At 39.4% G+C, this 288,358-nt stretch overlaps 2 protein-coding genes across 10 annotated transcripts; one reads left to right on the forward strand and one right to left on the reverse strand.

Annotated features, from left to right (window-relative positions):
* Positions 1-20,394: 20,394 nt before the first annotated feature.
* Positions 20,395-29,466, forward strand: PRKAB1 (protein kinase AMP-activated non-catalytic subunit beta 1). The gene is made up of 7 exons (XM_003761182.4): positions 20,395-20,552; positions 21,075-21,242; positions 24,165-24,328; positions 25,308-25,401; positions 25,668-25,782; positions 27,584-27,717; positions 28,842-29,466. Exons 2-7 carry the CDS (start codon positions 21,084-21,086, stop codon positions 28,986-28,988), a joined length of 813 nt encoding a protein of 270 aa, XP_003761230.1. The 5' UTR covers positions 20,395-20,552; positions 21,075-21,083; the 3' UTR covers positions 28,989-29,466.
* Positions 29,467-38,899: 9,433 nt separating this feature from the next.
* CIT (citron rho-interacting serine/threonine kinase) lies at positions 38,900-190,099 on the reverse strand. 9 transcript variants are annotated; one of them, XM_023497176.2, is made up of 48 exons: positions 189,962-190,096; positions 185,696-185,805; positions 179,011-179,152; positions 175,885-176,060; positions 173,120-173,221; positions 157,221-157,363; positions 156,304-156,397; positions 151,964-152,167; positions 151,400-151,553; positions 136,728-136,911; positions 119,339-119,444; positions 118,301-118,444; positions 116,978-117,097; positions 115,473-115,643; positions 115,157-115,210; positions 114,838-114,891; positions 112,918-113,058; positions 111,397-111,522; positions 108,117-108,212; positions 105,628-105,744; positions 104,818-104,927; positions 102,962-103,136; positions 100,534-100,731; positions 92,947-93,000; positions 77,594-77,791; positions 76,631-76,824; positions 74,425-74,560; positions 72,012-72,116; positions 58,966-59,106; positions 58,655-58,762; positions 56,959-57,121; positions 56,554-56,718; positions 55,684-55,821; positions 54,874-55,054; positions 54,575-54,666; positions 54,139-54,243; positions 53,526-53,695; positions 52,495-52,575; positions 52,213-52,348; positions 51,350-51,489; positions 48,012-48,104; positions 46,594-46,702; positions 46,337-46,465; positions 45,836-45,916; positions 45,208-45,286; positions 44,666-44,848; positions 41,944-42,244; positions 38,900-41,045 (listed from the first exon to the last, which is right to left on the reverse strand). In XM_023497176.2, the coding sequence occupies exons 2-48, from the start codon at positions 185,789-185,791 to the stop codon at positions 41,022-41,024; spliced, it is 6,213 nt and encodes a 2,070-aa protein (XP_023352944.1). In that variant the 5' UTR covers positions 185,792-185,805; positions 189,962-190,096; the 3' UTR covers positions 38,900-41,021. The 9 variants fall into 9 exon arrangements, with proteins under 9 accessions (XP_023352944.1, XP_023352943.1, XP_031804562.1 ...); XM_023497175.2 differs by having other exon boundaries at positions 41,944-42,247; XM_031948702.1 differs by having other exon boundaries at positions 56,959-57,076; positions 189,962-190,095.
* Between the last annotated feature and the right edge of the window lie 98,259 nt (positions 190,100-288,358).

Raw genomic sequence — 288,358 nt, forward strand, 5'->3', positions numbered from 1 at the left:
CTTTGGGGCAAGAGACTTAACTTTGAGTTCTAGCTCTGAGCTGTGTGATCCCAAGGTTATTGCATCTAAAGGTACCACCTGTCATTTACTGGGGTGTATCAAGAGCAGACTGGATTCTAAGGTCCTTTTGCAATTCTACTCATCGCAGTTCTTGCCAGCTCCAGCGTTCTGTTTTAAGCTCTCTTCCAGCTTTGCCATTCTATGGTCTAAGGCCCAAACTTCATGCACTGAAATTCCATGTTCTAAAATCCTTTGGGATGCTGATATTTTACTGCCCCTCCTTCTTTTTTATTTAGAGATTCTCTGTTCCAAGGCCCCTCCAAGTCTGGATCATTTCTATGTTTTAAGGTCCCTGCCAGTTCTGACAGTATGTTCTAAACTTCACCCCAATTTACTCCCATCTTTTGTGTTCCTCTTTCTAAATTCATTCACAACTCTGTTATTCTCTAAGACTCCTCCTCAATCTGACATCCCCTTTTCTAAAATCATTTCAAGTTCTGACATTCTGTGATCGAGAGTCCCTCTCAGCTCTAATACTCTAGGTTCTAAAGATCCCTCTAGCTTTGATATTCAATGATCTAAGGCCCTTCCAAGTTTCATTTCACCCCCTCCTCAGTTTTGACATTCTCTGTTCTAAGGCCCCTCTCAGCTCTGATATCTCCTGTTCTAAGGACATCCCCGGCTCTGACATCCTTCAGCATATTGCTTCTCTGCTCCTCTCCCACGCAGAAGAAAAAAGACCCTGAGAGGTCCCTCCTATGTCTACCTGCCTGGTGTCCAGCATCTCCACCCATCCCAATTCTCAAAGGAGGGACCCAGGCTCCTGTCCATCTGTCACTCTGTCCTGCTCTGGGCACATCTTTTGGCCTGGGATCTCGGGGGCTCCTGGAGCTCTGCCTCCCAGCATGGATTATAGGCAGAGACAGATGCAGGCATAAATTGCTGGCCTCAGCTCCTGGATCAGCTGCAAGCAGCAAAACAGCAGCGTGTCTGTAGCTTGATATGTGGGTAACCTTAGACAGGGACTTCTAAATATAAGATATCCTGTCAATCCACGCTGAAATCAAGGCTGCAGTGAAAGTGGCTGCATATACTAGTTTAATTGGCAACCTGAAAAAAAAATACCATCTGATGCTGAATGTTCAGAACATCAGCCACTCAATCCAGCCCTGGGCCCGTCGCCTTGAAAAATGATTCGTTAAAATTACCCTGAGTTTTGGGCCATGAGTTCCAACTCAGCTAATCACTACCTGTGTGAAATTGTACAATTAATTCTTCTTTCCGGACCTCAGTTTCCTTCCCTGTAAAAACAAGGCATTGGGGCCGCTCCCTCCCAAAGGTCCTTCCTGCTCTGTAGCTTTGGTTCTATGATACTGTGTCTGGCTGCGGCCCACTTTCCTCCTCTGCAACCAAGGCACTGGAATATGACCCCTGAGGTCCTTTTCTTGCATATCTTTTTAATGCCATAGTCCTATGTCATCTCTGGCCTCAGTTTCCTTATCTATTAAAATAAAGTAGCAGGAAAACAGGACTCCTAAGGTCCCTTTCATCCTCCTCCAGCTCATTCGGAGAAATTCCTACACACAGAAGCACAACCATGGATCAAAGCATCAGCACCTGAGATACTGGCACCTGAGCTGAGTCCAGTGCTTAGCACAGTGCCTAGAACATAGTAGGTGCTCTATAAATGGTGATTGACTGACTGAGTCTCAAAGGAAGGGATGGCTTTTGAAGGATCAAAGTGGGGAGAGTTCCAGATATGGGGGACAGTCTGTTCAAAAACAGTGAGACAGGATACAGAGTGTCAAGTTCAAGGAACAGCTAATAGCCCAGTTTGGCTGGAATACAAAATTTGTAAAAGAGAGTAATGTGAAATAAGTTTGGAATGAGAGGTCAGACTCCAACCATGAAGGGTCTTAAATGCCAGGCTGAGAGGGCAATAGGGAGCCATGGAACATTCTGGAGCAGGAGAAGAGCTTTTTCAGCCCAGTACCTGGTATGTCAGTGTCTATATTTTTTCTGTTCCTCAACAGATCGGATTAGACACATATGTACAAGTAATTCAGCCCATCATGATGTGCATTTCTGCCATCTCAAAAGAGCCTGTATCCACAGCTGCTGCCTTGGAATCCCTTTGTCTCCAAAGGCAGCTGGTTCTGAGCCAAGTCTCTGTTGATTTTAAAGAAAATCAGATACATCAGTAGAGGCAGGAGTCAAGATTAAGCAAACATGTTGTGTAGAGAATAAAATTGGGAAAATGGGTTCCGATCCTACCTCTGATATGTATTAGCTATGAGAACAAATATCACTTTTAATCAGTGATCGATAGTCATATGAAAATACTCCAAATCATTAGGAATTAACATCTCCCTCTTATCAGATTAGCAAAACTGAAGAAAATGTAAATCACTAATACTCATCTCTCTAAACCTCAGTTTACCCATCTATAAAATGAGGGATAGAAATACCTATCTCAGAGCGGCTGATAAAAGGATCAAATGAGATCATCTATATAACTTTCAGTACAAACTCTAACTCATTGTATAAAGGTGACCCTTTCTTCAAGCCTATAAATTACAAAGTAGATTTATTTTGGTAGCCCCACTAATCATTCTCTATACCAGTGAAATCACAAGTCCAGTCCAAAGAGTGATAATAATAAACATCAGTGATGATTATTATGTAATTATTAGGCAACTGAATGGTATGGGAAAGATTGTAGGATCGTAGAATTAGGAGTGGGGGGATTTGGGGAGTGGAAGGGAGGAATCATGTTAGAGGCAGCCGCTTGGCACAGCACATGGAGTTTGGGGTCTGGAGACAGAAAGACATGAATTCAAAAGCAGCCTCAGACAATTATTAGCTACATGACTCTGGCCATGTAACTTAACCTCTATCTGTGTCCTCAATTGAAAAATGGGAATAATAACAGCACTTCACGATTATTGTGAGGAGCAAATATTTGTTCAGTGTTTAGTGTGGTATCAGGCACCCAGTAGGTAATTTATAAATGCTTATTCCCTTCCTCTTTCTTTCATCTGACCCAGCTATTTCATCTTACGGATAAAATACTGAAGTCCAGAGATGCTGATTGGTCTATAGACTTAAAGTTGGAGAGGACCTTAGAATTGGCAAGTAGAAACCCTTCATTTTACAGAAAAAGAGTCCAAGACCCAGAGAGGTTAATGATTTTTCCAAAGCCACTCAGTAAGTGTGAATCCAAAAGGTTGGAGCCTTACCTGAGGTGTTAAAAGGCAAATTGAGGCTTTGAAGTAAAAAGACATTTCCTTAAGTTCAGAGTTGTCCAGAGTGGAATGGACTGGACTGCCTTAAGAGGCAGTGAGCTCTCTCTGTCATGAGAGATATCTGAGCCAAGGCTGGATGGCCACTGGCCAAGTATGATCAAGAGAAAAGATTTATTAGAAAAGCAGCACAGTACCTGGGCACACAGGCGGTGTTTAATAACTGCTTGTTGAAATGCCTAATAACAATCATGAACATTTACATAGCACTTCAAAATTTTCAAAGTGCTTTACATTTGGTCCTTGCAAATTTAACATGGGTACTGTGATTTTCCCCATTTGCGGGGCATCCAGGTAGTGCTGTGGATAGATTGCCAGGCCTAGAGTCAGGAAGATTCATCTGGAAGGAAGGAAGGAAGGAAGGAAGGAAGGAAGGAAGGAAGGAAGGAAGGAAGGGAAGGAAGGAAGGGAAGGAAATGGAGGAAGGAAGGGAGAGAGGGAGAGAGGGAGGGAGGAAGGAAGGGAGGGAGGAAGGAAGGGAGGGAGAGAGGAAGGAAGGAAAGAAGGAAGGGAGGGAAGGAGGGAGAGAGGAGGGGAGGATAGGAAGGAAGGGAGGGAGGGAGGAAAGAAGGAAGGAAGGAAGGGAGGGAGAGAGGAAGGAAGGAAAGAAGGAAGGGAGGGAAGGAGGGAGAGAGGAGGGGAGGATAGGAAGGAAGGGAGGGAGGGAGGAAAGAAGGAAGGGAGGGAGGGAGGAAAGAAGGAAGGGAGGGAGAGAGGGAGAGAGGAAGGAAGGAAGGGAGGGAGAGAGGGAGAGAGGAAGGAAGGAAGGGAGGGAGGGAGGGAAGAAGAAAGGAAGGAAGACAGTGAAGGAAGAAAGGAAGACAATCAAGAAAGGAGGGAGAGAGGCAGGGAGGGAGGAAGGAAGAAGAGACTCATTTTCCTTCCAGCAGTAACTTTGTAAGTCTCTGCTGCCCCCTAGCTGTAATACTCACATAAGCAAAATATTCTCTCTGAGAAATCAAATATTCCCTTGCTCTAAATGCCCTCACGTGTGTAAGAGCAAGAACCAATCTGAGGGAATCAAATAGAAGCACATTCACGGTCTCACTCACGGCAGCACCTTTTTGCGGTAGCAGGGAGCTGGAAGCAAAGGAGGAGCCTCCCGGGGGGAGAATGGGTGCCCAGACTGGGCTCTATGATTGGAACATGTCATTGCACAGGGAGAAATCACAAATGTGAGCAATTTAAAGAAACATGAGACCATTGAGCTAAACTGAATATAATAAGATTAGGAATTGGGTCTCTGAATCCATCAAGTCAAGTCAACAAGCATTTCTGAAGTGCCTACAATGTTCCAGGCAGGGGTAATAACCCATCCCTGTAGCCAATCCCTAGCTGAAGAAATTTCAACTATGGGGCAGTCGTCCCCTTCTCTAAAACCTAACAGGTTTAGACAACTGGCCGAGAGGCTGAGAGACCTGCACAGGGTCACACAGTTAGCTTGTAGAGGACAGGAGCCTTTCCTCTATACGCCTATAGAATTCTTACTTTGCTTGAGCCCAGCCTGCCTGCATTATGTTCACCAGATAAAGGGGCTATAACCTTTACCTATCACTGAAGAGCCGTCAACCTTTCATCAAGGAGAGGCTTTCTCATCATGACACTCTAGAAACCTGGAGCCAAGATGGCCTGCCAGTGACTGAAAAGGAAGAGCAGAAACTGACAGTGTGGAACAATGGCAAGAACATCTTTGGGCTTCCCTCAGTCTGGATCCCTATGTCTGGCCAATCATTTTACTGATTGTGGGGACGTCTGAGTGTGTGCTAGGTTTGTTACCCTGTCACTTTTCTTAATTTGCTATTTCATTTGATGATTTTGCTTTGAATAACTAATAAAAGTAAAAACCTGTTGGTGAGGGCACGTGGTTCTCAGGGGCCGTATCCCCACAAAAGTACCTTGGTAGCTGTTCTAGTAGCCCAGGAGTGGGGAGAAGTGCCTTCTCCTAGTAGGGCACTTCTTTAACCATATTTACTTATAGTTTATAAGTACCGAGTAGAATAAAATGGCAGCCTTTTCTATGGGAGGGGAGCAACAGCAACAAAAGAAGTTTAAATTTTTTAATTGTACTCACGCCACCATCATGCCTTGATTAACTTAATCATGGGTCTAATACTCATTAGCACGGTCCGACCTTTCCAAAACTGTTGGACATCCTTCAGAGCCCTCTGAGCTTTTATTTGGAGTTTTGTCTGAGCGGCGGTCTTTAGATGGAACCCCAAGGTTCCTTTTGTATTTCTGTAATCTATTTCATATATGTATAAGCTTTGGAATTGAAAGATAAAATTACCCCCTTCCCATGGTTTAAAGGTTGTTAGCTAATCAGAGCGGGGCTGTAGAATGCAGAACCAATGGCTCAGATTAATGACATCGGAGATTTAGAGCTAGAAGGAAATATGGAAAGTAGGACATAGGAGAGACCTTAGAATAGGGAATGTCAAAGATGGGAGGGGCCTTAGAACAAAGAATGTCAGCAGTGGGAAGGATCTTAGAATAAGGGACGTCAGAGATGGGAGGGACCTTGAAATATGAAATATCCGAACTAAGAGGGTCCTTTAAACACAAAATGGTACAACCAAAAACATCCAAAAATGGGACATAAAATACCAGAAGTGGAAAAGACTTGACACATGTGACAAATGTGACATACCTTCTCAGAGCCCCCAGGTAACTAAGACAGTTAGTTGCAGACCAGATGGGAATCTGCATTCAGAGATGCAATGAAATTCCTTACATCAGTCCTTTGTTCCAGTGAAACTGTAGATCCACATACTATCCACATGCATAAACATACACAGACATGTCTGTGTATGTACATATATACATGCATACCAATATATACATACATATACAGATATGTATACTTATACACAGCGTCTCAAAAGTCTCAGTGTCATTTTAGCTATTAAATATATACATATTTAATGTATATGTATAATACATAGATAGAAACAGAAAGGATGGAAAGATAAGATAGACAGACAGGTAGAGTGATAGACAAGATAGGTAGATAGGCAAAAAGGATGGAAAGATTGGCTAGATAGACAAAATTTGATAGACAGACAGACAGAATGGAGAGATAGCCAGGATAGATACATACACAGATATGTAGAAAGACAGAGAGGATAGATAGACAGACAAACAGACAGTACATAAATCTATTCAATTGTTTCAGTCACGTCTGGCTCTTCATGACACCATTTGGGGTTTTGGCAATGATACTAAAGTGATTTGCCCATTTTCTTCTCCAGCTCACTTGACAGATGAGGAAATTGAGACAAACAGGGCCAAGTGACTTGCACAAGGCTAGTGAGTGTCTGAGGTCAGATTTGAACTCAGGAAGATGAATCGTCCTAATTCCAGCCCCTCCCATGTCCCCCCTTCACACCCCCCTACCCCGTGCTCTATGCACTTTGGCACCATTTAGCTGCCACATAAACCTATTATAAAGTTCTAACATTTTTCTGCAATTCTGGGAGATGCTACTAGAAGATGGAGTGATGATAATCCTGACAAATTAGGGAGGAAATAAACAGAATCCCAGAATCTTAGAACTAGAAGGGATTTTGGAGACCATCTAATCCAATACATGCCTATACCAAGGCTCGGCCATAAACCTCTCTTTGAAGATCTCCAATAAGAAAGCATCCATGGAGTCCCCCAGCAGCCCATACTCCTCCGAAGCAGCTCTTCCTCACATCCAGCCTCAACTGGCTTCTGGGCCCCTCTCTCCCCTCCCCTCTAGGACCAAACAGAAAAAGCCTTAATTCCTCCTCCATATGACAGGCCATCAAATCCTGAAGCTCGCTCGTCCCCCCTGAGTCTTGTCTTCTCAGAATATAATTCAAAGAAACTTCGCTGGTGAGAATTTTTAAAAATCACTTCTCACATCCAAGGGACTCTGAGTAATTGGTGTTAGCCTTCCCTTCCTAATTCACTGCCTCTGCATGAAGCGCTCCATCATTCTAGAAGGATCCGATACATATTCCCAGCTGCTCCATGGATGTCTCCAGCTGAATGTCCCAGAGGTTTCTCCAAGTCAATTCATCCAAAACAGGACCTGTTATCTCCACCCACTGTCAAATCTCTGAGCCGCCTTACTTCCCTCTCTCTGACAATCAATCAAGAAGCATTTATTAAGCAGCTACCATGTGCCGAGCAACGAGGATGCAAATAAAAAGAAAGAAAGAATTCCTCCTCTCAAAGAACTTTTACTTCTTGAGCAAAAGCAAGACAGTAAGAACATAAATGTACTTAAAACATAGAAAAGCAATACCAAGTCATGAAATATAAGATAACTTGGGATCTCCCCAGATAGCAACATGGAGAGGGAAGGGGGATGGGGCATGGAGAGGGATCAAGAAAGATCCGATGTATTTTAAAAGAAGAAAAGGATTCAGTGGGATAGTGGTTGAGGCAGGAGTGCACTCCAGACATAAGGCATGGCTAGGACAAAGGCACAGAGATGAGACACAGAGAGTACTGTGTGAAGAACAAAGAGAAAGCTTGGGACTGGATCACAGACTCTGGGACAAAAGGCAATGGCCACTGAGCTTGGAAATACAGATTGAACCTTAATGGTGAAGGACTTTAAAAGCTAAACAGTAAAGTTTATATTTTAGCCTAGAGACATCAGCAAGCCTTTAGAACTAGAGACACAGGAGGAGATCCATGTTTGAGGAAAATGACTTTGGTCACAGTATGGAAGAAGGACTGGAGTGGTCAGAGACTTGAAGCAGGGAGACCAGGTAGGAAGCTGTTGCAATAATTTAAGGGGCAGGTACTAAGAAGGCCTGGACTAAGGTAGTAACCATGTGAGTGAAGAGAAGGGGTAAGTGCAAAAGACGTAGACAGACAGAAACAGCAAAGCAAGGGAAGCCAGCAAAGGGAGAATGATGATCTGAGGATAATTTTAAGGCTAGAATCCCGAAAAAATGGAAGGACATTATTGTTCATTCGTGTCTCACTCTCCGCGATCCCCCTTGAGATTTTCTTGGCAAAGTTCCTGGAGTGGTTTGCCATTTCCTTCTCTAGCTCACTTTACAGATGAGGAAACTGAGGCAAAGAGGATTAAGTGATTTGTTCAGAATCACAGAGTTAGGAAGTACCTGAGGTCACATTAGAACTCAGGTCCTTCAGGTCCTTCTATCTCCAAAGCTGGTGTACTAATCACCACCTCCCTGCCCATGTTACCTCCTATGGGGAGCCCATTGTGATTTATTCAGTCCTTCTCAGAAGTTACTTTATAACTAACTTGTAGACATTTTGCATTTAATTTTCAGAGAAGAAGATACCTCCTTTGAAGGTAGAGATTGCTTCTATTTGGGTAGCACTAATATATATTGCCTGGATCACATTAGGTGGTTAATAAATGCTGAACAAATGAATAAATAAACATTGGGGGGGGGTGACTGATGCAATTGGGGTTAAGTAACTTGCCCAGGGTCACACAGTTAGGAAGTGTTAAGTGTCGGAGGCCAGATTTGAACTCAGGTTCTCCTGACTTTAGTGCTGGTGCTCTACCTACTGCACTACCTAGCTTCCCCCAATAAACATTTTTTAAAAGAAGAAATTCAGATGATCAACAACTGTACCAAAAAAATCCCTAAATCACTAATAATGAAAAAAGGTAGGTAGTAACAACTCTGAAGTTCATCTCATACAGAAGAGCCACAAAGATAATAAAAAATAGTTCGTGTTCTTTCAAATGGACTATGGAAAGGCAGTCACACGAATATCCTTCTAGTAGAGCTGAGAATAATCCAATTAATCTGAAAAACAATTTGAAATTGTGGGGAAGAAAAGTCACTAAACTGTTCATCATAATATTTGACTCATTAGTCCCACTACTGAGCATATACCCCAAGGTGGGGTAAAAGAGAGAAAGATCCCACTTGAATACAAAAATATTCACTGTAGCATTTTAAGGGTAAAGTCTTTTTAAATGTTATCTTATTATGTTTTCTAACTAGCAAGCATTTATTTCCTCCCCCACTACTGAACATTTTTAAAATGCAAAAAACAAACAACAAAAAATTCTCCTAACAAATAGTTACACTCAAAGAAAACAAATATCCACTTTTGTCAAGTCAAAAATGTATGTCTCAATCTGAATTTTTAATGCATCACTTCTCCTGTAGGAGGTGGGTGGAACATGTCTCATTCACAGTTCACTGGGACTGTGGTTTAGTTAAACTTTAAAGTTCTAGAGTCTTTGCAAGTTGTTTGTCTTTAAACTGTTGTCATTGTATAACTTGTTCTCCTGGTTTTGCTCACTTCCAAACTATCCATTTCATCATTTCTTATGGCACAATAATATTTCATTATTTTATATACCACATTCGCTTTCACCAAGACACCCCTTTTTCGCCATCATGAAAATCACAACTATAAATATACTTTAATTATTTTCTTTTTCATATAGATATTTTTCCATTTTCTTTCATCTCTTTGATGTATAGGGTCAGAAATATCACTATTAAGTCTTGGAGCAGAGTTCCAAATTGCTTTCTAGAATGGCTGAACCCATTTGCAGCTCCACCAATAGTATATTAGTGAGCTTCTTTTCCCATAGCCCCTCCCACATTTATCACCTTTCTCTTTTGTCATCTCATTTGTCATCAATTTGATGCAGGTGAGATAGAACCTCAAAGATGCTTTAATTTGCATTCCCCTAATTTTTAGTGCTTTGCAATGCTTTTTTTTTTTTTTTTTGCATTTGATAACTTAGATTTTTTTGTTCATTTGAAAACTGCTAGTTCATTCCCTTTGACCATCTCCCATAGCTGTTTCTTAGTCTTTTGAATTAAACCAGTTTCTTACAAATCTCAGATATGAGATCTTGATAAGAGAAACTTGCTGGGAAAATGTTTCTTCTAATTTTAACTGTAATAAAAAAAATTTAAAAAAAAATTTAACTGTATTCATTTTGTTTATCTAAGATTTTTCTTAATTTTATTTAATCAAAATTATTTATTTTATTGCCTCTAATTAATTCTCGGTATCCTTTATTTGATCATGATTTTTTTTCCCATAGTTTGAAGAGCCAATTCCTTCCTTATTCAAACATTAAGGAAATCATGTCAACTCTTATGTCTAATTCATTATTATCATATCATCATATTATATTTGGAGTCTATTTTGGGATGTGGTGCTCACACCATGTTGGTTTATAACCAATTTCTGCCAGATTTCTTTCCAATTTTCCCAGAAGTTTTTGTCAAATAGTGAGTATTGAAGCATTTTCTGTGAACTAAAAATTAGGAACAAAGTTAGTATATTTCAATGAGATACGGATAAAACAAATTATAGTTTAGAAATACAATGGACTGTAATTACATCATGAGAAACAATATAAGGAATTCAGAGAAACATGGGAAAAACATATGAATTTTTATGTTTTGAAACATATGCAATTTTTGTTAGATTCTAGATAACAGAATCAGGATCCAAAAAAAAATCTTGGCAATCTACTGCATTGGGCTACATCTAATAAGATGAAATTTAAATGGATAAAGCACTAGCTCTGGAGTCAGGAAATCCTGAGTTTAAATCTGGCCTCAGACACATACTTGCTATGTGATCTTAGTCAAGTCATTTTACCTTGATTGTCTCCTTTTAAAAAAAAAAAAAATGAAATCTAATAAGAACAAATGCAAATTCCTACAGTTTCAGTTCAAAAAAGTAATTCCTTAAAGATAAGATGGAGAAGAACTATTAGTCAATAGTTTGTCTGCAAAAGATCTAGAGGTTCTTTTGGACCACAACTCCATATGATTCAACAATGGAGCCAAAGAAGCCAATGACGATATGAACTGTGTTAAGAGAGGGTTAGAGTTCCAAGTAATAAGCATGTGACAATAGCACTATATTCTGCTCTGATGAAACCAAATCTGAAGCACTGTGTCATAGGTGCCATAATTTAGGAAAATTTACATTTACAAGGTAAGACTAGGGGTGTGGCTAGCTCCTAAAAAGTGTACCTGCAATACTCTTTTAAATTTAATCTGCATTAATAATATTTTCCCCTAAATATGCCTATACCAGAATTGTTAAACACTGGACCACAATTGGCTCACAACACGTACAACACTCTATATACCAGATTGAAGGATCACTGGGAAATATCTAACAAACTAATAAAAGTACAATAAAACTCAGATAATACCACTTCTTAAAATGAAATCAATATGACAGATTAGCGGCTCCCAATCGTATTCGAATTTGACGGCATTGCTCTAGAAAATCCAGCAAAACATGAAGCCTTGACTTTTAGTGTTTGCTAATTTCCAAGGTATAATTGTATAGTTACCCCAATATGCTGGTTAGAGCTGCCGTTCACATAATTCTTGAGTCCAGCCCATTTCATTTGAGGGCAAGTTGAAGAATAAGATTAGAAAGGAGGCAGCTAGTAGGGAGTGCCATAGTGCACAGAGCACTCTGGAGTCAGTAGGAACTGAATTCAAAGTCGACTTTAGACAACTGATACTTAGGCAAGTCGCTTAATCCCAGATGCCTCACCAAAATAAATGAATGAATGAACGAATGAATATGGAAATAAATGAGTTTAGAAATGAGATGGTTTGACTGAGGGAAGGGGAAGTGGGTAAAAAAGGGAAGAGAACATGCTAAAGATTAGTGAAAGGACGACATTTTAGATTTGCTATTTGGCCTCAGAGAACAAAACCAGGAGCAACCAATGGGTAGATATCACAAACAAGCAAATCCCAACGATGAAAATACTTCCCAACGATGAAAGTTTTTCCAGAATGGAGAACTATCCCGTCTGACCCCAGTCAGCCCAGACAGGCCTCTCAGAGGCTTCTCCATCACAGCAAGTCTTCAAAAAGAGATTGGACAACCACTTTCCAGTATGTCACTGAGGATATTTCATTTCTGGTATGGGTTGTACTAAGTGGCGGCCAAGTTCTCTTCCACCCTTAAAATGTCTGCAATATTGTTGGGATGAGGGTAAAACAGGTGAGCTTCCACAGCTCCATCTGAGGGGTTTTGGGCCACAAGTGTTGGTCCTTAGGAATAAAGAAACAAATCTAAGTAGCTCTGAGGGAAATGGAGAGGGATGGATATCAGTCTAAAAGCTGAGACAACTAGTATGTGACTAGGAGAATGAAGGACATACAGAGAGGGGAGGGCTTAGGAGAAAAAGATCGTTCTATTTGGGACGTGTTCAGTTGGAGATAGCGATGGGACATCCAGTTTGTGATATCTAGTAGACAGTTGGCGATGTGGACTTGTAGTTCCAGAGGAGGACTGGGGCTGGCCCTGTAGATGTGAGTCATCTGCATGGAGATGATAATTAAGCCCATGGGAACTGATGAGGTCACTGAGAGAGGGAATATATATGTAAAGAAAAGATAAGAAAGCCTAGGCCAGAGCCTTGGGGAACACCCACTGGGAAAGGATATGACATGAATAAAAATGAGGATTTAGAGTTAGGAGAGATCATTTTCTTAGGGAGAGGATCTGAAAGGGCTTCCTGGAGGAATTGGTCATGGAGCTGAGGCCGTGAAAAATGAGGGAAGTTGTAAAGTAGGAAGATGGATGAGGATAATTTTAGCAGCAGGAACAAAGGCTTTCCTTTAATTTTCTCCCTATTGAATCGTTACCAAAGCAATTACAAGCCAGCTCTCATCTGAGGGGTGCCAGCGGAAGTAAAAGGGAGCCATTGTCATTTAATGAGGAGGGGACCAAACACGGTCAGATGTGAAGTAAATTCTGGCCCTCCTTGCCCTGTAGAAGTGACAGTTCCTGATAGTGTCAATAACTGGAGTTAAAATTAGACAGTGACATTTTCTAGAAGAAAAAAATAACCTCTTTCACATGGAAAGTAAAATGCAATTCAAGTATGTCTCATGGACATATTTTTCAGCTCCTCAGACCTGGTTATCCCAGTAACCCCCAGTTTTACCATTCTTGAACCCTTTTATACTTACCCTTGGTCTTGCTGCACATGAGTGGTCTGATGAACCAGCAGGCATCAGAAGCATAAGGTTGTGGGGCTGCTTATTCACTTACTAACCCCAGAAAAGTCCCTGGTCCTTGCCTCTTACCAAGATATTTTTATGACAAAGTTTTGGGCTGAAAAGGGAGTGTAAGATCCATCCAAGACAATTTTCACTAGAACAAGTGAATCCTTCTTCCACAGAACAGCTGTTCAAATACTTGAATACACCCTAAGCAGGGTCAGACGTACAATTTAGGAAAATTGCTTGAGCAGCTGACTGGAGGATAGATTGGATATTTACATGTGGTAAATAAATATAAGTATTTATAAGTATCTATAGCTTATATGTGTGTGTGTATGTGTGTATAGATAGATAGATAGATAGATACATAGACATTTATGTGTGCATATATACACACATACAAATACATGGCAGTATATTTGTGGCACATCAGAGCGCTCAGCCTTGAGTCAAAAAGACTGATCTTTTTGGGTTCAAATCTGGCCTCAGATATTTACTAGCTATGTGATCCTGGGCAAGTCATTTCACCCTGTTTGCTTTAGTTTCCTTATCTATAAAGTGATCTGGAGAAAGGAATGGCAAACTGTTATGCCACAGTTCTCTTTTATTGACCTGACTCAATTTCCCTAATTATCCTGACTCGGTCCTGCCTCTGTTATGCCACAGTTCTCTTTTATTGTCCTGACTCAATTTCCCTAATTATCCTGACTCAGTCCTGCCTCTGTTTCCCTGCTTCTCAGTTCTGCAAAACCTCCCCTCCCTCTTTATCAGAATACTTGATAAGGATAAAAAATCTTATGTTTTAGAATAACAGAATGTCTGTCCCCATCCCAAGCTATCGGCATGTCAGATACTGTCTTATCAAGATGCCTCTCCCCATGTCCAGGGTGCCTCCCCCTATTATGTCATCCCCACCCTGTCAGAGTCCCGTTCCAGCATTCAGCACCCTGACTCTGCCCCTGCCTCAGTCTACCCTCTGCATCTGAGCCACGAGTATATATGTCTTTAAGAACTCTGATTGCTGGAATCTTGGAGACGATAGTCTCATTCAGCCCTGGGATCAAACCATGGATCCATTTGATCCCAGTATATCTCTCCAATTAATAAATTATTAAATACTCTCTATCTTGCCTCAGTTTCTCCAGCATTACAAATGACTCCAGTATTTCTGCTAAAAGAAACCTCAAATTCAGTCATTGTCAGATATAAAATGACTAAAACAACAACAAATATATAAGCAAACACAGGGTATTCAAATGAATGCAGAAGAAATAAATGCATATATTTGTATTTGTATATGTGTGTGTGTTCATGTAGATAAAATATATATGTATATATTAAACTATATATATATGTCTATATGAATCTGTATATACACATACAGACTCATTCATACATACATACACATACACACAGAGAGAGCATACACAGCCTCCCAAAAATCTTAGTGTCATTTGAAGCTCAAAACAGCACTAAGACTTTTGGGATCCTCTATACACAGTGTAAATGAAGGGAAATCTCAGAAAGAAATCACTAGCCATATGGAAGGACCCAGAAAAGCCTCCTACAGGATGTGGGGTTTGAACTGTGTCTTCAGGGAAGCCAGGAAGTAGAGGAGAGAGAGGAAAGGAGGAGCTGGTAACCTGAACTGTGGGAACTGATGAAATCATAGTCATCTGAGGGAAGCGAGAAAGAGGAAAGGAAGAGAGAAGATCTCAAAGATAATCTTGGAAATATCCCCAGTCAGGGGGATGACCGGGGCGATAAATCAGCAAAGGACGCCAAGAAGGTCAAATAGGCCAGAGCAGAATCCTGACAGTACAGAGAGGGGGAAATCTCCAGGAGAAGAACAATCAGGCCAAAAGCCACAGAGAAGTCAAGGGGGATAAGGACTGAAAGAGGCTGTTAAATATGGAAAGTAAGACTTTGTCAGTAAGTTTGGAAAAGTAGTGATACGCTCTGTGTACCCAATTGTAGAAGATTTAGAAGTGAGCCAGAGGAAGCAGAAGCACCAGGTATAAATGGATATTTCCCAGGGGTCCTCAAACTTTTTAAATAGGGGGCTGTTCACTGTCCCTCAGACTGTGGGAGGGCCGGACTATAGTAAAAACAAAAACGTTGTTTTGTGGGCCTTTAAATAAAGAAACTTCCTAGCCCTGGGTGAGGGGGATAATCGTCCTCAGCTGCCGCATCTGGCCCGCGGGCCGTAGTTTGAGGATCCCTGTTTCAAGGTGTTTGGCTGAGAAAGGGAAGGGAGACAGGACAATGGACAGTAGGCGTTCTGAGATCTAATAAAATGGGTAGAGGATTTTTGGTCTTTTGTTTTAAGAATGGAGGTGGCGGTATTTGTAGGCAGCGGGGAGGGAACTATTAGATGAGGAAAGATTGAAGATTGGGAAGAGGAGAATGATGTGAGTGTCAGTGAATGGAGATTTATTGGCTTTGGTGGAGGAACAGGATGAGGAAGAAGGAAGATGCAGAACTGGAGGAGAAGCAGGAAGAGTTGAAAAAGAGGAGGACAAAGAGGAGGAGAAAGCAGTAGGTGGTCACTAGTGGTATACCATGTTTAGGAGGCATAAAATGAGGAGGCAAAGGGGAAAGAGAAGGATTGGTCAGACCGAAAAAAGGAAAATCAGCAGAGGGCAGCATTGCCAAACCTAGAGAAAGAGAGTTCCCTGAAGGACAGAACTTCAAAAGATAAAAAGTCAAGAGAGTGAAGGATGAGAAAAGATTTGGCAGCCAAGAGATCACTGGTGACTTTGGAAAGTGCCATTTCCATAGGGTCATCAGGAAGCCGGATGTCCCGGGCAAGGAATCCATGCAGGACTGCGATTTACTCTTTCTAGTCTCACTTCTACAGCTATCTTTTCATTTTATATCACCTTCGTTTCTCGACACAGTAAGCCATCCTTGTACTGAAGGTTAAAACCAAAAAGCTATTCACCAAAGCTAACCAACCCATAAACCCTTGAATTACTCTTTTTCAGAACTGAGCACTACAGGAGACCTACAACTTGAGGGGTCAGCTTGGTCATGGGAAAGATTGGGGTGGGTTTTTTATTTTTTTAAGTGCTTTCATAGGTACTCTAAGATAAATAGAAATTGAAGGCCTGCTAAGAAATGATTGACAAGGTAAACACCTAGAAAACAGGGGTTCTCAATCTTTTTATGGGTTAAACTAACGCTACCCCCACCCTGGTGCAGGCCCTTACCACCTCATCCTTGGAGCATTGCTGCAGTGGCAGGTTGGGTCTCCCAGCTTCCCAGCCTCTCTTCAACCACACAAGTGATTTTCCTGAAGTTCAAATCTGAATATGTTCCTCACCCCCATAAATCTATGGTGGCCCAATAAATTCTGGGGGCTCTGTATGTAACCTCCAGAGAATCAAATAGAAAATCCTTTGCTAGAAGTTTAAAGTCCTTCTTGATCTAACCCTTTCCTTTCTTCTCAACCATAACTCCTATCCCACCCTGCCCCCATGTATTCTGTAATCCAGAGACACTGGTCTCCTTGCTCTTCCTCCCATGAGACAACCCCAGACCCCAAGCATCATCTCAGGTTCTGCCTCATACCTGGAATGCTCACTCTGCTCCACATCTCCTCCTGCCTTCCCATAAATCCCAACTACCATCCCACCTTCTACAAGCAACCTTCTCCAACCCCTCCTAATTATAGGAGGTTGGGGTGTGTGTATGAGAGAAAGAGAGAGAAGGGAGAGAAAGAGAGGAGAGGGGGGAGAGACAGAGAGAGAAATAGAGAGAGACAGAAACATAAAAAGAGACACAGAGAGAGAGAGGGGAAAAGAGAGAGAGAGAAAGGGAAGGAGGAAGAAGAGAAAAAGGAGAAGGAAGAGGAGGAGGAAAGAGGAGAAAAGTCAGACAGAGAGAGAGAGAGACAGAGAACAAGGAGGAGAAAGAGAAGAGAGAGAACAGAGCAGAACTGATAGTGTAGTGGGCATCATACTGGGCTGAACTTGGGATTGGGAAGTCCTGAATTCTATTCTAGCCTCAGACACCCCTATTTGTGTGACTCTGAGCAAGATACTGAATCTTTGCTTCAATTTCTTCATCTGTAAAATGGAGCTAATAATATTATCTACTTCCCAGTGTTGTGAGGATCAAATCCATAATTGTAAAGCCCTTAGCACAGTGCCTGGGACATAGTGGACATTTAAATGCTTGTTGATTTTTTCATGTACCTTTTTGCACTCCTGAGAATCATGTTTTTAAATAACTGAAGGAAATGCTAAATCTCACTTAGATGTCAACAAAAACAAAGATGTCACTTTTCTCACCCAATTCACAGGCTCCCTAAAATCCATCCTGGGTTAAACATTCCAGATTCTCATAAAGGAAAGGAAGACATAAGCTACAATGAGAAGACTCTGACTGGACGGGAAGAAGGACCATCTTATCTGTCCTCTGAGCCTGAAGGAAGGGAAAAGAGGGCAAATGAGCATAGCAAAGGATCAGGATCTAGTGTGGGAATCTGGCAGAACAATGATTTTACCCCAAGTTCTCACTAAAGTAGAAGGTGAGCTTGTCACCTTGGAGGCAGGAAATTGAAAGAAAGTGCTAGAAGAGGGCTTGATAACTGGAGAGATTTGCTAGAGACTGATATGCTCAATAAGCTAAGCTAAAAAGATCTGATAAGGCAGAATAGTAGAGTGACTTCACAGTCAGCAAGATTTGGATTCAAATTCTGCCTCAGACACTAGTTATGTAATTCTAGGAGGTCTTTGACCTCTGTCCACCTCAGTTTTGTTTCTGTAAAATGAGTATTTACAAAACCTCCCAATGTTATTGGATCGGATGGGAATATGAAGAGCACTTTGCAAAACTTGAAGCTTTATATAAATGCTAACTTTTTTAAAATATCTAACGCCTAGCATTGGCCCTTGTCTGTAGCGTAGTTATTCCTTCCATATCTATATGAGGGGCATGAATCCCTCCCCTGTTCTCCCTATTTCACAATCTGGAAAATCTGTCCCAAGTTTTTTGTCCCTCTCTTCACACAGAGAGAAATCTGAACTTTTTGTTTTTCTTTTATGGGGTGTTTATAACATCTTATTGTAAAATCTGGACTAAGTATCTAGTTATAGACTGTATCATCTGCTGACCTTCGCCTCTCATCTGCGGCTTCCACAAAACTACCCAAAATTCCCATTTAATTTCTTATGCCAATCCACAACAAATCACAAATGCCATGTGGAAATCCGATGTGCAAGGGATATGCTTGTAAAATGTAATGGACACTACAGAAGTTCTTCAACTTGGCTACTACTACTGAGTCATGATGTATTTTGCAGAACTGAAAGTCTAAGAGTCCACAGGTTAGAGGTCATTGGCCTGGATGACTTCCAAAATCCCTCCACCCTTCTCTAGAGATGAGCCTGGTCCACTTTAGCCCGGGTTTGGCCTAAAAAGGGTGCCACTGTTTCAAGTAGGACAGAGCTGCTGCTTTGGGAATCTGAAGGCATGAAGTGCTAAGATACTTACGTTAACCCAACCCATGACTCTTCCATATGTTACACCACAGTTCTCTTTTATTGTCCTGACTCAGTTTCCCTAATTATCCTGACTTAGTCTTGCCTCGGTTTCCCTGCTTCTCAGTTCTACAAAACCTCCCCTCCCTCTTTATCAGAATACTTGATAAAGATAATAGATTTTATGTTTTAGAATATCAGAATGCTGCTCCCCATTCCAAGCAGTCGGAATGTCAGATAAAATGCCTTTCCCCATGTCCCGGGTGCTTCCCCCTATTATGTCATCCCCCTCTCTGGAGGCTCACCCCACCCTGTCAGAGTCCCCTTCCTGCTCTCAGCATCCTGACTCCGCCCCTGCCTCAGTCTATCCCCTGTGTCTGAGCCACCTGTCTTTGAGAACTCTGATTGCTGGATTCTTGGAGATGATCGTCTCATTCAGCCCTGGGACCAAACCATGGATCCAACTGATCTCTCCAGTTAGTAAATTATTCAATATTCTCTAATCTCTCTCTTGCTCAGTTTCTCTGGCATTACACCAAAGGGTTCATTTAGAGTTCCAAATTCGGGCCTGAGGGAGTGGGCTGATTCCTAAAGAAGGGGATCTGGTTTTTCTCACACTATCTGAGTCATTGGGACTGTGGAAAAGGGTAGGAATATTTTAAATAAAGCCAAGGAGTGGCTCATGCTTAGTGACTCCCCTGAAAGGGATTGACACGGTCAGCTTTAGATGAGGAAGGGATCTTGAAAGTCATTTAGTCAACCCAAATATCTTCATTATTGCAGAGGTGAAAACTAAGCAGCTTCTTGTGATTTGTTTTCTATTTTTTCCTAGAAAAGGGGAAAGTAGAAATAAATCAAATAGAAGTTGTACTACAGCTTCCTCTGCAAATCTGGGGAGGACAGCGCTTCATTAAGTGTAAACATTAAAACAGAGCTTTCAAGTTTGCTATTATTAGATGGATCCTCTTCCATTTATTCTTGGAGAAAGATCTTTTCACGGATGGATAAACTGAGGCTTAGAGATTTATTACGTGCTAGCATTAAAATAAAGCTTTCAAGTTTGCTATTATCAGGTTGTGATCCTCCAACAACTCTAGGAGAAAGACATTTTCACAGATGGATAAACTGAGTTTTGCCCACGGTCACCCTTCCTGGGTCTGAGGGTGGACTCGAACTTATAACTGTGCCAATTTCCAGTCCAAAGCCCTACGCGCAGCGCCACCTAGCGCGCTTTGAAGAAACGTGACATGCATCTGGGTAATGGCCCGCGACAGGGTATCTCTGCGCAGGCTCAGAACCTGGCTCTGAGAGGCCCCCTTCCTCCTCCCCCTTCCTCGCCCTCCCTTCAGTCTCCTTCTCCCCAGTCTTCCCCCCCGCCCCGCCTCTGGACTGCAGCACTGCGCAGGCCTGACAGGGAACCTCACCCTTTGCCACGCCCCTTTTCCCTCCCTCATTAAGCTCCCCGGTCTTCCCCAAAACGGAAGCAGAAGTATTCTTGCTCTGCATACGCTTCTCCCTGGTACCCCACCTTAGCCGCAACCGCCGGAAACGGAAGTGGCGACTCGCTGGCCGTTGCGAGCTCTCCGCCTCTATAGTTCTCTGTGACTTGGAGGACTGGCAGAAAAGAGACCGGAAGCGGAAATTGCCCAACGGGAAGAAGTCGTCTCCTCGTAGCTTGGCGGGGGGTTTTTCCGTTATAGCGGCGGCAGCAGGAGCGGCAGCAACAGCAACTGCAACAGCAACTGCAACAGCAACAGCAGCAGCAGCAGCAGCAGCAGCAGGTAAGGAACCAGAGGAGGAAGCTAAGGTCCCGGTGCCCGCGGCCCTCCCCTCCCTCCGCCGCGTGTGTGTGCCCCTGTCAGTGTGAGGGTGCAGCTCCCATCACTTTGGGTGGGATACGCGCGTGAGTGTCAGGTTCTCTAGTGTGACCAGCCCGTCCTCCCGCTCCCCAGCCAGTGTTAGGACGCCGCCTCACCCTCCCCACTTGTGACTTGTCAGTGTTGGGAGCCCCCATCTCCTTTCTGCATTGGTGGATGCGCTTGTCCCCTGCGTGTGAGCCCTCCTTCTGTCTCGCTAGTGCTGGGGTTCTCCAGAGAGGATGGTGTGTCGGTATCCCCTGTAGGGTGATGTCCAGCGGGGGGACCAGGGTGGGTCGGGTCTCCCGTCCCGCCCCAAATCCCAGACAATATCTGGGCGCCCCCATAGTCCCCGTCCTGCTAATGTTGGGATCCCCTCGTGGGTCAGGTCTCCCTCCCTCCCAGCCTCGCCACTAGCGTGTACAGGTGTCCCTCGTGTCCCCACAGACCGTCATCATGGGCAATACAAGCAGCGAGCGGGCTGGCATGGAGCGCCAGGGGGGGCACAAGACCCCCCGCAGGGACAGCACGGGGGGAACCAAGGATGGGGACAGGCCCAAGATCCTGATGGATAGCCCCGAGGATGCGGACCTCTTCCACTCGGAGGATATCAAGGTACCGGCCTGAGGAAGTGTGTGTTACTCCCGAGACCCCAGGAGGGACCGGACAGCTCCCGGATAGTCAAGCTCGCCTGCTCCCTGGGCCACTACTTTGTGTTCTTGGGCTGCCTGCTTTTGCTGTCCCCGTGCTGTTACTTTGTGTGCCTGGGCTGCTACTTCTTGTAATCCTGGGTTGATACTTTGTATCCTTGAGCTGCTACTTTGTGTCCCTGGGCTGCGGCTTTCCTGGTCCCTGCGCTGATACTTTGTATCGTTTGGCTGCCACTTTGTGTCCTTGTCTGTTGCTTTTGCATCCCCTGGACTGCTACTTTGTAATCCTGGGCTGGTACTTTGTGTCCCTGTGCTGGGCTTTTTCCTGGTCCCTGGGCTGATACTTTGTATCCTTGGGCTGTTACTTTGTGTCCCTGTGCTGCGGCTTTCCTGGTCCCTGGGCTGCTAGTTTGTATCCTTTGGCTGCTACTTTGTGTCCTTGTCTGCTGCTTTGCAGCCCCTGGACGGCTACTTTGTAATCCTGGGCTGGTACTTTGTATCCTTGGGCTGCTCTTCTGTAATAGTAGTTTCCCAGCCCAGGCTGCTTCTTGCCAAATGGGGCCCTGTGTTGGCTTTAGGTCTTAGCGATTAGTCTCGCTGTTTAAGGCAAGTGACAGGCTTATCAGACTTAGTACTACTTTTTGAAAACCTTTTTACTCTTAAAAGAAAGAAAGGGCATGGAGGTGTCTTTTTTGTTCGTGGGAGAGAAAAAACAGAGGAGAGGGATTTTGAGGCTACCAAGTAGATTTTGTTGTGTACTTGAAAGCAAGCTCTAAGCAATTTCATTTACAGTCAGCCCTCTTTTTGTACTATATGTATACATTTGTAATATAGATATAACATTTGTATATAAATTGCATATGTGTATACGTATGCCCATTCTGTTTGTTTAGTTCAAAATAAAACTTTTAAAATTTTTTCTATAAAATAGAACCAAGAAAAATGAATTGTTTTGCAAAGAGGCAAGGGTAATCTTTCTTCATATAGTTTTTTTTTCATTCAGAGTTCTGAGCTCCCAGCTTTTTTCAAAGACTAAACAAAGTGCCTCTTTATGCCCTTGTTCAAAGTCATTCCCTGCCAACTCTGCTCTCCTATTTTCCATTGCCGTGACATCTTCAAGGTGATGGTGACATTCTGTGGCTTTGGCAACTGATACTGAACCTAGTATATCTTAAGAAACTAACAGCTCTTATCATACAGTACAAGGGAGCTTGTGGGGAAGTGAGCCGGGGAAGGGAGACAATTTTAGTATGCTGACTTTGACATCTACTGACATTGGACTATCTCTGTGCCCTTCTCATGCCCTAATTATTCTCGACCCATTGGGAAGAGGCTGTGTAGCAACAATGGAAAGAACATTGGTCCTGAAAGAAGATCCAGGTTCTAGGTCCATTTACCAGTGGGATGATAGTAGAAATGTGCTACTAAACTTGAACTTTCTCCTCTATGAATGTTAAAACAAAACCCTATCACCTGCCTCTTAGGAGTTGGAGGATTCCTTCCTCTTCCTTCCCATCTCGGCCTTGTACTTTTCTTGGTTACCGGGCTGGGTAATCGCTTTATTTCCACATTGCCTGGCTTGGAGTCTGCTTATCTTAGTATTAAATCTGTCTTTTTGAATTTGACATTTACATAGCAGGTGAAGGTTTCCAATGTGCCAAATGCCAATAGTCTCACAATAACGCTTTGAGAGAGGAATAAACCAGGTCTATTTCTCCATTTTGCATATTAGGGAACTGGGCTTTAAAAAGTTCATTACTTGTCCGTGGTCAAACACCTGGAAAGCCTTAGGGGCAAGGGTAGAACCGTGGGTCTTCTGGTACCAGATCTCCCTGACCTTTGGCCCCCTGGAACTTGCTAAATTCACTCTAATTCCAGTGGAAGAAAGGGAAAATAAGCCATTTAAAAGCAATGTCTCAATAGCTTCAATATCTAATAGTACTAGAAGTAGAGAGAAAGAGACATGAAAATGTTTTTGATTTTTTTTTAAGTGGAACAAAGTTCTGTGCATTTAATAGTTTAATATTTTCAGTCACCTCCAGCTCTTCATGACTCCATTTTCAGTTTTCTTGACAAAGATGCTGGAGTGGTTTGCCATTTCCTTCTCCAGCTCATTTTACAGGAGAGGAAACTGAGGCAAATGAGTAAAGTAACTTGCCCAGGGTCACCCAGCAGGTAAGTATCTGGGGCAAGATTTGAACTCCGGTTTTCCTGACTGCAAGCCCAGTGCTCTGTATGGTGCCACTTCACTCCCATTGAGTCTTATTGTACTAAACTAATTTAGCAGTTGCTCAATCTAAAGAAGTGTTTCTATTCTTTTTTAAAAATTGTTTTAAGTCTTAATTAGAAGTCAGCAATCTCTATCAAAATAACTGTAAGCCAAAGGTACCTCCTCATTTAGCAAGGATGGATAACTGATTTCTTTGGGAGCACTCTGAGCACATTCCTCCCCTTCCCTCCCCCCCCACCAAAAAATTGGAAATTTCTGCTGTTTCAAACTCTGGCCTGCTGCCAGTCCAATGGAAGAGATGGAAAAGCAGTTGTTGGTTACTTGATTAAAATAGTTTAAAATGGTTGTCTTGGCTTTTTTTTTTTTTTTTTTTAACTTTTATCTACCCTTTGGTGACTCAAAAATTTTCTGAACCTTTTGACTTTAAATTCTTTCTTGGGAATAACCAGAACTTTTTTTTATGAGTTGATGACTTTAGTTATTGATAAATCTGTGTCTCATAAAACTCTCTTAGGATAGTAAATTGGCAATAATTAAACCAGTCTTGGGACTAGACGCTTTCCCCTAAAAAAAAAAAAAATTAGAGAAAACTCTCTTCACTTAATGTTACTGCTTTTGGTAGGGGACTTAGCAAGCTCTAAATTGCTGTGCTTCTAGGCTCCCGAAAAGGAAGAGTTCCTTGCATGGCAGCATGATCTAGAAGTGAATGACAGAGCTCCCACTCAGGCTCGTCCGACTGTGTTTCGCTGGACAGGGGGAGGAAAAGAGGTTTACTTATCTGGATCCTTCAATAACTGGACGAAACTCCCCCTCACAAGAAGGTATTCTAGGCAGTTTTTCTGTTTGAATTGTATGAGAAGTCGATGCACTTATCTTTTTGGATGAAACTCTATAAATGACAGCTTTGGCTAAAGATATGAACAGGAAAATAGCTTGTGGGGCAATTCAGAAAGTCACACCCAGATTTCTGGGGTCCAGCCAACTGTTCTTAGGAATAATCTCTTTGTGTTAGAATAAAACTTCCTGTCCTTAAACAATTATAACGTCTTTCGCTTGGATATTGGAACTTAAACTTTTCAATTAGGACGACTCCTAGAAAAGGGGGAAAGGGTAAAGAGTAGTCATTGGCAAGGATACAAGAAAGCTTTTGTGTGGCTGGACTGACCCAATAGATTCTGACATCAGCTGTGTATTAAAAATGTCTTCCAATGGGAACCACAGGCTCCAGGAGGGCAGCAGAAAATAATGGTGGTCGGCCCAGCCAGACTCACGCCAGAAGAGTTCCCATGTGCTCTTGAGAGAATAGAGTGAAAACAGTCTGTTGGTACAGACTTTTTTCCTAATCTGTTCCCTAATATCGTGCTGCTTCCTCTTCAAACCAAACTGGCCACGAATCCCACCCTGTCCCCTCCACTTGGGACATCTGGCTCTCCAGGGGGAGCACGGTCCCTTGTGTGGCTTTCTTCGGCACTCTGCACCCTCGCTGCATTTAGTGCAGATGTAGAAGACAGATCCTGGAGTCTGGCAGCATCCCCTTTGGGGGAAGGAAGTACAAAACTTAAGGAATCTGATTCCTGGTATCTGTGGGTTAGGAATGGCGTTGGCTGGCTCCCGCAGCTCCCATCTGTGAACGTTGGACTGAATTGTCTTGAGTGTCTAAAATTGCCGTCCCGCTGCAGCGGAGCTTCCTCTCTTTTGGATGGGTAGTTCAGTGAAGCCACGGAAAATATTTTCTTCTTACCAGTGGGGGAACACCAAGGGCCGAGCCAACCCAATCATTTGCTTCCTTTGACATTACAGCCACAACAACTTTGTAGCAATCCTGGATTTGCCAGAAGGAGAACATCAGTACAAGTTCTTTGTGGATGGCCAGTGGACCTACGACCCCTCTGAGGTACGGCTTCCTTCTTCTCTCCTTGAGATCAGTCAGAAAACCAGACCTTTCCCTGTAGGCTGGCACACACCAGGCCCTCGGTCCTCAGCCCCCTGGGCCAAGGCTTCTCCCATTGGCTGAGCCGGGCCACAGTGCCGATTGACGCTGTTTGTGCATTAAGACAACCGTCCGTTTAGCCAGCAGACGAGGGCACACACCAGGATTCCTCGCCCTCTACAGCAGGAGACCTTCCACATTGTGATTTCTCCCCATCTCTCTCTTCCCAGCCAGTAGTGACCAGCCAGCTTGGCACGGTTAACAACGTCATTCAGGTGAAGAAAACTGACTTTGAAGTGTTTGACGCTTTAATGGTGGATTCCCAAAAGTGCTCCGACGTGTCCGGTAGGAACCCCCAGCTCTTTTCTATCCCCTATGTGGAGGGGGGAGCTCGAGGGCGCTGCCATGCAGCGGAGGGCCGTCTGGCTTGTTCTTTGGCCTGACTCCTGGGTCAGTGCCCACGTGCGGGGAACATTGAATGCACCTGGTTTGGTTGATGGTGATTTTGTCTGTGATCTTAGGGTGCAGAGCTGACAAGGGCTTTGGGGCCCATGTCTGGTCTTTAACTAAGGTCCAGGGAAGTGAAATGGCTCCTAGAATCAGGTGAGCATTAAGCTCAAAAAACAAAATTTGCCTCCTTTGCTTGTCACACCAGTGTTACTGCTGATACACTGTCATTTCTCTCCTCTTGTGACGACTCTGAGATGTGCCTAGGAGATTGCTTGCATGGAAACGGCTTGTGGGCAGCATTCTAGATTCTCTTCATAGGTGGCCAATTAACCAAGGAACACAAATAGAATCCATAGTTCAGGCTTAGAGGTGTGTTTGTAATTGAATCTTTACACAAACTGCCTCTCTCCTCCCTGCATGGGGGTTTTAGCCAATTATGGGGATCACTTACTGAGCTAGCTTTTTCCAGCAACCTCTCTCCCTAGGAGGAAGTTTGGGTTGTGTTTAACTCTTATGCATTGGATGAATCATAATCATTAGGATCTGTCATCATGGGCTCCTGTTATTTTTATTGAATTTGAAAATTGCAGTGGTCTCTGGTGAGAGTGTGTGGCTGATTAGTGTGATTTTAAACAGAACTTGGAAGCCTAAAAAATAGCAACTATCCAGGTAGGAAGGCATTTATGACTAAAATAGAAATGGCTGCTTCTGATTTCTGAGTATGCAAATAGCCTCCTGCTTGCTCTGATTTCTGTGGAGTGGTTCCCCTAAATCTGCCCCCTCTACCTAAGAAGCATAATTTAAAAGGCCTTCCCTCCAGTGAGATATTCTCAATATTGATTGCCTTCTGGGAAAATATATACCTTAGCCAGTGTTGAACAAAATAAATCTCACGGGTTCCCAGCTGTCTCTTCTGTTCCGCTCAGCTTTCTCCACTGAATGCCTTTGTTAGCACTGACAGTGGTTAGGCAGGCTCCTGAGGCCGTGAACGCCCTGGGCTTGGTGCTCTCCTAACACGGAGGATGAGGGTTCCGAAGCCAGCCTGACACCCGGTAGTCAGTGGGGCAAAAGTCGCGCTCAGTCGTGCACGACCTCTTGGAGCCGTAAGGGTGGTGGGGAGGAGGCCTCAGCTCCATCCCCCAATGAGGTGCCTTCTCCGGCGGGGGAAGGGAGGGCCTCAGAGGTCACCCAGCCCAGCCCGGGCCGCCTGCCTCACTCTGGAGGGCCAGCAGGTATCCAGATTATACTAGAACAACTAGAACAACATTGAAAACAAGAACAAAAGGCAGCTTTCCATAAAATTTTCTGTAGAAAAAAGTTTTTTTTAACACCCTGGCAGTTCTGGCCACCTTGGTGTGGCACCTCCGGCTTGCGTTTTCCTTCTTTGTTCTGTCCAGTCTCACCAGAGGGTTTCCTGGTGCTCCCTGGAAAGAATCCAGGTCATGATCCGCACGAGTGGTGAAGGGCAGCAGCTACCTGGTCCTGACCGTGCCCCAGTGTTGGGGACCTCGGCGGCCACTTCTGAAACTTGTGCCAATTCCTTAACCAAGGTCTAAAGGGCTTTCTCATGGTCATTCCCTTTTAGTTTGTGACATAGAGACCCAAACCACCCAAAGTAGCCATGGGTTAGATGAGCTTTTCTCATAAATATCAGCTGCTTCTATTAAATGTCTTTTTATGCCGTTCTTCCTGGCAGAGCTGTCGAGTTCGCCGCCAGGACCCTACCATCAGGAGCCCTATACTTGTAAGCCAGAGGAACGTTTCAAAAGCCCCCCCATTCTTCCCCCACACCTGCTCCAGGTCATCCTGAATAAGGACACTGGCATCTCGGTGAGCACAGAACTTAATTCCACTTCTTTTCCTCATCTAATCTTTTCTTGTTTCCATTTTGCAAGGTAACTCCCTTTTTGTGTGTTTGTGTGGAAATGACTTGACCTTTTAGTATTTCGAATAAGTTGTGCCCACGGCCCTGAAACCAGAAGGGTCTTAGTGTCAGGAAAAGCTTTGCCTTTCCTCTGCCCACTCCCCTCACCAAGAAAACAAACTTGTCCCCCAGCTCATCAACACTTAAGGGACCTTGTATATGAAGACAACTCTTCAGGGGGGAAGATGTGGTACCAGTTTAGTGATATAGCTCAGTCTGTCTCATGGAATATGACTGCTCGGACCCGTCCAGGACTACTCTGGGCACTTAGCACGGCATCTTCCAAATAGAGCATCGAGAAGCCAGGGTTTTGTTGACCAGAAATGCCCCTGGTAGGAAGGAGCAGGTTGATTTCTTTGATTTCTCACCTTCCCCTAAAATTCTTCCCTGATGGCCTGAAAATCTGCTTTTGCCCCAGGTGGGAGGCCAGCATTGCCATGCTTTTTCCTTGAAGGAAAGCCGAGAGTGGCCACGGCACGCCCGGGCCAAAAACTCGGTGCTGGTTGTTGTGCCGATAGCTATGAGAGGGCAGAAGCCAGCCCGTGCTGTGTCCTACCCCCGTGACATCTGTGACCCAAAAAACCTATAAGTGCTGGCCTTGCAGCCGACTGCTTTTCTGAATAAGACACTTATGTCATTTAAGAGACCCTTTAAGGGGCAAGGAGGTGGCGCGGTGGAAAGAGCGCCAGCCCTGGATTCAGGAGGACCTGAGTTCAAATCTGGCCTCAGACATTTGACACTTCCTGACTGTGTTGACTGTAGGCAACTCACTTAACCCCGAATGCCTCACAAAAAGGGATCGGGGGATCTTGTAAAGAAGTTTCCAGCTCGCTCTCTCTCTCCCCTTCTCTCTCTCTTTCATCTTTCTCTGTCTGTCTCTCTTTCCCTCTTCTTTCTCTCTTCTCTCCCATTCACCCATTATCTCTCCTCTGCTCTATCCTCCTTCTCTTCCTCTTCCCTCTTTATTCATGAGGAGGAGGAGGAGGAGGAGGAAGCAGGCCTAATGTGACTCTCCCCCTTGCATTCCCAGTGTGACCCCGCTCTACTGCCCGAGCCCAACCACGTCATGCTGAACCACCTGTACGCCCTCTCCATCAAGGACGGCGTGATGGTGCTCAGCGCCACCCACCGCTACAAGAAGAAGTACGTCACCACTTTGCTGTACAAGCCGATATGAAGCCCCCAGGAGGCCGCCGCGCTGGGAGCGACGGCGCAGCACCACCCGACCCATCCACAGCTTCCCGCCCCAGGAACTGCCCCCCAAGGAATCATCCCACACTTTTCTAGGACATTTCCCCCCCACCCTGCTTGAAGATCTTCTGGCAGGGCAGCTCCTGAGGAGCCGGCCCGCTCACCATGGCCACTGACTGACCACAAAACCTGGCATTTCCCTTGAGGGGAGGGCGTAAGGAAGGCACGGAAGACCGACCGCAGCCCGAAGCGTGAGGAAACGTGTGTGCTCCGTTGCAGGCACGCGTCCCCCCAAAGCATCATCAGTAAGCCCCGATCACGGGGGCGGGCTGCTCTGTGTCTCAGGATGGGTGTCCGTGGGCACGACAGGAAGCTCCGGCCCTGGCCCTCACGCACACTGAGTATGCTGTGTTTTTAATCCAAAATTATTGCAGATGGGAATGTATATAGTAGAGATGCAATGACGCAGGCTTCTAAGGCATTTTCTTTTCTTAATCACCAGCATTTGGGTGTGGATCATGGGGCCCCTCAGGGACCCCTGGTGCAACCCTCTGGTCATCTCACAGGGGCCAGGCTGCCTAGAGGGCCAGCCAGTGCCCTGATGGGGTCATTGCTTGTTGTAGGGTGCGGCGACAGGGGACCTGTTTGCCGAGTTATCCCCTTAGCTGAGATTTCAAAACCAAATGATCACGGAAGGCTCCAGCAGGGGCCAGCCATTTAGCAAAGCTTTTGTTTCTGAAGGGAATCTAGACTCTGTGGGGTGGGTGAGCTCACAAGGAAATGCCAGCAGGAATCGGCACCCCCCCACTCTGGGGCCCACTCTGGGGTTAGCAGCCAAGGTCCCCGGGCCGGCCCTTGTTACCTCACTCCAGTGTTGTTCGTTCAGTGCTCCTGAGCCTTCAGGCACTCACACCTCTTGTATCATTGTGGAAACACTGAATCACTGTTACCTTCTCATACCTCCTGAACAGGTTTAAATAAAAGCATTTTGTAAAAAATTATGGCGATATCATTGGGTCCGTGATTGGGATTGAGCACCAGAGAGTTCTGAAGGCTCCTGATGACCGTTATCAGATCATTCCTGTAGGATCAGTGACTTAATCTCGGCATCACAGATAGCCAGAGGGGCCAGAACCTCAGCAGCTCCGCGGGGATCCCCAGCATCTGTGAAGATCTTCACATTCCATGAGCCTCCCTGTTGGCAAGTTCCCCGATTGTTCCTAGTCCTTCCCCTGAGGCCAGACAGGCCAAACTAATCCCCCCTTACACATGATGGCCTTTTATAAGAGCCCGAAGACCTACACTATTCCCACCTGGCTCTTCTCCAGGCTAACCTTTCCCAGAGTTCTTGCTACTGAACCCCATGTGACATGGATTCAAAGCCCTTGGTCATCCTTGCTGCCCTCTGGATGCACTTGAGCTAATAAAGGAATCAAGGAATCAATAAACACTGATTCAGCATCTATGTGCTAAGTACTGAGGATGCAAAAAGACAAAAGCCCGCAAAGAGCTTATAATCTAAGTGGGGATGGGGAAAAATATGGAAATAAAGCTATACGAAGGAAGCTATTAGGGATAGAATAAAAAAAGAAATAATTCACTGAAGCCAGGGCTGAAAAGCTTCCAGTTGTAGCCTGAGTAAAGCCAGATGTCTCTCAGTGCAGCCTGAGAGCCCATCATTCATGTAAAAGAAGAGGACCCCCAAGTCTCCTCCACCTCTACATCTACCTGTTTTTATTAACTGCTGCACACACACACACGCACACACGCAATCTTTCTGACAAATTCCTAACCACACCTCCCCCATCTTACATGTGAAATATATTTTTTATGCCCAAGTGGAAGATTACTTAAAAGTTTTTGGAGGGGGTTGGTTTAAGTGACTTGCCCAGGGTCACAAAGCTAGTAAGTCTTAGGTGTCTGAGGCCAGACTTAAAGGCTGGTTCTCTTAACCACTGCACCCTCTAGCTGCCCCCAGAAGACTACTTTTAACAGATTTGGCCCATCATTGTAACCTATATTCAGCATATAAGCTATTGCTCCCAGCCTTTATCATTTTGTCAAATGTTTTGCTAAAGTAAACTATTATTTCCCTGACATGCCAGTTTTAGTAACTGTCAAAAATAATAATAAAGTTAGGCAAGAGTGATGTAATGATGGTTGGCCCCTGGTTAGCACTGCTTCCTTTTCTAGAATTTTTTTCAGAAAAATAAAGCAATATTGGTAGTGTTGAGTACAGTGCTTGGCACATAGCAGGTACTTAATACTTCTTCCTTTCCTTCCCCTATAATTTAGAGATTATCCAACTTATTTTTAAACTGGGACATTTGTCTTTTTCGAATTCTGTGCTACTTTCCTATTTTCCATGATAGTTATTTTTTAAACCAAATTTTAATTGTCATGTTATAGAACATCAGAATTTCTCCCAAAATCTCTCCCATTTCCCCTTCTTGGAGAGAGGTAACATTTAACAAATATCATTTTTAAAGGAAAAAGAAAAGGAAAGAAATCAACAAAACAACTCCACACACCAAAGAAGTCTGAACAGTAGGCCTTACCAATGGCCCTCCCATCTCTGTAGAGTGGGGCGGGACGGTCTTTTTCATGGCTCCTCTTCTGGGCCAGATTTGTTCTGGGTAACTCGGCATTGTTCATTTTTGTTTGCTGATTGTCTTTTTTATTCACTTGGTTGTAGTCATTGTCAGCCGTTTTCTTTGCTCCACATCAGTTTACCTCAGTCTTTCCATGCTTCTCATAGCGGTGATATTCCACCCTATATGTAACCACAGCTTTTTTAACCATTCTCCAATCAATGAGCATACTTCCCTTTCCAGTTCTTTGCCACTGGGGAAAAGAGCTTCTACAAAAATTTGGACGTATATGAATTATCTTATTAGCAGTAATTTCCTTGGGGTATATATTTCCAGCAGTGGAATCTCTGGGTCCAAGGCTTTGTTTTAGTTACTTTATTTGCATGATTCCACATTGCTTTCCAAAATGGCTGAAGGAGTCACAATTCTTCCAACTATATATGAATGTTCCCATCTTCCCACAGCCTTCCCAACATTGACCACTTCTGTCTTTTGGCATTTATTGCCAATTTGCTGGGTGTGAGGTGAAACCTTAGGATTATTTTGATTTGCATTTCTCTTATTATTAGTGATTTAGAAAATCCTTTCATGTGGTTACTAATAGCTTGTAATTCTTTTGAGAATTTTGGTTTCCTGTGGATGTGTGTAATGTTTATTATGCATCCTTTATTTTGTATGTATATTTTGCCTATTATTTTGGATTTCAAATATTTATATGAGCAATTTGATGCAAAGATTTTTTCCTGTTTGACCACTTCCCTTATTTTTTCAGAAATTTTTCAGTCACATACATAATCACAATAATCTGTTAGCTTATCTAATAACCTCTCTCTCCTTCTGTTTCTCCATCATCTCTCAAATATAACTAAAAGTGATTCAACAGGCACTTGTTTTTTGGTTTTATTTTGTGGGATTTTTTTTTTTTTGGTGGGGGTAGGCAATTGGAGTTAAGTGACCTGCCCATACAGCTAGTATATGTTAAGTTTCTTTGAGGCCCTATTTGAACTCAGGTCCTCTTGACTCCAGGGCTAGTGCTTTATCCATTGTAGTGCCAGTTACTGAGGACATGGTTCATCTGGGCTAGGTAACTTCATCTACAGGAGAGATGCCATGAAGACATCTTACATGTATGTCCAAAACTGAACTCCTTCTCTTTGATCCCAAACCTTCCCCTTTTTCAAACTTTTCCTGTTACTGTCAAAGTTGTTCAACTGTCCCACATACACATTTCCCCAAAAGACTATTTTATTGAGAACTAAAACTAGGCAAGCGTTCCCATGGTGGTCAAACACAATGATACAAGGACACCTGTTGAGTTCTTTCCGAAGATTTCTGGAATCATTATAAGACATGGGAGATGCTGGCATAGGACTGCCCAGCATGGTGTGCCCACATCAAAGATGGAACTCTGCTCTGTGGGCAAAGCTGAAGTGCAATAGGGCAAAAGAAACGTGAGATGTGCAGATTGAGAGACATCTCCGCGCCAGATGCTCAGATGGACTGTTTGCTCCCAACTGGAGATAGAGGCTTCCAAGCTCAATATCTTGACTCTGTTATGGTGATGTCACAAAGGACAACAGTCAACTAACCAATTATGGTCAAGGCTACTGCCATCTTCCTCATAAACTGTGTCCTCCCCACGTCCAATCTGCTGCCGAGTTCTGTCAATGCTACCCTTCACAAGGGCCATCAAAACCGTCCCCTCCTCTTTTCTGACATGGCCACCACCAGGTACAGATCTGTATTCCCCCACCTGGGCTACAATAATTAAACCTACTGATTGAATTCCCTGCTTCGAGTCTCCCCACGCCAGTCTGTTCCAGGTCATTGTTCTGTCCCAGTGACTTGCTGCCATTTTGAGAATCAAATAAAATCTTTTTGTTAACTTTTAAAGCCCTTCATAATCTGCCCCCGTCTTCTTCCCCTTATGCCCTGTGCTCTGCAGTCAGTGACACCAGGCTCCTGGTTGTTCTTCAAACAAGATACTCCACCTCCCAACTTGAAGCATCATCTTTGGCTGTCCCCTAGAGAGATGGAATGCTCTCCCTCATCTCCCCTCCTGACTCCCAAGTGCTGCTAAAACCCTTCCCATTCCCCTTAGTGCCCAGGCCCTCCCTCCACATTATAATCTCCAGTTTGTTCTCTCTACATCTTAGTTGTCTGCATGTTCCCTCCCTCTTTGAGAATAGGGACCATGTTTCTGCCTTTCTTGGAGTACCTCCAGCTTTTATTCCAGTGCCTGGCCCACAGTGGGCACTCAGCATAGCTGGCTGCTTATCCCGGGTAGCAACTACCTATTTGCCACTTTTTTTTTCTGTCACATCCAATGCAAAGATCATTCTCTTCACTAGAGAAAACCAAACAAAGTTGATTTGAACATTTCTCCTCTATTGCTCATTATCATTGACTCATCCACTGCTTAAAGAATGATTTTGTTCTGCTGGATTTTTTTCCTACAGAAAAAAACAAAAACAAAAATCCTTTGTGTTGTCCTTAACTTTTCTCAGTAGCCTCAACTCATTCCTAGGTGATATTTTGTTTGTGTTTTGCTGAGGCAATTGGAGTTAAGTGACTGACCCAGGGTCACACAGCTAGAAAGTATTAAGTGTCTGAGACCCGGATTTGAACTCAGGTCCTCCTGACTTCAGGACTGGTTCCATCTAGCTGCCCCATTTTTTTTTCTTTCAATAACATTTTTTCCCAAGTATATGTCAAAGTCATTTTTAGCATTCAGTTTTATAAGATCCCAAGTTCCAAATTTTTCCTAAAATGATAAGCAACTTGATGTAGGTAATATATGTGCTATTAGGTAAAACATGTCTCCATATTAGTCACATTTGTGAAAGAAAAACAGATGAAAAGAAACACGCGTGCACACACACACACACAAAGAATAAAGTTGAGGGTAGGAGAGAGTAAACTTTGATCTGAACTTAGAGTCTATCAATTCTTTATCTGGAGTGAATAGCATTTTCCTTTGTGAATCTTTTCTATTTGTCTTGGACCATTGTGTTGCTGAGAAGAGCCGAGTCATTGATAGTGTGTACCAGGTTTTCCTGGTTCTGTTCATTTTGTTTTGCATTAGTTTGTGAAAGTCCAGGTTTTTTTGAAATCTGCCTGTTTGTCATTTTTTATATTAAATCCATATACCACAGCTTGTTCAGTCATTCCCCAGTTGATGGGCATCACATCAAATTCCAGTATTTTGCCACCACAAAAAGGACTACTATCAATATTTTTGCACAGACAGATCCTTTCCCCTTTTTTATGATCTCTTTGGGATGCAGATTTAGTAATAGTATTGCCAGCTCAAAGGGGATATAGTTCCAAATTGTTTCCCAGAACAGATGGGTCATTTCACAACTCCACCAACAGTGTATTAGTGTCACAATTTTTCCACATCCTTTCCAATGTTTACCATTTTCCCTTTTTGTCATATTAGACAATCTGATAGCTATAAGGTGGGACTTGAGTCATTTTAGTTTGTATTTTTCTAATCAAAGGTGATTTAGAGCTCTTCTTCATATGCCTATCGATAACTTTGATTTTGTTCCCCTGAAAACTACCTCTTCATATCCATAGGTTTATTTTTTAAGTTTTATTTTCGATTTAACAAGCATTTATTTTGTCTTCCTCCATCCTTCCCCAGAGGGGGAAAAAAAAGAAAAAAATTAAACTCCTTATATGCATATTCAAGAGAATCAAATTAACATGTTGGTTTGGTTCCAAAGTTCTGGACCTTAAAGCTATCACTTCTCAGTAGGAGCTTGATGGAATATTAATCATCTGGAATCCTTAGTTGGTCAATACACCGATCAGCATTCTTTTGCCTTTCAACATTGTCTTTACAAAGTTGCTATTGTTGTTTGGCTCTTCGCGTGCCCTGTTTGGCATTTTTGGGGGCAAAGATACTGAATGGTTTGCCATTTCCTTCATATAGCAAACAGGCCAAAGTGACTTAACATGGGTCACACATATGGGAAGTGTCCAAGACCAGATTTGAACTCGTGCTCCGAGCTCTATCCACTGAGCCACATAGTTGTCCGGTGTTGTCATGGTAGACTGTTCTAATTCTGCCCAGGCCCTCTTTATCTCGGCTTTCTCTGAAACCATCCTTTTCATCATTCCTTTCAATACAGTACTATCTCTTTACATTCATTTCCCATAGTTTGTTCTGAAGAGGAGCCCCTGGCTTTCCAGCTCCTTGGTGGGAGAAGCCACTAAACTGTTCAGTCTATTTGACTCAGTGGTATTTGTCCCCAAGCTAGGGTTGGAGCAAGAAATACAAACTATTCCGTGAAGCAATTAAGGGTAGATTCAGGTTTTTTCAACTTAATGTCACTTTTTTTCTGATTAGCAAGCACTCTCTCTCCTCCCTTTCCCTCCAACTGAATATAAACCAAAGCAAAAGCAAAATGCTCACACCAAATTCCCCCATGGGTCACATCCGTTCTGCCTTTCCAATCCATCCCCATTCCTGGGGCGATGCAGCAAGCAGCCTATTGGACTTGTCAGCAAGCCGCGAGTTCAGATCCCACCTCAGGCTACCCATGTGCTCCTGGGAATGACAGAAGAGGGCAGACATCTCTCTTAGCTGTCCAGAGGGTGGACAACTGCCTCAGCAAGAGAGCCCTGGAGCATCTTGTCATTTCTCAGATCTGGTCTTTTGGTTCCTAATATTCCTCTTCCATGCTGCATCTTCCCATCTCATCAAGCCTGTCTGCTTGGACCCACTGACCAGAGGGGAAAGTGCTGGGCTCCAGGGACCCCTAGGTTTAAAGAGGCAGCTCCATACAGCTTCCTCCTCTTTCCCAAACCATCTAGGCTGCATCCTATATAAATGTTAGCTATTGATTATTATTGTTATTAATAATGATTTCCAAGGTGTCCCCTCTGGAGTTATGCTCCTTTCCCTTCTCTCACTACTTGTCTTGCCAACTGCCTTCTCTTTGAATCCCTCTCTTCAGGTTTTTACTTTTCAGTCCTTATTTCCTTACTTCTGATCAAGCCATTGTTCTTTGCATTTTCCTCAGGTTCTCTGGGACTTTTCCAAATTTCTGCTCACTAATTCAAACTCAGTCTAAACAGTCTTCATCAGTCTAAACAGATCCATCCAAATGACCTTCACAATTTCCTTTTCTTTATTCTCTCAAGTCAGTCTCTCTTCTATTCTTTTCCCAACAGAAGTCAGAAGCAAAATAGCTTAATTCCATAGAAAATTCAGTTCCACAAGCAAGTATCTGTTAGGTGCCAGACACAAAGGAATAAAAGACAAAAAGGAAAAAATCCCTGCCTTCAAGGAGCTTACATTTTTCTGGGAGGATACATCCTGTACACAGAGAAATAAATGCAAGGCAATCTCAGGAAGGCATTAACTAATCACAACTTCAAGGGAGATCAGTCACCGGGTTTTACAAAGCACGGAATGAAGCTAGGGATCCTTCAGAGATGGATGAGAGGAAAGAGTGTGTGGGTGAGACATTTGGGTGACTGTAGGAATAGATTATGGAGTCTGGAAAGAGCCAAACTTTAGGTCTGGCCCTCTATCCACTGGCACACCTAGCTGCCCTTCATGCTCACATAGTAAATGAGCAGTAAATAAAGAAGTATGTCATTTTTCTTAGTTGTTTGTACCACGACTTCCCTCCTATTCCATAAAAGAGCCTGCAAAGCAAACAGAATCATATTAATCATTAACAGAATCAGGTAAAACTATAACATCGGAGTTCTATTTCTCTTCCCTCTTCTGAAGGAAACAAAGCACTCATTCAAATGGGTGGGGAAGGACATTTCTGAATCCAGGCTCTGAGGTCCTTAGCCCTGGAATCTCTGTCTGTGGTTCCCTTTTCACAAGCCAAACAAAAATGATCAGAGAGACGTTTGTCCCTAGATCAGCTTAACTGCCATGGTCCAACAGTGATGGGGCAAAACTCCAAGCACTCAAGCCTTAGATCTGTGCAAAACACTTTCTCCATCAGGGCCTATTCAAGACTCCTTGATTGGAACATAACACCCTTTCAGCTCTTTTAAATTAGTGTCTCTTTCACAGCAAAAACTCTCTAAAACTCAACATTTCTGGTCCAGTTTTAATATGGAAGTTATGTCTGAACTGACTTAACATTAAACTAGAGTTGTGATCACAGAAAAGGTGATATGTCTGACTTTTTGCAAAAGGAAATGGTCTCCCAGCAGCAATAGGGAACAAGTTCAGATTTTTGAACAGGAGACAACTGTGCTTTTGGAGAATGGACCAGAAAAGTGAAAGTACCTGCCAGATACCTGTAAGGAGACCCACCTCCAAAAGGCTGGAAGCCAACATGGAAGTGGAGAGGCTAGGAAAGAGGTCACTAGGAACTCAAGAACAGGCCTTTTTGTGAGATAGGCATAGTGATTTCCATCTCAACCAATGGGGGGGGGGGCACAGTTTAACCCCAAATTTGAATTCTACACTAATTAGCATCTCTGGGAAAGAGAATGAAAGCTAAATTTTGGAAACATCCAACAGAACCTCGATTGTAGATTTATATGTATGTCTCAAAACCTGTTCACAATAAAAATAAACAAAATATCAGAGATGCCATTGTAATAGAGATTATGACTATGCAAATCAATTTTTAATTGCAGTATATGTATTTAAATATGAAGCTACCCACTTTCATTTCCTAGGATATTATCAGCTAATAGCAAGCTCTGCGCCACTCAGTCATTCCCTTGTCTGGAGGTGACTGTATATAATGGGGGAGACAGAAAGCAAACATATATACAACATGAATTATGTATGAGATGAATATGAGATAACTAACAGAGAGCAGGTCCTAGAATAAAGAGGAGTTGTGGAAGGCTTCCTGTAGAAGAGATTTTAGCTGGGACTTAAAGGAAGCCCAGAAGGTCAGCAGTCAGCACAGAAGAGGGAAAGCATTCTGGGCATAGGGGATAGCCAGAGGAGATGCCCAGAGTCAAGCCACGGGCGATCCTGCCAAAGAATGTTGAACTGGAATTTGGTGCCCACAGACCGGGCTCTGTGGCCTTCTGTATATATAACTTTGATAGCCCCTTCCCCTGGAAGGTGAGGAGTTGCAGCAGGAGACCTCTGCCATGCCTTCCTGTTCTAGATCTACAACCTTGTGAATGGGATCTCAACCAGGCCATTGATGTCATATCAGCAACCCCACTGACCCCAACTAGCTCCTCGGAGGAGGAGCACATTTCCCAAGTAGACACCACACAATCAACTGACTCCTAACAAGTGGAAGAGGAGACTTGGGAAGGAAGAAGTCATTTCACCAAATCAAACTGCTTCATGTAATTGCTTTATCTGATTATTTATTGTTCAACAACAAAGTCCATTTCTTTTGGAGTAGATCCTGAATTTATACCTTTTATTCCTTTCCTTGTCAAGAATAAAAAAGTAATGAAGAAAAAGCTGCACTTTTGGATACCTAGAACCTTAATAAACTTAGGAGTATCTAACTGCAATTTCATGTGACGATATTTCTTTCTGGGATCCTGGTGGTCTTACAGAGAGCTCCTACCCTCTGACCTGATGGCCATTCACAACCACCACCACTAAAATCAAAAGTTAAGTGTTGAAAAATGCACCTTTTACAATAAAAAAGTAGAAACCAATTCAATTTCCTTTGTTGTTTGTTTGTTTGTTTGTTTTTTTACGAATATAAAGTTTCTTGTAAATATGTACAGTCTTTTGAGCTATTCCTGTAGGAGGAAGCATTTCACAAATGAGACACAAGATATACATTTTTTAGGACTTGAGAAGCCCATTTCTCATGGAGATCTAAATGAAATGCAAAGACTGAAAGACCAATTTCAGTGACCTTTCAAAATACTTGTGGACCAAGAGGCAAAAACTTCAGCAAATTTTCAGTCAAATCTTCTGTTCTCAGTGGGGAATTAAAATATAACACTCACTCACACACACACACACACACACACCAAAAACAAAACAAAACAACAAACAAAAAGAAAACAACCAACGAAAGAAAACAACAAACAGAACCCAAAACTTCTGACAACACAAAAACCACACCAATCCCTACTTTGCCCAAGGTCCAGATGATGATGAGTTTCCCAGAAATCTGAAACAAATGAGCCCGAGGGAGGAGACAGAGGGAAGACCAGAGGATATGGGCCAAGGGTCCAAATGGAGATTAAGCTGCACTGGATACCAAGACTGAGCAGCTAGTTTTGCTCCTGACTATGGCTGAAACCAGTTCACAACTCACACCGGGCTGGCCTCGATGGTCCTCCCTGTGCCTGTTAGCAGAGGCCGATTTAAAGTCCCAGCCGAGCCAGAGAAGCCATAAATGAGGCTGCCAGGGAGCTCAGCCTCTTAACTAGCAGGCAAGAAGAAAACAGGATGGAACCACAGTGCACCTGAGGGCACAGCCTCAGCATGGTCACGGGCCCTGGGAAGAGTGCCAGTTCATAAGGAGTAGGCAGAGGGGCACACAGAGGGGACACACACAGGGGGGTCACATTCAAGTTTTCTAGGCGGTGATTTGCTGAAATCCTTCTCTCATCAAAATAATAAGGCTTATAGCGTTTTCCCCCCCAGTGCCACAGACTGCAGCTCAGTCACGGCCAGTAAGTTGGCAAGTCATCAAAAGGTCTTAATTGGCTTGCTTACATGGGAATGATGATAGGATACTTAGCGTAGCAACCAAGAGATGAGCCAGGCTGATGGTGCAGCAGCATGCAGGGGGCCTGGACGGAGGCTCCTGGCCGCCCCGTGGATGCTGAGCTCAGAGCAAGTCAACCACATGCATGTCTGGCCAGAGCCACGTGAAAGCAGGGCCGGCGGTCCCAAGACGACGCTGCTCAAAGCTCCACGAGGCTCCTGGGTCTGGAGTCCTGCTCTTGGGGGGAAGCCCACAGACATGGGGACATTCTGAGCTGGTCAGAGGAGGAGGAGGCAATGAGTAGGCCTGATCAGGGCCAGGGCTAAGGATGGCTGCCAACAGAAGGAAAGCAAACAGATGGGGCTGTGGGTTCTACAGTAAAGACCCAAGGCTGTAGTCAAACTACACTTGTCACTTCAAAAGCAAGTTCCCATCTCAAGGATTCCGTGTCTTTTTTTAACTTATGATGGGAGCAGCTAGTAAATCAGAGTTCCAATCGTGCCCATTGCCCAACCAGGGTCCACATTCTCCTTGTCCTTGCTACAAAAGTTTATGAAGAGCTTGAAAGAGTAGCCATTGTACAAAGTGCAGGGATGGCCCAGGAGGGGGTGGGGAAGAGACCACGGACAACTGGCCGGCACCCCCGGCCTCAACTGGGCTTCCTCTATTGTCTCTGCTGAGGAGTGGAGGCTCAAAAGGGCCCCGGGCTCCCACTCAGAGCCCTGGTGGAGCTTGTCCTGCAGCTGAAGAGGAGGAGTCAAATCTTGTTTTTTGTGTATTTCTGGCTGAGAACTACACCGAAGACTGGTCCCAGACCTGGCAAAAAAGCAATGAAGGTGGATTCAAGCTGTGCTTTTGTAAAACATCATATGACAGGCAGCAACACCATCAGCAAGCACTCCTAGAGGCTGATTTTGCCCCTTCAGAGTGCAGCCAATTTTGCATCCAAGCTGTGGGGCAACAGCAACTCTTAAATGGCTGGCGTGAGGTATTTTAAATATTCATTTCAATCTTTTCCTCAACCAGATTAGTAACTTTTCTTCTCTCTTTAACCAACTTCAAAGGACAAATTTCCCCCATCCCAGCCTACCCTACTTCCCCTGTCACTGAAGAAAAATAGAAAAGCAAGAAGAGTGAAGGCATGAGGCTGGACGAGGAGAGCTCGCAGCCTGGGCAGACTTGTGAGTGAACCCTAGGTGTTAGCCCTGGGGCCTATGGCCAGCTTCCCAGACTTGGTGGAAGATGCATCCACTCCTATTAACTCGAGCACATGCCTGGACTCAGAGTTTTAGTAAAAGCAGCTCCTCCATGGACCTACTCCAATGAACGTGGAAGAAAACACATGACATGGAGCTGTAGAGAACCTTAGAGGGTCATTTAATTCAATTCTCTCATTTTAAAGATGAAGAAACTAAGCCCCAAATCAATCATTAACAAACAAATATGGAAAATTGGTTTGTTCTCTAAAGCAGGTTAAACATTGCCCCACATAACTTGGTATATGTTTAATTTGCACAGGAGGAGACACTCCTTAGAGCACAAAGGCCGGTTTTTGCCAATTCTTCACCCATATTATCACAGAGTCTGAATCATTCTAAGGAGGGTAGAGCTTGAGCAATGCTGCTGCATGGGAAGAAAGACTCTCACTGATCCAACTCACCCACCCTCACCCCCGGCCTCCCTTCTGAGACAGCCCCACATAACCCTGACTGACCTTGTTGACTTGGGACAGTGGAGTCCTCACAGCTCCAACAGGCAATCGACCCCTGCTGCTTTCATCAAAAAGTCTCCCGGGAGACCTCTCCCTCCTGGTGCTCAGCATCCGCCCCGGAGACTTCTCTCTCTCGAGAGGCCGGCCAGGGGACTTATCCCTACGCAGCTCGGTTCTGCCTTCTCGGTAGCGGTGGGGTGTGCTGGGTTCCCGTGGGTGGCTGGGGCCTTCAGGCGGCGCTGGGCTGGAGGCCACACGTTTGGTGATGTGCTCGTTGTAGGTGGGGGGGCCTCTCTTGTTAGGACTGCTGGCATTCAAATACAAGGGAGAGAACAACACATTTCCAATTCAATTCAGATCACCCCCTCACACAAGCCTGAATTAGGCTACAAAGGGAAAAAAAAGGCGGTGGCAACCAGCACCCACCGGGTCCCTGCTCCTTTCCAATCTAGTCTCCTCATAGGAATATCCCCCAGGACTTTCTAGACACAATTCCTGCAGAGAGCATGAAAAGGCATCTTTTAGGAGACCAAAAGACATTCCCCAATGGGTAGTGAGAGGACAGGAGCAAAGAGGAACTGCAAATTATTAGTGACCATGGAAAAGATTGCCACAGCAAGACAATTCACACTGAACAAACTAGCAAAAGAGAACAAAGGGCTAGAGACGGGGAATTGGGGGCACCCTAACACACTGCTAGTGGAGCTAGGAAGCGGGGAGCAAGACCCTGCTGTCAGGCACATGCCCTAGGAGGTAAATGATGGAAAAAATCCTTTTGTAATTAAATTGTAATAAGCGTGTATTAGAAAAGAACAAAAAAAAATTGATGCTTTTTAACGGAGTGGCTAACAAAGTGCAGTTGCTGATTGTCATGGAATATGACTATACTGTAAAGTGACAGCTGTGTCTGATGAAAATAGAGCAGCCTTGGACAACTTATGTAAACCGAAGGAGAACAAGCCAGAAAAACAGAGCACACCACGAGCACAGGGATGTAAACAGTGGACACTGTGCCACTGAAATAACCCAGCCGGACCAGAAGAAAGAAGGGAGTGCAGCAGCCTCCTTCTCTGCAAAGCTGGGGATGTGTGCGTGCAGGGGTACCAGACTCAGCGGATGTGCTGGCTGGTCTCTCTTATCTGTTTTCTCTTCACTTTTTTTATTCTGTTATATAAAGGATTACTCTCTGGAGAGAAGACTATATTGAGAAATATAGGTCATATAAAAAAAGAAGTATCAATAACTTTTTTAATTAAAAAAAAAAAGACTCTTTTGCAAGTCATGGCTAGCAGGCTAACACTTGGTGTGAAACATCCCTCTGGCCATTCCCGCCTTAGAGCAAGAGGACATGACTTCCACACCCTCAGGCCGGGAAGAACTGACTGTGAAGCAAGATCTGGATTCACAAGACACTGAGGCTTCACCTCAGTTCAGGTGACTAACAGTATTAAAAGACATGCAGCTTGGGGAACGGAGAGTTAACTCCCTGCTGGATTAGACCTAGGGACAAAAGAAGTCTACAAGTCATAACCCAGATCGGTGGTCTGCTGGCCTTGGAATCTGTTACTTATGGCATTACTCCTGCCCTGGGAAAGAAAGCTGTTTAATGAACAAGCCCAAAACTTGCCCAAATCGCTGATTCAAGAAGAACCAGCTAACCATCTTCAGATGTACTCATCTTCAGTTCATAAGGCCGCTTCCTCAAGAGTTTGTTGTACAGACAGAAACTGTCCATTAAGGGCTCTGACTCACTGAATGTTGCCCCTATGACTATGATATGGATCTGCTCAGAAAGCTTGGAATCCTTCAGGAAGGGCAATGCCAATGGTAGGAACCAGAAAACAGCATTCAAATGTTTTTATTTGTTTTTTATCAATATTTTAAGGAAATGATTTTCCCTTTTCTTAGCTTCAGGATCTGAAGGTACCAGTACTTAGTTCTCAAGTGCCTTGTTCTTTCTAAAATTGTTTGCTATTGACCTCTCTGAAAGTGACAGGACATAACGGGAGGTTTGACTGATGTGATTTAACTGCAGGGATCATTGACTTAGTCTGTTCAACCAGGAAGTAAATGTCTGGACTCTGTGGGAGAAATGAGAAGTTATACATACATAATAGTTTACTGGCTACTAATGGAGACCAAAGATGGAAGACAAGCATTTATGCCAGAATAGAACTGCCTCCTTCACGATGTTTATGTAAAATGACATAATGGAAAGCTATCCCTTAGGTCTACTTTCTCAAAAAAATTGGTCTATCAAGCATTTTCACTGAGCAAATTTCACTGACTGCTTACAAACGACCCAAAAACATTTCCCCCTGTTTTCATTAAAGTTTTGTGTTTGAGAGAAATGTTACTTCAGCTACACCTTTCTGCAGGATATAGAGCCCATTTTTCTTGAAGCTAAAGATTCATTTTTATCAAGAAGATTCCTAATGGAGAACCTTGGATCAGCTAGCGTTCTACTGATTTATAACACTTAAATCATGAACAGCTGGCCAGGGAGTAGCTGAGTAAAAAGAAAGTAACCCTGAAGTCTGGACTTCAATACTGCCCATATTTCAGTAAGATCGCCAGCTGATTCAGAAAGAAACAAACCTACCTAAATTTCAGAAAGTCTGTACTTGTGTAATGCCCTCATGTGTAAAACAACTCAGTGTCTTTTACAGGGGCCAACACACACAAGAAACATGCCCAGGCAACTGACAGTCCATGAATGCCATACCTGCGGGAGGTGGAGGCCCCTCTGGGGGGGTGCTCACCCCCAGACTCCTTAACCAGGTTTCCTTTGCAGCAGATGACTCTTAATTTGTCCTGATAAGAAGATGCCAAATAAATCGCTCCTGATGAAATTGCTGGTCCCAAATAACGAGGATTTGGAATTTCTAAGTGAGCCCGTGCAGGAGTTCTGAGCAATGAAAGATTTGTGGTTACTAGACTGCATTTTTATTTAACTTTAAACTGTGTGTGTGTGTGTGCTCGTGCACACATTTACATATACATATACCCCACCCTGTAGCAATTGGTTTCATGAAGACTTTGGGAGAGGGGCAACTAGACAGCAAAGGGGATAGAGTACCAGTCCTGAAGTCAGGAGAACCAGAGTTCAAATCCAGCCTTGAACATTTAACACTTATTAGTTGTGTGACCCTGGACTGGTCACTTAATCCCAAGTGCCTCTCCAACAAAAAAGTAAAGCAGTAAGTCATGTTCTTTCAAAAAAAAAAAAAAAAAAAAAAAAAAAAAAAAGACCTTGGGAACACTTACCCCAAAGAAGAACGTGCCTGAATCTCAATCACTTCAAGAGAGTTGAAGTGTGTTACAAACAGATAGGGCTCTCTGTAGGCTGGTCGTGGAGAAGAGACAATCATAAAGAAGTCGTATTAGTACAAATTCAAATCAAAACTGGCTATGCACATGCTCAGGTTCTTTTCTAGTGCCCGCACAAGGAGCAACAAGAGCAGGTATGGAAAGCAAGGATAAATGTGGCTTTACTCATTTTCCCTCTTGGATCTTACTTCCAGATCTAGACCCAAACTCTTTCTGGGACACAGGATTAACATATAGGAATGACACTGAAAAGAACTAGCTAAAAAACATGTGTGGTGAAGAATCCATGGAAATGGTTTTTTTCCTGGCACAAGAACTTCTCAAACCCTACACAGACTCCAGTCCCCATGCTAGCATCATGACTCGGTTCAGTCTTTGGGTCTAATTCTGGGTGATTCCTGCTGACCCAGGAAGAATGGCTATTTTCATTTACACTGACTTCTCCAATATGACTTATAAGACCTATTTCTCAGCTTCCAAAGATTGCCCGAATATTCAGGCTGAGTCAAAGAAAGTTCCTGCCAGAATCCATTCCTGATCACGGTCACCACCACACCCCACTTACCAAAGGCCAAAGGCAAGCGGCTCCACCTCAGATCATCTGTGCGGCTTCTTCTTCCATAAGAATCCACAAATACACCAAATTCTGCAAGGAGTCGACAAGCCAGGGTTATTCACGTGCAAGCCTAACTGAGAGGCTAGGAAAATGGAGATCACTTTCAAAGATTTTTTAAAAAACCAAACCAGAGAATAGTTGGGCAGTTTCAGCAGGATCTAACAGCAGGCGGACCAAAAAGTTCTTTGGGAATATCTCATACAAGTTACAGAAGTGGCCTTCAGGAGGCAACCTCACAAGTACAAATGGAAAGAAGGAAAGGAGTAACAGTTAGTATAAAGAGAAGCAGAGGAGAAAGTATTATGTCTGGAGAAAATTTAGTTAAAACTCCTTACTGTAAAATCCTACTATATACCTACCATCAGAAGCCAACATTAAACAACAGACAGAGCAAGGGGATCCAGCAGAGCAACCCCCAAAAGATAAGTGAGGAATACCGAGATGACTTACCATGGAAACAGAGCAGGTACTCTTCTCTCTGGCTCGCATTATTCACCTGGACAATAGTGACAGGGAAGCTGTTGGAGGAAGAAGCAAATACCGCAGGCGCCAAGGAGTGGTCATTCTTATCCAAAAATTCTGTAAAAAGGGAAGAAAATCAATAGGAGCATTATTTCCACACCAGTTGTAAGCAAGCATGAAGAGCCAGAAATGATCTTTGACAATACTAAAGAGATCCTACAAGAAAAGGTGTTTTGCCACCTTACCCTCCAACGTGTACTGCTTCATTTCAATTTCATAGAATTTGTTTGTCCCAATGATGATACTATAATTAGTGAAATGAATACAACTACAGGGCTCAGAAGTTTCTATTTCCTACAGAAGGACGAAAGGAAAGAAAAATAATTACAAATTTACAGAGTTAATGGTAAACAACCATTAAAACAAAGCATTCCATTTCTTAGTCTTAGCCTTAAGCATTTAAAGTCATCTGACAGCTTTTGCAGACCCAAAGACCCACAGGCATGCCCAACTCCCAAAACCTTCTGCCTAAGCATATTTATTCCATTATTCCCCCAAACTCCAGACTAGGAAAACAACAATGTCGAAAGCAAGGTTGTCCCCGAAATTTGTGTTTGGGGATAAGCTCTAATAAAAAGGTCACACAGACAAAACTTTCACAGAACAGAAAATAAGAAGCCTCTGAAAGATCGTTTTTTACTTCAGGTCTGCCCTGACTGCTTTTCTGGCCTGATCACAAACTAACTTCTAAGATAGAGAAGGAGGCCAGCAGGCAGAACAAGCAGCAGGACACATCTGAAAACATGACCTCCCCAAGCAAGTGGAATTCACTAGCTCAGGTAACATACCTAGACCACAGTCAGTCCCTAGCATCAAGAAAACGGATCAAGAAGCAACAAGTGTTTTAAGGAATATGTTCAAATTTAAAAGTTTATCATGGTCTCACCTAGGTCCCTTCTGAAATTTTACTGTACAGCCCCGATGCTTTTGAAAGGCTAAGTTAACAGCAATGCTCTGCACAGGAGCAAACATATTGTCCCTTGTATGCAATGATCCTTACAAATGTTTCCTTTATTTCACAAAAGCAGAGTGAATTTAGATGGTTTCAACTACTTCAATGAATATTAGAGTTGCAAGAAATAGGACATTCACTATCTAGGGATTTGAGTTTTCTCTAATAGTACAACAGATGCCATGATCTCTTAAGTCCTGTCCACATTTTAATTATTATCTCCATTCTCCCTGGTAGCATATTCCAAAAAGAAGTCACTACTATCTTTTCCAAATGGCTAAAAATAGCAACTACAAAAAGAAATTGAAATCTTCAGAGGCACCACTGGGGCCTGTTAAGATTTCAAAAGAAAAAGTCACCTTCCTTCTTTCCTAGGACTACAGCCATCCAAAATCGAGGTTCTCTTCGATCTACACCTGCTGCGCCCAGCTTATGCAGAGAGACAGCCAACGCAAGGGGAGACAATCATACCTGCTGTCTCTACCCTGGAGGTACCTTGAGGAGGTGAGACAGGCACCCTGGAAAGCGACATAGTGCTGAATGCCTACTCTCCAACCCAAAAGAGTTGGGGGTCATAAATCTCCAGAGAAACCAGCAAGATAGACAGAACGCTGGATCAACACCTGGCCATCCCAGGAGTGTTCAACTTACTTTCCTGATGCAGTACTTGCTGAGATTTTCATTGTACCGGAGAATGACAACTTTATTAGGCATGGCGGCACAGATACAGAGTCCATTCTCAATCTGCCGGGCAAAGAGAAAAAGAGCCATGAGCCTCCAGCACAGTGATGAACAAAGCCCTCTGCAAAGGGGTTAGGAACAAACTGTAATCAGTAGGAAATGTAAGAGATGGGTGAAGATGTTTAGGAAAGTAAAACTCCTTTTCTAGGACCTTTATTATCAGAGCTCCTTTACTTCTGTGATTCAAAATGAACACCTGTATAACTTGTACACATCAAGCATGTATTTGTCTGCATATCGTCTCCTCTGAACATAAAGGCAAAGAGTGGTTTTGCCTTTCTCTGTATCTCTAGTATTTAAAGAGAATGCTTGCAGGCTGCCCCGTGGGGCAGCGGATAAAAAGCTAGCTATGGACGTGGGAGGTTTTGTTGTTGTTCAGTCATTTCAGTAACATCCAACTTTTTGTGACTCCATTTGGGATCTTCTTGGCTAAGAGAATGAAGTGGTTTGAAGTTCCTTCTACAGCTCATTTTACAGATGAGAAAACTGAGATAAGCACTGTGAAGTAACTTGTTCAGGGTCACATAACTCACATAGATGAGTCTTCCTGACCCCATTATGCTATCTCTGAATGCCCAAGTCAGGAAGATCTGAGCCTCATTCCCTTACTAGCTGTATGATCCTAAGCAAATCACTTCACCTTGCTCTGCCTCAGTTTCCTCATCTGTAAAATGAGAATTATATATAGAATTATACATGAGGATTGGTGTGACAATTAATGGACATGATATTTGTAAAGTGCTCAGCACATAGTTAAGTGCTACATAAATGTTTGTTAGTTATTTTTATCATTATTATGCAATATTATTGTTTGTTCAAGAAAGCCTTATATATAGTTCAGAAACCTTTGCTACAAAAATGTCCCAGACTGCAAAGTTTCCATAGGCCCAAGAACAATAGTGACCCTACCTGGAATAGCATCCCACCTGGAACCTGATAATGTACCATGTACAAGTTCCAAGAACCCCTTCCTGGAAACCATCTTTAGCCTAGGTTGAAATTTCTCTTTGCATCTCCTATGCTTATAGACATTTCCTGCAGATCCTTCCGAGGCCAATGACTTAGAAATATGGATCCAGTTAATTCTGATAACTCTAGAGCCCAGAGAATGAATTACACAAAAGGAAAATGGAAGAGTATAGTTTTCAACCCTCAAGGGTTTGTTAAGAACAATCACAAAAGAATGGATAGTGTTACATACTATTCCATTCTATTTTCTTAAAAAAAAAAAAAAAAAAGGTTTAGTTCAGCAATATCGTTACTAAATATGTATCCCAAAGAAACCATTAAAAAAGGTAAAAGGCCTTACATGTACAAAAATATTGATAGCTATTCTCTTTTGTGGTGGAAAAAAAAACTGGAAAATGAAGGGATGGCTAAACAAGCTGTGGCATATAAATGAATGGAGTATTATTATGCTATAAAAATAGAAGAAAGAAATAAAACCCCATTAAAATTAGAATTAATATAGTTGGCATCAGCTCAAGAGGTTTTTATATCTCAGGATTCAGACAGGCAAGTAGGGTTTAAAGCAAAACATCCCATATTTTGTTGGAATCTGCAGAGAGGTGGAACTACACGTGGGTCAATATCACTCAATGATATTGACTGTGAGTCTCACTTAACTTCCTGATGCCTTAAGCAAAACTACAATTTAGATTTCTGGGACAAGCCAGTATTGGTAGAAGGAGTTTCATCCTCTGGGAGTCCCTTCCCTACAACTATATAATCGTGTATATAAGAGTTTTTTAAAAGCAAGATGAATCGGAGTTCAAATACTTTCTATGACATTGCCCCAGCTTCCCAGGCATTATCTAATGGGACACTTATCAGCTTTGTGAACACAGCCAGGGCGAGTCATATCTTTGGGTCCTAGTTGAAAAATTAAACTTTACACGACTGACTTTATAGATTTGCTGTGAGGAAAGCAATCAGTCACACTCAGTTGCTACTATAGGCATATTTTGCCTTGCTGTACCTATTTTGTGGGCGGCTAGATGGCGCAGCAGATAGAGTGCTGGACCCAGAGTCGGAAGGCTGACCTTCCTGAGTTCAAATCTGGCTTTACCAGATAAAGTCACTTCACCCTGCCTGCCTCATTTCCTCCTCTGCAAAATGAGCTGGAGAAGAAAATGGCAAACTCCTACTATATCTGTACCAAGAAAACCCCAAAAGGGGTCGCAGAGAGTCAGACATAACTGAAAAAGGACTGAACAACAACTCATATCTTAAGTTTCTGAAGGTCAAGAACCCAACCTTCTCAATTCAGTCATTCAAAATACAAAGATTAAATGTTTAGGATGTACAAAGTGCTGTATAATCACTGGAACGATTGGATGAGTAAAACACAGTCCCTGATCTCATGGGATTCATCACAAAGTAAAGGGAGACAGGATATGTACACAGATAAATACATATCAGAATATTAAATGCAAAATCTAAGTCAAGACAGTGAAATCTGATTTGGGACAGCATCTAGAAATAAGAAAGCGATTGTCCAGCTATCTTTCCGCCCTGGCCGATCCTTTGAGGGAGAAGGGGACATAGTGACCACCCCAAAGAGAGCATCTGGGATGAAGCAGGGCCTTGAACCTGTGCTACATCAGATCAGCAAAGGGCCTGAGAAGGAGAGCCTTGGAGAAGAGACGATTCCGGGGAGATCTGACAAACGTCTTCAAGTACTTAAGGGATTGGGTGGAGGAAGGATCGGGTTTGGTTCCAGAAAAGAGAGCTGAGTAAGGGGGTGGGGGGGAAGGGGCAACTTTAGACTGAGTATAAAGAAGCCTTTCCTAGCAGGCAGATCTAGCCTCAGGTAAAAGAGACAGCCTTTATGAACAAGGGCCTTGGAGGCAGAGAAGGATGGAGCCTCAAGCTGTCACGTTCCCCACACCTAAGGGAGGACCATATCCACTTTGTCAGGCATACAGATGCTTTTTTAAATGAATGTAAGGGGAAGAGCATCTTGGGAAATCTGGATGAGGGGAGCCCTGCTTCCTCTGTTGTCAGGTGTCCACAGATGATTTTCTTTTGAGGTCAGGGCAGCAAAAACCACTTCTGGAGCTCACCAGTCCAGGCAGCAGCTTAATCCAGGGGGACTAAACATACCCGACTTTCAGACTCAGACACGGCAGGCAGGGACTCACATGTCATTCTATGTTCTAGATTCAGTCATAGGTTAGGGCTCTGGTGGGGTGCCTGGCCAAGTCCCCTGGGGGCCCAAGAAGCTGTAGCTGTACGGGGGAACCTACCTTGCCGGCTGCAAACAGGTGGCAACCTTTGACGGCTTCAAAGATGCTGGGTGTGATATCTGGCTGGGCAGGGAGGTGGGACTGTGCTAGGGACTGCTTGACTTTCTTCACATCAACAAGGCATAAGGCCCTCTCTTCTCCTAAAGGGCAGAAAAACACAATGCTCACTGGGTGAAGGTCCCTCTCCTGGGGGCTCCCTGTCTATGCACAAGGAAAAGCTACTCTGGGAGTGGCTCGCTGGCTGACTCTTACATCAGTTACTTCAACAGACCTATTGATGTTCCAGGGCTTTCCTGAAAACATCAGACTACAGGGCTCTGCTGTAGGTGTTTTACAAGAAATTTCCCCCACAGTAGAAAAAGTAGGGCCAGGCCAAGAGAGTCCCTCATGGAAAGTGGATAGCGGCAAATGGGGGGAGGTCATTCAATTTTGCTTTGGAGAGGTTATCCTCTTCCTCTGAGATCTCAACCCCTTTTCCTCAGACAAGTCAGGCTAGGCTCAAAGAACAAGTGCGAGACAGACAATTAGCGCCCAAACAAAGCCATTCTCTGGGGCCAGGGTTAGAATAGTCCCATTCCAGATCCAGGGGCCGATGGTAAGCAGGCTACTTTCCTGAAAGATTAATAAGAATAACTAGCATCCATATAGCACTTTAAAGTTTGTGAAGTGCTTTCTGGAAGTTATCTGATTCTCGAAATAACTATGGGGGTAGGGGCTCTTATGATCCCTATTTTACAGATAAGGAAACTGAGGCTGAATTTACAATCAGGTCTTCCTGAGTCAAGTCCAGAATGCAGGTGTCTGGTGTACCATTGAACCCCTGCAAAGAAAAATAGTAAAGTGCCATTTCTCTGGCATGAGACCTGCTATCATGAGAAGCTTCTCCAGGTCCTTGATGATGTGAATTTGGAAGACAGCACCCACACCTGGGATGTGGGTCAGGGAATTCTTCAAGACATTCAGGGCATAAAGCCCTTCCTCAGTCCCAACCAGCACCACCTGCAAAGTCAAAAAAAAGTCCCAAAGAGCGCAGATGAGTCGAAGACTGCATTTCATGCCTTTGTTGTTTCCCAAATGACAGAAACAACGAAAACCAAAAGGAGATCTGTGTTCTTCCAAGGTGAGCCCACTGCTCCCCCAGATACCTGGTCACTGAAGGGCAAGGTGCAGTTGATATCCAGGCGATCCTCTCCTTCGAGCTTCAGCAGGGAGTTCCCAAGCAGCTTCTTTTAGGACATGAAAGAGAAACAGACGGGGTCAGATTTTATGGGAATCAGCCATGGACTGCCTACAGAGACTAAATAACCGAGGACCACAAACCAAGGCTCAGAGAAAATTCCCCCCAAGCAGGCCCTGGGCATCATCACCCAAGTGATCCCCTTGCCCCTACTCAGCCCCTGGGGCAGGGACGAAGGGATGTGGGCAGAAGCTGCAGAGGGTGACTGGGCACCTGCCGGCTGCAGCGGTAGGAGGCAGAGCATCAGTGAGCTGGGCCCACACAGGGAAAGTTCCCGAGAGAGACTGTCAGCAGCCTCTCACACGTACGAGGCTGCTGTCATCCACACAGCGTTCATACACATGGCAGCAGCACAAGTAGCTCACTACTCTCAGGGAAGACAAGCAAAGCATTCGCCAGGAAGCTGGCATTTCGGGGTTTCCAGCTCCCTGCTGTTTACAGTGGGTGAGCACATGCTCAGGATTGGCTTGTCTTCCTCAGAGTCCAGGAGCTGGCCTTTGCAGCTGTCCCTGTGCTTTCTCAGCACCACCTACATCTCTCAGGCCCTGCCTCCGTCTCAGAGGTCCCAAGACGGAGGCAGGCACAAGTGAGAGCAGCATGCAGACAGGAGGCACCTTGCCCACAACCAGGGACTCCCTCACCAAGTGCACACAAAGCAGCCTTTGGCTTTCAGCAGCTCACACTACCCTTTGTGTGCTTTCCTTAAGGATCACTGCAGGCCTTGTTGCCACAACTACAACATGCCGTATTCCTAAAATCGGGCGGGACAGAGAGATGCCAAGAGGCTGGGCATGGATGCACTGGGCATGTCACGGGCAGCACACCACACTTCTTACTGGGAGAACCTGAGGGGCTCAAGGAAGTCCGGACTATCACTGTCTCAAGTGACCCATTCAGTCCATTTCCAAAGGGAGAACCCAGTCTCCTATTTATACTCACAGCATCAGCCTCTGCTTTTTCCCTAGAAACTCTCCCACCTGCGACAACTGACTCTAAGGCAGTGACCCAGCGCTGCTTCTCTGGGAAGCTGGGAGCGAGTAAATATAGTGTTCTTCCAGGCCAGCAAGTGGTGTGAGGGTGAGATTCCATCTTCATTATGTATGGCACATCTAGAGAGATGGCACAGAGAGAAATGGACACTGGGTTTACAAGGGACTGTCCTCTGGGCTATCAGAAACAAAAGGACATCAGTGTCGGGAATGAGGCACTCTAAGGGCACAGCAAGGAGGATTGGAGCACCTCTGAACAAACTGAGGGTAGTGACTTCCTCTCCTTTTTCTGCTTACAAATAATATCCTGCCACTGCCGGTTCCTCCTCCCTCTCCCCCTTTCTCTCTTCCCTCCCCTCCCTTTCCCTCTCCCTTCCTGTCTCTCTCCTCCTCCCCCTCTCCCCATTCTCTTTGTTCCTCTCCCTCTCTCCCCCCCCTTCTCTCTTTCTTTTCTCTTCCTCTCTCTCCCTCTCCACATTTCTCTTTCTCCTTCTCCCCATCCCTTTTCCTCATCTTCCCCCCACTCCCTGTCCCTCCAGAGATGACTCCATGTGCTCTCTTACCTGTTTTGGCTGTATTTGCAAGTTCAGAGGCTCCCACAGCTCCATGAATGGAGACATCACCATCAGGAAGGCACAGCTCAAATTCTTCCACTGGCCTCTGTCCAGCTTGATGAAAGGAGGAAGAGCAGAAAGAGAAAACAAAAAAGGGAAAGAAAACAAGGGGAAAGACGGGGCCATGTGTAAAGAGAGGTGCAAAGGAGGCAAATGCATGGACAGAGGGGGAGGAGAAGAGAAAGACGGATGAGTGGCGGGCATGTGCTCACTCCCCTGGCATGTATCTGAAGGGAGGTCGACTACAGGGGTGAAGATTGCATTGGGAGCCCCAAGACAAGTGGGTCTTTTCCTCTAACAAATGGAAAGCTATGGTCAGGAGGAAGGCCCTGCTCACGCATGACCCAGGCCATTTGAAGGGCAATCCCTTTCTGCCTGAGATTACCTTCTCTGGCTTCACTGTCATAGATGAGTACTTTGGTTCCCTCCAGAACAATGTATTTCCTATCCCAGCCTTGTTGTCCTCGTTTATTATTTCTGGGAAAATAAAAAATTAAAAGGATGCTTCAACTTGCAAAAATTCTGGCCTTGGGAAAGAATCCTAGAAAGCCAAACTTCATTTGAGAATCTCAAAAAAGCAGCTGCCAAATGTGGGGGCCAATGGCACTGGCCAGGACAGCCTGGAGGAGCTCCCAGCTTCCTGCGCCGGTACCTGTCCGGGCTGAAACAGACTCAGCAGTCTACCTTGGCACCTTCATCCATCCTTCCAGACGTAAATTGGTGCTTGGCTCTTTGAGCTGCAGGCCTGGGGAGTTCATTTTGTCCCGGCAGAAGGCTTCAGTGAAGTGTGTGGCGTACTCCGCGGGGAGACCACAGGTAGCTGGCAGGCACGTGGAACACTTTGGGTGGCACATTACTTGGCATTCTGAAGAAGAGAGAAAAGCCACTTGAATACACGCAGCTGAACCAGGCCTCTGCTCAGCTCTTAACCAGGGAGCTCCAGGGCCTCTCTAGGTCACCAGCTCCCAGCAGCATTTCTCTCATCTGAAGTCTCCTCTCCTAGGGAACCTGGAGGGTGCCTCGGAGCCAGTTACATAAGAGAGAAAACAGAAGGTCACACTTCTAGAACCAAGGTTACAAAATACCACCCAGACTAACCATAAACACTATGTTAAAAAGATTGGCTTTATGTTCCAATTTCAATCAGAACCAACAAATCTCCTGAAAATAAGCCTGCTCTGACAGAATAAGAAATAAGCAAAAACCCATGGTTCTTGCCAAGACAGCTGCACAACGAATGGCAGTCACACACTAAAGAAATATAGAAACATATTTCTCTAAGACAAAGGGAGAATCATATCTTTGTGTGATTTCTGATATCATGAGGAACTTCTCTAGAACCCTTGAAAAATAGAGGAGGGTGAGAAAATAGACTTGTTAATTGAAAAGATAAAACTGAATTAAGCCATGTTCCTTTTTTTAAAAAAATAAAAAACCAATAAAGTTAGCAGAACATACAGACAACCACTCCAAATCCACAAGATCTGTTCTTACCAAGACATTTGGATGCCTGCCGGCCAAAGTGCACAGTATCCAGACACACTGCACACTTTGTTGCTCTCATGTTCAGTCCCACATTGAATCGATGTGGGATGTTGTGGTGCATTCGCTCTTTTAGACGCCGATTAAACTCTGGAAAGAAGGGAAGAAAAAATTAAAGTCATACCAGAAGAGGCTGCTTAATAACTATTTTAATACCATATGCTCATCTGTGTTTAAAATTAAAATTCCTTTAACCATTAAATTTTAAGCTTCTATTAAGTAATATCTTAAGCCTCACTTACATGAGGTTTCAATTTCAAATCTCTGTTTTGTTTAACTATGCAGATAACAATTTCTTAATGTCTAAGTAAATGGTATTCACAAATCCGTGTGACCGGAAATGCAGTCACCATTCTCTGGCCTGTTGGCTGACAATGAACCACTGTGCTCACTCCAATAACCTATCCTTGCACTCCAGCTCTTTTCAGATGGCCCACCGCGGCCAGGGCGTGACATTGAGCGTAATCCCAAGGGCTGTGCCAGTGGAACAACACAGAGACCTTGAGCCCTGATCAGATGATGGACCATATCTCTGTTGCTCTGTTGCTTTTTTTTGGAAAGGCTTATGACCAGGCTGGCCATGGGAAGATGATTTATTTATCCACAGCTGTAGCTCCAAGCTGGAAGATGCTAAGGAAGAAGATGTCAAAGTGTGCGGAAAGGAAGCGCTTTGATCTGCAACCGAAAGGGCCAAGACCAACACCCATGAAATCACAGATCCTCTCTTTCGAATTAACATATATTAGTAGCATTTATTTATGTGAATTTAGCTACTTTTGAGTCCAAGAAGAACCCAGGCTCCAAGTCACAATGTCAGCTTACCTTCTGGCGTGGAAGACTCTTTTCTCCGACTAGAAGGTGGAGCCAGCAAACTTATTGGATTGGGCTGATGCTCTGGGGACCTCACTATGGCAGACATGACGATCTGCTGCCTTGCAGTGGCTGGCGTGGATGGGTGGGGGTGATCTGATGCTTTACGATGGGCAGCTGGAGACAGACCAATAAAATGCCTAGTAAGGCATCAGAAAAGGGAGAAGCAGCACAGCTGCGAGTCTGCTGGGTCATCCTCAGGTAGGGTCTACAGAAAGCAAGATGCCCTTGGATGGATGCATTGTACACAACCTCCTGAGGACCGAGATCATGTGGCCCAAATACAGGCTGTGCTGAGGAGTGTAAGAGGATGCAGACCCTCCACCTTTTTCAGAGCCTGCCCGATGAAGCTCCTACCTTCTTCGCGAGCCGATCGCAGCTCACTCCGAGTTTTCTGTAGCGCCTCCTCCAGCTCCGCACAGCGGGCCTTCTCCTTCTCCAAGGCCGCCTTCAGCTCATTGTACTGCAGAGGAACCTGTGTGGGTAAAGCAGGGTCCTCTTTCCGTCGACTAAATAAGCCCTAGCAATGGAAACAGAGATAACTCCTAACTCCTAGAAATTGGTGCTTTAAACTAGCTAAAGGAAAGCTGCCAGGGTGCAAAGCACAAAAGCCAGCGGGCATACTCACTGTAAGTGTATTTAGTAATAATTGCATTTGAAGGGGGAAAATGTTAAGATGAGTCACGGTCAGCTCTTCCCAGCTGTAAAAAATGGGGGTATGGAAGTTTTCAGCAAGAGGGTTAAAGATGCTTAATTTGCCACCACCTCTTCATTTACATTTCCAAGGTAGCAGAATCATCTCCTGACAGTCTTTATCCTCAAAAAATGCAAGTAGAGTATGAAGTTATGGACAGATTGTTCAGAAGTCAATCTCTCCTTTGTCTCTTATAATTCTAAATTATAAGACAGAGGTGAGCATTCAATAGAGGGGAGGGAGACGAGACACTTGAACAATGTTAATGAAATGCCAAAATGAAAGAGGGACTCATTAAATAACAACAACCAAAAAAAAAAAAAAAAATGCACAAAAGGAAGAAATAAGATTAACTTTACAAGGGGAAAAAAGTTATCCTATGGATGAACCAAAGCACAAACAACCACTCATGAAAAGAACATACATCCAGCTTAGCATGGAACAGTCCTTTGCTAAAACCATTTTAAATCAGAAACACTAACAGAATCACACAGTCACAGGATCTACAGGAAACTACAACTTTCTCTGCAAGACAGCTGAACTGTTATTTGAGGAAACTCTGTTCCTAAAGTAGCTTTGTTTTAGAGATGTTTTGGCTGGCTGGGGAATTCACTCCTCAGCCCCTCAGTCTTCTAGACAGTCTCAGACTTTTCTTGTACAATCCCAGCCATGACTACAGCAGAACCAAAACCCAAGGCCCAAGTCCTAATGTCAATTAAGATAGTCGCAAATTGCTCAGAGAGCTTTTTAGAGCTCACAGTCCTTAGAAGCCTATGGTCTACTGTCCTGTTCATGAATCTGGGGCCCAAAGAGCTAATTTATTTAGCAAATAGTATATTTGGGTTATGAAAATATGTTTTTGCACATAAAATATGTATATACATAAAGTAACTCATACATTTTCATTTGTTTTTATATTTTAATGAACAGGAAGTAAGAAATACAGCCATGGGGAAGAAAGGGGAAGAGGCCTGAACTGCTAGTTCCATCTTGTTTAAGTCATTCCTCCTTTCTGGACCTCTGTGTCTTCATCTGTTAAAAGAAGGGGGTGAATTCCTTAGGGTCTCTTCTAGCTCTTCACTTCTATTCTGATCCCTTCACTATTCTCTAGTTACTCTAAGAGTGATTCCTCTAGAGCAGGGAGACCCTAAAGCATTAATGGTGATGGAAGCTAAATGGCTCCTTCTAAGACTTGGCTAACAGATCTCAACTGATGACAGCATAATTGATCTTTAAGTACCTTTTTCAAGCAAAAAAGAAAGGACTTCCTTTGTTCTTTATGGCCTGTGCATGACTGTGTCAAAAGAGAGTCCCGAGAAGTGGACTATGGATTCTTGCTTTCTGAACCCTTTCACCCACCTTTTTCTTCTTAGCAGGTTGGTCCATCTTAGCCTGCAGAAAATCAATGAGCTTGGTTTGCTGGGAAATGGTACCCTCCATTTTCACTTTTTCATGAGAATACAGGACCTAAAAGTTGTAGTAAAAGGAAATCAACTTTAAAGGAGAAGTTTGCTCAACCTCCCTCCAGAATCACCTACAACTGTGACTGAGGAATATCAACAAAGGCTCATTCTGCATTTAAATGCTCTCTAATCAGTATACATTGGCCATTTAAAGGCACAACAGCAGGAGAGAAAACGTTTCAGTTCAGATTTCTGGCCAACTCATACCTGAATATTTTCCAGCTGATATTCCAAATCGCTCCTTTCTGTCTTGAGCAGGTCCGCTCGATCTAGAGCCTCTTGGAGTCCTTGAGTCAAACGGAAAATGTGATTCTTCTGCAAGTCCATTTGTTGCTGCAGTTTTGCTTGCTGATAAGAAAAAAATGTAACACAACTTGATAGAATATATAAAGCAATGAGGAATCCTCCTACTTCTTTTCCATCCTGCTTATTTTGGATGCCTTCTTGCTCCTCTCCCCCAATCCCTTCTTAAATGATCTTCCTGAATCACAGAACTCTCAGGAAGGGAATTCCCTCTCCCAGTGTAGATCAACACCTGTCCTGAATCCTCTTCTCTCAAAGGGTGTCCTGAGACTCCACAAAGACTCCTCCCTTAGTGGCCCTGGCTTGTTTCAAGCCTCAGTTCAAACCCCGTCTTTTTAACTGCTAATATTTTTCTCTTTCCAATTACCTTTCTTCTTACATGTAACCTGGTTCTTTACATATATGCTGTCTCCCCTCTGAATGAGTCATTATAAACCAGGATTATCTACAACTTTTCCTGCCATTATAAAGTGATGCACCAATTAAGGAAGACTTTTCAGAGAAATTTCAATCAAGAACAAACACAAATCCTAACATTATACATTGAGGCTCTGCCAAAATTATCTGTGAAGCTGCCTTATAGATAAAACCAGCTTAGTCAAGCACCAGAAAGTTCTTGCTATAAATAATTCTCTTCCCTCTTTGGATCAGAGGACAAACAGACCAGATTTATGCTGAATTACACTTTATAATGACTAGTTTTAAAGCAACATTTCAAATGTGTTAGCCTTGTGTTTCTGAAGACCTTTACTTTCCACCTCTAGAATTCCTTTCTCACTAAAGTATAAGTATACTTGTAAAGTATAAATTATGCAGTATGCACTAACAGCTCAGCATGCACGCATGTATACACACACACACATACATACATACACACACACACACACACATACACACACACTCCAATTATCACAGCTTATTCAAATGATCTTTTTTTTTTCAGGGCAAATAGAAAAATTATTCTACTAAGGAAATAAAAATTTACTTTCTCAACCCACACATCACAATTTAAAAATTAAGCAAAACTAATATTAATGAACTAATCAAGATGAATAAATGCAAATGCAAAATGAAAATAACCTATCTCCTGGGCACATGATGCAAAAAAAAAAAAAAAAAAAAATCAACTCTGGTCTTTATTAGAATTCCAATGAAAATTTTCAAGTAGATTTTCTAAAAGCGTGCATTAATATACATCCTACAGAACCAACCAGTTAATTTGTTCTGCTTGTTCCAAGTGTGATGCTTTCAGACTTATATGCTTCAAGGATCAATGAATTTGATGGTGCTGATGACACTTCTCTGACACAGACTACAAAGTCCTCTAGAGCCTCCCCAAAGAAGAGAGCTTGACATCTTAATCTTAGTTCCATTTTTCATAGTGAAATTGTGTGTGTATGTGTATGTCACATTTGAAGGAAACTCGCTTTAAGGCTTTGCACCGCAGAGAACTGATGGAGTGGGTTAGGGGTTCATTTGATGGAACCAGAGGCTTCAGATTATAGAGAATGCAGTTGTGCTGAACTAAAGCTCTTGGTAACTACCCCAGCATGATCTTTGAGCTGAGCATTATTTGATACAGTAAATAATGAACAAAAGGAAAAGAAATAAATGTCAAGAACTATCATTGTACACTTAGGAGATATTCGATCATGGGAAAAATGTCTTTGGAGAGGGGAAAGTGCAGACCCTACAGTCATCAAAGGGCCACCGAGGCCTTTCCAAGAGATTACTACCTCACATGTCATAGATCTGGCTGTCACTGTAACACCTTCTTTACCAAAAAATGTTCAATTTTATTTCTTCGAAGATTTCTCTCAGAATTATTTCAATTTCAGAAGGGAAGTCAAAGAGGAAAAAGGAACTGCCATATAAAACCCCAAATTCTCCTGGTCTGTAAGGTAGAAGGGGGCATCCTGGGTCTTACTCTCTGTCTTGATTTCCCCAGTTCTGCATTTTCCTTCTCTGGCTTGAGCCCCTACAAACCAGATCACGGGTTTTCTGGATTATCAGTTTAATATACCCCATTCAAAGATGGAATTCTCAACATTTTTTCAAAGGACAAAAAAGAAGTAATGAACTATAAACAGATAATAAGCCTTTCAACATGAGAGCAGGTGTTTCCATAAACTCTGAAGTTTATGGCTTAGGCAAACGGCAAGGTCGACAAGAGCAATTTGCCACCTCCCCCATCTTTCCTTTCTCCCTCATTCTTCCTCTATGTCTCTCTTCCTTCACTGCTCTGTTAGTCTCTCTTGCAGATCTCTACTCCTGAACTGACAAAATATACAGAATATTTATAGCATTTCCATATATATGTGATCTCACCAATAAAGAAAGGACCTCCAGCAGTAAAAAGTACAGCCTGCCAATGAATTTTAATCCAATTTGATTCTTAAACATATTGTCCCATTACTTCAGCCAGAGAATCCATCCAATGTGCAGAAGGCCTTTTTTTTTAGTTATTTTTGTATTCATGGGTGCTAGTTCAGTTGTAAGATTGTTTATCTGGTTTCCTCTTTCTCCAATCAATATATGTCCTCAATGATATTTCTTATACCAATTCTTTTACATTAATTACTTTCAGGAACACACTGCAGGATACTTGTTCTGATAACATATTTTTTCACAACACTTTGAATCATCCACATTTTTGATTCTTCAGACTATATTTTCTCAAACCTCACAAGCATGCTGCACTTCTTGGAGAATATCTGTATAGTTTTGTTTTTGTTTTTTAATGACATTTTGGACCACAGAGATGCTTATTGGTAGTTTAAAAAATCATTAAACAATTTCTCAATTGCATTCTACATCTTCCATTTTCAATACTCTATTTGAAGCCCAGTTCATGGTTCACCTGTTTGTGTCCCACTGCATAGACAATATGTAATTTGGCATTTTTCATCTATTTGGATTTCCTCTGTTTGAATGGTTAACACCAGACCCTTCTAAGAGCATATAGTTCTCATTTAGGAAAGTCCTCAGTATTCCAGAACTTAATACAATCAAAACAATGTCAGCTATAAACAGGAGCATCTGAAGGGTCTCACTATCTATAGAAAATTCCCCTTCCATTTATATCTTAAGTAGGGAATCCCCTTCATGAAAATGGAAAGCATCTTTAGCAAGCAGAGCCCTCTTGTTTCATCCCTCTATTAATGTCAATTCATGAGGGTTACCAAAGAACAAAACCTCTAGTTGCATGAGGAATCATGCATTAGCTTAACATATGTATTTAATTCTTTGTTAGATGAGAGACTTTAAGGTTATGCTTTATTCTACCAAGTCAAATGATTTTTTTTGGAGAGAAGAGAGAATCAATAAACAAGAAACACAGTGGAATATTATTTTCTCTGGTCATTTGTTTAAATGTAATAATGTAATCTTCCATAGAGAACTATTTGCAAAAGCCTGACTTTTCATTTTGGGACAATGAGAAAGCTATATGGGTCAATTATTATCGATGCTCTCTAGATCACTTTCTTTAGGCAAGAATATAATCTCTGATTTTTTTTTTTTTACTCTTCTTGTTGTACTGTCTTTTCCCTGAGATACATGTAAAATGATCCCTCAATGCTTTCACAATTGTAGCACTTCAGCAGTCAGATTACAGTCTCTTCAGCAAGTATGGGGCCTGATCCAGCCATGTGAACCAATGACATGTCTGTTCTTAAAGTACCCTGACCAACTTCCTGTCTGTTACACCAGGGTTTAATGGCAGGGAGAATCACTAACATATGTGGTCCCTTTTCCCATGGCCTCTCCTGAGAGGATGTATCTCCCCTGGTCTCAGACCAAGCTTCTTACAGCCTGCCCTTCCCTTTCCTTGCTTTTCATTTTTATGAGACAGAGAGACATTTTGGCATCCTGCTCCATATCCAAAGGGGATGCTCCCCTAGGTTGCCATATGGAAAAGGTCTAAAGGTTCCCTGGCTAGGGTGGTTTCTGGCTTGAGGGCCACCCAACTATGGTAATTATTTTTATATGTGGAAAGCTTTTGAAGAAAATAATAAACTGTTGTTTTTCATTTTCTATTCTTTGGTACCATGTGAACTGGTCAAATAAAAGAAGTGACTTTTCTAAAATCATGTGTGAAAAACAAGAAGGAGGAGAGTTTGGCAGGGGGACAAAGTGGAACAGTATCTAATGAGACCAGAGAGGCTGGGCCTAAGATGTGAAGAGCTATAAAAGCCAAATAAAAGAGGTACTATTTTATCCTGGAAGCAATAGGGGGACACTAGAATTTGTAGAGTAGGAAAGAACAGGATCAGACCTGGGCTTTAGAAAAGTCACTTGTGGCAGTTCTGTGGAAAGGAAAATGAAGACCAAGTCCAGGCAGGAAGTGACCAAGGCCTGAACTAAGAAGACAAATGGGCTTGTGTAAAAAGAGGTGTTGCAGAGGCCAGACTGGGAAGCTTAGCTGACAGGTAGGTAAGGGAGAATGCAGAGTTGAGTCTCATGCTAAGGGCATTAGAAGCATAGTGGGGACCTCAATACAAATAAAAAAGTTTGATAAGAGAGAGGATCTTGGCAGAAAGATAATGAGTTTTGGATATTCTGAATTTGAGCTGTCTATGTGATATTCAGTTTGAAATGTCCAATAGTAATTGGTGATGGGGACGTGAACTCAGAAAAGAAATTAGTTCATTTTATATAGCGATCTGGGTGTCATCTGAAAGGAAAAGATAATTACATTCATTCAAGATAATGGAGTCACCCAGAGAACTTGTAGAAAAGATGGCTAAAAACAGAACTTTGGTATATACTCCCAGTTAGGGAGCAAAACATAGCTGATGAGCAAACAAAGAAAACTTAGAGCAACCTAATATGTGGGAGAAGAGAGTTGGGTCATGAAAAATGAGAAGAGCATATGGAGAAGTTACAGTTAAACCCAATCAAAAACAAGGAGAATGAGAAAAGACCCTCACCAGATTTGGTGATTAAGAGACTGTTGAAACTCTTGGAAGAAAGCGGTTTAAGCTGATGATGCAGATGAAAGCCAGAATGCAAAGGGCCAAAGACCCAAGTTCAACACATCCAGAATAAAACACAGTAGCCTTGCTACCCCCCATCCTCCCTGTTATCCTGGTCACCAGGCTCACCGCTCTGGTGTCCTCCTCCTCCATCACCCCACATGTCCAATGTACCATCTTGTGTCCCCTGCCCCTTCCCCTCACACAGCCCAAGCCCAGGGCAGCCCTCCAGCCCTCATGCCCTCACCACAGCAACAGCCTTCCTGTCAGTCCACCCCCTCCAACTACCCTCCACTAAACTACCAAAATGACCTTCCTCAAGCACAGCCTGGCCACGCCGCCTTTCTTCCTCAGTGAGCTCCAGGACCCTGGGCATAGAAAGCTCGGAATGACCTAGCCCCTTCCTATCATTCTTATACTCCCTTCCATGTACGTTGAGACCCACTAGATCTGACTTACACACACATGCCCTTCTCTTGTAGTCATTACATGCAGTTATCTTCTCAATCAAAATGCTTGTTTCTTAAGGGCAGAGGGAAGGAGAAAAGAAGAGACCTAGTGACTGAGGGGTTGACAATTTATTCTTTTTGATAGCCTGACAGTACCTAGGACATGATTCTAATACAACTCTCACATCAGATGTCAGTCATTTCCTGTTGGCTAAATTATACCTTTCAAGGAACACTTGGTTATCTTAATTTGACTTGACTTACTTTGCAGCACTCTTGATAAACAAAAACAGAAAGATCCAGTGAAGATAACTGTGCTTTTACACCAAAACAGGCATCAAATAAGATGCAGAAGAGAAATTCTCCAAGCTACTTGACAAGATCCTCCAAACTGCACGAACACAGGCTTTGATAATTGAAGATTTCATTATGAAGATGGGCAAAGGGGAGGATGCCAAAAAAATTATATTAAAAACATGACTCAGGTTTCAAAAATGAAATACAAAAGACTTACAATAGCTGGAGGCCCAGATCCTTAAAGATCAGGCACATTTTCTTGCATAAGAAAACTAGGCATGGAAATCCCAGTTCTCTGGCCAACCAATGGCAAGATACAACAGGTAGAGAACATATACCACAGTTAAAGTGGGATACATTTCAAATCAAATTATGATTCTTAGCAGCCTTTGTCCCATTTTTCATGTACTAAAGGACCACTTTTTCTTCTCCCCCCCCCCCTTTTTTTATTTTACGGCTGCTATATCAAGTCATTTTGCATGGCCTTTTCCAACCTCCATCATGTATTCTTCAGACAAGAGATGATCATTTGCTTCTAGGACAACCAGCATCAGTCAACACTATATGCCATGCACCAGGATACAAAGAACAAAATGAGTGGTCTCCGCTCTCAAGGAGCTCCCTAGCCAAGGCAAGAGGCCCCGCAGAGATATAGAGGTCTGTATAAAATTAACATATATGAACTGGGGGGCAGGGATGGGGGAACAGAATGAGAAGAGGCTTTCTCTAGCAATCGTGTTTCATTGAGCCTCAAAGCCTTTCCAGATGGAGGACAAGAGAACATTCCAAATACAGGGACAGCTAGTCCAAAGGTCTAAGTGAGACATTCCGGCTGTACCATGTGTCTGTAAAGGGAAGGAATATATAATAAGGCTGGGAGTGCAGCTTAGGGATGAGTTGCCAAGGACTTTAAATGCCAAAGGAATTTCAATTTTATATTCGAGCTAAGAAGGAGTCGCAAGAATCAATTAAATCACCTTGAACAAAAAACTTAAATAAAAAAAAAAAAATTTTTTTAAGCCAATTAGAGGCAGCTAGGTGGTACAGTAGATAGAGAACCTATCCCTGAAATCAGGACAACCTGAGTTCAAATCTGGTCTCAGATATTTAACACTTCCTAGCTGTCCTGTGGTACAGTGGATAGAGAACCAGCCCTGAAATCAGGACAACCTGAGTTCAAATCTGGTCTCAGATATTTAACACTTCCTAGCTGTCCTTGGGCAAGTCACTTAACCCCAACTGCCTCATCAAAAAAACAACAACAAAACAGAAATCCTGAAAAACAAAAACAATTTTTAAAAAACACTACTGAACTAATAAAAATTAAGAGGTTTTTTTTTTGAGGGGGTAAGGCAATTGGGGTTAAGTGACTTGCCCAGGGTCACACTGCTAGTAAATGTCAAGTGTCTGAGGCCCCATTTGAATTCCAGTCTTTCAGACTCCAAGATCGGCCTTCTAACCACCGCAATATCTAGCTGTCTCTGGTTCACATGCTCATGCAGTTTGGAGGATCTTGTCAATGAACCCAATGGTTCATTGACTAATTTAATTTTAAAAAAGAAAGAAAACTAAATTATCAGAATCAAAAATGAAAAGGGTAAATGCACAACCAATGAAATTGACATAAAAGCAATTATTTAGGTGCATTTTTGCCCAACTACATGCCAGTAAAACTGACAAGTTTTGTACAAAGTATGTACAAAAACATAAATTGCCCAGCTTAACAGAAGAGGAAATAAAATACTTAAATAACCCTCTCTTAGAAAAAGAAATAGAACAAGCCATATATATACTTCTGAAGGTAAAACTTCAGACCCAAATAAATTTACAAGCAAATGTGATCACTTAAAAAAATTAATTCCTACATTATATAAACTGAAAAAAAAATGTTCTACCAAATTCCTTCTATGACTCTTTTATAGCTTTGATACCTAATACCAATTTTCCTAATAAATTCTGACGTAAAATTTTGCAACAAAATATTAGCAATGAGACTACACAACATATCACAGATCTTATAATATGCCAGTATGTATTTATGCAAGAAATTCAGGGATGATTCAATATTAGGAAAACTATATATATAATTGACTATAGCAGTAATGGAAAGGACAAAAATTTATGATTATTTTAATAGATTCAAAAAAAGTTTGACAGAATACAACATCCATTTCTATTAAAAACACAGCAAAGCATTGGAATAAATTGAACTTTTCCTAAAACGTTAACTACTATTTGAAATGCTAAATTTGAAATGAAATGCTAAATAATTTGAAATGCTATAATAATAAGGCAAGAAAAAGAAATTAAAGGAATAAGCATAATCAATGAAGAAATAAAACTATCATTATTTGCAGATGAAATGATGATATGTTTAGAGAAGTCAACTAAAAAATTTAGTTGAAACAATGAACAACTTTGATAAAACTGTAGCATATAAATAAAATCAAATAAATCATCAATATTTCTGAATTTTACCAACAAAATCCAACAAGAAGAGAGAGAAAGAGAAATTCCATGTAAAATAACTGCAGACAGTAAAAAAAATACTTGGGAGTCACATAAATACAGATTTAAATAACTAGAGAAATTCTTATTGCTCGTAGGTAGACTAAACATATAATAAAATGAGCTTATATAATAAAAATGATACTACTTCATAAATTAATTTACCTACATTGTGCCACACTAATTAAAACTATTAAAGAATTACTTTATAAAGCTAGGAAAAATAATCACAAAATTCATCTGGAGGAATAAATGGTTAAGAATATCAAGGGAAACGATAGGGGTAGGGAGAATGGGGGGAAATAAAGGGGAAAGCCTACCAATACTGTAAAGCTATAATCACCAAAACATTTTAGTGCTGATTAAGAAACAGAGTAGCTGATAACAGAACAGAAAGGGTACACAACATGCAGAAGCAAATGATCATCTAAGCATTTATGACAAGAACTCCCTATTCAACAAAAACTAATGGGAAAACTGGCAGAAATTTAGGACCAACATCTGATAATTCATACATACCAAGATAAGCTCAAAATGGATACATGAATTAAACATATAGGATGATATAAGCAAATTATAGGAGTATGAAATAAATTACTTGTCAGAACTACAGATAAGGGAAGGGCTCATGACCAAATGGGGGATAGAGAGGTTCACAGGAGGTAAAATAGATCATTTGGTTATAAAAAATTTAACAGTTTTTATACAATTTTACAAATTAAAACAATGTAGGCAAAATTAGAAGAAAAGTAGGAATTGTGGGGATAAAATCTTTGCAGCAAATTTTTTGGATGGCCTCATTTCTCAAATAGATAGTGGAACTGAGCCAAAGTCATAAGAATAAGAGTCACTCCTCAGGTGATAAATGGTTAAGGGATATGAACAAGCAGCTTTCAGAAGAAGGAATCAAAGCTAGCTATGGTCGCATGAAAAAGTGCTCCAAATCACTATTGATTACAGAGATGCGAATTATAACAGTTCCAAGGTAACACCTCACACCTATCAGATTGGATAATACAACAGAAAAGGAAAATGGCAGGTACTGGAGGAGATATGGAAAAAGAGAAACTCTAATGCACTGCAGGTGGAATTGTGCACTGGTCCAGACATCCTGGAGAGCAATCTGAACTAGGCCCAAAGGGACATAAAATTGTTTAAGCCCTTTAACTCATCATTAGCACTACAAGTCTGCATCCCAAAGAGATCAAAGGGAAAAAGGACATACGTGCACAAAGGGATTTAGAGCAGCTCTTTCTGTGGTGGAAACATCTGGAAGAACCTGACAAAATTTAAGTTTAATTGACAAAGGCTTCAAGTACCCAGAGCTATCTCCAGGTCACAATGAGGCACCAGATCAAGGATCTGTAGAATAAACTTTTAAATATTGGCTAGCAATTTATTTTTATCTCTCTTGTTATTAATTTTTAATTGGGCAAAATGAATTCTTTTCTTCTCTCTGAGAGAAAACTCTAAAGTCCTTAAACTAACAATCAAATTACTTCTCACTGGTGTGAGGTTCTCTAAAAAGAAAAGTTCCTTTTCTTTCTTACTGAACCAAAGAATAATTGACACAATCCCAAGTAGAACTCTCCTTGTCTTCTCACAGGAAATTTCTTAAGGAATCCATAAGATCCTGTGATATACAGAAGACAGGAAGTATCAAGCAAGAAAACTTTTTAAAGGAAAACAAAATCCTCTTAAGCAACATAATTTTCTTCTGCAAATTACCCATTTTGACTTCTTTCTCCTATTTAAAGGCAATACTAATTATTAGGCGGAAAGCACAAAAACAAGTACAGCAGAGAAAATATATAGGGACAGTTGTGGCTGAAACACCATTTCTATAATAAATCATTAAGTTGCTTCTTAAGTACCCCAATGGACTATCAACAAATTATTTATTGTTAAAACAATTCTGATGCTACATTTACACTAAACAAGATCCCTTTTTTCCCCAAAGCAATTTAGCTGCTTTACTAAGAGTTATTTTTGCTAAAATAAAGAACTTTGATATTCCCTTTATACAACTTGAAAACAGCAGCCCAATCATAGAGGCCTGCCAATGATAGTTTCCTCAATTTGGAGTCAAGAAGACAATCTAGCCTTAAAACATGTGGATGTGTGACCCTAGGCAAGTGAGTCCACTGATACCTGCCTCAGTTTCTTCATTTATAAAATAATGACAATAAAAGTGGCACTTATCTCTTGGGGCTGTTGTAAGAATCCAATGAGGTATTTTTTTTCCCCTAAGCTTTTCATTCTCAAAACACGTGCATAGATAGTTTTCAACATTCATCCTTGAAAAACCTTATGTTCCAAAATTTTTTCCCTTCCTTCCCCTTACTCCCTAGATGACAAGTAATCCAATATATGTCAAACACGGGCAATTCTTTTATACATTTTTTCCACATTTATCATGTGCAGAAGAAAACTCAGATTAAAAAGAAAAAAAAATACAAAATGCAAGCAAACAGCAAAAAGAGTGAAAATGCTATCCACACTCAATCCTTTCTCTGGGTGCAGATGGTTCTCTCCATCACAAGACCATCGGAACTGGCCTGAATGAATGAGGTAATATTTGTAAAGCACTTTGCAAGCCTTACAGCCCTCTGTAGGTGCAATAATGTTCATTTCATCTGATGAGCTTTGCAGACTGTGATTCAGTGAGAGTCATTAAACACCATTCATCTTGTCTCTTTTATATCATACACCAAGTATGCTACTTTTGTGGATGCCAAAGCCCTTGACTTTAAAAGAACATCAGCCCATCAGAATCCCTGGGGGACCTGCAAAACGTCCAGCATGTCTCCCATATTCAGTGGCAAAGCAGCATGAACATAATCCTAGCAAACAGTAGACTAGGAAACACACAACTGAGAGCCCCATAGCCTCAGAGCCAGGCAGACTTGGGTCCGAGTGTTGTGGCTGATTTCTACTAGGAATGTAACCTGCACCAAGTCATTTAAGTGCTGCATCCTCAAGGAGACTAAGACAGAAGCTGCACAAGGAACTGCCCTTCAATGGCAGAAGATGTCTCTCCACCAGGAGACCCTCACACTATTGAAATCTCATAATCAAATTCCACAAGTCCTTCAGGTAATCACAGCATCCAAGAGTGGGCAATGCAACTCACCAGATTTTAGCAGCAAAGTCTTTTTGTTGGCTGAAAACCTTTCTTGTCCTTCCATCTCTCTCTAGCCTCCATGCAGGCCTTCCGTGCCAAGCCTCCCCTCTGTTCTGCAGTGGTCCACACCGTGCCCCATCCTCATCTGCCTTGGAGATGACGACCTCCCTGCCAGGCTCCACACTGGTGCCTTTGCCTTGTGGACAACTCTTCCAATCCCCCATCCTCTCCTTTACTGACTACTCCCCCTATCTTGTACTGACTCCAAAGAGAATCATGGCTCTAATGATCAAAGGGTCCTCCATCACAGGCCATCCAGGCCCATCATTCTGCACATAAGCAAGTCCAAGAGGGAAAGCCCCTGAGGTTCCACCACCAGGAAGCACAGAAGGCAGGATTTGAGCCCAGATGCCTTGGGAGCCAGAGCTCTCTCCACTATCTCATACTGCTTCCCACAGACCCGTGCAGGTGAACAAGTTGTATTTCTGTCATCACAGCAAGTCCTGAAATACATCTCTGTTCACTGTCTTTGTAGCCACAAGCTATGCTGAGTGTACATCACTGAATCTCAAGCCCAGGACCAATAGGCTTGGGTTTAAGAAGTGGCTCGGACATTGCAAACCACATGGGCAACACCAAGTGCCATGGCCTCTCTAGAATTTCCAATGTTTATAACCAAAACAGCAACAGTAACACTGCATCATCCCAGCATTCCATAACTTTAAAGTGCTCCATTAATCTCACAAGATTGAGAATGTCTTTGATACCAGAAGCTGCAAGCCCTTAATGTTCAATGCTTCACATATGCTTTCTTATCTAACCCTAAACATAAAAATGGTAGGAAATAGAGCTAAAGGCATCCTGCAGTCTTACCGCAACCCAGAGAGAACAACCCAGCAGAAATGTATTCTGGGAATAAATCCCAAATTACTAGATTTTTTTTTCCTACCATCACCTTTCTTTCCCAGAAAATTTGGCCATCTCCGGAAAATGAGAACTGTTAGTACAAAATTCAAAGGCTTTAGAGGATTCATAATCTATGTAATTTTCTAGTTTTAATAGAATTCTAGCCCAAATCCTGATTCAGATCCCATCACATGTTAAAGGTTTAGGGGGAAGGCTTCAAGTGTAGGCATAGATAGAGCTTATATGGACAACTTACAAAAGTGTTGGCAAGAATCAGAGGGGATGAGAAAGTATGGCTACAGTGTACTTTCCCTTGTCAAGAATGCCTACATAGATGAAATCCAGGCTTCACTAAGAAAATTCTTCCTTAATCTGCTTTAGGAACATAAATTTCATTTAGATGCAATGTTAGGCTCAATTGCATGACTGTCTGGCCTAAAAAACTTCATATGCTTCAGGAAAATATGCAATTTGGCTATCATTTCTTTATTTGGCAGGAGAATCTAGTTCAAGATCTATCTCATTTTCATTATGAATATTTCTCAAGATAACAAAATGGCAGCTGTTCCAAATTTTGTCTTCAATCAATAAACTTCTAATTGAGACTTAATGAATTAACAAAACTTATTCTTATGTCCATATGGTCCAACTTACCCTTCCCGAGGACCCTCTGGACTAAGAAGTACTTGCCTCTTCCAGAAGCCTCTGTTTGAGCTCTCGCTCAGTCTCCAGTTTCTGTTGCAAACTTCGGGCATTCATTTCCAGCATAGCATGCTTCTTCTCCAGGTCGTTGAGCTGGACATGGGGAAGAATACGATGGAAGACCACAGGTGAGTCAAATAACTATCACATGGCCACAATCCTTAACACACATAAGAGATAGGTTTAAGACCCGGATTGCTACCAAAGCCAGGGGACCCTTCTCAGCAACTTAGAAGAGCCTAACAGAGCTGCTTGAGGGAAAGAGAGGTTGACCTCCTTAAAACCACAGAGCTATCACTTCTGTGCAAGATGTGGACATGAACTCAGGACCACCTGCTCCCTGCCAGCCGGCTCTCTATCCCACTAGGTCCAATGCCTCAGAAAGGTCAGAAAAGACACTCATTTAAAAAAAAAAAAAGAAAAAGAAAAAAGATCCCCAAATTCAGTATCAATGACAAGTCTCATAAATCTTTACAGACAACAGAAGAAAGCACTCTAGAGTGGGAGTGAGAAGATTTAAATTCGAAGCTGCAGATTTATGTTCAAAGCTGCAATCAAACACTTAACAGTATGTGATTAGAAACAGATCCCATAACTTTTTTCAGCTCCAACTTTTTTATCGGTAAAATTATTATTTGTCATGAGGAAACTGCCTTTTAAACTTTAGAGCCTGCTGAGATGTACGCTAGGACTTTTAGATCTCTTCACTGTGAATCTTAAGCCAGCACAGCCTAAGAGATGTGTGTTGGGCAGGGATGAAGGAAGACCCGATCTCAGAGTCTGCCTCTGCCATTCCTGGCAGCGTGACTTTCAGTAACGCACTTTGTCTCCATAGGTTTTATCCAGCCCCTAGAGATTCAATCAAGAGAGAAATCTATATTATATGTCAGCCATATAAAATCTGTTTTAGATGTGTGTGTGTGTGTGTGTGTGTGTAGAAGGGGCGGAGGTGCAGCTGTATGTATATGTGTGTGTATATACATATAGATAGGGTCAGTGTGTGTCCGACTTACGGCAGAACATTCTGAGCTCATGCTCAACCAAGCAGCCACCATCGAACACATTCTAACGACTCTCAGTAGAGATGTCATTTTGGTCCTCTTCAATAATGAAGGACAATAACCATGCATGTATGTGCAGATATAAGTATATCCTTGCTTAAGCTAGTTTGAGGGAGATGGAGGGAAGAAGGAGGGAAAAAAATAAAGTAAAAAGTACACAGCAGAGAACAAAATAAAATTTATAAGGAAGCAAAGAAAAGATGGCCAGTCATGTAACATAATGTCTTCTACTACTATATATGCTTTTTCGAAATGGAAATTTATTGTTATATATTCTGAACCCACCCTGACATTCTGCTGCATACATATGATTTTTTTCTCCTGTCTTTTTTTTTCTGTTTTATTTTTATTTTGCATTTAAGTTTTAAATAAATAAAGACAAAACAAAAGTGAAAATAAAGTATTCCTCAAAATTAACCATAAAGGTTACTTTATGTTATGGTTATGCTATGGTTATCTTTAAAGTTATCAGCCCTTTCTATATGTATAGTATGCCAAGAAAAGCACTAAGGTTTAGGGCTCCAGAGTGAAAGGAAGCCATAACAAAGATATTGGAATGGTTTGCCATTTCCTTCTCCAGCTCATTTTACAAATAGGGAAACTGAGGCACATGGGGTGAAGTGACTTGCCCAGAATCACACAGCTAGTGTCTGGGTTGGATCTGACTCAGGTCCTCCTGATTTCACTGTCCCCCCTAGTTGTCCCTCACATCTATATATCAGATACTAATGAGTTCTCCAAATATGAGTGCAGAAAACATGAGTGCAAGAAAAAGGATAACTTGTGGCTCCAGAATCATTCTGTTCTTGATAACTTCTCTGAGGATTAGGGTCAGTAACTGGACCTAGGCTGTTCTATCACAGGAGAAAGAGCACAGAATTCCAAGTCAGAAAGAAAGAAAAGATCAAATTCTGGAATTATCATTTAGCTAACTGATCTTGAGCGAATCACAGCCCTCTGGGTTCCCTCACTGGTTGTGACAAAAACACTTAGAAGACTGAAAAGCAGCATATGGGGTTGCAGTTTTTGGATGGTGAAGCTGTGCCAGGCAGTTGTGGCTCCTTTCCCTCTGGGCCTCCTGATGTCACACAAACCGGAAGGGTAAGGCCTTCTCCTGGGCCCAATGCCCACCATGCCAGCAGGCACAGAAGCTCTGACATCATCTACCTGAGCTGTTTAACCCCAGTGGCCCCCCACTTTTGAGGGCTCCCCATGTTAATGCCAAACTTAGTGCAGTTGTCTGACAGGTTGATTCCACTGCAGACAGAACCAGCAGATCCCTATGACAGCCTCCTGAGGAGAGAGATTCTGGTGGGTGCCAGCCATCCAACCAGACTAACCTTATCTGAGAGGCTCTCAGCTTTCAGCTTCTGCTCCTTCAGGGCCTGCTGCAGAGCCAGGATCTCAGCCTTGTGTTCCTTCACGGCCAGCTCCACCACCTGACGAGACTCCGTAATACGCTGATCAGCTCTTACTCTATCCAAAAAATAAAGCAAACTTAAGTCAGCATTTCCAAACTTTCTTTGGGACAGAGGGAGAAAAGAAGTCACTTATTGAGTCTAGAAGAGCTGAATGAAGGCTAAAAGCACTGTGGATTTGCCTAGACAGATCCCTAGAGTATCACCCCTGTGGTCTGCAGACTCCGTCCTTTCCCAAATGAGCTCCGGCTCTGCCAAAAGGCCTGATAGCAGATATCGATGGCAAGATGCAGATCTGCTACAGAAAGTGGGTATGTTTGGACTAAGGAAGTTTCAAATATTTGAAATGAGGTCTGGAGGAAGGATAAGATTTGTTCTGTTTGGCTTCAGGCAAACCCAGAAGCAATGGACAGGAGGTAGGAATAAAACAAGGAAGCTGTGGTGTAGAGGGATGCAACAGGGCATGTCCATGGATAGCTGGACCAGAGAGTCTCTGGGGTCCTTTCCAACTCTCAGATGTTGTGATTCTATGATGTGGGATCTGGGTTTGATTCATGGGCCAGTACATGGCTATGGGCAGCCTCTCTGGGAAGAGGGTAGTGGGAGGGTGCAGACTAGAGGAACTCACTAGAGCAATCCTTCTGTAATCCCATCAACCACTCACCACAGGACAGACTCTTACCAGACACTTACTCCTATTTCTAGGCTTCTGCTGACACAAGCTAAATGCAAAAAGATATTTTAAGCTTCAACTGCAATAAATACATCCTAGCAACACCATCATATTCTTCTCACTGGATTCAAAATAAAAGAGTCAATTAGTCAATATGTATTTGTTGAATATTCAGAGTGCCCACAAGAACACTAGTTGGAAAAATAATTTCTTCTATGCATAGGTTGGAGAGTTTTTTTTAAAAATTACAAGGAAGAGTCTAATTTCTAGAAAGTCTGAATGATGCTCTGATGGATATTCTGTAAGCATCTAAATTGGTAGAATGAAGAAAAAAATGAAAATCAGAAAGTAGCTCTTTTAAAATGGTTCTCAAAATAACCCTAAAGTTCATAGAATCATAGGATTTGAGGACTGGATGAGATGAAAAAAGGAATCTGAGCACCCCGAGAGAAGCTTCTCTCAGGGTGAAGCCAAGTGATGTCTCCAAGGCACACAAGCATTCATGGTCAGAATGCGAGCTCAGCTCTTCAGACTCCAAGTCTAGGATTCTCTTGACCATCCTCCAGAGCGTTACACGGAGCACATGCTTTTGTCTCTTGGTTACAGTTCGCTGTATGTGTTTCTCCAATTCTTACATTGCAACAAAAACCTGCAACCCCCAAAGTTTCCAGAACTAGGGCCAATGCAGAGTTGGTGGCAAGGCCTAAGCAAATTTCAATAAAGGGACACTAAAGTGAGAAGGAATTCAGATGGGCAGGCCATCAGCAGGCCCTTTGGTTTGAGAACAATTAAAATTTCTCTATCTGATTCACTTCACTGAAGAGGAGAGCTTCATCCTTATTGAGCTCAGTTCTTTTGTGGTTCCAATAAGCCGGGCATGCTCCTCAAGTCAGCTAGCACAAAGTTGCAAGAAGAACCAAGGTGAAGCCCCAGGCCTGGGACCAAGGCCATAGATGCCCCTCACTCTCTGTGTGGACTTGGATACATTCCAGTCCCTCTCTGGGTCTCAGTTCCCTCATCTGTAAAAGGAGGGATTTGGACTAGATGACTCTAGGGAACCTTCCAGACCTATAGGTGTAGGAGCCACAGATTAGTTTGTAACTATAATTTTCCATCACAAAATCTTGGAATTGTGCTACTTGGTGTAAAAGAGAATGACCATAAGAAAAAGAGGGATAAACAACAGTTCACATGCTTATTAGGTGGCTATAACATCAAAAGAAAAACAAGTAAATTTTCTGCTAACAATTAGAATATTTTCCTCTACTTTCAACACCTTTCTACAAACCAGTCATCCTTCCTCTCCCACCAATTATCTCTGAATGACCACAGTGGACATGGCCACCAGCTCACTAGCTCTCTGTTACTATCTCTGTCTCTCTCTCACTAGTTTTTCATACTGAAGGACACTTCCACAGAGATCATCAATAACATATTTCAAAAATAAAGTCGCACCTGCTCTGCTTCTCAGTATCCAACATTCTCTGTAACTCTCGGACCCGACACTCAAACTGGGACTTCTCATCACCAAGAACACTGCGCCAGGCCTCCCACTGACGTTCCTTCTCCAGAAGTTCATCATTGAGGGCCTCCAAATCCATCACTTGCTCTTCTAACATTGTACAAGTAGTTTTCAAGGCTTCCATTGTCTGAAAAGATGAGTGAGATTAAGTTTCTGACATTGAGTGAGAATTTTTAAAAGTGTTTTTTAATCATTTCTATTTCATAAATGTCCAAGTTGTGCATTATCTAAACTTTGTATCTTAGTGTAGATCCATCCAGGGTAGATGTTTTATGCAAAATAAATTCTTAATAAATGCTGTAATTTTTAATTGCAAGAGAACTGAAGTCTAAATCAAGGGAAGTGTAGAAGGAATAACAATAAACTAACACGATTAAGGTTTGCAAAAGACCTTAATTATAGTATGTCATCTGGTCTTTGCAAAGCCTGACAAGATGCAGCTATAAATTTATTTATCTTCCATTTTACAAGTAAGAAAATAGAATGTCAAGGAAATCAGCAGAGCTAGTAAAGGCAGGATTCCCATCCAGACCTCTTGGGTGCTCAATCAGCTTCTTCCCAGAATACCATCCTGCTTCCCTTTTGTTCCCCTCCATGCGATCATCAAGCTTTTGTATTAACCCACGTCCAGAGGAATGAAGTCAATAGTTAGAGCAAAATGGTTTAGTATTAGTATCCTGATAAAAGAGGACACCATAACAACCTTTTTGAGAGATGCTAAGATCTTGTAATCCTTCAAAACTAAAATCAAAACAAACTGCAAATATTTTAAAATTCTGAATCCATAATAATAGATTGTGAAAAGAATCCAATGGTAAAAGACAATCCACCCAAGTGCCCTCAATGCGGATGAGCTGGGACCTCCCTCCTTCTCATGGTGCTCTGGAATTGTTTACTTGTTTCTGGCTGGTGAGCTGCATCTCTCTTTCAGTGATTTCCCGGCGGAGATGGTCCACTTCACTACGCAGCTGTACCAGCTCATCTGTGGCACCAGAAGCCTCATCCAGCTGCTTGGACAAGTAGAAGTTTTGGTTGTTAAGCTCTGCATTGTCCTCAGTCAGCTGGTTCAGCTGCTCCTCCAAGTCTGTTATTACCTAAGAAGGTAAAGAGTATGAATTAGACTTATCCCTGGTTTTCAAATGAACAATTTCCTTCCTAAAGGCTCCAGGGCTTGAATGCCACTGACAGACATGCTTCAGAAGCTGACCCAGGGACCAGCTCCCAGCCATGCCTGGGATGTGCTTCTCCAGCAGCCCCAGGAGTCCCCAGATCCCAGCATACATGCTGGGGGCATGAAGCTCATTCTGACATCTCGCACATGGGCCCAAAGCAAAGGAACTAGGAACAGTGGTAGAGCAGATAGAGGTCTGGACTCAGAGCCAGACCCCCAGGATGCAATGTCCAACTCCAGCCCTTCAGAGTTTTCTGTGAATCAGGACAGCTCACTTCTCATGGAGCCACAGCTTAATCTCTTACAAAATGAATATCAAAACACTTCTACTACCCACAGCACAGAATTGTTGTGAAGATCGAAGAGGAAAGTGCCACATAAAAGGCAGCTCTTATTATCAATCAAAGGCACATTGATTAAGTGTCTACTATGAGCTGGGCACAGAGCCAAGTGCAGCAGAGACAAAAGTTAGAAATCAACCAAAATGGTCTCTGCTCTCAAGGACCTTATATTCCATGGAGGAAAACATATATACATATTCAAAACAAAGTAACTGGGTGGGGTAGAGAAGTGAGATTAGCAGCTGAAGCCTCACTAGATATCTAGGTACAATAAAGAAACAAGTAGAAATAATAACAACAGCTAATCCTATGCCTTATTTGATTTTCACAATAATCCTGGAAGGTAGGGGCTATTTTATGCCCATTTTACAAATGAGGAAAACTGAGGCTGGAAAAAAATAAAAGGTGAAATGACATGCCCAGAGTCACACAGTTAGTAAATATCTGAGGCAGTATTTAAACTCAGATCTTCCTGGGTCCAAATCCAGCATTCTCAACATTTTGTTATCTAACTGTCAAAGAGACAGGCCAAGAGGAAGTGCAATGCAGGCATGGGGAGAACCTGTTGAACAAGATTCATAAATTGTGAGAGGATTATATAAATGTAAAGTACTACTTTAATGGACATGGTTTATAGAAGGAATAAGTAAGATTTACAGATAATGTACTAAAAGGATGACTTTTTTTTTTTAAACAAAAAATAAAGACATAATAGCATTGAAACTAGCTAAGAAAGATGAGATTCAATTGTGAACTGATCCAAACATTTTGGAGAGCAATTTGGAACTCTGCCCAAAGGGCTATCAAACTGTGCATATCCTTTGATTCAGCAGTGTTTTTCTGGGTCTATATCCCAAAGAGATCATAAAAGAGGGGAAATGACCCACATGAGCAAAAATGTTTATGGCAGCCCTCTTTGTAGTGACTAAAAACTGGTAAGTGGATGCCAATCAGCTGGGGAATGGCTGAATAAGTTGTGGCATATGAATGTAATAGAATATTATTATTCTATAAGAATGATGAGTAGGTTGATTTCCAAGCCTGGAAAGACTTACATGAACTGAACCTGAGTGATATGAGTAGAACCAGGAGAACATAGTACATAGTAACAAGATGATTATGTAAGGATCAGCTATGATAGACTCAGCTCTTCTCAGCAACACAACAAAATCCAAGACAAGTACAAAAGATTCATACTGGAAAATGCTATCCATGTCCAGAGAAATAATTGATAAGAGTTTGAATGCAGATCAAAGCTTACTATTTTTCACTGTCTCTATTTTTTTTTTTGTTTTTCTTTTGATCTGCTTCTTCTTTCACAACATGATTAATATGGAAATGTTTCACATGACTGCACATGTATAATATATATCAAATTACCATCTTACAGAGGGATACAATGAGGGAGAAAATTTGTAACTCAAAATTTTTTTAAATGAATGTTAAAAATTGTCTTGATGTGTAACTGGGGAAAAAATTAAATACTATATTTTTTAAAAAGCTAAAATTCAAAGTATAGAGGGTGTAATCAAGATGGCAGAGTCACAGGAAAAAGTATATAGCAAGCTCCCTGCTCTTCCACCCCAAAAAGTTTTTTTCCAAATCTAGAAAATGTACCAAACCAAATTGGAAGAGTCAAAACAAAAAAATCCTGAGTCATTTACTCAGTTCAGGCCAGTGAAAGAAAGGAGATAGAGGTTTATGGACACAATGTGGCCAAGAGCAAAAGGAGGTCTCAGATCCAGAGCATGATGAAACCTTTTGCAGGGTAGAGAAAGAGGTGCCGAATGGCAACTTTGTCACTCTCTAACCTGCTGGAATGAAACAGGACTTAGGAGCAGTTACAGGCTTAGAAGGAGGGAGTTCAGAAATAAGCTTCATCAGTGTAGCTCTACTCCTGGAGAAGAGCAGGGTTTCAGTCTCAGCTTCTGTCCTGATCTGAAGCCTGAAAAGGAATAATGAAGGCAGGAATCCCAGGAGGATACCTGCAGTTCTATCACTGAATTGTAGGGCTTTCCAACTGGATGATGAGTCCAACATTCTACTATTGTTAAGACTCAGGCCTAGCTCAGAAATTGCAAAGCTTAAACCAGGGGAGCCTAACAATCCGATTTCATTCTTGATTGGACTGTTGAAGAAACACTGAAAGCTTTCGGGACCCTAGCCTATCCATAAGATCCTAGAATAACACAAAATTCAAATACCCTAAGAAAGTAGCAACATGACCACCCCAGGATTTCTCTCCAAGTTACATGGAGTAACAAAGTTACATGGCCTAACAAAGTCAGAAAGTAAGAGATAAGAATGAGAACTTTTTTTTTTTAAATCCCAGTATAAAAAGATATTGTGATAACGAGGTTGCTTAAGAAACAAACAGAAAAAGAGAATGACTACAAAACATCTATAAGTAAAGCATCAAAGAAAAACACGTCCTATAGGACACAGTTCAAAAAGAATTCTTGGGAGAAATGAAGCAAGAGTTTAAAATGTTTTTAATCAATGAAATGTGAGTACTAAAGAAAAAAAAATGAAAAAAAGAAAAACGTGAAAAAAATTGAAAAGAAAATTAACAGCTTGGCTTTGCCCAAGCAATAAAGCCCCTGAAAAACAGAATTAACCAAATAGAAGCCAATGATTCCATGAAACAAAAAGAAATTTCAAAGTCAAAAAAATGAGGGGATGGGGAGGTAAAGAGAGTATAAGTTATCTCAGAGCAAAAATAACTGACCTGGAAACAGATCAAGGGGGAAAAAAATTAAGAACCACTTAACTAATTTAAAGTGAAAACTAAAAGAAAAAAGAAACTTGATATCATGTTTCCAAAAAAATTTAAAACTCCTAAACCTCTCTGAGAAGCAAAAAAGCAAAGTAGAAACTGAAAGAATCATCAGTCATCTCCTGAAAGAAACCCAAAAATGGAAACCTCCAGGAAAGTGATACCCAAAAACCAGAGCTTCCAGGTAAAATTTTTTTTTAAGTACAAGCAGAAAGAAAGAAAGAATTCAAATTCTGAGAAGCCACAGTCAGAGTCATAAAAAATTTTGCAACTACTACCATAAAGAAGCAGAGAGATTGGAACATGATATCCAGGAGACAAAGAAACAGGCTTATAGTAAAGACTATCTTATCCATAAAACCTGAGTATAATTCTTTAGAGGATTTTAATTTTAGTTTGATGACCAGCACTCACCACAGTGCCTGGCACAGAGTAGGTGCTTAATAATAATTAGTGCTAATTGATTGACTGATTAACTAAAAAGAGGACTTCCAAGCATTCCTGTTGAAAAGACCAGAGCTGCAAAGAAACTTTGAAATTCAAACATAGGAGTTAAAAGAAACATAAAAAGGTAAATGTGAGTGAAAAATGACAAAGGACTACAAAAGGATAATTTACTTATATTCTAATATGGGGAGATGATACCTATGTCCCCTCTGAAACCTATCACTATAAGAGATCATATAGGGGGTCTCATAAAACAGAAGATTGTTCTTATCTTTATAATTTATAATTTTTTTTAAAAGAATGGAAAGGAAGAGGAATACAATGAAGAGCACAGAAATGGGGAAGGGTGAGGGGATCAGGAGGTGACACCAATTTCACTCCCATTTGCCTTGGTCAAAGGAAGAAAGAATAGTTGGTTGGTTATACATGGTTGATTACAGAAATATATTTCACTCAATAGGAAAATATGAAGGAAAATGAGAAGGGGGAATTAGAATAGCAATTTGTTCTAAGCAAAATAAACCCTAACTAAGATTGTATAAAAATATTAATAGCTCTTTTGAGATGGCAAGAATGGAAATCAGAGGAGTTGCTTGTCAAGGAGAGAATAGATGAATAAGGGCATATAAATGTAACTACTATGCTGTAAGAAAAGATGAAGAAAGGTTTCAGAGAAACCTATAGATGATTTGTATAAACTGATACAGAAAGACAATTTATATAATGATAACCATACTGTAAACATAATTCTGAAAGAGTAACAATGTAGAAATATAATTGTACATGTAAATATCAGACTGTTTACCACATTAGGGAGGGAGAAGAGAAGGGAGAAAAATAATTTGAAAATTAAAATCTTATAAAAGTGAATGCTGAAAACTATTTTTACATATAATTGAGGGGAAAAAATAAAATACTATTAAGTATAGAAAAAAAAGACAGTCCTTCTAATGAGCATATGGACAAACCATAATCGCAGAACACTACTGATAAAACACATTAGGGATTCTGAAGGCAAAAAGAGATACATATGTGTAAACATGTTTTTTTTTTTTTAATTTTATACATGGGCAACATGGACATTTGTTTTTCTCGACTACACATGTTTATAGCAAGGCTTTAGTTTTTCTTTCATTTTTATAGGAAAAGGAAAGTGGGACGGAGGGCATATTTTTACTTACTGAAAAAAATAAAATTTGATTTAATTTAAAAATTATAAACATTGAAATTTCCCTACAATTTTCTGAGTAGTCATCATTTGGGTTTTCTGTAAAAAACCATTAATTGTATTAATCAATACAAGAAAATGAGTCAAGAACATAAGATTTCTCCAGTGTAGAATCTCCCAACACCTTACCTATAACCTTTAGCCTTAGAGAGTTGTCAGAGTCAGAGAAGGTAAAAAGCATCTAGCAAAGTTCAGAGGCTGGATCTGAACCCTTCTTGATTCCAAATTCAGCAACCTCTACTAGTATAATGCTAATCTAAATATACCTATGAAAATAGATTGGCCAGCCAAAACTCACAGTACAAAAGTGTTTTTATTTTAGCAATATCATCAGCCATCAATTTTTATTCTACATACACACACAAAAAAAGAAAAGTAAATAAATCAAAGAGACCTGAAAATGTTATACTACAGACCCCACACACTTTTAATTTGACAATTAAATTATGTATTAAAAAATTAAAAGTAAACACTAAGAAATTATCATATTTTGAGAAGGCTTCTTCACCTTGATTTTCTTCAGATAAATAACTAAGTGATTTTCATTGCAGGCTATTTAGCTTTTCTCCTTAGCTGTTCAATATCAGTTCTCAGAAACACTTTAATTTTCAAGAATTTGAGCACGTACTGGCAATTTGTATACAAAAGAACCAAAGGTAAAATTTTTGAATTTAGTTTTTAAATGATTTGGATTTAAGGAGAGGAAATAACTCTATGAATTGTTGTCATTGTTCCAAAATTATCTTTATTTCTTCATCTTTGGATGCTTTTTTAAATCTTAGACACAATTGTGGGATATTAGTTAAGTAAATGAGATAGTCTATGTCAGACAATACCGTTTTGCTTTGTTCTTCAATTTTGCTGTGAATTTGTTCATTAAAAAAGACTTTTGTGTCAAACATGTGTCAAACATCAAATTAATTCCTCACTTACTTGTTTGAAATATGAAGCCATATGTATAAAGGCACACAAGTTTTATGTACTGGAGTTCTTTGGGAAAAACATAACAAGTTCCCCTTTCTTATTAGGAAAAATGGACATATTTTCTGTATTCTGACAGTCATTAAACCTCACAGGTAAGACATTTTTATTAAGCACTTACTACATGTCAGGTGCTGCTCTAACAGAACACCCCCTTAATGTCTCCACCTCAGAGTCCCAGAATTACAAATAACAGTGTTGATCACCTAAATACAATAAGTATTCATGGTTTCCAAATTGATTAATAAACATTTCCAGCTAACTTTTGTCTCCATAGCTTCCTGGGACTCAGTTATCTAATGTATATATTAGGCAAATATGCTTTGCACCACGGGTTCTTAACCATGAACTTGGTATTTTAAAAATATCTTGCTAACCATTTCAGCATAATTGTTTTCCCTTGTATCTTGTGTATTTTATTTTATATATATAAAAACATAATTTTGAAAAGACGTCTGTAGGTTTCACCAGATGATCAAAAAGATAAAGAAAGCCTGCTCTCAACCACAGATCAGAAAACTCGGGCTCTGTCTCATTTATTCCAAAAGCTCTCCAACAGACCCAATTAAAAAAGTCACTGAACTTCCTGTGACTCAGCACCTCCATTTGCTGAATGAAGACGTTAACAGATGTGCCCAGAGTCACAACTTGTAAATGTCAGGCACTGGTTTGGAAGCCTTGCTGACTTCAAGTTCAGAAATCTCTCTCCTCTGCCTCTGCTACCAGTCTGCTTTTCTAACTTTCAATCTTTCTTGCAGAGTCCTATTTTAACCTTCCAGTAAATCTCAACACATAACCAACAACATATGGACAAGGGACTTCTCCTCCCTCAGCCTCAATTTGTTTTATTCGCAAAACAGGAACACCAATTATAATAAAGGTTATTATGAGGAAAATATTTTGTACTTAATGTGCTCGATAAACCTGGGGTATTATTATCATAAAAGTATCTCTACAGAGTCTTTAAAAAGCTTCTTCTTGCCTCTTAATTTCTATTTCCAGCATATCATCAATTAATTCATATCTGGTGGCAGTCTCTCTTTTGTTCACTTACGTAGAGAATTATCTGTTGATCACAAGATTACACTCAAAGATTCAAAAATTTAGAGCAATCTAATTTAATCAGACTTTCTGATGTATTTTTCTAAGTTATAATCTATTGAACTTCTATAATGTATAATGTTGCTTTGACTTGGGGGTGGAAAGGGCAGCTCATGAACTGGATTACGTGAATCAGTTATTAAGGTTTTAATTTGAGAATGTTATCCTTTGTTGTGATTCAAGTATTTTATAATCTACTCATTCTGGATTTTTCAAACTCAAATTACAGAGAAAATATGTTTACAAAATACGAATATATGACATTTTAAAATTATAAATTGTTAGGGGATTTTCTTAGGCCTACTTTGCTGTTACTATTAACAGAAAAAAATTTCTTCTAAATAAGCAAATATAAGAAAATTTTGTGTTTTAGCCTATTCTATTATCAAGAGGCACTCAATTTTGTGGCAGACAGTAGAAACAGGTCAAGTAAAATGATATCACTGACTTGATTCCCGAGGGTAAAAGCATGATGAAAAATATTTAGATGAAGATCAAAGGAGTTAGAAACAGAATCAACATCATATTTGAAAAACATAGTAGTTATTAGTTCATTGTCTGGCCTTAATTTTACTTTTGTCCTTCAAAAGAGAGGAACCAAAAAAGAATTCTGGATTCTGGATCCGATTTTCATTAGCCAGGAAGAACCAGTTTCTTGGGTGATGAGAATTTTGGGAAGCAAATATTCCAGCTTGGAATTTAGGTAAAGGAAAGGCAGGAACATTTTGACACATACCCAGATTGAGAAGAAGATTCCAAAGGATTTTGGGAACTACAAGTAGAGATACAGACTGAAATTATCTAAGGAAAGTCAGCCCAGGAGCAAAAGGAGCCTCTTGAGAATGAAATTCTAAATTTAATTAAACCATTATTAAAGTAGCTGGGTGGCTCAGTGGCTAGATTATTGGAATTAGAGTCAGAAATACTCACCTTCCTGAGTTCAAATCCTGCCTCATACACTTGTCAACTGTAGAACTCTGGGCAAGTCACTTAAAACAGGTTGCCTCAGTTTCCTCATCTGTAAAATGAGCTGGAGTAGGAAATGGTAAACTGCTCCAGTGCCTTTGCCAAGAACACCCCAAATGGGGTCATGAAGAGTCAGACTTGAGTAAAATGTCTGAACAACAAGCAGCTTAAGAAAGGCACTGTGCCAGGTGCTGAGCAAATAGAACAGTCTCTGTATTCTAAAAACTTACATTGTACCATGGGTAAGTAAAGCTAAAGTGTATATAAAGTGCAATTTTAAGAGAGAGAAAAAGTACATTAAAAACTAGGGGAATCAGAAAAGCCATCTTGTTTGAGCTACGTCTTAAGAGAGGTTGGCAATTCCAAGAAGTCAGGTAAAAAAAGAGTAGATTCATTCCAACCAACTTTCATCAAGTGCCTATAACATGCCAGGGAATGGGCTCAGCTCAGTATTATATCATGGACTAAGTATTTACACTTAATAAAAAGAGTTAGTTCCTGCTCTCAAGAAGCCAACAGTTTGAAGGGGGAAACCAGACATAAAAGCAGGCAGGAAAATGGGCAATGAGATGATGGGGAATACCAACCAAGCTAAAACAAAGGGAAATGACTGGTTCCACATATGATCCATCAACTTTGTAAAGGCCAGGAAGCTGAAGATGGAACACAGTTACTTGTCAACTCAAGACTGTTAAAATTGTTAGCTCCCTTCAAGGCTCAGCTACAGTGCTGCCTCCTACAGGAAGTCTTGCTCTGTCAGTGATCCTCCCCCTCCTTTAAATGATCATGTATAGATTTCTCTATTCAATCCTACTAGTAAATTCTAAGTTCTACAAGAAATGGTCCAATCATCCAGAATCTATTTTGGAACAGAAACAAAAAGTGAGGTGAAAATAATTAAGTCTGAAAATAACCCTATAAGACACATGCCTCAAACTGGTCAAAGACAGAGGGAGAGATCCAGCATTACCAAAAAAAAAAAAAAAACCTTCTAATAATTCTTTCTGTTACAGCAAAGAAGTGAAAAAAAAGTGAGAAATCTATTCGATGGAGGATGACAGAAGACATCAGTATGTGAATATAATGGGTTATTATTGTAAGGTAAGAATTCAGAGAAACTTAGAACTTCAATGAATCAATAGGGACTGAAATGAGCAGAAGCAGGAGACAAATCTACAATTTGATGACCACAATAGAGTAAAGGAAAAAAATTTTTGAAAGCTTTCAAAACACTGCTCAACAAATGAACAATCATGATATCATAAAATTTAGGATCAATCAGCCTCTTGACAGAGAGATGAAGACTAGAGATACAAAATTAATTTCCCATGACTAATATTATTCACTATAAGGGAAGCCTTCAACTTGCCTAATTAGGGGAAAAGGAGATAAAGAGGAAAGGAGAAGAAAAGAAAGGGACAGAGAGGAGGGATAGAGAGAGAAAAGGAGAAGGGAAAGGGAAAAAGTAATAAGAGAAGAGGAAAGGGTTAGAGAGGAAGAGAAGGAAAGGGAAGAAGGAAAAGAGACTAAAAAACAAATTATATAGAAGTTCAGTTTCATATAAAATCTATTTTCTTCTTTGCATACTGGAATATTGTTTGTCGATTAAATTCACAGTAAAAACAGAAATTTTCTTTTTAAAAATGTATATTCTTACAATGAAAAGTCACAGATCTGTCTTGTATGACCCTAGTGCCAAGCACAGTAGTATCTTGTAAGCAAAGAATGAGCACTTAATAATTATTTATTGAACTGGATCTGATGCTAATGTATGGTATTTATTATTTATGTCAGCAGAATGTGAGCTTTTTGAGGGTAGAAGATGTTTTCACAGCTGTCTTTCTCCAACATATACCATAATATCTAGCAGGGAAGAAGGCTTAATAAATGCTTACTGAAATTAAACTGAATTGAATTGACCACAGAGATAATTAATAATTAGTTTCCTATCTATGACAAAAAGAATAATCTTTTAGTTGAGAAGGGCAAGAAAAAAATAGCACATGGGCATAAGTGATCCAGAGTAGATAACAAAAAACATCCAGTTGTGTTTATTGGGTCTGAGTTACCGACCTAGATGCAGAGACTCTAAAAGAACTGGCAGAAGTAGCAGCAGAGTCACAGTCAGAGAAATAGAAGATCACAGAGAATAGGAGAAAGAGAACAGGATTGGAAATGGGTAAATGTCCCGCTTTTCAAATACCAGAAGAACAAGGAATGTGCAAATACAGACAAGCAAACCTGACTTTGATTTCCCCTGGCAACAAGATTCCAAAGCTGACAAGTGAGCATCTAAAAAAGGAAGATGGACCAAAAAGTCAACACCAAGAATAGGTGACAAGAGCAAAGTCCATTTTCTTTTTATTTTTCTTTATTAAAGCTTTTTATTTTTCAAAAAATATGCATGGATAAATCTTCAACATTAATCTTTGCAAAACCTTGTGTTCCAATTTTCCCCTCTTTCCCTACCCCCCCTCCCCTAGATGGCAAGTAATCCAATATATGTTAAACATAGTAGAAATATGTTAAATTCAATATATGCATACATATTTATACAATTATCTTACTACACAAGAAAAGTCAAATCAAACTAGAAAACAAAATGAGAAAGAAAATAAAATGCAAGCAAACAACAAAAAGAATGAAAATGCTATGTTGTGAACTACACTCAGTTTCCATAGTCTTCTCTCTGGGTGTAGATGGCTCGCTTCATCACAAGACCATGGGAACTTGTCTGAATGAGTTCATTGTTGAAGAGAGCCACAACCATTAGAATTGATAATTTTATAATATTGATGTTGCTATGTACAATGATCTGGTTCTGCTCATTTCACTCAGCATCAATTCATGTAAGTCTCTCCAAGCCTTTCTGAAATCATCCTGCGGATCGTTTCTTACAGAAAAATAATATTCCATAACATTCATATACCACAACTTATTCAGCCATTCTCTAACTGATGGGCATCCACTCAGTTTCCAGTTTCTTGCCACTACAAAGAGGGCTGCCACAAATATTTTTGCACATGTGGGTTCCTTTCCCTCCTTAAGATCTCTTTGGGATACAAGCCCAGTGGAATACTGCTGGGTCAAAGGGTAAAGCCCATTTCCCTTTTGGGTATGATTATTAAACTGATAAATAAGGAGAGTGCTTTACACATAGTTAACCAAAACATTTCACAGAAAAGATGATAAGATGTGGACTCTGAGATGGTTATAATTAAGCAGATCTGAAACTGGTTAAGGGTCAGACATAAAAAGCAGTCATTAATTATTTAATATCAACTTAGCAGAAGGTTCCAGAGAAACATATTTGGTTTTGGGATATTCACCAGATTTATCAGTGACTTGGATAATAAGTGAATGGAAGGCTGATCTGCACATGACAAAAGCTAACTGAATGAGAGTCAGAATTCCAAAAGCCCTTGACAAGTTAGAACACTGAGCCAAATACAAGAAGGTGAAATTGAAATGGGATTAAGTACTACCCTTGGGTTCCAAGGTTCAACTCCACACAGACAAAGTAGGGAAACTGTGATGAGGTAGCAATTTATCTGAAAAGATCTCAAGGCTAGAATGAATATATATCGGAGAATGCTATAGAGCAGCCAGGCAACCTACTCTCCTTCTCAGCTGTACTGGCAGCAAACACGTCCAGAAATAAAGGTGGCAGTGCTGCTGTTCTCTGCCTCTGCCAGACCTCATCTGGAAAATTGTGTTCAGTTCTGAGCATGATCTTATAGATACCACATAAGGATCAGTTGTTGATATTGAATCTGGAGAGGAGAAGCTTTAAGTGGACATGGAAGCCATCTTCAAGTATCTGAAGGGATGTAAGTGAAAAAGGGAATAGGCTGGCTATGCTTGGCCCCACAGGGCAGAACCAGGAATACTGGGCAAAAGTGGCTGGAGGCAAGGAAATCCTCATCCTCATGAGGATGACAGCGATCTCCAAACAGAATGGGTTGCCCAGAAGGCAGTGGGCCCTGCTCACTGGAGGTCCACACGCACAGGCTCTACTCACAGAAATTGGAGAAGGGATTCTTTTTCCCATGTGGGAGATCCTTCTTGTCCCTGAAGCTGGGACACTATAACTGAGCATTAGCATGATTTAATGATCTCCTAGAGTGACACCCCGATGTCTCATGCTGGCAGCTACATCCCTGACCACAAGTGCTCAGGGATTAGGCCAGCAGAGTCCAAACAACTACCATCTTGGAATGGTTTCAAGTACAGACCCAGCAACAGACTATGTGCTTGTTGTTCAAGGGATACTCAAGCTAAGTTAGATTCCTCACCAAGCTGGTTGCAAGGTAATGACATTTTCTGTAATTGCAACTCTTAAAAACAATCCACTAAGTTGCAAGGGAGTGCAATTTTCCTTGGTGGAGGAAGTCTAACTAATCACAATTATATAATAATGCAGCCTAATTAATCACAATTTGGCAAAGTGTGATTCCAAACACCTTTCCTTCTTCAGTACAGGAATTTGGCTGTAGTTCCCCTCATGTGCTTTCTTCAGAGATCTCTCATCATCAAAGTTTTTAGCATAGTTACAACAGAAATAAGTATAGAACTTAGATTCTTCTGCTACCTCCCTTCTCAACCCCAATCTCCCGAAATAACTGTCCAGAATTTTCAGATTTCTGTTGCCTTTTCAAGATTGCTCTGTAAGTGTCATGGTTCTGACAAACTTAAGTTCATTTTTCAACCAAAATAGAATAAAAAGTAAAAGCAAGGTATTGCTGCCTGGCCAGTTCTCAGGAGGATGCAAGGAATGATGCTTGCTCCTGCAGTTTTACAAAAAAAAAAAGGGGGAACAATAAAATACACAGTGCTCCCTGATTCCTGCTTAAAAACACCTGCGTGAACACTGTTCCATTTTTTATCTTAAGAGTCAACACACTGACACATAAAGAATTCGGTCGCATGTTTGCCTACCAGCTTCTCTCTGAAACAGATTTAGGTAGTCTTGGATGCCAGATTCAATAAAATCTTTTTTTAAAACCTCTAATATTGGACAGTTTAAGTTTTAAAATATTATTTTTAAGTTTTCTAAATGCTGCTGGCTGAACTTTTTCTGTTGGATTCAATGATTATTTGGGTCCTAATAATGACAGGAAGGAAGAATTTATTACTATGTACAAGACATTGTACTAAGCTCTTCCCAAATACTATCTCATTTGATACTCACAATAATCCAGGAAAAGGAGTGCTTACTAGTCTCATTTTTATAGTTTGAGGAAACTGAAGCAGGCAGAGCTTATGTGATTTGCCCACATTCACAGTTCTAATAGATTTCTGAGGGAAGTTCTGAACTTAGTTCTTCCTGACTGTAGGCCCAACATTTCCTGCACTGTGTGCCTTCAGCTGCCTCTAGAAAGTACAGATGGGAAGGACAATATCTATGGGGGAAAAAAAAAAACCTAGACTTTTTTGAAAGGGCTTAAGCATACAGCTCTTTTTTAACATACACTTTAAATGTCCTTAAAGTACCTATTGCTCTTACAAAAGTGTAATGCACTTGGTTAAAGGTCATCACTTCCTACAATGTCTATACTTTCTAGACCTCTTGTAACTACAGAGCATTATTCTAGAACAACAATCATAATGCCAAGTGTCCCAAAAGCCTTAATGTAGTTTTAAAAGTTTTAAAAAGCTTCTAGACTACCTGTGTTAGCTCATATTTCTGCAGAGCCATGAGATTCACAAAATACTTCCTTTATAATGACCTTGAAAGTATTCTTGACCCCATTTCACCCATAGAGTTACCTGAGGAAGCTCTGAGAGGTTTAGGTCATATGCTCCTGATTACACATTCATGAAATATTTACAACAATTACAGAGAGATCTCACTGTGCTCCAACCCCAGCATTCTGGGGGAAGAATTTTCACTATGTGAATTATACCTCTCAGCTATTTTCTATTAAAAACAAAACATACTATGTTCTAGAAAAAAGACACATTTCCAAGAAGAAAAGCCTAAAAAGCTGAACCAGCTGACTGACTTACACCTTTAAAATACATCTCATTTTACAATACACTGCAATATAAAAATATGACATAAATATATTGGTTCGACATTTAAGTACCTATCAACAACATGTATAGCTGTCATGAAAAATGTGAACTGAGAACACTAGAACAGAAGACACAGGAAGCAGGAATAGAATGAGAGAGAAACAAAAGAATAGGTCAAAGGGAAATGGAAGGAAAGCCCTAGCATCATGAGAAATGCACTCTACACCAGATCACTTATGGGCATGTACAAGTGGATAGACAAAAAACAAAACACAAGGATTTGCTGCCCCCGAGAGGAAGTTCTGCAGCTATCTAACTTACTGGGAAGAAAAATATGTTTTTCTGAAAACAACACCTCAACATCTAAGAGGTCTTGGACTATTTGAGAGGGAAAGAAAATGAGGGGTGGAAAGGGTAGAGAGGGAGAACATAAGACTTGAATAGTTTGGCAATCAAACCTATTTGTGGTCAAAACTGAGTGGAGATCACAAGTGAATGAAGCCACACAGCCTTTTCTTCTAGAAGAGTGCATCACCTTTAGTATTTTTTGGTAAGAAAGTATGAAATAAGGACTTGCCATTTCTGAAATTTCCACCAAAAAAAGCACATCTGCTGAAGGTGTTTCATGATAAAAATTAAAGACTTTGAGTTTTAATATGAAATAGTAAGAGGATCTAAAGAGCACAAAGAAATGCTTTGCAAACTCAGACAGCATATAGGGCTGTTTTAAGCAAGAAGCAAAAGTGGTGTGGCTTAAATGAGGAAGGCCCAATTGCTAATCATTCTAGAAGGAGAAGCTTCGTGTAACCATCCAGAAAGGACTGTTCTTGTATTTTAGACAGGAATTCTGCCTCAGGCCGAAATCTGGGAAGGTAAATTTCTCTTTCCCATTTTATGAGAAAAAACATTAGCTTTTCATCTTTTGCTGCAATCTTATTAGCTATATTGCAAAAAAAAAAAATTTTAATTAAATTTTGAGCCTAACAAATTATCCTCCAACAAAAACATGATGAATGGATAGTAATTTTTTCAAACTGACATCTCAAAAACTAAACTTTATATAAAGCTTAAAAATTCAAATCCATTTAGTTTAAATTGCACTGACTCCTTTAGGCCAAACATCCATATGAGAAATGAAGAGCAGAAAGGAGGGGGGTTCATCATTTACTTTTTCCATTCTTAATTTTGAATTATTTTAATGATCTTTATTTAATACTCACTGTGCAGCTATTACGAAGGGCTTCAAATTTACGCTGGATTTCATCTCTATGTGCCTAAAAGGTAAGAAGTTAATCATCAATTTTTCATACATTAGAATAGAATCTAATAGTTACTGGTCAAATACACTGACGAGCAATTTCCCTAATATGTAAGCAAGCTGGGAAAGCAGATGTATATCTTTAGTGGCAAAGAATCAACTAGCACAAAGTCAAATTAACTTAAAAAGTCAAATCACTGGTAAACATTCTTCTATATTAGGGACATGATATAATTTAGAATATATATAATTTTTGTAGTCTGCCCAAAAGATTTTCAACAGAAAAACCCCAAAGTTGGCTCTTTAATTTTACTAGATCTATTATTTTTGTAACAGAAATTCCTCTTTCTCTCTGGATCCCTTCACTTGTCCACCTGCTGCCTCCCAAAATAGGTCCGGTGCTAGATTGGCCTGTCTAAAGTTCTGTTTTACTCCTGGTAAGGGAAGATTAGTTGCCATTTTGTGCTACTTTTGCTTGCGAGGACACTAGTCAGGAATCTTTTTAAAGGAAGTTTGTTGTTATTTTCTAGTCTTATGACTCAAATCTGCTCAGAGGGAAGAACATCAGAAAATCTGGATTCTAGTCTTGCTCCTATCATTCCTTACAAAGAACCTACAATGGGTCAGACATTGGGATACAAAGCCAAAAACAAAGCAGTCCTTGGGCTGACAGAGATTACATCCACCGGAAGGGCCAACAACAGTATACAAACAAGGACAATGAAAGACAAATGAGCAGGTAGAGAGCACACAAACAACTGGAATTCACAGGGAAGGCTTCCCAGAGAAGCTGGCACCTGAGCTGAATTAAATTGTTTCACCTTAATCTATATGAGCTTCTGTTTTCTCATATGTAAAATGAAAAGCTGAACCAGCTTTGATGAGACCCTGTGGCTCTTTTCTGATCTCAAACTATTATGATCCTGTACTTGCCTATTTATATTAAGTTTTAAGTGTGCTTCAGACAAAGATTGCCCAATTTATCAGTTAACAGCTAATAACAAGTTTGTTTTAACTGTCATGTTAGAATTCAGATGGCTAATAACATCAATCTATTTCTATTGACATTAATTACAAGACTGTCTAATCATGTCTGATTAACCAATACTAATCCTAATTGAATATGTAATTATAGAATTGATATTTTATCACCATGATCAAAGCAATATACTCTCTAGCTGACAATTTCTTGATCTATCATGGATCTTGTGGCTGATTCTGGAAATGTTATAACCACTAAACACCCCTCATTAAGAGCACACAGCATAAAGTGCATAATCATCTTTCATGAAGTTCATGCCCTAAAAAGTAAAGACAGGGATCTGTAGGAATCTAGACACACAAGGAAGCCATTCATTCATCCAACAATACATGTTGGGCCTCTATGTTGTGCAAGATCCTACCATGTGACAGTTTGGGAGAAACTAAATAAACACAAAGCACAAGACAAATAAAAGTATAATATGTGTCATCAAGGAGGCAGCTAGTGGCTCACTAAATAGAACCCTGATCCAGGAGCCAGGAATCAGGAAGACTTGAGTTTGGATTCAGTCTTACTAACTGTGAGATCCTGGCCAAGACCTTCGTCTACCTGCTTCAATTTCCTCATTTGGAAAAGGTGAAGAAGCTGTAAAATGTGCCTCCCTAGATGAGTGTGAGGATCAAATGAGATATTTTTCAAGTGTTCTGCAAACCTTAAAGGCCTATATAAATGCTAACTACTTTGTTTTACTGCACTTCACAGATACCAAACTTTTTACAAAATGAAGATTGGTAGCAACCCTGCATTGAACAAGTCTTTGGGCACCATTCTTCCAACAGCACATGCTCACATCATGTCTCTGTGTCACATTTTTTTCAAGCAATATTTCAAACTTTTTATTATGGTCAATCTGTTATAGTGAGCTATGTTCAAATCTTTGAGGTTGCTAAAGTAATTGTTTTGGAAAGTCACAAGCAGAACCTACATAAGATGGCATACTTAATCAATAAATATTATTCGCTTTCTGACTGCTTCACCAAAAGGCTGTTCCCCTGGCTCTCTCTCTTTCCTTAGAATTCCCTATTCCCTGAGAAACAGTATTGAAATCAGGCCGATTAATAACCCTACAATGGCCCATAAGTATTCAAGTGAAAGGAAGCCAACTTCTCTCAATTCAAATCAAAAGCTAGAAAGGATTAAACAGTGAGAAAAGCATGCTGAAAGCCCAGATAGACAAGAAGGTAGATCCCCCAACACTCATCAGTTGGCAGCCATCAACATCCAGGCAAGTCCCTCTACCAGCAAAAAAGATTATGACCCACTGAAAGCTCAGAGGAGTATGAGCATTTTTTAGCAATAAATATTTTTTAATTAAGGCATGTATATTTTTAAGACATTAAACTATTTTAAACTTACTATATTACAGGATAGAATAAACGTAACTTTTACATGATTAGGAAACTCAAAAATTTATGTGATTCCCTATATTGCGTTATTTGCTTTATTGTGATGATCTAGAACAGAAGTCACAATATCTCCAAGATGTGCCTGTACTTTCAGCAGAGAGGATCAAAAAGGTTTTATGGAGGAGTTGGTTTTATAATAATAACAGCTGACATCTATATCATGCTTTATCATAGATTTAGTACTGAGATTATCTAATTCAGGCCTCCCCAGGCCTGGAGAGGAAAGACACCCCCCCCCAAAAAAAAAAAAAAAAACAGATCCTCAAGGCTGCCCTATGAAGCAATGATCAGAGAATGGACATTTAAGTCTCACCTCAGACACTTCTGAGTTGCATGAGCGAAGACTGCCTCAGTTTCCTTATCTGGAAAATGGGGATCATGATTTCTCTCCTCAAGGCCTGGTATGGATGTGTGAAAAGTGATCTACAAACTTTAGAATGCTCTATGAATCTGAGTGGCCATCATCCAAAGCTCCAAGAGATGTGGGGATCTCCTGATGTTTTCTGCTCCCATGGAAACACTGCTGGACTTGGAAGCCCGAGGCCCTGGGTACACTGGCCGTGCCTCTGTGACCCTGGCCTAATAACCATACCTTTGGGCTTCAATCTCTTCAACTATCAATCCAGGGTGCTGGACTAGATGGCCCATTGAGTCACAAGCCCTGGAACCTTGGGCTGCTCTTAATGGCAAGGACACAGATTTCTCCATTCTTTCCAGCAGTCAGAATAGAGGCTAGGGAAAGGAAGAGGGGAACCAAAAGGGCAAGAGCAGAAACAGAGGCAGAACAGCACAGAGCGTGTGCAGGGATGGGCAAACAATCCATCTGGGCTGCATGTGAAGGAGCCTTGTGAGAGGTAAGGCTGCAAAGGTAGCTCAGAGCCAGTCTTTCCTAAACACAGCATTCTCTTAACTGTCTTTTCCATCTGTTTTAATGAGAATCTGGGAAGAGGAAGAAAGAAGGCATGGAGAAAGCTGCTGATGCATTGATGAAAACAGTAAAAAGTAAAAACAAAAGATTAGACTGCTCCCTATCTTCAGAAACCACGAAAGGATAGGAGAAAAGAAGATCCAAGCATTCCTTTATTCATCCCTGTACATAAACAGATAAATCTTCCTATTTCTGATCCTTGATTTTATTTCTTGGCTCTCACTTTGGCAATTTAGAATGTCATCAATTAGAATGCACATATCAAAAATAAGGATGTGAGCAGGCATTGATTTTAATATGCATCCAAAAGTAAAACCAACAACATGTGATAATAACATAAGAAAAATGGCACTGAGCAAAAAGCTTCTAGTAGCTTTTTAACTATAAGGTGTTATTCCTTAGGCCAAAAAAGCAGACACATCTCCAAATGACACCCAGAGAGACCAAGAAGCTGGAAGCTCTCCTGTAGGTTTCAAAGTAATCCTGATTCCATAAATATGCCCCTGTAGGCCATATGATCTCTGCTGAAGATTATAAGTAATCCTGACTAAAAAGATGATATATAGAAACAACACAAACTATCTTCCCTCAACAATTAAAATTTCAGAAGTTCAGACCCAACATATTAAAAAGGCTTCTGTAGCTATTTACACATATTTAATTTCATGTACACCTTCTAACTTTATTCAATATGCTATTAATTGTGGTTGAATTTTTATGCCTGGGGGGGAAAGGGTGGATCCAAAGGAGAGTGGTAAAGCAGACTGCATGAAAAAGCCAACCAAATAGCTGCTCTGCCAAATGACTTCAACAGAGTTCTACAGTTTAATTGGGTTTCGTCCAATCTGGCAGGAGAAGAAAGGCCAAATCAGGTAACTCCTTTCTTTAAAAATTCTTCTCATACTGAGAGGTAAATGCCTTGCTTTAGACTTTGCCAGATCCAACTTCATTTTCTCTTTAGAATGTAACATACCATAGTAGTTCATATTTAAACACTATGAGCTTTTAAGAGATAATTTTCGATAAAACTGCTTTAATTTGACACTCATCATATCTAACTCAACCATTTTCCTCTTCAGAGAAGTATATCTTCTTTAAAATGAACACGTTTACCAGAACAGAAACCAAAAAATAATCCTAGGTTATCAGTAACTAGAATTATTGATAATTTATCAAAAGAGAATAGGCACTTGTATGAACACATTCTCTCTCTTTCTCTTTCCCTAGCTCTTCAAATTCCAAACAGCAAAATCAAATCAAGAAGGAAAAGGATTTCTATGTAATCTAATCTAAAAGGATTGTGTATCTAATACACAAACACAGCTGTTTTGCTTAAAGAGGTATCACATCCATCTGAATAAACACTGACCACTTCCTACTTTATAAGGATCACCATCATTCCAAGAGGGCAGAAGAACTAAAGTTCTAGATTCTCTTGAGCTCGTCTTTTTAAAAAATAAATAAATAACAACACAATACAGGGGCAGCTGGGTGGTACAGTGGGCACCAGTCCTGAAGTCAGGAGGACCTGAGTTCAAATGTGACCTCAGACACTAACACTTCCTGGCTGTGTGATCCTGGGCAAGTCACTTAACCCCAGCTGCCTCAGGGGGAAAAAGCCACGATTCAACAAGCAAGATTAAGCACACACTGTATGCAAATCACTGTGCTAGTCACTGAAGTGAAACAATGTCACATGAGCTTAGCCTCCTCCTTCATGGAGCTTACAGTCTGAGGAGATGAAAAAGACACAAAGCAAACCACAATACAAAGCAACCCAGACAAGCTTGGAGGAGAGGACTAAGGGAGGGAAGGTGCTTTCTGACTATGGGACATTAGGACGCCACATCTCTGGGGGCTAAAGGAACAGGTGATCATCCCGACAGCAAAAGCAGAATAGAGAAGCGATTCCAGCAAAGAAAGAACTAGGAAGGGGCAGCATGGGATCCTTTTGGAGGCTACGCTGTGTCCAGTGTGCCTGGAATCCAAATCCATGAAGCAAGGACACAACCATTTATCATCAAGTACCTATAAAATGGCTATTTGCTCCAGGCCTGGCACTGAGTCAGAGACTGCAGAGATCAAAATGTGCAGCTTGAACAAAGGTAACTGGACTTTACTTGGAAGGGGGACCCACTGAAGACTCTGGAGCAAAAGAAGGATAAGGCAAGATTTACCAACCAACAAGCATTAACCAAGGGTCCATTTTGTGCCAGGCTCTATTACAGGTGCCAGAAATATAAGTATTTTTCTCTTCACAAAATTAAATTTTATCAAGAGAGACAGCCTGTGCATATTAAAGAAGATATAGAATAAACAGCCTCAGGATAAATATAAAGTAAAAAGACAAGAAAGCATAAATACGTGGCTTAACGAAAGCCGGCTTTTGCACAAAGTAGAAGTGAGGAGGAAAAGCCCATGGCAGCAATGCCAACAGATGGATGGCAAAGCAGCACCTACACCAGAGACAGAATCAAGAAGAGACAAGGCTTGGCAGATGATGGGACAAGAGGGGACACAGGCCCTGAGCTGAGAAGAGGTTTGAGCTGGTAATGGATATTTACATGTCACCTTTGAGAAAGTAGAAGTTAAAGCCATGGGACTAAATGAGACTGCTGGTGGAGACAAGGGAAGGGATAAAACCAAAGGGACACATCCTCCTTGAAGGCCTGGGAAGAGGTTTAAGCACCAAAGGAGACAGAAGAGCAGTCAGATGCTCCTGATACACTTTGAGACAGTGATCTCAGTCACCTAAATGAAATAAGGGTTTGCTACTGTGCTAGGCTTCCAAAAGCCAGTCCATAGCACATTCTAATTTCCAGAATTTAATGATTTAAAGGGCTAATATACCTGCAGATAAACATCAATGACACATAGGCAATTTTGAGTTTATTGTCTCAAACAGAAACAAAGATATGATATCTGCACCTTTTCTTAGACTAACAGGGTGGCAATCTTTGCAGCTCCGAGGAAATTATATTTGAGGAATATCACAGCAACCTAGTGTTCTAAGGAGAAAAGACTATTTAAATTGAAACTCAGTCTTTTTTTGAAACTCAGTCTTTTTTGAAATGTATACAAAATTTCAGAAAGAAGAAAAATGATAACATCGATAATTTCAAAATACTAGCAATAGAAATATAAGATTCTATTTAACTACTAGAAGAATTTAAGGTAAATCACTTTTTAAAATAAATTCCAAATCTTTCCCATTTGGATCTTGCCAAATGGCAAGAAGATATAATGGAAGAAGACATGTTTTAAAATAAGAATAATTCAGTAAAAGTCCCAGGCTAACCAAATAAATAAATTATTATAAATAACAGAATGGCAATTTATAATAATAGGAGGAAACAGCATTGATCTACACTTAAACTAAATGATGTCAAAAGGAATAATATAGTATAAACTCAGGAAAAATGTTCATTAGTGAAAATAACAATACAAAATGCTATTTTTGAGTATTGTGTTGTAGTGCAAAAAGTACTAGCTTTCAAGTCAGCATATCTGGGCTACAGTCCCAATCCTAACATATACTGGCGATAATCATGACTAAGTCACTAAGCCACAGTTTAGTAAATTCCTGGAAGCCTCACTGAGCCTTAATTTCCTCATTTTTAAATGCTGATAATGCCTGTACTGCTCTTTCCAGTTTGAAGGAGTTAGAAGGATCAGAGAAGGATAGATTTAGAGCTGGAAAGGACCAAGCTCCCCACATACACACACTCCACCCCGTTCCCTGTAACAGCTGAGAAAAGCCATTGGTTAGAGGTCAAGGGGATTCCTCCTAGGCCACAGGGTGAGCATAAGTGTCAGAGCAGGCATTTGAACCCAAGCTTCTTGACTTCAAGTGTCAGAGTCTTCCTAACTGTCAGGATTACAGGAAGGAAGGAGCTTCATAAAATCATAAAACACCATGCAAAGGCAAACTGGAGAGAAAGGATAAGTATACAACAGGTAGTTCTTCCAGAATCCAAAAGGAATTTCCAGCAGCCACAATTGGTTATCAAAAGAAAAACCAACCAAGAAAAAATATACCAGCTCCAAGGAGGGAGAAGCTCAGGGAATCCTTTCTCATGCCAGAGAGTGAGCCCCTCTAGCTCTCCTTCACTCTCAATTCGGCTCTGTTGGTTGTCCCCCACACTCCACTGTTCTAGGGTTCTTTGGACCTACCGTGAGTGCTTGGATTTCTTCCTCAGCTTCGGCCGTTGTCTCTTCCAGCTCAGTCTTTGCTTGGCGGAGCTGACTCTCCAATGCTGTGCGTGCCGACTGCAGTGCTGAAAGCTGAGATTCTCTCTCCTGGAGGGAGAGCTGCAGTTCAGTGAGCTGGCGCTTAAGTTCCAACTTTTGCTCTTCGTGCTCTAGACTAACCTAATTAAGAGAAATGACCCACACTCAAAAGAAGTCAACTGACAAGGAAACTGAGGCAAAATCTGACAGTTATTCCCCTCAAACTGGAGTCTGGGCTGGCAGAACATTTACTGAGGGCAGCGCAAAGGAAGACATTCTACCAACAAACCTAACTGCTTCTGATAAATCTAGCCAATACTAAAACTGTTCTAGGCCTTCATTTTATGGATCGCTTTAAAGTATTCAAGGGCTTGGAATGTTTCCAAGAAAAAACTGCAGAGCGAGAATCTCAAATGCAAATTAGAACAATTACTCTTATATTTTAGAAAATATCTAATAGCTGTGTCATACACACAAAATAGCTATAAATAACTTCCTATTAGTAACAAGGGCACTTTTACAATGTTAACAAAACTTGATTAGAATGACAGGCCACTTTCATTTATTTTAAATATGTCCCTTGATTGACTTTTTATTAAGCGATGCTCCATCATTACACTGCACACTCTTGTTTCTTACCCCCTATTAAAATACCAGAAAAGAACAGCAAAATGAGCCCCATGGACATGCCTACCTAGAAGGAGGAACTCCCAAAAGCCAGAGACATTCCATGTGATTTCACAGAGGGTTGGAATTATTTAGAGAAAGAACAGAGCTCAAAAACCAGGTTCCCTCTGCACAAGTACAGAATGCTCTGCACACCATAGGGCAAATTCTTTGGGGTCAATCAAAACACAAAGAGTTTTGACAAACTAAGAGATGAAAACATAAAGCAAAAAGTCAACAGTCCACCTACACAGACAACAAAGAAAATAGCAAATATGGTATGACTAAATGGTATTCAATGGATGTGTATGTGCATTATTTAAGGCCATGACAGAGTCAATATGAACAAATGAATCCAGGCAACATATGTAAAGCAAGTTGGGAAAGTAGATTTCATTTAAAACATGAATGCTTGGACCACAGATTTCAAGATAAAGATGGATCTTTTAGGTGTACTCTGAAACTCTTTGAAAACTTATATTACAGAGTCTTGGGACCCTTCTGATTAGTGGCAACTATAAATGAAACAACTTCAGAGTCATATAATCCCAGAGTAATGATAGCTAAGAATGAGTTATCTGTCAGATGTCAGAAGGAAAAGGTATGAAAATTAAAGTGTTAACTTTAGATAAGTCAATGACTATGCAAGATAATAGTATGGTATTCTTAACATATAAGAACAACGAAAGACTGAATGACCTCTATTCATTAGTTTTCCTTGAGATACTATATACATTTATCAAAAGTAGGTTATTATTATTTTATGTGCAGCTTGTGCCAGAGCAAAAGAAACAAAATTGTAATTGAGAAAATGACCTTCCTAGCCAAATTCCCAAAGAAACACAAACCCCAAAGGATTAAGGCTTCTTATCTCTCTCCAGAATATACAATGAGGCTAAATATATAATTCCAAATGGAGCAACAAGTTTCAATGGAAGCAGTTTTCCATCTATTTGCCCTGTTAAGATGGAACTAGAGTCCTGGCCTGTCTGGGGCAGACAATATAAGGTAGAAATTTTTGAAATGGGAAAAGTAAGAGAAAGAAACACTATTCAAATGTAAATTTTCTGCAGAGATGTATTTTAACTACTTAGAGCATTAAATGAGGCCCTATCCTAAAAAGCTTATTGTAGAAACTAATAATAAAAAAAGTCTAGAAAATTAAAGTTAATTATCCTCAAAGGCTTTCAGACCACTTAGAGGCATGATGAAAAACCTCACTGTCCCCTGAAGAACAACTTTCCTTTTAAGACTGCATTATAATTTATTTCCCACTGTGAACATTTCAGGTTTGGGCCTTGGCCCTCTATGCTCTCTTCCTTAAAGGTTCATCCATCTTCCGGATTTCAATTATTACTTCTTTGCAGATGTCCTCAAATATCTTTCCTGTTCTGAAAATTTAAACTAAGTTCTAGTCCCATATTTCCAACTGCCTCCTGGCCATTTCTACTCAAATGGTCCACTTGCCTCAAATTCAGCAGGTCTAAAATCAAATTCATCTTCTCTACTCATACCTTATTTCCCAAAAACCCAACTCCCCCTTACCATTGCTCTATTTCTATTATTGGCGTCACTATGCTCCCCAAATACTCAAAACTCAAAAAGTTGGAATTATCATTGTTTTTGCTTGCCCCCTCTTGTAGCTTAGTCAACTGGGAATTTCCCTCAGCACATAAGATTATAAGGAATAGGTCTTCATTTGTACCTCCCTCAGCCTCGTCTCCAGCTCTAAAAGGCGACTCTTGTCACTGTGGTCTTGATGACTGATTTTTTCCAACTGTTCTTCTAGCTTTCGATTCTGAGCCTCCAATTTCCCAGCTTGGGTTTCCAGATAAAATTTCTGCTGTCTGAGTTCTGAAATCATCTCTTCTTGGGCTTTCCTGATTGAGGTGGAAGGAATCAAACAAAAATACATTTTCACTTACAGACCACCACTGACTTAGAAAGTATATATGAAAATAGAGGAAATTTGACAATAATGGACCATGATCACCCTCAAATTAGTTTCTCCTATTTCTGCCTCAGATATAATCATGGAAAAATCTGGCTAACTTTAGTCATCTTTGCTCAGGTCCCCACACCTGTGGTATTAATCACGCATGTGGGAGAAGATAGAAATATTACCATTTCACTCCTTTGCTGATTGTGAAGTCTGCCTTTAAGTGAGCAAAAAGTTCCTATTTAATGTATATAAGAGATTAACTTTACCACCTCAGGCAACCACTTATTTAAACAAGATCCCCAAAGAGAAAGATAAATAGAATCTATTTGAAAAAAGTCTCCTTTTTCTTTCCATTTCTCTCAAATACAATCCACTCCTTTCTCTAACCTTCCTATTAGTAACAACACCAGAAGGTCTGAAAGACCAAGAACTGTCTTCCTGAGACATAACACACACAGACAGGTAAAAAGAACCACAGAAGAGCTTGTGGACAACCCCTGTGAATTGTAATTGTGTTTGAAATCAACAAGTTTAGGGGGACAAAGACAGAACTATTCTTGAACTTGATTCTACTCAACAGCCCACTCTGCAAATGACTTTTCTGCAAATGACTCTACTTCCAAATTTTTCAGAGGCCGGCAAAACAAAACAAAAGCCATCCATTCACATAATAACATTCATCTCTGAAGAGTCAGAAAAGCAAGTCACTTTAACAAGAAATGGAGATATACAAAAGCAAAGCTATAAATAGTTACGTTGGAGAGGCTGCTGACAATGCCTGAAGTGACTAAAATACCCTTTTTAATCCTGCAATCTCAAAGTCAGTTGAAGTATTTAAGAAAGCACAATTTAGGTTGAGGAAGAGTTAGAGGAGGCATGACAGAATTTTCAAGTTGAAAGGGACCTCAGAAACAATCTAGTTCAAACAGAACCTTCCTAGAACTTGCTCAATATTGCTTAAAGACTTTTAGTGAGGAAGAACCACCAGTCTCCCTAAAGGAGCCTATTCCACATTTTCATTCCTCTCCTCCTTAGGAAGTATTCCCATACATGAAGCCTAAATCTATCCCTTTTCTTCTTTCTCTCCATGGATCCTACTCTTCTGCCCCGGGCCAACAACACAGAAGGACTCTTCCATGCACCAGCCCTTCAAATCCTCGAGAAGCACTAATGTGTTCTGCCCCATATCCTCTTGGTTCCTTCAGTTAGTCCTCATATGACATGAACACCAGGACCTTCCCAACCCCAGGTGCTTCCTTTGGGTACTCTCAGCATCCATCATACTAGCTTCCTTAGCAATCACCCTATTGATTCATACCTGAAAATTTCTTTCACATGCCACCTAAGCTTTTATCCAAGCATGACAAAAATAATAAAAGGCACAAGGTCAAGCTTAGATGCCTGGGCCATTCCACTGGAGACTTCCTTCCAAGGCAACATCAAACCACCAGGAGGAAAGGAAAGAAATAGTTGACTTGAGACACTTAGATGAGACAAACATTATACAAGAAGACAAACAGAATTTGTCACAATTTATCGAAGAGAAACCATGTGTGGTTAGCACTTAGAGAGTGAAGCCTAAGATGCAACCAAAAAGCAGCTAGAATTAGGAGACTTACATGTTCCTTTGGGTAAAAAGGCTGCTGTTTGCTGCCAATTTATTGGCTTCTGACAACTCCACTATCCTCTGTTCCAGAGACCTGATCTTGGAATCCATAGCATTGATCATCTGAAACACAAGACTCCTTTAGACAATATACATCTGAAAATGCCATCATCAGGTGAGTCAGAATTCATGGTCAGTGTCAATGTCGCATCTTGGTTACTTATAATCTAGCCACAGGCAAAGACTGACTCAAAAAGCCTTTCAAATGTCAGTCATAAAAGTCATGCATACAAGTTAATAATCAGTTTCTCTTCCAAGTCAAAAAATATATAAGTAGTTTCATAGAACGTTTTGAAGAACTACAATTAAATGGGTACATATTTACATGTGATTAGTTATCTGTGGGATTCATCCTGAGGAATTTATAAGTGAAAAATACATCATTTCTTCAATTGTTACTCACTCCATCATTTTCTCCAATTGCCTAGAGCAGATATACATAACTAAAAAAGGCAAGACATAAAACTAAAGAAGAAGAAAATGGGATTGCAAAAAACCCTGCAAAGCTTCTCATATCACCCTTGGGAGGATGTCGAAAGTATGCTGAGAGGATGACATAACATCACATATCGTGGTTTTTTCAGTGTGATTTTTATAGGAGGATGTCATGTTCCATGCAGCTTCCTTGCAAAGACCTAGTACAATGATGGTTATCAAAATAAAAGCAACAAGCCCAGGAATGAAGTTTTTTCGAGTATGTGGCCCCCAATGTATGGGGAAAGAAATAATTGTTCAAAGTATTTTTCAATTTGGTTCCACCTACCGCCTTCTGCTCACTGAGAATCTTGCTTTTTTCATGCGCTTCTTCCTCATGTCGTTGCATCATATTCTCAAGTGTTTCCTTGTCAGCGAGATCTTTCTTTATCTGATTGTCCAAAACCTAAAGGAAACAGAATAGTAAATGAATGACCTAAGGATCCCAGCTTAGTAGAAAGACTAAACAGGGACACTTGGGAGGGCTGCTGCCCAGAAAAGACACCAAGGCCTCTAAACTTTGGGGCAAGCAATAAATACTGACAGAGCAGAGGCAATTATTAAAAGGCAGAATTTACTCCAATTAATACCATCCATCAGAAAAATAATAGATAAAATCATTCTACATGCCTATTTAAAACTAGCTGCCTTACAGTCCACTGAGGCAAACCGCACAGGTCAGCTAAAGAGTGTTTATGGAAGATGGAAGAAAAAAAAAAAGAAGTTGCTCTCTAACTGGACCCAGAAAAAGCTTTTGTGGCCAGTAGTTGTTGCTTCTCATCTGGAGCACAAGAACTCTTCCTGCCACTGAGCAGTTCTGTGCTTCTCTTCTCAAGAAACATCAGATATTCCTAGTCACTTTTAGGATGAATCTGCTCACAATTCAATTTATAAGAACATAGTTCTTATATAAACTGTGTTCTTAAGTGAAGAACAAAGTAGAATTTGGGACGTGAAGTTGGTCTTCTGCAGCTGACTGCTAAGCCCAAAGAGGGGGGTCAGAGTTCTAAAGTGACAGCAGTCAGGTTTCACATCCCAGACCAAAACACAAGGTAAAACACTATCTAAGATGGCTGAAGTCCAGTTAGACGCTAGAAAAGGAATGGTGTGCGCCAGTGTCCTCTACACATCTGCTCCAGGCTCACTAAAGAGAAAGAGCCCTGAGAAGAGGAAGCTTTCCCACTGGAGAAGCCACGTGTTCCTGGAGCTGATCATTCCAATGAAAGCATCTCTTGCTGCCATGAGGTAGCAAAAGGTGACGGTGTCACCAGCTACCAGTAGGACTGAATGTCCTAGGAAGTATATGATCCTCCCTGCTGACGAAAATAAAAATTAGAAAAAAGATTTCAAGCTTTTTGAAAGCTCCCCCATGCTTTCTCATTCATGTAGATTAACCTTAATGATGCCAACACCATCAAGAGGGACAATAGGGTGTTGGAAATAAAGCTGAAGGAATTGGGGACACAGGCAGGGTTCGTGTCTTTTCTATCAAGTCTATTAAAAGGAGAACTAGATTCACCAATCACAAGGACATCTTGCTAAAAAAGACTAGACAGCTGGAATGAGGCTCGTCTAATGAAGAAAGGAAAGAACACATTTCAAAGAATTGATGTCGTGAGAAGGGCTTTAAACTAGGGCCAATGTATAAAAAATATTAGCAGTTGGTATGAACACAAAAGGTAAAGACAGGGCCATGGGGAGACAGGAGGAACACATTGGGACAGGAGGCCAGATCTCTTGGATGCTTATGTCACAATTCTAAAATTATGACAAGAGACATACTGAGAGAGGGGAAAAAAATAAAGTTTTAGTATATGATCAAAACTGTGACCTAAATGGCATTATAGAATCCTACTGGGAAAATTCAAGGCCATAACAGCAGTAACAAGACATAACAATTATTCAAAAGAGACAAGCTGGGGAAGGAGAGAACATGGAAACAGGGAAGAAGAATAGGAAGGTTAAAGCTCTTGCTCCCAAGAACCTACGTATTTGTTGTTAGGTCTGAAAAGGTAAAAATGAAGCACCTATAGTAAACTTTAGGGGTGGAGGGAACAAAAATATTCAGAAACAGAGCCTACCACAGATATCTAAATGAAGATAGATAACATAAATAGAACCAACTTATGCTAGGAAACTTTCATAACCCTGCCAGCCCTTGTGAAGAAAATTCCAAGTCCCAGGGTCTTGCAGGTTGAAACACTATTTATTACCAGTGATAGGAATTTAGGAATCAGTAGGTTAGAATTAGAATTCAAGGGAGTTGGTATCCATACTTATAGGGCACAGAGTGCTGAATATGGTCCCTTCTTCCTCTGGTCTTATTTTTCACTTTTTCCTTTCCCAGGTGGTTTAAATGTGGGGGGCAGGGAGTAAAAGAAGGGGAGAAGAAAACAGAAAAAAAGTAAACAAAAAAAAAAATAAACAGGAAGGATGCCAAAGGCAGGACATGATTCCAAAAAAGAGAGCTGGCTCTTCAAGTATACTGACCAGAGAAAACTTAAGAATTTCTTTCAAAGTCTGATTTTTCCAAAGAAGACAGAATGAGGTAAAAGTTTTGTCTCAAAATTGATATGGTAAAATATGTTATCAATGAAATCATACTTCTGGTTTCCAAATTCCCACATGGATAACCCAAAAACCTCCCACAATAAACTAAGGACAGATTTTACTCAGAGCGCCACAAGTCTCAGAAGAGCCTGATAAGTGACCAGAGAACAAAAAGAGTCAGTGAAGTATACAAAAGGTGTGCTCAGAGAGATCAGAAAGTCTCTTTACTTTAATTTTTTCCTCGTAGAGTTGCTCTTTTTGTTTCAGATGCACCTCTAGGTGCTGGGCTGAGACCTGAGCCTCCCGGTGCTTCTCCTCCAGCTCCTGAATACAAAAGAGTAAAAGGTCAGGTGTGCAGAGGGAACAAATAATATATCCAAAGTATGTTTAGCATACATGGTTAACATAACTTTGGTATATGCAGCATAACCAATAGGCATTTGCTTCCCCTTCAGAAGGAAAGGAAAAGCCTAGGATGTAATAGGGGGTTAGTATTTGAAGGCCCAATGTATTCATTCTCTCTCCCTCCCTCCTTCCTCTCTCTTCTCTCTGTCTCTCTCTGTTTCTGTCTTTCTCTGTCTCTCTCTCTCTACTCCCCCACCCAATTTCTCCCTCTCCCTCCCTCTATTTCTCTCTCTGAAATTTAAGGTTTTTGAATTCTTATAAAGCAATGTATACAATCTAGTTTGAAAAAAAAATAAATTCTTGAAAAGTTGAAAGCAAAAAGAATAAACAGGCATAGACAGTGTGGTCTAGTAGAAATAAAGGCCTTGGGTTTGAATTCCATCCCTGCTACTTCTCAGCTATAGGGGGCACAAGTCATAACCCTCTATGGCTTCCATCTGCTCATCTATAGAAGGCAGAGGGTGAACTAAACAAACTCTATGATCCACTTCTTCTCTGACCTAGTCTATGTAGTGACCTTTTTTAACTGCCTCTTACATAAAGAGTTTAGCACTGGCACACAGTAGGCAGTCACTTAAAATGTTTATGGAAAAATGAAGCTTTCAAGGCCACAAAGCACCTTAACATACGTTACCTCAGTGGGATGTCACAACAATCCATGTGAAGCAGACACAAAATGTATGTGCCCTTTTACTTTCTATTACCCCAAAGGAACTGCAATCTCCTCTTCCTCTAAGTAGGCGTTTCTTTTAATGATGGAGATCACAACCCATCCAAGCCTGTCTATACTAATGCAGCTCTTTTCTGGGCCTTTCCATTACTTCACCCACATGTTGGAGGCCTTGGACCCTAGGAGCTAGCCATCAGTCATGCTTTCCTCTTGCTATATTTGTTTCCAATAACTTATTTCTCTAATGAAATCCTTCACCCTGATTGTCCTGTGTAATTCCAAATCTACAACATGCTCCCGATACTCCATAAGCCTCCACACTAGCCCTTCTTTACTGCCTTTGGACAATCTTAAAATTCAAATCCCTATCAATGAAAAGGCCCTCAGAAGTTCTTATCTGCAAACAACATTGTGTTGAACATTACAGAGCTTCCTAAATGAGAACTATGATTAATCAAAAAAGGTCAGTCTAACTATTCACATAGGAAAAAACAAGTAGATGAAGAATGTTGTTGTTTGGGGTAGGATATACATCTGGAGAAACTTTTTAGGAGCTCATAGGTCTCGGACAGTCACTGCCCATGACCAATGGGCTAAGCCTAGCCCAGAACAGGATAGTACAGGCTGGTTTACCTTTGGAGACTGAACAATTATTTTTTTTCCATAAATTCAGTTTTCTCTCTGAAACAAAGGCCTATCTTTTTAGCACCTAAATCTTTCTACTCAATTGCCTTGTTGGATGTCATGGAGTATCACATATTATCTACAAATCTTCTTTATTTCAAGTAATTCACTTATGGTGACATAGTATCAGGTGGATTTGGACACAGATCTTTACTTATTCCAAGTATGGCAGCCACACTGATTCTTTTTGGCAAAAGATAAGAGTCTTGTGTAACTGGAATTATCATTTGTTCTGAAAGTTTGGATTTTTGTGATCAAGTATTTTATAGAAAAATAAATCTAAAGTTGAAAAGATTTCCAAAGCACTATTATTATAAAACTTGTATTCAACATCTCCCATCTGTACCATAGACACCATACAAAGCAAAACTATTGTCCCCGAGCAAAAGGGGCCCTCCAGTTACTGAACAGACAAAACAGAAGTACTTAGGTACATGAAAATTTTGTTGCTATTAATTCATAAAGGTTAAGAAAACGACAAGTAGGGAAAAAAATAATCTCCACAGTCTGTTTCCAATCCTACCAAGTATAAGCATGTCAACAGAATTACAACAAAAACTCAAACTTCTAAGTCAAGAACCTGACATTCTGTTTCCTTCTAGTGAGTTGGAAAGCAACTACCACTACCACCACTATTTCATACCCTCCAAGGCTTCAGGAGCACCAGACTCCTAAGTTTCAATTTCAAGGAGAGATTATATTTATTTATTACAAACACCATCAGACTCGTAGGAAATGTAAATGTTTTTAAATTGTCTTTCTTTGCAAGTAGATTTTTTTCTTTAATGGACACACACACACTCTTTTTTTTTCTATCTTTGAAAAATTTTGAAGTGATTATGAAATTTAGGAGACTGAAAATGTCTAATAGTTAAATTCTGGTCATTGCTATCGACACAGAATATTAAAACAGAAAGAGGTTGTGACCAGTTCACAGTTTTTGCATCAGAGCAGTGGAATCACATGGCCTATTTCAAAGGCAATTGCTCTTTTACAAAGAGAAATATCAACGACGATTATATCATTAAGTCTTTCCTATGTTAGATATTACTTCTAGGGCAGTTAACGGTTAGGTAGGATGCTTGGAGAGCATTTAAAAATGCTTATCTGCTTTGCCACCAAACAGGGGTAGATGCTCAAGATATCTGTAAATACCATCAGTGGTTTCGCCCATTAGGTTAATTTGGTCATCAGTGCCTAAAACAGATTCATTATGGTTATTAACCTAAAAAAAGACTTGCTAGAGCTAAGGAAGTTTTAAAAAAATCCTAACTGTAGCAGAAAAAGCGAGTGGGCGAGTATGGATCTATGACAAATACTACTCTGAGAAAAACAATTTGGGATGACTAATTTATTCTATCCGCTACAGGCAACAAACTGGATTTCACTCTTAAAAGCCTAAATCCTTCAAGTTTTTCAGGACAGGTGCAAAAGAGTTAATTATACAAAGCTATACTGATAATATTTGGTTCATGATTTTATAAAATTTGCTGAAAAGGGTGTAATTTCATATAGAAAATGCTAGACAAGGCACCTATAACCAAGATCAAAGTGCACTTGTCAGCTTGTACTCACAGTCCTGACAGTAGTCAGTACTGCTACAGCTACCAGCACTCAGTTCTTACCCTCATTCTTGGGTATGGTGAACCCAAATGTTCTCTTGTGACTATTCTTGTGACTGTCTATTCCCCTCTTCCTTTTCCCTACAACCTCTGACCCAAGGTTTTCTCCACCTGTGTTCTTGCTCACCAGAATTTTATCAGCCATCTGTTGAATCTGTTGTGATTTAGTCTGGATATCATCCTTCAGTCTGTTTTCTCTGCGTTCCACAGTCTCTAGTCTCTTTACTTGGTTCTCCAGAGAATGGCGTCGTTCCTATAGATTATAATCAACCAACAAATATTTATTGAGCAGCTCAATGGGCCAAGCACTGCATCAAGTGGTGTGAAGAATTACAAAAGAAATCTTTGACATAGTTCTTGACCTTAAAATATTTACAGTCTAAATGGAGAGACAAAACATGAAACAAACACCAACAAAATGATACAACATGAAGTTCTAAATTACATGGTACAAATCCTAAGTGTTGTAAGATTTTAAAGGTGAGAGGGTGAGCAATAAGGGCTGCTTCGTGGAAAAGGCAGGCTGTGGAATGAGTAAGATGTGGACAAAAGGAAAACAGAGGACAGGAGAGGGTAGTCATCCCACATGAAAGGAACAGCATGAGCTTTAAAATGAAGATGACAATGAGCACGGCACATTCACGGGACAATGAGGAAATCAACCCATTTATACTAGAGGCTGTGCATCACGAGTGGTATAGAATAAAACTGAATCACCAGGAGGACACCAGAACACAGGTCCTTAAAAGGTAGGCAGAGAAGCTTAAGTTTAATGTGCTAATGAGTAGAAAAACATTCCAGGATTCTGAGCTGATAAATGATCCTCAGTACTTAGCACAACGCCTGGCACATTTAATAAATGCTTTTTGCCCAATAGATCACACTGGTGGGGCACACAGACTGCATTGGAGGAGGAAAGCATGGAGCTCAAAAGGCTTACCAAGAGCTTGTTCCAGTCATCTACGCAGAAGGTCATGAGGACCTAGATTAAGGTGATAGCAAAAGGACTAGAGATATAGTGTAAAGAAAAAAAATCAAGAAGCCTTGATGATTGACGGAATGAAGGCAAAGTATGATAAAGACAGAACCAAAGTATCAAGCCTAAAGTTAAGTGACTGGGAGAATTAGAAAAGAAGAACTGGAAGGGAGGGCTGACTTAAGGAAGATGACCACTTCAAGATTGACCAAGACGATCAATTCTCTGGGGGTCTGCTAGGACTTATGGTCCAGTTAGTGGTCTGAAACATGGAAGCAGAGTCTGAGTGGTAAGAGAAAGGAACTAAAGAGAAGGATTTCAACACCATAAGGATAGAGATGACAGTAAAAGCCAGGAGGAAGGACGGTCTCGCTGAGCTAGAGAACATGGAAAGAAGAACAGGACTGACTGACATTGACCTCTACAAAGAGGAGTTCTTACAGATCACAGAGGGGGCCAGAGAACAATTAGTGGAAACAAGAACATCACGTCAGAACACCATCCTACTTCAAGCTGTGTCCTAAAACCCCTCATGTCCTAAAATGATTCCTAAGCCTTTAAAAGTAAGCATGAAGGAGAGCGGCAGTGGATGGTCAAGGCTGGTCCTGCTCCCCTCGTCCGTGCTCCAAGGGCTGCTCATCACTGCCCTGTGGGCTGAAGGCGTCCACTCACCTCCGCCTCAAACAGCTTTTTTCTCATGCCCTCCGAGGAGTCTTCTCGGTTCTGCAGCTTCTCCAGCTCCCTCTCAGCTCGCTCCTTGGCCTGACGAATATTCTGAAGCAGCTCAGTCGCCTCGGAGCTGGCTTTCACTGCCTAAACGAACACGAAGAAATCCTGTTTGTGTGGCCCTCTGCAGTGCTGGGTATTTCCACCACAACCTTAGGAGGTTTGCAGCACAAATACTATTCCCACCATATAAATGAGAGAGCTGAGGCTCAGCTAGGTTAAGGGTTTTGTTCACAGGCACAAAACCAAGAAGGAACCAGATTCAGTTTTGAAGCCAATTCTTTGGTCCATAAATTGAATACTCTTCATTTCATTAGGACAGGGGCAAGCCCTGAGACATTATCAGTGTGGTAACATCCAGACAAGGAAATGCTACCATGACAGGTTAGTCTTAGAGAGCTGCCCAGGAGATAAGGGTAAGAAAAAGGGCAATGACTTGCCCACCGAGCCACACTGCTTCTCAACAACACTGGAAACTATCTAGAAATATCAAAAAATAACCCTCTCCTGGGCAGAAGAGCCACCATGGTCATGTCTAGTCACATAAAGCCAGTTTGTTAAAATTGTGCTTTGTCACCCATCTGGGGTCTTTTAGCTGACTTGTGGGGGTCAAGAAATCTTGATTTATAATCAGGGAATGTTTGATTTGCATACCTATTTTATCAGGGCAGTCTGGATATGATACCTGTTTTATATACCTTTATACCCGGGGCATGTAAAAATTTCTTGGGTGAAAAGTCTGAAATGCTTTGCATTAAATAGCAGTTATCCTTCTTGGAATAATGTCAAGTGAGTTACTAATTATCCTAGAAAATAAGTCAATAGAGACACCACCATACTGACTTTAAGCCAGAATCTCACAATCTCTATTTGGTTTTGACATGTTACTTTTAAGAGAATTTGTCATTTCTATCTAGAATAGGGGTTATTAACCCTGGGCTTATGAGCTAGCTTTGTTTTTAATATCTTAATAATAAATTTCAATAGAATTGACCTCTCTTGTAATCTTAAGCATTTTATTTTATTCATTTAAAAACATGTTTTAGAGAAGGGTCAAGAGGCTTCACCAGACTGTCAGAGTTCTCTACACCACAAAAACCGAAAAATCTACATCTAGATGAAGAGGACAATAAAAAGTAAAAGCACTTGCTTGAATGAAGGCAAAGAAAATGCTCATTCAAGTCCAGAATGATCAAGAGTTGTCATTTACTCATCTACGCATACACTGACACATTCAACAATAACAATCATAAAATCATAGAATTGGGTTTTACTCCAACCTTTTAAAATACCATTTCTTTCTTTCCCAAAGTGATTCATAAAGCAATGTGTATTAAAAATAAATAAAATTATTATAATAAAATAACATTTCCAATGATCAACTAAGAGAAAAATGAGTAGATTTGTCTTGCTATGACCAGTATGCTCTTAACTTCCTGGATTACCATTCTTTCCGCCATGAAAACACAAGCTTGCTTCGGTTCTCCACTATGAAGGTTCTCTGGGTCACATGTTGCTACTAGGAAGTGAGTTTCTGATTTTAAAGTGCACTAAAAAACTGACTGGGTCACAATCAAGTCCCCTTCATTTCTCAACATATGAAAGAATGAATCCATTCCCATCCAAAGAAAGTCACCACCAAATTTCTAAAATATTATAACTAGCATTTCTATTTGATAGTCTAAAATTCACATTACTGACAGATCTCAGGAAGGGAAATACGGTTAAAACTCTGATATTCCACTAACAAACAGCTCACTCCTCCCTCTGTTTTTATTTTTCTTCAGGATTCTGCCCAATTGTTTCTTTCATCCTCACTAACACAGGACCAAAGGGGAGAAGCACAGGAAGTCACTGCAGCCTCACCTTAGCCAGTTTCTCTTGTAGCTCCTGGATTTTGAGCTGCTGTTCAGCATTCACCTATAATCATAAGCAAAGGAAATAAAACAAACAAAAAAAAATAGATATTGAGTCTTATAATATAGGATGCATTTCAATCCTGGTTCCTTGAAGCCTCTATAGTATGTTAGGATGGGGCTGACTTCTAGGAACTTACTAGCAGAGAAAAAAGCCTATCAGGAGGTCCACAAATGTGACAGTCTTGCCTTATTCATGTCTCCTTTATGTTCCGTATTAATGTATTAATCCCCTAATAATAATTGATGAAGTTAATCATGAAAAATACCTTTTCCAGTTTGGAATATAGTTCTCCTACTTCAACCTTCCCTTGATCTTTAGCCTGTAGTTAAAAAAATAAAATAAAATAATTTCCAAAAGAGAACATTTTAAAAATTTAATAGTTCTTTTAAGAAATGCTACCTTTTAAAAAATCAAATAAGGAACAAAAGATTTCCAAGGCCTCCTGTTATCTCACAAACTTACTCACAAGACAAAAAAATTCATTTTCACACTATTTCTAAAACCATAGTGTTCAAAAGCATTTCTCATTTACCAATCCCATCCTAGAAACATTTTGAAAATTCCAGGAAGGCCTTAGCTACCTTCATCAATTTATTCTGACATTCTGTGGCTTTGCGTTTAAATTCTTCAGCTGCTAACCGAGACTCTCTCAACTCAGATTCATAGAGATCACTACGTCTTCTGGCAGAGACAAGGTCTTCTTCCAATTGATTCATCATCAACCTCATCTCTTCTACTTGGGCCTGATACTCCTAAAGAGGAGAAAAGGAACACATTGGTACCTAATAAACGTCAAAAAGTAGGAAAATGGATAGAATGTCAATTGTTCACCCCTCTACAGAAACCACAGGAAAGACATATAAATTATGAAGAGAATGGCAAAAGACAGAAATGGAGAGGCCCCAGAAGAAAGAGATACAATTAAGGAAAGAGACTCACAGAGGAAAAAAAATTGTGTATTATCATATAAATCTTCAGAATGATATGTGAAAGAATACATAACATTAGCAAGACCACTGAAAGAGAAGACATGTGACCTTAGTAAAATACTTCAAGTAAATAATTTACAACATGGAGAGAATTTTCGGGAATTCTTTTTGCATGGTACACCTGAAAGCACCTACTGCTTCACATTTAGGATAAACTACCTATTTTCAAAGGCAATCATTTTTATAGATTCTATAAAATCGTGTGCATGTACTGAATACAGAACACTTCCTTAAAACGGATCTCTCCTGTTACAAGAAAGATTTATTTAAAGTCTCAGTAGAAAAAACTAGAGGAGAAACAAATTCTATCAATTTTTCAACATTGTTTCCTTTGGGCTCAAATTCAAAGATGAAAGAAGAATTCAGCATTATACCTGAAATCCTATTTATTCTGGAAAAAGAAAAATTCAGAAAATGTTAAATCTACTCAAAATCCTTTATGAGAATAATTCCAAAGAAGATATTAAATAGTTCCCTACAATATGTTTTAGAGTAATCTAAATCATAAAACTTTTTTAAAACTTGAAAAGAGTAAATTTCTAAACTGCAAGGTTTCAAAATGAAATCAAATGAAAAGGTAGTAGAGGTTTAAAAAAAAAAAAACCTGAGTAAACTACAAAAATACTTACTAGAAATATTAAAACTAAGTACTATAGATATGAAAAGGATTTCTCTAAGTAAAAGAAAAAATTGTAAGTAAACATGGATGGGATCAGGATTGGAAAACCAATCAACTCAGATGTGCAACTCCTACAACTTTTGTAGATAATCTTCTTAAGTTGTTCCAGTCAAAATAATTCTTTTTCCGTGGACAACCAGTGATCCATGTCTCTTAAGATTTTTAATTAAACCTCCAGTCCATCCCTGGAATCTGAAGCCTATTCACCTCAGTAGCAACTACCAGAGCAAAGTCTTGGGGAAGCCAGAGGTACCACCATACTGCAAAAGAGCTCCAGAATACTGGTTTAGTATAGAAAGAGAAAAAGAGAGAGGAAGAGAGAGAGAGAGTGCGTGTGAGTGTGTCCTTCTACTGAAAGCAAAACATCAGGAAGAGTCAGACTAACTGCTCTGCTCCCCCAAAAGCAAAGCAGTTATACCTGTTCTTTGATCTCTTGCAGCTTGCGACTCTGCTCTCGAATATCATGAAGAAGCTGCAAGGCCTTGTCATCCTCCTGGGACACTTCCATCCGTGCTTGCTCCAAACTTCGCTTTAGGCTCTGCAGAAAGTAAAATGTTTACTACATAGACCTTTTCGACCCTTCTGTTTGAAATGTCTAATTAAGAGAACACCGAGCTGCTTCATAGATCTTGAGGCAGATTCAGGTGGCAGATCCTAGTTTACAAGTTCTCACTTGTCACCGGTGAACTCCAATTTTCTACCTGTATACATCTCATCTGTAGCTCCCAGAGAGCCCCCAGCTCAATGTATTACTCTGCAGAGAAAATGAAACCGCAGCTTGGTACCACTGACCAATCACGTCTTCGCTTACTCACGTATTTGGGACTCAAGACCCACAATCACTCAATCATCATCAACAACATCAATAAAGGACATCAGTCAGAATCGTTTTCAAATCAATTACTTCCGCTCTTTTCAAGAGTCTCAAAGGAGCAATGGATTCATTCTTTGCTCAATCTCAAGATCTTAACTAGTCTATTTCTGCCTCCTATCTTATATTTCCTGCACACCTTTCATCCAGAAGGCTCCCACAATGCTTTAAAGGCATTGGAATATCTATCTGTATGAAAAACTTCACCCACTGCTGAAACGCAGCCAGTCCTGGAATGGAAACACAGCAGTTACTCTCAATCAGCAATGCTATAGAGATCTCTTCTCCCTTATGAAAAACTAAAAACTATGTGTGATTCAAGTTACAAAGAATGTTTTAGTTAGGTGAATTATAAACAGCTGGATGGAGACAATGGAGAAGACAGTCACAGGATCTTTAATGATAAGCAACTTAAGGCTTTAAAATACTGTACTGGTGACAAGAGTTCTCTGGCACTAAGCTAGAAAATTAGCCCCTCGCCAGTCCAAAAGGTGCCCTAAGTCACCCTCGTCAGATTCTAGCTTCTTCTACTTGGAAGTCGGACTAAGTACCATCCAAGTCAATTACCATTTAAACCAAGGACGAGCCAGTTCAGGTAGCTCCCACAGAACCATTTTAGGTACCAAGACTAACTGCCCTCAGACTTCTTGCTTGCATTGAGTTTCCTCTTTTGGCTCCCTCAACATTTGGCTGTTCACAGAGTTGACAGAGTAATGGCAGATATTTTGTTTATATCCAGCACAGACGCCCTCTGCCTGTCTCCTACCTGACCTCAGTACTATGGGCCTCGTTGATAGCATCAATGAACAAGATGAGAGACAAACAGGGCATGGCTACCTCCAAGAGAAAAGGACTATGGGAAAGGCTCACACTGCATTCTGTGATGTAAGTAGCCAGGTCCTGCTCCAAGAGGGATCTCTGGGTTTCAGAGGCCTTCAGCTCCACCTCCTTTTGACTAAGCACGGCCTCCACCTCAGACACTCTCCGGTGCAACCGTGTCATTTCCTGCTCCATCTGCAATAAATACACCGACAGGTTAAGAAGGCCAAGTGTGGCTAATTTCAAAATACATCAGGCGCAGAGAAATCTCAAGCGGTCTATAACAGACCACCTTATTGGCCGGCCTCTAAGGAATCCACAAAGATTGTTTAGATGTCAATACCATTGTCTCTGGTCCTGGGTTTGCACAGTTCTTCTTAAGGACAGGCACCAACGCTAAGTCATTCCATTCATTCAAGCCGCTTGTTCACATTCGATCACTTCTCTACCCCAGTTAGCAAAGAAGCCACAACCATCATTTTTCACCTGTTTCTGCAGATGTCACTTTAACTTTATCCCAAATCCATCTTGAACCAGAGGATTCTCCCCCATCTCCTTGTAAGGAACTAGAGGACAAATCCAGTACAGAGAAAGGATATATTTATATCTCTGCTCTCAAGAGTCACAAGAAAGTAGTGAGTTTTAATAGCTTCCAGTTAGTTCCCTCTATGCAGGAACAGTGATTGTTATGAGATGTTGAGCACAATCAATAAAGTGGCCACAGTTACATAAGCAGAGACTTAAAGGCTACGAAGACAGACTCCGGACCCTTCAAAGCAGCTAGGCTGTGTCTCTGTCAGTGATGAGGGGGAAGGGCCACCTGGAAGAAGCAGTCATCTGGGTCAGGCTGAGAAAAAGACTGTTTTAAATCCAGTGCCTCCTCTGGTTAAAAGTAAGATATTTACAGCACAGTCAAGGCCTGAACTCATCTCCTTCTGTACTGATGGAGGAGCAACTTCAGCAAAGGAGGAGCACTGCTCTCTGCGGATCTGCTGGGTCAGCACATCAGCAGCACCGGGCTGATCCCTCGGCACGTACTGGCTGTAGAGTCCCGGAGCAAGGAGGGAGGCCAGCCGCACAAATAAATACCTTGTGACACTTGTCCTGAGTGTCTTGTAGCTCTTTGCTCTTGATAAGAAGTTTCTTTTCCATGGAGCTAATCTTGGCAGGAGAGTCCAAACCTGATACAACAGACCTAAACAAAGCCAAACACCACATAAATATAGACAAAGGATGGGCCAGAAGCATCATTCAGAACACAACACATTTAGTATGTAGGTGTTACATCTGTGACTGGTTAGCTCACTTGTTTGGAATTTAGTATTAATGAAATCAGTGCCGTGAGTTTAGTCCCCAGCTAGGCCAGTTAGCTCTGCTCTGTTTTATTGTCACGAATTACATCCTAATCCTTAGCAAGGATCATGCCAACATACCTGGATGGGTACTGCTATCATTCCAAGTGCTTTACACTCAGTGGAGCACTAGTGCCATTCTCATGCACAAAAGAGACACTTACTTGTGACATGTGTGCACACACAAACGGTACCATCCCTAAAGGATGTTCTATGCTTCCAAACATTTTTAACAGAAATAATTTCATTAAAATATACGTCAAAGATAATCATGAAAAATGGAACACTGCACAAACACTGGTTATGCCAGAGGAAAGGCAGCAGCCACAGGGATCCACACAGGATCACTGACAAGCAGAAAAACATTCTATTCCCACTCTGATTAGGCACGGTAACGGTAATGATCCTAATCTCTGAGATCACTTCCTCCAAGCCACAGCTGGAGCACTTTTACAGGAAGCTTTTGGATTCCAAGCACTAGCATTTTGCCACCAAACTACTTTGGCGTTAACTATTTTGTGTTTATTCTCTTCCTATTTATTCTACATTTACTAATAATACATGCTCTGGTCATCACCCTTTAGGAAAAAAAGTGCCCTTGAAGAAAAGACATTTTTCATTCATGGCATTTATTCATCCTAACACCTAGCCTAGCACCTGGCCCTCAGGAAATACTTGAATCCCAAGACTAATAATTATTCTCACCTACGGCTGCTTTAACATTTTACCAAGAGCTTTACATACATTACATATTATCCTCACAACAACCCCATGAGATTACCAGGACAGGCTTGTTTCATCCTATTTTATGGATGAGGAAAGTTAGGGTCAGAGATGTTCCATGACTCACCCAAGCTGCTCCAGATAGTCAATGGCAAAGTCATTATTATGAGGGCAGAGTGACTGTCATCAAGCCCTGAGTCGGCAGATTCCTAATCAAGGGGTTACCCTCCTTGATGAAAGCCCGCCGTCTCTTAGCCTACTCTGGTCCATGTCCAGTTCTTCCAACATGACACATTCAGGTTCTATCTCAGGGCCTTTGCCTGGGGGGAGGGGGAAAGGAGGGCGGCTCTACCGCTTTACTTCATCTTCCAGAGTTCCCCTGGATCCCTTCAGGACTCAGCTCCAAGGCCACCTTGTGCAAGGTTCAAGTCGTGGCTCCTTTCCCCAAGCCCCAAGTTGCTGCTGCCTCCTCTTCCCATAGTACCTTCTATCTCTTCTAAACAAGTCTATCACCTAGTACTGATGTCATCTCTCCTATTAAAAGTGATGTCCAGGAGGACAAGGACTGCTTTTGTTTTTCTTTGTAACCCCAGCACTTAGCACTTGTGATATAGTAAGTAAAATAGATAATAATAGCACCCATCTCTAAGGGATCTTGTGAGGATCAAATGAGATAATGTCCTTAAAACATTTTGCAAACCTTATAATACTATATAAATGTTAGTTGTTGTTGTTGTTATTATTGATGATAATAACAATGATAATGTTTATTTCCTGGCTAATTTAATGATAAAACATTGTAGGATAAATCACAAGCTTCACAAAATGTCAAGAACACATTGCTGTGGAAGGCAGACATTTTCCAAGACTGTCCAGGCCCCTCTAAAAAAGTCTCCACCACGGAGATGAACAGCACCTTCTGTCTACAACACTGCCCCCTTCCAATCCCTTTCTGTCAAATACACCACCATCCTTCCATTCTCCCAGGTCTCTAAGTTCAGGATTACCCATGATTCCTCAGTTTCCCTCACCACATATCTCACACCAAACAGCAGGTCTGGTTGTTTCGGCCTCCACAACGCACCCAACCCTCTCTCGACTGACACAGCCACCAACACATAGTTCAGGCCATTCTCTCTTCCTGTCCTCCCGTCTCTAATAATAAGGTGACCTTTCTCTTTGCCAAGGCTAACCCCACTATAGGTGCCTTAGATCCCATTGCTTCTCACTTTCTCAATCAAATCAATTTTATCAAATCCATATGAGGTCCTGGCCAATGTATCGAACACACAAGGTGCAAATCCAAAGGACCAAACAATTCCTAGTTGCAGGGGTTCACATTCTACTAAGCAAGACACAACACCTGCTCCACCACGATTCTCCCCACACACACAATTTTCCATCTCTGTGTCTACAAATTTCTTCTTCACTGCTTTCAAACATACTGAAGTCCTTCCACTTTCAATAACCTTCTCTACACCCTTCTATCACTACTAGCTTTCCTTACATTACATCCCACCTCATTCTCAGCTAAATTACTTGAAAAAACCTTCTCTCTTTTCCTCACATGAAAGTTCAATTCCTTTCTTTGTCTCTTTGCAGGGGGTGCTCTCCTTGCCTAGAACACACCGCCCCCAATCTCAGAGTCCCTCCCTCTTTCTTCAAGTTACATTTTCAGCATCATCTTTTACACAAAGATTATTTTAATCCAATCCCCTTGCAACTTTAGCACTGTCTTATCCTAAACTCCAATATACTGGGCATGTGTATATTGTGTACACATACACACAGTCACACACATACACACTCACTCTCTCACCTAACAGAATATAAAAGGTTATAGGGAATAGGGATTGTTTTATTCTTTGTATTTTATACCCCAATGCACAGTGCTTGGCACATAGAAGGTGTTTAATAAATGCTTGCTGACTGATTGATTAATTATACATGGCCGTCCAGACCCTCCTACTCATCCAAAGGATACATCCTCCATTTTGCTATTTTGGTGCTTGACAAATGTTCACTGTTTGGAAGTTCTAAGTACAGTCATTAAGAGCTCTTCAGAGGAGAAAAAAAAAAAGGTGCTAAATAAATCTTAAAAAGAAATGAATAAATAAAAAGCACAACTAAAAAAAGCTATTGCAATAATGTTGTGAATACAAACAGCTTGTGGAAATAATCCCAGAAACATCAATAGGATGAAAAGACAATAGGATGGACAGTAAAGGAAAAAGTAATCTTGTCCATCTGTTACATGGCAGAAAGCTCCCCCCAGCTCAGAGTCCAGGAATAATTTAAAACTCATGGTAGAAGTATTACATGGTATTTGGTTCTATTTGGCATTGACAGATCATGCTTCTAGGCACACTGATAACAAGGCGGACCTTCTCATCAAGGCCTTCTACACACATGTTTAACCCAATCCCCTCCCATCTTCTCCAGAACATTATTTCCACTATTATCTCTTTCTCTAATCTTCAATCTCTTCCATCTGATGATTCCTTACCTGCTCTTTAAAAACATACTCCAATCTCTCTTATCATCAAAAAATTCCTCCACTAACTCCGATGGTGCCCTGTAGCAATCATTTTCCTTGAAATAACCATTTACACTAAATGCCTCAACTCCCTCTCCTCTCACTCTCTTCTAAATCTTCAAAATCTAACTTCCAACATCATTCCTCAAATAAAGCTGCTTCTGTCCAAAATAATCAATACTCTCTTAATTGTGAAATCTAATGATCGCTTCTTAATCCAAACTCTTTTTCTCTGCAATGTCTATCCCTACTGCTCACTTGTTCCCTCCTGGATACTCTCTCCTGCCTTTGGTTTCCATGACAGATAAAGAACTTAAACCAAGGTACCAACTCAGTATTCTTGGTTGCATCTTCAGCCATGTTATATCCAATAACTCTGGCTGTACCACCCCTCTTCTCTTCTCTCGCTAAGTTTTCAAGTAGTGATCTCCCATAAATTAAACTGTCATCTCTATATAATAATAGTTTACACACACACACACACACACACACCATGCACAAGTCAATTTACACCTCATCACCTCTCACTTTGATTATTGCAAATTGTTAAGGACCAGGCCTAAGTGAAGGGCCAAGTCAATTCTCTGAAAGCTTCCACAGCTGGGAATCATAAACTTGAAGGATTTGCAAAGCAATCTTTACTAATGTAGATGTTCTTTGTGGATTGGGAATGAAATAAATTGGAGGCAAGAGGGAAGAGTCCCCTCCAGCAGTCACTGGCAAATGGCTCCCATATCACAATAGCAGATCATTCTAACTGGAGTTCCTACTTCAAGCCTCTCCCATCTCCCACTCAGCTGGCCCTGGGATTTTCCTGGAAGCACAAGTCTGATTATGGCACTGGATCTCAGGAACATCAAAGGCTTCCTCTTCCTTCCAGAATCAAGTACAACTCTTCAACATGGCAGCCCCTTGCTGCTGTTCTAGTCTTCTTGCTCATTATGTCATCCCTGCATATTGTCCCATTTCTTTTGCACAGATGACTCTGCCAAGCCTGGAATGTTCTCCTTGGCAGATCCTGGGTTCTGCAAAGACTCACTGCCATGCTCCTTTCTAAAAGAACCTTTTGACCCCTTCCCTGCTCTTCTGCTGACTGTTCTCCCCAAGCCCTATGTATATCCCATTAAGTATCGACTCCTTAAATGCACTGTTTTGCTTTTGACTCTCTCCCCCAGAGCCCACTACAATTCACCAGGCACACAGAAGGTGCATAATAAATGTCTGTTGGTTATTGGCTTTGACAGGGAACCCCAAATTCTAATTTAGCTACAGTACCCTGAGAAATTTCAAGACAATTTGCCCATACAAGCTTATGTTGTTAGGCTAATAATCAATAACTTAAAAAAAAAACCGACCTATACAGATACCTGCAATGCAGTGTCTAGAAAGATGCATTAATTTGCAAAAGGAACATATTAAAACAGATCGTGGCAACTAAAAATTTTAATGTTATTAGACTTTGTCCAAAGAGAGTTAGCCTATACTGCATTTCTCTTCACTCACAGAAATCATAAAATATGAACTTGGAAGGAACCTGAGAGGTCATTTTCCTAACCAGCTTGTTAGATACATAAGGAAAGACCTAGCAGATAAAGTAACTTGTCCAAGGTTACAAAAGTGTTGATAACAATATTCACATTTAAATAAAATTTTAAAGCAATTTCATCCCAGTCCTCATGATGTTAGCAGTGCAAGACTTCATAAGTGAAGTTCAGAAGATAAGTGATTTTCTAAGATTTTTCAAGTTAATGTCAAAGTTGAGATCCAAGTTCAGGTCCTCTGCCCCAAAATGAAGTATTCTTGCTATTATGCTACAGCTGAAAACTTTTTCTCTGTCCCTCAGGTTTTCTGAAAATTTTCTTATTTTGTTCTTCTACAGTTTTCATTAATTATACAACTGGGCATCAAAGCTATTGCTCATATTTGCTTTATTTTGATATCACATTGAATTCAAGTCATAGACCTACATTTCTCTATCTTTGCCCCTATTCCACAGCACAGTTTGACTGTACAACCATCTGACAAAATTATTAACTTACTTCCTATTATCAATTACCAACACAAGCTAAATTGTACAAAATAAAAACCTTGATGGGAGGTTGGGGCTCTTTTACTTAAGGGTAACACAACAAAAGCTTGAATGATCAGTCTACATTTGGTGAAAGGAAGAAGTCCAAGTTACAAGTGATAAGGGGATAAAGAAACTCTTCTAAATTAAAAGCCATGCCTGTCCCTGAAAAGGAGACTCAGTCAGAAGGACAGAACACAAGTATATGTAGTGTAAATAATAAATAGGGTAAACTAGAAATGGTCCTGAGACCACTACAGACCACTTACTTTTAGCAAAAGGAAAAAATGGACGAAGAGTTTGAGGAACAAATCCAGCATGATGTGGTAGTGATGGGAAATGTCAATTACACACATCTCCTGTTTCTGGTCCCTTACTCTGTTCCATCCCAGAGGCCTACAGGATACCTCCTCATCTCTAGCTCCAGGCTTCCCTGGCTTCCTTCCACCCCAGCTAACCCTCACCTTTGAGAGGAAGCTTTTTGGGATACCCTTAATGCTGATGCTTTCTCTGCTGATTAGTTCCAATTTATCCTGTCTATAGATGTACATGTACATGTCTAGCCTGTTGAAATGTGAGCTTCTGAAGAACAAAGCCTGTCCTTTGACTGTCTTCGTGTCCCAGAACTTAGCACAGTACCAGTATGATAACAGGCATTTAATAAATGCTTAGTGACTGACTGGATGTTAGCTAGATATATACATACATACATATATATGACAAGAGAAGAGCTATTGACAAACCTTTGATTTACCTTAATGATTATTTCATTCTTCAAAAGATGGAACATAAAACTAGAAGAACTACAATTTTAGATCCATTCTAAGTATCGCAGCAAATGGCTGCTGAAGGAAAAATAGTGGGACCATAGGGTCAGCCCCTAAGAAAATCCCAATCAGGCAAAGGTTTAACTTGTTAAAAGAGAAGCCTTGCAAAAGTAACTCTGCAAACAAAAGAAAGTCACCCCCAGTGCTCATCAGCTAGAGAAAAGGGAACAAATCATAATATCTGATAGAAAGAAATGGGATTGTACTTTTCAAAAGTTTCAACTGATGCCTAGTGGTGTGAGCAGGATCAGGAGAATGACTAGCACAACACTGCAAAGACAAACAACTTGGAAAAACTTAAAAATTCAGATCAACACAATGAGCCCCCACAATCTCAGAGAAGTGAAGATAAAGCAAACTTCCAGCCTGGGTGGGAACCAGCTTGAATCAGCTCCCCAGAGTCAATTGTTACATTGTCAGTGCTCTCACATTTACTTCAGAAATTGGTGATCAAACTGAATAAAATAATAAAGAAATTGTTAACAATGCAGATTAAAGTTAAAAGTGTGAATATGCTGTTTTTGTTAAATGTTAAACATTCACAAGCACACCCCTGCATGCTACCCTGGCAGAGAGCTGATGGACTCAGCTTGGAAACTGAGACTTGTTTGTTTTTGACATGGCCAATGGGGGAATTTGTTTTGCTTCACTATGCATATCTGTCTTTATTTTTCAGTGGGGTGAGGGTGGGGAGAAAGCGGCAAGAGGGAGAGAAAATAGATTTATATTCTTTGAAAAAATTTAAAATAAGAAAAAAGAAAAAGTCATCCCTGTCAAAGTAATTCTTTAAAGATAAATTTAGGTATAAGCAAAGAAGCATGACAGCATATTGTAGGTCATTCCATGGAGTCAAGAAAATCTAACTTCTTCCTAAGATTACCATTCCATGGAATGGTAATTCCATTCCATGGAAGCACTATGCCACATCTGAGCTAAAACAGTTAAAAATAAAAATAAACAACTACTGCCTGAAATACTGAGTGGCTCAAGGGGACAGTGAAAAAATTAACAACACAGGATCAGAGTTCAATAGCAAAAACCTAGTCAGTGCTCAGTACTGGGTGAGATTCAGAAGTACAATGAAGATGCTAATAAAAGAACATGCAACCTGCCCCCACAATGCTTGCCTACTCCTCCTGGCCAAACCCTTGGTATGCAGCCAGTTATCCCCATGGAGAGAAATGAGCTTTGAGCAGCCCTATGCATGCAGCCAGACACCCACACAACAGCACTGTCTCTTCAGACACGAAGCCAATTTGATTTTTTTTTCAGTCCCTATTTTCTAGAAAAATTTACTCTTAAATAAAAATTTCTACCTAATAAACATACACCTTCTATGATGTGTCTCATATAGATAACAGGAGGAGGTCTAGTATTGTTGCAGCATACAATTTTTTTTAAAAAGACCTAAAAACACTTCTAAGTGGACCCTGAGTTAAAAATATGATAAAATGTAGCCTTTTCAACCAAGTTCTTATAAACAAAATGCATAATATTTCACAAAATTTCTTAATAAATTATTTAAGAGAATGCTTCATATAGGAGAATAGAATATGTATGTGTGTGTGCATACACACACACACATATATATACACACACATAAATATACATGTGCACACGTACACACACATACAGAATATTCACTCTAATCACTAGTCTAATAATGCTTAAGAAAATTAGCTTAATCAAGGCACTGGTTTATTCCCATAGAGTGAGAGAGCTCCATAGCTGAGAAAAAACTTTCAAAAATAATACCATAGTTGGAAGCACTAAGAAGACCAAGAATGGCTATTTAAGAATAAAACCAGGGAATCAAAATTAAATATGCCAAAGGCTCTACCTTAATTGTATCCCACAGACTCTAAAAATACATGCAACTGCAATCTGTAATATGGTGCAAAAAACTCATCAGCATTCTGTTTCCAAAAATATGCTGGCTTTTAAGATATAACATTCTGGGATTTATGAACCAGCTCTAAAAGCCCATTTAAAAATAAACAATGTCCATCACAGGTATTTTGAAATACCAAATTCTGCTTTCCTAAAAGGTTTAAAGGAGTATCTGACTTTAATTTAAAAAAGCATTATAGCAGGCTTCATTTGCATTGTCAATTCATTCTAGAATGATTAATATTTGGTACAAATCATTTATTCAAAAAAGATACACATTAATCAGAGTTTAGCTACTCATATAATTTCCATTCTGCATCTTTACCCATGCCCAAGGCTGCCAGTTAGATTTTGTTTGCACACAGTAATGCGCCAAGCACTTTTTGTGCCTGGGATGACCTTGACCTGGAGGAGGTGGTATTGAACAGTCCAAATTCTGGAACAGAGAGGAGCCCACTCTGGCCTTTGGAACTTACTACCAAAAAATAAGAAATTCAGCTAAGTCACTATTAAGATGTCAATCAACACATCCTGACTTCTCACAGTGGGTCTGTCAAACTATAGGAAGGTAAATATAACTTTTGAACTCCATTCCACTGAGGATTCTGAAATTCCCCTTTCCTATAATTTGGCCCCACTCTTTTCCACAAGGAAAGTTAGAGCAAGTTTTCTATCTGAAAATCCTAGTTCATTATGGAAGTGGCTGGTTCAGATTCTGTTGAGCTATCTCCCTTCAGAGTAGAAAATGAATTGGAAATGGTGTGAATCTACCTATTTCCTCAAATGGAACCGTACATTCTGCATTAGAATAGCATGAGTAGAAGACAATAAGATACAGGCAACAAAATGTTGAGAAAGAAAGGCAGAAAGAATTTGACTCCCTAAAGAAGCCAGATGCTGTTATAGTATCAGTAAAATTCAATTAAATTCAATTAAATTTATGTACACAGCACCTAAACATTTAAGATCAAAGACTATTTAAAGTGGGTACACAGAAGGAACTGTCCAAAAAAATAAGTCTCAGTCTTGATCTATTTGTTCAAAATCTGTTTTCCAAAAAAACAAAAAAGACAAAAGTAAAACATAAGTAAGGAATGAAAAATTACACTTAAGGGAGGGAAGGACGAATGCCAACCTGGCCCAGAATACAGGAACACATAGTGCTACTTGTCAATTTTGGACTTCTTAAAGAATCTAAGGCAGCCATGCAAATTTGTATTGATTCACAAGCCCAAGCTAATGGGCTAGCAAATATTTACACTGCAAGCCTTGAACAGTCACTATCATACAAGAATTAGGACTGTTCTTTTTGCATTAATTTTTAAGAAGCATCTACTATAGGAATGTACACTGATGGCACTGCCTGACTTCATTCAAATTCCATAAACATACTGCTAACCAAAAAAACCCATTACTTCTGAATTAGCTAACTTCAAGTGATAAGACTATTACATAATCTACTTTACAATGATTTGTTAATTGTTCTCACTGATCTGAAAGCATTTGATACTACCTATAAGTATATTCTCCTCTTTATTCTAACTTGCAACTAAAATTTCAGATTTTTCACTTTTCCTGACAATACTCCACTAATGCTTCAATTTGATGCATACCTATGAGTCTATTTATCAGTACACAGACAAGTGCATGTTAGTTTGCCAGGATGTATGAGATATTGCACTGTCATCTTCTTATCATGCTCCCTGTAAAATAGAAACTCCCTGTGGGCAGGTTATGTCTCATTTTTGTATTTTTTCCACTAAAAGCTGTCATAAAGGAACGTAATCAAAGCCTATTGACTGATAGCTTTGAATCACCTTTTAAAATCTTCCTTCAAGACAGACAAGATGATTTTGACTTTAATCTTTAGGAGGAATGAAACAGTTACACCAGAAATGAGGTGGCACAAGGTACGGAATGGAATAAAAGTAAAAAGGAGAAGATGAGCTTATTTGGAGATGTGGAGTTTTTAGTTTTGCTTTGGACAAGTCCTGTCATTTCTACCTTCACAACATCTCTCCAATATCCCCTCTCTCCTCTAACACTACCTCACATTTGGACTGTTGTAATAGCCTGCCAGTTGGTCTCCATGCCTCATGACTCCCTACATAACAATTTATCTTCCACTAAGTCATCAAATGGATCTTAAGAAAGCACAAGTCTGACTAGAACTCCCTGCACAGTGTCCCCAGGATCAAATATAAAACCCCCTTTGGTTTTTAAAGCCCTTTGTGACCTGGCCAGGCTTCATCCACCTTTCACTTTACCCAAAAGAATTCTTGGACCAATCACACAGACCTTGTTGCTCTTCCTCAAGCAGCATCCTCTATCTCCTACTCTGGGCATGGTCACTGGCAGACTCCTATGCCTGAAATATTCTTGCTCCTCATTTCTGTCTCCTGGCTTCAAGTCCCAGATAAACTCCCACTGCCTGCATGCATGAGACTGTGGCTAACATAAGTACCTTTCCTCCACTGATTAGCAACACTGATTCTCTATATAACTTATTCTACACAGCTGTTTGTGTGTTTTCTCCTGACTAGGCCGAGTTCCCCAAGAGGGGACCCAACACAGACCAGCACACAACAACACATAGTTGGGGATTAATCCATGTTGACTTGATGTCCTAACTTTGTAATCAACATAAAAATCAGATATTTACCAATGAGGAGAAAGAATGGAATATATACTCTGTGCTGTTTAATTATAACAAAAAAAAGGAAAACAAGATTTCCACCAAGACTTCAAAGTAACAGTGAAAGGGAAATAGGTCATCAATGGGGAACTAAGGTTCTACCACTGAAGTCGGGAAAAAAAAAAAAAAAGTAGCATAATGTCCCAGTCACAGATGACTGAGAGGCAGCTAAAAATACAAAAATAGATTTGAATAAAGGCAGATTAGAGTAATCAGCAAAGAGATGAGAGCTGCCATCATGCAAGCAGGAGAAGCCTTAAGAGGAAAGTTTTCAAAGAGAAGAAAAAGAGTCTTTGGCTGAGACCTGAGGAAAATAAAGAGGTTTCTACTTGTCCAGTAGAAAAAGCTAAGTCTTCGTGGAAAATTCAGCCCTTCCCACCAACTCTTGTCTTCCCTCCACCCCAGCTTCATCTTTCTCCAGTCCCCACCATGGTTCTTCCACTATGTCAAGTAACGGTGCTTGAGGTTCTCCCACATGCCTTAGCACTTCCTAGGCCACTGCTGGGTCTCATTATTCTTCCCTTTCTCTGCCAGAAATCAGTCTGGTGACTGCCTCCTTCTAGCCCTAGGATTTCTTCACTCTGATTCCTCTCTTCCTCTTGGGAATGTGCTGGGAGCATTTACAACCCTTTTCCAACATTCTAATCAGTATCACTGCTTGGAGCAAAGCAGACTTGGATTCACATCTTACTGGGACAGTTCCTGGGTGAGCCTAGTCAAGTCTCTTCAGGCCTCCATGCATCATCTAATACAATCCCATAGAAGATTTCTCATAGGAAACCTGGAAGTTCCATAGGAATGTGCACTGCCACCCTCACCCTCGTTATTATCAGGGTTATGGCTATGGTTTTCTGAGTCCATCTGATGTTCCAGTCCTAGCCCATAAATTCCTTCAGGGCAGGGATTGGGTTCTGCTCATCGCCCTCAGATAGCACAAAGAACCTCATCAGCTTCCTGAAATCTTGGAAGGTGGGCCCTAGTTTTACCATGCTGTTTGACTAGGAATACAGACTGCGCCGGAAGCTCAGAGGGCAGAAGAATCCGTCGCATCCGCACCTTCCCGCTGACTGGCTCAGTGGTGCTAGTGCAGCTTCTGAAGGCTTGAGGATTCCCCATTTTCATTTTGGAATACAATCCTGCTCCGGCATCTACAAGCTACAGGGCACTGAGCAAGGTCCTTGAGCACTAGGGCTGTTTCCTCATCTGAAAAAGGAGGAGGTTGGCCTGGGTGGTCTCCAAGGTCTCTTCTGACCCCCGATCCTGCAATCCTACTGCCTGCATTGTCCGACTTCACAGGACTGTGGGGGAAACTGCTGCCAAGAGTGAAAGGCTAACCATCCTAGTTATCAGCCCCAAGTAAAAGAGGATTCCTTGGCATCAACATTTAAATGTCCAGTTCCACCAGAACTAGAACCACCCAGGTCTGCAGCAAGAGAAGCCCAGAAAATTAAGAGATGACTTTCTGCTCTCGTGAACCCCTCCCAGAATTAGAGGAATCTCTTACCAAAAGATGGTAATTCTGTAAAACAAAATCTTCCACTCTTCTTCCAAAGTTCCTAACACCTAAAAATTCCCAGTAAGGCATTATTTTTATAGTGTACACAAGTTAGATGGAATTATAAAAGAAGCAGGTTTCCTGGACTTGCTTTATGGTGAACACATGTAGTAAGTTAAGATCTGTTTTAGCCTGTCCTTCAACTGGGTGATCATCCCTTTTTCTCACTTAGGTACGAGGATAAGAAAATGTATTTTGCTGATATGTGGAAAGAATGCTGAATTAGATAGCTAGGGACTGGGGGATTCCATGCTGAGTTCCAGATGTGCTACTAACGAGCTGCATGACTTTGGGCCAAGTCACTTTACTTCTCAACCTCTCAACGACCTCATCACTCACTGAAACTGCTCTCTCCAGAATTACTAGCTCTTAATCGCCAAATTTAATGGCCTCTTCTCAATCCTTGTCCTTCTTAATCTCTCCAAAGTATCAGACACTGTTAACCATAGACTCTTTTTTTTGTATAATCTCTCTTCTCTGGGTTCTGTGACACTGCTTTCTTTAAAACTCTATATAAATGCAGGTTTATCATTCTTTATATACAGAAACCTAAACAGAATTCAAATCTTAATGAATGATAAAATATGGAGATAACGACTCTCACTGGTTACCATGGGTTCAAGTATCTGTCATGTGTAGGCACTGATTCCCAGATCTATATATCCAGTCCTAGTTTCTCTTCTGAGCTACAGTCCCATCACCCATGTTTATTGGAAATTTCAAAACTGATGTCCTGCAAGCTCCTCAAAGTCAACATTTCCAAAAGAAGGGAAAGCCCACTCCTCCAGATTTCATTGATTCTGTCAAGGAGACCACCATCCTCCATTCATACTATTTTGCAATCTCAGCATCATCTTAATTTGCTCTTTTTCAACCCACATGTGGATTAAAAGGCTAAATCCTAGCAATTCTACTTTCATAAGGTGTCAACTCACCAGGCCACCACCCTGAGGGAGGCCCACTCAATGGCCTTTTAATTTGTCTCCCCACTTGAAGTCCCTCCCCTCTGCAACCCATTGGCCACACAGCTGGCTGTTAGAGTGATTTTCCTCCAACCTGGGTCCCTACTCAGTAAACTCCAGTAGTTCCCAATTAAGTCCGAACCAAATACAAACACTCTATTTGGCATGCAAATCCCTTTACAAAATGGCCCCAAATGGCCTTTCTCAACTTTATGCCCCTTCAGTCCAGCCAAAGTAGCCTTCTTCTGCCTGCTCCCCAGATTCTCTCCTCTTCTTGATGCCTTTGCACAGGCCATCCCCCATAACTGAAGTGCCCTCCCTCCTCACTTCAGTCCCTAGGAATCCTTAAGATCTCATTTCTAGGCTCGACTCATGTGCCTACCCAAAATGGAAACATTTCTGATCTTGTGAATTCTCTCCCCATCATTTTCTATTCCTTTTTCTTATTCCAAATAGAGTACCATACCCAAAGTCAAGAAGACCTTGTTCAAAACCCTTGCTTGGTATTTATTTGCCATGCAGCCATGAGCAAATGTCGTCCCTCTGAAGTTATTTTCCATTTACATTATCTATCTCTTGTATAAACCTAATTAGCTTGTGAGCTTCTTGAGACCTGGGATTGTATTTCTGCCAACTTTATATCTCTATATTGTGCTTAACATTGTGTCTGGTACTTAGTAAGCACATAATAAATGCTTGTTAATTGACAAGATCTGTGAACTTCAGTTTCCTCATCTATACATTGGAAATATATTTGCTCCTATCTCACAAAGTTATAGTAAAGAACAAATGCAACAATGTACACAAAGCACTATGTAAACACCAGCTATTACTTTTTATAAAGCCTAGGTAGAAAAAACAAAAATTAATGATAGATTCCAATATGAAGAAATGAACTCTCAACTGTTTGAGAAAGGGCATATATATCTTAACATATATAAAAATATATGTAAATATATTCCAGCATCACTATTATGATCCCTGTCAAAACATGTGAAACTATTAAAATTATTCAATCTTAGATAGAATTCTGCATGAAAGTTTATTATTCATTCAGCATCATCTCAGAATATTTCATTCAATTAGCTATTAATAAATCCAGAGGTAATTCACAAAAGCACATATAATTTCCTCAGTGGTGTGAAGAAATGAGTAACAACAAAGGTAATCAATTCTTGTAAATAAGAACTTGTAACACTGAAAATAGAAGAGGGGAAAAGAAAACTTGAAAAAGACCAGGTTAACTGATGATAAAAGCTATAGTCACAAGAAATCCTTTTTCAAAAATTAAGCTAACTCTTCAGATCTAAATTTCTTAACTATGTTTCAAAATAATGTGTTAAAGTGGTTTGGTATTACCATTCAGTTTTAATGTAGTAAAAGATGTATCCCATTGATCACAGAATAAACATAGTTGAAAATCATGAAAAAAAAAAAAAATAATGTGTTAGCTATTAAATAACTTAGCCAATGAACTAGACTGAAATCTCACCATAAATCTTTTCAAAAAAGTGGAATTGACTATTTGTCTTAGGAATCTGAACCCCTTTTATAAGGATCACTGGATCACTTAGAAGATGGTTTACCAAAAGATGGGATGGTCCTGTGACATGGACCCTCTATGGAACATACTAGAAGGCGCCTCCAGTAGAAGAGTAGAAGGGATTACACAGACAAAAAGCTGTCCTATTTCAGACATTCCTAACAAAAATGTATTTTTTTTCTTGTTAAGAGATACATAAAGGAAAAACCTGCAATTCCACCTTCCAGTTAAAAATTACAGATATTCAAAAATAAGAAACTAAATGGAATTCATTTTTCTAAAACATCTGCAGGGGCACACTGTTTCATGCTCAAAAAAGCTATATATACTTCTAATTGTCATGAGATTAAAGAATGTACCTTCAAATACCATATCCAGTAAAAACCATCCATGAAAGGAGAATCACCAAATCAAAACAAGTATTTCTTAAGTTATAAGTCTTTCCTAACACCGAGACAAGATCCATTTCTTTCTGTCTGGCACCCTTCTCTATCAACGATCCCTTCCTGTATTCCTTAGTTTGAGTACAGGCTACTCTATGGACATTCTAATCAGATTTCGGAAAACCTCATAATAAAGAAAAAAACGGCATTCTTCCTCTAAAAAAAAGCATTTAATCACACGCTGCTTCAAGACAAATATACAATTTTGCCAACTACCTAAAATTACACTGATTTATGTTTTTCATGATATTCTAGAATACCCAACAGATATCCTCATTACTCTCTAATTCTGACCTATTCCACCTTATCTTAATTCTCAACACGGCTCCTTCAAAACATAAATTCTGACCTGGAATCTTCACTGCATACACCCTGAGGCTTTCTTTACCCCCCCCCCACCCCCAACATCATCCATCTCTTGCCACTTGCCTTTGCTCTGTCCTCTTCCTCTGTTCCCGTATGGAGCTTCCACATACCTCTCTGCACATTTTAATCCAGACCTACTACACAGTCAACAGCTATCTACATTCCAGCTTTATGGAAAACTGTCCAGAATCAACATAGCTAGCAAAGCCGGAATATCCATTTTTCACCCATAAATTTTAAACCAAGAATTCAATGATAAAAACATCTTCTTTTTCAACTTCAATCTCCATTATTGACTCTATTTTTTTATATCTAATGCCTAATTTTTATATAAGTCTAAGATCTTTTCAGGAACACCATCAAAATAGTACCCATAATGAGAAATCTCAAATCCCTTTTGATTAGTATCGAGGCTACTTATATTCATAATACTGAGCAAAAAGAGCATGAATACTGTTAGGAGAAAACCAAATTTTAATCACTTCACAAACGGGCAACAACTAATTACCAAAAGCTATCCTAATAGCCAAAAAGTAAGAGACCTGGAAGTCTATGTAGTAACTAACACTATCGCTGTAAATCCTTGCTGAGAATTAGCTGGTAGTTCTAAAAGCAGGATGCTCATATATCATAGTGAAAGGAATTATTATGTTTAGCTACCAAATCAGCTGAAGCTACTGCATTTCTGATCAATCCCCTGATGCTGGAACTCTGGGCTCTCCAATCCTGGGCACCGCACTAATGCATTTCTCATTAGCTCTTCCAGCAACAGCTAAGGACCTACCGGGTCAGGGGTTTGTACCATGACAGCTATACTTCCATTTTCTCGCCATGCTTTTTTCCCTGAAATGCGGTGATACCCATTTTTCTGTGAATCTCCGATCTCTCACCATTCACATTTTCTTTTCGTTGGACCTCCTTTATGCAGATCTCTGTCAGACTCCCAGATTACCAGCTGGGGGAAGATGACTTCCCGAGTCAGTGACCTAGAGGACTGTGGGCTTCATGTCCTTGGGGCTTTGATCAGACCACTCACACCTCAAGTTCAGTGGTCCTCCCCCTCCGAATTTTATCTCTAATAGTAACAAGTGGGCTTGATGATGCTAAGTACGTGGGGTTGCTCAGCATACCCAAGGCAGCCACCAACCCCAGCCCCCACAGAGCAGGAGCTCTCTGCTCCCCTCCGCGCTTCCCCTGTCAGGGTTCTGCACTCACTGCTAGTAAGAGACCCAGGCTAGTTCTTCCCTTCTGAAAAGCAGAGTCTAGAAACTAACTCAGAGTAACCAAATCACAATGTCACAGCGTCCATTTGGGGAACAGCACAGACACCCTTAAATACAATTACACAAAAATATTAAACATGCCCACCACCAAGGCAAAGACGGAGACACGAGAAATCTCGCAGCCCCCTTCATGCAGACAACATGCTAGTTAACAGACTCCCCCACTCGACTCGCTGTCCCTCAGACCTGATATTTCACATTAACACAGTTCCCATGAATGGCCATTTCTACTTACTCTGCTCTACCAAGGATCCCCAGGGCTTTGCTGAACGAAAACCCCACAAAAGGCAAATCTTCACCAGAGAAACCTCCAGGGTTCAACTGGCCCGGAAAAGGTAAAGCCCGCGAATTTCTCTCTGGTTCATCAAAATTAGAGGTGTCATCATCAGACTTGAGGGTGGGAACGAAGGGGGGAGGAGCTGATGAAAAACAAAAAGGAAAAAAATCAGTCTCATGCAATCACACTCTTTCCCAGCAAAGGGTCCTGCTCCCTCCGAGCTTGCCCTGGCACTGCAGCTCCTGCCTTTAATCTCACTCACACAAGCAGCCGAGCTGCTGCTCTCAAACAGGATTACAGCAACAAGAGATTAACCTCTTCTCTGCCAACATGGCTACCACTCTGCAGACCATCTTCCATCCTCGTGAAACCGAATTCTCCTCTAAACCAGGTACAGTCTCACCAACGCCACAGGGCAAAGGCACTTGTGAACCAGCCAGAGCCAGCTACTTGTTCCGCATCTTTCTAGAATATTTCTATAAAGCTTCCCAAGTATAAGCACCCCAATGTGAGCTCTGCTATCTGCTACTGTCACAGGCATAAGGGATGGTCTAAACCTATTCCTGACATGTCCAAGAGATCAGATCTTATTGCCATTGAAAACTGGTCTTTTTTTAAAAGATTTAAGGAGCTGCAACCATTAAATCTTACTAGGTAACTATAACAGAAAAGGGGAAGAGGCTTTACTCTCAGGTCCTTAAGGATTTGCAACTCTTCATGGGACAGCACTGCAGTCTGGCTCATAATTACACAAATGCATAAACTGGAGACGTTATGAAATATTTGTTTATTCTCACCTTATCTTTTCTCCTCTCCCCTCTGCCCCAAATTCACTGCAGTTTAATGAACTAGATGAATGAAGTTCCTTCAGTGATGTACAGTACTCTTAACCACTGAGGATGAGGCTACATACATGAAAAGAATAAACAGAATCTGCAGTAGCATTCCTACCTCCTTATATCATGTGCCCCTTAGGGAAGTGCTACATTTCTTCCACTTCTGGCAAACATGCTGAGCTTCCTTGCTTGGGGAGGCCGACCCTCTTGCATCAGGAGCCAGAATCAAGCTCAAGGCTCCAAGCCACAGTCACGGAGTGCAGTGTGCTGGAGCCGTTACCATGGATCCGGCATGGAGCTCCGTCGCTGAAGGGCTGGAAAGTGAGGAGGACCCGGGAACAGACAGCACAGCCCCTGCACTGCAGGCTTCCTGCTACTCACTCCGTGCATGCTCTGGGCTTAACCCTACCTGCCTGCGTCCATGACAGATGCTGATGCTTCTCTGACTGACACAAGCAGAATGAGTCACTGCTGGGGCTTGCTAGCTCCCTCTGGTTGCCAAAGCCTTTCACAGCCCAGACTTTTTTAACTCCTTATTCTCTAGAATGACCAATCTGTATTTAAGCCACTACCAGAGAGGAGCAGCAGTCTTTTCTGCTCATAGACAAAAATCTGCCTGTACAAAATCCCCAAATTACAACAACACTCAAGTTTCATTCGTGGCTCTCCAGGGAAAATGATTCCTAGAAGGTGGGAGGGAGAGGGGAAAGGGGATTTGAATGAAAAAGGAAACCAAATTAGGGACTTCATTTGGCCAAAGAAAGTCAAAAGGGCATTCATATATATTCAAGTATATTGGGAAAATAAGAAGGAAGGATGAAAAATATGAAATGTGCAACATCTGAAAATTATTTAACACTTCTAAGTTTCTTCCAGAGAATTTAAATCTCCACGTTAGTATGTAAAGATCTATTTGTTTTTAAGAGATATGAATAGTTTTAGGTTGTTTTTTTTTTTTTTTTAACCAAGTCGGAGGTTTTCTACCCTGTTTTTTATTCTATATATATTTACAGCTACATAATTTCTAAAGCAAAAATACAACTGATTTTAAATAGCTCTCCCAAATGTATTATAAAAGTGGAAGAAAATAAAAACCAAAAGGATAAAAGATAAAAATACACAATTAGGCAAATAGGAAGAGATTTCCTTTAGAATATGGTCCCTATATAGTGTTTGCTTTATATAATGTAAAACAAATTTATAGACATAAATGTCTAGCTCTTTGTATTAATTACATCCTCCCCACCAAGTTATATCTTCTCTTTCAATTTAAACTGTTCTCTTCCTGAGATAAAAAGAATTCCATTAATGAAAGTAGAGTTTTAACCTAAGCTAGGATTCATCTTCAGTAAAGTTATAGGTTAGAAATTCATTATTGGAAAAATAAATATCCTTTCTAAAAACTCTAGTACTATAAGATAGCTTAATGTAGTCAAGATCAATTTAATGGCTCAGTAAATCTTCAAGGTAAGAACAAGAGAAAGGTAAAGAGATGAAATAACATGCAAGATCTTCCTGTTACAAAAGGAATTTAGAAACATACCTGCCTGAGAAAAGCTGAAAGAAGGATAAGGCAGACACAGAAGGTACAAGGTACAAAAGGAAGATCTATGGACCACAATGAGTCATGAGCTGAAGAGTCAGAAATGATGTGCTATCCAAAGAATCACAGAAGTTAAGAGTGAAAAGAGATCTCAGTGGCTGTCCAGCCAAACCAACCATCAAAGGAACCCTCAAGATCAAGAATCCACAAGCACTTAGTCATCCAGACTCTATGTAAGATCTCCATGGAGAGGGGTCCTACCATCTCTCCAGGGAATCCCATTCTACTTTGGTACAGCTCTAAGAGCTAAGAAGCTTTTCCGGATATCAAACCTAAACTGGCCTTTTAGCAGCTTTTGCCCACTGAATTTAGGACTGCCCCCTGGAGCCAAACAAAGCAGATCTAATCCCTCTTTCACTCAAGGACCCTTCCATTATTTCAACATAGCTCCAAGTCTTTTCTTCTCTAGGCTGAATATTCAAAATTCCTATGTAGATCCTCACTTAAAAAGATTCAAGGATTCAAGGTCCTTCATTAGCCTTTGGAAACATTTTTCTTAATGTCAATGATTGATTTATTTTCATTTTAACTTTACTCTTGAGTTATTTTGCTTTTTCAAATCAACAAATATCTATTTTATCGCCTTTCCAACTCTACCTCCCAAATGGGGAGAAAGGGAGGGAGGGAGACGAGAAGGAGGAAATTTATAACAAATAAGCAATTTTTTTTAAAAAAATCCTGCACTGACTATATCCAAAAGAAAAAAAAAAATGTACATCCCATCTTCAGATTGAGTCTATCACTTCTCTGACAGAAGGTAAGCAGTCAAGTCAAATCAAGTCAACAAGCAATAATTTCATATTGGCCATGTGCCAGGTATCTTGCAAAGCACTAATTAACATGCTTCAACATTGGTACTCAGGAATCACATTTGTTCCCTGCATTGATTTAGAATTCTTAAGTCTTGTACATTTATCTGTCTTCATAATGTTGCTACTATATAAAATGATGTGGTTCAGCTCACTTCACTGCATCAGTTCATATAAGCCTTCCCAGATTTCTTTTTTCCCTTCTATCATTTCTAACTGCATATAGCACTCCATTATATTAATACACTATAATTTGTTCAGCAATTCCTCAATTGATAGGTACTCACTTTGCAGGTCCTTGCCATCACAAAAGAAGGAAGGAAACAAACATTTTAAGTATCTACTATGTGACTAGCCTTCTGCCAAGCACTTTACAAATATCCTCACAACAATCTTGATGGCTAAGTGGTAATGTTATTATCCCAATTAATAAGTGAGGAAACTGAGGCAGTGATTAACTAACTTACTCAAAGTCACAAAGCTAGTAAATACCTGAGGATACATTTGAACTCAGGTCTTCCCAACTTCAGGTCCAATGCTCCATCTATGTGCCACTTTTTTTTTTTTAACAATAAAAGTTCCTTAAATTGTGGTATATGAATATTATGGAATATTATTGTTCTGTAAGAAATGACCAGCAGGATGATTTCAGAAAGGCCTGGAGAGACTTACATGAACTGATGCTGAGGGAAATGAGCAGGACCAGGAGATCATTATATACTTCAACAACAATACTATATGATGATCAGTTTTGATGGACGTGGCCCTCTTCAGCAATGAGACGAACCAAATCAGTTCCAATAGAGCAGTAATGACCAGTAAGAACCAGCTAAACCCAGCGAAAGAACTCTGGGAGATGAGTATGAACTACTACATAGAATTCCCAATCCCTCTATTTTTGTCCTGCATTTTTGATTTCCTTCACGGGCTAATTGTACATTATTTCAAAGTCCGACTCTTTTTGTACAGCAAAATAATTGTTTGGACATGTATACATATATTGTATTTAACTTACACTTTAATATATTTAACATATATTGGCAGGTTGGAACAAAAGGATTTGCAACTGTCAATGCTGAAAAATTACCTATGCATATATCTTGTAAATAAAAAGCTATAATAAAAATTAAAAAAAAAAACAATACAAGTTCTTTTCCTCTTTCTTTGACCCCTCTGTTGGCATAATCCAAAAATGGTTATCATTTAGTCAAAGTAACCTTTGGGGCAGAGTTACAAACTGCTTTCAAAAATGTCTGAAGCAATTCATAGCTGTACTAACCTATATTAGTATGCCTATTTTCCTGCTGCCTTGCAACATTTTTTATTTTTGCCAAACTGGGTGTGAGATGAAACCTCAGAGTTACTATAATTTGCATTTTTCAGATTATTAGTGATTTAAAACATTTTTTTTTAACATGACTGTTACTAGCCTGGAACTCTCCTTTTGAAAAATGCATGTTCATATCCTTGGACCAATTACAAATTGTGAAATGGCAATTAGTCTTATAAATTTGAAGCCGTTCTTTATATATCTTGGAAATAAGATTTTTAGGAAAACTTAAAGCAAAACAATTTTCCTAGTTGACTTTTTCTCTTTAGCTATGTTGGTTTGGAAGAGGAGAGAATAAAGGAAAGAATAACTTCAATTTATGTATCCTCTGTACACTCCTTAGCTTATCAATGTACATCTTAAACCATGGTGCCCAAAATTGAAAATAATATTCCATACATAGTCCAAAGTTTATTAACTCTGTATTCCTTAAAGCTTTGATCCTTTTAATTCAACCCAAGATACCATTCTGTTTTAGTTGCTATGACACACTAATAATTCATATTAAGCTTGCAGCCCATTAAAAAACCCCAGTTACTGTTTGTTTGTTTTCAAATGAATGGCTATCTAAGCCATTCCCAAAACATATCTGGTGAAGTTAACTTTTTTAAAACCCAAGTACATCAAATTTATCCTCAATGAATTTCAGCTGATTAGATTTAGCCTAACACAATACTTATCAAGATCTGTTTGCTTCCTAATTCTGTCACACACTGTTAGCAAAGACCTTGCTTGAATATTATTACCCCTAGACACCTTGTACATGTGACTATGGGAAAATCACTTAGGAGAGAGTTAGACTAACAGGTCTTCTCCAGCTTTATTTTTTTTTTTTAATTAAGGCTTTTTATTTACAAAACATATGCATGGGTAACTTTTCAACACTGACCCTTGCAAAGTCTTCTGTTCCAAATTTTCCCCTCCTTTCCCCGACGCCCTTCCCTAGATGGCAGGCAGTCCAATACATGTTAAATATGTTAAAATATATGTTAAATCCAATATATGTATACATATTTATACAGTTATCTTGCTGCATAAGAAAATTCGGATCAAGAAGGAAAAAATAGGAAAGAAAATAAAATGCAAGCAAACATCAATTGAAAGAGTGAAAATGCTATAATATGGTTCACACTCAATTCCCACGGTCCTCTCTTTCGGTGTAGATGGCTCTCTTCATCACTGAACAATTGGAATTGATTTGAATCATCTCTTTGTTCTCCAATTTTAAATGTTTGATCCTATTCTTTCTAGATCTGACTGCTGCAAATCTGATGAACATACATACCACCTTTGTCTTTGATTACCACTCAGGTCCCTGATTTAAACATTAAACAACATAGGGTCAAAGATCCCTGAGGATCTTTGTCTCCACTGAAGACATCCTTGCAATGTTGACATGGCATCATTAACGTTTTGAATCATCTTCTAATCCATGTCACTTCATTTTCTCCACTAGAAAAGCAGGAGATGCTTTTTCAAAATGTTTGCTAAAGATTTAGGTAAACTATGCCCATGGCATTCCCTTTATCTATTAGTTTAGTAATCCTGTCAAATAAGGAAGTAAGATGAGTCCTGTTCTTGAAACCATGTAATCGACATTTTCCCATCTAGATGTTTGTAAACCATCTTTAATGATCTGTTCTAGAATTTTTCCAGGAATTGAACTCAAGCTCACTGGCCTATAATTTAGAGCTATGTTCTGTTCTCTATTTAAACATTTGAGACAATTTCTTTTCTTCAACCTTGTGATACTGCTCTTATTTTCCAAGCTCTTTCACTTGAGCTGAAATGTAATAGATTCTGTGTTAACCCTTTATTTTAACTTTGTATTATTATCTTTATGTTTCAAGTGTGTTTCTTGTAAATAACATGTAATTTGGATTCTGGTTTCTAATCCAGTCTGTTAACTTGTTTTGTGGGCAAGTTCATGCCATTCACATTAACAATTATGAATACTAACTGTGTATTTCTTTCCAACCTATTTCCTGATGCTCTTCCTTCTTTTTTTCTCTGTTCCTTCTTTAAGAATATGTTTTGATTCTGATTAATGCCTCCCTTAATACACCCTCCTCTTCTCTTTTTCACTTTCCCTTAACTCCTTTAATTCCTATAACCCTGTAAAGTGAGATGCGTTCCTCTGTCTTTTTTGGGGGGGGGGGGGGGAGTGGAATGAAGCAATTGGGGTTAAGTGACTTGCCCAGGGTTACACAGCTAAGAAGTGTTAAGTATCTGAGACCAAATTTGAACTCAGGTCCTCCTGACTTTAGGGCCACTGTGCCATCTACCTGCCCTGAAGTATTTCTCTACTCAACTTATATGTATGAATATTTTTCCTTTCATTATCTTGTTCAATTAAAGGTGAGGTTCAATGTCTTCTTCTCCTTTCCCACTATTCCCAACTTGTGTGTCTAAGCTTCTGTTTTACACCCCATTTATGTGATAATTTTCCTCCATTTTCCCTCTTCCTTCCACATTCTACCATTCTATGTTCCTCTTGCCTGCCCTTTCCAGGCAGGGCAGGGTGCTTTTTCTGAAATCACCAAAACATAATAGAATGACTCCCAGGCCCTCTCTGTCTAATTAGAATACCTCTACAACATTTAAGGTTCTAAATAGTGTAATTTAGTCCCAAATGACTACTCATGCATGTTTGACTTTTCATGGTTCTCTTGATACCTGTCAAATTATATATTTACTTCTGATTTCTTCATCAGGAATATTCAGAAGTCTATTTCGTTAAATATCCATTCTCCTCCTGAAGAATTATACTGTTTTGCTGAGAAGGCTATTCTAAAAGGCCTAGATCTTTGGTCTTTTGTAACATCATATTCTAAGATCTCCACCCTTTTGGAGCACTGGATGCTAAATCTTATGTGATTTGACTCCTTTGTACCTGAATTCTTTATTTCTATTTCCAGTATCTTCCCTTCTGTGAGAACTGGGCTTTTGCTTTAATATTCCTGGGAGTTTTTATTTTGAAGTTTCTTTCAGGAGCCCACTGATGGATTCTTTCAATTTCTACTTTATCATCTGGTTCTAAGATATTTGGGCAGTTTTCTTTTATGATTTCATGAAATATGATGTCTAGTTCTTTTTTGCTTATGTGTTTCAGTTCCAATGATTCTTAAATTATCTCTCTCCAATCTGTTTTCCAGATCAATTGTTTTTCCTACAAGACATTCTACAGCTTCTTTTCTTCCAGATTTTGACTGTCTTATTATTTTTTGATGTTTTATAATCATTAGTTTCCAATTGGTCACTTCTAATTTTCAGAGTTATTTTCTTTATTGTGGTTTCATACCACTTTTTCAAAGCTTTTACTTCTCTTTTCATATTTTTCTTCCCTAGCTCTTACTTTTTTCCCATTTTTTCCTCTTTAATTTTCATTCAATTTTTTAACTCTTGCTTTTTAACTCCTTCAGGAACTTACATTTGGCTTCTGCTCAATATGCATTTTTCTTTGGGGTTTTGCTTACAGAAGTTTTCAAATCATTCTTGTTATTTGTGCCATGAGCTTCCTTGTTGCCTTAATTGTTCTGTGGTAAGACTTTTTTGTTTGCTCATTCTTCTCACTCTTTCACTTTGGTCTTTACATTAGTACTAGGCTCTGCACACACTTTGTGTCTGTTCAATTTGGTTCTTATATTGTTTTCAAGTCAGGCTAGGGGTCTGCAATCTTTTAATGCTCCTAAAATGGTGTGATCTCCCCTGAGAATTCTGTTCACTTTCCTTCTTGTCTAAGCTCTACAAATTCCTGAAAGAGTCAGGTCTGTAGACTTGTCCTTGAGAGTTTCTGTAGACTGCTACTGGTCTCAGTCATTATTAGCTCATTGAGAAGTTCTGTGGTTCAAAGCAGCTGAACATCCTGCTCTGCTATGGTTTGGAACTCCAATCCTGTTTATTCTAATACAGGTTTACATGCTGGGCTAAAAGCTAAAGAAGTGAATCCCAGCTCCACTCCTGGAATCACAGCCATTCAACATTTCTGCTACTTGTTCCTTGCTCAGAGCAAGTGCAGAGCTAAAGACAATGCTTGTTGACGGTTTCTTTCAATTTTAGATCTGTGGCCTAGAACTGGGGAAAAAGCAACAGAGCTAACTGCCAGGTATCACTCATCCATGTACCAGCATTAGCTTAGGGATCCCCATGGATCTTTCTGCTTGATACTTCCTGCTCTAATGCTCTGTCTCAGCCCTCTGGTTCTTGGGTGTGAGGATACTTCTGCCACCTACTCTCTCTTTGGTCAGACCCTCATCGCTAGGATTCACAGACTTTCTCTATCTCACTAAGCCACCTGAGGCTGGAAAAATGATTCACTTTTTCTTAGCTTTCCCAATCAGAATACAGTTTAGTCTCACTTTCTAGATCATTATAGGAAAAGTTTGGTAAGAAGTAGGCTGTACAGCTTCCTCTCACTCCTCCATCTTGACTCTACCTCCTTCCATGTCCTTTCAAATATCACTGCTGATTATAATATGTGATTGCAAAACCACTGTCAATCTACTCAATAATCACATACTATTGTAAAAAAAAAAAATCTATATACTAGTAAAATATGTTAATGCATATGATGTCTAAGAACACTTCTGACAAATTCAGATTTGGCATATCTCTTTGCCCAAAAAGAAATTAGATGGAAATTCTTATTGCAAAATCACATCTAATTTGAGATGCCACATTTTAAGAGGATTTGACAAAAAAAAAAAAGGTAAAAAGACAATCAAAGTAAATTAAAAGTTTTTAAACTAACATTCTGCATATAAAAGTTCTTAATTTCTATTTTATTTAATTATTTTTAAGTTTACATTAGTATGAATAAGAGAGTTGATAAGTAACTAATGTCCTTCTATGAGTTTGTTTGTTGAAGACAAGAAAAAATGGTGTGAAAACACAAGAGGTTTATGACAGGCATGTAGAATTGCCTGACATTAAAAGATGGCATCCATAAAACAACGGCAATGTGAAATTCTTGTTTCCTGTTTTTCTTTGCTGTTGTTTTACATCAGACAACTATTTGAGAGACTAATTGAAGGGAAAAAAGCATTTAAAAGGCTTTTTAATCCTGCTAAAATGTGGTAAGCATCACAATAAATGAGACCCATTTGTGAGATGCATTAACTCCAGTTCACTAAAGTACCTTTTTGTATTGATCATCATGGAGTAGGAAAAAAAGTGTCTAAACCTATCCCATGTAAATCCCAGGATGTTTTAATCAGACCAAAGTTTGGAGACAGTTTTAGAGCTGTTAATGTAAGTATCAGTTATTATAGTGCCATATACATAAAAAAGAACATAAACAAATGTTGTTTGATGATGACAACGAATCTGTTCAGAACTATGCCAGGACTACAATGAGCATTCAATAAATATTAAGTCAAACATTTTCAATTTCATCTTCTAAACAGTACTTCTGGTTACCAAGATTTTTACCACCAACAAAAAGGATTTAAGTGACTAATGGTACACTGTAATAGGAGATAAACAAAAGAAATAGAAGAACTAGTCATTAACATCTTTTTGGTTAAAATTTAAGCCATTGATATGGTCACACTTCTACATGAACAAAGACAAAGGTATATCACACAAAGACCACAGGAAAGGCAATGAAGATAAATATATAACTGGGATAAAGATCAAAGAAAGTGGTCATAGAGATTTCATGTCCAGACTAGACAAAGCTAGAAGATACAGTAAATTACTGTGATCACTGCAAAAGCCTTCATGAAGTTGATGAAATTTCAGCTGTGCTTCATATGATAAAGAAAAGAGAAGACTGAGAAATCTAGGGTAAAAAAAAAAGAGCATATTCCATTCTTAAGGATACCACTTTAGCAAAGCCTCAGTAATTGGGTTGAGACATGGGATACTAAAGAAAGGACAAAGAAATATGCCTAAAACAAATATGGGACAAGAAAGACAATAGGAAGTGATGAGGAAACTGAAATAATCTCAGCTACACCGGTAAAGATAAATCTGCATTTGTTCTCAAGAATAGAAAGCCATAGCAAAGAAGTTTCAAAAAGTCCAAGGACACAACCACCAGAAAGCAGTTTGCTGTAAAATGGTTTTAGAATGCATCTTTTACCTTACTCCACAAAATAATTCCAAATAGGTAAATATATAAAAAAATAATAAATATATATCACTCACAATTAGGGAAAAATCTACAACTAGATAAAAGGATAGAAGACAATGAAGAATGAAGATAGAACAATGAAGAAGACAACAGAAGAAATAGCAAAATGATCATATAAAATTTAAATTTTTTCATATATTATAAAACTAACACAGACATAATCAAAAGGTAATGGACTTGGGGAAAATGTCTTTGCAAGAAATAAGTCTGATAAAAATGTGACATCTACAAATGTTTAGTGAAGATATAAAATTAAGAATTATTCCCCAGTAAAAAAAAAAAAAAAAAGCAGCCAATGGAGTTAGCTAAAAAATAAAAACTATTAACCATCTGAAAAGATATTTAAATCAGAAAAAAAATTTTTTTTGACTGAGTTATCACTATACAAAAATCAAGTGATCTAAGATGATAAAAAGAAAGAAAGCTCATCATGGGAGGAGTTGTAGAAAAGAAGCAAGCCTAATAATTCACTGTTGTTGAAATTATTCCTACCCCCACCAAGAAGATAACCAATAAAAAAGTAAAACCCACATATACAAAAGTATTCCTGGCAGCTCTATTGGTAAGAATAAAAAGCTGAAAACAAAAAAAATGCATCCAGCAACTAAGGAATAGCTGACAAAATATGCCCTAAGGAATGATGAATATGAAAAATTCAAGGAACATAAGACTTACCTGAAGTACTAGAAAGAAACAAAAGAACAATATACAAGAACAGCAAAGTAAATAAAACCAAAATGGAGAGACAACAAAACTGGTCAAATACAAAGTCAATAGCAATATCATTTTGTCAAAGTTAAAGGAAACATTCTTCCTTTCTGTTAAGAACTGATGTTTTTGGGGAGAAGAAGAGAGAAACTGCTTCATACTGGACTTGTGTCAAAACAAAATGTGGAAAACAAAAAGAAAAGAATTACCAAGCTTTAATGAAATGAAATAGCATGATCAAAGCCACCAAATCATTTCAGCTGGGATGGCAAAGATACACTGCAAAGTACTGGTACTGAAAATCTGGTGAGAAAAAGGTGTAACAGTTCAGGTAAGAAATAACAAGCTCCAATACTAAGGTAAGCGTGATACAGAAAAAATTACAAACAAGAAATACTATACAAAAAAGAAGTGTCCAGATTAAACAGCTAATTCAAAGATAGAAATGAGTCAGAAAAACTTTGGATGTTATCGATTTAAAATATTGAATGAATAGACAATGACACTGACAATGAAGTTGGCTATAAAGAAAATTAAGGCAGCTTTGATGAAAAGTTTCAAGGTCGAAAAAATTGCTCATTTGAAATATGTATGAGACATGGATCTTCATGGGACTGAGACAAGAGAGTAAGTTAAAGGGTTGACAGAAAATTTTATGTAATATCCAGGTATAGATAATTGAATCAATAAGGGTAAACTATGGAACAAGATGACTTGTCAATGGGAAAAAGACTGATATGAACATTGAACAAGACACTAAAAACTAAGAAAAAATGAGTCAAGCTAAATCCATTTTCAAATAGGCAAATAACTGAATGAAAAATCATTTTATCTCATTACTTATTAAAAGAATCATAAAAGGATGTCAGGAACCCATTTATACAATCTGATGGACAAGTCTGAACAATATTTTCAGAGTAACTAAACATGGAGCTACTAGTCCATATATAAGATCCCTGCCAGAATATATTGATTTAGTTTTAAAATATATCATCTGTGTGTTACTTATTTTTATTTTTTTCACTAAATATTTTCCAGTTATATTTCAATTTAATTCTGGTCTGCCTAGGAATGTTGTTGCCACTGGCTATGTTTCTGATATCAAGGACTTTTGTTTCCTAGGCATATCTCATAAGATTTGAGAAATTTGTATTTGAGAAATCAGTCCTAGGTTCTCTGTCACTTATGGATTCTAGCACACTCTTACTTTAGTATCACCAATTTTTTTTTAATGTCTTCTTTTTGTATAGCTGTAATGATACAGAATCAAGTCAAAATCCAGTCAAGAATTGCAAGGGATTTTAGAGGTCATTTGATGAAAGCTAGGTGACACATCAGTGGGCACAGGGTCAGGAAGACATGATTTCACTTCTGGTCTCAGACCCTTCCTAGCTGACAAGACTGACATAACAGAAAAAACACTGCAAACAGACTACTAAAGTTATTCAAATAATGAATCCTTGTACACTGAATAAGTGAAACTTAAGTTAATTTAGTTTAATTAAACAGGTAATATGCTGATTGTTTCTAAGAGATTAGGGAATGATGCTAAACAATACTAAAATAAAAAAATCTGATCCAAGCTTTTAGCAGGAAAATAAAAAATCAACTATACAGCAAGTATACAATTTATATCATTTGTAGATGGAAATGTTTGAATGGAAAGTTACATCATCAAAGTGGATTGCAACTAGAAACCATCAAGTTTTTGCTTCATGCTGAATTAATAGTGAAAGAAGCTCATGACCTCCCAAAAGCCACTATTCAGATGTTTCATCAAATTGCTGCTCCATTCAGACAATCTTTTTTGATCTATGATTTTATGATTTCTTACTTTAGATTTTAACACACACGCATTGATGCTTACCTTGCCAGCTAAAAAGAAATGCTATCTATTTTGTCATAGATTATTTATTTACAATATGGGACAAAAATTACAGTGGCCAAAATTCTGAAATCATATAACAATGATCTAGAAACAAGTGATCATAACGACTCTTAATTAGGCAGGTTTCAGAAATCATCATTATACTTCAACAACAATCCTATATGATGATCAATTCTGATGGACGTGGCCCTCTTCAACAATGAGATGAACCAAATCAATTCTAAGAGAACAATAATGAACTGAACCAGCTACACCCAGAGAAAGAACTCTGGGAGATAACTAAGAACCATTACATTGAATTCCCAATCCCTATATTTTTGCCCACCTGCATTTTTTATTTCCTTCACAGGCTAACTGTACAATATTTCAGAGTTCGATTCTTTTTGTACAGCAAAATAACAGTTTGGACATGTATACTTATTTTGTATTTAATTTATACTTTAATATATTTAACATGTACTGGTCATCCTGCCATCTGGGGGAGGGGGTGGGGGGAAGGAGGGGAAAAATTGGAACAAAAGGTTTGGCAATTGTCAATGCTGTAAAATTACCCATGCATATAACTTGTAAATAAAAAGATATTAAAAATTAAAAAAAAAAAAAAGAAATCATCATTATAAAATTGTGGCATGTCATTCCACCTCCTGCAGATTCTGCATGATTTTAGGATTTCTCTTTGTAGAGGCCTGAGGATAATGAGAACAAAGCTCTTTCACCACTAACTAGAGACACTAGAGACACTAATCACAGGCAAGTCAATCCCCCTTTCTGGATCTCACATTCTTCTTCTGTAAAATGAAGGGACTGGCTTAAAGGATCTCGAAGGCTCCTTCCAGTAGTGAATGTCTATGAATGATTCTTCAATTTTTGTGGGTTGGTGTTTTTTGGGTTGTTTTTTTTTTTTTTTTTTTTTTTGGCATATGAAGGATAAATGAGCAAATACCATCATCTGTTTTTTATCAGAGATGAAGCCTGTCAAACAGAAGACCACAAAGACACCCACACACATGCAGGCACGTGCAACACAGTCCCTTCCAATTCCATCACTATATGATCCTAAAGTAATGGGTGGGATAAAGTTCAGCTGACATGTAAGAACTAAGTTTCATGACTGGCCCTGTTCTTTGCCAACTTTTTTTGATGTCATTTTTACTCAATGACAGCTATGATATTATTCTTTTCTACGTTCTTAAAAAAGCAAACCATTTATCTATGTAATTTATGCCAGATTCTCTCATCCAGAACAAGTTCAGAAAATCTCACTTCACTGATATTTAGTAATGCCTGAATCTGAAATTTAATGAAACCAATTCTACTTACAGTTACGAATGTTATTCCAATCAATTTTTGAGAAAAATGGATGGCAACAAAGACCCTCATAATTCAGCCTTTCTTTTGGTCCACACAGCAGACTCTGAATCAGATCAAGAAATTCACTGCTAACTTTGGGGTTTTCTGGGAACTTCAGAAACCGCTGTTTTCAAAGGAAAAAAAGTATTAGTAATGATGATTCTATTTATCTTGACCTTACATTAAGCTAGTACCTTTCATTCATTCATAACTCATTCACAATTTTATTTAAGAAATAGACACTCTGCAACATTCATTTCATAATGGAACAAACAGCTTCCTTCCCAAAATAAATGACCTCTTCACATCACCAATTTTTTTAAACTCAACAATGATAATCACATGAGGAGGACATCTTCTCAAAAATGATTCAAGAACAACTTCAGCAAAACTCTGACATATCAGAATAATTATACCTTCTGAAAGAATGGATGTCCTCTGGCATGAATCAAACATTCAAAAGAATTTCTAATGTTAACTATATTTTCTCTTTCTCAGGTAAAATGCTAAAATGTATTGCAAATAATTATTTACCTGAAAATTCATGATATTATTAAAAGTTTTTGCTGTGGTCCCCTCAGTAAAAGGTAATCTTCCATAAACCATTTCATAAGCAATGACTCCCAATGACCACCAATCACATTCAGGTCCATAGAAGCCCTTTCCATCTCCATTCATCACTGTCAGAACTTCTGGTGCCATGTAATCAGGTGTCCCAATAGGAAGTTTAGAGTTCACCTAACAAAATAATTTTTTAAAATTAATATAAATTATCTATTCTTGATGGAGTCATGAATCAATTCAATTATTCTGGAGAACAATTTGGAACTACACCCAAAGTTATAAAAATGTATACCCTTTGACAGAGCAATACCACTACTAGGCCTATATCCTAAAGAGATCAAAGAATAGGGGGAAAGGATCTATTTGTGCAAAAATATTTATAGCCAGTCTCTTTTCAGTAGTAAAGAACTGAAAACCAAGAAAATGCCCATAAAGAATGGTTGAATAAGTTGTGGCATATGATTATGATGAAATGCTACTGTGCTATAAGAAATGATGAGCAGGACAGTTTCAGAAAACCTGGGAAAATTTAAATGAACTAATACAGAGTGAAGTGAGCAGAACCAGGAGATCATTATACACAGTAACAGCAATATTTTAAAGATATCAGCTGGGAAAGACTTAGCTACTCTGATCAAGACAGCTCTAAAAAAAACTCTTGATAAAAACTACTATCCACTTTCCAGAGAGAGAATTGGTGAATTTTGAATGTAGACTGAAGAATTTTTCTAATTTTATTTTTCTTGGTCTTTATTTTCTTTTACAGCATGCTAACATGGAAATGTTTTGGACTTCATATGCTTACCTCCATAAGAAGTAGGGGTGGGACAAGAAGGGAATGAATTTGGGACTCAAAATCATTATAAATGTAAGTTTAAAAAATTGTTATATGTAACTAGGAAATAGTTAACAAAATAAATTTATCATTTTTAAAATTAATGGCCATCTCCTAATTATGTAAAAAAAACAAAAAACCCAGCAATCTAATTTGTCTGTTATTTGCCTGAGATTATACTCCCAAACCAAATTCTTCTTTCAGTTTATATGTAGTCAAAAAATACAAATTCATTTTTTGAATTAATATTCAAAATTATATCAAAGCAAATAAAATCATAATGCATCTCAACAAAGACTTTTTGGTTAATCTGTACCATCACTTCACTCCAGTCACACCATTATCATAGTAATAAGAGCAAACTGATTTTAAAATGTCAAAATGCTTTATGTGCATGATCTTTGGTAGTGGGGATACAGAATTCTGAGACCCTGAGAGGGAAACAGTAAGATCATCATTGTACCTACTTTGCAAATGGAGGAAACTAGACTCAAGACAAGTAGAGTGATTTGGCCAGTGCATTTAAACCCTGCTCTTGGTGCCCCAAGAGCAATAGTCTCTTTTCTCCTTCATCATGCTGCCTCTCAAGAAACAATGGGTATCTTATCAGATACAATATTAGGGATATGACTGAACTTCTCATCTTATTTATTAAAACAAATGATCTCAAACTATCAAGGCAGAGCTGAATGATCAATCTCCACATATTATCGACAAACTGACAAGCCACTTGGCACATATTCCGTCAGCAGGATTTGAAAATTGCATAACAGAAAAGTGATATCATCATTTTCAATATTCCCACTCAGTTGCTCACATTATCCATCACAAACAACAATAAAGACCAACACACACAAAGATAACATTTGCTAAAGTCAAAACTGTACAGTCAGAGAAGTATCTCCTCAGATTCCTTTCTTTAACTTCTCTCTACAGCCCCACCCTTCATCAAACCAAGAAAGGGGTCTGACATGACTGATACAATTCACCAACTGACCACACATGAATGTCATTCAATGATACCTCAATCAGGCAGTTTGCATTTTAATCCTTTTGATTAGCAGGTTTTGTGCCCTACTAAAAGATGTTCAGAGATCAACAAGTAAGTCTTCGCACATATTTTTATGATGTACAAACTGATTTGAAGACAAGAGAAAATATCATACTATACTACTTAAAAATCTGGTCCTAAAGGCAAATAGTTATTTAGGAAGTGTCTTTACCAAAGCAGCATCCAACTTGATTAGGGTATCTAGTTTGGACTACTGGCCTATTCCCAGAAAACACAAAAAGCAAAGGAGATATGAGTTAATGTATCTTTCAAGATTCTGAGCCTGCTCACCTAGGAGACAGGTCCATCTGGATTCAATGGCAAGTTCTACCCCTCTTAACTTCCTCAGAAGGCAGACCATTCTTCCATAACCCAGAGACATGAAAGAAATCCAGCAGAGCCCAATCTGAAGAGTATTTACTATGGATTGTTGAGTCCTCCACTGCTCCTATTCATAGATGATATCACACTATATTTTCTTTGTCCAGTAATCAGCAAGCAAAAGTTGTACTGAAGCGAACTGAACCACATTCTTATCAACACTCCTGCTATAGATGAAACCAGAAGGCATGACGAAGTCACTGCTAAATAAAAAGACAGCTTGTAGATTCTCCTTGGAGAAGCAAAGATAGAAATGGGCAAAAGATATTTTAGCCAAGACCCAAAGGAATAAGAAACGTCATTTCATTGGATTCTTGATCATACCATTTTCGTGGTGTTCACAATGAGCATAAAGAAACAGATCATCAGGAAATCACTGCAGTTTATGTGCCAACACATCTACTATAAAGAATGACATCAGAGAGAAATCCTACAAAAAACCTGACAAGATACCCCAAACTAAGTTCACAGGTACCTTGAGCAGGGAGGGAGACAGAAGGAGACAGAAAGAAGGAAGGAAGAAAGGAAGGAAGGGAAGGAGGGAGAGAGGAAGGAAGGAAGGAAGGAAGGAAAGGAAGGGAGGAAAGAAGGAAAGGAAGGAGGGAGGGAGAGAAGAACTATACTATCTCTGATATGGATCAAATCAAATTAATAAACAGGAAGTATTTTTGCAGGTCAGGCAGTGCACAAGGTGTTATTTGTCCTTCATTCTCTAGGAGCATCATGGCATCAGGGAGGTGAAGCCATGACATGCAAGTGAATTTAATTTTAAGTGAGAGAGGGCTGGGCAAGGTCACCTATCTCACTTTCCCCTCCAGAGCTGTCTGGGTCCAAAGGTCAGATACAGACCAAGACGATTGGAGATGGCCCTGGATGCTAGGAGACCTTAAAAGCCTAAGGTCTTCAACAGGTCTCAGTTTAACTGAGGTCACACACATTCAGTGATTAAGGCTAGGTAGCAACTGAGGCAAAGAATCTCTTCTTTCACCTACTCCAAAAAATATATAAATAAATGAATGAATGAAAGAATGGAAAAGAAGATAATCAATAGATGGTGAAAACCTCCAAATGTTCTATTTTGATCATATCAAGTCCTGGCATATTACAGGGATTTCTCATGAGATCCAAAATTAATCAAAAGGTATCAGCCTAGAAATCCACACAGAAGAAATAACAAATGAACATATGCTCCCCATAATTGAATAGCCAGTACACTGAATTAGTGTAATTGTGTATGTGTGTGTGTGTGTGTATACACATGACAAGCTCTATCTATTAATTACATCTGATAAAATGAGCAGTATCTTCCCTAATCCTAAAATGCTCACTGAACACAAAAAAGACATGCATCTAACATCAATATTCTTCTGATGATTCCAATGGATAGAATCATAAAATATCATATTCTTCAAAGAATCCAAATTGCATATGCCCCAAAAGGCACTAGAAGCATATTTATCAACATAAGTGAAGTGAGACATACAACCAATGTCTTGCAAACAAGAAATGATACAAGAGAGATCATCAAGAAAATAAATATATAATAGAAGAAAGTAGTCCAGTAATACAGCAAAAAGTGAGGACTAAAAGACAGAACCTGAATATTATACCCATAGCTGTGAGTTATTAAAATGCCAAATGAAGATAGAGCACTGGCCTAGAGTCAGGAGGATCTGAGTTCAAATCTGAACTCAAACACTTACTAGCTGAGTGACTGTGGGCAAGTCACCTACTCCCAAATGCCTGAGATAAAAAAAGATCAAATGGAATTTGCATTACATGAGAGCCCTTGGATGAATATCACAGGGGATAACAAGGAATGAAGGTGCTGATGTGTACTAATGGAAGGAATGGCTCCATCAAAGTGGAAAAATCAAACTAGATCATGACTGTGAACCTATACATCCTAACACTTTAGGTACCTTCAGGCAATATGCTTTGTGTTATTGCATATAAAGAAAACCACACAGAGAAGGTATAAGCGAAACTACCTCCCAAAACACAAAGGAAAATTTCTCCCCCAAATTTTTCTAAATTCATTACCGTATTACTTGTAGTCATTTTGGCAGCTGCTCCAAAATCCACCAGCTTGATATGTCCTGTTCGGTCAATGAGAATGTTCTCCGGTTTGATGTCTCTGTAAGAAAGTCAAACTCAAAAACTCAAAGACCACTGCTACTCTCGGCACTAATGAGGAATTCCTACACTGAGCTGCCAATTCTGTCAAACACCTAAGTATGTTTTTAGAGATAGAGAGTGCAATAAATCATTAGTAAAATATGAGCACACGTTTTTGAACTAGATTAAAACAAAAGGAAGTCGTTTGGGAAATATGATAAAATTGTAGTCAGAAAAAACCTACTTCTTTATTTAATAGATAAAGAAACTAAGGCCAGTCAATAAATGACTTTCCTAAGAACACCCAGAAAAAAAGAAAGCTACATAAAACCTGACTTTAACTCACAATCCATTGCTTAGTGCTTAGTCTCCTCCACTATACTGCCCTACACGGATATGTATAAAATAATATAAACAAATAGATGGGGAAAACTGGGTATCATCAGAAAGGCTATGATTCTATTCCACTAGATATCTTTAATCACTTATTAGCACAATATTAAACAAACTCTATGATATTCTAGAGCTTTTCTCTTCTATTTAATGCCAAAAGTTACCAGCACTTCTTTCTTTAGAAAAAGAAATTTCATTTTTCTCCTCTATAACCCAAAGAGCTTTTATCGAGGTTGTCAAGCTCTCTGTTCTAAATAAAGGTGACCTTGCATGTGGTTCCTCTTGTCAAGGTAACCCATCACTTTACAAAGTTTACTTTTATCCAGCTACCTGTAAGATTGCTTCAGAATTGGAGTGTATACTCATTTGAGGCACTAATAATTTACTGCACTTTTTTCTTTTTTACAAAGAACAAATTTTTACTGAGCTACTAAAGAATACTCACTGACCGATGGACATATCCCATTTGATGAACACTATGAATGGCCAAAACCAGCTCAGCAAGATAAAACTCCATCATATTTTCATCTAAGTGATCCTCATAGCGATTCAAGAGTGATAGCAGATCCCCTCCAGGCAGATATTCCATAACCTGTTAGAGAAGACAAAACTGTTTAATCACATATGATAACTAGAAATCCTAAATTAAGTCCTCAAATGAAAACTCTGACATGATACAATTCTTCCATGAAGCTATGAAGATGTGTGGCATTTTAAAGATCACATCTCTTTAGAAAAACATCTCTTTGTATTACATTGAGTATGTGATATAGTCAAAAAAAATATTAATATGATTTAAAATAAAATTATACAAAGGTATTTAAAAGTTCCTGAAGACAAGGAAAAAGCTGTCAGCTGCCTAGATTAGAAATAATAATGAGGAAGAAAAGGAAATCTGAGTTATTTTTGTTCTTATTAATAATTTCACATTTGTATAGCACTTTGATTAATAAGCATTTATTAAATGCCTACTGCATGCAAAGTACTGGGCTAAGATCTGGGGATATTAAAAAAAAAAAAAAAAAAGGAAAAAGGCAGTCCCTGCTCTCAGGGAGTTCACAGTCTAATACAGGAGACAACACATAAAAAAACTTTTAAATATTACAAAAAGTATTTCTGCTTCAAGTTCACAATATTATTACCACCAACCCAAGCCATAACAAACCAATTAATTCTGGTCTAATATTAAAGCAAACCCCTACAACAAAGAACCCAGATAGTCATATCAATTCTAGAGCCAATATCAGGTGCTATAGCAGTTTGGGTAGAACAATTTCATCAGAAAGAAGACCTTACATATCAATTATGGACCAATGAGAATTCAGTTCAGTGTTAATAACCTATAAGGTCCCCTTTCAGCTCTAGATTTATGATGACCCTATGCCTTAAAAAGCACCTCAACTGTAGATGGTACTGAAACACCAATATTTATAATCCAAAGATAAAAATAAAAAAATAAAAAACCTTCCCCTCAAGGTGTTTATATTCTATCAAGAGCTTATTACTCTATCCAATTTAAAATACTATTAAGAGAAAAATAATCTGTTATAGGGGTTAACATGTGAATTTCTTTCCTTCACAAGAGACCTCACCTCAGTCCTTTAGTACCACCTGCCAAAATAAATCTAACTTACTTATCAGACTCAGTTTTGGTGAAGAATATGTGGGTGAATGTGTTTTAAATATATATGCTAATATTCAAATGTTCTAATATCCAAAAAAAAAAAAAAGAATGAGAAAAAAGGAAACACAACTAAAGAACTCATACTTTAAAAACTCAGTTCTCTAAAAATAAAAGCCATTTATACATGATGACATATCATAACTGTGTTTTCCATTCTGCTTGTATTAAAAGATATGATAATTCAGAGACTCTCTAAGAAGGAAATGATTCTGGAATGCTGGGACAGTCAACCATATGTAGCTACTAGAACAGTTTCCTTTATGAATTTAAAAACTGATCATAAAAAGTTATATTCTATATCTTATCCTGAAGTTGTACTAAATATTAATACTAAAAAACATTTCCTTCAAAGAAAAACACATCTTCCGAAAATTATAAGAAAACAATGCACTTGTTGCTAGACTTGTGAAATGATCCAACCATTCTGGAGAGCATTTTGGAACTATGTCAAGAACTATCAAACTGTATACCCTTTGATCCACATTGTCACTACTGGGTCTGTATTCCAAAGAGACCATAAAAAATGGGAAAGAACCTATATGTGTAAAAATGTTTGTAGCAGTCCTTTTTGTAGTGAAAAGGAATTGGAAATTGAGTGGATGCCCCTCAGTTGGGGAATGGCTGAATAAACTATGGTATATAAATGAAAAGAATATTATACTTCTATAAGAAATGATAAGCAAGCTTCTTTCAGAAAAGCCTGGAAAGACTTAGATGAATTGTTGCCGAGTAAAGTGACAGAACCAAGAGAACATTATACATATTAACAAGATTATATGATGATCAACTGTGATAAACTTGTCTCTTTTCAACAATGCAATGATTCAAAGCACTTTCAATAGATGTGGATGGAAAGTGCCATCAGCATCCAGAGAAAGAACTATGAAGACTGAATATGAATCAAAACATAGTATTTTCATTTGTTGTTGTTGGTTTGCTTGATTTTTTTTCTTTCTTATGCTTTTCCCTTTTGATTTGATGGGAATGATTTGAAGGGATAATTTGAAGCATGATGAATATGGAAATATGTTTAGAAGAAATGCCCATGTTTAACATATATCAGATTACTTGCTGTCTTGGGGAAGGAGAGGGGAGGGAGAAAATTTTGGAACACAAGATTTTGCAAAGGTAAATGTTGAAAACTATCTTTGTATGTATTTGGAAAAATAAAATACTATTGGGGAAAAAAAAGAAATGATGAGCAGGCTGATTTCAGAAAAACCTAGAAACACTGATATAAACTGATGCTAAATGAAGGGAGCAGAACTAGAACATTGTACACAGTAACAGCAAGATTATGTGATGATCGACTATGGTAGATTTAGTTCCTTTAGCAATATATTGAACCAAAACAATTCCAATAGACTTGGAATGAAAAATGCCATCTGCATTCAGAGACAGAACTACAGAGACTGAATGTGGGTCGAAACATAATACTTTCACTTTTTGATTTATTTGTTTTTTCTTTCTCATGGTTTGGTCAGATTTTTCTTGCACAACATGACAAATATGGAAATATGTTTAAAAGAATTGTACACGTATAACCTATATCACATTGGCTGCTGTCTTGAGGAGGAGATATAAAGAAGGGAGGGAAAAAAATTTGGAACACAAAATCTTAGAAAAATGAATGTTGAAAACTATCTTTACATTTATTTGAAAAAATAAAATATCGTTGAGGGGGAAAAAACAATGGACTATGATTTTTCTAAGATGTGGATCTGATAATGTTACTAACTTCCTACAGCTAGTTTCAGAGCTTAAAGAATACATTCCTACAGAAAACAAGTTGCAGACACCAAAACAGCTGTTCCCATTAAAACAAGTTCCACCTATGGAGCAAATGGGCAAATGTCTAGTGATTTTCACTTAAATCATCTAGGCAAAATTTGTTCTAGCTGAAGATTCCAGTAGTTACATTTAGCAAACTCTACTCTGGACTACTAAAAAAGCTATTTGAGCCCTCTGATTTCCTAAATGCACATTAGCATTGCTAATCACTCCAGCATAGATGATGCCTTTTAGACTATTCCCCATACCTTGACTGGGAAAGAAACTTGAATGGCATCACTAATTTAGCAATGAGTGTCAAAATGTACTTTCAGATATGGAGGAAATTCTGTATCTATAGGCCTCAAATATTAAACACTTGCACTCCTGGAATATCCCTACAACCTATCACTTAATGAATCATGGACTTCTAGGAAGAATCTGCAGAGAAGCAAAAAGCAACAAGATCAAAGAATCAAACCAACATTCACCATGGAGACCACATGTACAGTCTAAATGGTTTGGGAGTGAAGAGAAGGGGAAATGTTTTTAGCAAAAATTGTCCAAAAATTCACATTATTTTGATCAGTTCTGGAGATATTCCCCAAATGAAGATAAAAATTACCAAATCAAGAAAATCAACATGTCCTACAAGGGAGCTAATAGTAATACTGCCAAAGCAGTCAACTCCAAATCAAAGTTCTATAATGGATCCTGCTAACCTTGTACAGCTGTTACACCAGGAATCACTGCAGACACTGATGTGGTTTATGATGTGGGGTTTGGTATCAAATGATGTGGTTCAAGAACCAAAATGATGTAGATGATATAGATACCAGATGATGGGAGATACCAAAAGTTGGGGTTTGATCATGTGAAGAATTTACAATGGCCATTCTCTTTGACAAAAGGTAGACTTATTTAGGGGGAGAGGTTACAGACAAAATGAGGGTATACAACAGACACTGGTAAATATGAAATTGAGTTGGGAGAGCATATGTTCCTGAAAAGTACATTTAGTTAGCTATGAGGAGAAGTAGAGTTGGGAAACATTGTAGAATTAGGAAAGATACCACGTGGCATGGGTGAAGGGGAAAGGGAAAGATCCCACGAGGAAGAATGCCATAGCAGACTGACCCAAAGGAAGGCAGCAGTCATGGTCTAGCCCATAAGTAGATTTTATAGGGAAAATTTAACCTGAGATTTCTGACAGGGCCTGGCAAAGCGAGAGCTCTACAGAGGGTGGGTCTCAGAGGTTTGACATAACTTGGATTTCTGAATGGAACCTCCCCAGAGACTGGGATTATGAACCTAAACTGATCTCCGTCAGTGCCTTCTGTCTGCTAGCCTCAGAAATCAATTCTTTAGTTTTAGTTTCTCGGTCCAAAACACCATTCAGGACCTCATCGACTCCATGTCTGGCTTCTTCAGTCATTTCATTAGGGTCATCAATTAATTTTACTAAGCATTAAGGTCAGGATGTGCCAGACATGGTGCTCAGTGCTACAAAACATCTTATTTGATACTCTGGGTGAGAGACAATCATTAACAAGTAATCAAATATAATCGATCCAAGATATCTGAAAAATAATACTTATCACAACACTCTGCGCCAAGTTACAGAAACAAGACAACAGCTGGGTACTGTGATCCCAAGAGGGTATTCACCAGCAGGAATGGCAGAAAAAAGCTTTGAGGTTTAGATAGTCTTAGAGCTGAAAGGGATTTTGGGGCTCATTCAGTCCAACCCCCTAATTTCAAGGAGGATGGAACTCAACCCAATAGATCCAGGCTGGTTATTTTCTCTGCTACTTGCCATTCCCTTTTGTTCCTATTATCCCTAGGGGCTGTCTTCTGCCTCAAGCTTTTCTTCATTTGTTTTCTTTTCCCACACAAAATCTTTTTTCTACCAAAACCTTACAGCAACCTACTCTTTCTTAAGCATATTTCCTTCCCCCATTCCTCCAGTAATGGTTCTCTAAAGAGAAAACAGCAGAACTCTAGGCTGAGTTCACATTCTGATTAATCATCAATGTTTCTAAACTCTCAGTATCTACACTTGTAAAAACACTAGCCCCTGTTTCTCCTTAGTTCAGAATAATGTGGTAGTGGCAAATGAGATAACTATTTTCAATTAAATACAGTATTAAGCAATATGGTATAACTGGAGATCGCTGAGAAACGCAGCAGGCTAACAAACCAGCCTGTCATGCAGCTAGCATCTTGTAATGGACTTGCTCTTTTTGGAGCACTCTTCTGACTGGTTCTTTCAAACAGCAGCTGTGGATACTAATAAAAGGGTAAATTTTGCATGTGCCCAGGGTAAGACTGCAGAGCCTAAGTTGATGTTTCCAACTACACCCAAGCACATGGACAGGAACTTTATCAAAAGCATCTTTGAAAAGGTAGAATTAAATGTGGGTACCAGGATGAACTAATCAAATGTAAATAGTGTTTATGACAAACACCACTTGTGTTAAGCAATGCTAAGTATCCTTTCACATACTTCCAGCATACCCCTTGAAGATAATGATAATCTTCTTTCGCCATAGCTGAGATTTCCCAATGAGGAGAAAAAACATTTCGGGCAATTACAGACTGCAAGTGATGGATGGTGTGTCAAGTACAAGGCACAGAAAAAGATGGGAAGGGGGTTCTAGATCACAAAATCCAAAACCAATTTCACAAGTTAGGGAGCACCCAAAAAACTCCAACTAGAGGTCAAATCTTCTGATCCTAAGCCATCTAAGCTTAACTGAATTGGGTACAAAAGACACACAAGCTATCATTCATATCATGTTCAAAAGTCTTTTAGACTTGAAAGAACCTGCCAAATAGTTCACATTCCACTAGTCAGTGACCTTCAAGAAACCAGGAGCAGACACCTCATCAAAATCACAGCATCATTTGCATGATAGGCAATAAATTAGCCAGCAATTTACTCTGCTGATATCTGGTCATCTTTTTCTTGATAATGAACACTGTAACTATAAATAGTCATAAAAGCCTTCATTGTGTGAAGTTCCTACTTTTGTTGATTGATTTTGACACCATTCTGCTTTTTAGATAAAATGCCCAAGCCAAAACCAAAAAACCCACATCCTTACAGTTTGTGAGACTGAAAGGGCTTCATTCCAAATATTTTCTCAATTTTTACAAGCCGTAGCTTTCTTTCCCACAGGCAGGAAGCCATGATCGTGATTCCTTCCTAGGATTCTACAGCTCAGCTCCTCACAGGTGAGATCTAAATGCATTTACGGTAATAAAATGTGGCAAAAGGCCAAGACCCAAAACAACTATTTCAAAGGCACTGAGAAATCCAGGAGTTCCTTGAAGCAACAATACAATTGAATTAAGGTCAATAAAAAGTATTAATATCTCATTTTACCAAGGAGAAAACTGAAAAGGAAAAAACTAATGTCTCCAGAGAGACCAAACACAAAACAATAATAAAACAATACTACAGAAGCCTAGTTTCCATCTAATGTCTTCTTGTCTTCCAAATACTCTGTTCCAATGAAAGAAAAACAATGGCAAAGATAATAAACTTTAAGAATACCTAAAAACCAAAAAGAAAGAAATACTTAAACCCCTATCTTACATCAGAGATCAAAATAACAAATATGGTTATCATTTTAAATAGATTTTTATTCATATCTTTTGTTTTTCTATCACCTACATTTCCCAGGCTGCCTCTTCCCTTAAGAATAACCTCTTAGACTTACATACACTGATTCGAAATGAAGTAAATAGAACCAAGAGGACATTGTACACAATGGCAACAAGATTATATGATGATCAACTCTTTTCAACAATGAGATAATTCAGTCCAATTCCAAAAGACTTGCAATAAAGAGAGCCATCTACATCCAGAAAGAGGACTAGGGGGACTGAATATAGATCATAACATAGTAATTTCACTTTTTTTGTTGTTATTTGCTTGCTTTTTTTTTTCTCATTTTTTCCCTTTTTGATCTGATTTTTCTTGAGCAGCATGATAAATGTGGAAATATGTATAGAAGAACTGCACATATTTAACATATATTGAATTAGTTGCTATCTACAGAAGGGGAGGATGGAGGGAGAAAAATTTGGAACACAAGGTTTTGCAAGGATGAATGCTGATAACTATCTTTACATGTATTTTGAAAATAAAAAGCTATTATTTAAAAAAAAAAAAAGAGTAACCACTTAAAACAAAGATTTTATTTTCTCTCTTCAAGGGAGTTGGGGATTATATTTTGGGTCTCAGTTTATCTTGCTCCCTCTCTTAATTATGAAAGCAAATGTAAATTGTGAAAGCCTATCATATATACTTCCATAGATCAGTTTCTTTTCAAGAGGTGGATAGCATTTTCCTTCATAAATCTTTCGTAGTTGATACGAATGATCAGATTATTCAGAATAGCTTAATTATTCAAAGTTAGTCTTTGAACAATATTGTTACTGCTGTGTACAACATTCTTTTGGTTCTGCTCATTTCACTCAGCATTATTTCATGCAAGTCTTTCCGTGTTTTTTCTAAAACCAACCTGCTCGTTATTTATTACAGCACAGGAATATTCTTTCACAACCCCATACCATAACTTCTTCAGTCACTCCCCAAATAATAGGCATCCCCTTTTTTGCTTCTTTAGAAGATAGTTTCTTTTCCATTTTTCCTGAATGACCTTGGAAACAAACCCAATAATTGTATTGCTAAGTCACAGGGTATTTGAATTTTATAACTTTTTGGTCATAATTCCGAATTGCTCTCCAAAATGACTAGATCAGGTCACAATCTCACTAACCATGTATTAGTCATGTGTCAATGTCCCAATAATCTTCAAGTGTTATATGGATGTAGTTTTTATTATTTATCAGAACAGTTAAAGACCTACAAAGCAAAAACTAAACAACTGCATTAATTGGTGAATAGGCAGAAGTGTTGTTTCCAAACTCTTATCACCCAGTCTAAAGCATTGGGGAACAAAAAATTTTTCATGCTTTGAATCATGGTATCCATCTTCAAGACATTACTTCAGTACAATTCTGAACTATATTTAAGGGCTATAAAACTCTGTATGTCCTGCAACTCTACAATAACATGACAATGTCTGTATCCTAAAGAGATCAAAGAAAAAGCAAACAGACCTATATATACAAAAATATTAACAATAGTTCTTTTTGTGGTGGCAAAGAATTAGAAATTTAGGAGATGCCCATCAATAAGGGAATGACTGAATATGTTTATAGTAAATGATTGAGATAGAATTCTAATGTGCCATAAAAAATGACAAGGGAATTTCAATAAAACCTAGGAAGACTTATATGAACTGATGCTGAGTGAAGTGAACAGAACCAAGAGAACACTATGCACAGTAAACAGCAATATTTTAAGATTGCTCAACTGTGGTAAAATTTAACTACTCTGATCCAAACAATATTCTATGACAATCATAAAGAATACGTGAGGGGGGAGAGGGAAGCTAGATAGCACAGTGGATAGAGCACCAGCCCTGAAGGCAGGAGGACTTGAGTTCAAATCCAGCCTCAGACACTTAACAATTCCTATCTGTGTGACTCTGAGCTAGTCACTTAACCCCAATTGCCTCAGCAAAAAAAAAAAAAAAAAAGAATACATGATGGTTCAGAAGACTAGATCAGCAGATCAGCTGTGAGATCTACAACCCAATTACAGAAAGCAAATTGTAAGTCCCTGAACTCCAGCATCATAGGTTGAACTTGGCCAAGCTACTCAGTGAGGTGGGGAAGCCTACAGCACACCAGCCCCAGAACACTCTGAGAAGCTCCTGTTACCCTGAAGAAGAAGCTTGGAACAACCTCCCCTCTATCCTATGAGCAGACCTTTAAAATCTTTAAAAATGAGCAAAAGGTCACACTTAAAAAGAGCTTTGACCACAGCTACCATGGAGACAGAAAAAACCAGAACACAAACCCAGAAGAGGAAAGTAAATACAAAATGCCTGCAGATGAAGCCTCAAATGGGGATATGAACTGGTTTCCAGCTCAAAAAGCTCTTTAAAGAGTTCTCAAAGAGTTCAAAAAACATCTAAAAAGAGAGAGGAGGAAAATGAGGAAAAGAAATGAGAGTATTTCAGAAGAGTTAAGAAAGTTTAGGGGGGAAAGTTAACACCTTAGAAAAGAAAGCACAGAAACTGACTGAAGAAAACAACTCCTTAAAAATAAATTTAATGAAATGGGGAAGAAAAAAAAAAAAAAAATATATATATATATATATATATGAAAACAAGCCCTTAAAAAGTAGAATTGGCAGAGTGGGGGAAAAAAAGTCCACTGAATAAAACAACTATTTTAAAAGTACAACTGGCCAAATGCAAAAGGAAGTAAAAGATAACTGAAGAAAATAATTAATTAAAAAGTATAAGTGGAAAATGGAAGTGAATGGGAAATCAAGAATCAAACAAAATCAAAAAACTGAAAAAGTAGAAGAAAACGTAAAATAGCTCATTGGAAAAACAACTGACCTGGAAAATTAGTGGACTACCTCAAAGCCATGATGAAAAAAGGGCTTAGATGACGTCTTTCAAGAAATCATCAAGGAAAACTGCCCTGAATCCCAGAACTAGACAGTAAAACGGTAATTGAAAGAATCCATCAATCACCTCCTGAAAGAGACTCTAAAATGAAAACTCCAAGGAATATTATAACTAAATCCCAGAAATATCAAATCAAGGAAAAAATAAATATCAAAGAATTACAATCAGGATTATCTAAAGAATCAGAGGGTCGGGAGGTAAAGGAGTTTGGACTACAACCAAGAATCAACTACCCAGCAAAATTAAGCATTAGTTTTCAGGGGGAAAGGTAGATATTCAATGAATTAGGCAATTTGCAATCATTTCTAATGAAAAGGGGGAAGCTAATAAAAGAGAGGGCAAAAGTAAAAGGGAAAAACTATAAGAGGGGGTTGAAAAAAGAGGACATATTGAGAGAGATGATAGTCATAAGCAATATACATAAGCAATACAATGGTGACAATGTAAAGGGTAAAAGGAAAGAAAAAAGTATAACTTGGGGAAAAACAGGATGACAGGACATACAGAATAGCACGACATTTGCAACTACCTTATCTTACAAACAAAACACTGTATTTCTCAACTCCAGGCATTTTCTCCAATGGTCCATCCTACCTAGAATACTCTCCCCCTCCTTTACCGACTATTGACCTCTCCGGCTTCCTTTAAGTCCTGACTAAAATCCTACCTTTTTTACAGGAAGCTTTGCTCTTTTTCCAGTACCTTTCTCTCTTTAACAATTTCCTATTTATCCTGGATAGAGCTTACTTGGTATACATTTGTTGGCATGTTCTCATGCCCATTAGACTTGTGAGCTATTTGAGGATAAGAAATGACTTTTGGTTTAACAGAGAACCTAACACACAGGAGATCCTTAATAAATATTGAGTGCCTGGATGCTATGACATTTTGCAAAAAAAAAAAAAAAAAAAAAAAAAAAAGACATCATTGGGAGGGAGAAAGAGGGGAGGGGAAAAAGGAACTGGACCTCAGATTTTATTTGTATAGGGAATTCTCAGGTGAGGAAACTCCCACTATTAATGCAAGGTGGCACCTGTTTCACCACTGACTTTTGCAACTTCCAGTTGCAGAACTGCCTTAAATTCTAAGAATACTTGTTTTTTGTATTTGTTAGTTTTTTCTCTGACCTGAGCAAGTTTGGCCAAGAGAACATTTTACACAGTAACAGCAAGATTATGTGATGATCAACTGTGATGAACTTGACTCTTCTCAACAATGCAGTGATTTAAGGTAATTCCAATATACTTGGGGTGAAAAATGCCATCCACATCCAGAAAGAGGACTATGGAGACTGAATGTGGATCATAACACAGTACTTTCACCTTTTTTTGTTGTTGTTGTTTACTTGTTTTTTTTCTTTCTCATAGTTTTTTTTCCCCTTTAGAACTGACTTTTCTTGTACAACACAACAAATATGAAAATACATTTAAAAGAATTGCACATATGTAATCTATATCAGACTGCTTGCTATCTTGGGAAGGGGGAATTTAGGAAGGAAGGAAAATTTAGAACACAAAAGTTTCACAAAAATGAATGTTGAAAACTAGCTTGTACATGGTATGTGGAAAAATAAAATGCTATTAAAAAAAATTTTTAAAGATGGAAAAAAGAAAAAAGTTCAGGACAGGACAGCACACATGGCATTTCCACCCCCATTTTCCCACCCAATCTATATCCATAGTTTCCTGACAGAGGTGACTGATGAACCTGTGCACACTCAGCATTCCTGCTCCACCTTTGTAAGGACTCAATCCAGTTCTAACATCCAGGACAGAGATGCTCCTGGTCCACGTCAAACTCCATCTTGTGCTTACAGACCAGCAGCTGGAGGTCTGCTCCTGATCCATCAGGGCCCAGAAGGTGGCCAGCATCATGGTACCAGGCCTGGTGATATGGTACCTCAGAAAGTTCTGGAGTATGTAGCACTAGGCCCGATGCAAGCTGCACCTTATCCAAATACCTTCAGCTTAGTTTTGTTGGAGAAAAAAGTTGAGCCTGACCGGACTTGGAGCAGGAATAACTGAGAGCTCCTCATTCACCTTCAGATTCTACTTCTCCATGCAGAACATCTTGTCCCCCGCCTTCTCACTCAGTTGTAGGTAGATGCTTTTATCAATGTGTATAGGGAACAGGGTGAGAGCAAGGGTCAGCAGGGTGTGCATCTCATCCTGCTACTGACATGGAGTTCTGAAATATGTCCCTGGACTCTGGATAACAAGTAAGGTGGTAGCAAAGACCCAGAGGGCATCTTGGTTTCAGTGCATCATCACGCTGCTGACAATTGCCCCACAGTAACTGTGGCAACCTAGCACTTGGCACTTAGGATACACATTTCCCTTGGTGAGCTCCGTGTACTCAAGCACCCAGACAGCACTGCAGTAATCTCCACCTAGAAACAGAGAGGATATAGCACAAGACCAAGCATCTTATGCATGGGCAGTGTAGACAGTGCTACCAGTAGTGCTCCTGAGAGACTAGCTGCATGCTGCATGCTGCTACTGGATTTGTCTACCAGAGAACGAAACACACTGAAGATGCTATGGGCATTCCAGATCTTGGAGTGAGAATAAAGGAAGTGACTTTGTGGCCACTGTGCATTGTTGATGCACAAATGACTGTAACTGAATTAATCGACGCTATCCTACAACCACCAGAAGGATAGGTTAAGAACGCTGCCCATTGAGATGACTCTGAACCACTACATAGAACTCCCAATCCCTCTGTTTTTGTCCACCTGCATTTTTAATTTCCTCCACAGGCTAACTGCACACTATTTCAAAGTCTGATTCTTTTTGTACAGCAAAATAACTATATGAACATGTATACATATATTGTATTTGACTTATACTTTAACATATTTAACATGTATTGGTCAACCTACCATTTGGGGGAGGGATGGGGGGAAGGAGGGGAAAAATTGGAACAGAAGGTTTTGCAACTGTCAATGCTGAAAAATTATCCATGCATATAATTTGTAAATAAAAAGCTATATTAAAAAAAAATGATGCCCATTGCAATTCCAATAGACTTGTGATAGAGAGAGTCATCTCTATTCAGAGAAAGGACTGAATAGGGATCACAGCATAGTATTATCATCATTTTTGCTACTGTTGTTTGATTTTTTTTCCCCTCATTTTTTTCCTTTTGATTTAATTTTTCTTGTGTAGCATAATAAATGTGGAAATATGTTTAGAAGAATTGCACGTTTAATCTGTATTGGATTATTTGCTGTCTAGGATAGGGGGAAGGAGAGAGGAAGGGAGAAAAATCTGGAACACAAACTTTTGCGAGGGTAAATGTTGAAAACTATCTTTGGATGTATTTAAAAAAATAAAAAGCTATAAGTATTTAAAAAAAAAAAAAAAGAAGAAGATGAACAATATCCATCAGCATCGAAAAGAGACTGTGGTGCTTGTACTAAGTCTCAGACCTCTGCTCCAGTGAAGGCCTCCCAGACTCTGGCACATACACACGTGATCAACCTTCTGGTACTTCATTAATGTCAGCTTGTAGGGAATAGCCTCCGCCTCTGGTCAGGGGGATTCTGGTCCAGCTGTTTCTGTGGGTGTCCTGCACGTCAGGCACCTTATGGTTCAGTGATACAGTGGAAGCCCTGGCTGGCTTGCACCTTTTGATCAAAAAGGTGAGGTACAGTTTTATGGAAGCACTGGATGAAGCCTTTGATCACTTCCCAAGCACCTAGGAAGCCACTCATGCTGACTGACATTCCTAAGTCAGGTCCCAGTCAGGGTCTTCTCTGGGTCCATTACAGGCTGTGTAGAGGGACTGTCTGCTCCTGAGCTGGGCACAACAGAGCAGTGGGATCAGAGAGCAAGAGAGCAGCCCAGCACACCGAGAGAGGGCAAAAGACTTGTCCTATTACGTATCAGAGGCAGGACCAGATACAGAGCGCTCTGCTTTGAGGCAGTGTTCTACCCACTTATTCACTAGGGCAAGTTTCCTGGTATATGTAGGTGGGCATGCACATTCTGCACCTGTTTTTGTGTTATGTGTATATACATGTGCTCTGTGTGGTTTGTGTATACACATAAATGTATGTGTATACATAGATACATGTACATGTATGTATCTAATACATATGTTCCCGTGTGTTTGTATACACATAAGGATGTATATGTAACTGTGTGTACAGACAACAAGCATGCTGCACATGGGTGTGCATACAGTAGTATAAAACAATATGAGTACAAATATGATCACCCAAGGGGAAACTGCTGACTGTTGATAGAGCTGCACAATATATCTAAACATCAGAACACTGGGAACTACAGAAAGAAAATGTGCCAAGAAATCTAGAAAAATGTACTAAGTTGTGAGACAAGTGCCCTAAAATGTCAATAACCAGAGGAAAAACATGATGGCCAGCTGTGAAGACAAGATTGGGAAAGCCAAGATTTTGATGCATCATGTGATCAGTAAGACACCCACATCTTTGAAGCAGAAACAATACCACATCACAGGGTATCCAGAGGGGCATGGACAGCTGAATGATGCTATGGGAGAAAACCACTGTACTGTGGTCGGGGAATCAGGTGCTGAGCCCAGCCCTGAAACTAAATGATGTGACTACCTATAGAGGAGTCATTTGGTTTGTGTCCTTGGCGGGATCCCCCACAGAGTGCCCCTTTAACGGTAGGTGTCCCTCAAAGCTGTCTTGGGTCTTCACTTCTCCTTTGAGAAGGAGTAAATCTCATCAGCTCCCATGGATTTCATTTCCACAGAAACCAGTTTCAGTCTAAAGAACCAGCAACAATTTCTAAGCTACCCTTCAGAGTTTAAACCAGAAACTAAACAACTCAAGGATGAAACAAGCAAACAGTAATAGTCTACTAAAGAAAGGATCATTGCTAGGGAGGGTAAGCAAAGCTTCTGAGCAGCCAACTCTTCATAAAAAAGCTATTTAAGTCTTAACTAAGCGACATGGCTCTAAATGAGGCTGCTTCTAAATGGGCTAACCTACAGAAGAGCTATTACAAGAATGGTTTAGTAATGCCAAGTCAAAAAACGGACTGAACTCACGACTCAAAACTCAACTGCAAGAATTTCTGAAAGTTCTAAAGGGCCTATAAAATATTCCACTAACTCCGTGAAATGTCAAGGGAAAAGGGACAAAATAGATAGTATATATGCAAACCAATCATAATAATGTAAAAATATATCTAATAAAAAAAAGAAAAGAACTAGATATAATTTACGGTTTAATGTTTACTACATTTGTATTTTCCTACAAAATTACTATTTTTTAAATTCCAAAAATAAAGCTACTTTATTATTTGGTTACATTCTACCACTAATAAATTCCATAAACATGAAAAAATCCTCAAAGTCAGCACATATTTTAAACTTTGTAAAATCCTACATAGAAAAAAATCGACACACATTTAAATTAATGTTTAAAGCAACCACCATGAGTCACAGATTTATATGTGCCAGGGATATCATCATTTCATGTGTGAAATCTTCACTAGGTAAGAAAAGAGCAACAGGATGATTTCAGAAAGACCTGGAGAGATTTACATGAACTGATGCTAAGTGAAGTGAGTAGAACCAAGAAAACATTGTACATAGCAACAACAAGACTATGTGATAATCAACCTGCAATGAATTTGGCTCTTTTCAACAATGAGGTGATTCAGGCCAATTCCAATAGACTTGTGATGGAGAGGGCCATTTACATCCAGAGAAAGAACTGTGGGGACTGAATGTGGAGCACAACATAGTATTTTCATCTTTTTTACTGTTGTTTATTTGCTTTTTTTCCCTTCTCACTTTTTTCCTTTTTGATCTGATTTTTCTTGTGCAGATGATAAATATGGAAATGTATCTGGAAAAAATACACATGTTTGGCCTATGTTGGGGGGAGGATAGAGGGAGAAGGATTTAGAGCACAGGATTTTGCAGGGGTGAATGCTGGAGGCTATATTTGCATGTATTTTGAAAATTTAAAAAAAAAAAACTATTATTAAAAAAAATTTTTAAAAGAAAGAAATCTGGGGTTTAAAACCCCTCAAATGAAAATGAGCAATGAGCTGCACTTGTGATAATAAGAGAAAAAAAATGACCAGGAGAAGACCAAACTTAAGCATACCTATATTGGTTGCTGTCCCAAGTGACACGGGAGCCACACTTACAAGCACCATCAACCAAGACTCCTGAGTGCTCTGCAGAGTCGGGATAACATTCTAACACTGAACCTTGAGGCCTCGACATGCCACAGTTTGCACAGCAAAGTGCCACATACAAATAGTAGCTCAGTGTGAGTATCACAGAACCAACCCAACCCCAAGTGGATAAAGACAAAATCTATCCTTACCAGATAAAGATTCTCTTTGTCCTGAAATGCATAATGTAACTGAGGAATCCAAGGAGTTGTACTCCGAGATAATATGCTTCGTTCCTCTTCAAAAAATAAAACCTACAGGGAGAAAAACACTTTTAAGCAAACACATTCTCAAAATGGACTTAAAAAACTCAAAATGTGCCTCCCAGCACATACACATGCCCCAAGTTCTAAAAGAAATCTCATTGCCTTAAAATAAAAATGGGGCAAAGCAGATGACCGCTAAGCTTTAGATCTTTCAGCTCTCGAGCAGTAAGGTGTGATCCACCAACATGGCCTCACTGTTCCTTCCAACTGCTATCTTTTTTTTCCTTTTCTGAGCCAAGTTCCTTGAAACTATTGGCATCCTCCATCTCCTTCCCATCAACCATCTCTTTGCTTAGTAATCTGACTTCTTTGAGTCAAATGTTTACTAATGCATAGACATAAGATACCATACATTCAGCACATACACAGTATTTCAGCAGCACTAGCTGACTGCCAAGACTCTTCCTAAAGTCAATTAGTCTTGTTTATTTTACACTAAACTATTTACTACCCTCTACTACTTCACTCTTCTTGGTTATAAGAGCAAAACTGTCTCCAAGTCTTTGAATCTACTTTTTAAATGAAATTTCCTTTTTTTTTTTTTAATTTTTTTTCTACATTATCTTCATTCTGCCCAGGTCCCTCCTCTCTCTCCAGTCAATCAGCACTTTAACACAAAATTTAAAAGGAGAAACAAGCAGCTCAGGAAAACTAACCAACATATTGACTGAGCCTGTAGTAAATGTAAGTAGGAATTATAGTTCTTCACTCCTACAAAGAAGAGTTCATGTCCTCAATAGTCATCTATCTCATGGGTCACTCTTATTAGAGATCATTCAATTTTGTTCTGTTCTTTCTACTTAAACTGTTGTAATCACCATATAGAGATGTCCTGGATCTGTTTACCTACTTCTGCATAAACATGTATCTCACAATGCTTTTCTGAATTCTTTCTATTTATCATTTTTTACACAGGCAAATAAAACTCCATTATATTCATGTAGTACGGTTTATTCAGCCATTGACAGTAGAAAGGAAGCCATTTTGTTGCTAGAACTTGCTATCACAAAAAAAGCTATAAATATTTAGTATCTTTGGAATCTTTCTGCCTCTCTGGAATTCAAATCCAAATTTTCTATTTAATACTATTAAATTCATTTATTAGCTACAGCCCAATGTGCTACCTTTCAAGATCCTTTGGAGTTCTCTACCACTCAACATGTTAGCTTCTCCTCCTGGTTCTGTGATAACTGTATATTTGACAACCAAGACATATAGGCTTCATCGCAGACAATGATAAAAATAACTCTGGGTCAAAAACAGATCTCTGGAGTATATACACCACTTAAAACCCTTTTCCAAGATGATAGCAATCCATTAAATGACTATATTATTTGTCTCTGTCCAGCCACCTAACTGTACTATTATGTAAGCCAGAGGCATTGAACTCATGGTCCTAGAATCTGCCTAAAGTACATTAGAATGTAATCTGGAAATGTTTAACAAAATAAAAATACAACATAACTAATGGTAATCTGTGGTTTTCTAGATCAACATGAAGTCTGTAAGTATCTGTTTAGACTGATCTAAAGCCCACACTCTTATCTTTTTCACACAATAGCTCTTCCCCCTCTATTCGGTCTCTTAGGAAATTAATCCATTGGTTTCAGTTAGCCAACACCTGCATGTAGATGACTCTCAAGTCCAGGAAAACCTACTTACCATTTTTTTTTTCTATATAGAGCTACTCCCACCCACCAAACTCCACACATGCTTGTCATCTTACCTGGAATGCCCTCCCCAATCCTCTCCTTCCATATCAAATCCCCACAGCTCTAATCAACCCAGCCACCATTCTACATCTACAGATGCCCTCCTACATTAATTCGTTAATTATTCTTCCTTTCTATAAAGCATGTTAGCTGTGAAGCTATATCTTGGTGTTTATTTATCTTTATACAATTTTGCTTACATTTTCCCATCATCTCCAAAAGGATTATTAAAAAAAAAAAAAAAAAAAAAAAAAAAAAAAAAAGGACTTAAGAATAGTTAATTCTATTTTCTATATGCTTTACAACTCACACACAGGCCCACAATAGTACTTGAAACACAGAGGACATTTCAACCCTCCTGACTAAAAGGCCAAGATCTCAACCTGCAAACAGAGCCACCTCTCTTGGAACACTGCACATTAATTTACTCAAATATTTCTCTCTAGATAGCAGCTTTGTTTACAAGAACTACCAAAACAAAGGCAATACAGCTTCCTATCAAGCAAAAGATTACCTGGCCACATAATAAACACAAATTATATTTAACTTCTCCAAATGCCTGTTAAATCATACACACACACCCCAACAAACAAAAACAAACAATACCTAACTGAGCTGACAAGACTTCTCTAGCTCTAAAGCAGATGGCTGCGTGAATCATTTGTAATGATATCCCCTTTTCTAAAGGTCAAAGAGATTATACAATAGAAGGAAATGACAGGGATGATTATAAAGGACCTAGTGGACTTGTGATTCTTAAAAAGAGTTAAAGAATATTCAGGAAGAAGAATAGGAATTGACAAAGTTTTTTGTCCATACAACTATATGAGGCAGAATCTGCTTGATAACCTAAGGAACCATCACTGTATAATCATAAAATCATCAACCTTCTAAAACTGTGTTAATAAAACAGAAACTAATTATAAAGAATATCCATACCTCTTCTTGTGCCAACAAAGATCTCTTCTTCATCACTTTCATGGCATAGACATCCCCAGTGACTTTTTCCTTCACCACCTGCACGTCAGCAAAATGGCCACAGCCCACCAGACTTTTGACTTCAAAGTCCTTTGGGCCAGGCTGGAGTTCCCGTAATTCAGCAATGGTCTCCGAATCTGCACAAGATGGAATAGTTACTTCTAAATAAGTAAGGCGATTGAAACAAATATCTCTTTTTAAAGGAAAAAGGGTTATTAGGTGTTTCCAGGCTGTCAAAAGATAGTCACTTTACTTCCTCACCAAAGTCATGAATAAAATAAAGCATATAAAATAAGTATAAAAGTGTTTTCATATGATTTTATGTTAAAACTACTAAGTGTTCCCAGGATTCAAAAGAAGTTTCCATGGTAGCTATAATTTGAACCCCACATACTCAGAAAATAGACAGGGAAGACACATCATGGTTTTTTTCCCTTTCTGTCTGTAGGCTGCAACACAATATTTAAAAGAATATTCATACCAGCATTTTGTCCAGTTTAATACTATTATCTAAGAAATGCAGTTTCTACCAATGCTTGTCTTTCACAATGAGTTCCACTCTTGCTTCTAGGTTCTTTCCACTCAGGCTAGATATGTTTTGCTCAGCTTGAATCCACAGTCCCAAAGTTTTCCCCTCCCTGCATCACTTGCAATCCCTCCTCTTTTGAAGGAGGGAAGGAGGAAGGGAGACAGGAGGAAGGGAGACAGGAAGAAGGAAAGAAAGGGAGGAAAAAAAGGAAGGCAGGAAGCAAGGAAGCAAGCCACCAAGCCACCAAAAGGTATCTGCTATTTGCAATACATAAATTAGCTAGCAGATATCTGTACTTGCTGACCATCCATCTCTTTCCTAAACACATCCCTAATTCTTTCCATGTCATTCCCTTTTAATATGAGACTGAAAACATACATAGAAAAGCTTAAACTTCAGTCTACTAGGTTACATTGTAGCCTAGCGATTTTGGTACATCATTCACCAGAATGCATACATTCACTTGCATCATCATTCACCAGATGGTACATCATTCACCAGAATGTCCTTCATTGCCTACAGTCACACAGCTAGGAAGTGTTATGTGTCTGAGGCCGAATTTGAACTCAGGTCCTCCTGACTTCAGGGCTGGTGCTCTGGATAGAGCCATCCTATCTCAACAGCTTTGAATCATTACACAGCACAGCTGGATTTGGAGAACGGTGGGGTGGACACCACCAAGGGGCTTCCCCTGACATGCCACACTGCATACTCCAGTTATGCTTCAGACTCTGCTCACACTGGAGCCCAAAAAAAAGGAAAATTGAGAAGGATGAGTAGGTAGCCCTCTACCTGCTCCATACAAATGGCCCTAGAAATGCCTTGGTCACATTTGCTCAGTTCCCCCTTTGAGCCTTTTCTAAGGATTTTTCAAACCCCTCAGTCTGTAGGTTGTCAAAGAGCTTGAACTGAGTCTTCATCTAAGGTTAAAAATCAGGGCTCTCAACATGGCAAATATGGAAATATGTCTAAAAGGACTGCCCATGTTTAACTTATATCAGATTGTTTGTTATCTTGGGGAAGAGAAGGTAAGGCAGGGAGGGAGAAAAATTTGGAACACAAAATTCTTACAAAAATAAATGATGAAAACTATCTTTATATGTTTTTTTGGAAAAATAAAATATTATCAAGAAAAAAAGAAACGAATGCTCCAGACCAACATATTGCATTTTTTCCTTTCATTTTTCATTTATTGAAAAGTAAAAGAAAAAAATATTTTTTAGTGCCTAAACTTGAGTGCTGGCTCCCAGAAGCAAATCCTGTCTGGGAAGCGTTGCTCCGTCTAACAGAATTCACAGTAAACTAATCTAAGTTAGCTAATACACAGGGGGCACCTGCTGAATACATACAAGGTTAGCTCTCAATTAGCTACACTAAAGGAGAGAGGTAACATAATTAATCTAAAATAGTAAATAATTCAAAATCTGTACTACTGGATCTTGAAATAGGTTATCAAATTTGAGGGGGGGCAGATTCCCCCTTCCACTTCCCTCCTCCTTCCATTTTGCTCATAAGATAAATTTGTATTCCTAAAGCAGGCCCCAACTCAAGAGCACCAAGGACTCACTTCTATATTTACTGATTACAACCTTAATCCTGGCCAACCATCCTGCAAACGCTTGAGCTTAGTCACAAAGACAATCAAGTAGGTTTATATGCCTTTACCAGAATGAACACATAACTACTAGAAAAAAAACCTCATAAAAAGATTTCTACTCATGGTGATTCAGAGTACTCTCTTCTACATAGAAAATTTCCAGCAAAATTAACCACTGTACCAGAAATACTACAACATAACACTTCCATAAGCAAAATCCAAATCTACGTGATGTTTGGGAAAGCCATGTCACTTCTGTGGGCAAAGTCTTGGCCTTCTGTTTATAATCAGCATACATCCCATCCTGTGTTCCTTTCAAATCAAGAATTTGAGTTTTGCATTATATTTCTGAAGATAGATGACCTCACAATTTTTTCAGTTGAACCTGTTTTTCAGTTGATCCTGTGACACAGACAGGTAAGTCTCAACACAGCCAGGTGCCGACTCCTTCAATCAGTCTCCAAGGTCATTTCTATCCATGTGCAAAAGCCAGACAACCCAGAAGTTTATACCATCAATTTGAGAGAAGACTAAGTATTACCCTTCCAATATTTACATTAGCCAGCCTGGGTTGAAATGCTAAAGGGACCCTCTACCCAAACATACAAACACAGTTACCTACTGATGTCACTAGTCATTTCTGCTGTCACCAAGCAAGACTTAGAGAACCCGAGTAGCCTTTGATTAAATGTGGATGAAAAGCTCAAAACTAATAAAGGCTGCCAAGAGTAACAGCAGGGAACCAAGATCCAAATACTCACAAAATTCTTCCTCTCACCCTACTCCTACCCTCCCATTTTAGAACAAAAATAACTAAGAGAGGGGTGGAGGTGGGGGAAACTATGTGAATAAAGACTGTACCCAAATAACCAAAAATATACTTCTGAAACTAAGGATAATTAGCCAATTTAAGGACAGTTTTGAAATTAATTCTCACAAAGAAAAAGTAACCCAAACTTACATTTTCTGACAAAGTTGTTCACATGCTTAATCTTCATTAGGGCAGGGCTGTTGCATTCTTCAAAGAAAACAAAAAGGGCATCCAGTATCCCTTCACGGGAGAGAGGAGACATCTGCTGTTGAGTCATGAAGGGTGTTTTACCCTAAAAACAGCAAACAACAGATGGAATACTAGTCAATAATGAAAAGCATGGATCAATAACATCCCCATAAAGTAAATTACACAGTATCAACAAAAGATAACTGTATGGGCCACACTAACAGGACAATCTTGAAGGTTTGCTCTTCAAAACATCAATAGCCATCCCATTAAGGAAGACAACGGAAGTTAGAAGTCAATGTAAGTGATGAAACTGGATTTCTGAAATCAGGACCTGCAGAAAAATACTATGACCCCACTACTATTCCAGCCATGCTATAAATTTAACACCTTAGCTTGGACCCAGTTGCTCTCAAATACATGTTTCATTGAGCTCTGCAGCAATAATTGCTGCTTTTCAAACTGAACAAAAATCCTAAAGGCTTTATCAATGCAATTTCTTCTGACAGCCCAAGAAACCGAATGATTGGGGCACCACCATGTTTGCAGGCTTAGACATGATTCTGCCACTTGGGGACACAGAGCAACAAAGTACACTGGAAAGACAACTGGATTTAGAGCAGGGTGCCTTGGTTCAAATCCTGGCCCTACTACTTATTGTGTGGGACCAAATGCAGGGCACTTAACTTCTCTGGGCCTCAGCTTCCTAACCTACAAAAATAAGAAGATGAAAGGATGGCCCTGAAAGTACATTCCAACTAAATCTATGATCCTGGAGGACAATCTGCCTCAGTTATTCTGTCAATTAAAACAGGATCTCAGCCTTTTTTATACCTCAGACCCTTGGCAGTAAAGTTTATAAACTTCATCTCAAAAAAATGTTTTCAAAAGCATAAAATATGGGATTACAAAGAAAACTTAGGCTATGAAATATTTTTAAGAAACAAGTTCATGGGCCCCTAGGTCAAGAGCTCCTGGCCTGGAACTTCTTGCAAGAACAGTCGTACATAAAGTTAAGGTAACATTACTGACTTTAGGTTCCCTTTTAAAGAGCTTGACAGGACATCAAAATTCCAATGTCCTATATAAAACCTCATTAAAACAAAAGTTTCATCTATAGAAATAGCATTATTTCTTAATATAAAACATTAAAAGTAAAAATTTTAAAAAACATTAAATATAATACAAAAAAAGGTGTAAAATATATAACAACCATTATACATCTTATTTACAAACAGAAAACACAATGGAGGGAGAAAACCAGAAGAAATCAGAAAATGAACAGGGATGATACAACAAAGATTCCAACATTATTCTAAACTCTCCTGATGAGAGTAGTTTGGAACTATGCTCAAAAAGTTATCAAACTGTGCATACCCTTTGATCCAGCAGTGTTACTACTGGGATTATATCCCAAAGAGATTATAAAGAAGGGAAAGGGACCTGTATGTGCACGAATGTTTGTGGCAGCCCTTTTTGTAGTGGCTAGAAACTGGAAACTGAATGGATGTCCATCAGTTGGAGAATGGCTGAATAAACTGTGGTATATGAAAATTATGGAATATTACTGTTCTGTAAGAAATGACCAACAGGATGATTTCAGAAAGGCCTGGAGAGACTTACACGAACTGATGCGGAGTGAAATGAGCAGGACCAGGAGATCATTATATACTTCAACAACAATACTAGATGATGACCAGTTCTGATGGATCAGGCCATCCTCAGCAACGAGATCAACCAAATCATTTCTAATGGAGCAGTAATGAACTGAACTAGCTATACCCAGAAAAAGAACTCTGGGAGATGACTAAAAACCATTACATTGAATTCCCAATCCCTATATTTATGCACACCTGCATTTTTGATTTCCTTCACAAGCTAATTGTACAATAATTCAGAGTCTGATTCTTTTTGTACAGCAAAATAATGTTTTGGTCATGTATACTTATTGTGTATCTAAGTTATATTTTAATATATTTAACATCTACTGGTCATCCTGCCATCTAGGGGAGGGGGTGGGGGGGGAAGAGGTGAAAAATTGGAACAAGAGGTTTGGCAATTGTTAATGCTGTAAAGTTACCCATGTATATATCCTGTAAATAAAAGGCTATTAAATTAAAAAAAAAAAAAAAAAAAACTCTCCTGATGTAACATTCTATCTCATCAGGAAAAAGGATATAAAATATTTTAAAATAAGTTTGGAATTCTTTTAAAATCTTTATATCCTTTTTAGAGATTTTGTAAAGTGAAGGGGAATCTATGTGGTTCAGTAGATGGAGAGCCTGCCTCAGAATTAGGAAGACAAGGATTCAAATCCTGTTTACCTAATCGGTCAACAGACAAACCAGGAAGTTGTTATCATTCTGCCATATTCTTTTTTTTAATAATTATAACTTTTTATTGACAAAACCTATGTTTGGGTAATTTTTTACAACATCATCCCTTTCACTCACTTCTTTTCCGACTTTTCCCCTCCCTTCCTCCACCCCCTCCCCCAGATGGCAAGCATGTATAGGATTATACATGTTAAATATGTCACAGTATTTCCTAGATACAATATATGTATGTGTGCAGAACCGAACAGGAAGTTCTCTTGTTGTACAGGAAGAGTTGGATTCAGAAGGTAAAAATAACCTGGGAAGAAAAACAGAAATGCAAACAGTTTACATTTATTTCCCAGTGTTCTTTCTTTGGGTGTAGCTGCTTCTGTCCATCATTGATCAATTGAAACTGAGTTAGATCTTCTCTTTGTCGAAGAAATCCACTTCCGTCAGAATACATCCTCATACAGTATCGTTGTTGAGGTATATAATGATCTCCTGGTTCTGCTCATTTCACTCAGCATTAGTTCCTGTAAGTCTGTCCAAGCCTCTCTGTATTCATCCTGCTGGTCATTTCTTACAGAACAATAATATTCCATAACATTCATATACCACAATTTACCCAACTATTCTCCAATTGATGGGCATCCATTCATTTTCCAGTTTCTAGCCACTACAAACAGCATTCTGCCATATTCTTAAAACCCTACAACTTTCCCCAATATTCGAATTAGCTATCTGCCCAGCTTTGTGTCACCTGCAAATTTACGCCTTCCTTGAACCTTTCATTCAAGTTACAGATAAAAAATACCCAGCGCAGAACACTGGGGATACTCCACCTAAAACCTAAAACCGCATAGACTGAATAAGACTGAATCATTAATAACTTTTGGGTCCAAATTTTCAATCAGTCCAAATCTAGTGAATATTCCATCCTTCAGCACTAATCGCTCCATCTCATCCATGAGAGATTCAAGAAGAACATAAAAACCTGTCAAATTTTTTTGTTGGTTAGTCATTTTTTGGTCACATCAGATTCTGTAACCCCATTTCAGGTTTTCTGGAGGGGCTTGTCATTTCCTTCTCCAACTCATTTTACAGATGAGTAAACTGAGGCAAACAGGATGAAATGAATCCCCCACGGTCACACGGCTAATAAGTGCCATGAGACTGGATTTGAACTCAGGTCTTTCTGACTCCAGGCCTGATCTGGGAGTGCTCTATCCACTGCACCATCTAACTGCCCTGTCAAATGGCTTGTTCCAGTCTAAATAAACTATACAAAAGCTTCCCTTCATTTTCTAATCTAGTAAACCTGTCAAAAAAGGGAACAGAATGAAGTCTAACATAAGCTGCTCTTGATGAAGGCATGCTGTTCTTTGTGATCACTCTTCTTTCTTCTCAATGCGCACTAACTACTCCTTTAATAATGACAATACCTTCCAGAACTGGGACAGGAATCAAAATCAAATTCATTGGCCCACAGTTTTCAGCCTCCCTTCTCTTCTCCTATTGCAAAACTGGGATATCTGTTCTTCTTCAGTCTTGTTCAACCTTTGCAGCGGGCTCTGTGATGACATCTGCCAGGTCTTTCTGTACCAAAAACACTTGGCTGGAGCCAGGTCACCAGAAATCACCAGTGGCAGAGAACTTCTCTCTTGGGATTCTGAATGTCAACTTCCTAGTAGCTATTTTTGCTCTGCCCTTTTCAATCAAAAAATCACTCAAAGAGATAAAAAAAAGCAAAATATGCAGTAAGCATCTCTATCTTCTACAATTCATTTTCCATGGTGTCCTTCAGACTTGAGCAAAGATCCTACTCCCTACAGAACTGAGTCACACTTTTCATCTGGCAATCTGTCCTTGTTACAATCTTCTATGAAGAAAGAAGGAAAAAAAGCATTTATTAAGCTCCTACTATATGCCAAGCACTATGTTTTACAAATATCACATGACAACCTTGAGAGGTGGATGATTTTATTATTATTATACAACAGTCAAAGAAACTGAGCCTGAAAGAAATTAAGTTGACAAATGTTTGAGATCAATTTGAATTCCACTCTCCCTGACTCTTGGTCCATCACTCTATCCATAGGCAACATTTAGCTGCCTCTATATGTGTCTTTTCAAAACACACGCTGGCCAATCAGTTCCCTATATATTCTTTCTGACAACTCCCTTTTCTGACTTTATGAGAACTATTTCTTTTTGTGCTTACAGAATGTAGTTCTCATGAAATTCCCATACCTCCTGGGCAGATATCCCCTGCAGAATTTTAGCCACTGGGGATATATATATATCTTATCTGCAAACTCTTTGAAATACGCTCTTCTTTCTGAAAACTTGGATGCAACAAATGTCTACATTACTCCCAAGTTCCTTTCATTTCTATCCTAGATCTTCCCAGAGTAGATTGAGAATTCTTAGGCCAATGACATCACTACTCCAAAGACCCTTCATCCCTATGGGGATAACTCTCATTGACATGAATCACAACCTTGCTGTGATGGACAGTAGGTATTTAGGAGTCAATGCAACTTAGCTAAACAAATCCTTAGAGAGAAGAAATAGTCCTTCCTGGGCCTATCTTAGAAGGCTTAGACCCATCTCCCAAATCATGAGATATCAAGATAGGTTTTTTTTCTTTTCTTTCTCTCTCTCTCTCTCTCTCTCTCTCTCTTTTTTTAAAGGAGCAAGGCAATTAGAGTTAAGTAACTTGCCCAGAATCGCGAAGCTTATACGTATTAAATGTCTGAAGCCGGATTTGAACTCAGGTGTTCCTGACCCCATGACCAATTATTTATTTACTGTGCCATCTAGATGCCCCAGGACAGGATTTCAATATTACATATACAGATGGTCTATAGAAACAACTTCTTATGGGTGTTTAACATTTCATTAAACACACTAATACTTTTGAACACATCAAACTTATATAAAAGTCTCTACTTTAAAAGAATGTGTTCTTTTGCACAAATTCGCAAAAGCTGTTATCATTTAGGGTTTTGGTCAGTACATGGAAATGACATCACAGATATGCCAATGATATTCACTAAAGCAAGATTTTACTGTATTAAATTACTATAAGGCACTTTAGACCCTTTCTATAGTAGGGCAAACAAATTTTTGCACAAGCTAGAAATGATACAAAGAACCCATTTTAGGGGCAAATTTAAAATATAGTCTTTGTTCACACATCAAAAATTAGTAGCTATAATAAAGTATGGTATATGTTTGTAATGAAATATATTGTTCTATGGGAAATGGTGAGCAACCCCACCATTGAGAGCATTTTTCTGCTCTCAGAAAAAAAAAAAAGGAAAATCCTTCAAGAACTCAAGCAAAGTGAAATATACTGTATACAAAGTAATAGCAATGCTTTGGGATGATCAGTTGTAAATGACTTTGCTATTCCCAAGGGTACAATCATTCACAACTACTCTGAAAGACTTTTAATGAAAAATTCTATCCATATCCAGATAAGGAAATGATTGTGTCTGAATACAGAATGAAGCATTCTTTCTTTTTAATTTAATTTTTCTTGAGGTTTTTTATTTTCATTAATATGAGAGATCTGTGTTTTCTTTCACAGCTTGACTTTTGTGGAGATGTTTTGCATAACTTCACATGTGGCTTAATTGGGGGTGGGGAAAAGAGATTGAAACTTAAAATTTTTAAAAACAAATGTAAAAAAAATTATTTTGAATTTAACTGGGGAAAATATTAAATAAATAAATTTTTTTTAAAAATAAAATGTGAGCTCATCAAATAAAAGAATAAGCAAAATCAAATAATAAAATAAAATATATACAAAAAAGGAAAAAAAAACTAGTAGTTATAATTTTTCCTATTACACATTAGGTTCACTATTAGTTCTTAGGAATACAGTATCTAGAATGGACATTTGAGGTAACCTAGGCCAATCTCTTTATTCTACAGAGGAGATAGAAAGGAAAAGTGTCTTATCCAGGATCAAACAAAAGAGTCAGAATTTGAATTCAAGTCCTGTCTTCTAATCTAGTAGATAGGAGATAACTTTCTCCTTCCTTTCACAATAACAAAAATAACCAGTGACATTTCTTGGTAACCAAGAATAGCATCCTTATATCCATTTTATAAAAGAATAAACTGAGGTTCAGAGAAAGAGCATCATTTGCCCACTCATTCAGCTAATTATCACTCAAACCTGGAACTAAATTAAGATTCCAAATCCAACCCTCTTCCCACTAGATCACAAGGCCATGATTCCTGGTTGAAAGAACCATGGTCAGTGTGCTCCTGTGACAAAAATGGAGGTAACAGAGTGGAACACTTGAAAGTCTTACCTGGAATAGAAGATTCAGTCTGGAGGCTCGGCTGCTGATGGGCTCAGCTGCACTTGGGGCCAATGGGCTGCGCACGCCATACTTAAACTTCAGCATCTCCAACACTTATCCTGAAGAACAAACAGGAGTGGAGACAGGTTTGCATTTAACAGACATGGCTCTTAGCAGTTTGTAGTATTCTTATCTGTAAGAAGCTGTGTCAGAGTCAGAAGGCATCTTGGAGCATTGGATGAAAGTTACAGAAGGACCCTCTTAGAAGGCAGAACACTAGCCTTGGGAAGTTAACACTTGGAAAAGGGAATAACCAAGCAAGAAGGGACCTTGAGAACACAGAACATCAGAGCTGGGAGGGACCTCAAAAGACTGAGTGTCAAGGTACTCCCTCTCCCAACCTTGCCCCCTCCCCCAACCTCTCAATGGCAAAGATCATTGTCCCATACTTTACAGAAAAATGGAGGCCATTTGCCATGAGCTCTCTCTTTTTCCTTCTCCCTCATCTCTTTTCACTCACATGCTTTCTGCAGATCTCTCATCCTTCATCCCTGTCTCAAAGAGAATGGTCTTACCCCTTACCAAGGCTAACCCCTTTACTCTTTCAAGTAACCCCCTTCCATCCCATCTTCTCTGGCACCCTCACCCTTTCACATTTTCATCTTCTCTCTAGTGGCTCCTTCCCTACTGTCTACAAACACATTCATGTCTGCCCTTCCCTGAAAGTGCCCTCACTGGATCCTTCCATCCCCAATAACTATCATTTGTAAGAGTGCCCTTTGTAATTAAGCTCCACAAAAAGACCACCTACAAGAGTTGCCTCCTCTTTCCCTCCTCTCACTCTTATCCCTTTATAATCTGGCTTCTGACCTCGTCATTCCACCAACCCTGCTCTCTTCAAAGCTACCAATGATCTCTTTGTTGCCAAAGCCAAAGGCTTTTCTCCATTCTCATTCTCCTGGACCTCTCTGCTACCACCATTAGAGAGTGTCCATCACCCTCTCCTCTTGGACCATCTCTTCTCTCTAGGATTCCAGAACACCCCTCTCTCCTGGTTCTCCCTCTCTGACCACCGCTTCTGCCTCCTCTGATGAAACCTCTGCCAGATCACACCATCTAAACATAGATGTGTCCCACAGGGTTCCATTCTTCTCCCTCTATCAGCTCCCATAGATTTAATGACCATCTCTGATGATTCCCAAATTTATCTATCCTTGCCCAACCTCTCTGCTGACCTCTAATTTCCTATCTCTAACTATCCTGGTCATCTCCAAATGTTTATCCAATAGACATCCCAAACTTAACATCCCAAAACTGAACCTTTCCCCTTAAAAAGCTCCCTTTGACCTTACCATCCTCCCATTCCTCAGGATCAAAACTTAGAAGTCACCCTGGACTCCTCACTCTCTCTCACCACCAAGACCTGCCAATTTCACCTTGGCACAAAGCACTAGCCCTGGAATCAAAAGACCTGAATTCAAATGCAATCTCAGACACTTACTAACCCTAGGCAAGTCACTTCACCCTGTTTGCCTCATTTCCTCATTTGTAAAATGAGCTAAACATGGAAATGGCCAACCAGTCCAGCATCTTTGCTAAGAAAACTCCAAATGTGCCAGATGCAACTGAACAACTAACAAAATGTCTCTTGAATACACCTCCTTCTCTCCTCTGACTGGGGCTGGCCATTATCACCTCATACCTGGACTCGTCTAACAGCCAAATGATGGGTTTAGGCCTGAGTTTCTTCCCACTCCAGTCCATCCTCCACTCAGCCACCAGTGATTTTCATAAAGCACAGATCTGGCCAAGTCATCCTCTACTCAGAAACTCCAGTGGCTCTCTACTGCCTCCAAGATCAAATACAAAATCCAGCTTGGTGCTAAAAATCCTTCAAAATCTAGTCCCCTCCATAGTTCTTACAACTCAGAACTTCTTACACCTCCAGACCACATATTCTCTGATCCAGTGATATTGGCCTTCTCCATACCCAGAATTAAATTTAACTTTCTATGGGAAATTTTCCAATCCCCTATTAGATGGTGGGCTCCCTGAGATCAGGGACTGTTTTTTATCACACATATATACACATACACACATATATTTCCAGTGCTTAGCACAATAAGTGACATAAAGTAGATGTTTAAAAATGATGATTACAGAACAGGGAGAAAGCCTTACAACAGAGGATGTCAGAGCTGGGAGGTAACTTAGGACTGAGAGTATCACATGGGAGGGCCTTTAAAACAGGGGGGGTCAGATGGGAGGGACCCTAGAACAGAGGCAGTGGGGCTGGGAAGGGCCTTAGAACAGGGGATATCAGGGTGGGAGAGGCCTTAGAATACGGAGTATCAGAGAGAGGGAATTTAGAACAGGGAATGTCAGAGGTGGGAGAAATCTTAAAACAAGGAATGTCAGAACTGGGAGAGGCCTTAAAACATGGGGTGTAAGAGAGAAGAGTCTTAGAACAGGGGATGTCAGGGTGGGAGGGGCCTTAGAACAAGGAATGTCAGAGATGAGAAGGACCTTAGAACAGGGAATGCCAGGATGGGAGGGGCCTTAGAACATGGAGTATCAGGGAGAGGGAATTTAGAACAGGGAATATCAGAGGTGGGAAGGGCCTTAAAACAGGGAATGTCAGAACTGGGAGAGGCCTTAAAACAGGAAATGTCAGAGCTGGGAGAGGCCTTAAAACAGGGAATGTCAGAGCTGGGAGGGGCCTTAAAACAGGGAATGTCAGAGCTGGGAGAGGCCTTAAAACAGGGAATGTCAGAGCTGGGAGGGGCCTTAAAACAGGGAATGTCAGAGCTGGGAGAGGCCTTAAAACAGGGAATGTCAGAGCTGGGAGGGGCCTTAAAACAGGGAATGTCAGAGCTGGGAGAGGCCTTAAAACAGGGAATGTCAGAGCTGGGAGGGGCCTTAAAACAGGGAATGTCAGAGCTGGGAGAGGCCTTAAAACAGGGAATGTCAGAGCTGGGAGAGGGAATGTCAGAGCTGGGAGAGGCCTTAAAACAGGGAATGTCAGAGCTGGGAGGGGCCTTAAAACAGGGAATGTCAGAGCTGGGAGAGGCCTTAAAACAGGGAATGTCAGAGCTGGGAGGGGCCTTAAAACATGGAGTATAAGAGAGAAGGGTCTTAGAACAGGGGATGTCAGGGTGGGAGGGGCCTTAGAACAAGGAATGTCAGAGATGGGAAGGACCTTAGAACAGGGAATGTCAGGAGAGGGGCCTTAGAACAGGGAATGTCAGAACTAGAAGAAGCCTTAAAACAGGAAATGTCAGAGCTGGGAGGGGCCTTAAAACATGGGGTGTAAGAGAGAAGGGTCTTAGAACAGGGGATGTCAGGGTGGGAGGGGCCTTAGAACAAGGAATGTCAGAGATGGGAAGGACCTTAGAACAGGGAATGTCAGGAGAGGGGCCTTAGAACAGGGAATGTCAGAACTAGAAGAAGCCTTAAAACAGGAAATGTCAGAGCTGGGAGGGGCCTTAAAACATGGAGTATAAGAGAGAAGGGTCTTAGAACAGGGGATGTCAGGGTGGGAGGGGCCTTAGAACAAGGAATGTCAGAGATGGGAAGGACCTTAGAACAGGGAATGTCAGGGGAGGGGCCTTAGAACAGGGAGTGTCGGGGGGAGGATCTTAGAACATGGAGTATCAAGGAGAGGGGCTTTAGAACAGGGGGCATCAGAGGAAGGAACCTTAGCACAGAGAAGGTCAGAGCAGGGATAGATCTTAGAACAGAGAGTGTCAGAACTAGAAGAAGCCTTAAAACAGGAAATGTCAGAGCTGGGAGGGGCCTTAAAACATGGAGTATAAGAGAGAAGGGTCTTAGAACAGGGGGTGTCGGGGGGGAGGGACCTTAGAAAAGAGGGAGTGGGGGAGGGCTTTTTATAAAACTTCCTCCGCTCCACTTCCCCACACCTCCATCCTCCCCGGATCCAGCCCCACAACATCCCCTCCCCCATCCCTCCAGTCCTTAGCCTTTCCTTCCCCTTCTCCCCGTTCTCCCCTCCGGGGTCCCTCCCCCGCCCCTGCGCCCGGACAAAGCCGCCCCGCCCCCTTCCTTAGCTCAGCGGGGCTTCGGAGAAGATGAAAGGGGTAGGGGCTGAGGGCGTGGCGCATGCGCACTCCGCCTCTACTTTTCAGACACCTGAGGGGCTCCGGGTCCTGGCCCCAGCCCCAGGAAAAGGGAGGCCGACAGAGCGGAGGCAGGGGGGCTCCTTCTCGACTGCGCAAAGGGAAGAAACAACCCAGCGAGAAGGGGGCCCATACTCACTGTCCACGCACTGCCGCGCCGCACCGCACCCCGCCTCCTTCCGTCCCGCCACCGTGTTTGAATGGCGAGGCGGGGCCGACCGCCAGCCCGAGGGAGGAGAGAGCGCGGCTTCGCTTTGCTTTGGCCAATCATTTTTCGAATCCTCTTGATCGACGTCTCGGAAGACCCCGCCTTCCTCCTGTTGCCTGCCCAATGGAAACCCCTGAAGGAGTAAAAGGGGAGAGCCAATCAACTTTATTTTCCCTCCGACTGTAGACCAATAAATGGGCCAGCCGCGGAAAGTGGGCGGGGCTGAAGGGAGCGGGCGGCGATTCAAAGTTTCAAAGAGGCGGTTGGAAGCTTGCGGGTGCTGGGAAGCTCTGGTTCCTTCCCGGTCCCCCGCTGTTGTGGATAGTAACCAAGGCGTTAGCTCCTCACTATGATGGACTTCGCTCCCAGGGTCCTTTTAACAACAATAACAATTACTATCATTCCCGCTGCTACGTAGCATCTTGTGGTTTGCAGAGGGCTTTACACATATTAATAACTAATAATAACAAACTCGTCTCTTACGCTCACAAGTGCCCGGTACTGTGCTACATGCTTTGCACTTTTTGCAACATTTCAGCACCAGGTGAACACGTGCACAGTAATAGCAACATTGTAACAATAATTGGCTGCAAAAGCCTTAGCTGCTCTCCTCAGTGCAATGATGCAAGACGATCCAAAGGGCTCCTGCTTAAAAATGCCATCCACCTCCGGAGACAGAACTGGGGAACTCTCGGAGTGCGCCTGGAAGCACATTTTCTCCCCGCTTTATTTTTCTCGACTTTGTTATTCTTTTTGCAACATGAAAATGCAAAACAACATGAACATGCAAAGAAAAGCTTCTCAGTCCTGGAGGAAAGCTAACGGTTAGTTAAGAAACAACTATCTTCATGGAATTGATAGCCTAATAGAGGAATAAAGGGCAACTGAATGATTAAGTGGATAGAACACCCTCAGACACTTACTAGCTGGATGACCCTGAGCGAGTCATTTCATCCTGTTTGCCTCAGTTTCCTCATCTGCACAATGAACTAGACAAGGAAATGGCAAACCACTCCAGTATCTTTGCCAAGAAAACCTCAAATAGGGTCAGAAAAAGTCAGATATAGCAATCTTGTCTCTAGGGACATATCAGAAAAAAACTCAGGCTGAGTTGTACCATCTCTTGAAGGATTTTTTTCACAAAATTTCCTCAATTTTGTCCCTCAGTGCTGCCCAGAAACAAATACTGTAATACAGTCTTCTACCTTATTTTATCTAAAGGTCCCTTTTCCCCTCAAATGTAAAGAGGGCAGGGCAGTGGTTCTCAAAGTATGGTCTAGAGAATCCTGGGGATCTCTGAAATCCTTTTACAGGGTCTATAAATTCAAAAATAGTTTTTATTTCCAATATGGTAAATGTCTATAAATATAATCCAGATAAACAAAAACGCTTTGGAGAGATCCTCAATAATTTTTAATAGGATAAAGACACTGAAAACAAAAGTTTGAGAACCATTGGGCTAGGGGTTACTTAGAGATAAATATAAATTCAAATTAGGGCAGAAAGCCAAACTCTTGCCTGAAAAACAGGATGTTTGCTAACTGGGATCTTGGAACTACTGCAATTATACTACTAATTTTTGGCCTGACAAAAATGCCATAAAACAGCAGAGGACAGACCTTGTGCAACTAAGGAACACTGTATTGTCTCTAGGGTGGAAAAAAAAAAAAAAAGAATTAATTGTTGCAATTATGTCTGATTATTTCTCCATATTGTTTTTGTTATTTGTCCTTCATTTTGAAGAGGACCAATGATGGAATGGGCCCCAGTAAAGTCTCTATAGTTAGGAGGAAGGGAAGAAAAACAAGCTGTTACTCACCAGGACAGGTACAGGGGGTTAGACTGTAGTAAACAGGACATGGTGCAAGGAACGTGGGTCCTAGTAGACAGGATATTAGGAATTTGAGGTCCTGCTTTTTCTCAAAATTTGGCCAGTGGTTAAGAAGTAAACATGGTCTAACCAATGAGCAAAGAATAATCATCTTCCCACACACACACCCCTATTTTTCCCTATAAAATCCCCATCCTGGAGTAACTCCTCAGACCAAACAATCATCTGTGCTGCTTGATCCTGTGCTATTTTATAAAACAATGAAGCCTTTTCCTTTGAGAAACTAGTATGGTATCCAGGTAATTCTTACCAATCATCTTACCAGGTAATATCTTAATTATTAATATCTTTCTTCCCCCTGAGTCAATTGGGGTTACTGTGACTTGCCTAGGTCACACAGCTAGGAAGTGTTAAGTATCTGAGGTCAGATTTGAATAAAGGAAGCTCAGCCCCTTTCCAACAGGAAGGAGAGCAAAGATTGCATCCAGTATTTACTGACCTGCTCTGCCCTCCACAGCTTCACTCACACCCAGGCAACTAAACACAACTGTTCCACTTAACCGGGATACCTCCTCCAGCACCCAGTTCAGTGTTTTGAATATAATAAGTGCATAATAAGCATTTGTTAAATTGAACTGAATCTAGTCCCAGTCATTTTACAGATGAGAAAACTGTAGCAGAGAAACAGCTTGCCCAAAATCACATGGTGAGTTGAGAGATGTTTATCTCAAGTCAAAACATACCAGAAAATCTCCCAACTACTACTTCCTATCACACTAGGATATTTAATGGGACTGCCCCATGGTACGGATAATTTAACTGGCCTGAAATGCCCTGTAGTGATATAAAGTCAATACAAATTAGATGATCAAGAAGGGGGAAAAGCTAATTGTTGAACTTTCCAAACCAGGAATATGTAAAGTGTAAAAATTCTATGAAGGATTCCAAATCTGTAGTAAATATAGTTTGTATTTTAATGAACGAGTCTGTCAATTAACTGTAATTCATTCTATTTGTTTCTACTGATTAGAACTAACAATGGGCTTTCCTGGAGCCTTAAGAATTGCTAATGATTTTGAACACGACTATAAACAGTATGGGTTGTTTTTTTTGTTTTGTTTTCTTTTGCTATATTTTGTTTCCTGCCTAAAATAGCTTCCACTTCCACTGCCACCCCCACTCCCTACTATCACAGTCGCTCTTGACTTCAATCTCTCAGTCCCTCTCACTCGTTGGGTCCCCAGTGAGACAGCTCTAATCATAGAGGTTGTTGTTTCTTGAAAAAGATCATGACGTCAGGGAGGTAACGCCATGACATGCCAGTGAATTGGATTTAAGTGAGGATGGGCTGTACAAAGTCACCAGCCTCCCTTTCTCCTCCAAAGCCTTGGTTCCAGTGACCAGATATAGATCAGGACAACTGGAGATGGCCCTGGATACAGTAGGAGAAGTTAGCCTTTATAAACTAAGGTGTTTTTAACAGGTCCCAGTTTGATTGAAGGAGTGCCCATTCAGTGCTTAAGGCTAGGTAAGAAATGAGGCAAAGAATGACCCTTTTTACTTAGTCAAAAAAAATTCATCTGGAAGGGGAAGACCATGAGGGTTTCTAGCCAAAACAGAAGCAATTACTATTTATATAAATGTTGAATCGATCAGGGACCAAACAATGACTAAGTGGGGCCTGACCTGAGATCTAGCCTTGCTCCTAGAAGCAGAAGGCTCTGGAGGAGAAAGTGGGGCTGCTGACTCTGCATAGTCCTGTTTCACTTAAATCCAATTCACCCCCCAGATGTTATGGTACACAAAAAGAAAGACACCACCCTGGGCGCTTATAGGAGTCTACTATTTGCTCACTCTGCCTCAAGTCTCCCTCTCCATTCTTTATCCTCCCCATCCACTGCCACAATTAAGTTCCTTCATCTCAGGGATGACCAAGACAAAGCGGATTCTGCCTGCTTCTCTATTGGCCCCGAAATAAAATCCAGACTCCTTAGTGTAGCATTTAAAGCCCTTCACCATCTGGCTTCAATTTCCTTTCCCATTTTATTTTACCTTGTTTCTCTTCCCACACCTTACATTCCCAACAAACTGACCTATTTGCTATTCTCCAAACTCCAACTCCTGCCTCCACACTTTCTCCACGTACCTGGATTGTTCTTCCTGGCTTTCCTCAGGTACCACCTCCTCTGAGGTGCCATTTTGGATCCCCCCCAATTCTTAGTATCCCCTCAGACTTCAAAGAATCTTCTAAAATCTTAACTGTGTGGGATTTCTCCCGTAGAATGGAAGCTCCTTGACAGCAGGGACATTGAATTCTGCATTTAATATATTTTAATGTATTTGTATACCTAGTGCCTTGTATATAATAATAAATGCTTGTCAGAGTGGATCAGATCATCAAAAGCAGCACAAGTGCTGTGTTGATTTTTGCCGCTATCCCTTCGAGAGTAACAAATACACAGAAGGCCATTTCAGCCAATATGATGGCAGTGGAAATTGGTTATAAATCACATACATCAAAGAAGTCTGATCTTATTAGGGCTGAACTGAAGAGGCCTAGGAGATCCATTATTGAAGACAATTGAATAATTTATCACAGCTTCATAATAAACATTGGCTGGTATCTATGATGACTGATGAAATGTTCAGGAAGAACAACTGAAAAACAACCGAGAAACTAGAGAAATTTGAGAAGAGAGTGTAACACTTAGTGACTGCTCAGCAAAGTCCTCACTCCTAAAAATAAACAAACAAAAAACCTAGACTGACCATAATTTAGTTTGGGCCAATTCAAGTTAATCCAGCAAACAAATGAACTATCTTTCTGTACCTCCTAATGCTGTACCCCATGAAATAAGGGGGGAAAATGAAGTTGTCCCTCCCCTCACTAAGCTATCATTCTACTTGGGGAATGTACTCCATCAATAAAAGCTCTTTGGCTTGGGTCACTTCACGTCAATTCAATGGCTATGTTGATTTTAGGAACAGACAGTAGACTTGTAATTTTAGTAACATAGGGGAATACTCTGAGAAGGAAACTCCCTCTGCCAAGAGTCAGCAGCTTCTGCTCCATTATTTATTGTCATAAGAGAAGTGAATCTAAAGGTAACTAGAAAGCGCAGTGGACATAGCACCTAACCCAGAGTCAAAAAGAACTAAATTTAAATTCAACCTCAGATATCATATTTACTAGCTGTATGACCTCAGGGAAGTTATTTCATCTGTTTGCCTCAGCTTCTCCATCTGTAAAATGAGGATAATATTAACAGCCATATCATTAGTTTGTGAGGATAAAATGAAATCGTATTTGTAGAATGTTTAACACTTGAGAAATTTGTTTTCCTTCCTTACACAGCTCCTTAAAAACACCGAGATTACGTTATTTGCCCAGAGTCACGTGGTCAGAATGTGTCAGAATTCTTTCCTGCTGTATCCAAATAAAGGGCTTGCTAACCACTGAAGGAATCGGGGACGGCTTCATGGAAGAAGTGACCCTCAAAGTGAACCTGGAAGGCAAAGAAGAATTCTGAAAGGAAAAAGAGTAAAGAAGAGCATGGGATGTCTATGGGGAGGTGAGGGTCATCTTTAAGCAGTCTGCTGAGGGAGGACACTAAGTTTGAGGAAGAACTAGCAGACCAGCTGAAATTTAGAGGGAGTGTATGAAGGGGGAGTCACAGGAAATAAGAATAGAAAGGTAGGATGGAGACAGATGGTGAGGGGCCTTCAATGCCAATGGGAGGAATTTATATGTTATCCTGGAGACAGTCTGGAGGCAGCCACCTGAGGTTCTGAAGGGTGGGACAGGGGAAAGCTATAGCCTACGTATGGAGTCAGGAAGCTCTAAGAGTGATAGATACTATCTGTCTAGCCATTCTGTTGAGTGTTTCTCTAAAGGAAACAAGGAAGAAGGGACTAAGTGCCAGGAACCCCTAAATCCACAAATATTACACAGGAGCCTCATTTTTTTTCATCTGTAAAATGGGGAAAACAAAGCCAAATGAACCTGTCTCACAGGTGGTTGTGAGCTTCAGCTGAACCAAGCGTATCATTACTGTAGTTCAATAGTATCTGACTCTTTATGACCCCATAGGCCATAATGTCTGGGAGATCCTGTTAGCAAAGATACTGGAGTGATTTGCCATTTTCTTCTTTAGTGGATTAAGGTCACTAGTAAGTGCTGAGCTAGTAAGTGTCTGAGGCCAAACTTGACTCCAGACCCAATACTCTATCCACTGAGCCATCTAGCTACCTCACCCAGTACACAGCAGGAGTTAAATAAATTCTAATTACCTGCCTGTGTCCAAAGCCTCATATATATATGAGCAAGGATGTGACCTGATTAGAACTGTAGTAAGGATGATTACTTTAGCAGCTAGGTACAAAATGAATTGGACAAATGATAATCCAAGTGAGAGAGGAAGAGGATTAACTAGGGAGGCCCTGTGAGTGGAGAGAACAGGGAAGGATATGAGAGAGATTGCACCATTTGAATTAGCCCATCCATATTAGCAACTAATTTCCTTTCTAACCATCTTTTACTTTTGTTCCCGGAATCACTAAGTTATGACAGCGTATCTGCCTACAGAAAATAAAGACACACAGTTCCCTTGAAAACCTAACCAAAAAGTAAAAGAAGAGAAACAAGGTTTTTTTAAGCTTTTTTTTAACCAACCCATTTTCTCTTGGGCTGAAAAATAGGCATGTGGGCTCAGAATAATTTGCATGACTTATTTAAGTACAATCTTAGAATAACAGAATTTCTGAGCTACGAGATCCTAGAGATCATTTAGTTCAACCCTCTCAATTTACAGAAAAGGAAACTGAGGTCTACTTTTCCAGAAGTGGCACCGTGGCAGAGTTATGTCTAAAATCTTAGAATCGTGGGCCTAGTTCTTAACCTAAGGTCCAGGGGCTTGTTTTTGGCTTTTTGTAAAAATTTTTTGATAATTACCTGTAAAAGACTTCTTTCTTTTTTTTTTTCTCAATTTTATTTCTCAAAATACATATAAAGGGGGCAGCTAAATAGTGCAGTGGATAGAGCACCAGACCTGAAGTCAGGAGGAACTGAGTTCAAATACGGCCTCAGATACTTAACACTTCTTAGCTGGGCAAGTCATTTAACCCCAATTACTTCAGTTTAAAAAAAAAAAAGAAAGAAAGAAAAAGAAAAAAAGAAAAAATACACATAAAGATAGTTTTCAACATTTATTTTTGTAAGAGTCTGTGTTACAAATTTTTCTCCCCCCCCCCCTTGTTTATCTCCTCCTTCCCCAAGTCAGCAGTAATCTGATATAGGTTAATTATGTTCAAATCCTTTAACTGATTCCATATTTGAAGAGACTTTTTTTCTAAATGTACATAGATAGTAGTCTACACAGCACAGTGGATAGAGTAGCAACCTTAAGTCAAGGAGACCTGAGTTCAGATGCAGCCTTAAGACATTTTCTAGCTGTGTGATTCTGTTCTAGTCATTCAAACTTATTTGCCTCAATTTCCTCATCTATAAAATGAGCTGAAGAAGGAAAGGGCAAACCATTTCTGTATCTCTTGCCAAGAAAACTCCAAATGGGTCCATAAGGAATTGGACATGACTGAACAACAGCAGATGGGGTAAAGGCAGAAATGAAATAGAGGTAATCTCTTAATGACTATTTTTCAAAATAACTGTTTTTTCCTCAGAATTTTATGTATTTTTATGCATTTAAAAATATTATTGTGTGAAGGGATTTCTAGACTTCATTAAACTACCAAAGGGATCCAGGACACAAAAATGGTGAAGAGGTGGTCTATTTAACTCTAATTTTGCAGATTGAGTAAAGAGAAGCCAGCGTACTTAAGAGATATGCCTGAAGTTACACCCATACTAAGTCCCAGGCCTTGGACTTGAACCCAGGAGCCTCAGCTCCAAAAACCAAGAGTCTTCCACCACAGCAGTAAATTCAAGTCAATTCATTACAAGCAACATTTGTTAAATGCCTCCTATTTGCAAGGTATTATGTTAAATACCATTAATACAAAGCAGAAAAAAAAATCCTGCCTTCAAGGAGTTGACATTGTATTAAATGGATCCAAAATGTGTATAGATATGATAGATAGAGATCAATACACGTATATACATGTATATTATATATGTGTAATACTTTTACAATAATCAGCTAAGTTTAAGCCTGTGGGACAATATAATGGTCCCCACAATCCTTGTGGATCCCTCCTCTTCAATTTTAGGAAATAATGAATTCAATTGAGATTGCTCTAAGTCCCTAGTTAAGAAAATTCCTAACATATATGCAGTTCTAGCTATACAAAAACAAATAAGCAAAATAGCCCCTGCCCTCAAAAGGCTTACAGTCTAATATAGGAAGACAATACATGAAAGGGAACACGATGTAAAATGCAGAATGGAAAGCTGGAGAACTCAGCATTGCTGCAAGACTTTGGAGACAGTGAAGGACATACAAAATAGAGCTGGATCAGGAGAAAGCTCCCTAAGGAGAACCTCTGGCACTAGGGGTCCTGCAAATGACTTGAGTCACATTTCTTTTTTCATCTTGTCCATAAATGGATGATAGATTAAAAATAAAACAAAACCTGTGAGCCAGAAAGCTGCACCATGAAGATGAGTAAGCTTCCTGCCCAGCTGTTTTGAAAGAATAGCCTAGCCCAAGTAGGGAAGATGAACACTTCATATTTGGCACTGTTGGTCCGAGTTTGGAATTTCCAACTGCCCCAGTTCTAGCTCCAATGGGATAATCAGCATCCCAGAATATCACAGCTTGAATAGCCCCTGCTTTCACTCAAGAGTTCAACCTGATGGTTAATATTTAAATTTACACAAAGTAATGATAGTAATATCTGGAGATATAATCACTGCAGAAAAGGGAAATGGGAGAAGGAAATGACAAACCATTTCAATATCTTTACCAATATGGGTCACAAAGAGCCAAGATTCAGATATGACTGAACAACAGGAGGAAGTGCATCAGGAAAACTCTCATGCAGGTAAGCATGAGAGCTGTGCTTTGAAGAAAAGTCAAGCATTGTACTATTTGTACAAAAAAAAATACTTGCACAAAATCACATAGGCAGGAGATAGACTGCTGTATACTCAGGTCAGTTTAACTAGGTAACCCAAAGCTCAAGCTTATTTGTAGAAGATTCTCTTCATTGACTCAATGTTCCATACTTAAATGAGGGATGGAGTTGATAAGAGCTTGCTAAAGGAGAAATCCTAGTTCTTCTAATTTCTAGGTCTGCAAAAGGAGAAATCATTCCAGATTCCCTCAGGGAGTGGTACCTAAAAGGAGTGATACTATAGGAAAGCTAATAGATAGAGAAGCCATGTCTTGATCATGTCCCTACCCCTAATTTACCATGTTAGAGACTGAAGAATTTCTCCTTCAATGAAATCTGAGACTTTCTCTCTCTAATGGTTCACTCCCAATAGCAAAGTTCATTCACTCTATATTCTCTGGTACATTCTAATCTGTATAACTTCTGATTTATGTTTCTTATAGACTTGGATAAATGGTTTTATTTTCTAATGATTATGTGTCTTTGAGTAGCTAGAATGTGTGAAGGTGGTCAAGTTTTTGATGTAGCTCAGACTCCTTCTCATCCTCCAATAAAGGATGGACTGAACCTAAAAATTATTTCCCTTAAACTAATACTATGCTAAGGGGAATGGGAATGGATAGATTTAATTCTTACCCAGTACCCTCTCTTTAAGAGAGCAGTGTACCCACCCTAATGGATTCTGTGCCAATCTCTTGTTCTTCTTCTAGGAGGAATCAAAACCTCCCTTTGAGAAGAGTGGGCTGAGGAGACTCAAAAGCACCTCACCCTTCAGGCCCTGTCTACACTGATCCAGGAAGACATACATTAACTATATAAAAACAGACCTACTCCCAATGGCCCCCTAAATTCTCCTGGTTCCTTCCCAGCCTTCATCCTATGATTCTGTCTTAATGAAAACAAAGGAAAATGTCAATACTGTTTCTTTTAAAGCAAAATCAGAAAGTATAAGTGGTACCTAGTATAATCCAAAGGCAGGATGTCAACTGTTTTCAGTGAGTGAATGAGACATATACAGAGCTAGCAAAGAAGGAAACCTGTTTCATTCTTACCTCAAAGCCCTGTTACATAAAGCATTTTAGTAAACAATAGTTTTAAAAAGATATCACATTCCAGGGAAGAGTTTCCATTTATTTCCAGGTTTATAATTTAACCCCAGGACACTATCATGTCATTATAGTCATTTGGCTGAAATTCTTGACTTTGACTAACCAAGTGAATTTATACATGTTGCTCACCTCTGCATCCCAGTTTTCTCACAGAGCTATAATAGTGAGAGAGAAAGAAAAAATGGGCAGCTAAGTGGCACAGTGGAATAGAGGACACAATCTGCAGTCACAGAGAGTCATTTTCCTCAGTTCAAGTCTGGCCTCAGACTATTCCTAACTTAACCCAATTTGCCTCAATTTTCTCAACTATAAAATGATCCAGAGAAGAAAATGGCAAACTACTCCAGTATCTTAGCAAAAAACCAAAACTCAAATGAGGTCACAGTCAGCATGACTGAAGTGACTGAACAAAGAGAAGCAACAGATGTGAAAGTATAAATTTAAAAGATTGTATAAGTTTTAGATGTCATATAATACACAAATTCAAATGATTAGGGACTGAGTCAAATGAAATCTCCCCCTTCTTAGTCAACAAGCATTTATTAATCTCCTATTATTAAGCACTGAAGACACAAATAAAGGCAAAAACCAGCCTCTGCTCTGAAGGAGTTCACAATCTAGTGGGGAGAGACAACATGATACAATGATGTCCAGGCTAAATCAAGGAGGGGCACTAAGGGCACTAAGATTAAGGAAACCTGAGAAAGCCTTTTTGCACCAGGTGGGACTTTAGCTGATACTTGAAGTCAGAAAAGGCAAGAGGCAGAGATGAGACTAGATGATTACTTTTCTGTTTTTTTTTTCTTCCTTCCTTCCCTCCCTCCCTCCTTTCTTTATTTTTTCTTTTTTTTCTTTCTTTCCTTCCTTCCTTTTTTCTTTTCTTTCTTTTTTCCTTCTTTCCTCCCTTCCTTTTTTCTTCTTTTCTTTCTTTTTTCCTTCCTTCCTTTCTTTTTTCCTCCCTCCCTTCCTTCCTTCCTTCCTTTCTTTTTTCTTTCTTTCTTTCTCTTTCTTCCTTTCTTTCTGTCTGTCTGTCTTTCTATTTTATAAGGAGACAATGGGGTGAAATGATTTGCCTATCCATTTAGCTAGTAAGTGTCTGAAGTGAATTTGAATTCAAGTCCTGGGATGGTTTGCCATTTCCTTCTCCAACTCATTTGACAGATGAAGAAACTGAAGTAAACAGAATAAAATGACTTGTCCACAGTCCTACAGCTAGTAAGTGTTTGAAGTTGGATTTGAACTCAGAATGATAAGTAAGTCTTCTTCAGTTCAGGCTTAGAACTCTCTGCACTATTGCGGGACCTAGCTGCCCTGCTTTTGTCTACCCTTAAGCTCCTTCCCTACGATTAGGAAGCAACTGACATGATCAATAAATAGCCAGATCCAGCCTTGACAGCTAAATTCCTTATGAGCTCCAATGATCATGGCGCTGTATGCCAGTTCTGGTTGACCAGAAGGAAATGCGCCACATTACTCCGTGAAGGAGGAAATGACTCATTGATCTTAGAGCACTAAGGAACTATGTCTGGTTGTCCAGGAAGTCTGGACTTCTGAGTCATTTGGATGGAGAAAGTGAACTGCCTCTTCAGCAATTCTGCAAAGTAGCCGATCTCTCTGAACAGTGCAGAGGTGCGATGAGTTATTGTTTTGGTTTTTTAAGTGTTTGTAATCCACACTAAGGACCTCTGGAGTGCAGGCATTTCATCATAATGGCAGAAAGAAATTGCTAGTCTGTTCCTGGGGTCACTTTTGCAAAATGAATCTGTTTTTGAAAAAGGATCTTGTAAATCTTAAAGAAGGGAAAGGGACCTGTATGTGCAAGAATGTTTGTGGCAGCCCTCATTGTAGTGGCCAGAAACTGGAAACTGAGTGTTTGTCCATCAACTGGAGAATGGCTGAATAAATTGTGGTATATGAATGTTATGGAATATTATTGTTCAGTAAAAAATGACCAGCAGGAGGATTTCAGAAAGGCCTGGAGAGACTTACATGAACTGATGCTGAGTGAAATGAGCAGGACCAGGAGATCATTATATGCTACAAGAACAATACTATATGATGACCAATTCTGATGGACATGGCCCTCTTCAACAATGAGATGAACCAAATCAGTTCCAATGGAGCTGTAATGAACTGAACCAGCTACAGCCAGCGAAAGAACTCTGGGAGATGACTATGAACCATTATATAGAATTCCCAATCCCTCTATTTTTGCCTGCCGGCATTTTTGATTTCCTTCACAGGCTAATTGTACACTATTTCAAAGTCTGATTCTTTCTGTACAATAAAATAACTGTTAGAACATATATGCTTATATTGTACTTAATTTATACTTTAACATACTTAACATATATTGGTCAACCTGCCATTGGGGGGAGGGGATGGGATGAAGGAGGGGAAAAATTGGAACAAAAGGTTTGGCAATTGTCAATGCTGAAAAATTACCCATGCATATAACTTGTAAATAAAAAGCTATAATAAAATAAAATATCTATAGATTAAAAAAAAAAAGAAAAGAAAAAGGATCTTCTATGAGAATCCTTTTGGGGAAATCAGAGATGTGAAGCATGGCTAAGCCTTGTTGTAGCATTTTTCTCTAAAGTTCTATGGTAGAAGCCAAAAAGACCAGGAAAAGGCTAGCTCTTTTATGGGGGTGAAAGATACGTCTATAGGATGAGTCTAGGCTCCATGTAAGTCAATAGCCAGAAACCATTATGAAAAGGGCTCACCCTTGCCCAAAGGTCACATGTGCATTTATTTACTTGGGGGTAGATGTTTTCTCCCATTAAAATGTAAACTTTATAAGGGCAGGATATTTTTTGATTTTTATCTTTTTGTCACTTTTTGGATATTCTATTGGAATTGGAACTGGAAGTCATGTACACTTTTGGGATATTCTATATATAACCATTTATTTTTATATGTATACAATTCTATAACATATAATTTATACACACACCTACACAGAGAGAGAGGAATTCATTAGGCAATTGATCCATTCAGTTGGTCCACTGCTAATATATTTATCAATGACTTAGATAAATGTCACGCTGATCAAATTTGCAGATGACACAAAGCTGGGAGGGTTTAGCTAACACACTGGCTGACTGGTCAAGATCCAAAATGATCTTGAAAGGCTAGACTTTTCTGCTAACTCTAATAAGATAAAATGTCATAGGGATAAATATTAACTATTATAGTTGTATAAAAAGAAAATTACTTTGTGAATATAAGATGGAGGAGGGATATTTGGACAGCAGTTTGTTTAAAAGGATCTTGGGTTTTGAGTGTACCACAAGCTTTTCAGTGATATAGTTGTGTGATATGGAAGCCCCCCTGAAAAACTAAGGGGACCTTAAACTGCATTGAGAGAGGATTAGCTCCCAAGATAAGGAGGTTATAGCTCCTCTGTCCTCTTCCCTGGTCAGACCATATCCAGAGAATTATGTTCAGACCTGGGTGACACACTTTAGGACAGACATCCCTAAGCTAGAAAATGACAAGAGGAGAATAATCAGGATGGACAATGATCCCAAGTCTAGAGTCAAGTCAGTGATGAGATCAGGAAATGAGAATGTCATCTTGGAGAAAAGAAAATTGATGGAAGAATATGGTCATTGTTGTTCAGTATCTGGAGGATTGCGACAGAAAAAAGCATTAGACTCTGCTGAGAAAAAAAGCATGAAATTCTTTCTGCTTCTTTTAAAGGGACTAGGTGTGAATGGTGGAAATCACATAGAGACAAATTTGGGATTCAATGAGAGGAAAATGGCCACGCGTAACTCCTGAGTGAGACCAGATCAGATTAAAATGTAATTGGGCAATGTGTAACAAAATAACCCTGAAAGTACAATACAATATTTGTTGTTGTTGTCCAGTCATTTCAGTTGCATCTGCCTCTTCATTATCCCATTTGCGTGGTTTGCCATTTCCTTCTCCAACTCATTTTACAGATGAGGAAACTGAGGCACACAAGGTGAAGTGACCCTCCCAGGGTCACAGAGGTAAGCAATATCTGAAACCTCATTTGAACGCAGGTGTTCCTAACTCCAGGCCAGCACTCTATTCACTTAGCCATTTAGCTACCTCCAGCAGCCAGGAAAGCTTGTGAAATAGGAAGTGACAGGTGCTTAAGAACTATCCATTTTGCAGCTATGTGGAGGATGGCCTGGAGAGGGGACAGATTTAAAGGTGAGAAAAGCTTTGAGACAGGGAGTGCATTGTAATAGTTCAGTCAGGAGATGGTGAGGATCTTCACTGGGGTAGTGGCTCCGTGAGTGGAAAGATAGGGACAGATGAATGAAATCTTGAGAAGGCAAGATTGCCAAAGCTGGATTAAATATGGCGACTGAATGAGAAGCAAGAACGGCTCCTAGATCATAGCTCTCAGGGACTGAAAGGACGGGATCTATCTCAGTAAAGACAGGTCCTTTACCAGTTCTGAAATTCTGTGATTGGAGATTCTGTGATAAGCCCAGCTGACAGGCATGTTAAATAATAACACAATTAAAATGAATTGATAGAACTTTCATTTTAACAGATTCTATTGCTTTCTAAGAATTCTGTCTACAAGCTAATAGCTATATAATTTCCTATGTCAATTTTTTTCTTTGCCTTAGCCCAAGGAAAGATAATTTCTCAATGTTCAATTAAATTATAATTACTCTTGCTTTGAAGGAAATTTTTTTTTCTACCTGCTGAGGTCAGTTTTGTTTCCTTAAGAAATAATTTCAAAACTCTGACTAACCGTAGAACATCCTTCTAATTTTTCCCAGACACGCAGCCTCCCTGATTAGAGAAATATTTCATAGCCTCCAATCTATTTATCATAAAAGAAACTCGGTTACTTGACTGATATTAGCTGTCCCTTAAAATCAAATTAAGAAATGTCACCTAATCCCTGAGGAAGGGAAGTCCCCTATCCTAGTACATCTCAACCAGCTTATAGATTTTAGACAGTAAGCACATGGAAAGAACATAGATTGCCTAATTCTAAAACATTAATCATAGTTATAACTAAAATTTAAACAATGATTTAAGGGTTACAAAGTGGTTTATATACTATATCATCTCACTTGATCTTCACAACAACCCTATGATATAAATGGTCTTACTTTCCTTATCTTAGAAATAAGAGGTAAGTGACTTGGCCAGGATGGCACAGCTAATATGTGTCTAAGGTTGGATTTGAACTGGGGTTTTTCCAACTGTTAAGTTCAGAGTCCTAGTAATAAGAGGTAGCATTTGTTAAGTACCTACTATGTGCCGATACTGTAGTGAGTGCTTCACAGATATTATCTCATTTGATTCTCACAAGAGTCCCGGGGAAAAGGTACTATTATATCATCCCCTGAGAAAACTGAGCAGGTCTCAATGTCCAAGGCTGGATTTGAATTCAGGTCATTTCCTAGGTATGTGGCTCTTGGGCAAATCACTTAACCTCTGTCTGCCTCAGTTTCCTTAACTGCAAAATGGGGATGAGAGAGAGAGAGAGAGAGAGAGAGAGAGAGAGAGAGAGAGAGAGAGAGAATTAGAAATGAATGATAGATAGCCCTAAGCTCTGACAGGATCTTATTATCTAATCATATGGGAAAGAGAAGAGGAAAGTGAAAGGGAGCAAAGAAAAAGTCTTTATTAAGCGCTTATGTGCCAACTATTGTGCTAAGGGCTTTATAACAATTATCTCACTTGATAATATTTGGAGAAGGAAGAAAATGAAGAGTCAGAAAAAATAAGCATTAATTGAAAAGAGAAGAGAAAGATACAATATTTAAAAGGAATATAAACATAGGAATTTCATTCCCAAAGGTATGTCCATTTTCGTGACTCTGTACTCCCCCCACTTGAATATATTAGCTATAAAGTCCTATGAGATTGACTTTGACTTAAATCATATTTTTAAAGTCTTTTTGAATCTTTTGATAGGTTCAAATCAGGACATGTGGGGGGAAAGGAACTAGAGCCCTTGCCTTGGAGGTAAGACAAAAAAAAAATCACATTGGATGATCCAATCAAAGTCATTTCAGAGACAAGCAAAAACTCCAGTGACAGAAGAGATCATCAAACTTCTTTAGGAAGGAGAAAAGACCCCAGAAAAATAAGAGGGTATTCATTAAAATCTTTTCAATTTTATTCCTTATGAACAACTAGGCTGGCCTTTTCTTTACCAATGTCAAATAGAATAGTCCTATGCCACCTTCCATCAAATCATACCTCTAAAGTTCTGTTGCCTTTTTTCTAACCAGACTTTTGTTGTTGTTCAGGCCTTTCAGTCGGATCGAACTCCTCATGATCCCATGTGGAGTATTCTTGGCAAACATACTGGGGTAGTCTCCCATTTCTTTCTCCAGTTCCTTTTAGAAATGAGAAAACTAAGGAAAACTAAGTGAAGTGACTTGCCCAAGGTCACCCAGCTAGGAAATGTCTAAAGCAGGATTTGAACTCAATTATTCTTGAATCCAGATCTAACATTCTATCCACTGTGCCACATAACTGACCTTTCCTAATAAAATACATTTAAAAAATTTGAAAGGAAAAAACTTGTAAAGACAATCTTATGTTATAGAGTTTTCACACACCAGATACAGATGGTGAGAGAAATCTGACCATAGAAGAGGAATTTAGTATAAAACACTTTAGAAGGAAGAGCAATAATAGTAACAGCAACATAGGATAATTTACCTCTTGAATCCAGATCTAACATTCTATCCACTGTGCCACATAACTGACCTTTCCTAATAAAATACATTTAAAAAATTTGAAAGGAAAAAACTTGTAAAGACAATCTTATGTTATAGAGTTTTCACACACCAGATACAGATGGTGAGAGAATCTGACCATAGAAGAGGAATTTAGTATAAAACACTTTAGAAGGAAGAGCAATAATAGTAACAGCAACATAGGATAATTTACCTCTCAGACCTCTGGAAGAGGAAGGAATTTATGACCAAAGAAGAACTAAAGATCATTACTGATCACAAAATAGAAAATTTTGATTATATCAAATTGAAAAGGTTTTGTACAAACAAAACTAATGCAGACAAGATTAAAAGGGAAGCAATAAACTGGGGAAACATTTTTACAGTCAAAGGTTCTGATAAAGGCTTCATTTCCAAAATATATAGAGAATCGACTCTAATCTATAAGAAATCAAGCCATTCTCCAATTGATAAATGGTCAAAGGATATGAACAGACAATTCTCAGGTGAAGAAATTGAAACTATTTCTAGTCATATGAAAAGATGCTCCAAGTCATTATTAATCAGAGAAATGCAAATTAAGACAACTCTGAGATACCACTACACACCTCTCAGATTGGCTAGAATGACAGGGAAAGATAATGTGAAATGTGGGAGGGGATGTGGGAAAATTGGGACACGGATACATTGTTGGTAGAATTGTGAATACATCCAAGTAGTCTGGAGAGCGATTTGGAACTATGCTCAAAAAGCTATCAAACTGTGCAGACCCTTTGACCCAGCAGTGTTACTACTGGGCTTATATCCCAAAGAGATTTTAAAGAAGGGAAAAGGACCTGTATGCTCAAGAATGTTTGTGGCAGGTCTCTTTGTAATGGCTAGAAACTGGAAACTGAATGGATGCCCATCAGTTGGAGAATGGCTGGGTAAATTATGATATATGAATATTATGGAATATTATTGTTCGGTAAGAAATGACCAGCAGGATGATTTCAGACAGGCCTGGAGAGACTTACATGAACTGATGCTGAGGGAAATGAGCAGGACCAGGAGATCATTATATACTTCAACAACAATACTATATGATGATCAATTCTGATGGATGTGGCCCACTTCAACAATGAGATGAACCAAATCAGTTCCAATAGAGCAGTAATGAACTGAACCAGCTACACCCAGCAAAAGAACTCTTGGAAATGAGTATGAACCACTACATAGAATCCCCAATCCCTCTATTTTTGTCCACCTGCATTTTTTATTTCCTTCACAGGCTAATTGTATAATATTTCAGAGTCTGAGTCTTTTTATATAGCAAAATAACTATTTGGACATATATACATATATTGTATTTAACTTATACTTCAACATATTTAACATGTATTGGTCAACCTGCCATCTGGGGAAAAGGGTGGGAGGAAGGAGGGGAAAAGTTGGAACAAAAGGGTTTGTAACTGTCAATGCTGAAAAATTACCTATGCATATATCTTGTAAATAAAAAGCTTAATAATAAAAAAAATAGTAACAGCAACAATCCAATAAATAAATAATGAATGAATGAATAATTTAACAAAGCTGACATTTATATTGCAGTTTAAAATTAGCCAAGCATTTAACATAATGTCATCTCATTTTATCCTCACAGCAACCCTGTGAGTTTTAGTGTGATATCTCCATTTTACACTCTAAGTCTTCCCGTATCAAGCCTAGTATTTTACCCGTCGTGCAATAAATCTGCCGATAGACAAAAGAAGGGCAAAGTGCCCACAGTCTGTGCCCAGAGAGAGGAAGTCAGTCCCACCATGGTACCATGGACCTCCTGGGCTTGCAATTCTAGAGACTGCTAAGAGTGACTTGCCCTAACTGAGATTGTTTTCTTCCTCCTGGTTGGAGCCAAGATCTTAACTCGCTCCCAGCAGGAGTGCGTTACTCTTGGTGCTTCTTAATCTGTAGAACGGCTATTTCTTTTTGCTATTTTACTTGGATGAATGAATCCGTTTGCTCTTCACTCCTTGGGTTAGTCTTTTCTATAACCGGTTCTTGTTTATACACAGTGAGGTAAGCCAGAAAGTATAAGCTAAGGACTCCCCTTTCCCTTAAGGGAAATAAGGGAACTGATTTCCTTCTGAACCTAGATTGATAACCCTAGACTATAAATATAAATATAAAAAAAAGTCTTTCGATGTGGCCGATGGCGGTAATTCTAGTTCTTAAATCGCTCAGGAAAGCCATCCAGTCTCCGTGGTTCTAGATCTTGCCTTTCCTACTAGGCTGCCAGTAAAAATGAAAATGAAAATGATTTCATGGTGGAGAGAATTGGACCTGCCTAATCAGGGAAGGATATTTATACTCTAATGTTAGGATTCAGAGGGACTGAGGTGAGGAGGGAGAGCTTTCCAGGCTGTGGGAAATAGCTTATACAAAGTCATAGAAGCTAGAGATGGAATATCCTGTATGGGAAATACCAAGTCGTTATAACAACACTGTAATAGCTAACATTTATATAGTGCCTATTGTGTGCCAAGCACTGTGCTAAAGGCTTTATAATTACTCAATTTATTCTCACAATGATTCTAGGAGGCTGATGTTATTATCATCCCCATTTTACAGATGAGGACCCTGAGGCAAACAGAGTTTAAGCATAGTGTCTAGAGTCACACAGCCAAGAAGATATTGGAAGGGCCCAAAGGTAATAGTCTTGCCATTTCAGCCTGGAGTAGTCAGGAAAAGCTTCCTGGAGAAAATAGGAAATAATTAGAGTCTCAGATTTGATTGAATCATTTTTTTGTTGTTCAGTTGTTTTTAGTCATAGCCAACTCTTCATGGCCCCATTTGGTGTTTTCTTGTCAAAAATACTGGAGTAGTTTGCCTTTTCTTCTCCAGTTCATTTTACAGATGAGGAAACTGAGGCACACAAGGTAAAGTGACTTGCCCAGGGTCACCCAGATAGTAGAATTTGAACATAAGAAGATGAGTCTTTCTGACTCTTAAGCCCAGATCTCTATCCACTGCAACATCTTTTTCTAACTAACAATTCCATCTCCCCTCTACCATCACTCTAGCACAGTACCTATGTGGTTGATAGGAGGAATTTTATAAATCTTTGTTTACTGATTGATTGACCAAAGGGTAGGATCTAGTGCTTGCTAGTTGAGTTTCTTTGGATAATTCACTTACCTTCATAAAAATGACTAGATGACCTATAATATCCCTTGGAGCTCTAAACCAATAAAACCATAGACGGGACTGTAATAATGTGAGTAAAATCTTGGAGACGGTAAACAATAAGGCAGGTTCGGGGAACAGGGAGTTTGTCGGTAATATCATTTTGCTGTTGCTGCTGAATAGTGAACAGAGCATGAAATAGAATGGAAAAAATGGTTTTAGCTTAAGGAAGACTTAGAAGGCTATCTAGTCCAACTTGCCCATTTCACAGATGAAGAAATGGAAGCTAGGAGCTGCAATTAACTCTTGTGAAGGGAAATGATTCTCCCAAGATCCCTCAGAGACTAAGTGACCAAGCTGGGATTTCAAATCCTGATCCTCTGGCTCCAAATAAATGATTTCCAATAAATCACACTTGCTGCCTATCACAGCAAAGGCACCAGAAGGATCAGGAGTCCTTAGTTTCTATTTTTGGTCTCATCCGAATTTAGGATTTAGGGCTTCACCCTTTGGCTAAACTTCTAGATGGATGGTACAATGAAAAGCCTAGAATCTAGAGTCAGGAACACAAATCTAACTTCAGATACTTGCTAGCTGTATGACCTTGGGCAAGTCACTTAACTCAGTTTCCTCCTCTATATAATAAGCTGGAGAAGGTCTGCTGTGATATCTTTGCCAAGAAAACCCCAAATGAGGTCATGAAGAATCAGACAGTACTGAACAATGAAGATAGTGTCTATTTATATGCAAGTTATCTCTCATAACTTGAGAATAGAAGATCCTTGAGGGCAGGGGATCGAAGGATCTATCCCCAGTGCTTAATCCAATCCCTGATTGGGGATAAGCAATTAATAATTGCTTGTTGATTGATTTAGAACAAGAAGGGGCCTTTGAAACTACCTGAGCACTCCAAAACCAGTGCTCTACCCAGAGAGTCATAAACTTAACTGAAACTGAATAAATGAAATGGGGAAAGACTCCTTTCTATATTTAGAAGAAAAAAAAATTTTTTTCTAGCATCCTGTTCAGTTTGAAGGGGGAAAATTAAACCCAATATGTTTTCCACATGTAGAGACAAACCAAATTTATCATATCAACCAGTTGGGCCTGTTTAGGGAAAGGAAAAAAAACCTGTTACAAAAAAACCCAGCTTGTTAAGGTTTGCTTGTTTTCTTCCATTATGTTTTGTTTTAAGTTTACAAACCTTTGACAGATTCATTATTTTCACACTTGTCTGAGAACGGTAAACAGATCAACTGCTACTCCCCAAATGCAGCAGGGCTTTGGAAGAGGCAGACATTGGATCAAAAATGCCCTGTGGTTGAAATTCCTTATGCCAACAGTGATATCATGAATTGAAAAGCCTTATGTGAACCATTAGACTGTCTGAAAGAGCCCTCCAAATGTGATGGAAAAACCGCCTCTAATCACACTGCCTAGTTTAATCAGAATTAATTATTATAGGGCATGCGAGACCTTTATTGCCAGGACCTTTATTTTTTGTGGAATTGAATAAGAAATAGACAAAGAGACAGAGGGGAAAGGATCAGTCTTCAAAATGATGGTATAATAATCATAACAACAATCATAATAATAGCTAATGTTTATGGAATACTTTAAAGACTAAAAGAGGCTTTTTCCATTCATTAAGTCATTGTACCCAGTTGATTCTTGTCTCTCTCACTCATTAATTTATAATACTTTCTCTGTGGCACTCCTCTCAACTTGAGCTCACACTCACATGTCAGGAACCCAGAGGGTGGAGTTTATTCTGTGTTGGAAAGTCCTGAGTTTTGTACTCCTCACGTTATAATTCATGAGCCCCCATCAGTGTGTTTCCTATTAACAAGCAATTTTAGCAAAGCTTTTACTCAAATATCATGGAAAGAATAGCAAACATCCTTTCCATACTTTGGATTTACTTTCCCTCAAACACACACAGTATTGGTGGGAATGGTGAGATCAAACTTAGATTGTACTAATGAGGTACACATATAGTATTTCTGTTTGGCAAAGATAATTCACAACTTATGTCTTCTTAACTCTAGGTCCAGCACTTTATCTATTATACCATCTAGCTGCCTTTTGATTACTATGTTGAGTTCTGTGCACCACATTTTAGGAAGATCATCGATAAGTTTGGAATCATATAGATTTGGGTAGACAGCCTGAAGATCATGTCATAAGAGAATAAGTTGAAGGAGCCAGGCTTTGTTGTCTGGAGCAGAGAATGATGAGTCAGTAAGCAATAGTTTCAAGCAACTGGAGGGCTATCATGTTTAAGAAGGATTAGACTAGTTTTTCTTCCAGAAGCCAGAACCGTAAGTAATGATCGGCGATCACAAATAGATATGTATAGTCTTAATATTATGAAAAAAAATTGTGAAAAACTTCATGAGAATGAGGGCTATCCCAAAGCGGGGTAGATTGCTTCAGCAAGAAGTTGGATCCTCTTAATTCCAGGTTTTCAAGCAGAGATTGGAAGACCATTTGGCAAGTGTGTTGTAAAAGGGATTCTTTTTCAAGAAAAAACTCGATGAAAAAAGAATGAACTGGACAAGATGATATGGTTGAGATCTCTTTGTGACACCTAAAAAGTTTGAGAAATATAGTTTCTGGATGATGTAATAATTGTATTAATAAGGCCAGCAGGTTATTAGTAAAAGAATAGTCGTTTGGCCATCTCTCTTAGATCAAAGACTCTTAATGATAGTAGGATCACAGTTTATACACCTTTTGAAGAGGAGGTATTCCTGCAGGATACCTAATTACTTCTGATTGGTTAATCAAATGGTTAACCAACCAAATGGGAGGTGGGTTACTGTGGTGTATATGGGGAGAATCAATATTTTCCCAGGATTTGTCTGAGTGTCTAATATATTCATTAGCCTCAAGATAGGATTTTTTTTTCTATCTGATTAGATCTTGACCTGGTTTGATTTTTAATCTTTCTTGGTACCAGGTAAAAAAGTCCATTTTCTGCCTCATTCTTACCTATCCATACTCACTGAATGAGGGTTGCCTTAGTCAAATTGAAATCTCTTAAAGAACTTGACTAAAAAGATTCAAGTTCCCCTGCTTCATTCAGGGCAATCTCCAGTTGTACTGATCTACATCTTGCTATTGGAACCATATGACTCCAGGGAAGAAAGTAGTAGGAGCTGCCCCACTGGGGACCCAATTGGAACTGGGCAGTTGGGCAAAAGTTTTTTTTTTCCTTTCCTTTCTTTTCTTTTCTTTTCTTTCCCTCTATCCACATAAGGTATCATATCTTTACCTGTGGGTGCCCTGACCAAAGAAATGTCTTGGGGTTATGGACTAGATTTTTTTTCTTTTTTTTTTTCTTGAGGATCATGCCTTGAAACCAAATCACTCTGGTTCTCATAGACTGGCCAACAATAGGTTCCAGGCCATGACCCACTTGGTCCCTATTTGGGTCCTGATTGACTCAGAATAGCAGTTTCTATTTTGGCCAGAAACCCTGAGGGTCTTCCCTCTCAGATTGGATTTTTTTTTTGACAATGACCCAAAATTTCTGCCTCATTTCTTACCTAACCTTAATTGCTGAATGGCTGATGCCTCTGTTAAACTGAGACCTGTTCTTTAACCTTAATTTTAAAAATCCAAGTTTTCCCACTCCAGTCATCCTGATCTATATGTTACCACTAGACCCAGATGTGTCTGGAGGAGAAAAGGAAGCTGGTGACTGCACAGCTCACCCTCACTGAAATCCAGTTCACTTGGAAGTCTTGTATCATCTTCCTGATGTCATGCAAGAACCAAGGACAAACAGCAACAACAGATCTTGGCTTGGGTAAATCTTTAAGAGAGACCTCCCACCTTGGTTGCTTTCTGGATGAGGAAGTAGAAAAGGGGAAAACCTTGGTCCCGACATCTGATTAAATACAAGAATTCCACCATCACACTAACAGTGCTTCCACCTTTATGGTGGACTGGTACATTCACCCCCAGAATCTCTATTTGAAGAAGCAATCATGCCCTCTAGACTTACTCCAAACCTGGTTCAACCCAGAGCAACCCAGAAAATGAGTTCTTTCCTTCCATTTTTTCAACTCCATTTTTGCCACTTCTTTTTAAAAATGTTTTCCTTTATTAGAACAGGGACAACCTTGATTTTTGCTTGTATTTGTTTACTCAATGTCTGTCACAGTGCCTGATCTGAATCCCTGGGGCAGAAGTGATTTTTTAAGATGAAAAGGTTTCTAGGGCATGATGGAACCAAAGGATTTATGATCTTGGATGGAAAAACAATAACATCTTTTTTTTTTTCACTAATGACTGAGGGGGCCAAGACCCAAAAGAAGGTTAAGAATCTTTGCTGTATATAATTTTTTTACTTTTTTATTTTTTGTTTTGTAACATGGCTAATATGGACATGTTTTGCATGATTTTGCAGGTATAACTGATACACAATGGATGAGGATTAAAATGGGAGGGAGAGAGAGAGACATCAGGACTTAAAATTAAAAAAAAAGAATATTAAAAATAAATAATAATTTCTTGTTGAAGAACCTTTTGTTATATACATACAATAGGACCTTTGGCACTTTTCTTGGTTGGTGAAATTTTCTACCCTTGATTACCTAATTGTGAGGTACCCCTTTGCCCAAACTTTCAGAGAATTGTAGCTCGATAGGGATAATAGCAATCTGTAAAGGGGTCTTTCTGCTCCAAAGAATCATAACCCAAAAGGCATGTGATGGAGGAGGAAAGGCATCATGTGGCCTCAGCAGGTATATAATAAAAGAATTCTATAACCCCACCTTAAGGCTATTGGTGAAAAAAAAATGTCAAGCCATTCCAATTCCTGGTCCAGTCACCCCTGCCTTAGCCAATCATTGCCTTAGGGCTTCTGTTATGCTGAGAGACTGATGAGGTATCACCGACACAAATGTCAAAGATACAATTTTTTTCTCTTTGTCAGGGAAAAGCCCTTTGGGTTACCAGTCTGTGGGCACTGTTACTTATGTGACTGCCAGCACTTGGCCTTTAGATCTATGTGACTGAACAGGGTTATATTTCTCATCTGGAAGCATCCAAGAGAAAACCTAGAAGCTGTGTGTTTTTTTTCCCATACCAAAGGCTGTGTCACTAGTACCCATGCCCTTCAGTAAATTTTGCTAGGATACATGCACTTTTTATTTTATATGTGACTTTTTTTTTTTTACTTCTCTAGCAAGCTGGCTGACATCACATAGCATATGATTTAGACAACATTTGTCCTAAATAATGGGAAATGGACAATAGAAAGTGTCTACTTGCCTGACTTCTGAAATTGGACCCTGAGACTCAGAACCTCCATTGAGATAAAAGTGGCCTCTAAGCCCATAAAATGATCCTAGAATCTCCCTTTTGTCTCCCTCAAGCCCAATCTTTTACTATTGTAAATAGGGAAAGGGAAGCTCTAAGAAAGATTAATTAAGGGAGTTCCTGAGAAAATTTAAGAGTTAACCCAATTAAACTGATGGGACACAAAGAACTCTTAGTGACTTACTGCTTTACTGCCTGGCCACATTCTTTATGGCTTTCAGTCCAAAAGGACTCATACTTTTTCTTCTGTGTTCTCTCACTGGACAGCTAACATTGAACTCAAGAATTCTTCAATTCGTGACTGATCCGGACTGGAACCATCCATTTTTAGTTGATGACTTGTGCTCTAAAAAAAAAAAAAAAAAAAAAGGAAATTAAAAGATAGAATATGGCAGTCAACAGCTTGAGGGCCAGTCTTTGACTCAACTATGTAGGCCGATGGCCCATACTATCATGTGTTTCTATTGCAAGCCCTATTATGACCTTAGGGGAAGAGAAAGAAATCTCTACACTCTTCTCTTATCCCCATTTTGCTGATGGTTCAAAGAGAGAGAAAGCATAAGAGAAAAGACTCAAATAAAGGACAAACCATTACTTTTCAGTTATTCTTAAAAACCATAGAGAAGGGAGGTTCCTAGATAATGGTTCTCCCAACTTTCAATCACCAATCATCAGAAGGCAGCCTCAGTCATTTACCAGAAGTTTCCCTTCTAAAGCCAGCAAGAATCATCTCCATTCTACTTATCTGCTACATGCCATATCCTTCTGCTAGAATGTAAGCTCCTTGAGGGCAGGATAATATTCTCAATTTTTTTAAGTACCTATTTTTTTATTATTATTATAGCTTTTTATTTACAAGTTATATGCACAGGTAATTTTTCAGCATTGACAATTGCCAAACCTTTTGTTCCAATTTTTCCTCTCCTTTCCCCCACCCCATCCCCCAGATGGCAGGTTGACCAAGACATGTTAAATATGTTAAAGTAATATTCTCGATCTTAACAATATTCAAACACTCAAAAGCATGTGATCTCTGTGTACGTTCCCTTCAGTGTTACTGATCACAAGCCACCCATAGCTCTCTATACGGGAGGCCATGAAACCAAGAAGGATCACAACATTCTTAATATTCAGCGTAATAATCTTAGTTCACATTTGAATAGGGCTCAGCATTTACAAAATGCTTTATCTACGCTGTCTCAGTTGATCCTCACCAACTTTGGGGGTGGTAGGTACTATTATTATCCCCATTTCATAACTGAGAAAACTAAGGCAAACAAAGGTAGAAGGCTTACTCACCTGCCCTTGAGGGAAAAAGCAGGTAGATTCATGCCAAGCAATGTCCCAGCCTCAGGCCTGCTTCAACTCCCACAGTAAAAGGCTGTGAGTTCAGTGGTGTAGGAACTTCCTCCACCAAAAAGCTCAAAACCTCTTTAAATTTTTAATAGAAATCCTGAGAGAGTTATCTGAGATACACACAGAATTCAAGAGCCAGATGGGATCTTGGAACAAGGGGTGTCAGTGTCGAGGTCCTTAGAACAGGGGATGTCAGAGCTGGGAGGGAGATTAGAACACAGGATGTCAGAGCTGGGAGAGCCCTTAGTATAGGAAAGGTCAGAGCTGGGAGGGAACTTATAACAGGGGATGTCAGAGCTGGGAGGGCCTTTAGAACAGAGGATGTCAGAGGTAGAAGGACCCTTAGAACAGGAGATGTCAGAGCTGGAAGGGGCCTTAGTACAGGAAATGTCAGAGGTGGTGATGAGATTCTGGGTAACTAGGTGGGGCTGGCAGAGAAAGCCAGAAGTACTGATAAGATTACTCCATGAGACAAGCAGAGAAGGATCAGCTCAACCTATCATCCCACCCGCTATGGAGGCTTTGAGTAACCCCCCCCTTACGGTATCTAATAGAAAGCCCAGTTACGGTGTCAAACCCCCAAGGTTAAATTTCCCCTATTACTCTATCCATGGCCCACCACCTTTGGGGAATCCCTTTGGGGCCAGCCTATCACAGCATTCTGCCTCACAGTGTCTTTCCTCCCCTTCCATCCCCCACTGCTCATGGTGTCTTTCCCTCTGTTATCACTAACTCTCTTAAGGTGCTAAAAATCCCTTCTAGGATTTAGGCTGCCACTTAATAGCAAACTTCTACCTCATGGTGTGTTCCCTTTCTCCTGCTTAATTGTGGATGCTACCAGGGAATTTGTCTTTTCCATTGTTAGCTGTGCAAACCCCTTTCCTTGCTAACTATCTGCTCTTCCAAATCTGTTCCATATTTACCCACTCCTGGTATATCTCTTCATTTTGCCTGTAATGTCTTCTCATAAATAAACCTATCTTTTGGCAAAGGAGAAAACCCCTGTGAGTTCTTCACATGTGAATTACTACTGAGCTGCATCAATCTCATCATTGGGAGGAGCCTTAGAACAGGGGATGTGAGAGCTGGGAGCGCACTGGGAACAAAGGATGGCAAAGATGGAAGGGCCCTTAGACAGGGGATGTGAGAGCTGGGAGGGCATTGGGAACAAAGGATGGCAGAGACAGAAGGGCCTTTGGAACAGGGGATGTGAGAGCTGGGAGGGACACCTAGGCCAAAATGCTCACATTTCCTGAATCCATAGTGGAAAAAGTGCACAGACTTCAGAGCCTCTTTGTGAAAACGCAAACCCTTTGGGCTCCCTTGGGCCACGATCCAGGGGAAAGCGCTCATTTCCAATTAGCTGCACTGATGCTATACAAGGTGCTCTGAGGGGCTGAGAGGAGAAGAGAATTGAACTGGGGCCGCAGGCGCTTCCTGAGGCAGCCCAGAAGCTGAACTTCGCCAGAAGGGGCTACAAAATGGTTTGTGTGACCACAGGGCTGCCAGGCCGGGACAGTGGGCACTGCTCCGAACCCAGAACTACCCAGGGCTCAGCAGACTCTGTCCTTTGGTGAACAGCTGAGGCTCTCTGCTCTCAAGCTTCCAATGCTCCTCGGCCTCAGATGGAAAAGATTCTGGACTCCATGTCAAGAACCTGGACTTCATATCTCTGTAAGCTCCAAAATTTGATATTTAGATCTAATACTTGTCCATTTTTAAATGCTACAGAAATAAGCCTTCAGGGGGTCATGGCTCTCTAGGGCTGGGAGAGACTTCAAAAGCCGAACATTTCACAGATAAAGAAACTGAGGCACAGGAAGAGGGTTTTTTAAAAATATTTTAATATGTTTTTATGGGGGCAGCTAGGGGGCACAGTGGATAGAGCACCAGCCCTGAAATCAGGGGGACCTGAGTTCAAATCTGACCTCAGACACTTAACATTTCCTGGCTGTGTGACCCTGGGCAAGTCACTATACCCCAATTGCCTCAGATATATATACATATTTATAAATTTATAAATTTTTCTTTTTTTAATTATGAAATTAACCACATATCCACATAAAAAACCCACAAATGTCTCCATGCATACAAAAAGGATTGTATAAGAAAGAGCAAAATTCTATTGCCATAATTTTCAGAACAGCATTTATTCAAGTTAACAAGGTTGTGATGAGCCTCTGTATGGATCTCCTTCTGAACTTTTTGTTTTGGGGAGTCCCACACTTATTCTGAGCCCTGGGCTCCTTTAGACCTTTTCTCAGAAGAACTTATGTGGCCCACATTCCTAATGGAAGGAAAGGCTCAATTTCAGCAAGATGTTAATGAAAATTAAGAGGTCATTTTCTCCCATTCAAGATCAAGGATACCCCTGAAGTCTCTTCATAGACTTGTTCTGATGCACTAGATCCATAGGTTAAGGACCCTTGCCTTGCCTCTCACCTCTGTTTCTCTCAGTTTCCTTGTCTTCCTTCAGGACTCAGCTTAAGTCCCCCCACCCCCAACACTCCAAGAGATCTTTCCCTAAAAGCTAATGTCTTGCCTTTCAAGTAATCTTTCACCTGCTCCATATTTTTGTTGTTTCAGTAGTCTACAACTCTTTGCCACCCCATTTGGAGTTTTCTTGGCAAAGATACTGGACTGGTTTGTCATTTCTTTCTCTAGTTCCATTAACAAATGAGGAAATTGAGGCAAACAGGGTTAAGTGACTTGCCCAGGGTCATTTAGCTATTAAGTGTCTGAGGCCACATTTGAACTCGGGAAGATGGGGATTCCTATCTCCTTCCAGGCTTGGAGCTCTCTATGACACTATCTCATTGTATATAATCTTATATCTATTTGATTGTTTTTTAATATATCTATTTTATATATTTATATACAAATTATTATGCATAATATATTTTTATATTAACATATAATATATATAAATATAATACATAATTATATTATATCTATTTGTATATATTTTAATATATCTATTTGATTTTTTCGCTTTTTGTTTTTTTTAATTTTTCAAAATATATGCAAAGATAGTTTTCAATATTCACCCTTGCAAAACTTGGTGTTCTAAGTTTTTCTCCCTCCCCACCCCCCACCCCTTTCCCCTAGTCATCAAGTAATCCAATATGGGTTGTTACCATGTACAATCCTTCAAATACATTTCCACATTTATCATGCTGCACAAGAAAAATCTATCCAATTGTTTATATATTCTCTTCCCCATTAGAACATAAAGAACATACAACCAAAAATCCCTTTCTTCATCCTATGGTTAGGGGCCCTGAAAGTGTCTCTAGTACTTTGGAACATTGTGAAGTGGTTATCTAAACCCTCTATTCTATGAAGAGTCCCCTTTACATCTGCTGCCCTGCCTGGTTTCAACATCTCCATCTTTTCTAATCTCATCACCGTATTGCTAACTCAAGCTTCGATTGACACCATCTCCCTCAGCTTCCTCTCCCCTCTGAAACGGAAGGCTGAGTATCAAACTCCTCCCAGTGCCTTCCTTTATAGGAGGCAGAGACTGAATTCTCAGATCACTCCACCTTACACCTGCTGCTCTGCCTGATTTCAGCTTCATGGAAGCTCATGAGTGCTCCTCCTAACCCCACTGGGTACCCCCTGGCATCCCAATATCCCCTTTCTTACTTCCATTAGGTGGTACGTTCCTTGAGGGCACAGATCATTTTTTTACTATAAATCATCTCCCCAGGACTTAACGCCTGGCACAATGGTTTGCTTTAGGTCCAACTCATGATGGGTTTTTTGTTGGCAAAGATACTGGAGAGATTTGACCCGTTCTTCTCCAACTTTTTTTTTTACAGATTAGGAAACTGAGGCTAATAGTATTAAAGCATCTTGTCCAGGATCACATAGTGTCTAAGGTTGGATTTAAATTCAGGTCCTCCTGACTCCAAGGTCAATAAATTATCCACTGGACCACCTAGTTGCCTCGCACATAGTAGGAACTTAATAAAATTAAGTACATTGGTTTGAGGCGATCCATAAACATGGATCTACGCTGTTCCTAGGACTCAGCCCTCACTGACCACCCCTCATCCTAGCCCCCTACACAAGACAATGTACTCTGATAGAAAAAAGCATTAGATGAGCAAATTTTGAATCCCTGTTCTCTCTCTCTCTTGAATCCTACCTATATGACTTTGGAGAAGTCCCTTTTCTTGTCCAAACTCATTTCTTCATCATTAAAGGGAGGATGACAGACTAAATATTCCAAGGACCCACTTAGCTCTCATTCTATGCTCTAATCTCCCCACTAATTTTCACATTTAATATTCTGTGCTCTAAAATCCCTCTCTGTTCTGACATTTTATATCCAAAGGTCTTTTCTAGCTGTTCACATTATATTCTAAAACTCCTCTCAGCTCTGACATGCCCTGATGCTAAGTGAGTAATTAATGGTGAGAGTAACCAGGTCAGCAAGGACAGGTGGATGCTGACGCTGGTGTTTCCTTCATTAATCACAATAAGGGAGTGAGTGGAAGGGAGAAGGTATAGTAGGATTGAGTCTGGTCAACTTCTCCTTTCATTTTATGGGTTAGGAGAGTGAAAGCCCCAAGGAGAGTGGCTCACTCAGCCAATTAAAGGCAAAGCTCAGGGGCAGCTAAGTGACAATGGATAGAGCACCAGGAGCACCTGAGTTCAAATCTAGTCTCAGACATTTAACACTTCTTGGCTGTGTGAACCTGGGCAAGTCACTTAACTCCAATTGCCTCAAGGGAAAAAAAGCTCAGACTTGAATCCCAGATTTCTCAGAAATCCTGCTTTTTTGCATTAATTCTGGTTGCCTTTTCCCCTTTATTTGCTATTGTTTGTTCAGTCATGACCAACTCTCCATGACCCCACTTGGAGTTTTCATGGCAAAAATACTGGAAAAGTTTGCCATTTCCTCCCTCAGCTCATTTTACAAATAAGAAAACTGAGGCAAATAAGGTTAAATGGCTTGCCCAGGCTCACACAGTTAGTAAGTGTCCAAGCCCAGATTTGAACTCAAGAAGATGAATCTTTCCGAGTCTGGACCCATCACTCTGTGCACTATGGTGCCACCTAGCTGCCTAGGATTTATTTAATGTGTTCTAAATTGGTGATTGTGCTGGTTCTCTTTGTGGTGGCTCTTAAATTGGGCAAGATATAGAGTAGGGTTGCAGATGCTATAGGAAATGCATTCACAAGCTCCTTAATCCAAGTCATTTAGATCAACTCAGCAAATGTTTATGAAAAGTTTCTCAGTTCCAGGCACTGGGAAGAAAGAGACATAACTGGACTAATAGTCCCTGCCCTCAAGGAGCTTACATTTTACTAGGGGGAGGGTACAAAATATGCAGAGAAGAATAAATTGGTAGGAAAGGGGTGAAAACTGACAACTGAGGGGATCAAGGACCTTGTATAGAAAATAAGGATCCCAAGAGGCAGAAGGGAGGAGGAAAGACATTCCAGGTACAGGGAAAACAAAGGCACGATGATGGGAGATGAAATATGGAGGATGAGGAACAGCTGGAACCAATCATGCAGCAGGAAGAGTATTGCCTACAAAGTCTAGTAACTATATAGGAGGTAAACTGGGAAGGACATTCAATAGCAAATGTGGTCCAAGTTATCCCTTTCTTTCTTCAACATAATTTCAATATACAGTGGGTTGCCATAAGAAATTAAATGGGAATTTTAGGGAGGGTTTTATAGAATCTACAGATACTACCAGCAGATGACAAACTCTAGCCACATCCTTAACCCAAAATTTACAATATAGGACTATAAATACATCATAAAAGACAAAGAACAAAATCGGGCTTCTTCTCTACAATGGATTTTCCAGATTGTAGGAGTTCCATGCCTCTAACACCTTGATGCAGAAAGGATAACTGCAATCTATGTTTTACACTAGAAACAATAGCGAACCATAGATGTGGTCATCTATCAGCTCCAGGAATATTAATTTGGCGGCTGGGCAGAAGATGTATTGTTGAGGAGAAGAACTGAAGACAGAGAGACTAATTAGGAGGTTGCAGCAATAGTCTCATTGAGAGATGATGGGAGTCTGAACTGGGATGATAACCATGTGAATTGAGTGAGGGAGATGGATAGAAGTGATATTGTAGAAAATGAACTGGGTCAATCATAGCCCTGCACACCTTCCACAGGGATTTTGTGATGTTCTGATGAGATAATATATGTAAAGTGCTCCATCAATGTCTGTTATTTCTAATGTAGCCAGAGGGATTAGAGAAAGTCTTAATTTGCTGGTGTGGATCTTGATATGTGCCCTCATCTTTTGTTGAGAACTATATGCTTTTCTGGGATAACAAATCAACTCCCGATCGGTCCCCATGAAAGGGAAGAGAGTGCTTGTTGGGTCAAAGATGATTGACAACTGAGGGTGAGGAGGATGTCTCCTTCTACTGTCTTTACGGCATTCTAACTGGGGACTTTTCATTAATTTTTGAGATTTCTTCAAAGATCATTGAGTGTAGAGAAGGGATTTCTCTTCCCTTCCTCCCTAACAAAACTCCCATGAGGCAATAGAGGAAAAAAAAAAAAAGATTTGCTCGAGAAATCCATGGTAAATTAAATCAAATCCTTGCTTGATTTCTTCTGCCATTTTCCAGTGAATGACCAGAGATACTAAAAAAAGGGCTATTTCCTTCCATTTTAGCATGGAAAGACAGGCCCTAGCTGTGACTTGACCACTATTTGCCTCAGTTTCCGCAACTATAAAATAAGGATAATAATAGCATCTACCTCATAAAGTTATTGTGAGGATCGATTGAGATAGTATTTGTAAAATATTTAACACAGCATCTGGTATATAGTTGGCACATAAAAATGTTTGTTTCCTCCCTTTTTTTCTCCTCAGTGAAAGTAGGAACTGGGTCCCATTAATTTTTGTCCATTCCTCTGCCTAGCACATAGAAATCATTTAAGAAATGTCCATTGCATCAAGTGTTCTCACCTATTCAACGAATCTTCTGATATTGACAGAAATGGGAAATTCAAAATTTCTGGAACCTCAGAATTTGAGACAACCTCAGAGGCCATCTAGTTAACTTACACCTTACTGAGAATCCCCTCTCCAGCATTTCCTAAAAGCTGACCAGATAGTCTTTTCTTGGAGACTTCCAGGGAAAGAAGTTGAACTACAGGTATAACTCATTTTATTTTTTGGTACTTCACAGATAATTGCATTTTTTACAAATTGAAGATTTGTGGCAACCCTGCATGAACAAGTCTATAGGTGCCATTTTTCCCACAACATGTGCTCACATCATGTCTCTGTGTCACATTTTTAAAATCCTCACAAGACGTCAAATTTTGTCAGTATTATCATGGTAATCCCCGATCTTTGATATTACTTTAATGTTATTATTGTAATCATTTTGGGATGCCACTTGGGACACCCATATAAGTCAGTGAATTTAATCAGTAAATGTGTGCTCTACCTCCCCCCAGTCTTTCTGACTCTCTCCCTCTCCTTGGGCCTCCCTATTTCCCAAAATGCAACAATATTTAAATTGGGACATTTAATAATGTTACAATGGCCTCTACATCTATAAGTGAAAGGAAGAGTCAATCGATGCAACAAACTTGATTTCTTATTTTAAGAAATTGCCAGTCACCCAGCCTTCAGCAACCGGCACCCTCTTCAGCCAGTAGCATCGAAGCAAACCCTCCACCAGTGAGAAGATTAGAGCTCATTGATATTATAGTATTTGGTTATTATCTCTTATTGTTAGGAAGCTTTTCCTTATGTCAAGCCTACATCTATCTCCCTGCAACTTCCAATTATTGTTTCTTGTTGGACCCTCTGGGGCCAAGCAGAAAAGGCTCCCTTCAGGGCCTCCTTTGGTAAACTGCATCATCTTTGGCCCTGGAAGGACTGAAAAGTTGCCTGCACAGCCCATCTCTCTGCTCAAGCACGGAGTAGGTGTGCTTGGTTAGCCCTGTCTTGGAGAACTCAGTTTTGACAGCCTACATGTTGCTTTATTTAATTTGTTCTAAATTGGTGATTGTGCTGGTTCTCTTTGTGATTGCTCTTAAATTGGGCCAAGATATAGAGTAGGGTTGCAGATGGTATAGGAGATGTATTCACTAGCTCCTTAATCAGCATCACAGAATTATAGATTTAGAAATGGGTAGGATACAAGAGGCCATCTGGTTCAAAAAAAAAAAAAACAAATTTGAGTGCCAGACATGCAAGGGCTCAGCTAGGCTCATACAAATACTTAGTGACACTACATTTTACTAAGGACATTGATAAGATGGAGAACATCCAGAGCGAGCAAGAAGTATGATAAAAGGCCTTAAGTTCTTGGATATGAGTTTGACACTTGCTGGGTCCAGGGCACTGGGTACCCACTCCCTTCTATACTAAAGGGTCCCTCTGCTCTGGAATAGGTTCAATCCTGGAGGAGCTTTCCCTCTAAGGAGAGGATGAATAGGCTACCTTTACCCATATTTTGGGGTCACTCATTCCCCATATTGGCACACTAGGGGGCAAATCATTTAAAGTTTAGAATATGGCTCATGTCTAGTTCTCCCCAAGGTAGAGAATAAAAATTCAATATGAATCAGGCATAGAGCAGTTATTGATTTCCTACATAGAAAAGGAATACCAGAAAATAAAAATTTCATAGGATTCATTGATAGAACAACTTCTCCTTCTCCTTCTTCTCCTCCTCCTTCTAGTTTCTTCTTCTTCCTCTTCTTCTTCATCTTCATTATCTTCTTCTTCATCTTCATCTTTTTATTCTTCATCTTCTTCTTCTTCTTCTTTTCTGAGGTAATTGGGGTTAAGTGACTTGCCCAGGGTCACAATCTAGGAAGTGTAGAACAACTTCTTAAGACAAGATTTAGTAGCTTAAGTTTATAACTATTGGTCCTATCTCTCAAGAGACCAATACTTCAAAGACATGAGGACCACTGTTTAAATATTTAAATCTCAACTAGTTTCTGTACTGTATTCCTTAAAGTTGGTCTTCTAGCAAGCCATGATGACATTTGAGCCGTCCTCTTGTTCACCAAAAGGTCATTTTCTCCAAGAACACTGGAGTAATTTCTAGGGATTTTGCTCCTATCCAAAAGACCCAGCATCTCTGAATTTGTTGTTGTTTGTCCTTCATTCCCGAAGAGGTCCGTGGCATTAGGGAGATAATACCATGACATACAAGTGAATTGGATTTAAGAGAGAGGGCAGTGCAAGGTCACTTTCCCTTCCAGAGACATCAGAATCCAGTGGCCAGACATAGGGCAGGACGACTGGAGATGGTCCTCGAGGAATCTCTGAATTTACAAGATTACCGCTAAGCCTAAATTTGACCATCTTAGGAGAGAGACATTCACAAAATTAGGAAATGAGATACTCAAATCAGGCTCAGCCTTACCTAGACAGGACTTGAATTTTATCTGCCCATGCTCACAGCCATAGAGGGGCCAAGGTGGGAAATAGGACAAAGGGTCCCTCCCTCACTCCACATGCTAGAAATTATATTGCCATGAGCTGCAGCCAGAAGCAAAATGAGCAGTGAGGGTGAGGTCACTCATTTTTAAATACCTACTGAGTCACCAACTCTCTCTACTCAGTGACCAATGAGAGGACTGCCTCTTCATTTCAAAGAACAGGTCCCTCATACTGAGTCATACATAACTGGAAGAAGTCAATGGGTCATTATCTCAAAGCACCACTCCCCCAGAGGGCTTAGTCATGCACATGGGATCGGCCAGAAGCAGACAAAGAATCTGCACATGCTTTATACATCCCTGATTACATAAGATTTTGGTTAAAGAAGTGGGAGTGTTCAGATCTGAGCAAAGAAAACTTCAGAAGAGTATGATAGCTGCCTTGCAAAATCTTAAAAGTAGTACATCAATTTTAACTGTTATTATTATCAAGGGCTTTATACACATTAAATTGCTATGCTATTGTTCAGTTGAATTTGACTCTTCATGATCCCCTTTGGGGTTTTCTTGGTAGACACATTGGAGTGGTTTGCCATTTCCTTCTCCAGCTCATTTTACAGATGAGGAAACTGAGGCAAACAGCATTAAGTGACTTTCCAAGGTCACATAGCTAGTATGCATCTGAAGCCACATTTGAACTCAGTTCTTCCTGGCACTCTATCTACTACATCACTTAGCTGCCATAGGAGCTAAACTGCTATATAAATATCAACTGTTATTGTTCTGGTGATGATGTGTCAAATTCTATTGTTCCTGAGGGTGAGCCTGAATGGGGATTTGAGTCAAAGAAATAATCATTGAGAAATTTCAAAGATTAAAGTAGGTCCTTGAGAGCCCAAGGCTATGGTTCTAAGCTAAATGAAATCCAAAAAAAAAAACTTGGACTAGAGACATCTCCAAGTCTCTTCTCACTCTGAGGCGGTAAGATTCCTGGATAAGGCTTTTGGGGATTTAAAGTACCAAGTCTCTGAATTTTTGTTTTGTTTTGTTTTAAATTTACCTTTGTAAACCACCAGCTGCCTCTCTGATTCAACAACTAAAAATAGGCAATAGAAGGATTCTCTGGGGCTGGGGTGAACAGCCCTAAAGAAGGCCAGAGGCATTTTCAAATTATAAATGCTGTTTAAATGACCAAGACATGCATTATAGGGACATAGGGCAGGAACCTCATTAGAAGCTGACTTAGAGGGAGATGAAAATTGTCCAGAGTGTGTTGGCCTTTCCTTCCGTATCCCAAAGGGTAGGTTCCCACAGCAAGAGTCCAATCTTACAAATTATCATGTTTCTACATGCCTAAGGCTCAGAGGAAATAAGCCAAAGTCATCCTAAAATAACTCTACTAAACTGTTTCTCCTTAAAAAAATGAAAACAAAAATCACTAGGATTTCTGTGGGAGTTAGAGGATAAGGTTCTGTTTCTATATAATGAATATTTATGTCTTGTATTAAGATTTACACAAGTTATCTGATTCAGCCTCACTGGGTCTCAGTTTCCTCCTCTATAAAACAATTGGGTTGAACTAAATGTCTATGAGGGGTCTAGAGATCTATGACTTTCTGGTGACTTTAGGCAATGCACTTTGAGACTTGAATCTATTTCCTCAATGGACTCAAGTATGGCCGACCCTTTCAGCTATAGATCTAGGAGGACATGAGCCTCACAAAAACCCTTTGTGTTCGTATTGTCCCTCCCCTCCCCCAAAAGGATGTAAGCTTTCTGAGGGCAAGTCCATTACATTTTTCTGTTGGTATATCCAATAGCTAGCATAGTGTCTGACCATAGTAGGTGATTTATAAATGCTTGCTCAATTAATGAATTTGTTTTAAAGACTAAAACCCAAAGGTGAGGGATGATTAGGATATTCGTCCATGGTCACTCTTTCCAGGATGGCATGAAACAGTGGGATGTTAGACCATAAATTCCCACAATGGGGTCCATGAAGCTGCCATCTCTTCAAAAGATAAGAACACATTCTATACCAAAATAAGGTCAAAATGAGTTAATGATTTAAATATAAAAGGTGATACTATAAGCAAATTAGAAGACCAAGGGATAGTTTGTCTCTCAGATCTGCAGAGAAGGGAGGAATTTATGGCCAAAGAAGAACTAGAGAACATTATAACATACAACATGGATAATTTTGTTTACATTAAATGAAAAAGGTTTTGCACAAACAAAACCAATGCAGCCAAAATTAGAAAGGTATCAGAAAGCTCGGGAAAAATTTTTAGTCAGTGTTTCTGATAAAGGCTCAGTTTCTAAAATATATAGAGAATTGACTCAAATTTATAAGAATACAAGCCATTTCCCAATTGATAAAAGGTCAAAGGATATGAACAGACAATTAAAGCCATTTCTAGTCATATAAAAATGCTCTAAATCATTATTGATTAGAGAAATGAAAATTAAGAAAACTTTAAGATTGCATACAATGACAGGAAAAGATAATAACAAATGTTGGAGGGGATATGGGAAAACTGGGACACTAATGCATTGCTGGTGGAGTTGTGAAATGATCCAACCATTCTGGAAAGCAATTTGGACCTAAGGGCTATCAAAATGTGCATACCCTTTGATCCAGCAATATATCTACTAGGTTTGTATCCCAAAGAGATCTTAAAAGAGGGGAAATGACCTACACGTGCAGAAATGTTTATAGCAGTCCTTTTTATAGTGGCAAGAAACTAGAAATTGAATGGATGCCCATCAGATGGGGAATGGCTGAATAAGTTGTGGTATATGAATGTTATTGAATGATCAGCAGGATGATTTTAGAGAGGCCTGAAGAGCTGATTGCTGAGTGAAGTGAGCAAAATCAAGAGAACATTGTAAACAGCAACAAGAAGATTATGTGATGTTCAACTGTGATAGACTTGGCTCTTTTCAACAAAGAGGTGATTCAAGGCAATTCCAACAGATATGTAATGGAAAGTGACATCCATATCTAGAGAAAAAACTATGAGCCTGAATGTGGATCAAAACATAGTATTTTCACTTGTGTTGTTGTTTGTTTGCTTATTTTTTTCTTTCTTGTGTATCTTTCCCCTTTTGATCTGATTATTCTTGTCCAGCATAATGAATATAGAGATGTGTTTAGAAGAATTACACGGTTTTAACCTATATCAGATTGCTTGCTGTCTTGGGGAGGTGGGCAGAGTGAGAGAAGGAGGAAATTTTGGAACATGAAGTTTTGTAAAAGTGAAGGCTGAAAACTATTTTGCATGTATTTTGAAAATTAAAATACTATTAAAAAAAGAAAAGTTCTTGTAACAAATCTGCATAGCAAAGCAAAAAGAAATTATCACCTAGGCTACATACAAAAATAAAAATAAGTATTTCTGCCCCTAAAGCTATCCCTTCTCTTTGCAGTTGGACAGCATGTTTCAATCTGGATTGTCATTTTGTTGATAATAGTTTTTACCTCTTTGAAACTTGTCTTTTCCATCTTATTATTGCTGTTATATAAATTGTTCTCTCTGATTCTTCCCATTTCATCTTTCATTTCATGCCCATTCATTTTTCAGTTTATAAAAAGCCTTCAAAACTTTTTTTTATCATATTGATGTTATGCTGTCATAATTATTTTTTTCTTACTTCACTCTGTATCAGTTCATATGAGTATGTTCTTATCTCTTTGAAATTAACTTTTTTCCTATGTTTTACTAAACATATTTATTAAATTTTTAAAAAGATAGGAACAGGCAGTTTGGGGAAGAAAAATCACAAATGATTAATAACCAAAAGAAAAACTCAGAGAAATGCAAATTCCTTACTTTTTTCTTGTTACCTATGGCAGAGAAACATCCTTTAGTTTAGAAAGAACAAAATGAAAATAGCAAATGAGTGGTTGGTACCCAGAATAAGTAAGGAGAGAGTAAGTACTTTTGATGATTTGACTCACCTGGCTCAGGTATGCAATAGTGGCTACCTAAGCCAAGCTGCTAAACCTTTGCCATGTTAAATTTAATCTCAGCCACAGAATCCTCTAGGACTTTTAAGCTCTCTATCATTGACTTCCACCATTGGTATTATCCTAATTATAAGAGGTCCTCTGCACCCCCTTTCCCCTTAAGCACTTAGCAGTTGAATTAGTTTTTACTTTTACAATTTTACAAAGGAAAATTTGCTTCAAAAGTATAATTACACACATGCAAATATAGTCCCCCAACATATGGGGTATAACCCCCACTTTCATCTCCCCTGCACTCTAGGGAGATGAAGAGTGTTAAGTTCTCAGTTTATTCTGGTTCCTATAAAGCAAAGCTTCTTAAACTATGATCACAGTCACATATGGGGTTGTAAAACTTTATGTGGTATGTGTGGAATTATGATTTATTATCAGTAAATATTTGATTTGTATATCTATTTTATATATTTACATATTCTCATGAATGGGAAAAATTTTTAAAGCCCTGTTATATAGCACAGTCCAAATTCCAAGTCCAAAAGCTGTTTTGGGCTCAAGTCCCAGTACCCTGGCTTCTTCTGAGCTGGTTAACTAGATATCTATTTTAGTATCCTGCCTCCAAAGTCACCATGGCTCAAAGTTCCAGGTCTAGTGTGGATTCCGTTATCTGTGCTTGTAAAACAAACCAAGTCAGAAACTCCAGGCTCACTTCTCAGGGCCACCTGGAGCCTAAAAGGGGTTAAGGAGTCCTTTCCCTGACCCAGTCAATTCCTGCCCATGCTCACCTCCTCCAGATCACAAAGCAAGAAAGAGAAAGTGAGACTCTCCAATTCTGGAAGTTTTAAAGAAACAACCTTTCAATTGACTACAGAGTCAATTGAAAGAGGCTCCGCTCTCCACATAGTAGGAAAATATACAACATCATTTCCTAGAAGCAGGATGTCTCCATATTAGATGATCTGAGTATATGTAAATGCTCTTGTACAGATAAAGTACATCCTTGGGTAATTGAAGAATCGAGTAAATATGATTTCCAAGCCATTGTCAGTGATCTTTGAAACTATTTGTTGGATCTAGATGTTCAACTGGTTTTGAATTCACCTAGCTTTGAAAGACCAGGAACACCACCCAAAGAAAGAGAAGGATGTTATACTATATTTTTTAAAGGAAGAGAATAGACTCTGAAATCATAGCTCAATGAGCTTGACAGAGATCCCTGACAAAATTTTAGAACATATTATTATGTTCAAAGAAAAGCAGTGATGATAAGGAGCCACCATGGCATCATCAAGAACAGGATGTACTAGGAAACCATATTTCCTTTTCTAATAAGATTACTAGATGGGTAGATCAGGGAAATTCTGTAAATATAGTTTGTCATGGTCTCAGCAAAGTGTTTGGCAAAGTCTCTTATAAGATGAAGATATGTGGGTTAGATGATAGTATAATTAAGTGAATTCAAAACAGGACACCTGGATCCAACAAATAGTTAATGGCTTAATATGCAATTGAAAGGAAGCCTCCAGTGGAGTCCCCAGAAATCTGTATATGTTAATATGTTTATCACCAAACAGGGGTGATTTAGATGGAGCCCGGGTGAAGCAAAAAAAGAGTCATCTTCCTAAGTTCAAATCTGACCTAAGATACTTATTAGATGAGTGACCCTCTGAAACCCTAAGTTTCCTTATCTGTAAAATGAGCTAGAGAAGGGAATGGTCACGAAAACTCCAAATGGGTCATGAAGAATTAGACCACTAGAACATAACAACAAAATACATGGCAAGTCCCTTCATCGTGTTTGCCTCAATTTCCTTATCTGTAAAGTGAGCTAGAGAAGGAAATGGTCATGAAAACTCCAAATGGGTCACAAATAATGGGTCACTACTAGAACATAACAACAAAATACATGGCATGCTTATCAAATTTATAAATAACATAAGCCTAAGAGATAGTGAACACACTAAATGATAGTGTCGAGATCCAAAAATATCTCAACATGTTAAAACATTGGGTCAGATCTAATAAGAAATTAAATATGAATAAATGTAATCTGATAATTGGGTTTAAAATGATGTCATTAGCACAAAGTGGGGGAGGAAGACATGACTAAATATTAGCTTGTCTGAAAAAGATGTGAGGACTTTAGTGGAACACAAGCTCAATTAGAATTAAGACTTTGTTACAGAATGATATGGTTTCCAAGAAAGCTTATGTTGCTTTAAGAGAGCTTCAGTCCTGGTCCAACTACACCCAAAGTATTATTTTTAATCTTGGGTGCCAAAGTTTAATGAGGGTTTTGGTAAACTGGAGATAATAAGTGGAGGACAGAGAAAGAGAAAGAGCTCATACTCTCCTATTGTTCACAGCATAGCCATTTGTTGTTTATCCTTCATTCTCAATGACACGGAGAGATGATGTCTTTGCGTGAATTGGATTTTAGTGGGTTGAGCTGCACATAATCATCAGCCTCATACTTTTTTCCAGAGTCATGGGAGACCAGCAGCAGGACAAAGTTCAGAACAACGGGTGCCATTTAAGGATCAATGGAAAAAACTGGGGATGAATTTGGAGAAGAAAAGAGTGAGGGGTCATATGCCAGCTCTCTTCCAGGATTTGAAAAGCTGTCACATGAAAAAAGAATAAGCTTTGTCCTATTTGACTCTACAATGCAGAAAAATAGAAGAAAATTTCAAAAATACAAATATAGCCTTCCTATCGGTAAAACTTCTGAAGGACTCTTCAGAATCCTGTGGTTATCTTGGTAAAGAGACTGGAATGGTTTGCCATTTTTCCAGTGTGCCCCATTTTACAGATAAGGAATTGAGGCAAACAATAATTAAGTTACTCACACAGGTTACACATCTAGTGAGAGTCTGAGGTCAGATTTGAATTCAAAGCTTTTTGACTCCAGAACTGATGCTCTATCTACTACACTTACGTCCTCTTAGGGATAAGAGCCATCCAAAGTGTAATGGGAGACCTGAGAAGCTAGTGGATTTGCCCCCTTGTTGACCATCTCCATTATAGAAAGGCAGTCTGAATTTTTTTTTTTGGCTATTGTTCAAGCTAACCTTTTAAAATTCTTTTTAAAATAGTATTTTATTTTTCCAAATTTCCAAATTTCTATGCAAAGATAGTTTTCAACATTCACCTTTGAAAAACCTTGTGCTCTAAATTTTCCTACAATTCTTCTTCTCCTTCTCCTAGACAGCGAGTAATCCAATATGTTAAACATATTCAGTTCTTCTAAACATATTTCCATATTAGTCATGCTGTGCAAAAAAAAATCTGATAAAAAAACACAAAAAAGAAAAAAACAAGCAAACAAACAACAATGAAAAGGTGAAAATACAAAGCTTTGATTCATATTCAGTCTCCATATTTCTGTCTCTGAATGTCGATGACTTTCAATTCCAAGTCTATTGGAATTGTTTTGAATCACCTTATTGTTGAAAAGTCACATCCATCACAGTTGATCATCACATAACTTTGTTGTTACTGTGTACAGTGTTCTCTTGGTTCTGCTCACTTTATTTAGCATCAGTTCATATAAGTCTTTCTGGGTCTTTCTGACATCAGCCTGCTGATCATTTCTTATAGCACAATAATACCATTGCCTTAACATACCATAGCTTATTCAGTCATTCCCCAACTTAAGGGCATCCACTCAGTTTCCAGTTCCTTGCTAGGACTGCTACAAACATTTTTGCAATATGGGTCCTTTTCCTTCTTTTAGGATCTCTTTGGGATAGAGACCCAGTAGAGACAATGCTGGATCAAAGGGTGTGCACACTCTTTGTTCTGTTGATAGCTCTTTGGGCATAGTTCCAAATTGTTCTCCAGAATGATTGGATCTTTTCATAACTCCATCAATAAAATACATTAGTGTCCCAGTTTTCCCACGTCCCTTCCAACATCCATCATTATTTTTTCCTGTCATCTTATGCAATCTAAGAGGTGTGAAGTGGTATCTCAGAATTGCCTTAAATTGCATCTCCCTAATTAATAGTGATTTAGGGCATTTTTTCATATGACCAGAAATGGTTTTAATGTCATTGTTTGACCATTTATCAACTAGGAAATGGCCTGTATTCTTACGAATTTGATTCAATTCTCTATATGTTTCAGAAATGAAGACTTTATCAGAAACACTGGAGGTAAAATCCGCCCCCCCTCAGCTTTCTGCTTCCCTTCTAATTTTGGCTGCATTGGTTTTGTTTGTGCAAAAACCTTTTCATTTAATATAATCAAAATTATCCATTTTGCATTTCGTAATGTTCTCTAGTTCTTCTTAGCCATAAATTCCTCCCTTTCCCATAGATCTGAGAGGTAAACTGACCCCTGTTCTCCTAATTTGCTTAGAGTAACTCCCTTTATGTCTAAACCATAAACCTATTTCTACCTTATATTGGTATATGGTATACTGAGTCTTTGAAGTTGTTATTAGAAGGGATTCTTATTCAGAGACTGGCTAGACTAGATGAGTTTTGGGGCACTTCCTGACTCTGAGAGTCTATGAAATTAAAACAACTCTGCAGAGCCCCCTTTTGCCCTTTTGGGCAAAGACACTGAAAAAACACTCCAATCAATGCTGGAGGAGCTGTGAAGAAATAACTATTATGCTACTGGAGGGGGTCTGAATTGGTATTATCTTTCTGCAAAGCAATTTAGTATATTCAAAGAAATTTCAAGTTTCTTCAAATCCTTTGACCTACTGATCCCACTGCAGGGACTATACCCAGAGGATGTACTGAAAGGGGAAGGTTGAGACCTAATTGCACAAAAATAGTCAGAGTAGCATTATTTGTAATATAAAAAACAAAAAACTGCAAACAGCCCAAATTTTCAGTGATGCGGGAACAGCTGGACAAATTGTAGCATGTGAACCTAATGGATTATTATTGTACTATAAGAAGTGATAAATATGAAGGCTATAAAGCAATATTGGATGACTTGTAGAAGCAATGTAGAAGAGAGAAAGCAAAATCGGAGCAGCCATACAAAAACCCATTCTAATTATGGAGATGAGGAGGAGGAAGAAGAGAAGGAGGTGAATGTAGATCCTATAAACTCTGGGAATTCTTGCCCCAATTCCCACTCTTACAGGTGAGTTGGGTCCCCTAGCATAAGTCTAGGATACTTTCCCCCCTTTAAGTTCTTGGAGTATTGTGAAGGGTATGTGGTTCTTCCTTTAATGCAATTAATTTGAACCCTTATTCTGGTGTATTCTCTCCATTGATAATCACCAGTGACTCTTGCATAGGTTTATTTAACCTCATAACATCAATTGGCTTCTTAAAAGGGATATTAATTAAAAAGATGCTCTTGTCTTGCCATTGTACATTGATACTCTGGAGGACAGAGTGAAGGCAGCGACTTTGTGCAGCTCTGCCTCACTTAAATCCAATTCACACACAAGTCAAGACATCACCGGTGATGTCATCTGTCCTCCTCAAAAAAGAAGGACAAACGACAATTGAAAAGACATTACAAGAACGAAAGTACAAACATTTTCCTTCAAAATCAAAATGTACCTAGATCATCTTGGTCTCTGAGGGAAGTGAGCCAAAAGCTTAAAGCAATTTCTATTGTCCCATCAAGTTCACATCTGAATTTTGCACAGCTGATGGACCCAATTGCTCTCTTACTTGTAGGAGATAGCATCTTAGATTTGGGGGGTAGAGGCAACTAGGTGGTACAATGGATAGAGGTTAATTCAAATATAACTTTAGCCACTTACTAGCTGTGTGATACTGGGCAAGTCATTTAACTCTATTTGCCTCACTTTCGTCATCTGAAAATAAAATGGAGAAGAAAATTGCAAACCACTCCAGCATCTTTGCCAAGAAAATCCCAATGGGGTCACAAAGAATCAGACACAATGGAGAAATGACTAAATATTCTACCCCAAGCTGTGCTATTGCCCTAGATTTGCCATGAAGTTTCTTTTGCCAGTCTTTTGAAGGTCACAAGGCCTTAGCTTTCCCCAATATTCCTTCCCCTAAATTTCAGAAAGAACAAACATTTAAAAATCAAAGAACAAAGCCCCATTTTCACAAGCTATATTTTGTGCCTCGGTAGGCAAGGAGAGGCAATAGCTTCTTTCCATCCAGAGGCATACAATACATATCTGGCACTTGAACACAAAGAAACAAGAAAGAGAAGAAGGTTGACCTGGGCTAGCTAGTGCTTTTGAACGCATCTTTAGTTCTGGTTCAGCAGCCTATAAAAAAGCCTGTCTTTTCACTACCACCTGGGTAGCAAACCACAAACAGAATACCTGAGAATGCTCTGTACTGGGGAGTAGGGCCCTATAATTACACATCATCATATATTTCTGGAAGCAAGCTCCACAGCAGGCAGAGGATGGGATACCACTAGCCAGACCCCTATTATCTAAAATAACAGAAAGAAAATCTGCAAAATAAAATTCACATAAGAAAAATGGTTTAGTATCAATCAATCAGAAAGCATTGATTATACAATTGCTATGTACTGGGAATAGAAAAGCAAAAATGAAACAGTTCTTACTCTCAGGAAGCTTCTAGTCTAAGGTAAGCTAACATGGATAGATAGATGCATAGATAGATAGATGCCCACATACATACATACATATATAGATAGATAAATAAAAAATAATAAGACAGAAATAATTAACAAGAGAGAGAGAGAGATAGGATAGAGAAATTAGATAGACTAATAGACAGACAGATAAAATAGACAGACAGACATGGAATGGATATAGTAGATAGATAAACCCTAGACAGACATAGACAGGACAGATAGAAAGAGATATAAATGTAGACAGAGATAGGCATAGAATATAGATATTGATATGAATAGACAGATATTTAGATAGAGGAGGAAACCACAAAACACTCTAATTCTTTGCCAAGAAAACCCCAAATAGAGTCATGAATAGGGCACACCTGAAGAATGACTGAATAATAACATAGATACAAATAAAGAAATAGATATAAAAATGCTAAATAGACACTAGGTACTCTAGGACAGGAAAATACCAGAGCCTGAAAGGGATTAGGAAAAGGAATCAGCAAAGTCTTAAATGAAACTAGATATTCCAAGAAGTGGAGATGCCTTCTAGGCTTTGAGGTATTATGGGCCAGAACTCTGAACTTGAAACAAAGGATTGTTACAAGATACTAAGTCAGTGGAACTGATAGACAATAGTTCTCTAATTTAGCATGATTCAATATGATTGATTTAATCCTACAAGGAGATTTTATGGGCCAGAACTTGAAACAAGGTACTGAGGGAAATTGAGAAGACTAGAAATCTAGTTTAGCATTGATTTAATCCTACAACAAATAATGGTTTCCTAGTGATAAAATGATCAGTGTATACTCAGTGTGGAGGATATAAGCTAGAAACTCAGCCAGGGAGATTCAGAGACATTCAGAGAGATTCAGAGGGCAGAGAAGGAGTTAGGAGCTCAAGCTCTCAGAACCAAGGACAGAGATACGCCTCTAAGAAAGCTAACGGGACCCCAGGAAAGAAGACAAGACTTTAAAAGAAATAATAAAGGATTTGGACTTTAACTCCTGGCTGTACTTATGGTGATTACTGAACTGAAAGGAAGGCTGCTCTCAGAGACCCCAAGAAAACCTCAACAGAGAACATTACATTTTAGAGAGAATATTACATTAAGGGAAGCCACTGCAAAGGTCCTTAAGTGGGAGATGGAAAATTGTGTGCAAGAAATTAAAAGTAGGGCAGGATGACTGGTTCATAGCACAAGTGGAGGAGATAATGTGTATCCAAACTAGAAAAATAAGAGGTGGTTGGATTGTAGATATCTTTTAATGCTATATAGAGGAGTTTATTTTTATCTTAAAGCTGATAGGGAGTCCCTGGATTTGACTGAATAGGGAAATGACAAAGCCAGACCTGGAAATCACTTTTCTTTCTTTTCTTTTTTTTAACTGATAAACATATTTACTTTTTTCCATCTCTATAAAATCTCTCTCAACAGTATTTTTCCAATAAAAAGTAAAGATTGTTTTCAACTTTAATTTTTGTAAGATTTTGAGTTTCAAATTTTTTCTCCCTCCCTCCTTCACCTCCCCTTTCCCCAAGACAGGAAGCAATCCGATAATAGGTTGTAATGTACAATCATTTCAAACATATTTCCATATTAGTCATGTTGGGGAAGAAAAATCAGAACACAAGGACAAAACTACAAGAAAGAAAAATCAAACAGACAAACAAAATAGGTAAAAGTACTATGCTTCAATTCACATACAATCTCCACAAATGCCATGTGGATGGCATTATCTGTCCCAAGTCTATTGAAATTGTCTTGGATCATTGTATGCCTAGAAGAGCCAAATCCATCACAGTTGATCATCATGTAATCTTGCTGTTATTGTGTACAATGTTCTCCTGGTTCTGCTCACTTCACTCAGCATAAGTTCATGTAAGTCTTTCCAGCCTTGAAATCATTACATGGAAGGAAGATTGCAGAAGGAATAAATGATGCAGGAAGATCAGTTAGGATGTATTGCAATGGTGGGGATAAGCATGTTGGCTCTATGGTCTGGTCTTGGGTCCTTTCTCTGACCCACATACTGGTTGTGAGATCCTGGACAATTTGATCCTGGATCCTAGACAAGCCTCTCGGGGCTCTCTCTAGGCAACTAAAACCAGAGTTTTTGGAGAAGGTATAGTTCTATTGATAGGTAGAGTTTCTCCACAGCTTCAGTCAAAAATCAAAATAATTATTTTTTGTAAATTAAACCCTTTATGATTTCTTCAGTGTTTCAATAGACCCATGATTTCTTCAGCATGCAATGGTACTGAGAAGAGTGAAACTTAAGCTAGCTTCCTCATCCTGATTTGCAGAATCACAAAGGATCTCAAAACTGGAAAGCTCAGAGTTCAGCCCATCCCTGAACAGAATTCTCTCTGCAATATCCTTTGTCCCCTGCACTATTGCTTTAGCTGCCTTATTAGTCCTTTGCATTTGGTCTCTCTGTTCCAACCTCTGCTTCCCACAAGCTGCCAACATGAAATTATTAAAGCTTGGACCTGCCCATGTCGCTCCTCATCCCAAGAAACTTCAGTGGCCTCTTATTGCTTCAAAGATCAAATACAAACAAATTGTCTCTTTAAAAAAACTAATTAATTTAAAACTTAAATACAAAATAGAAAAAGAAAAAAACAGAAACAAAAAAATTTCCATAGAACTTGAGAGGATTCGAAATATTTGACCATAAATTTCCATTTCAAGAAAGCCTGTATAATAAATACTATACATTGTGTTCCAAGCTATCCATCTTTTCTTTGCTTCCTTGTAGGTTTTCTTTTGTTCTTTGCTGTTCCCTTTTTTACTTTATTCTTCCAAATCAAGATTAAATACAAATTTGTCTCTTTCATGGCTCAGTGGTTAGAAGGCTGAACTTGAAATTAGAAAGAACATCTGTAAAGTGCTTTGCACAGTCCCTGGCACACAGTAGATGCTATATAAATGTTTGCAATGATGATGAATGATAATGTGCAGGAGGAGAAAAAGGAACCAACCTTAACTCAAGCTCTACTCATGGGGTTTTTCTTCCAGCTCCTAATGATTTCCTACATCTCAAAACATTTTGTATATACTTTGTATCTACTCATCTGTATATATGTTGTTTCCCCAACATATATATATGTTGTATATATAATCTCCCTGAAGGCAAGAGTTATTTCATTTTTGTCTTTGTAATCCCAGTGTTTACTACAGTGTCTGACACATAAAACAAGCCTTTTGATTGATTGACTGAATATTCATATTGTCTCATGAATCTCCTGTACAAAGGCACTCCCACTTTGCTAGGGACCTTCCTTTTAACCTTCAACTTAAAAAATTTTATAACTGCTTTTCAATATAATTTGTTTCCTTTGTAACTCTATGTATTTTCTTTTATGCATTTAAAAACACTTTTTTCTGAGAGTAGGTCTTTGTGTTTTTTTTACCAATCTGCCAAAGAGTCTAAGGATACCCAAGAAAAAATAGAGAATCTCTTGATTGTAGAGATGCCAAAGGACCCCAGAGTCTATCCATTGGCTCTCCCATTCTCTTGCCAGATGGCTTCCTTCTGTAGTCATGCTCGTCTCTGATGATATCCTCTATACCATTTGTCCTACACAATTGCTAATATGCTCCAGCCTACTCACACCCACTGTGTGCCTTCCATCGCCCTTTGAGTGACATTCTAAGTAGACAAGTAGGTAGATACAAATCTGCCTGCACTCAAGACCGTCTCGAGTCCTTAATCATCCAACTGACTATGGAACATAAAGGCATCATTTGATTTGCTAACAGGTTTCTTACTGACAGTAGTCAAAACAAGAATGAGTTTTGCTTCTTTCCAACTCAAGAAGCACAGCGTTCGTGATTCAATTCCAGAGATAGAGATCGCCTACCTTCCTATGGTTAACTCACTTAAATCCCTCCTAGTGCAACGATCCATTTTGTAGAATTATCTGATTCTAGTCTTTGGATTTTTTCCCTATGCCCACCACTGACTGTGTTGTTGTCCTTGATTCCTCAGAGGCATCTCCTAGAGTAAGGGAAAGGAATAGAGATTAACTCTGGTGCCAACTTTCTGCCCACTATATCATATTGCCTGTCAGACATTAATGCCCAAAACTGACCGAGTTGAATGGCTGAGCAATATATTGAGGAAAAAAGTATTTATTAAGTGTTTACTTCAAGTCAGGCATTGTACTGAAGATACAAATACAAAGGGGAAGACATTCTCTAACCTCAAAGAGCTTACAGTCCAACAGTAAAAGATTATATATGTATAATATATAATATGTACATATTAGAGAGAGATAGAGAGACAGAGACAGAAACGGAGAAACAGAGAGAGCAGAGAGAGGGAGCAGCCACCAGGGAAGGTGTTTTTGAATGGTGACAGCCAAAAGGCAATTGATATGTTTGTTACATGAATAATAGTGTTAATTGGAATATTTTTCCTAGAGCTAAGGGAAAGACTACAAAGATTATGAGAGAATAAGACTGTGGGGAATCTAAATTGTGTTAGTTATGGAAACATCAGTTAGGGGCTTCTGCCATTTACAAAGGTCATAGTAAAAATAGACCAAACAACCAGAAGCATCCGTAATCAAAAGAAGAGTGGAACAGCTGGTACAGTTTTCAGGAAAGTGTGAGAAACGTATACAACTTGCAATTCCATGCATCTCCAAGAAGCCCCATCCCAATTCTAATCTTTGGATTTTTTTTTCCTGTGCCCACTGCTTTCTGTGTTGTCACTTTTGATTCCTCAGAGGCATAGAAATGGCATGGATGAAACCATTCATTAGAATAAGACCATAGCTACTTGTTATTTTTTTTCTGTAGATGGTAAGAGAAGGTGTTGGACATCTAGGGTAGACAACTGGGACAATCCCTTCCTTTGTCCTTTGATTGATGAGGAGGGGGTACTAAATCCTTAGATTCAGAATGTTAGAACTTAATTTAGAATCCTGGTCACTATCTGTGAACGTGTTCAAGACATTGAACTACCTTAGCCATCAATTTCCTTATCTACAAAATGCATCATTTGGATCAGATAGCCTTGGAGGTTCTTCCAGATCTGTCTCTACAGTACCATGATTCCATAGGTCACAATCTCCCTGAGCCTAAGTTTTCTCCTCTGTAGGAAGAGGGGTTAGATCAGATAGCCTCTAAAATACTTCCAACCATAGATTCATGACTCTATAATTTGTACCATGATTCTATTGGTCACAATCTCCCTGTAAGTTTTCTCTTCTATTGGAAGAGGGATTTAGATCAGATAGCCTCTAAAACACTTCCAATTGCAGATTCATGACCCTATACTCTGTACCATGATTCCATAGGTCACAATCTCCCTGTAAATTTTCTCCTCTATAGGATGAGGAGATTAGATCAGATGGTTTCTAAAACACTTCCAACTATAGATTCATGACCCTATAATCTGCATCTGTTCTCCAGATAAATAGAGGGAGTCCCCCACATCAAAATATGAATCTAATGAAATATTTTCCCTAAAAACTGACTCTCAGTCCTTTAAAAGCATCTCATCCCCACTTCTCAATACATTGGCTACAGAGAGCAAAGTTGTTCTCTCTGTGAGAAGTCCTCCTTTATTCCGAGTTACCCCACGGAAAATTGCTCAATGGTCATGAATGGTGAGAATAAATGACCTTGGTGAAACCCCCAAGGAAAAAACCCATCCTGGGCTAATTCATCCTCTCTTGGACATCCAGCTTTGAAAGTCATGGAAAGGCTCCAGGGGAAACTTGCTCTTTGCTGCCATCTGGTGGTTAGGCTGGCAGAATTGCCCAGATCCCTAGTTAGGGTTCTTTAGCTTTTCGGTGGGTGGACCTCCCCAGGTTAGGTGTTCTCCTAAAGCCTATGAACTCCTTCAGAATCATAGTTTTGAGTGAATCAAATAAAATTATTAGGATTAGAAAAGAAACAAATTATGTTGAAATACAGTTGATATTATAGATATATATACATACACAAATTTTATATGTGTATACAATACACACACACACACACACAAGCTAACACTCAAGTTCCCAATGTTTAAGAAATGAAGGAGCTGGCCCTACTCTCTACTGTAAATCCACCAGAGAGCATTTGTTAAGCTTTCATTGTGGATCGGGATATTAGGACAAAGAATGAAGCAATCTCTACTTGTAGGAAGTTTACATTCTAACAGGAGACCAGTACATGTATAAACATTTGCAGAATAAATATAAGGAGAATAAATACAAGGTTTTTTGGAGAGAACGCTGACATAAAGATAGAGATGAGAAATGGAATGGCGTACATAGGGAAAAGAGAGGAAACTCATTTGTCTGGACCTTAGAGTAGGAGAAGGAGAGTACAGAATAATAAAGTGGGAAAGGTAGATTGAGGCCAGGTTGAGAAGAATTTAAAAATCAACCTAAAATCAGGCTGATTTTAGAAAAAAACTGGAAAGATTTGCATGAACTGATGTTGAATGAAGCAAGCAGAACCAGGAAAATATTGTACACAGCAACAGCAAGATTGAGTGATGATCAACTATGATAGACTTGGTTCAGTGATCCAAGGTAATCCCAATAAACTTTGGATGGAAAGCGCCATCTGCATCCAAAGAGAGAAATCTATGGCGACAATGTGGAAAAATGCACATTATTTTCCCTTATCCTTTTCTCTTTCTTTTTTCTTTCTCATGGGTTTTCCCTTTTGTTCTGATTTTTCCCCCAATTTGACTCATATAAGAATATATAAAAAATGAATGTACAAGTATAACTTAAAATAAAATAAGAAATAAAAGGCAACCAGAGAGGTCTTAACAAAGGTATGCTGATAAATGTTTAACAACTCTGGGGAAAATATAGCGTGAGATACTGCTAAGTTTAAAGGGCATTATTGACATTTTCTCGACAATCAAAAAAACAATAAGTTAAGCCCTGATTTGTATAAATTCTCACATTGAAAATTGAGTGATTAGTTCTCGTGATACAGTTTGAGCTAGCTCCGGCACGTACTTGGTCTTATCCCACTGTTACTTCTCAGGAGAGCATACACATGACCTGCTGTCTATTTGGTTTCTGGGCAGCATCTCCAATATCTCTTTTTTCTCTCAAACACACAGACACAGATGGACAAATGAAACTGAATCATCTATAAAATGAGAAGATTAGACCAGACACCTCCAGCTTTTCATCAATAGATATTGACACTGGAGGCATCAAGTCTAACTTCTTCACTTTACATATTGAGGAGAGAGGGAGGTATATTGATTTGTCCAAAATCACAAAGGTAGTAATTGTAAAGCTAGGATTCAAACTTGAGATCTATTCAGCAGTTCTGCAAACGGCAACAAGTATTCATCTCCCTGGCCAGTATAATGAAACTTATAGGTTATTGCATTCTATGCTGTCTTTCTGTCAACACATCCTTGTATTGATGACAGTCTTGTATTTATCATTTCTTTCATGTGTAGGAAATAAATAGCTGGCCTATCCCTGATTTGGATTGTATATTGAGCATTTCCCACTCTTTTTTGGCTGGATACTTTGACTCCATCTTATCTTTCTCTCTCTCTTCTCTCTCTCTCTGTCTATCTCTCTCTGGGTGTCTCTGTTTCTGTCTCTATCTCTTCTCTCTGTCTCTCTCTGTCTCTTTCTCTATCCCTCTGTGTCTCTATCTCTGTCTCTCTATCTCTATCTCTTTGTCTCTCTCTGTCTTTCTCATACACACACACACACACACACACACACACTTTTAGGAGGTACTAGACATGAGCCAAACCTACGTTTTAGGTAATTTTCTCCAAGGTTTTCTGGTACAGGAGAAGGAAAGGGATATAAGATGCCAAAAAGTCAGAGAGTTTGATCCTTCTTGGCTATTCAAGGTCTCTCAAGATGGTAGTTAATTTATTCCTATTTACAGCCAGAGCAGAAGTGCCCCTTGATGGGATTTTCAATCTGTTGCCCTACCTCATTTCAACTCCATGGAAAAAAATGTTGGGTACCCCCAGTTTCCAGTCCCTCTTCCCCCATGGTTTCCTCCCTTCTATGTAATATCTTCCCGTTTAGATTATAAATTCCTTGAGGAATTTTTTTTATTAATTGTATTCCCAGTTTAGCACAGTTTCTGCCACACATAGATGCTTAATACATATTTGTTGGATTGGGTTGGATTGGAAAGAATCACCCCAGTCCCTTGGATCTGTGGGTAGTTGCTATTTTCAAGACAAAAACAGTAATAAAATATTACTTGCCCTCAAGGTGCTTGCATTCTGCAGAGAGAAGAAATGAGGTAATTGTTTTACATGTTTAAATTTATCTTAAATAAAGCCTCAAACTAAAAAACAACCGAAAAAAACTGGGAAACAAATCATGTATCTACATTGGGGACCTTCTGGTAGAAAAGGTATAAACTAAGAACAGAAGAGGGGCCTGAATACAAACCTTTTTTATATTTTGCAATTTGGCCAATTTTTCTGGTCCTGTTAATAAATATTTAATCACGTACTGCAACCCGCTAACCATGACTTATGCCATTACTTTCTGAATGTCAAAATATAAATGAACTAAAGGTTGGAGGGCTGCCCATTAAATCTTTAAGAGGCACAGCTCCTTATTTTCTGAAGCCATTCAAATGTCACCCTGAGACAAATTGTTCTATTAACCTAGAATAGTCAGTCCTCAGCAGGTTCCACCTGGGCACACTGGCAGCCGTTACCTGCTGCATTTCATGCCAACAGAAATGGGAAGTCAGACTTCTCTGGGTAAGGATGCTTAGATAATCTACAGCAGTCCCTGCCTAATTTCTTCATCCTAGGTTTTTATGGCCTGCATAACGTCCTCCACCATCTCCTTTACAACCCCAACACAGTGCAGAGCTTTGCAAAGGGGTGCAAGGGTCCTTTAATCCAACATGCAATCAGAGAATTCTTACAGTTGCTACCTCAAGGGAGCGCAGATTTATGGAACTGCTGAAATTGTGTTTTCCTGAACAAATTTGCTCTGAAACTCTGAGATCAGAGTTATTGTTAGGAATTTTTTTTTTACTTGTGTCATTAATTCAACTAAATAAAACTAGAGTGTTCCAGCTTTTCAGTAAAATAAAATTCTTCCCACTGAAATAGAATTAAAATTCAGAGGCATGTATTAAGAACCTCTTGTGTGTAGCAGTGGGATAGAGCATCCAATCCGAATGGAAGGTACTCTCAGAAGGAGGCAAAAAGATGGCTCAGTGGATAGATCCCTGGTCATAGCGTCAGGAAAACCTGAATTCAAATCTAGCCTTAGACACTGAGTAGTTGTGTGACCTGAGCAAGTCAACTTTCTTCAGTGGCAAAATGAGGATAATAAAAGCACCTATCTCATTGTTATTGTTTGCCCTTCATTTTCAAAAATGACCATGACAGGCATGAATTTAAGTGAGGGAGGGCTGTGCAAGGTCACCTGCCTCACTTTCCCCTCCAGAGCCATCTGGGCCCAGTGGCCAGATAGAGATCAGGATGACTAGAGGCAGCAAGAAACCTTGGCCTTTTTAAGCTACAGATTTTCCCAGGTCTCAGTTTGACCTCTCTCCTAGGGAGGCTGTAAAGATCAAATAAGAAAATATTTTCAAAGCATTTAACACCCTTTCTGGCATATAATAAGCATTAGATAAATGCTTGTTCTCTTTCTTAATAGAAGACGAGTGGATTTTCCTATCTGCTTCTGCACTCAATCTATCTGGATGTGTTGGTTTGGTTGGAGTATATCTTAAAATCCCATCTCCCACAGGCATGTGGCTGGAAGAAAGAGGAGTATTTTAAGAGGCAAATAATGTCTTAGTGTTATTATGAAAATAATTTTAATCTTGTAGACTCACTCAAAGGGTCTTTTAAAAATATTATTTTTCCCTAATTATATTTAAGGTGTAAAGACAATTTTTAACAATCTTTTTTTGTTTTTTAATTTTGAGTTCTCAATTTTTTCCTTCTGTCCCTCACATCCTCCTTCCCTGAGATGGTAAACAATTTGACATGAATTCCACATGTGCAATCATTCCCCTTTCAGAGGGTCTTAGAGACTTCTAAGAGTCTTCAGAGCACATTTTGAGTAGCTCTGCTCTGGTGAAAGGCTTTAAAAGCTCAACAGAATCACTTAGATTTTATCCTAGACAAATAAAATCATCAGAGAATCACAGAATGGCACTCCATCGTACATTTATTGCCTTGTTTCTACTCTGAGAGGGAACAGGATGCACCTTCTCCAGCAGAAGCTCATCCTTTTTAATCTCATCACCATGCTGCTAATTCAAGCCTGGAATTATACCTCTCCCCTCGAAAATGGACAGCTGAGTACCAAACTCCTCTCAGTGCTTTCCTTTAGAGGGGGCAGAAAGTAGATTCGCAGATCATTTCACTTTACATATGCTGTTCTGCTTGGTTTCGGCCGTGTGGAACAAGATGTTCTCCCTCCCCAGTAGTTACCCCCTAGTGTCCCATCTTCCTCCTCCCCTTACTTTCCTACTTCTTTTTGTGTGTAGTCTCTTCCCTAAGATGGTAAGATTGTTGAAGTCAGGGACTCTTTCTTTTTATTAATTTTATACTTAGCACAATGCCTGACACATCATTGCAGGTGCTTAATAAATGTTTATTAGAATGTCAGAATTGGGAGACCTTAGAACAGAGAATGTCAGAAGTGATATTCTAATGTCTGATATGACATCCCAGAACCAGGAGGGCCTTAGAACACAGAACGTTAGATGTGGAAAGAAACCTAGAACATAGAATGTCAGAGCTGAGAGAGAGTTCTGCACATGCTATATAAGGATTTGATCTAGTTCAACCTTCTCATTCTAGAGGTGAGGAAATAGATTTCAGAGAAGACCTATTGCAAAATGAAAGCAAACATTCTGGAAAATAAGATGCACTAAAACTAAGAGTTTTGATGATTCATCCCTAAAATGGATGCCTTCCAGATTGGATTTACCCAGGCAAAGAGAATACAATAACTCTTGCAATTACCTGGAACAGTAGTAAAATATTAACTTTAGCATTGCCTAAAAAATAAAATTCTCTGACAAGGCAGAAGCACATTCTTCCAAATATTTCTTTACACCCAAGTGTGATCCTTAAGAAATCTCATAAGCTACTGCTGCCTTTGCCTATTAAAAAGATATATGGATGAACATGTGTTCAATTTCGTTCTACTTTTTCAAATTTTCACACATATATTATCTTATTTGAGTCCCGCAAAATCTTATGCTGCTCCAGGCATCATCCTCTGACACATAAGGAGAGTCTCCCAACAAATGGGTGCACAAATCCATAACTCATAAGCCTCCACCAATGTATATAGCCACTGAAAGGATGAGATTAGTTAAAAACAAAGTTATTTAATGAAATGCCATAATAAAAAACTAGCAGGCACAGTGGATAGAGCACCAGCCCTGAAGTCAGGAAGACCTGAGTTCAAATCTGGTCTCAGACACTTCACACTTCCTGGCTGTGTGACCCTGGCAAATCATTTAACCCCAATTGCCTCAGCCAAAGAGAGAAACAGATGTGAAGGGATATGTGTATATATGTCTATAAATATCTATATCTATCTATCTATTCTGCTTGTCTATCCTTTCTATCTCTCCATCCTGTCTTTCTGTCTATTTATATCTGTTGGGAACATATGTGATCAGGGCAACATTAGGCTGCTGATGTCTTCTAAATATTTCATCATGCTTCTGACATTGGGAGTTATAGTTTCCAGTAACTTTACCTTCTCTCAGATGAAATTGTTGGCTGTCTCTTCCTCAGGGAAAAACAGATATTACCAGAATTGCCTAGCTTAAAGCACTCTCTAACACTAAAGAAAAATAGAAACCCTTGCCTGGGAACCATTTATAAGTCTCCCTGTTTTGTTGCTCCAGATTTTGGACCACAGAGGCTTTCTCCCTTAAGATTCTCAGGCCCTTTAGAGCAGAGAACAAGAACAACATTTTCCCTGTTTGCCAGGACCCTTAGACTTATTCCCAGATCCATGGACTGGTTTCAGTTGGTCAGAGACCTCATCCTCATTGCATATATTATCCAGTTTTCAATCCCTAAAGCCTAGACTATAAGACAGATTCCCATCAACAATCAAACAACTCAGAGGTTCGGACTTCTGAAGTTTGCCAACCCAAAGTCTTTTCATCTTGTTCATGTAGTTGGAAAAAAAAATACCTAGAGAGGATGACAAGCCCCAGAGAGAAGAGCAGTATCTCTTCTACCTGTTCAGTATCATTCCTGTATGATTAAGGTGAAGATGTGGCTGTTCGTAAGACAAGTTTTATAATTTACATTTTACAGATAAAGAAACTGAGATAGATTAACTTGTCAAAGATAATGCACTGAATACAACAAGAATATAAAGCATCCCATCATGCCATAAGAAAATTGGTTGAAGAAGCTAGGGTGCTTAACCTGAAGAAGACCCAGGAGTGGGGTACTGAGGGGGATAGCTCTCCTCAAAGATATAGAAGGCTAAAAATTAGAAGAGAATTAGACTTGTTTTTTTGGCCCCAAGAGGCAGAAGTAGTAACAATGGGTAGCGACTAGATTCAGTAAAAGTATAGAACTGTCTCACAGTCCATAAGAAAAGTGAGCTTCCTGGAGATTTAATGGTTTCATTCATTTATTAAGTGCCTCATGTGCCAGGAAGGATGCCAAGGGCTTTAAAGATATCTTATTTGACTTTCACAGTTACCTTGGAGACGAGAGTGGGGAAGGAACTTAGCTTAAGAAAGTCAAGGCCTCCCATTGTATCCAGGGCCATCTCCAGTTATCTTGGTCTGTATCTGGCTATTAGACCCAGATGGTTCCAGAGGAGAAAGTAAGGCTGGTGACTTTGCACATAGATCACTCTCACTTAAATCCAACTCACCTGTGTGTTATGGTATCCCCTCCTCATTGAGGTCATGGTGATCTTCAAGAACGAAGGACAAAAACAAGAAGCATTTGTGAAACATCAGCTCTGAACCAGACAAGACACAACACGATGTAGGGGTCAAAGAGCTAACACAGAGTGAAGGAGTCCTGGGTTCAAATCCCATCTCGGGCGAGGTGACCCTCCCAAGTCACTTCATTTCCGCGAACCAGGCAACTTTCTGGGACCGTAAATTGCCAAACAGCTCTTGATCTACATTTAAATGAAATTTCCTCCCTGGAATTTCCCAACACCAGTGAAAACACATCTGGTCCAAATCATTTTGGCCAGCAATGCTCAGCACTTGGACACACAAAGAGGAATAAGACTGACCTTGGATTACTTTCAATCCCCTTCTAATTGGTCTCCTGGCCACAAGCCTCTCCCCTCTCCATACAGTTGCCAGAGAAGAAGTGCTTTCTTCTAAATCACCATTCTGATCACGTCCCTACCCTGTTTAATAAACCTGAGTGGTTTCCTAACAATCCTAGGACCCAATATGAAATTTATGTTTGACATTTAAAGCCTTCACTCCCTGGTCCCACCTGTCTTTATGGCCTTCTTCTAGATTACTTCTTGTTCCTCATACATGGCAATCTATCTCCCATGTTTGTGCCTTTGTGCTGGCTACCCATGCCTTCCCTTCTCGCCTTCCTACTCTCTTTACTATAATACACTCCCTCATCACGTTTACCTCTTATATTTCCTGGCTTCCTTTAAGAATCAGCTCAACATTTTCTTCTGCAGGAAGCCCCTTCTGCCTGCACCCCACCTCTAGCTACAATTTTTTTCCTACCACCAAATCACCTTAAATTTATTTTACACCTAATTGTCTCAAATAGTAGGCTACTATTTGGCTGAGTCCCCAGGGACTGCTGACCTGTACCAACCTCTGTCTTTTGACCTTTTTGCTCTGAGTTCATTTTTTGGAGTTGTCTTGAGTGCCCAGTAGGAGGAAGAGGCTCCCTAATTCTCACATCCATTGATTTTTTTTTTTACTCCCACCCTGGCAACTCTTGGGAAAGTTATTATTTGCAGTTTGCTTATTATAGAAATAATTCCTGTGAAAGAATCCATGAAAACAGCCATCCATGCTTCCCTGAAGAGAGCAATGCAAATTAATCTTGCATTTAGGAGTAGGTGTCTTCACCTACTCCTCCTTCATTCAAGATCAGCTGGCCCTTTTGGAATGGGACGGATTTACTTCATAGGACCATGGATTTATAGCTGGAAGGAACTTTGACAGATCATCCATTCCAAATGAGGAGAAGAAAACTGATGCACACAAAGATAATGGGACATGTCCAAGGTCATATAGATAAAATAAGAAAGCTGGGATTTGAACCCGTCACGTTTGATTCCAAACCTGGTGCTTTTTGCATTAATTACTGGCCTTTCCAACATCTTTCACTCTCAAAATTTCAATCATCTATATGTGGGTCACAGACCCCACTGGTGATCTGGTGGAGTCTATGGAGCCTTCCCAGAATCATCTTTTTAAACACATAAAATAAATACATAGGGTTACCAAGGAAATCAATTATAATGTCTCTCTTGCTGTCTCATCCTGAAACTTCCCTCAGTGACTAGGGTCTCCTCACCCTCGAATATCCAACCACCTCTTTTGACCTTTGCAACATGAAATATTCCTCTGCATGATCCACTCCCTTCTCCTTCCCACTGATGAGCTCCTCTTAAGGCCTCTATTTTATAGAGGGAGCCCAGACCCACCTTCATTCTCCTCTCAGCCCTTTTCCCAACTTAACAAGTTCAAAATCACTTCCTCTCCTCTTCTTGTTAGACGCTCTTATTCCATCCACACACCCTCTATTCCTACTTTTCAACTTCTTATTCCATGTTATCTTTCTTAATTAGAAAGTAAGATAACTGGTGCAGAGTAAGTGCTTAAATACATGCTTGTTTCTTTCCTTCCTTATATTGAGACACAGTTATCAAAACATCCTTTTTGGGGGAAGCAATCAGAATTAAGTGACTATTAAGGGTCTCATAGTTGGTAAGTATCTGAGGCCCACATTTAAATTCAGATCCTCTTAACTCCAGAGCCAGTGCTCCATCCATTCCAACCACCTAATTGTTCCTCCTAAATATAGACTTTTAAAGGTTACTGACTCCAGGTTAAGAGTTCTACTCTATACCTTTAGATTACCTCTTGGTATAGTATTAAACACAATCTTTGAACTCTTTTCTTAGGAAGCATGTTTAGTGGAAGACCACAAACACTTGACTGTGGCCATTACTAAAAGAAATTTCTTAGCTTTAAACATTCAAAGATTCCTGGGAAGTCCTTCTCCTGATATCTGTTAATTTTTATTTTCTTTTAGGCATGTTATTAGGAACAGTATAACTAGGCACCTGCAAGCAAAAAAAATAGCTTCTTAAACAGGATTCATCATCAGGGACTGTCTTTAAATAGTTCTAGACTCATTCCACTTGCCAGAGTGATTTTTAAGGATTCCAGATCCAAATAAAATACCATAGAATACCAGATTCTCAGACTCTAAAACTTCCCAATCATATGGATCAACCCAGACAATGGACTAGAATCCCCACTTCAATATTCCTGACAAATGTGTGTCTAGTTTCTATTTTAAGACTTCTAACAGGGATGGAGGGTAAGGGTGGGGGGAACCCATCGCTTCTAGATATGGCTCATTTCACCTCTGCCTACCTTGAATTGTTAGGACATGTTGACTTTATCTCAAGCCTAATCTTGCCTCTGGTCAATTCTTATTCACTGTAACCAAGATTGTGAAGGACACGTTGGGTCTATATCACTTATGCCTTCATAAAAGGAACAAAGTTGTTGTTCATTCTTCATTTTCTTTCTTTATCTTTAATATTTTTATTTTTTCCTCAATTATATATAAAGACAATTTTTAACATTCCTTTTTTTAAAATTTGAATTCCAAATTCTCTCCTTTCTTCCCCTCCCTGCATTGAAAGCAAGTTGATATAGATTACATATGTGTAGTCATACAAAATATATTTCCGTGTTGGTCATGTTAATGAAAGAAAACACAGAACAAAACAACAAAAAAAACCCAAGAAAAATAAAGTAAAGAAAACATATGCTTTCACCTATATTCAGCTCTATTAGTTCTTTCCTAATGGAGAGTAGTTTTCACCATAAATCCTTTGGAATTGTCTTGAATCATTGTATTCCTGAGGATAGCTAAGTTATTCACGGTTGATCATTTAACAATATTGCTGTCACTTTATATAATGTTCTCCTGGTTCTGCTCATTTTACTTTGAATCAGTTCATGTAAGTCTTTTCAGATTTTTCTGAAATCATCCTGCTCATTATTTTCCATAGCACAATAGTATTCCTTCACAATCCTATCAACAACTTGTTGAGTCATTCCCAACGAATGGATATCCCCTCAATTTCCAATTCTTTGCCACCACTAAAAGAGCGGCTGTAAATATGTTTGCACACATAGATTCTTTTCTCTTTTTAAAAATGGGATACAGACCTACTAGCTGTATTAACTTGGTCAAAGGGTTTTATAGCCCTTTGGGCATAGTTCCAAATTGCTCGACAGAATGGTGAGATTAACATACAACTTCCCCAAAAGTGCATTAGTGTCTCATTTCCCCACATTTCCTCCAACATTAGTCATTTTCATCTCTGTCTTATTAGCCAATTTGATAGGTGTGGGGTGGTAGCTCAAAGTTGTTTTAATTTTCATTTCTTTAATTAATAGCATGGTTTCTGTTTTTGCTTTTCTTTGTATTGCTGGCACTTAGCACAAAGTCTGGCCCATAGCCGATGCTTTAAAAATGTTGAATAACTGATTGATGACTCAGAATCTCCTACCAGTTCTGTTTCCTCCAAGCAGGCTGCCTCTCCTCCCGGCCTTTGGCTGTGTTCTGGACACCCGAGGTTGCATGACGAGGGAAGTATGTTACTCTAACTCCCAGATAACCCGTACTCGTTTAGTATATGCTGTTTCAGATCATTTGCCCTGTTCTGCCTGATGCCGGGAGTTGGCAGTTGTGACATACCTTCAAGGTGAACAGTAGAAAATTATTGAAACGCCACCTGGGGGTTGCGAAACTGCCTCCATTTCTCACTGGGTAACTATGCATTTGGCTGCAACTGTTCCACATGCTTAGCCCATCTTGGTCAACAGATTGTGAGGTTAGACGGGCTTGCTGTACTGATTTAATTACATTTCCAAAGAGTAGGATGAATCGGGAAAGTTGGTGATATATCCATTCAAGAACATATGGTTTCAGGCACCCCCATCCCCACCCATAGTCAGAGAGGAGGTGCCCTCATGCAGTCAGGCAGTGCAGTGAAAAGTAATGAGTACTGAATTTGGATCTGCCTTGAATTCTGACTATGCAACTTATTATTGTATGATCTTGGACAAGTCATTTCTCCAGGTTTGGGATGGGTTTGTTGTTGTTGTTGTTGTTGTTGTTGTTGTTGTTGTTGTTTAGAATGTTGGGTGATGTTTATGGTGGTCCTTTCCAGATCAAAATAACACAATCCTGTGGTTTCCCAGCTTGACATTTTAGTAGACCTTGTCATGGAAATAAAAAACACAAAAAGGTCTTTGAACTTCAGAAAACTTTTTTTAAATCCATAATTCCCAAAGACTCATTGGTACTTGTAGTTAAGGATGGTGCATAAAAGGAAACAGAGAAAATATTTTGGTCAAGCAAGAGAAGCAGCAGGGGTGGGCTGAGGGTGGGAGTAATGCATCGGTCACTGGAGATCCAGCTCCTACTCCTTTGGGACTGTTCTGGATTGCTGTGTAAATGACGATAATTGGAGAGACTCAACCAGAAAGGTTGCTGAAGTGTTTGGGTGGGAGTAGTGAGCTTGGTGGATTCTAATACAAGAAATAAAAAATTGATGACCCTGGACCCCTCTTGAAATGAAGGCTTTTCGAAAACTAGGAAATGAATGTAAACTGCTTGCATTTTTGTTTTTCCTCCCGGGTTAGAGTTGGCGAGTCTGGAGGTATTTAGGGTTAGAGTCGGGGGTTAGAGTCAGGAGGCATTTAGGGTTAGGGTTGGGAACCTTCTGAATCTAATTCTCCCTGAGCAACAAGAGAACTGTTCGGTTCTGCACACATATATTGTATCTAAGATATACTGTAACCTCTTTAACATGTATAGGACTGCTTGCCATCTGGGGGAGGGGGTGAAGGGAGGGAAGGGAAAAGTCGGAACAGAAGTGAGTGCAAGGGATAATGTTGTAAAAAATTACCCTGGCATGGGTTCTGGCAATAAAAAATAATTTAAAAAAAAAGAAATGAAGGCTTTTCTCTTCCCTTTAACTTCCAATTAAGGTGTATGGGTATTCAGGAAATGAGCACCTCTGGTAACATGGCTTAATGAGCCCTTTTTATGGCTGCTCATCCAGCTTCCATGTCCATGGCTCCACAAAACTATAGCATCCCAGTTAGCCATCTTAGCAGATGGGCTAAACCAAATTGAGGGTCACCAGTAGATTTCAAAACCATTGGTGAGCTAGGGGGATGTTTACATTAAACACCTAATGATTCCCCCAATTGAATAAATGGATGAGAACAATCTGTTTCAACTGCCATGAACTGTGGAGTTCTTAGGGTTTGGTTAGACTGTCAAGACACCAAGGTCATGCACTGTATCCTAAGCCATCCCTAATCATCTTGGACTTTTATCCTCCCACTGAACTTCAATGAAAATAAGGCTGATAACTTCATGCGACTCTGCCTCACTTAAATCCAATCCAGACATCATCCCGTGTTGCCAGTGGAGAAGAAGGGAGTACTGAGGATCCTTGAGAGGTGAAAACACAAAAACTGATACAAACTCATAGAATGATGTGTTTCTTGGTGATGAAGGTTAGTGAGAATATGATCTTGATGGCATTTGGTTTAAGGATTACATTTAACTGCAGTGTTTTTATTTTAGAAAAAATACCTTTTAATTTTATAAAATCAAAAAAACCCATTTTACCTCCTCTGAATCTCTCTCTCTCTCTCGTTTGGAAATAAACTCTTCCTTTATCCTTATATATGACAGATAATTTCTTCCACACTCCTCTAACTTGTCTATAGTGTCCATTTAACATATTTACCAATCTCCATTTGGGAATAAGCACTTTTATGTCTCTTTCCACAAGCCACAAACTGGGCTAACACTTTACAAATATTATCTCATTTGATCTTCATAACAATTCTTCAGTGTAAATGTTATTGTTATAGCCATTTTACAGTTGAAGAAACTGAACTCCAAACAAAGTTTAAGAGACATGTCAGGGGTACACAGTTAATAAAATCTGAAACCCAATTTTAATTTGTCTTCCTGAATCCAGGCACTAACCACTGTGACACCTAATTCTCTCTTAGAGCTTATCTTAATATATGGTGTGAGATATCGTTTCTCCCAGACTTACTTTCCAGTTTTCCTAATAGGTTTTGTCAAATAACGACTTCTGGCTCCAGTAGCCAAGATTTTTGTTGTTGTCTGTTGTTTCTGAATGTTGTGTACCAGATCTATTGCACTAATCAACCTTTCTATTTCTTATTAAATATAAAATTGTTTTTATGATTATGACTTTGTTGTTTTGTGGGAGATCTGTACTGCTAAGTCCCCTTCCAATTTTTTCCATTGATTCCCTTGACACTCTTGATCTTTTGTTCCTCCAGATGAACTCTGTTGTTAGTTTTTAGTTCTACAAAGTGATCTTCAAGTAATTTGATTGGCATGGAACTAATTTGGTAGCTTTGTTATTTTTATTGTATTGGCTTAGCCTGTCCATGAACAACTAATATTTCTACAAATCTTTAGATTTGTCTTTATTTGTAAAAAAAATATGGGGGATTGGTGTTCATATAATTCTTGTGATTTAGTAGTGGACTCTCAATAATTTTATACTATCTATGGTTATTTTAAATGGAATTTCTCTCATCTCTTCCTATTGAATTTTGTTGGTGATATATAAGAATGCTGATGACTTGTGTGGGTTTATTTTATATTTTATATCTCTGTTAAAGTTGTCAATTATTTCAATTAGCTTTTTAGTTGATTCTCTATGCATCTCCAAGTATACCACCATATCATCTGGGAAAAAGGATAGTTCTGGTTTCTCATTGCCTATGCTTTTACCTTAAATTTTGTTTTCTTGTCTTATTTATTGCTATACCTAGCATTTCTAATACAACATTGAATAATAGTGGCGATGTCCTTGCTTTACTTCCTGGTCTTATTGGACAAACTTCTAATTTATCACTATTACAAATAATGTTAATTCTTAGTTTTAGATAGATACTATTTTTCATTTTAAGGAAAGCTGCAATGATTCTTATTCTTTCCAGTATTTTTAACAGGAGCAGATGTTGTATTTTGTCAAAAGCTTTTTCTGCATCTATTAAAATAATCGTATGATTTTGGTTATTTTTATTACTAATATAGTCATTTATGTTTCTAGTTTTGCTAATATTGAGCCAGCTCTATGTTCCTAGTATAAATTCAGTCTGGTTTTTGTTATATATTGCTATATTTCCAAACTAATATTTCATTTAAAATTTTGTCATTGATATTCATAAGGAAAATTATCTATAGTTTTTTTTTATCTCTGTTTCAATTCTCTCTAGTTTAGACATTAAAACCATATTTGTGCCACAGAAGGAATTTGTTAGTACTCCTTCACCTTTTTTCCAAACAGTTTATAATTGTTCATTAAAGTGTCTGGTAGATCCTAATAAGATCAGGAGTGAAACAAGGTTGCTCACTATCACCATTACTATTCAATATTCTATTATAAATGTTAGCTTTGGCAATAAGAGATGAAAAAGAGATTAAAGGAATTAGAGTAGGTAATGGAAAAATCAAATTATCATTCTTTACAGATGATATGATAGTATACTTAGAGAACCCAAGAGAATCTACTTAAAAGCTATTAGAAATAATTCACACCTTTAGCAAAGTTGCAGGATACAAAATAAATCCATATAAATCATCAACATTCTTATATATCAACAGTTAGAGTTACAAAGAGAAATTCCATTTAAAGTAACTACTGATAGTATAAAATATTTGGGAATCTATCTGCCAAGGGAAAGTCAGGAACCATATGAGCGAAACTATAAAACTTTCCACATAAATAAAGTCAGATTTAAACAATTGGAAAAATATCAAGTGCTCTTGGATAGGATGAGTGAATATAATAAAGATGACAATTATTCCTAAACTAATTTATTTAGTACTATACCAATCAAACTCCCAAGAAAATATTTTACTGACCTAGAAAAAAAATAGCAACAAAATTCATCTGGAAGAACAAAAAGTCAAGAATTTCAAGGGAACTAATGAAAAAAAAAAATCAAATGAAGGTGGCCTAGCTGTTCCAGATATAAAACTATATTATAAAGTAGCAGTTATCAAAACCATTTGGTATTGAATAAGAAATAGGCTAGTCGATCAGTGGAATAGGTTAGGTTCACAGGACAAAATCGTCAATAACTATAGCAATCTAGTGTTTGACAAACTAGAAGACTCCAGCTTTTGGGATAAGAATTCACTATTTGACACAAACTGCTGGGAAAATTGGAAACTAGTATGGCAGAAACTAGGCATTGACCCATACTTAACACCACATACCAAGATAAGGTCAAAATGGGTTCATGATCTAGACATAAAGAATGAGATTATAAATAAATTAGAAGAACATAACATAGTTTACCTCTCAGACCTGTGGAGAAGGAAGGAATTTGGGACCAAAGAAGAACCAGAGATCATTACTGATGACAAAATAGAAAATTTTGATTATATCAAATTGAAAAGTTTTTGTACAAACAAAACTAATGCAAACAAGATTAAAAGGGAAGCAATAAACTGGGAAAACATTTTTACAGTCAAAGGTTCTGATAAAGGCCTCATTTCCAAAATATATAGAGTATTGACTCTAATCTATAAGAAATCAAGCCATTCACCGATTGATAAATGATCAAAAGATATGAACAGATAATTCTCAGATGAAGAAATTGAAACTATTTCTAGCCATATGAAAAGATGCTCCAAGTCATTATTAATCAGAAAAATGCAAATTAAGACAACTCGGAGATACTATACACCTGTCGGCCTGGCTAGAATGACAGGGAAAGATAATGAGGAATGTTGGATTGTTTTTTCATTTCCAGTTCACTTATCTGTTTTTCCTCACTTTTATTCATGAAAGCATTTAGTCACGAACTTTCCCTCCAAGTAGTTCTTTGACTACATCCTGCATATTTGGTATGTTGTCTCATTGTCATTATTTTTAATTAAATTATTGATTTTTCTTGTGATTTTTTTTCTTTGAACCACCCTTTAGGTAGAATTAAGTTATTTAGTTTCTAATTAATTTTAATCTTAGATCCAAATGTCTTTTATTGAATGTAATTTTATTACATTATGATCAGTAAAAATGAATTTAATATCTCCTCTTTTCAGAATTTGTGAAATTTTTGTACACTATTACATGGTCAATTTTTATAAAGGCTCCATGCAAAGATGAGAAATAGACATACTCCTTTCTATTTCCATTCAATATTCTTCAGAAGACTATCAAATCTAACTTTTCTTTTAAATTTTTTAGGTCTTTAACTCCTTTTTCATTTATTTTTGGTTAGATTTATTCATGTCTGAAAGAGATAAATTGAGGGTTTCTACCATTATATTTTTATTGCCCATTTCTCTATTAACTTATTTAATTTTTTTCCTTTGAGAAGTTAGATTTCATGCCTTTTGATACATATATGCTTGATATTGATATTAATCTATTGCCTATGGAAACATTTAGCAAATTATAGTTTCCTGTTAATCTTTTTTAATTCCATCCATTTTTGCTTTGCTCTGTCTTTCTCTCTTATATTCGCTTATACTTTTTCTCTTACACTATTCTCTTATAATTTTTTTCTCGCTTTTCCTCATCCTTTCTTTAAGAGTTTCTTTTGTTTCTGACTATTGCCTCCTTTAGAATATCTCCATTTTATTCCCTTCCTTTCCTTTAACCCCTTTCTCTCCAATTTCCCTGTTGAATTAGATGTATTTGCTTTTGGAACTTGTTTCTTGTTCAACATTCATCCACAGTCCACTCTCATGATGGCTCCTTTCCACCTTGAATTTGTGACACAAAACTGAGTCCTGGGCAACAGAGACATCAAAGCAACAGAGCACATATTGCTGCATCCTGCGTTAATTCAGGGATCTTCTAGTTCTCTTTCTGCCTCAGTGCTTCCCATATTTTATCCAATCTCAGTCCTCTTTTATTAACTGGGTACTAGAATCTTCCATATGCACCCAGCTCCTAGCTAAATCCTGGTCCTAGTGCCTAGCAGACCTTTCTGTCTGTCTCCCCAGCCCATTCTTGCCTAGAAAAATGACTCATTGACTTTTTCTTGACTTTCTAAATCAGAATTTAGTCTGGTGTTATTGTAGGTCTTTGTGGAGAAAATTTAGTATGGAGGCTACACTGATTCCTCTTACTCTGTCATGTTGATTGTCGCTTTCAACATAAAAATTTTTAAGAATGAACAACATCTCAGAAGCAATGAGGTAAGTAAATGAAATGAATAAATAAAATTTGTCAATTTAAGTACTTATTATGTACCAGGTACCATCCTAAGAATCAAGGATATGTGTTTTTAGGGGGAAACAACATCTAAAGAAGAGATGGCTATTGTGAATAGGAAAGCATATTTGGATTTGTAAATAACATCTGCATTTACCAGGTATATATGATCCTAGTGAAGTTAACTTATTCTCTTGGGGTTCTAGTTTCCTCATCTACAAAATAGAAATTTTGATTAGATATTTTAGTCTCTTCTTGTCTGTCTTCAAATGAGATAATGACTAATAATTCTAATTCTAAAAGAGGCTAGCATTTACATTGTGTCTCAAGGTTTTCAGAGATATATATATATATATATATATATATATATATATATAAATTCATAAAACATTTTATAAGGCTCAAAGAATTACAAAAATTATAGTCATCATCTTCATTTTCATCTTCTCTATTATCATTATTCCTGTCTCTGAGCAGGATCATAAAAACTATCTGAGAAGTTTCATTTAATCTTTTCTTTAAATGAAAAGAAATTTATTATAGGATCATAGATTTAGAGCTGGAGGAGACTTTAGAGGCCATGGAGTTCAATAGCATCATTATAGCAGGGAAAGCTGAGGCTAATTCAACTTGAAAGGCCACATGACAAAACTAAAGTGGAAGGAGTATCGGTGCATGATTTTTTGGTTTGCAGATGATTGTGCACTCAATGCAGCCTCCGAAGCAGAGATATAACAAAGTATGAATCGATTCTCTGCTGCTTTTGCTAATGTGGGCTTAACAATTAACACCAAGAAAACACAGGTCCTCCATCAGTCAGCATCACATCATTCATATGGGGTACCATTGATTATAGAAAATGGAGAAGTTTTGGATGCTATCGATAAGTTCTCTTACCTTGGAAGCATACTTTCCAGGGATGTCCACATTGATAATGAAATTGATACATACATTGCCAGTGCTAGCTCGGCATTTGGGAGACTCCAAAGGGAATTGTGACCTGCATTTTTGATTTCCTTCACAAGCTAATTGTACAATATTTCAGAGTCTGATTCTTTTTGTACAGCAAAATAACGTTTTGGTCATGTATACTTATTGTGTATCTAAGTTATATTTTAATATATTTAACATCTACTGGTCATCCTGCCATCTAGGGGAGGGGGTGGGGGGGTAAGAGGTGAAAAATTGGAACAAGAGGTTTGGCAGTTGTTAATGCTGTAAAGTTACCCATGTATATATCCTGTAAATAAAAGGCTATTAAATTAAAAAAAAACCAACAACAACAAAGGGAAGTGTGAGAGAGAACAGATATTAGACTGACTACCAAACTGAAGGTCTGCAGAGCCCAGAGCTGGCAAGCTAGTAAGCATATGAGGCAAAATTTGAACTCATAACTTTCTCTCTTCAAGTCTAGTGTTCTCTACTGTGTCTCCTAGCTGCCAATAGGTAATAAATTCTCTTCTCTTTCCACTATTACAGAACTGAAATCCTGAAGCATATATCTCAATATCTCTAATATAAATTTTACTTCTTTATTCATTTCAATCCAGCAAATATTTATTAAGTGACTACTAAAAGTTTATTACTGTGCTAATACTTAGTGATGCAAAGGGAAATTTAAAAAGAAAATAATCCCAATCCTTTAAAGAGCTTATATCTTCACATACACACTAGTGAACCCTTAAAAGACCATTGAAATATGAGCTATTATAATCGTATTAAGTTAAAGGGACAGAGTACAAAGTAATGCAAAGTCCTATGAGAAGGAGATCATGAAAACTGAGGCATCAGGAAAGGTTTTGAAGGGAAGCAGAGCTTCAAAGAGATAGAGACAGGTGCAGGAGGAGGACATTCCAAGAATGGGTATAGCTCACGCCAAGGCAAGTGAAAGTCATGTTCAGGGAACATCAAGCCAGCCAGTTTGGCTGGGACACAGAGTGCGTGCAGACAATGACTGCAGAAGCTGTGTGGATGATGAATTGGAGAGGGAAGAGATCGGACGTAGGCAGGGAATATTTTGATGATCGTTTTCCTCTGATGTTTTGTTGCCTTAGATAACATTTATTATTTTAAGAGGGCCATTTATCATGCAATTTCTCGTTAGCATTTTCAGTGTTATCTGGATTCATCCAGTTTGATTATACATTTTATCCATTAACTTAACCTATTCCTTTTCCCCTTCTCCTCCTTGTCTTCCTCTCCCTTCTCCTTTTCTTCTCCTTTTTCTTTCCCTTCTTCTATTTCTCTTATTCCTCCTTCTCTTCATTTTGCTCCTGCTTCTTTCCCTCTTCTTCCTCTTCTTTCTCCCCTTTCTATTTCTTTTACTGTTCCTTCTCCTCCTTCTCCCATCTCTCACTTCCCACTGCCCATTTTGGGGCTATTAGGATATTTTTGCACTTTCATCAGAATAGATGGATGTGGAGGAAAAAATGCGAAGACACCTGGGAAATTGTTCTTCTTTTCTCTTTTCTGCTTTAATTCTCTTTGTTAAGGAAGATTACCAAGAGTAACTTATTTAAATTATAGTATGCTCACTGATCTAGGATCCAATGATTTAACAAGAGTAATGATAGCTAATATCTATATAACTCTTTAAGCAGCACTTTACAAATATCTCATCTGATCCTCACAATTCTGTGATGTAGGTACCATTATTATGCAGTTATAGCCAACCTCCTGGAAGACTTCAGACCTCACATGCACTAGCGCCCTGAACCTTCCATCTCCTGAGGAACATGCTTCTAAGGACCAGCCTGAGCATCTTCCATCTGCCCCAAAGCAACTACTTTCATCTATACCAGCACAAGATATCTTCTTTTTCCTGCTATCAGTCCAATTCCCCAAATGGGATATGGAGAATCTCCAGGGCAAAAAGTGATCTCCTTTCAACTTCAGGTCTTCCATCTTCTGCTGAATCTGTCCTTTGACGGTAGAGGAGTGGTGTTCTCTTCTCAAGAATGGAATCATGCCTGTCATACATTCACACCCAATGTCTCTGAATTCATCTAGATCATCATCCAGACCTCATTCCACACCCTCTACCACCTGATTGTTCATCCCCATCTCTCTTAACTCTCCTACTCCAAAGTTTCATCCTAACTCTACCAACCCTGTGGTGCCCAATAGAATACCTTGTTTATTGCCAACAGATTTTTCTTCATCTTTTCCTCATCTGCTCCTACGTTCCCCTGAGATATAGTCTCCCTGGCCATACCATCTGCAGCTTTACTCATTTTCTTCAGTAAATTGGTCAAGGCGTACTTGATCCCATTGCCAATTTCAAGTTTTCTCACTTCGTCCATCACTCTCTTCCTTTTAGGTTCATGTTATTATCCAATCAAAATCCTAGTAGTAGATAATCCCCAGATTTCTTCCCTTCCTTTCTCAATGAATTCAATATCTGACTTGCAATTTTTCTCCCCCCCCCACCCCATCCTGCCCTCTAACTAAGGGACTTCAGCATACATGCTGATTCTCCTTCAAATACTTTTAATTATTCAGTTCCTTAACCTATTCACCTCTCATGAGCTACTCTTCGACCCAATCTTAACCATGCTTAAAAGTGGTCATACCCTTAATCTTGTCATCACCCACTACCTCTATATTCAAAAATTCAGAAATCCCCCAATCCAACCATCATCTATAGGTTTTTCACTTCTCCTTCTATTCTCCTTCATATAACCCCATTTTTCATGCTCACTGTGATCTCAAATCCTCAACCCTTCAGGTCTCTTCCAGCTCATATCCCTTGCACTAGTCACTCTTTCCTCTTCTTCCCATCTTAACTTTTGGCAAACCAATTCAACTCCATGCTGTTCTCCCCTCTTGAATGCCTAGCCTTCAACAATTATACCTAGATAATGCTTAGCCTTGGATCCCTCCCACTATTTGTCACCTTCACTCCTACATATATTATTGAATGAAGGTGGAGAAAATCATGCAATCATTCTGACTTGGTTCACTGCGAATTTATGTTACATAATCTCAACTGATACTTCATTGCTGCCATTACACACTCACTATTCCACTGTCCACAGCAGCCCTTCCAAGCTTTCCATCCCTCTTCAAACTTCCCATGACTCACCTCTTATCTCAGCTGAGAACTTTGCCTCATATTTTATGGAATAAATTGAGGGCATTGGTGTGAACTCCCTCTTCCTTATTTCCTATCACTCAGATCCTTTCTGTCACTCTCTCCTCCTTCACTCCTGTTTTACATAATGAAGTGGTCTTCCTTACCAAGGCTAACCTCTCTACTTGTTCGAGTGATCTATCCGTCTCCTCCAACAGATTGCCCTTCTGTCATCTCCACTCCTTCACTTATTTTCAATTTCTCCCTGTCTACTGGCTCATTTATACTTCTTACAAACATCTTCTCCCATCCAGAAAAGAACTTCACTTTATCCCTCCATCCCTGCTGTCTTCCTTTATCTCTCCTATCCTTTGTAGCTAAACTCCTCAAAAAAGGTCACCTGCAATAGGTACTTTCACTTTCTGGTCTCTCATTTTCTTCTTAACCCTTTACAATCTGGCTTCCAATCTTATCTTTCCATTGAAATCACTCTCTTTAAATAACAAAAACCAAATCCAATAATCTCAATCTCTCTCTCTCTCTCTCTCTCTCTCTCTCTCTCTCTCTCTCGTTATAGGGGTTAAAAGACTTGCCTAGGGGCACACATCTAGTAGGTATTAAGTGTCTAAGGCTGTATTTGAAGTAAGGATCTCCTGACTCCAGGACTGGTGCTCTATCCACTACAATGCCATCTAGGTGCCCCTAACAATGGTCTTCTCTTAATCCTCATTCTCCTTGATCTCTCTGCAACCTGTAACACTGTTGAATACTCTCTCCTTGATACCCCTTATGCTCCAGATTTTCAAGACATGCTTCTCTCTTGGTTCTTCTCCTACCTTTCTGACCACTCCTTCTGTCTCCTTTGCTGAATCTCATTCAGATCACGCCCTCTAGCAGTAAGTGTCTCTCAGGGTTCTGTCCTGAACCTTTTTCTCTTCTCTTCTATTATTCCACTTGGTCATCTCATCAGCACTCATGGATTTCCTTACCATCTCCATGCTGATGATTCTCAAATCTACTACTCCTGACTTACTTTCTGCTGACCTCCAGTCTCACACCTCTAACTGCCTTTCAGACCTCAAACTATCCATCATAATTCAATATGGTCAAAATGGAAGTCACTATCTTTTCCCTCTAAACTCTCCTTCCTTTCCTCCCCACCTTCTTTATTACCATAGAGGGCAACACCATCCTCTCAGTCCCTCAGGCTCAGAATCTAGTTATCATTCTGGATTCCTCACTACCTCCCATCCCTCATATCAATCATCTATTGCCCAAACCTATCATTTTCACCTTAGCAGCATCTCTTGAATACACTCCCTTCTCTCTTCTGAGATTGTGACCACTCTAGTACCAATTTCTTCATCTCACATCTGAATTATTGCAATACTGGGTGGGGTAGGGGTAGCCTGCCTGCCTCAAATTCTCTCTCCATTCTTATCCATCCTCCATCCATTCCTAAAATACAGGTTTGATCATACCTCTTGTCTACTCAATAAACTCTAACGACTTCCCATTGCCCCCAGGATTAAATACAAAATTCTCTCTTTGGCATTCAAAGCTCTTCATAACCCAACCTCTCCTATCTTTCCAGTCTTCTTCTTCCAGGTACTCTTTGATCCAGTGCCACTGACCTCCTGGTTCTACTTGCTTTTGTAAGACTGTGACTGTGTACTCTTAGGCAATTTGTGTGTTGTAGAAAACTTTAAATAATTAAGATCTGAATCGATCCAGCCATCCTAATTGAGTGACCTTGGGCAAGTCCCTAACTCTCAGCTTCAGTTTTTTCCATTTGTAAAATAGGAATAATTAAGAACTTGTTTGCTCTCCCTACCCCAAGTCCCTCTCCATTCCATCCATTCCACACAGCCACCAAAGTGGTTTTCCTAAAATTATAAATCTGATCACGTTATACCCCCCAGACATCCACTGACACACACACATCCACACACTCAATAAACTCCAGTGGTCCAAAGTCAAATTTTGGCATTTAAAATTTTTCAGAATCTGTTCTCTTCCAATCTTTTCAGTATTCTTATACTTTCCTCACTTCCACGAACTCTTCAGTCCAACCACACTGACCAAATAACCATCATCTGCCATCTTCATGCTTTTTCTCTGGCTATTCCAATGTCTCGTTGATTTCCCTTAGAACTCAGCTCAGACTCCATTTTGCACAAGAGACATTTCCTGGTCACTTCAGCTAAAAATGCCTTTCCCTCTATGGTTACCTGTATGTATATGTATATTATATGTGAATGTTTATATAAAGCTTACCCTATTAGAACAAAGATTATTTTGATTTTTTTTTGTTATCTTTCACTCTGTCTATATGTTTTATGTGAATGTTTATATAATGCTTACCCTATTAGAACAAGGATTGTTTGGGGGAATTGGGGGGGATTTTTTTTATCCCTAGGACTTAGCACAGTGCCTGGCACATAGGAAGCCCTTAATAAATATTCACTGATAATTGATCTATTTAAATATCATATAAATATAATAATATGAAGTGATCCACAAACCTAAAATGCTACACAAATATTGCTATGATTATTTTTAAGCTTCTTTTGGTTTCTTCATCTGTCAAATGAAGGCTTCAGATTAGATCATCTCTAAGGTCCTCCCCCCCCCCCCATCCAACTCTAATTTCCCAAATTTCTTCCTAAATCTAGGATGAGGATTATTTTTATGAAATGAGTGAATGAACCTCATTAAGTATCTGCTATATAGCAAGTACTATATTAGACACTAGGGATGTAAATATAAACATAAGCTAGTCCCTGCTTTCAAGAAGACTTATGTTCTAAGAAGCGAGATAATCTATACATGAGTAGTGGCCAGGAAAGAGAGATTTGCTCTAGAGATTTACAGGGTTAAGGGGATGGAGCCATAAGCAAGCCTTTCTAATAGAAAGAGTACAAATGAGATGATATTTGCAAAGCATTTGGCACAGCGTCTGGCATGTAGCATGTGCTTAACAAATGCTTACTCAATTCCATTCCAAATTATTTGATTTGATATATGACAGAGGACAGTTGAACAAACTTTCTAGAAAGCTGAATGCAATGGCAAAAAATCAAATAATTCTGTTACCCCTACGGGCAATACTTTTTTGTCTTTAAAACCCTTCACCATCAGGCTTAATTCCAGGATAGCTACATATTATCCCTCTTGACTATGTCCTATCAGGGGTCCTCAAACTTTTTAAATAAAGGGCCAGTTCACTGTCCCTCAGAATGTTGGAAAGCTGGACTATAGTAAAAACAAAAACTTTGTTTTGTGGGCTTTTAAATAAAGAAACTTCATAGCCCTGAGTGAGGGGGATAAACGTCCTCAGCTGCCGCATCTGGTCTGTGGGCCATAGTTTGAGGACCCCCCATAGTCAACTTACCTATACAAGATCAAACCAATCAATGCTCCCTGTGCAAGATCCCTCCAGTTCTGCTAGCTGACCTTTGGAAAATGAGGGTAGTATAAACGGGTAGAGTGCTGGGAGTAGAGAATCATGTCATGGAGGCTAAGAAATTTAGCCAGTTTCCTTCTTTTTCCTATGAGAAAAGCAAAACCCAGGATCTAAAATGGGACTGGAGCTCAGACCTTCCTGTGTGATCTTGCTGAAATAACTTCACCTATTTGAGCCTCAGTTTCTTATCTATAAAATATAATATCCCTTACTTAATAAGCTATCGTGAGCACCCACTGAGATAATATAAGTAAAGGCTTTAACAAACCTTAATGCATTAATGGAAATTCTATTATTTGCTCAGCTGTGCCCTGAGACTCTCATGTTTATATAGGCCCGCTTCTTTTATAAAGTCAAGCTCTTAAGGATGGAAATGAGCATTTATTAAGTGCCTACTATGTTCCAGACATGTGCTAAGCACTTTACAAACCTGTCACTTGATCCTCACCCCAACTCTGTGAGATGGGGAGTGTTATCTTTATTCTGAGGAAACTGAGGCAGAGATGAAGTCACTAGCCCAGGATCACACAAGTAGTAAATGTCTGAGGCTGCCTTTGAACTCAGGTCTTCCTAACTATAGGCTCAGTGCTCTATCCACTGCATCACCCAACAGCTTCAAGGACTGTAACGGAGGTTACAGTAAGAATTTTGCATACATTCTGAGAGATAGTAGCTCTTGTCTATATTGTTGTTGCCAAGGAAGGCTCACTGGGTTGGTAGGTGGGTGGCTGGGGTGGTGGGATATAGATCTAGAAATGTTTATGAAATAAAAACAAAAGGTAGCAATAGAACTTTTTTTTTTTTTTAAGATGAAAGGAGGATCTGTTTTTAATTCATTAAGACAGATCAAAGCTCTTCTGGACCAGTATGCAAATACTGTTATGGAGCCATTCCCCTTTAATGGATATTTATGCAAATATTGGGAGGATCTTTGATTTCATTCTGCCTGGGGAATTCCTGTGCTTCATCTCCAGAAACTCATCATTCTGCAAGATGAAATCAACCTGGAAACTCACACCTCCTCAGCTCATCACCCCCACGATTTCCTCCTGTCTCCCTTCCTTCCTTTGCAAGGTGACTCCCTTCACCTGGGCAATGCCCAGTTTTGCATTAGATTGCGAGTAGCCGGAATTGTATTATGCTTTTCTTTGCATCCCCGCTTCTTATCCCAGTGCCTGGCTTTTAAAAGCCACACCAAAAGCTCTCGGTGTGGGAACATGCTCCCACTAAGGCAGATTGCACCTCTGCCAAGAGAGCTGACAGATGTGCCCAGGTTCGCACAGCTAATAAGCAGCAAAAGGCAGAGTTTGAACCCAAGTCTTAATGACTGAGCCTGACTCTCTCCGCTACACTACATTTATTTCCAACACTTAGTTCTAATTAAACCATAAACTGAATAATGCTAACCAAGGAGCTAGAGAGCACCAGGTGTCTCAGCAGCCTCATTTCATCTCCGATTGCCAGGCTGTGCCTGCAAAGGATGAAAGTAAACTTCAAGGACAACAATCTATTTTCCTAAAGAAACTCTAGCCTCTGAAATTCACCCACGCAGAGCTGTGTGCAAGCAGATAATTGATACTGAATACATTAATAGGAGGCCCGGTTCCTAAAAGCAGCAAGTCCAGTATGGGGAGGGGACAAGAGGAAGGGAGAGGGATACTGCAGGGGAAAATAACAAAGGCCAATCTAGTGGTAAGGCTGGATTCTTGGTCATTATGACCCAGGATATTTCAGGCCCTTAATGAGATTGCCTGATTGCTGCCACAGATTGTTCAAACGAGATCAGTCTAACAAGCCACGTAGAAAAATCTGAATGGATGAAAAATGCTACTTAACAAGACTGTGACATGCAGCAGGAAGGCTGGTCTATGGTTGTATGTAAGTGCATGTATCTGGGACAATGTGGTAATCTGGGAAAATCTCCGTCTAATGAGTTGTCTGGGTCCTAAGCCAAATGCATGGATGTGAGCAGGGGAGCCAGATATCAAGAGGATACTGAATGGCAAAGGATGGAGGCAGTTAAGCATCATGGCAATAACAATAATGAAGGAGATTTTCCTTGGAGAAGTGGGAGACTGTGTGTGTGAAATATTCCATATACTGGAAAGTAAGGGCATTTATCAGTCAGTTTTACATCAACTATTTCTTTTTCGTGTGAGATAGTTGGGGTTAGGTGAATGGCCCAAGCTCACACAGCTAATAAGTGTTAAGTGTCTGAGTCCATATTTGAACACGAGTCCTCCTGACTTCAGGATCATGCTCTAGCCACTGTACCATCTAGCTGCTCCTTGACCATTTATTTTTGTTGTAAAGGAAGGTTCACTGGGTACAGTGGGACTTCCTTCTACTTTCCTTTGTCCTGGTCTGCCTCTTCTTTGCAATCATTCTCTTCCTTCAATATTTGGAATCATCTGTTTTTGGCTAGAAACTTCCCACTTCCTAGACGATTATCCTTTTGTTTTTACAAACAGCTCCTTCTGTAGCTTCAGAAGGAGAAAATCAATCAGGTTTATAAGAGCATAACCCCTCTCTTTCCTATAAATCCCCTCCGATTCTGGGGCAGTCTCAACCCTCAAGCCGTCCTAAACCAGAACTGACTGAGCTGCTCTGAAGTGTGGACCCAAGAATCCCAACATTAGTTTTGGTTTTGCCATGTTACCAAGTTCTGGATACGAACAGCAGTGATAATGAGAATTGAGTGAATAATACTGGCTCCCATCTTGTAATTCAACTCTGGATCTAGCTCACTTCCCTTTCTATTTATTTATAGTTTTAGTCCAATTTCTGTCTTGTGAAAAAAAAAAACTTTATTCCATTGTGGGAATTGTGAGAAGACTTTGTGGCACTGTTTGAACCTAACCCTACTTGGCTGGGAAGCTAGACCACCTCTAGCCATTGCTTAGAGAACCTTACCTAAGCACCTAGGTTATGTTGACCAGAAAACCAATTCGATCCAAAGATTCATAGGAGTTTTCTCAAAATTATATATCTCAAACAACCCATATGTTTTATCTGAAAACTGGCCCAATATTAGTCAATCAGTTGTTTCCCAGTTCCTTTGATTGAATAGCAACACTTTGTGGGTAATGGGACGCCTTTTTTCCTGATTTTAGAGAATTGCACCTGTTTGCTCTCCTGCCCCATTTAGGAAAACTTCAATCTTTCCTCCAATTAAAAATCAGATTACCTAAATTTGTATCCTGGAAAATTGCTTTCTTTTAGTCAATTGGTCTTATTTGAGTAATTGTTTTTCATGTATAAAAATCTATCTCCCCCTGTTTTAAGGGTCCTTCTCTAAGCTGAGGAAAATTACTGGTCCCAATTTGTTATGCAATTGGCATGCATGATTAATCAATTGATATGCTTGAAAACATATCAATTGTTTCCTCAGTCATTTCATCTTTCACTTGCCACATGATCTAGACACAAGAAAGCAAGACACAAGATCTTATCATGAAATGCGTGACCAGAAGAAGAGGTGAATTTTGACGGACCCTATCTTGTTGGTAGATAATGATTTGTATGTTCTCTATCCCCATTAGATTGTGAGCATCTCAAGGACAGGGACTGTCTCTTGCCTTTTATATATCATCAGTACTCAGCACAGTGCCTGGTTTATAATAGATGCTTAATAAATATTATAAACTAATCAATGGATAAAAATGGACGGCCTGTGTGCTCCTCTGATCCTTGTGTAGAACAGATTTAAGGAGTTAAAACTTCAGAATTTTCCAGGAGTGGTCCTGCTGCTTCCGAATGTTAACAACCTACTGGTTTCACAAACAATCACTTTCAATTTCACTTCAGTAAATGTATTTTAATCTCTATGCGAATGAGTGATTTTTGAGTGGCAACCTAGTGAGAAGCAAAGTTAGAGATTGGGAGTTAAAAGAAATGGGGCAAAACAGACAAGGCACTTATAGAAATTTTGAGGAAAATAATTCATATGGAACAGGCAGTATGATACAGTGATAAAAGCCTGGGAACTGGCTTCAACTCCATGAGTTCAGATCCTTCCTCTGACACTTAACAGTCTCTGTGCCTTTGAAGAAATCACCTTACATCTCTGGGCCTCAGTTTCCTCATCTGTAAAATGAGCTGGAGAAAGCTACGCCCAGAGAAAGAACTCTGGGTGATGACTAAAAACCATTACATTGAATTCCCAATCCCTATATTTATGCCCACATGCATTCTTGATTTCCTTCACAAGCTAATTGTACAATATTTCAGAGTCTGATTCTTTTTGTACAGCAAAATAACATTTTGGTCATGTATACTTATTGTGTATCTAATTTATATTTTAATGTATTTAACATCTACTGGTCATCCTGCCATCTGGGGGAGGGGGTGGGGGGTAAGAGGTGAAAAATTGGAACAAGAGGTTTGGCAATTGTTAATGCTGTAAAGTTACCCATGCATATATCCTGTAAATAAAAGGCTATTAAAAAAAAAAAAAGCAAAAAAAAATGAGCTGGAGAAGAAAATGACAAATCACTCCAGTATCTTGGGCAAGAAAACCCCAAAATGGAGTCACAAAGGGTTGGGCAAAACCAAAAGCAACTGAACAGTGGAATCAGAGGACCTGGATCCAATCTCACCATTGCTTTAGGAAAGCAAGCCTTTTAACTTCCTAGAACCTCCATTTCCTCATCCATAAACTGAGGGGATTACATGAATGCTCTCTGAGACCCTTCCAGTTCTAAATCTATGATCCTATGAATATTCTGTTTATTTTGTATAAATGTTAATCTCCTCCACTCCAATGTAATGTATTCTAAACTCTTTCCCTAACATCTTTCTGTTCCTGCCACATAAGTACTTAATAAATGATTGATTGGTTGATTGCTTGAATGTAAGAAGTTTCTTGAGGTTAGGGCATTTTGGTTTCTGTCTGTCCAGCACCTAGGACAGCGTCTGGCTATGGAATCATGGTCACTCAATAAATGCTTGTTAAATGAAGAAATTTGCCTGACCTGATTTCATCTACAGTGTTAGACTAATGAGCTCTGTCTGCTAATACTAGCTCTGAACCCAGGGAAGTCACTGTTTTCCTCTTTCCTTTGAAGACAGATAAATCCCTCTCCTAGGCGAATGAAAGTCACTGGCATGATTTTATTTTTTCTCTCTCCAGGTTTAATTTGCCTTTGTTATGCAACTGTATCCTTCACTTCTTTCACTTTCAAAACTTCACACTGCAACACAAGAGAGCCAGATCTGTTTTTAGCTACCTTGTAGAAGCTCTGTTCCCATAACAACCCAATTGTTCAATGGCAGGGACCCAGAGCTGCTCATGACTGTGAGATAGCATAAACAATCATCAAAAAGTGAATGAGATGGTGTCAACACGGGCCTTGCCTTTTATCCACTGGGGAGAATTGGAAGCTGGAAGGGACCATAAAAGGGACCTCCGTTCTTTCATTCATAAAGTCATTGAATGCTGGTGGCAATGAAAACTTGAGCAACCTTTCTGGAAATCAACCCAATAACACTTGAGAAGATATATGAAGTCAGAAAGACTCTGTGATGGAGACATTAGAGGGATTCTATTGGGCCACATTTTAGGAAGGATACAGAGAAGCCAGGGGTATCCCCAGTGGAGTAAACAGGATGATAAGGGTCTCAAGTGGAGATGGAGTGAAAGAACTGGGAAAGTTTAACCTGGAAAAGAGAAAAGTTAAGGTGAAACCCCTCCGGGTTTCAGTTTCTTTATCTATATGGCCTCTGAGGTTCTTTAGGCAAATCCATGATCCTATGAATTTTTGACATGACTGTTGTCCTCTAGTATCTAAAGGATTATCTCAGGAAAGAACTAGACATGTTCTGCCTGGCCCCAGAGTATGGAAACAGGGACAATATAAATTGCAAAGAAGAATGATTTGGGCTTGATGTAAAAAAAAAAATCCCCAAACCATTTATAACTCAGGCATTCAACAAGCATTGTTGTGCTTGTGTTAAATAAACAAATATGGAAGAATATTCACCTTCAAGGAGTTTGCATCTATCCAGGTACTTAATAGTGAGAGCTTGTAAATTATGGTGTGTGTATGTATGTATATATATGTATATATGTACCTTATATATACTAAATACATACCTGTACGTATACATATATGTATATATACACACATGTAATGGACATATACCTATATTCTGAATGGAGGGTAATATCAGAAGGAGCAACTAAGTCATGCCATGGTACACAGAGCACCAAGTGTGGAGTCAAGAAGACTCATCTTCCTGAATTCAAATCTAGCTTTAGATACTCACTAGCTGTGTCACTGTGAAGAAGTCACTTTATTTTGTTTGCTCAGGTTCCTCATCTGTAGAAATGAGCCAGAGAAGGAAATAGCAAACCACTTTAGTATCCCTGCCAAGAAAACCCCAAAGGGGTCAAAAAATCATAAGCACCTGAAAATGACTGAACAACAACAATGATGTCAGAGGGAAAGGTGTGAGGAGGTGGGATGACAGGAAAAGCCCTGAAAAACCTAAAAGAAGAAAGGTTTTGAAGGAAGCCAGGGAATAGCAGAATCAAGGGGCATATCACTTTAAGACAGGCAATACAAAAGCAGAAATGGGAAATAGCATCCTCTATAAGGGGCTCTCACTAATGTAGCTGGATCATGGAGTGTCTAGGGAAGTAAAATATAAGAAGATTGGAAATGTAGAATATGGCTTTAAATGCCAAACCAAAGACTTTGTGTTTGATCCTCAAGATAATAAAAAGCCAGTGAAGCTCACTGGGAGGCAGGGAGGGAATTGACATAATCAAACCTGAGCTTTAGAAAAGCCACCATCAGATGAGTATAGAATGGATTGGAATAGGGAGATGTAGACTGAACTAAGTTGGAAGCTGTATGAGTTGAGAGAAGACTATGTATGTGAGGAATGTTGTAAAGCAGAAAAGACAAGATTTGACATTAACTGGATATGTGTGAGAGTAAAGAGCCGAGGAGGACACCAAGATTTTGAGTTTGGGCAGGTGAGAAGATGTAGGTGTCTTCCACCATAACTGGGAAATTAGGAAGGATGGAGTGTTGGTAGGGGGAAGGTATAATAAATTCTATTTGGGACATTTGAGTCTGCAGTTAGTGATGTAAAACTAGAGTTCAAGGAAAAGACCAGAGCTGGATATACAGATCTGGGCATTATCATTCCCAGAGATGATAATTATACCTATGGAAGCCAATGAGATCCTCAAGTCAGATAATAGAACTGATGCAAAGTGAAGTGAGCAGAACCAGAAGAACATTGTATACAGCAATAGCAACATTGTGTGATGATGGAGTATGAATGGCTTAACTCTTCTCGGCAATACAATAATCCAAGATAATTCCAAAGGATTCATAATGGAAAATGCTATCCCTATCCAGAGAAAGAACTACAGAATCTGAACACGGATTGAAGCATATTATTTTTACTTTATTTTTTCTTGTTTTTTCCCCCTTCTGGTCTGTTTCTTCTTTCACAATATGACAAAAATGGAAATGTTTTATATAATTGCATATATATAACATATCAAGTTGCTTTACCATTTTAGGAAAGGGGTAGAAAAATTTGGAATTCAAGAAAATTTTTAAATGAATGTTAAAAATTGTCTTAATATAATTGGAAAAAATAAAATGCTATTTTTAAAAAGTAAGATAGTATAGATTCAAAAGGAAGAAGGCACAGGATAGAAGCTTGGGGGATGTTTGATTATTTCAGTCATGTCTGACACCAGGCCCAGTGATCCATCCACCGCAACTCCTACATACAATAAGTGAACTTGACATGAATAAAGATCCAGCAAAGGAGACTGGGAAGAAATAGATAGGTAGGAGAAATCAATTTTGCAAAAGCCTAGATAGGACAGAGTTCACAGGAGGAGGAAGTCATTGACATTCTCTAAGGCTTCAAAGAAATAAAAGAGGTTAAAGATTGAGAAAAGACCATAAGATTTGGCAGATAATAGTACAGAGAAGCACAGGAAGGCACACGAATTGATACAGCAGCTAGATAAAATACTAAATACAGTGCTGGGCTTGGAGTTAGGACAATATGGCTTAGGGACAGCTAGATGGCACAGTGGCTAGAGCACCAGCTCTGAAGCCAGGAAAAATAGGAGCCTCATCAGTAAATAGATACGTATAGGAATAGTCATACTACGTCTACGAAGTGTCAGTATCAAGCAGCTGCTTCAAAGCCAAAATGATGGATGGATGTAAAGTGGTAAAAGAGTTGTCGAAGGAGGCATATGATTAGGAATAGTGATCCGATGATTACATGTAAGTCATAGTTCAAATACAGCCTCAGACACTTAACACTTCCTAGCTGTGTGGTACTGGGTAAGTCATTTAATCCCAATTGCCTCATCACCCACCACCTCCCAAAAAAAACTAACCAATAAAACCCAACATGCTCTGCAATCCTATCTCAGACACTTACTAGCTATGTGATCCTGGACAAGCCATTTAATCTTTCTGTGCCTTAATTTCCTCATATGTAAAATGAAGGGATTGAACCTGGTAACCTCCAAGGTCCCTTCCAGTTTTATGATTTTTTTGTTGTAAAGATAAATGAACAGAATGAGGAAAATGATATCCACAATGACCACAGCAATATGATAGGAAGAGAAAGATGGACACCCCAAAAGAAATCATAGAATGTTCCTTTCTTCTTTCTTTGCAGAACGGAGGTAACTGTGGTGGAAATAGAATCCATGCACAAAATTTTGTAAATTTGAAATAAATATCTAATTAGTTTATATTATGAAGGTTTAAAAAATAGAGATTATTTATAGTGATTCAAGGTAATTCCAATAGGCGTTGGGATGAAAAAAAAAGGCATTTGCATCCAGAAGGAGAACTATAGAGACTGAATATGGATTGAAGCATACTATTTTTACCTTGTTATTATTATTTGTTTGCTTGTTTTTTTTTCTTTCTCATGGTTTTTTTCTGTTTTGTTCTGGTTTTTCTTGCACAACATGACAAATATGGAAATATGTTCAAAAGAATTGCATATATTTAACCTATATCAGATTACAGACTATCTTGAGAGGTAAGAGGAGAAGGGACAAAGTCTTATAAAAATGCATGTTGAAAACTATCTTTACATGTATTTGGAAAAATAAAATACTATTGGAATTTTTTTTAAAAGAGATTATTAATACTTTTAAAGAGAGAAGTTTTAGTTAGAGAGTAAGGGCTGTAGCCAAATTACAGAGGATTAGAATTTTAAAAAGAGAGAGAGAAGGATTAGGAGAGAATAAGAGGAGAAGTGGTATAGTTGACTTTCTAACCTCAATCCTAAATGCTCCTCCAACTCCAATCCTAACCCAAAATGTTCCTCCAATTCTAACCTTAACCACTTGTGGCTAAGCAAGAGGAGGTCAGTTAATAGGATGAAAACTGATAGGTCATAACCAAAAGGGGATATGGTTCCACAACCTCCCTCTTAATTGATGGAGTCACAGAATCAATCAACCAACTAACCAATCAGCCAATATAATCTCAAAATGTACAGTAAGAAAATGCTATCTGGATGTAACACGGTAAGAGTAGGGATTTTTTTGGTGTGTGAATAAATCCTTATTCAGTTTTATTATTTTTTCAGTCATGTTTGACTATTTGGTACCCCATTTTGGGTATTCTTGGCAAAGATACTGAAGTGGTCTGCTACTTCCTTTTCCAGCTCATTTTACAGATTAGGAAAATGATATAAAGTTAAGTGACTTATCCAGAGTCACACAATAAGTGTCCAGGACTTTCTGATTCCAGGCATGATGCTCTATCTACTACTGCTTCACCTAACTATCCTAGTTTTAATGGCTTATTATAATACTATAACCTCTCTCCTCTCTTTCCTCCCTTTATTCCCCTGTCCTTCCCTACCTAACTTATGTTTAATACCTTCTGATTATATTTCTTGGTTTTCTATGATTATATTAACTGAAGGGGGTAGAACCCTGTCCCTTACACATACACATAAAAAAACATGCAGGTAAATGTAAATCAAGTGGCCTAGGGAAATTTGAGAGGCAGCTTAATATAATGGAGTACTCTGAACTGGGAGTTGGGAATACCTGGATCCAAATTAGTGCATCTCTGAGCAAGTCATTTAGCCAATAAATACCTTAGTTTCTTCATCTCTAAAATGAAAGCTCTTCTAGCTCTAAATTTACAATCCTATGACAATCATTTTCAGATTTTAAAACTTTCAGATTTAAGTTTCCTAAAAAAAACTTAAGCTTTAGGAGGAACTGAGGCTTGAAAGAAGAGGATTTTGGAATAACAGGGAAATCTGTTCTAATCATAAAGATAAGAGAAGGTAGCACAAGGATAGAAATCTATCTTGTTCTGCTGGACCTTACAATGCGGATACTAAGAGCAGCAGATGGAAGTTTGGTTTTGTCTCAATAGAAGGAAACACTTCCCGAATACTTCAAGCCATCCCAAAGTAGAATAGACTTCACTAAGGGGTAGCAGGTTCTCTTCGATGGAGGTCTTCAAACAAAGACTAGAACCTTCTGTCAAATATCATCAAGGGAATTCTCCTACAGGTAGAGGCTAAATTACTTCAAGATGGCCTTAGAGTTCCTTCTGAACTCTACAATCTTGTGATTCCAAAAGAAACATAATCACAAAAACGAAAAAAAAGGTAATGGTGTGAGCTCCTTGAGAGCAGGGATTCTGTATATATGTTCTTATTCTTGATTTGCTGTTCTTTATATCTCCCTAATACTCAAGAAGAAAGACAACAAGTATATGTTAAGTGTCTATGATGTGCCAAACATTGTGTTAAATGCTTCACAAATATTATCTCATTTGAGCCCCACAAGAGCCTTGAGGGGTAGATGCTATTATTATCCCTATTTTGTATTTGAGGAAACTGAGGCAGGCAGAGTTTAAGTGGCATGCCCTGGATTACACAGCTAATAAGTATCTGAGGTCAGATATGAACTCAGATCCTCCTGACTTCAGATCCATTTAACAAATCCATTTAATATATGCTCATTGACTCATCCATTTAATAAGTGCTTGTTGATTGACTAGTGATATAAGTAATCAAGCATAATATTATATATATATTATTACATACATTATATTATATACATATAGTACTTTTTTTGTAAAGTTGATCGAATACATTTTTTTAAAAATCAAGGTCATTCCAGCAGGATGATTACAGAGAGATTAAGAAAGACTTACATGAACTGATGCTGAGTGAAATGAGCAGAACCAGAGATCATTGTACACTTCAACAACAATACTGTCTGAGGATGTATTCTGATGGAAGTGGATTTCTTCGACAAAGAAAAAATCTAATTCAATTCCAATTGATCAAGGATGGACAGAAGCAGCTACACCCAGAGAAGGAACACTGGGAAATGAGTGTGAACTGTTTGCATTTTTGTTTTTCTTCTCAGGTTATTTTTACCTTCTGAATCCAATTCTCCCTGTGCGACAAGAGAACTGTTCAGTTCTGCACACATATATTGTATCTAGGATATACTGTGACATATTTAACATGTATAAGACTGCTTGTCATCTGGGGGAGGAGGTGGAGGGAGGGAAGGGAAAAGTCGGAACAAAAGTGAGTGCAAGGGATAATGTTGTAAAAAATTACCCATGCATATGTACTGTCAATAAACAGTTATTTAAAAAAAAATAAATAAAAATTTTAAAATCCCTGCAACAGACATGTAAAACCAAGCAAAATAAATCTCCATACTTGCTGTGCTCAAAAAAAAAATCAAGGTCATTCAATACCAATAGACTTGGGTTGGAAAATGGCATCTAGAGAGAGAACTATGGAGACTGAATATGAATTGAAACATAGAATTTTCAGCTTTTTGTTTGTTTTTTTTCATGTTTTTTATCTTTTGGTCTGATTTTTTATTTTGTACAATGTAACAAATCTGGAAATATGTTTACAGTATTGTATGTATCAAATTGCTTGCTGTCTTGGGTAAGGGAGAAAGGCAAAGAATAGAAAGTCTTATAAAAATGAATGTTGAAAACTATCTTTACCTGTATTTAGAAAAATTAAGTACTATTGACAAACAAAATTAAAACAATCATGCAAGAAATTTAAAAAAAATCTAAGCCATAAAAGCTTAGTTTCTAGAAGTAACCTTAAAGTACCTCCCCCTACCCTTGTCTCCCGCCTTGATCCCACCACTTCACCCACGGCAGGTGGCAATCTGAATTATTTTTAAACAGTGGGAAAAGAAATTCCATAACCTTAGCAAACTATTCCAGACACTGACAACTGTCTTCTGGGGACTAAACTTAAATCCCTTATGCCTGTATTTGGTGCAGTTGGAGACTAGCTGGTGGGTACCTTCTGCAGAGTATTCTGAAGACTCTTCTGAAAGATTGATGGATTTGAATTCCAAAAACCTAGCTTTGAGTCCTTTGAGTTCCAGCACCCAATGACAATTTGGAGGGCCTCAGAAAATCATTTTATGTTTCTCAGCCTCAGTTTCTCCATCTGTAAAATGAAGAGACTGGACTTTCCAGTCTCTAGCAAATAAGCAACCCACCAACCAATAAGCATCAACTATGTGCCAGGCACTTGGGATACAAAGACAAAAATGAAATGGTCCCTGTCCTCCAAGTGCTTATACTTTGAAGGGACTTATGGACCACTGTGCTGAACCCCCTCATTTTTACAGATGTAGACATTGAGGCAGAGATGGATTAAGTGACTTGCCCAAATTCACACAGTTAATAAAATATCAGAAATGGGCTTTAAATCCAGGTTTTTCTGACTCCAAGCCCAGGGCTCTGCCCATCATTCTACACTGACAGCTAACATTCTGCTGAGGAGTCTGAATTAGGGTAATGAGGGAATTGAAATTTAGAAGTCACATAGTTATTGTTGTCATCAATTCCCCATCCTGCTCAGCTGAAATCAGCTTATATTTATTATACTCTATAGCAGTAGATTCAAATCAAAAAGCATTTTAAAAGTATCTGCTCCGTGTCAGCTACTACCCTAATAATTAGGAATAAAATAGCAGAAATAGAAACAGAAAGAAAACCAGTCTGTATCCTCATGGAATTTATACTCTAATAGGAAAGACAACATAAAAGGGGGAACTAAAAAGGTGAAGAGAGAAGAGGGTCATATCCATGGCAAAGTCTGGTAAAGAAAGTTTGGGGAAGTCAGGAGTGCAACTGGAGTAGGATGAAGACATGACAGGTCTAAGAGGTTGTTGTTGTTGGCCCTTCGTTGTCAGAGAGTTCCATGACATCAAGGAGGTGACGCCATGGCATGTAGGTGAATTGGATTTAAATGAGGGAGGGCTGTGCAAGACCACCAGCCTCACTTTCCCCTCCAGAGCCATCTGGGTCCAGTGGCCAGCTATAGATCAGGATGACTAAACAGCCCTGGATGCAGTGGATGACCGTGGCTTTTTTTAAGCCAAAATCTTTAACAGGTCTCAGTTTGACTGAGGCAACACCCATTCAGTGATTAAGGCTAAGTAGCAAATGGGGCACAGAATGGCCTCTTTCACCTAGTAAAAAAAATAATCTGGTGGCTGTTCTAAGTATCCTCCTTAGAATTGAGGTTCTGGGAGGAACCAGTCAATCAGAGGAAGAGTTCTCAGGGGCAGAAGGTAATTCCAGTGTGGGAAGTACAGGAATGAAATAAACTTCCATGGTGAAGAAGTTTCTATGTCTACTTAGGAGAGGAAGTCCAGAGCATCAAGAGAGCAGCTTGAAGTGGAATAAAGATGGCTCACCTGGGCACTCTTCTTGAAATGGAGGTTTCAATGCAGTGTAATGAATGGTAGCCCCTAAAAGATATTTGTTACATGTTATTTTCACATAATAAATTATATAATTGAGGTGAAAAAATCTTTAATGCTGTTTGTCCCAGATACCAAAATCACTAGTTTAGACTGATTTCTATCCATTTCTAAATCATAATCTGAGGTAAGATTAACAATCTGGGATCTGATTTCTTTATCTGTGAAATGAGTCCAAAAGAACTGACCTCTAAGATCATTTTAACAGAGCAGCTAGAGGGAGCCATCGTGCTCAAAGTGCCTGATCTGGACTCGAGAAGACTCTTCTTGAATTCAAGTCTGACCTCAGACACTTCCTACCTACGAGCCTGCCAGACTCAGTTTCCTCATCTGCAAAATCAGTTGGAGATTGAAATGACCACACACATCTACATATTTTTTAATAATATTTCATTTTTCCTAGTAACATGTAAAAACTATTTTAACATTTTTAATCATCTTGAGTATCAAATTCTATCTCCCAACCTAATATCTTTGCCAAATAAATCCCAAATGGGATCACAGAGAATTATGCATGACTGAAAAAAACAAGATCACTTCAAGTTCTAGGTCAATGATCTTATGATCTTACAATCCTTCTCCATGTTCCATTATCCCATTCCTTTAACTATGGGGATGAGGAAGAAGTCCTGTTTTCATCTTTTATGGCTCTCCTTTGACTGTTCTCAGTTGTTAAATCCATTTTGACTCATGGTGCCAAGAACTGGGGGAAAACAAAACATCGTATAATGCATCCAATGAGAAAGACTCTAGCCACTCCCTTAGTCTGACATTCTATAATAGGTCAATCCCAAGCACAGAAAGTTTGGCTCTAACACCTCACAACCCACCAAATCCATCCACTCAGACACTTGAGCCTATCCAGTCCAGGTATATTGCCATATGCCCAGCTACAATACATATGATAGCTTAGTATCTCACCCACTTTCCTTTTCTTACTCCTACTTTGTGAAAAATAATCAATCAGTAGTACTATACTACATACTACATGCATAACTACTTTAAAGGGCAAGGTAATTAAAATGCATTTATTTCAATTCCTACTATGTGCCAGGCTTTTTTCCAAGATAGGCCAAAAACTGAAATGGTCTCTGCCTTCATAGAACTGAATATCAGTATATTAACTTATGGCAATACTCACTATTAGCATCTATATGGAGACCTTGGAGATTTGAGCTAAATGGCACAGTGAGAATAATGTTGTAGTTTGGCATGTTTTAATTGGGCTGCAGCATTATTTTTTACATTGTTTAAAAATAGGATAGATGAGATCAATGGCCTAATATTTTATGTAAGGCTGGAATGACATTGAAAGGACCTTTACTAATGGAACTCCTTGTTGGTCAATGAGTCAATGCCAGTGTTTGAAATGGTATCATTTGAGAGCCATCTTTTGGGTTAAGACATTGTACTGATCAAATTTTGTTCTCAACTGTAAGGAAGCTTACAACAAGTTATTGGGATGAATTGAATAAGATGACATTCAACATGGGAAAATGTCAAGTTCTACACTTGAGTTCGAGAATCCAATTCATAGTGGCAAAAAGAACTAGAAACAGAGTAGGTGCCCATCGACTGGGGGGCTGGTTATAATGCAATGATTATAATTACACCATAATAAATGATGAATAGAAAAGTTTCACAGAATGGCTTTATGAACTAATGCCAAGTAAAATAGGAAAGAGGAGAACAAATGCCTGACGACTACAATAATGAATATGAAAGTTACAGAAAAGGCGGTCAAATTCCAATTAAATCCAACCTGAAAAACATTTTTCTCCTCTCAAAAAAGAGGTAGGGGCAGAATGCTAGGTATGCTTTGAGACACAGTGATCTTATTGATCAGGTTTGATGAACTATTTTTCTTTGTCACAATGGAGAGTTCACTTGATAGTAGGTAATGATATTTTAAAGTAATGATATTTTTTAAAAAATTAAAAATTAAAATCCATCATTCCATCAATAAAACTTTTAAAAATCAATTTCACAATACAGAATGGGAAGATATGGCTACTTGTATGATAAGACCTATAGGATCATAGATTTAGAGTTGGCTTGGAGTCCATTGAGCCCAACCTCCCACATGTTACAGAAGTTGAAAAGCGAAGGGACTTAGGTTAAGAAACTCAGGAGAATATAAGCTCATTGAAAGCAACAGCTATATTTTGCTTCTTTTTGTATCCCCAGCCACTTTGCAAAGTGCCTGGCACATAGTAGGCACTTTTATTGAACTGAATTGACTTGCCCAAGGTCACAGAACTATGTTGAGTCAGGTCTTCTTGACTCCAAGTCAAGCATTCATTCTAGCCATTGCATCCATAATAGGAAATAAAGGAATGAAGAGAGGCAGTGGAAGGAGGAAGGGAGGGAGGAAGAAAAGGAACTTGAGGGAGGAAGGGAAGGAGAGAGGTAAGAAGAATTCAAGTATGGCTTCCATGGGGCAGCCAGGTGGTACAATGGATAGATTCCAGGCTGGAACTAGGAAGACTCATGTTCCTCATACAGATCTGGCCTCAGACATTTAACTAGCTGTGTGATCCTCAGTAAGTCACTTAATCCTGGTTGCCTCAGTTTTCTCATCTGTCAAATGAGCTGGAAAAGGAAATGGAAATCACTTCAGTGTCTCTGCCAAGAAAACTCCAAGAGGGGTCAGACATTACCGAAGTGACTGAACAACAATGGCTTCCATATGAGAAAAACAAAACAGTTGGATTTCATTCAGCTTCAACTTTGAGGTCTAACTTGCATCTCCCTTGTTTTCCAGCTCTGCATGAACAGTGTCTGCCAGCTGAGAGAAGTCTAATAAGATCATTACAGGATTAGCAGTTTTCTGACCCATTTACTAAAAAAAGCTGAATCACTCAATTCATTCCCTCTTGAGACCCCGGGGGAACAGCATCTTCTGCCTTTTCTTCTCTCCTTAGTTTTTTTTTCCTCCCTTTTCCTTTTAACTGGGTGATTTTCATTAGTTCTTTTTACATTTCTTATCCATTAGCAGAAATGAAAATAGATGCTGATGGTCTCTTCAACTAATGGCCAAACATATCCATCCCAAAGCCCAGCTCTTCCCCATCCCTCCTTCAACCCCTAGAAGCCGTCCCCATTAGCATTGGGGAATTGTCCTAAAGGGAAAACAGAACACCTTGAGTCTGTTGGGATGGGATGGAGAAAGGGAGAACATGACTGGCAGGAATCAGCTAGCTACAGAGAGACAAGGCAAAGCTTCTCAATCCCCCCATAGCCAGAAGAATATATAGCTGGATTTCATTTTCTTGACTCAAAGTGTGTATTTGAGCTGGGTCATCACACAGAATAACCTCCCACTGCATTTGGAGTCCAAGGACCTTGATTTGACCCAACTTCCCTAACTGGCTCTGTCCACATGGATAACTACAAGTGATTTCACCTCTCTGCATCTCAGTTCTTCATCTGTAAAATGGACAGATATGAAGGGAGTTAGACTAGGTAGTGTATCCCAGGTTCCATCCATCTCTAGATCTCTGTCCTCTTACCTTACCTCTGTCCACCAGGAATCTAACAGCCATGTAAAGGACAATTAGGAGAGGGTTAGAAATTGTTTTATTTTTATTTTTAAAAACCTTGGAGTTTTGGGGCTTCTCTGAGAGCCATAAGGCTCATGTGTGAAAGGCTGACTCTCCTTTTCCTTCTGCTCCTGTCCCTTTTCCTAGCTTCTATACTAGATACTCCAAGCCCTGGATATGCTGGGTACTGTGGAGCTGCTAGCCAGTGCTAGGTATTTCTCTGCTTGTGGCATCAGCATTTGGAAACCAATTGCTCACATGCTACCCCAGTCATCAGTCTGCATCAATAAGCTGGCTAGGTAAGACATGGAATCCAACTGGAAGAAATAACAAGAGCCACTGTGATCTGATGGTTCAAGTACAGAGCTAGCCCCTCACAGAAGCTTGCTAGCTTGTCTTTCTTTCTTTCTTTTTCTTTCTTTCTTTCTTTCTTTCTTTCTTTCTTTCTTTCTTTCTTTCTTTCTTTCTTTCTTTCTTTCTCTTTCTCTCTTTCTTTTTCTTTCTCTTTCTTTCTTTTGATAATAGTTTTTTTATTTTCAAAATATATGCAAAATAGTTTTCAACATTCATCCTTGAAAAACCTTGTGTTCTAAATTTTTTTCTCCCTCCCTTTCCCCCACCTCCTTCTCTAGACAGCAAGTAATCCAATATATGTTTTTAAAAAACATACAATTCTTCTATACATATTTCCAGTTTATTGTGCTACATAAAAAAATTAAATTAAAAAGGGAAAAATTAGAAAAAACAAAGTGCAAGCAAACAACAACAAAAAAGTGAAAATAATATGTTATGATCCACATTCAGTCTCCACAATCTCTCTCTGGGTGTAGATGGCTCTCTTCATCACAAGACCATTGGAACTGGCCTCAATCATCTCATGTTGAAGAGAGGCACAGAATTGATCATCGAATAATCTTGTTGTTGCCATGTACAATGATCTCCTGATTCTGCTCATTTCACTCAGCATCAGTTCCTCTGAGTCTCTCCAGGCCTCTCTGAAGTCATCCTGCTGCTCATTTCTTATAGAACAATAATATTCCATAACATCCATATACCATAACTTATTCAGCCATTCTTCAGTCGATGGGCAGCCACTCAGTTTCCAGTTTCTTGCCACTACAAAAAGGACTGCCACAAACATTTTTGCACATGTGGGTCCTTTTCCCTTTGTTATGATCTCTTTGGAATACAGGCCCAGTAGAGATACTGCTGGATCAAAGGGTATTCACAGTTTGATAACCCTTTGGACTTGAAAGTTCCATATTAGCAATTGTTCTTTTAAAAATTTAATTAAATTGTTATTTATTATTTTAATAATATCTTTTTACATTATTATATTTTGCCCTTAATGCTTCCTTCTCTATCTCACCATGCCTCCTACATGTCATCTGCTTTCCCATGTGGGAAGTAAAATCACCAGTAATAAAAGACTATTGCCTTCTTTTGCTAATGGTCAGCCTATCGTTCCTGTATACGCCTGTATGTCCCCAAACTACTTCAGCACTGGGACACCTCTATCTAAAATAGAGTGGAGGTCAGGTTAACAAAAAAGAGAAGTTAGCTACAGTGTATGGCAAAAGATGGAGCTCCATTTCCTCATCTGTAAAATGAATATGTTAAAGTGGATGATCACTCCTAATCTCTAAATGTGGGGCCTCTGTAAAATATGACTTGGTGAATGTGTGTGTGTGTAAGAGAGAGAGAGAGAGAGAAAGAGAGAGAGAGAGAGAGAGAGAGAGAGAGAGAGAGAGAGAGAGAGAGAGAGAGAGAGAGAGGAAGGAGCAAAAAGAGGGAGAGAGGAAGGGAGGGAGAGAAGGAGGGAAAGACAGAGAGGGAGAAACGGAGGGAGGGAAGGAGAAAGAGAGGAAAGGAGAGAGGGAGGGGAGAGAGACAGAAAGGAGGGAGAGAAAAGGGGAGAAAGGGAGAGAAAGGGAGAGAAAGGGAGAGAGGGAAGGAGGAGAGAGAGACAGAAAGAGGGAGGAGAAAGGGGGAAAGAGGAACAGAGGGACAGAGACAGACAGACAGTAAGTGTGTTAACGCTTATGTCATAATCTAGGAGGTAGGGAGAAGTGGTGGGCCCATTGACAGAAATGGAGAAATTGGGAAGAGGGAACCTAGCCAAGGATAGGGTCCCTTGCCTTGGCTCTAACAAGGCCCATCTGGCTTGAATGGGAATCTAGGACAAACATGTAATCAAAATAAATAAAATAATTACAAGAGTGAACCGATAGGAGTGGTTGGCCAGGGATCATGCCATAATAGAAAGCTGTTCTCAAGTTGGGAATTAATGAGAGTGGGGAGAGGAGTGTGATCACAGGCAGCCTGGCATAGTGGATTGCATGCCATCTTGGAGTCTGGAAAACTTGAGTTCGAATCCTGCCTCTGGCACTGTGTGATGATTGGAAAGGCACTTAGTCCCGCCTTTAGGAGAAAGAAGGGACTAGGAATCAAGATTGTAATTAACTGATTTCTTATAATCCAAATCATAGAGATTGGAGATAGAGCAAGAACAGGCAAGATCAATAATTTATTGCCAAAAGTTCTACCTTGATTTGTTATAGAAAAAGAAGCTTTATTATCATCAATAAGTAAGAGGCCCTTTTTTCTCTTTGGATTATCTTAGAATTTCCAGTTTACTCCTACCTAAGGAAGCATAAACAAAAATATCATGGAAGAAAAAAAATAAGATTACTGGGGAGAGTTTAGTTTTCTGGGACGTTAAACACATATACATTACATATTCATTTATATTTATGATCACCACATGGTGTTACTGGAAGGTCTGTTAGTTTTAATAGGATTAGCTAGAGTTAATAGCATTAACTATGGCTATAGTCTTGGAAATTATATAAGAGATATTTGTGATACTGATCTTCTGTTTACTACATGAACAAGACAGTGCATCTCTTACCCCTTTTGGTATCCCTAACACTTAACACAGTAGCTGACATATTGATTGATCTCTCTGAGATGCTTTTCTTCATATGTGAAATGGGTACATTGGACTTGGTAACCTCCGAAGGATCCAATACAATCCCCTCATTTTACAGATGAGGAAACTGAGGTCCAGAGAAATGAAATTACTTGCTCAAAGTTACACAGTTTCAATGGCAGAGACGGATTTCACACTGAGATCTCCTGATTGTAAATCTAAAAAAAGATGCTGTGTGACTTTTTATTGTACTGAGAAGTATCAGGTCCTGGCAATGATGCCGCCCAATTCCACCAAAAATAAAACCAGGACAGTTTATCCATGTACCAGCCACATTTTCAATCCTCCAAAGTTTGCAGTTGCCTCAGCAACCAGATGATGTACTATTCCATGACTGATTTAGTGAACACTTAACCTGATGGAGTGGAGCGCGTGATAATAATAATCTCTTGTATTTATGGAGTCCTTTATGGTTTAATGAACACTCTTGTGCACATTATCTCATTTGATCCTCATAGCCACCCTAAGAGGTAGGCAGGGCAGGCGAAATGA

Source organism: Sarcophilus harrisii, chromosome 1, assembly GCF_902635505.1.
Source record: "Sarcophilus harrisii chromosome 1, mSarHar1.11, whole genome shotgun sequence".
Classification (NCBI taxonomy): Eukaryota; Metazoa; Chordata; class Mammalia; order Dasyuromorphia; family Dasyuridae; genus Sarcophilus; species Sarcophilus harrisii.

What these genes read in the sequence shown, in the direction of transcription:
- PRKAB1 (XM_003761182.4), top strand. Translation starts at nt 21,084, where the DNA reads ATGGGCAATACAAGCAGCGAGCGGGCTGGCATGGAGCGCCAGGGGGGG. An exon ending in TCCACTCGGAGGATATCAAG is followed by an intron (nt 21,243 to 24,164) that starts GTACCGGCCTGA and finishes CTGTGCTTCTAG; the next exon opens with GCTCCCGAAAAGGAAGAGTT. An exon ending in AAACTCCCCCTCACAAGAAG is followed by an intron (nt 24,329 to 25,307) that starts GTATTCTAGGCA and finishes TTGACATTACAG; the next exon opens with CCACAACAACTTTGTAGCAA.
- CIT (XM_023497175.2), bottom strand. Translation starts at nt 185,791, where the DNA reads ATGCTGAAGTTTAAGTATGGCGTGCGCAGCCCATTGGCCCCAAGTGCA. An exon ending in AAATGACTACAAGTAATACG is followed by an intron (nt 152,168 to 156,303) that starts GTAATGAATTTA and finishes TTATTTTGTTAG; the next exon opens with GTGAACTCTAAACTTCCTAT. An exon ending in TTCTCAGTGAGCAGAAGGCG is followed by an intron (nt 104,928 to 105,627) that starts GTAGGTGGAACC and finishes CTTGTGTTTCAG; the next exon opens with ATGATCAATGCTATGGATTC.